A 288,358-nucleotide genomic window follows, 5' to 3' on the forward strand; every position below is an offset into this window, starting at 1 on the left:
GTGTTGGAACATACTGCCCTAATTCCCCCTCGCCTGTATCCCATGTATTACTCTTGTCCACTGGCCAGCAGATAAGATCCCTTGGAGAGACAGAAGCTATGCAACCACGCGCTGCACCTCTCATATGACCATAATGCTGGAGCCAAAAGTAAAAACAAGTTCAGTAAGCTGCGTAAAGCTGATCTATGCTCCAATCCACAGATAGCTTTTCAGTAAAATGGAGGAAACCTGGGCTCAGAATCCTCCAGAGGCACATAAAGTAGCATTCAACATGTCACAACACAGCCAAAAAAACAAAGACTGGTTTCTGCACCCTGGAAGCACACACACAACAGCTGCATTCATATTCAGCCACCATTCATCCCGATTCATGGCATAATACAATTGGACAGGTGGATTGATAATCTAATATGGCTTAGTTTTTTTTTTATCCTATTCCTCTCACTTTTCAAATAGTTTACTTGGAGCCCGAGGGTGTGAGCCATCCTGTTTTCTATGGCCGCCGAATTACCTCAGAGCATGCAGTGCCTAGCTCGCTGCCAGAGAGGGAGGCGAGTATTGTTTTCATGACAGAGATCAATGGGTGGGTGAATGTGCTTTAATTCTGCAGGAGCTCCTCTCCCAGGCTAATAAATGCAAGCCTCCCTGCTGACTGGGCTGTCGTGCTGAGCCCAGCGGGGGTCAGCCTTTTTGTGTTCCTGTGCCCAAATTATGGAACCATCAATACGCTCCCTGGAACCAGTCAATAGAAGCCCGCTTTGTGGCCGAGGGGAGACCAACTTCAAGGCTGATCAAAAAAAAAAAAAAAAAAAAAAGGGAAAGAAAAAAACCCTAAGCTCTGACACATTTACCAAATAAGATCAGGATCAGAATGTACAGATATATTATACGTTCAAAACATTCAGATTCACATTCAGAGCCGCTTGTATTACTTGTGCAACACATACTGGGTGTGTCTCACCAAAGGGATGCATCCAGCCAAACCTGTTTTCGGTGACACTTTGTTAATAATTATTTACATGTTGCAAATTCTTTTGCAGTGTAAGGCGGGTGGTTCAGTGTCAGTGCACTATAATGGTGCTTTGAACATGAAGCTGCAGCCACTTGAGAATCATTTTAGTTGTTTCGTGTAAGTCTGTGAGGGGATAACATGAAGGTAAAGCCAGTGGCTCACATTATCAATTTATGCTGGACTAAATTCTTTAAATTTCGTGAACACAATTACTGAAATCCATTTTCGAACATTGGTTTGCTTTTGAGGATCCCTGAAATGCCACTTTTCCACAAAATACTACATTTCTGTTGCCTGAACCAGGGGTTGTGACACACTTTCTTTTGACAACGCACAGGCGATGAAAACTGTTGTCATGCATGAGTGTGTTTCCATACTGCCTCACTGCTGCTTGTAGCATCAAGTGAATTATTAAGTATCCAGCTTCAAAAAGCTTGTAAAACTCTGTCCTCCTCAAAACCTCAAACTTTTTTCTTCCCCTCTCCCCTTTTCTCTCCCTCTTTTATTTTTGTTGGCTTCTCAAACATCAAGTTGTCTCCGGATTTTCAAACGGGCTGAAAAATAAGAGTTTCCCCAGCTTGCAAGCGCATTCAAAGGGCGCGTTCTTCAGATGTGCCACCTTGCAGCGTGGTGGTGGCTGTGCAGGAACAGGATCATTCAGATATGCTAATGGATCAGCGGGGTAGCTCCAAGCGCGTCTTACCCCGCTTTAAAAGACAGCTGCCTTCTCCCTTTCTTTTCATGCCCTACTCTCAGCCTGCCTCTCTCTTTCCCACTCTACATTGATAGCAGGTTGAAATTTAATAACCATTAAATTTCTACTAATTAGACAGATAGAGCAATTAGCCGGGTGCATGTAAATCCAGGTTGTGAAATATGTTGGACAAAGAGAGTTCAGAGGATGAGTTTGGGCAGTCGTTGAACGCAGCTGAGGTTAGAGTCGGCACAGTGTAATGATATCATGCTCAATGCGGAGAGCTGCAGATAATAGAGCCAGTGCCCACTGGCCCTCCCCTTGGTAAAGTGGCCCTCTGTGTCAGTGCCTGTGTATGAGCCGTTGGCTCTGCTGCCGAAGCCCCAGTCCCACACTCTCCTGGGCTATCTATTCTCTCTAGCCAGAGTCATGCTGCGCAGGAATCCTGGGTGATTGGGTTTCTTTCAGGGGCCTTATAGTCAGTCATAAATCGGAGGGGATCCTGCCCGGCCCCTCGCTCTCGCCCCTAACCCTGGCTCCAGCTGGCAGGGGACGATTGTTGGAGAGCCGAGGTCATTGCAGGGTCGCTCTCTGTGGCGCTTCTTAACTCCCCTTGCCTATTTTTTTTCTACCCCTCCCCTCCACTATTTCCCCCCCTTTTTTCTCTGTCTCCCGGCTGAGGTTGCTAGGGCTTGGTATTTGCTTTTTAAGACCATGTTGTAATTACAGAGGAGCTCTACTCCCCTTGCCGCCTCTGGCTCCCTCTCCTCTTTTTTTATCACTGCTGATTGGTGGTAAGAAGCTATACTGGGGCCATCTCACCCCCCACAACATGCTTTTGTGCTGCCTCTTCCCTGGGCACACACAGAACTGATTAATTCACATCTCCTAACCTTTACAGAAGCAGAAAAAGACCAGGGTGGCCTCCTCACATCAATCGGACAGCAACCAGAGGAGTGGAGGTGGAAGTCACCTAGAGAGGGGAAATGAGTGCAGGATTCCCAGCGTTAGCAACAGTGTTAGCAACAGTACCTGCAAAACACACTGTAGAAAAACAGGTACCATCCACAACTGTAGCCTAAACCCACTGGTAGATATGTTTTTTTTGTTTTGTTTTTGTTTTTTATATAAATCTCCTGTGTCTCAGAATCTATGTTAACAATTGCAAAACAATAAAAAGCTATTAACTTGGCTAACAAAACAGGTTGCCACGGGCTCAGGCCACATCTCTCTCCAGTACAGACCTATGGCTGCTTGGTGTTTTAGTGGGAGGAATCTGTGTTTGCTGTTTTAGCAGCACTACACCACAGAGAACATCAGACGCAGCCCTGAAATGTCTTTTCTGTGGGACTGCACCCCTCTGCCAACATCTGGGACCATAAACCAAGATCAAAAAGTGACAGTGAAAACAATACCGCAAGGACAACAAACAATCATGCCATTGGACAATAAGTGGAGGAGGAGTCCCCTGAAACCACAGTTTGGCCAGAGGGGTCCTCACAAAGATGGGAGCAGTCACTAAACTATTTCTAGTGCTGACTCCTTTTAATGTCTTGAATTTAATCTTATTTGTAATATACCAAAAACAGCTGTAGGTGCAAACTGCAAAACAATGCTGGGATAAAAAGTAAAGTCATTCACTGCAGCTGCTGCTCAAACAGTCCTGGGCCTACTGTATGAGGCAGGGGCCTGAGGCGCAGCAGCCAATCATAAATATACCATACGTATAGGCAATAAAACAGAGTCTGGAACTAAATGATTATATCCGCATCATAAATCCTTTAAAGTGAGTGAAGCATTTGATGCTATGCAGAGGCTTGTCTTTCCCCTAACACACTTCAAAACAAATGGAACCAAAATATCACAAAAATGCGTACAGTGTATAGCTATAGAAGCATGGCTTGTCTTTCATGTGTATGGAAAAGTGCCACAAACTAGGCATTGTTCCCTATGAAATAGGATACAGGCTTGGAAGAGCCATTGTTCTATTTCAGTTTGCTTGAATCTCCTCTGTTGCATGCTGGCTCACTGCTTCACCGTTCTGACTTCTGACAAACAGCATCTGCACCAGGGACGTCACTTCCTCCCATGAGGCAGATGGGAACAAACCCAGTATAATCACTTCAAATAAACAGGATGCCATTAATTGTTTGCCCCATCAATTGAAGTATGTCCCTTGGTATTCAATGAGAACTTGATTAATCATTTTAATGGTTTGACTTATTAGATGCCAATGAGGAGAGATAAAGTGTCTGGCAAGGTACAAATCACTGGTTGAAGCCCACATTACTCTGCAGAGGCCAGGCTTATTCATAACTATAGACGCTTAATCCGTTTCTAATGTAGCTCTACCACAAACACATGTGACTATAAAGACCTAAAGTGAAACTGTAACTTTTAGATTCTATTCCAGAAAACATCAGTCAAAATCATACTGAGCTTTGTAAAAACATTAATAACTAAAAACCCGGCCTTGGAACATAAAACTATTCAACAGTATGTTATGTGGTTCACTCTTTGTGTCTCGAGGACAATTCTTTTTTTTATTTTAAACATTCTCATATTGCTTTCAATATATCTGTTTTCAATGAACTTTACTGAAAATCATTTTCCATAAGCCCAAGACAGCTCAGCTTAAACATGACCAGCTTAACAAAATCAATGCCTGTATATACAGATGGATAACATGCAGGCTGTTCTCATATTTGTATGTATACGTACGAAAAGTAATGAACCACAGTTGTAAATAAACCATGTAGTCATGAACTTGTTATTTGTGTACAACCTATGTAATTGGGAAGGCTGTGACTGGAGTAGAGAAGGAAGTAGTATAAAGACCAAAAGTTTGTGTAAGGATGCAGGTAAGAGTGGTGGATGGGTCAAACAACACAGGACTTACCCCCAGAAGACCAATGTTCAAAACCATGTGAAACCAAGTGAATTTTGAGTTATTTTAAGGTATGTTGTTACCCTGATTCTTTTTCTAAACCTAACCAAAGTAACTTTACTTACTAAGGTAACTTTAGTTGTACTTAACATAAAGCTTACATGGCTTTACTTTAAGTACGTTACTTTATCTTAAGTACACAATGTCATTCATGGGCTGCTAATTCGTTAGATATCATATGAACAGTATGAGGGCACATTGCGACCTGACAGCTCCCTGAAAGTGAACCTGAAATATCTCTGTCACCCCGTGGTGACTGGTGGCAGTATAGGTCATAAACATCACCCCCTCCATGTTAGCAGATGGAAGATGTAGCAAACAAAACAAAAAAACAAAAACAAAGTACATGGCCTGTAAATTTTTCTCAGAGGTGGTTTCTGTCATTTTAGGCAGTGCTTATCATACTAATGTAATTGTTTGTTTATCTCATAAGTTTTGTTTTAATTAGTTATTTGATGCTATAAAAAGGTGTTTGACGTCATGATTGACAGCTGCGAATGCCAATCTGTGTACTCGCTATCAATGGCACTGCTCATGTTTGGGTCAGACAGGTGCACAGGCAAGACCTTGATATTGCGGCTCCGCTTCCTGATTGCCACAGCACAATCTCTGGCTTGAAATGACATCACCAGGGCAAGACGGCAGCACACGTATCCACAATATTTTGGCTACATTTTTGGGAGGAAGTACAGACGCATCTTTATATATAGTTTGGACAAAGTCCATGGGCAAGTCAAGAAGCCGTGTCTAGCTGAGATAGATCTGTAATAATAATTTTGTTCAGCAGAGCATATCATCAGAGATCAGAATCAGAGATTACAGCTAAAACATTAGAAACATGACATGTTTCATTCCAAATGTAGTGAAATTTTTAACCAAATTTTCTGAAAATCTACAGAAGAAAAAAAAGATTTAATGCACAGTTGGATGCTCCAGTTGAATGCTATTAAAATGCCGAAGAAGAGGGTGCAATGAGATGACATAATAATGCAGAAAACCTGTTGGAAATACAACATATTTGCTGCACATATTTTGTCATTTGGGGAACTATACAGCCTCCTCTTCGCATCACACACATTTGATGTTTTTGTTTGTTGCTATTTCAGTCTCTTTAGTGGAGCTGAAGTTTCAACGGACATTTTAAGTCACATGCTTCTTCTACATCAGGTCTGCTTTTTTGCCTAGGAAGGTTCCCAACTGATTGAAATGACCTAGAGGTCTTGAAGTGGCCACCATGATAATAGCTGGTCGAATTCTCTATGCTAAAGAAAGGTGCTTCATCTTTTATCTCTTTGGCATAGGGTACAGTGGACCGTCCTTTACAAAAGGACAGGAGATAATGCCATCCCACAGTGTTTTTTGCCAGCAACATTTTAAGTGACCATTCACCATTCAGCCATTCACGAAAAAAAAAACCCATGCCTATCTTACATAAATCCAGCTATTATTTTATACAATCACACTAACTAACCTTTTGCTAGATCCCGCCCCTTTGTGAGGCTCCAAAAAGCTGTCGGAGTAAGCATGGAGCCCACACTGTAACTAACTGCACTCCTTGAAGAAATATTATCACATTAAATATTATCACATTTTTATTTTTCTAAAAATGTGATAATATTTTTTCTAAAAATATTATCACATTTTTAGAAAAATAAAATAGTGATTCCAGAGAGAAGCAGACAGAGGGTTCTACATAATGCTCTTGAAGGATATATCCAGGATGTCAAACTGACTCAGCAGCAACAACAGGTTAGAAAGACAAAGATAGTTAGAAGCTAAAGCCAAACTATAGGCTACAGATCACAGTGTAAAAGTGAACCACCACATCACTGGTGATTTACACAGAAGACAATGAATATAAAGGGAAACTTGACCGATATTGATCCAGTTCTGTGGCATCCCAGTGTGTGCAGGTGTGCCAGGACCTCTGCAACCAGACAGGCAGGGATCCCTGGGGGAAGTCAAACAATGTTCATCTGTCCACAATGCAATGAAACACAGCAAAGTTTCCCTGCTTCTCTTCACTGGTTCCTGTGCAGCAGGGTCAGTCTTTCACTGTTATAATCATTAAAAAGCAAAAGCAGCATATGTATACATTCAGTAGGCTATACCTTCAGTAGCTAGCTAGTTAACCCTACACTTTTCAGGGTTTGATTTTGGTTTTGGAACAGGGAAGAAATCTTTTTCCAACCTCTCCATGTAACGAGTATTATTAATACATGACGTGCCCCAGGCACAACATTTAGCTCCAAATCTAAACCTGCCTGAAAATGAAGGAAATCTCAAACCATTGCATTAAATCTAATGGAGCACAGCTGTGTTGTTGTCAGAACCTGGTCTGAGCCAGCCCGATGCTACATTATGATTGACCAGTCTGCATCTGGGGGTGAAACTTAATGAAGGGTCAATTTGTATTCATGTTGATAAATTTGCGTGAACAGGAGGGTGAGTGTGACGAACTATTCTCAATATGACAACCATTTTATTTCCCTTTTGTGACTGGCAGCATATATTTCATTTTCTTTTTCAACCTTGTAATGAAGTATTAGTTTTCACTGGGTTGTTAGCCTATATAGCTTGCATAAAACAACATGGTAAGAATGCACAGGGTGAAGTATGTAAGATGCACTTTTGGTGATCCATTTTTCAAACATTGTAGTTTCACCACAGCAGACCCACATCAATAACATCCACCACAGTAGCCCAGTGTAAGTGCAGTTGGATTCTCTTAGCACCACAGTTTTTTATTTCCTTGGTTCTTATGAATTCACTTTCACATCGTTCCTTGACTTCATGCTTGTTTTCAATTGAGGTCAAGGAAAAGTGCTTAGAAAAACACATAATACGTTTTTTTTTTTTTAACTATTTGACAGCAGCCATAATCTGTTTCTATTGCACTTCTTTGCATTTTGCTTTTATTGATACACCAATTTCCACCCAATGTAAAAACTTTTTTTGTGATATCTTTCTCCCCCCTACTTTAGGCATTTCTACTCAGGTTTCTTCATGCGGAAAAAAATGGTGGCTGGAAATGCAGATGAAGTTATTATAATAATGAAATAATAATGATGAAACCAAATATGATGAAGTGATTTTGCATCGTTTGTGAAAATCAGGAAGGTTTTAACTTTTAATGGCAGGTGGAGTAGCTGATCCTAATTTATCTCAGAATATGAACAGTAAACCCAAGACACTTCTCAGAAAGACTGATAAAAGAAATGCTGAATGAGAGATTGCGGTGACTTACCAGTTGAGCACAGATTATTCTGACTCTGCTATACTGTGTGAACATGTAAATGATAAAATAAAATGCTTGTAAGGATGCCAACAAGAAATGTTATCCTCATACTTCTGATCTAAAACAACAATGTCAAGCATTACATCTCACCATGGACTGTACTGCACTCAGGAATGACAGATACTGCTAACACATATCAGATGTCAACACTGAGCAAAATGTCAACAGGCATAAACAAACACCTCCAGACAGCAGAGCAAACAATTATTAGAAAGGGAGCAAACAAAAGGAGTTCTTGCTGAACTAAGGACTTCCTCCCAGTGATGTCGGGTCTGTCTTCTTTGACGTCGTCACAGCGGCAGGTTAACAGCCCAACTGTGGTCAGATCACAAGGGCTGTGACGGCTGGATGAAAGGGCTTCACCAAAAGGTGCTAATGGAAACATCCTGAACCTGAAACACCAGCCTCTCTGTCAAACACACAGAGGGCGAGGAGGTGAGAGAGAAACAGACGCTGAAACGTAGAGAGGCTGCAGTTGTTTGTCCAGACAGAGAGGGTCATGGTGGTGACAGCTTGTCCTATTCTTTATGGTGATAGCGAGAGGATAGGGGACAAGGGTGTCAGTCGTCACAAGGGAGAGGAGTTGGGTGTTTGGAAGGGGGGGCACCAACAAGGTTGTGTCAACTCTCAGAGGACAGGGGTCCAGCCGAGCTGGTGTCCACTTTCACTCCTGCTGACCTATTTGCACTACAGTGGGCCGTCCGCTGTCACCCTGTTTAGACAGCTAACATTGCTGACTCTGAACCCACACTGTCAACAGCACTGACACTCAAGACGGCACTTGAGACACACAAGTTTGCTTTACCCTCCTTTTGGTCTTGCTCTCAGGCGAATGAAGGCGCAGATCCTCTCAACATCTGTAGTGAAGATGAAACAGAATAATAATTGGATGCAAGCATGGAAAAGGCTGCTGTCCTTCTAGTGATGTTCACACATCATCATTGTGGTAACATCTGGTAGATGATAGGAAGAATCTGGAGGTTATATAGATTGTTACAGCAGAAAGAGGTTACGACATGCACAAACAGACACAAACACATCTCAGTTTTGAAATACTGTCCATTACATGAACAACACGAACATCAATGAAAAAACAACAAAGTTACGTGGTGTTCAGATGAAACACAGTCAGTCTACATACACCTTTAGTCCAAATTAATAAACAAATATGTGAAAAAAAAGGACAGACACAGGAAGTGACCATGCTTAGCATTCAGACAGGAGTCACATTAATTTATAGGCCTGGTACCTGCGTTGTTTCTTACTATTAATTAATAACATGACAGACAGGAAATCCAAAGTGTGGGATGATTTCAAGAAGGCGAAGGACGAACCCAAGGTGATTATGTAAACTCTGCAGGTAAACTTTTTCCAATCAAGCACGACATATCCTCTTAAACATGTAAGTAGCTACATGCCCATTAGCCACTTAGCACGATCATTACTGCTTTGCTGACAGCATCTTTAACAGGCGGCTCGCTCAATGTGTGACGTGCACTTAGATAAAATATAGGCCTATATTAATGAAGGTTCATTAGTACGGTTTTGTATTTCTCTGTAATGTAGCACAGTGTTAACAATGTTACTGATACTATTCTTTCTCACACCTTAAACTGAAATCATTGTGTTGCCCCGCCCAAAATATATCATTTAATAATTAAATTAATATCATAAACATGCAGGTGACTCATTGACTAATGGCCCTAAATGACAACTATTGGTCAACCAGGATAATTCTTAGTTGGGGTAGCGCTAATGCTTATTCACTGTCTTGGGGAGATTTAGATGAGGAGCAGTGGCGGCTGCTGGTTTACGTCATAAAATTTGTCATATAAAAGGAACATTTAATTGAAGCTGTTTTTCAACCACACTCATGCCATACAACCACAGCAAAACTCCTAGACTCCAGTCATCATGCATACACCAAGCCTCCTCTCCCGCCTACTGCTCCATTAGGTCCCAGGGAAGCTGAGCCTCCTTGGAAGTGACGATTTTATCGCATTTATCCAATGACCGTCTTGCTTTGCTGCATGAAAAAAACCAGCTCAGCGCTGTCTCATAGGAATGCTTGGAGGCTCCGCGTCCACCGTGCTGACACAGGAATGTATGGCAGGGAGGTTGTGTTTGAAAACTGGTGATAAACAGCTGACATTTGAACATCATAGTCATGATGTTAAACGTATCCTAGCACACGTTTAATGCAATGTAAATTCTTATGTTAATGTAAATTCAATAGTGCATATTTGACCATTTCTTTTATGACTTTTTCTTTTTTTAAGATTATTTTTGTGGGCTTTTTGCCATTAATGACAGGACAGAGTGTGAAATGGGGAGACAGAGAGAGAGTGGGGACTGACATGCAGCAAAGGGCTGCAAGTCGGATTTGAATGCCTCTGTACATGGGGCGCCGGCACTATCCACTACGCTACCGACGCCCCATCTTTTATGAAGTTTTAGGGGAAGTTCAGCCTCCCTTGTTGTCTCAAATGAAGCTCAGCATAAGTTCAATCAGGTAGACCTTTCTCGTGCTCACCCTTTCACATTTTTCTCCATCCCAAATATTCTTTTACCATAAAAAACGTGTCTCTCCTGATTGAACTACAGTTAGGAGCAGATTAGCTTACCTTAGCAAAACTTTAGACAGAGCCCGTACCCCAGTTTGCTCTGCTGCTAAGCTGCTGCTGGCTGTAGTCTTATATTTATGGGACAGATATAACAATGGTATCCATTGTTCCATTTAAGTCTCATAAAGAAAGTTTATTTTCCACATATTTATTGTTTTGAGGGCCTCTGTCAACATAACATTTTTTTCTGAGTGCCGGCGTCTTCAGATTCTCCTAGACAGGAGAGAGTGTGTATGGCCACATGCAGCTGTCTACAGAAAATGCTTAGCGCCCAGCAGCTATGTCGTGCTACACTGTGAAAAGAGACTTTCACAACAACTGGCACTGGTGTTGTCCCTGCCACTCCTTCATTTACTGTCTTTCCTGAGCTATATCAAACTATCACAACAAAGACAGAAAAAAAGTATTTGCAGATGTTTGATTGGCAGATTGGCAAGAGCACTGAATGTTGCTGGTGTGTGTTGTGCATTTATCACCATACATGTTATAATCTTGTTTTTAACTATATAGCTAACTCTCTGTCAATGTAATGAAGAGTCTTATGCGGGACTGTTTTCCTTGTCCCACTCCTGCTAGATTTCTTACCATCACTGCCTGCTCCCGCAGTGTTTTCTATTGGCACCCATTCCTACAGGGTGTGTGTTTCAGCTCCCGCCCACCAAGCAAACATTCTGACCATATATGGGTGGGGGAGCCCTTCTGTGCTAGTGTGCATATTCTCCCTGTGTCAGCGTGGGTTTTCTCTGAGTACTCCAGCTTCCTCCCACAGTCCAAAGACATGCAGGTTAATTGGTGACTCTAAATTGTCCGTAGGTGTGAATGTGAGTGTGAGTGGTTGTCTGTGTTTCAGTCCTGCGATAGTCTGGCGACCTGTTCAGGCTGTACCCTGCCTCTCGCCCAATGTCAGCCGGGATAGGCTCCAGCCCCCCCGGGACCCCTAACAGGATAAGCGGTTACAGAAAATGAATGAATAACTGCAGGTAATAAGCAGCAAAATATGTTCTAGTGCAAAATTAAATTCATAATTACAGTTATTCTGATGTGTCAGGGATTCAGTGTTATTACATATATGTTACCTTTTGCATGTCACTTGTTGATGTCTCCGTCCTTTATGTCAATTAATCTTTGAGACCCGCATTTTTTTTTTTGTTTGTTTTATTGATGACCCACGGCACACGCAGAATCCCAATCCCACTGCAGACCTCTAATGTAGCATTACGTTAGCTACTTAGCGAATGTTGATGTCAAGATATTGTTGTCATAGAAACAAAATTCAAGTGCAGTGGCACTTTTTTTTAACAAAGCATTCCCCAGCGCCCTGCTTTCTGCCAAAGAGAGACGCTATGTGGACACATGCAAGAAGTCACTATAGCAGCAGCCACTGTATACAGATTGTTGTCCAGCATTTCAGCCAACATTTCACTCAACTTCATAAAGTTAGGTGAAAATCTGTTTAATTCTGAACACACTTGTAGCCAAAGACATGAACTCCCCTTGACTGGGTTGCCATGACAGTTTGTACTAAGAAACTTTGTTTTAAATGAAATAATAGTGGTTTTACAAGGCAGACAAAGAACAGCTCTGAGCTTTCGTCCATGAATGCTTTTGCTAACGAGCTTAAGAGCTCAAACCTGGCCTGAGTCTGTCACACCCAATCTGCACTGGTCTCTTGTACATCGTAACAACAGCCATCTTTAAACACTCAGCGTGCACTTCATCTTTGCTTAAGTCACTGGCTTCTTATCGGAGACATCCCCAATAAAACTGCTTTTAAATCTCTCTACTAAAGCCTCTGTTTCAAAATCCGCGTAACAAGAGGCAGCGATGGTCTCGTCTGCATGACCTATAAAGCAGTAAAAGGAATATGCGTTTGTGTGATAGATGGAGATAAATGCATATTGTCTCATGTGTTGTTTAATCATAGTAAAAACAGCCCTTCCCCAAAGATATATATCCTGCATACTTTGGAGATAAAACTAAAGCATATCAAACAGGATATATGAAATGTGTGTCAAACAGGACGAGTTTTGACTGACTGTTGTGGTGGCTTTTCTTTTGACAGTGTTGGATCCGTCACAGGTTCCCCATGCGATCACTCAGGAGGCACTGATGTGGAATGGAAATCACTTGGTATTAACTTTGATATCACTGTCTGGGACATCTCTTGAACACCAACAGTTAGAAGTCAAACAGCCATTACACTTGCTCAGAGTGTAAGAGGAGGGAAGAAAAAACCCACAGGCACATTCCATAACTGGGTTACCAACAGCTGTCGCTTTGACAAGGGCTGAAATGTGTGAAAACAAGATATTTGTACTGCTATCATTTATATTATCTCTGAGCCAGTTTACTGCATCCAGAACTGTAGATATAAAGATTACTTAATAAAAGCTTTTTTTATTCCAGATTACGCCTCAACTTTCAGAAAGTATTACACTGTTTTTGTCTGTTACTCCACAACGGTATAACCTTTAAAGTTCAGAGGTTGTACCATTGTAAGGTGATTTTCCCTCAAAACATGGACCACAAGCTTGATCACGCAGCAACGTCTATGTTCAGGGGAGGGAGAATGACAGGTTATTTAGTGCTGTTTTGATATTTGAGCCTGAGGAATGCCTACAGATACAGTGATCCCTCTGTCTGAAGAGGAAGCTTCACAGATGAGGTAAGACTGCTTACAGCTATGAAACAATATCTGAAACAGATTAAAAGACATTTTCCTCAGCTTGATTCATGTTCCTTTTCAGCTCGCCCAGGTGTTACACCTCACAACAGAAAGGTGAAGAGAGCGTAAAAGATGTGCAAATGCACTCTTGCATGAGACGCGGGAAAACAAAGAGACTTCATATTTTGTCAGGTCGTTGAAGCCTCCAGTGTCGACTGACAGACATTATAGATTTCTTATCAGCGTTCCGACATCTTTTGCTGCATTGTTCTACTGTAGATAAGGATTGATGTGCAAGACTGTGTAAAGATCCAACATGAGGAGAATTACATCAGAAAGAGAGAAACACTCTTGGTCTGGGGTGTCTGCAGACACTGATTGTTCCAGCTTGTCTTCATACCTGCTCAGGTTTCACTGCAAGGCTTGTCAATCCCTCTCAGGACTTCAAACACAGAGCTGAATCCTTCACCTGCACCTTCACTCATGCCTTCACACCTTGCCGACAACCTGCAGCGCAAGTAGAGCGTCGGTAAATTACCCATAATTACCCAGATTTGAGCTCAACATAACAAAGACATTTTCTTTGCTGTTGTGTTATTATTGGAACATCACATTGGAGCTAGCTCTCTCTAATTAAAGCTGACAACTTTCCAATGTGCAGTTATCTGCTGTGCGGCACTGAGAAAACTTCATCTGTGCCTGTTTCTTTGTACTAGCGCTGAACATAAAAGCAAATAAAAAACGGCCAGAGAAATGTCTGTGAAAGACGCTCTTCAGTGTTCTTGCGAATCTAAATAAACTTCAGAGAGATAGGCTCCACATGTGGTTCCTTAAAAAAGAGATCCATGCAACCGGATGAGAAGACAATGACAAAACTTGGCTCAACACGCCTGCTTCTATCCAGAGAATCACAGCTAATAACAGCACAAGACAATGCTGTTCCCATGCTCGCTCTTTATGCCACTCTCATGCTTGCCATTAGATGTTCTCATTATTCTTCCCTGCGTCTTAATGCAAAGTGAAAACAGATTTGGATGGCAATGAAAAGTTACCCAATCACTTAGATCTCGAGCGCTGTGTGAAATCCGTTTATCCCTGATCATTATGACAGTGTTTTTCTGTCTGTATCGATAGTCATTTCCTTTCTCCCTTCAGCAGCCTTAGAGTCTCCGATGTTGGCGCTGAGCACAGCACAGCCAGCACAGTCCCACGGAGTGCAAGCAAAGGAGGAAATCAATAGAGAAAATATTGCTGCAGGCTCACACATTTTTATCTTGCTTTGAACGAGTCAGCTTTAATTTTGCTTTGATCTCAATTTGCTGCTTTTGGGATAGCTTGGCTGCACATTGAACCAGGAGGAATAAGCTTCCACCAGGGCTTTCTTACAAAAGACCCTTTCAAAAGAGGCCTTTATTTTGCCTATATGCGTCAGTGTCCATTACTGGTTTACAAGGAATAAAGATACAACGAATCAAAACAACTAATACTGCAGGACTCGGACACACTGGTGCACAACGTCTCACGCAGACAGTTCGCCAACTGCACTTTATCTATTCTAGTCAGGGAGGATTTACGGCCAAGCAGAGCAAATGTTGGACAATGTTAGCGAGGGGGCCACAATAAAGAGATCCTTAGTGTTGCTGTCAGAAACGGCTCAGTGTTGTTGTGGGGTAACAGGTTGACAGGATGCACAGCTGGCGTTGTTCTCACTGCTCTGCCACACCACTCTTCTCCCCCACACATCATTAGAGCTGACACACCAAAGGGATGGCGATATTATAGCATCACCTAAGGTCTGCTAAAGATGTCTGCCCTTCCCTCATCCTCTTCCAAACCAGTGCATTCTTAGGAGCGGAGTTGTTTGGGAATTTGTTTCTCTTTTATAAAGCAGAGACAAAAGCGGGTAGGATAAATGACCGGGCAGAGAAAAGACCAGCGCCTTGCTGGGGAGAAAGGGAAGGGTCTAATCTAATTTGGTTAGAGGAGGATGTGTGTGTGTGTGGGTGTGTGTGCACATGTGTGTGTGCGCACATGCATGGCTGCAATGCACAGTGTGAGGGGACTGTGGGAATGGGACAGGAGGGCTGTGCTATTGAATGGAGCCTCCAGAGCCAGAAGCAGTGGGGAGTCTCCCCAGACGCGCTGATTCCGGGCCGGCCACTCAAAGAGGGATTAGACCAGAGAAGGCCTTCCTGATTAGCAATTCACACTCAAGTGCCCCCACGAGGACCTCGGGTAATAATATTGCCATCAGCGTCCTTCACCGATGCAGGCAATAAAATGTTTTTGACTTTTTTACCCCCCCTACATCTATAATGACCACTAATCGCTCTCATGTTTTAAAGAACTTTGCAGAACCAGCTCTCGCAAACGTCTCCGCTGGGTCTGATGTGACTTTCTAAAACAAAAATGCGTTTTTCAAGCAGTTGACTGTTACTGTTTTGGTTCATTGCTTCATCTCAAGCTGCTGAACTCCAACAACCCTCCTCCTCCCCTCCTCCTCCTCCTCCTCCTCCTCTTCCACCACTTCTTCCTCCCTTCCTCTTCTCTTTGCTATTAAACGACCACCACATGAAAGAGTATGATGTAAGAACACTCCACTAAACTAATATTGCTGTTTCAAAGCAGCCTCAGTCCAGATGTTACTGGGCTTCGTAACAAACAAAATTCATTACAACGCTGTTTATTGCAGATTGGCTGACAGCTTCCCCGCTCATATAAAGGCTAACCGTCCTTATAATTATACTAATCTACTCTATAAACACTTAAAAGGTTGCAATAACGCAGTAACTTCCTCTTATCAACCACAATACACAATGAATGAGGTCAACGGGTTAACCTTCAACTGATGGGACTCTACCCATAATAACAGCAGTGAAACAAAGCAGCTTTTAATGGAGCAAAGTGAAAAGAAGAGTGAGACAAATTAGTCCTCATTAATAAGTTACTTTATTGAACTATTTAAACCATATGAGCAAAGAATACTGCAGGCTTTGATGTTGACAGGGCTCTTCAATTATTAATTGCTTGATTCATATGCATTTCCTCAAAACGTCTGACCCTTTACTAAAACTGGTGCTCTTATTAAAGCTCAGACATTTCAAACAGGACAGAAAAATACCATGAATGATATTTCACAGAATTATCTTTGCCTACAGTTGCAAAAAAAAGATCTTTTAAACAGCGATAGGAAAGACTTTGCTTTAATATTCAAGCATTATCCTTTCAAAACATGATTTTACTATTATGTTCCTTACTGTCCATGGTCAGATGCTTTCCCATCATCTTTTTTGGGTTTTTGGTACCAACCCTTCACAGTTTGCAGAGTGGCAATAAGAGAGAAAATAACAGATTATGTTGATAAATAGGATCATCCTGAGCTAAACGCTGAATGCATGCGATCAGGAGGGAGAACAGAATCCTTGGACAATGTGCAGGGCATGTGGACAAATAGTCTCACCTCCAACTGAGTGTGTTGTTTCTTCTCATTGTGCCCTCTGAAAGAGAAGAGGAGGGCCTTGGTTAAGAAGATTATAGCCCTACCCCACCCGTACGTTTAATCAACATGCCCTTTCAACGCCGACAACAATGCCAAACATGTCTAAAACGTCCCCCATCTCTCCCATAGCATACCTCACATGTTGGAACAGCATGCGAGTCATCCAACCGCAGCAATTAAGGGAAAATACTATGATTACTCTTACTGATACAGAGTTGGTTTAGGCGGATCATGTTTCCCCATCAAAGAACTGATGGCGTCAATTTCAGAAATGTCACCATCAGAGTGGCATGTTTGATGCCCACCTAATTTCAGACTACGCAAACAAAAATGTATTAGCTTCAACTCATTTTTACTGATCAAAATTCCCTTAAGAATCCAAGGAGCTTTGCTTCCTCACCCTTCATTTCTTTCATCCATGGTTAAATATGTAAATAAAATGTCTAAAGTCATTCTTCAAAGGGGAACAAAAGAAAAAAGGGGGCTGAGGGAAAAGACAGCCATAAAATTCCTCCGATTCTCCATAACATTAGCCAGAGGGGGGCCAGCTTCCAGCCAGAGCCTAGCAGCAGGGGAGCGAGCTCGCTCCATAGAATCACACATCGCAAATCCCACACACAAAAAAATAAAATATCTTTTCAGCTTCAGCCATCAAAGGCCCCCCCCCCCTCCTTTCACTTTATTAGTTACAGAATTATCTCACAGTTGCTGATTTCTCAGAGATGGAGCTGCGCTGCTTTCCTTCATCATACTGTTGTGGTTGCAAAGATGAGATAAAGTTGCTGTGTGTTAGAGTGTGTGTGTGTGTGTGTGTTATGCACTTGTGTGAGTAGGAATGAGCTATAGAAGGGGCCGTATATGAAACAGGGGGTGGTAGACAGGGGGGGGGGGGGGGGGGGGGGGGGGGGGGGGATCATAAAAGAGACAGTAGCTACTGAGGCTACAGATGCTAAAGACTGAACAGGCCTGATTTGTCCCCTTTACTTCTCATTTTCAAAGAGATATCATCATGACCAAAACAATCATGAAAGAGTGGGCGGCAGGAGGAAAGACAGGAGCGAGAACAGAACAAAGGCGATGAATTACAACAAACCAGTCGACTGTGTCTTCTTATTAGACTGTGTGACAGTATTATCTTGTCAGCTTCATTACACCAAAGGCAGCGATAATAAGGGCAGATATTTGCTTTAAAATATGCCAGACAGGGTTTCCTGAAAGCTGGGTGATCAGTAAATGGAGAGCAGAACCAGCCCTGGCTCTGGGAACACACTGATATTACATTATTCTTCTTCACATTAAAGCTGTCATCTCTTTTTGTACTACTTCCACACATCAGCTACATAACAAAGGTCTAGTGGAGTGGGAGGGACGGAGCAGGCATGTCAGCTATTGTCCGTGTCTTTGTGAGGGGTCAGGATGTATAAAATGCATGCTGCAGCTACAGCTAGGCTTTTTTGACATATGAAAATGGTTTGTATAACATTATGAATTTCCAACCAAAGTGATAAAAACAAAACACAAAACACTGCCAGGTTAAAAGAACCATAAGGAAATCAAACTAGCGTGGCAGCTAAAGGCACTGCCTACAAACTAGGAACACATTAGCATTTGACTTTTTGAATTAAGGTGATGAATATGAGGTATTTTTTTACTCATGTTCGGACCAAACCCCTCCAAACGTTAACAGCTGGATAAGTGGAATCTGAGAAGCACATGTGCTGCATAGGAGGAGGGTATTGTGTTCATAAGTGTATTCATACCCTATATTTATGCTCCTGCTCCACACACTGAGCGCTAACAGCTGAAATGCCACCACTAAGACATGCTGTGCTTAAACCGTTTAGGCACGCTGGTGCCAGGTTTCTCATCTTGCCTGGACACATTTCTGAAATACTTCTAAAAAGCACTCTTGTAAAAATGTAGTAAAAGCACTCCTTTTTACTTGTGATCAGTATTTCACCCTCGATGAAGACCACAGCAAGGCTAGAGTATAAATCTCACCACCTCAAACTTCTTACAAGGTAATGTGAGTGAGGTCTGAAGGATCTCACATGCATAAAAAAAGGGCAGAAGGCCTCATAACTGGTTCCTCTCTCAGCCTGTCACACCACCCAGCTCTGCCATGAGCAGTCTGATACGACATAAAACCTAGATGGAGCTCCTACTCAGTGTAACAACAATGCATCATCAGGGTTTATGTATGCTGTTTGTTACAGCAGTGTGTGTTGATGTGTTGTATTCGGTTTGTTTTATGGTGACTTTGGTGCTGCTGGGTCTCATGTAGGCCGGCTTTCTGCAGGAATTGTTTCGCTTTAACAGGCTAATAAAAGCCTGTCCATCCATTCATTTTCTAAAGCACTTAAACTGTTCAGGGTCATGAGGGGCTGGAGCCTATCTCATGCAAGAGACTGTGACAGGACTCACAGGACAGTTTATCACAGGGGCTAACACATACAGATGCACAACAAATTAAAGGAAAAACCAACATGAAGTATCTTAAGGCTCAGACACACAAATCGACATCAAAGAACTAGTGGTGTCTCAGTCAAAGGGCTGCACCTGAACATAACGCAAAGACTAGAGCCAATGGCCAACTAGCAGGTATGTTTTGCACCTGTATGAGAGGAAATAACTGTCCATACCAGCAGGCCGCAGTAGTCTGTATTTGTCATCCCAAAAGGGAAACCGGAAAACCAACAGGACAGATTCAAGGCTAGTTAGCCAGTTAGCACAGTAACAACACAACCGGATGCTAAAAGAGCAAAGCATATTCAGCAAACGATACACTAACAATAAAAAATTGTTTCTGCTAAAAAGCTCAATAGCTAGAAAAATAATCTTACCTTATATAACAAGTTTGTTTCCATTTAACTTTGTTTGTGTTTCTCACTTTTGTTTCTCTTGCTGTCCACTGAATTGAACTGCCAGTCTGAGTGATTTCACTCATCGATGGGCTCTGCCGTCTCCGACGTCGATTCAACATGCAGGCAAACAACAGGCAACAAGGGCTAATGAGGGCTGACAAGTTCCAACAGTGCAGGACACACTGCAAAACAAGTCAACATTGACCAATGGCCGATTGTCGACTTCATGTTTCAGTTCTCTTAGTATGGAGTCAGGCCAGTGCAAGCCTACAGAGCAGTACAATGTTCCTTGCCAAGTCTGGGGAACTTTTTTTGATCAGGTAATCTCATTGAGATCAAGATCTCTTTCGCAAAAAGAGACCTACTTACAGCAGATAGAAAGAAAAACAAACATAGACAGATGTAAAAGGACGCATGACATAGAAACAACCACAGATTTAACAATATATCATTTGGTGTTTTGGCGCTGTGGAGGAGAGCATTGTCTTACATGTTGGTCCAAAATATTTTATGGTGTATGCTGTGTTGAGATCAGGTGGCTTTAAAGGCCAAAACATTTTATTCACATCATTTTCATACTCACCAGACCATTCAGTGAGCCCATCTGCAGTGAAGCATCTGCATTCGATATGTTTCTCCATTCTGTTCCTCAGGTTTTTCCTTTAATTTGTGCCCCATCTGATATAGTGAGCGTTACACATCCATACACATGGGGAGATGGTCATTTCACCTGACCTGCCTTTGAAGTGTGTGAGGAAAGTGGAGCACACAGACGCGGAGTAAACATGCATCCACTTTATCAGTCACCACTGATTCAGTGTGCAACCATAACAAATTATCTTAAAAGAGAAAAGTTTACTCTGGGGGGAAGCTGAAGTGAATCAACCATATTTAACCAACAGTAGCAGTTTGTTAGTGCCTTTTTCTCCACATGAGAACACACACTGGTGCTTTATAAATGTTGTTGTGTAATATGATTAATTGCTTAATTTAGTAATTAGGAATATCTTTCTCTGATTTATGGGAACATTTCATCGCCAAGCTCAAACAATATCACACACAAAAAATACTCACATGGACACTCTGACCTTTAGCTTAGTAAGATTTCAAGAATGAAAAAACTACTGAATGTGTCTGTAAGGCAGCTTGACATTCAGTGTGGGGTGAGAGTCTCTTATGATCAGTGATTATGATAAAGGGTTCATAGAGGGCACATAAAGAGGTGATTTAAAATGTCCATTTAACTCTCCAGGATGCTAAAAATAAACACATAAATGCATGTGCATTTGTGATGTCACATCCAGCAGATTCAAAATCAGTCATATAAGCCAAAATCTAAGACATTATAGATTGTGATGACATTTCATTTATGGCTCAAAAAGCCACAGCGATAGAAATTGAATTCCCGGCTAAACGATGAGAGTACTAAAATTGTCCACATCTGGTAAGAATACAGATGTCACTGTGAGAGAGGCTAAGCAGTATCTGAATTATTGATGCAGGCTCCTCTGGGCTCGACAATAGAAGAATGTCAACACTTCAGGCTGACATTTGTAAAAAGGAATTTAACCTTCTTATTTGTTTGCTGGACAATTTCCGTCATTGAAAAAGACAGGAAATGACTGCAAGGTGTTGTTTAAAATTTTGCACTGAGAATAACACTGATCCCTGTGCAACTAAATTCCAAACGGATCTTTAATGGGAAATGATTTTATCAACAGCCCTTCATTTGTTCTCGACAAGTGGTTTGTTCTGGTGCGTTCAAGACTGTTTCACACAGACTAGCAGAATAAATCCATTGTTTTAAACCTTTTAACACTGTTTTCCTCTTGTTGTTATGTGTGTGAATATTGTTTGGAAACTCACTATGAATGAGTAAGAACTGAACTGAGTTATTAAAACCTACCTGCATCTTTTACTCAAAAACAGCAAGTCTGTGTGTAAATATATCATTACACGAAATAAATAATTTTTCAAGTGGAATCCACACTAAAACATAACTCATGTAAGCAATTATTTTCATCCTAAACGGATCAGCACTCATTTTGCTGGCATTATTTTGAAGGGTCTGTTCTATGATTATCATATTTCAGTTATTTTGTTACTGATTACAGAATATGATGGAAAGTAACCAACTACATTTATTACAATAGCCTGCTGTACTTTACTTTAATAATTTAATTTTATGCTACTTTGTACTTGAACTCCACATTATTTCAGGGAAAATATTGTACTTTTTACACCACTACATTTTATGACAGCTGAACTTTGCAGGTTCAGATTTCAGATACACATACATACAAAACTTACTGCGTATCAACTAATAAATTATGATGCATTTTCATAGAGTAGACTGTGAACACAGCATAGGAAGTGGTTAAAATCAGCTCCACGTCAACCAGTTGCAACATTAAAATGCTGCTTACATGTTAATGCAAGTACAGGAATTCTAATAACTTTGATGGAGGGCATTCTGCATAATTTTATTTTATTTTTTATATGTTAAGTATATGTTTCTGTTAATGCTACTGTTCTTTAATTTGTAACAGTCTGTTTACGTTGTGGTATCATTATTTTTTATCAAGGCAAAGGGTCTAACTACTTATTCCACCACTGATCAATGAGCTGCTGAATGTCTCTGGAGAACTGCATCATGACTGCTCTTAGACTCATGCATGTTCAGTCATGTCTACTGTGCAGTATAGAACATGAAATTAGTTTTAGTGTGGATTATCTTATTATTCAAGGCATATCCTTAGTTTGAGTAAACATCTATGTGATATTTGACCACTTGAGAAATGCAAAATCAAAAGTTGGTCCAAAACATGTAAAAGGAAAAAATATAACTGCACAAAAACATGGACTGCATTTCTCATTGTTCTATCTGCTATTTTTTAGGGGAGCTCAGATGTATTCTGCAACTTCTTTCACAAGGGACAGCAATACAAGTGAGGAAAATAATAATAAAAAACTTGCCCTGCAGTCACATATGTGCAGACAGTTAAAGTATCAGTTACCAAAGCTCTGGTTATGGTGTGGACCAGTGCGCCTGTGAGACATATTGCGCAACATTTTGGGGGGATTCTCCTCAAATGTGTTTCTGTCCTGTTGTAGTCTAAGTTTGCGGCTGAGCACAAACAAACAGAGAGAGGGAAGTTTGCTGCGAGCCTTTGAAACTGCTGTAATGAACAAGCTGTTCCGCACGATTTGAAAATAATCCGCGTGTCAGTGTCATCTTTCTTATGCAAAGTAGCTGTCTTTGAAGGCGGATCTTTTGGCAGGTTAGACCGGGACGGAGGCTCCGACCAGCTCAGACGAGCGCTGCCACCAAATGCATCAACTGCCTGCTTACGGGAGGAGCATAATCCTGCATTTCTGGGACGCGTTTATTATCATCAGCGTGGATATACATTTGACTTATTTTGCTGAGTGATTCATTTTTTCTGTGAGCAGCCATCCCCGCCGCATTAAGGACCTGAGGAAATTATTTTTGTTGTTTTTCCCAAGTTGTCGCACAAGGACTGAGATCGCACCGCTGCACAGACACAGACTCCGGAAAAGTGACATGAAACATGCGGATGGATGCGTAGGTCTTTTGGAAACAAGCAGGGAGAAAATCGGAGCACATAAGGGTTCTGTTTTAGTCACCACAGACTGATTTTCACCGTGTAAGAGACTGAACAAGTAGCTCCAACACTTCAGCCACAAGCTGAGCGCGTGAAAGCATGGACCTGAACGCACGCGACTTGCAGCCAGAAAACATTTTCGGAGCACTGCGGGATTCATGTTTTCATTAAACTCTGCAAACACTAACATGAGGAAGCGATGGTCTTGCAGTAGATAGTTGTGTAAGTTTTCATCAGATTTCATCACTGACTTTTTAATGAAAGAAACTTGTGTGTTGTGGTGGTGCTGAACATTTGGCCTATTTTTTTTTTCTTTAAATCAAGAGAGGGAGAATGCGTTCAACTGTTAAACTGAGCCTCACCTGTGTGCTACTGGTCCTGTGGAGCGGTGGGGGTTCAACTATTAGCTCAATAGACCCCGACTGGTCAGGAGAGGGGAGATGTCAGCACATCAACATCCCCCAGTGTAAAGACATTGGCTACAACATGACACGAATGCCAAATCTCATGGGCCACGATGACCAAAAAGAGGCAGCGATAAAGCTGCAGGAGTTTGCCACACTGATACAGTTTGGATGCCACAGTCATCTCAAATTTTTCCTGTGTTCCCTGTATGCTCCCATGTGCACAGAGCAGGTGTCCATCCACATCCCAGCCTGTAGAGTCATGTGTGAGCAGGTCAAGCTGAAATGCTCACCCATCTTGGAGCAATTCAACTTCCCCTGGCCCGACTCTCTGGACTGCTCCCGGCTGCCGACCAAAAACGACCCAAACAACCTCTGCATGGAGGCGCCCAACAATGGCTCAGATGAGCCTCCCAAAGTCTCCCACACCCAGCCTCCAGATTTCAGGCCACAGCGGCCTCTGGGCGGGCAGGACCTGCACCTTAAGGACAGCAGCAGCAAGCAGACGTGCAGCAATCCAGGCAAGTTCCACTTTGTAGAGAAAAGTGAATCCTGTGCCCCCAAATGTTACCCCAAAGTGGATGTGTACTGGAGTCGGGGAGACAAGCAGTTCTCTCTGGTGTGGATAGCCATCTGGTCCATCCTCTGCTTTGTCTCCAGCGCCTTCACCGTGCTCACTTTCCTCATAGACCCGCAGCGCTTCAAATACCCCGAGAGGCCGATCATCTTCCTCTCCATGTCCTACTGTGTTTACTCTGTGGGCTACCTCATCAGACTTTTTGTGGGAGCTGACAGAATAGCATGTGACAGAGACAATGGGGTGCAGTATATTATCCAGGAGGGTCTGGAGAGCACCGGCTGCACCATTGTGTTTCTCATCCTGTATTATTTTGGCATGGCCAGCTCCCTCTGGTGGGTTATCCTGACCCTCACATGGTTCCTGGCTGCAGGGAAGAAGTGGGGTCACGAGGCCATCGAGGCCAACAGCAGCTACTTCCACCTGGCGGCGTGGGCCATCCCGGCTGTGAAGACCATCATGATCCTGGTGATGAGGAAGGTGGCGGGGGACGAGCTGACGGGCGTGTGCTACGTTGGCAGCATGGACGTCAAAGCTCTCACAGGCTTTGTGCTCATTCCTCTCTCCTGCTACCTTATTATTGGCACTTCATTCCTGCTCTCGGGCTTTGTGGCCCTCTTCCACATCCGTAAGATCATGAAAACAGAGGGCGAGAACACGGACAAACTGGAGAAGCTGATGGTTCGCATCGGGGTCTTCTCTGTGCTCTACACTGTCCCTGCTACCTGCGTCATCGCCTGCTACTTCTACGAGAGGCTCAACATGGACTACTGGCGCATCCTGGCAGGGGAGCAGAAGTGCGTGGACAGCAGTGGGCCGGAGTCAGATGAGTGCATCATGAAGACTTCCATCCCCGCCGTTGAAATCTTCATGGTGAAGATCTTTATGCTGCTGGTGGTGGGCATCACCAGCGGCATGTGGATCTGGACCTCAAAGACACTGCAGTCATGGCAGAACGTGTTCAGCAGGAAGCTTAAGAAGAGGGCGAGGAGGAAGGCTGCCAGTGTGTTCACCAGCAGCAGGCCTTACATCAAACCTCACCCATCTCTCAAAGGGCACAGTACTAAGTATGAGCCAACACGGCCCCCTCCAACATGTGTATGAGCTGGCTCTCTTTGTATAAACCCAAAAATACTTGTAAAGCCCTTAACCTAAATGAGACTTTGTAATCAGAGTGCCATCAAAAGAATCAAGGTTCATGTTTTATTTATGCAAACTGCGTTGAAGATAATGCAACGTGGGTTTTTTGTGTGTGTCTTGAGCCATCTCATGCAACAAGAGCTGCCTTTGTTTGAGAAAAAAAATCTGCTACTCCTGGATTCACTTATCCTACTGAGGAACTTGGTAGAGAGAAAAAAAATCTTATTGTTCCCAAGACAAAAAGAGTGGAATAAGCCATTTGGATGTGCCATGGGGTCACTTGATTAATGTGCAATAGATGTTTTCCTTACAGGCAAAAAAAAAAAAGACACTTGTACTGTTAGTGACAGATTACAGGCAATGAAAGGGACCCCACAGACAATGGAGGCAAATGGTCAGAGAGATGAGTGCTGCGTTTGGAGGCTTTTTAATGGAAATCGAGGCAGTGTCATATGTATGTTTGAACTGGAGTGAAAGCAGCTGTTGAAAAGCGCTCAAGACCTTACAAAACTGCCCATTACGAGGCAAATCCATGCCATAAATTAATCAAGCACTCATTATTGAAAAGTTATTTGTACACCCAGTTTGAGTTTTCCTTTTTATTTTGTTTTTGTTCTTTGCTGTTTTATAGCACAAGGAAACATTTGTATATATTTCTAAAAACTTCAGATTTTATAGAAAAATTAATAAAACGTTCTAGTTTTAAATGTTTGTAAAGCCGCAATTGTGTGTTGCTACTGTGTTGTTATTCCTCTCAGCTGGAGTGAGTCTCCATTCACGTACAGCCACATGAAGCTTGTGGTTATGTTTTGGGTTTTTGTTTAATTTTAACAATTGTAGCACTTGTGCTTCCCGCTATTGTACGTAGGTCTGTTGTGGTCATTTTAATACATCATAAAAATCTAAATCCTTCACTGTAATTTTGTGAATGTGATGGTATGTTAGAGTTTGGTTTTAACAGTAGGTGTGGCATTCCAAATAGCTTTGAAAAATAATTGACGGAGACAAGGCGATAAAAAGAAACATTTTTACAAAAGTAATAACTGATTGGTTTTATGAGCAGTTTAGATCCGCTTATAAATGTATACCACTTTTATACATATATAAAAAAATGACCATGCCTGAGATGTTGGTACTTAAGTCAACACACACAGGAAGCATAAATAGCGGCACATCTATTCTTGTTTTTAAATGTTCATGAGGAAACAATGGGACATTAACGTTTGTCCCTGGTGGCTGCATCAAAGACAAGTTAAAGTGGAGAAAAAAAAGGCGTAAAAGGATTGTCCATGGCCTTCAATTTGCTTTTTATGTTCAGGCAACAGAGTCATATGCATATAGTTTTACATTTACTGAGTTAATATTTAATGTGAAATCACGTTGAATCACATTTTATTCACAGATTGGGTGTGGTGTCTTTAATTTGTGCAATGACAATGCATATTTGAGTAGAAAGTTTCCCCTCGAAACTGTGTGCAGAATTGCATTTCAGCCAATATTCATAAAGATGGAAAGTGAAAGTGGGTGGTGTCATCAAAAGGACAAAATAACATCTTCACGGTTGTGTTAATTCGACCAAAATGTCATAGCTGTGGTTTACATCAGCGTTTTGATCACCTGTTAATGATTCTTGTTTAGAGTCCCCGCTGCCTTCATGCTGGATGCTTATATAACCCTTTGTATGTTTTCTCCACCTCAGCTGAAGTGGATATACAACTTTATTTCAGTCCACTCTCTCCCTCTCTCCTCCTCTCTCGCTGTGTTGCATGTGTCGGTGCGTATCAATGAAGGGGTTATACAATAATCCAGCTCTCATTCAGGACAGGATTAGACCGTTTGAAGGGTTTGACTTTGAAAAGAGGATCGCTGCAAACCAAAACTACAGAATATCTGTCATCTCTTCTTATCAGCAAAGCATAGTGACATTTCTAAAGACGCATCTGGCCTGGATTTGAAGTAGTTACATATTGACTGAAGCGGTTTTCTAAAGCATGAGCAAACTGAATACATTGTGTGGTGTCCTGAGATGTTTGGTGTTAAATGATCCATGTGCTGTCAACAATTTTTAAGGTACTTGCTCTGAGAGCCACAAGTCTAGTCTTGAATCTAAGCAACAGCAATTGTTTTTGTCTTGACAGAGCTGTCAGAACAACAGGAAAACATGAATACTTAGAGTTATTGGCTACATGGACAAGTATGTCAAAACAGAACCACATCATGCAGGAATATTGATGAATGAGTAAGCATAATGAGCATGAAGTTATGCTTCTTTATATTTGAAAGGAAAAAGATGTAGTTTTGGAGTACAAGACCATTTCTACCTTTATCTGCCTCACTTTCAAATCTTTTTTTGAGAGTTTAAAACCTATGGTAGAGAGTGCTCTCCAGTTTAATAAAGTTTCAGAAGTGTAGTAATGCTTTATCCCGGAGGGCATTCAAGTTCCAGCGTCAACCCAACCCGTTTTAACAGTCAAAAGCACATGACTCACAACCTCTATGTGGCTGAATCAAAGTCAGCCAGTGTCTATTGATACTCTGAGTTGCGAAAAAGGTGTGAGTGCTTCTGAGAGCTTCAACAGAGGCCACCTGGATAACAGCCCCCGAGGTGTCTGGGAAGGCTGTAAATATAAATGACAGTTACCACCCCCCTCCAGGGCTTCTTCAGCCAAGCAGGCTTCACTTCTCTTCTCCTCTCTTCAAAGGGAAAAAAATCCTGCTCAGAGCAAGGGCAAAGTATTGCTGGGAAGAAAGTTTTTTTTTTTTTTTTGGAAATCAGACTCAACTGTATGTATTGCTGGATTTAGGCCTGTAAAGTATAGATCTTATACCATCAGATCACAGGTTCTCCAGCCAGGACCGTCTCGGCAGAGTGAAACATCTTTTCGTCTGGTGTTGCTGATCATTAAATGTTGTTCCTTGTGATGACAGATTTTATTTGACAACGCGGGGGAATCCCGCCACAACCATGTGACTAAGGCTGATGAATCTCAGACCATCATATCTCCAAACGTCACGGCACACTCATCCACTTCCTGTCTCATTCTTTCCACTGTGCTGTGCAGGAGATAGCAGTGTCGGCGTTGGCTTGTGATTTGTTGACAAAAAGGAGCTTCTGCTTGTGATCAGTGTTGTTGAAACGGCATCAAACCTTTGATAATGACTTGATTTAATTTAATCTGACTGGTTCGCCAGCGTGCCAGGATTTTCAGCTTTTCACAATCTGTAATTGAGCTGATGTTAAGTGTCTTTGTGGAACCGAGCAGTATTACAAACATAAAGTCGAAATGACAGAACAATTAAGCCTCCTCTGCAATGTCAAAGGCTGATTCTGGTTCAGAGGGAAAGCAGCGAGGAAACATCACCAGCCTAAAACCTTAAAACTGTGCTTCTGTATCAATGAATGACTTCTTCTCCATGCCATGTTATTGTATGCGAGGTGTTGGAGGAACCTGCGTACCTTTACTTTGTCTGCTGCTTTTGCAAGCAGTCATAAAGTTCTCTGACACAGTGACATAAATCAAGTTGCCTGGATGACTGGCGGCTGAGGCAGGTTCTCTTTGATCAGGCTTCGTGGAGACGCCCCATGTCCTCATCCTCAGCTGCTGCAGCAGCACCTGTTTACTAGTTCAGACCTGTCTGTTTGGAAAGCAGTGCTTAGCCTCTCAATGTCATAGACTCATACATGACGCACACACACACAACATACACACAAAGGAATTTGGCTGGCACTCGGGGGTGGGTGTGTTTCTTCCAACATGTATGCCCCTAATGCACTAGACCCATACTGATTCTTGGCACGTGTTTGTCTTATTAGACAGCTGCTCTAAATGTAAATCTGTTGCCTTTTTGGAGAGTTCTGCCTCCTTTGGCTGTACCAGAGAAGAAAAAATAGTCAGTGCATCATCACAAATGAAACCGCTTTGTTTTCCTGCTGAAGAAGTAACTCAGAGGAAGAGGGTTATTGAAGGGAAAAAAAACTTTACAGAGAGGGCTGCAAGTTTCACAGACCAAAGTGTTATCAGAGAATGCAGTGAAAGCACACTTTCATCCCTGAAGTTCTTCTGGTACATAAATCCAGAGTTCTGAGGATTATGGTTGAATGAGTTGTGGGTGGGCTTCATGTTCTGAATTGATCTATAGCAAAGAATCTAGGGCAGTGTAAGAGTACAGTATACATGCCCGATCTGCAGTAACAAGCCATGCTAACAGCTCACAGACACACACCTCAGTCTGCTGTGGAGGCAGTTGTTCCCAGCCACTGCTGAAGGTGAGAGTAATTACATAAAACCTGGCAACAATGAGTTCTCTCCCTGCAAGGCGGAGGCAGGGCACTTTTTTCAAATGCATAATGAACTGCCTCGCAGGCCCTCTGCTGATCAAACAAGTGTTTGATAGTGGCTTTGGTTTGAAAGAGGACTGAATATGTTTATTTGCATGTGGAGAAGTGAGTGACTTTGAGGTGGAGATCAGGCAGATTAGTGTTAACTGACAGAGACCTGTGCAAACAGACACTCCCCCTGCATACAAGCAGGGCAGCGGCACACTTCCTCGGAGGACTAGTTAGGCTGAATGCAACATCAGACAGACAAGAGCATGGCAACTCCTGCTACTTTTCAGACATTGTTCTTTGTATGCTAGCCTCCTCCCCCTAAGCCTGGCTCTCTCTCTCTCTCTCTCTCTTTTTTTGTTAGATTTTGGCTCGTGTGGTTCGATGCATGTGAGAGCAGGCACACAGATAGCTGGCAAACTATATGAGAGATGAGAAAAGCAACAATTAGTGGCTAGTAATCAAAGATATTTTCTGAGAATTAATTTAGGAATTTTCCTCAGAAACACATTCCCAGACTCACTTTTGTTTTACAAGAGCAGTACATTTAAGGGAAACTACTGTGCACTAAATACTGTTAAACCTATGGAAAGGAAATAGCAGGTGCAAGGGGATTTTAAGCAGATAGTAAAACATATCAGACCAGAATATCTCATCAAGACTTAACCTTACTTCAAGCAGCATCATCGTCTCTCTCACTGTAAACTTACTCTGAAATGCTTTTTGTTCTGTTACCAGACAAAACTGCACACACCGGTGGAATAACTACACAGAACAAAAGTATTAAGTTCCAGCTTTAATCCTCAAAGCACAAGTTCAACATTTTAGGAAATATTCTCATTTGCTTTTTTCCCCTAGAGGTAGATGAGAAGATTGATACCACAGTGGCATCAGTCTTATCATCTGGCTCTCAGCAGGAAAGCGAATGAGCACATTTCCCAAAATGTCAAACTATTAACTTAACAAGACTGTGATGCACATGTTCGCCACCATCACAATGATGGATATGCAACATTCAACACAACATTTGCAGATGTAAGAAAGAAGCATTGCGTTGGCGCCCATGCACTGCAACGTGACTGAGAAGGCAAGAGACTGTGTGGTTAGAGCGATGTGAATAGTCTGGTGTCAGCTGGAAGCAAGGTTTTCGCTATGGTGATTTAGCAGCAGACTCTAATCTGCCACCTTGGGGGGGGGGGGGGGGGGGGGGGGGGGTTCCTTTGTTGGCGGACATTCTCAAACAGACACCCCCACACATACACAGACACACAAACAAGCTTATTCAGATGCAATGATTCACTGCAAACAACGTCAAAAATTACATCCCATAGTGCACATACATGTATTTTACTGCATGTATGTGTGACTGCGTGTGTACGTTTGTTTGCAACACCTGCACCTGTTTGTTGCATGTAAGTGGTGTTTCTTAGAGCTGTTATGAAGGCAGTGACAGGATTGATGGTGGAGTGGAGAGAGCAAGCACAACGGGAGACTGTCTACATGTGTATATATTTTGGAGTGTGTGAGTGTACAGACAGTATAGGAGCTATAGAGGGATAGACAGAGGGAGAGGAGATGATGATGGATCTGGCAGAGCTCATGAACACCGCTGGGAGAAAATGCCTGTGGTTCAAAGACACTCTCAGCAAACTTAACAAAGAAAGATGGCACAGAGGGGGAGAGCATGAAAGGAAACTACACAATCAGCTGTCACATAAACTTGGAGAAAACATCCTGGCCCTGTTGACAGAATGTACTGTATGCAGACATTTGACTATTTTTACATAAACTCAGTGCAATGGACAGCAAGATACACAATAGTACCACAAATACTACTACTTTAGTAATATATTACTGACTTCAGGTACAATTGTTAATCAAAAACACCTATACACGTGCTTAAAAGATGCATTATAACCACATTAGCTACTGTTTAAAGGTGGGGTAGGCAAAAAACAGGAAAAGCTCCTCCCTCCCCCCTTTCTGTCTCAACCCCCTTCCACCAGTATGCACGTGTTTCATACAGTAGCCCACTGTTTCCCATACACTGAATTCTTTAATCTTACTTCTTTGTGGAGTGGCGTGCAGCACATGTGCTCAGCCCCTCCTTGCCCCGCCATTTCTCTCTCTGTTTATCAGACCACATGAGACAAGAATTAGCTACCTAGCCACCCCACAGTCTCTCCGCCTCACTCCCTGCCCCTGTGGACAGCTCTGCCAGGGGGATAGCAGCAGCTCAAATTTGGCCACTCAGCAGCAACAGAAGGTTTGCTAATCCAGTGGGGAGTCGAGGCTGTCCAGTCCCTCAGGGCCGGTGTTTGCACTGGCTTGATGCCGGTTGCTGCAGTTGCTGCATGGGTGTCCGTGTCCGGAGCTGTTGCCTCCTGGCAGGTGGTCTGTAGCTATGGGGAGTGAGGCACAGGACACACTGTGATTAGAGGATCTAGCTAACGTTAGCTACATAAACATGAACTTGAAGCCGCAGACGTGAGCTTTTGGTTCCAGTTAGCAGAGGGCTAAACGATTAGAAAGATTTTCTCTCTATCTCTGAAACGATTTGCTGGTATTGACATGTCTTCTTTTCTGTTTATTGTCAATCTCTCTTTCAGACCCTCTTTTTGATAAGTCTGTCTTCCTTTTTTGGGTTGCTTTGCAGTGTAGGTAGCTGTTGTCAAAGCTGGAAAAGCATATTTCTTGGCAGGACTTTCTCCCATTGGATCAGGCTTTTACTGAAGGGATGTGCATGCTTATCTGATCTCCAATAGGTTCGCCCTCTCAGAAATGACCTGCAATTGGCAAAACTCTCCTGTCATGAGCTAGATTTTCTAAAGCCTAAAAACAGAGCCAGGGGGAGTCTAGTTTTCTCTCAGACCACTTGAATTACAATATGCTTTAGGTTTATTATGGGGTCTTTCCACAATGACTCTAAAATAAAACTGCCTACCCCAGCTTTAATTTTTTATTTATTATCCAATTATAAAACCATTAATGAGACTCATAGGCTATTTACTTAGTATGATTTATCATTAGAAGTCTTTGTCAAAGTTGACAATGATTTGAAACCTAGATTCTGTCTTGACCACATCCATTTGCAAAGCAACAAATGGTAGAAGTATCCACTCCCTCACTTAAGTAGCAATACTAGCATGTAAACACTCTGTTACAAGAAGAAGTCCTGTACTCGAAATCTTACTTAAAGTCCCCCTGCGCTGACCTTGTCAGTGCGGGGGTGTTTTCATGTTCCTCTGCTGAAGGGGGCCATATCTGTGCTCTTATTTTCAAATCTGAGATTCAAACATGCTGAGCAAGCTACATTAGGTACTTCTCTAATTCCAAAGCCAAACACTGTCTAACACAAGAAACACATATCGACGAGGAAACAGACTTCAACACAACACTGGCAAAGAAACCTGATACCTCCAGAGCAGAGCAGACATGTCAGTACAGAGAGCAAGAGTTTGCATTGGCATTGTGACAGTAAACATGGTTGGAGTGGGCAGTTTGGGTATGTAAAGCTAACAAACAACATAAAGAAACTATGCTAACTACACTTAATCATTCTCTTTGTTAGTGTGCATCAGACTCCTCATCTGAGTCTGGGTCTGACTGAGGCTCAAACATGTAAGGTTGAATCTCTCCAAGAGCTCTCCAGATCCAGAATTTCTCAGCAAATTGTTTTGTTTGTTTGTTTGTTTTTAATGGGAAAACCATGTTAAAAAAATGTGATTCATAGTATATTTAAACACTCTAAATAAAAGTAAAGACGTATCATCATCAAAATATATGTCAAGTATCAAATATAAAAGGGGTCATTATGCAGTATGACCCTTGTGTGTTTTTTCTTTTGATTTATATTATTATAATTCTATATTGTATTAGTAGGCTATAGCTGACATGTGAACATGGTGACCTGGTTTTTACTGTTGTAGCTGGTTGAAGTAAAGCTTATTTTAACTACTCTAAATTAATCTATTTGTTGAGAGTTAGATAAGGAGATTAATACACTCATTATGGTGAACATGAATCAATAACCTGCAGTCAGATAGCTTAGCTTAGCATAGCATAAAGATTGTAAATAGTTGAAAGCAGCCATCCTGGTTCTGTCCAACAGTAATAAATTCCTGATTTTAGAGATGATGGTAGGTGTATTTTACCTTTGAGTAGAGCCAGGCTAGCTGCCCCCCCCCCTCTGTTTACAATCGTTATGTTAAGAACATATTTAATGTTTTGCACATTTACTTGACAGTACAAGTAGCCTACAAGCAGGCTAAGCCAAAATTGTACTTAAGTAAATGTACGTTGTTCCACCACTACAAACAGCACATGCACAAAAGAGTTGTATTAGAGTTCCTCCAAACCATGAACACATGATGACAGCAGGGAGAAGCTTACAAAAATAATACAGTGTTTGTTTATGCAGACAGCTGTGATGTTCAGTGACTTAGTATCTGCACAATCAAAGTCTTGTTTTCATATAGTTGTTAAATACAAGGTAAAATAACAGCACTGCTTGTTAGCTTGCTTGTGTTTTTATTGCTCAGGTTTTGGCCACATTCTCTTCAGCATGGCAAAAATCCTTGCAGATTGCAGAGTATTTCTTTTTTTTCTCGGGGCATCAAGTTAATAGGAATGGGCACGCACAACACATAACATGTGTCGGTCTACAGCGGTCCAAGACAATGTCCCATTTTGCTCCCAGCTTGCTTTATGCAGTGACAGGACTGGAAGCAATTTGGGGTAAGTATTGAGGAACAGTTGAGGAGATGATAAACGACTTTATTGTTGGGTTTTGTGACTGTATCTGATACCAGTGCACATGTTCCTTTGAGTAATCAAGCTATAGCATGGCAAAAGAATCTTGGTTTCCTGGACACTGGTGGCGGGCCAGATTGTCTGGTCCTGATAATGGTAATGGGAGTGATGGCAGCAGCAGCTAATCTACACAGAGAAGGGGTCAGGACCCACTTATCTGGCCTGAGTGGAAAATAACGGCCCACTTAAAGGGCCAATCTGTGATTCTGAAGTATGACAACCCAGTTGAAACACTGTTGCCCCACTGCCGTCTTTATTTACATAGTGTCTTACCTGCTTTGAGGCATTTTTTCACACTGAAATTTATTTCCTGAGCTTTTGATGTGAGACTCGAGGTGGCTCGAGGTTTGTTTATATTCGTAAACTTGTCAACACTTGAATAAAATGCACTTGTATTTTTAGTTATGATGGGCTAGGAGAGTTTCCAAAAGATATACTTTATTCAACATGTCAAAGTCTCCAAGAGCAGATGTGAGCATTTACACTGCCAAATAAAAAAACTGATTGTAGTCCATAAAACAGCTGTCTTAAGTACAAGAGAGGCCCGAGCCAAAGGCATGCCATTGCACTCTGTGGTAAAGGGTGCTGCACAAAAGCATGCAAACTATGTGTCCACACATTTAGCGCACAATACCTGTGCAGTATGCATATGAATGTTCACAGTACAGTGTATCATAAGAAAGAACAGCCGACATGGAAATGAAGAACTAAATTTAGCTCTCTGTTTGATTATTGCCTTGGGTCATGAACAACACTTTGAACCAACATGGCTAGATTCACAACACCAAGATAAAGCCTCTGTTCTTCTGCTCTTCAGAGGAGATAAAGGAGCAGTGCTGCAGACAGCAAAATATTTGTTAGGCAGGAAATACATGACTATATGTAGATGGGGATTGGTTTGATGGGTGGTGCTGTTGTAGGAATGCCACTCTGGTTGCGGCCTGTACTGGGAGTGCTTGAGAAATATGTTTTGTCTGTATGAATTACATTGTTTATTATGTCTGCTATCAACAGTGTTTCTAGGACAATGGTTCCCAACCTTTCACATCTGACACACACCCCTCCAACCCAACATACCACCCCAAGTTCTGAGCCTAACTAAACCAACTGCATCATTTTTAAAATTGTCAACGTTAACACCAGCATTTGTGTGTTTCATAATAGCAAAGTCATATTGTTTTGTTCATAGCTCAAAAGGCACATTTAAGTGGGCAGTACCTCTTAAAAGCTGGGTTAGATGGTTTAATTTGAGTCGTTGGGCAACAATTCCATACTTAATTTTGAGCATATTGTAATTCAAGGGGACTGACAGAACACTAGACGTCTGCTCCTCCCTGTGGCTCTGTTTTCAGGCTTTAGAAAATCTAGGCCGTGATAGGGGAATTTGGCCAATCACAGTTCATTTCAGAGAGAGGGAGTTCCTATTGGCTGTTCTACACATGCAGATGCACATACACACCCTCCCAGTGACAGCCTGAATCAATGACGGAGAATCCTGCAGGGATAGTTGCTATTCCATCATGCCTACACTGCACAGCAACCCAAAATAGAAGATGGACCAGTCAAAAAGACTAGTCTAAAGAAAATTTCAGAAATGTTGTTAATAGTTTAGTCTTCTGCGAATTAGAGCCAAAGACTCATGGCTACAGCTTCAAGTTCATGTTTATGTATCTAACGTTAACTAGTGCCTTGATCACAGCGTGTCCTCCACCTCACTCCCTGCCACTACAGACCAACTTACTGGGAGGAGAGCAGGCAGCAGCACAGGAGATGGACCCCGAGTCAGCAGCCCCAGCACCCCGAATCCAACCACCATCAGAGGAGCGGACAGCGCCTACTCTCTGCCAGATCAGCAAAATTTCTGTGGCTGTCGTTACACAGATTAGACCTGGGGTTGCTGTTTGCCACCAGCCCAGGGTGACACCCAGCTCTGGGGGTTAAGCATTGGCTGAATTCAAGCAGCTACAACTACTGTCCTAAGTTCCATCTCCCAAGCTGCTGCCTGCTCTCCTCCCAGCAAAGCAGTCTATGGGGGGAGAGAGGCAGAGAGATGGGGTGGCAAGCTAATTTTTGTCTCTATTGTGGTCTAATAAACAGAGAAAGAAAGAGCGGGGCAGGGGCTGACCGAATGAGCTGTGTGCAACTTGACAGTGTAGTAAGTTTAAACAAATCAATGTATGGGACACACTGGAAATGAAGCAAATGTACTATATGAAGTGTGCACATATACCCATGGTTGTCTGGTGGGAGGGGCTTAGGACAGAGAGGGGTTTCCGTTTTCCAAATTTCTTCCTGTAGGTTTTAGTAACACTACATTAAAGTAGATATTGTTACAATATTTTGTTGTCATACAGAGGAATAGTCAGTGTTTAAATTGGTTTGGTCGAGTTTAAAGCTTAAACTTTCAAACATCCATCATTACTTTCAGATAATTATTTCAACTATTTTAACTAATTTTAGCTAATTATTTCTACTGTTTATCCATTACTTGTAGTAAATCAGTTTAACCATTTATCCATTAATTTTGGCTATTTGTTTCAACTGTTTATGTTACTTCTAGCGAACTGTTTCAAATGTGTATCTTCTCTTAGCTAACAATCTAAACCACATATCAAGTACTTAAAGCTAACTATTTTGACTATTCTTCTCTGTTGCTAAATAGTTTTCATGCAGTTTCTTTGGCAACAGATGGCTTTAATGTGTCACAACCCATTATTTTAATTCCATTAGAATCAGCTGAGCTAGTAGCCCTACTCCACAATCTTTCCACACAATCCACGGCAGCTGCAAAGTGTACTCTGGGGTAAAAGTGCCTCTGGTTGGGAATCACTGCTCCATGTAGTCAAGAAACTAACTGAGCTGACTTTAAACTGGAAGGCAGGAATGCATGTGCACCGATTAAGTGTTGTTTAACCCTGTGGAATCAGTCTTTCTGGTCTGAATGCGGCAAGAGGCTGGAAGCAGGTCAGGAGAGGTCAGAGAGGACAGCGAGAGCTTCTTATGTGAGTCGGACACTTTTGAGGACCACTGCAAGGGGCACTGAGTCAGTTCATTGATATTCAAGGATTTGACCCGCTGACAACGGGGATGTCACTGAGGTTAAGACAGCCATGCCTCTCCGCATTGTGCCGGGCCGAAAAGCCAGGGGGTCCCCCGGCCCCCCGCCCCCCTCTGCACGGTTGTCATGGTGAGCAAATCAGTCCGGCGGCAGTATGTCACACTCATGTGGGCACATTCTCTCTTTCTTCGTCTCTTTCTTTGCTTTCTCTGACTTTCTATCGTGCTGCTTCACCGAGGGGGCTGCCAAAGAAGAGCTTTCTGTCCACTCACAATGCCTGGTGTGTCATGGACATCCCCATACATATACAGTGCAAAGAAGAGCAGGCTCCAAAACTCCAAGGGCTTCCCTTCCCGAAACACATGGCAACAGATATATTTCCTCTCTGTTGTGGGATCTGAAAGGATGTTTTATATCCAAGGACGTGTTGGGTCAGGTGGTGAATCCACGCTGCAGGTCACCAAGTCCAAGTAACCGCCAATCATATTTCATCCCACAGCTGGAGTGAAGGACTTTTGCACTGTTGTTACAAGTGAGTTGGTGTCATGCACATTATTACTTTGAGCTACTGTTGTATCCCCACACTGGTCTGTTAAATAGTAATGGACCACAGCAAAATGACCACAAGTAAAGCTCACTGATAAGAGCAAAAATCAATCAACAGAAATTAATTTGATTCCCCTGCACAGCATACGTTCTTCGTAACCTTACTATGTCTTCTAATGGAAAACAATTGACTGATGTCTGGCGCTGCGGTGTCTTGTTGTCACACAAATATGTTCCTAGAGCCAATGTCAAGGAGATTAGGCTGAAGGGAAAATTGCAGCTGTATTTAACAGCAGAGCTGGCGAGTGGCTGCTCTCAGGTGATGGGGCATGTCTGTGCTTCACCCTATCTGAACCTGACGGCTGCTGCGGTTGGCACTGTAATTACAGAGGTTAGGCATAAATCACAGAGCACTAGGTTGGGGAGAGGGAGAGAGAGGCAGAGAGAGAGGGGGAGAGGCAGAGAGAGAGAGAGAGAGGGAGAGAAAGTAAAAAGAAAGAGACTACTATAGCCTCAGGGCCAGAGGAGGCCCTGACACTCAGAAACATACTGTTCCCTTCTAAATGCTCTCCCCTTCCTTTACTTTATTTGTTTTTTCTTTAGGCGCTCCCTCACCGTCAAACACAAACACACACTTGCAGTCTGCCTTTTAGGGTCCACATCCATCCTGTGGCTGTGGCAGTCGGACTGTAGTGGGTACTTTACAGGTCCTGTGGGTTCCTGATTACAACACAGTCCTTCATGTTGTACACATTAAAGCAGTAAGCACCAGACCACAGGAAATAATGGTCACAACTGCTGATATAGATCTATGCCACTCTTCTTGTTTACATCCCCCTCTGAAGGGAAATTTTAGGTTCTTTACGAAATGTGTCACAACTGGCGTCTTGGACCAGATCTATCCAAGTTTTATTTGGGGAATATGTCCCTCTCATATTTTTGGCAGACAGATGTTTTCAAGGGAGAAATTCAGTACATGGTGTGCTGTATACTGCCATAGTAAGTCTGGGTATAAAACATTTTAGTAGTCAGAATGGTATTTAATGGAGATTTAAGTGAATGTAAGTTCACTGAATGCCACTCTTTACCCTGCTTTATATATATATATATATGTATATATATATATATATATATATATATATATATATATATATATGCTAAGTCAAGCTCCAACAGCACTGGATCCTACATTTCATAATTCAAGTTGATATCCTCTTCTATTAGTCTGTTGACGGTATACAACTTTTTCAGCTGGACAACATTGCCATTTCAAAAATTAAACTGTTTTATGATGTTAGCTATTGAGACCAAAAGTCTTTTTTTTGCACCAAGCTGTAAACATTTTTATTTTTGCTCTAATGTTAGGCATTTTAACATGGCGTTCTATGGGGATTTACTCTGTTTTGGAGCCAGCCTCAAGTGACCATTTGATGAACTGCAGTTTTTGGCACTTCTGTGCTGGCTTCATTTTTCAGCCTCAGAGGTTGCTGCTTAATATAAAGTAATGAAACGCACAGCTTTGCTGTTTATGGAATTTTATTGACTGTTTCAAAATACAGTACAGCTGTTTTGTTACGGGGCATAACATGACCAGTCATTATCAATCCACCTGATGACTTCAACCTCAGGTGTGCATTCGCTTTTCTGTCTCCATCACCAGCAGCCATGACTGTTTCTTTGTTGTTTGAGTAGATTACACAAGGTAGCCTGAGGAACACCAAGTTTCACTGCTGCATCTTGTTGACTCACATTTGTCAAGCTTCGAGGAGAGCGTGTTTTTCATTGAGAGACAATGACTTTCTTTTTCCCATCACAGCCTCAGGTAGCCAGCTGGAAGCAAATTGGTTATGGTAGGCAAGTATCATGGGAGTACATTTAAAAAAAAAAAAAACCCCAGAAAACAACAAAAACAAACAGAGTTTTTCAGCTTTTCTCAATTGCTTACACAATTGACCTATTAACTAAAAATCCTAAACCATAATGCCATCTAGGACACAGGAGAGGACGTGGAAGAGGAAGAGCAAGAAGGCAAGTAGTTTCAGATAAGATTCATGCAACTGTTATTGATCATGTTCTGCTCCATGGGATGTCAGTGAGGGAAGCTGGTCAAAGAGTGCACCCGAATGTGAACAGGCTTCACAGCAGTCTCTATAAAGAGTACAGCCCCTTTGGAGTGCTGTACTCTTTGCTGTTACAGCACATTCATGTACTGTAGCTGTTTGCTCTATTGTACATATGTTGATAAAATGCATTGTATTACAGTACTGTACCACATCACACAGTTACTGTAATTTGGAGTCACTCTCTGCTCCCATTTTGTAAAATGGATGGTTTACTGTTATCCCATGATTACTTCTATCTTTGCAGAACTGAGAGAGGACCATTTGATGGAGGCAGAAGACGGTTATTTTCAGAGGAGAAAGAGATGGTGATTACAGTTTTCCCAATCGTTCGAACACGTTTCCTGAAACTGTAGCTTTAATCTCTAAAACTCCAAACACAAAACTGGGTTTAACTGGGAGTTAACCATTCTATCATAACTCCACAAATGACACACAGTTCGTTTTACATCATATGAACATCTGTTACAGAGCATCAAATAAACACTGGTGTGATTAATTTAAAACACCATCATTTTGTTTTTACTTCATGAGGCTATATTACAGATTCAGATGTATAAAATTGTGTGGAAAATGCTTTCTTTTTCTCCTTTTTTGAAGTTTACGGGGTTTGTCCCAAAATAGGCAGTATACTATAAAGACTGTTGCCATATTTTAATACAACACTGTAAATATATCATACAAATATTGCTTGATACAGTCATTGTATCAGCATTGGATAAAATGCACATTGCTCTATCAGATGAGCTCCAATTGGGCTAAATTCACAGCCCAGCTTCCCAGGTCTATGAATACACAATTGTTACAAGATGTGCAGTAACTGAACTGACACTGTAAGTAAAATGAGAAACACTCTGTCAGAAATGATAAGAATGTATTTTTGGGGGATGTGATGATATATAAAATCAGTACAGAAATACAAAAAGGTAACAAAGCAAATATTTTTTGTTACTGTTAACAGAAGCTGACTGAACTGACTGTTAAAGAAACATTTTTGTTAGGCCTGTCACTATGTTCTCCATGCTGCTTCATGTTTTACCATCACAGTAGACGTCACCTGAGGCCTCCGTAATACTCTGACACATCGCTGGTGTGTTTTGCCAATTACGTTTGGTTAGGTGAGATGTGAGTCAGACCAGCTTGTAACAAAGGTGTATCATTTTAAAGGTCAGTGTTTTCCAGGTGAACAAAATGATGCAATTTGTGCTTAAGAGTTTTGCAAAAAATGTGATTTAGAGTTCTATTTGAGTGCTTAAGAGTTCAGCAGTCTGGAGTCTTAGTGTTGATACATGAGCTTCAAGGTTTCAGAACTGTGTGCATAGTTTTATTTTACACAGTCAGAGCCAACAATGGTATTTGCTTGCATGAGTGATACAAAACAGAGTTATTGAGGATCAGCAAATATTCCAAAACACTGATGCAGTCAGCATCTCAACAACTGATCGTATTCTTCGATGGAACAGGATGAGAATGAAACAGGCCTATCATGCTCAATTTCAGTTTATCTTACAACATTTTCTATCCCTATAAGCCACTGATCACTATTGGCGGTTTCCACTGTATTTTAAATGCTGCCATGTTAACATTGATGTTTGCTTGCTAGCTGTCTTCTTCTCTGCCTTTGCTTGTGCATTGCAGTATATCTTGACATGTCACTTCAACCTGTTGATCAGTGGAATAATATGAAACCCTTGGCTGAACTGTGTATTGTGTCTACCACAAAACTCTGAAGGGAACCTTTAATGACTGGTTAGGTTTAGGCACAAAAAATATTTGGTAAGGTTTAGGGAAACATTGTGGTTTTGGCTAAAATGATTACTTCATAAAGGTTAGGGGACTTTCGTCAGCACCCACTTAGAGCTATAGGAAACTCACAGTGACTGTCATTAGGAAACGGGAAACAAAAAGTGGTCTCCTGTGTTAAAGTCTGATGTTTTGTTTACCCAACCATCAGCCCCAATTTCTTCCCTCTGGATTTGTCACTCTTTATCAACGTGACACTACTCGCTCCTTTGCTTCTGACAAACAAGAGTCATGATTTCTACAGCTGTGTTGTTTCAGGGCATTGGCTGAAACAACTGATGCTCTTGTTTTTCTTGAGAGGACAGTTTGCCTCATGAAAAGTAGACTGAACCTCATGTGTTAAATCAGTGGAGGGCCCCTTCAAACAAAACAAAGCAAGAAAGAACTAGGCAACGAATGAATCAACTTCAAATGAGGATATGTTTCACATATTATTTTTTAAAAATCCCTTTCATTCATGTAAAGATCGCTGGTGTGTGATCCTTACTGTATTCACAATGGAAAAGACCTCCTCTGAATACATCCAATAAAAGCAGCAAAAATGCTTGATCAGTCAAATCCAATGCATTAAAAATAATGTTTAGAGGAAGTCTTTGATGTAGATCTCTTCATGCTTTCCATAGAGGAAAAGACTCTTCAAGATCTTTAAGAAAACACAGAGAGAGGAAATCATACAAGCTCTAAATGTAGACGCATACTGTAGGTCAAACAAGTACTGAACCATTTCAGAGAAGTGCTACTAAAGGCAACGCTCTCTTATAACTGAACAGAATAGGTTGAATTCCACTGACTTCCAATAAGATCTAGTTAGGTTTAGGCAACAAAACTACATGGCCAGGTTTGGGCAACAAAACTAAGAGTACTGGGCAACAAAACGACTTGACTAGCTTTGGGTACCAAAACTACGTAGTTAGGTTTAAGCAACAAAACGACGTGGCTAGGTCAGGACAACATAACTACATGGCTAGGTTTGGGCAACAAAACTATGTGGTTAGGTTGAGGCAACAAAACTATGTAATTAGGTTTAGGCAACAAAACTGCATAGCTAGGTTTGGGCAACAAAACTAAGAGTACTGAGCAACAAAACTATGTGGTGGCAACAAAAGTATTTAGTTAGGTTTAGGCCACAAAACTATGTGGCTAGGATTGGGCGTAAAACTATGAGGATTGGGCAACAAAATTACATGGCTAGGTTTGGGCAACAAAACTACAAGGACTGGGCAACAAAACTACGTGGTTAGGTTTAGACAAAAAAAACTATGTGGCTAGGTTTGGGCAACAAAACTACGTGGCCAGGTTCCGGTAACAAAACTACATGATTAGGTTTGGGCAACAAAACTACGTAGTTAGGTCTGGGGAAAACATCTTGTTTTGGCATTACTCTCGTCAATAACGTAACATGACATATGTTACATAACACACCTCACATGAGACGTCACATACATCACTAATGTAGCATGCTACACACAATAGCGTACTAGGCTATGTTGTTATTAAAAGAAGTCAACATTGACTTCTTTTAATAACATGACACATGAACATTGGTCTCTTGGATGAAAGTCCTGTGGACTGTGTTTGACTGACCCATCTAGTACCTCTCCTGCCCACTCTATAGGGGCTTCTTTGATCATTTTGCAACAACACGCCAGCTTTAAATCCTGTGTCACATCACTTTCTCCTCTGCTCCTGTAATAATTACTACAGGTACTACAGGACATTACCTTACAAAAAACGTATGGTTCACAGCAAGCTCCTTTCACAGTCAACCTATATGATTGTTTTTTTCATTGAGAGTGGGCTGTTCAGAAGACTGGTAACTGCAACCCAACCCTAATATATAGCATACATTGCTGTGTTTAAATATAGCTTGGAATATTTTAGTTTGCCTGACACTGGATCTTTTGGAATATTAACAACAAATATATGCAATCAGAAAATGGAGAAACATTTTTTTCTGATTAGCAATCAGCTGTACATTTCCTCTGTATGATCAAATCTTTCATTACCCTTCTGTTCAACAAGCAGTATCTTATGTTGGAGGGGAAAATCTATAGACTGTCACTACAAAACCCACTAGGTCTGAATCATTTTATCCTTTCAGCTGTGAAATAGAGTGAAATGGGGCGTCTGCAGCCAGCCGAATTAGGACGTATGGAAATTAACATGTCTGCGCCTCGGCTTCAGTGTGCTCCATTCATATCAGACAAACACTGCACTCAAGGTCAATGCTTTTCATGTACAGATAATGTTGCTAAGAAGACAATCAACACTTCTCATTGCGTTTAGAGCCAAAGACCATAATATGTCTTCCACTGATCCATAAAATCATTACCAAGAAGCTTTTAACAGGTTCCAAGGACCACGGCTTACTTTTTGAATAAAATATAAACAAGGGAAAATATCAAACCCATTAATCTTTCATTAAGCTCGCCGGATAAAAAAGAATCGCTTAAAGTATCATTCGTTACCATCACTGCGAGTGCAAAAGCCCCCTGCTAACATCAAAGGCTTCTCAAAGAAACAGAGCGGGAGAGAGTCAGTTAGCTGAATTTGGCTGAGAACCAGCTTGTGGTTGGGTTTTAATTTCGACTGACTCATAATGGCACCGAGGAGGAAATGGGGACCCGGTCTAAAAAGGTTTTTGTGGCATCGAGGCCTTTTTGAGCAAACACTCACATAAACAATGTGCCGCCGTTATTAAAAGAGCCGCGGATCCAGACTGGATGTTGACAAAGGTTGAGAGCTCATCCTCATCTTGCACAAGTCTTTGTGTCATTGAAAGATCAGAGGCTTCTTATGTCCAAAGAACGGGGGAGACTCCATTTGAAATACATACTGCACACACACACACACATGCACGCACACTTGTGCAGCAGGAGGAGGGGTAGTTGGCATGTTTGTGAGGGGGATGTAACAGCACTCTTTAGGAACAGACTTCTGCTGCTTTATATGTTTGGGTGGGGCATCTGGGTGCTGCAACTGTTTTGCAACTATACAATGGAGGATCATAACATAATTTAGAAAATTCTTATGCAACATGTTGGAATTTTTTATTAAACCACTTTATAGATGCTCCCATCATTTCCGCAGAGCTAGCTGTTGTGGTTTAGGACACAGTCGACATGTACTTCTAAACAGTCCATTGTAAGACAGCTAGGACACTGTTTACCTGAAAGAAACACAATAATTCTCCTTTCTTTTTGCATTAGCTCTCTACTGTCATTTGAAAGCACTAAAACAGCCTGGCAGTAATGCCAAGTAGGTTAATAACATGCGGTGGATTAAGGTTTTAGTATAGCTCTGCACTGCAGCTATACTAAAGAACTGATTTACCAGGGAATAAAATAAACCCATCCCAATGTATTTCCCCGACCTGCATCCCCGTCAAAATACAGTGACACATTCATCTCTGTCTGCAGTACACAAAGTGGGCAAAGAAGCCTCTCGATTGACTTCAGAGGGCCAGTATATTACATGAGTTAGTCATGGCTCATACTGAATTAAACATGGGAAGAAGAGTTTCTTTTTATCTACAGCCAAAGTACTAAATCTGACCACTGCAACCAATACTCGCCCACTTCAAATCCTCCCTTTGATAGTGAAAGCGTAGGAGCTTCAAATGTATCAGTTTGTCCTCATTTTTTAATGGGTTTTAGTCGCGAACACCGGTTGATGTTTGCAGCTGAAAACAAAATTACACAAAGCACTCTTTTCTGCCTGCAGAGCAATCGTGTCACAGTTACGTTTCGCTTTACTCTTTCATATTCGTATTTATTCTGTGTTTCCTGCACAGGTAGATTTAATCAACCAACAGCAGGGTGACAGTTTCCTTCCAAATCATCTCTGTTAGGTGCAATAATAATTACAGTGGACATGAAGAGAGAGGCTCGTGTGATCTCCCACTGTTCTTTGGAGTTGGATGATAGTTAGATAATGCTCTGTTCAGCTCAGAGGTGTCACAGACGTGTGTTGTGGTTGTGCGGGACTCGTCTTTGCTGCTGTGGAGTTGTGATATTTTTGGACAAGCAAGGATGAAAGCCCAGGGTCCTGTGGCTAATGAGATACTGAGGCAGTGGGAATGATGGTTTTAATTACTGCCCAGGACTGGTCTAAAGGGGGTGGTTGCTGAAGAGCATGCTGAGTGTCCTAGGTTGGGAGTTCAGACCGATGCCAGTCATGCTGTGCCTGGCTGCCTTTGATGCTTACTCCCCTCTGCTTTATTCCCACATTGTGCTTATTAGATTCTTTGCTGCTGATGCTTCACTGCACCTTTGTTCAAACCAATGCTTCGGACAAAGAGAGGCATAACCGCTGAGATTTCAACTTCAAACCCCCAGAAAGTTTCAGTGATGCAGAAGGCAACTTAATCTTTTGTGGAAATTAAATCTGCAGGGCTCCCATTGTGCGGTGGCTCTCTGGCAACAGAGGAGATGGATTTTGGGTTTGCTTGGCAGAGACGGCGTGATATTTATTGTTGAAGAATTCAAAATGCACAAGTCCAAGGGTTAGCATCCAACCATGTATGTAAATGAGCGCTAAAAATAGGAATTGCTTCTGTAATGATGAAAAGTGAATTGGGGAAGATTCCTCCCCGCTGTCCGTTCACATTTCAGGGGAAGAATTCTACAGTAGATTCACAAGCAGCCTGTGAGTCCTCCGTCTCCTCGGCTGCTCCCAGCAGGAGGGTGTTGCTACGTGTCTGCTCTCTGTTCTCCTGCAGCCCAGCTGTGGACCAACCCTTGTTGACTTTTCAGAGATCACATGGCATCCTCACTGAGGCTGGCTCCAAGGGGGCTCTGCCTCCGCAAGACTCTGCTATGGTCAGCATGGGCCTCCTCCTCCTCCTGCTGTCTTTACCCCCTGCTTCTTCAAGAAAAAAGTTGGGCTGGCTAGTGTTTGAACGCACCACGCATATTCACAAGCATAACATTTTAAAAACTTCTTTCATGCACCAGTCAAATGTTGCAATTACTTCCTCTCTCAGCAAAATGACAAACGACTGTCTTTTTTTACTTTACTTTTAGTTTCTACCTCTACTTTATTCACTGAGGAAATCCATGCCTGTTGGATCAAATCTTTTTCTCTCCAGATTTCCTGTATCTGTATACACAAATAATTCTCAACAAATCAAGGTCACAAGCCAGAGGTTTTTGTTATCAAATGAACAGGAAGCTATATTTGCCAAATAAATGGAACTTGAATGGGATATGTCCTTGGAGCTTGGGCTTGCAGGAAGTGCAGATAAGGGGTTTGAGTCATTTATGAAAAAAGGTGCTCTGTATTTAGAAAGCTAGGATGGTGATAATGTGTGAACCCAGTTAATGTTTTGGTTTAATATACAACAATTCAGCCATAGTGAGTGGGATTTTTTTGAATGTGGTTTAATAGAAAGTGTTGCTGAAAGATGTGGATAAGAAAGAAAGGATCATACCCAACATTTCCAGATGTACAATAATTATCTTATTTGTGTGATAATTGTGCCCTCTCCACAATGTACAATCATTAATGCCAAAAGTGGCATAATGCCATAACCATTTTGTGCACTAATTATTCCTAGATGGTTTTAGTTTGTGCTGTCTCATTTTAATTCATTTTGCGACACGATCAGGACATGGATATATAAGAAGATTTATAGCACAAGCACTAGAAACTTTCGCCAGCCGAGCCAGCTACTTCTGCTTTAGCGCTCTGCTAACTTGAATGGGTTTTGACGCTCAAAAAATGTTAACCACAGATTTACAGATTTCTTTTTCACCGTGTAAGTCTATGGGAAAATGTTTTTTTTAGGCCCAATGGCATCACATGATGATGTGGCCAGGATCAGGAGAGCAAAATATGGATCCTACATCTGAGTCTGTGCATCTCTTCTCATGTGGCCTCTTTTCAGCCAATCATGCAAGGTGTAGGCAATGATGACAAGACTGGCGAGCATGGCTGCCGTTCCTTCTGCTGTCTATGTCAGCTTGCTTTAAAAAAAAAAAAACAAACAAACAAAAAAAATGTGGTTAGATTTGTAGACATGTCAAAGTGTCAATTACAAACTTGCTCTGTAAAATTACACATTGATGTCTCTTTGTTTCCGTGGTTATGCCTTGTGTACGATAAGTCTCCTCAAAATATGATCATTTTAAGCGTCTTGTATAATAGTTTACCATGTTCCATCTGGCAACGCTGATCATATGTCATATATCTATCATGAGTCTGATTTAAATCCCTTACATCACAGGTACATGCAGTTCTCTTTTCCTGGCTGTTTCTGGTCATTTTGAGTTTTAGCTTCCTCATGAAAAGCAAGGAACAAATTCAGTAAATATGAAGTACTTCTTGGCAAAACAACAAATCAACATATAATCAGTGCCATAAACTAAGCCAGATTAGAATTCCTGTTCATTGTTCAGAAGGTTTTAACTGTAGCCGAATTATCCCCAGAGGTCTCTTCTTCTCCAAAATAAATGGATAAGGTGATTTCAACTGGTAAAACACTGAATAAAGCAGTTTCATGTTACAAATCAATGTTTTTCCAACACTGCTTATTGCAAAGGGGCTGCTAACTACAGTGGCTGACACAAAACCGCAAATAGCCCTATCAGACCAGTGTTTGGTTTGTCTATTCTTGGCTACAATAGAACCATGGTGGTGCAACATTATGGAATCCATAGATAAGGACCCGCTCTCTTCTTCTTCTTCTTCTTCTTCTCCTCCTCTTCGGCTCTTCCTGAGGTAAAGAAAACACAATGATTCTTGTTTTTAGGTGCTTACACACTAAAGGAAACATACCTATTATTTATTATATTCCATTCTTGTCAATACATCCCCCTAACTTACACACACTGAACATTTATGAGATAGAGTTTATTCAGGTTCATTTAATGTCACACGTGTTGGCTGACTCAGTATTGTTACACCTTAAATAATATAATATATTTCAAAAGTACAGTGTCAGGCTATTCAGTAAAAAAACAACAACAACAACAACAACAACTTTGTATCACTTAATGTTAGTCCACTTGCTTTGGATAATACCAGTTTCTTACTAATCAGCAGACAGGAAGTGTAGGTTATGAGCCATAAAAGGATGGTCATGTTGTCACAAATTGTATAGCTGTAATACGCATAGTGCCATTTCGCACAGTAGATAAAAATGCAGCAGAAAATCTTTCTTAATTAATTTGTCTTTTTTTATTTAATCTGTATCAAGCACAAATTAATGGCTTTTTAATTATTTAGGGCAACAAACGCTTTGATCTATAAATGCAGGAGAAACTTCAATGTTTTGGGGAAGAAAACCATCTCTTATGGCATTTTTCATTCAGAATCTGCTTGTTAATGAAGCTTCTGGAAGTGAACCTCAGTGATGTGACAAAACCAACTATGTACCAACAACAAAAACAACAACAAAGCTGAAAACTATTGTGGCGATTTCTGTCCCCATTATAAACAATGCCAGTTTGCTTTAAATTGAACACACTGTATGCTTGGTCTGTCTGCTTATTCTGCATGCATGGGCTTAGAAACCCATGGTGCAAGGGTGTGCATGTGTTTGTGTGTGTGATGCAGTGCCTGCGTCTTTTTAAGGGGGAACACACTGATGCAGAGCAGATTAGGTTCCATGGCAGGAGAGCGAATAATCTAATTTTCCTAACCCGCTTACTGATATCATGGCACGGTAGATCCTTATTATTCCGAATCCCCTCTTGCTCTGGTTTTGCAATCAGGAGTTCAAGCTTAATGGGACCACTGTGATTTATGTAGAAAGGAAGCTTTGATCCTGTTTTGTTTTTAGCGTTTGACACAGGAAGTGAGGCTGAATGCTATGAATATCATACAAATACCATACAGTCTATGACAAATACTAACTATCGATAAAGAAGCATGTTCCTGACAGGGATGATGATGGTGACGTCCTCGGTTGTGATGATAATAACGTCGGAAAGAAGGCGGTGTATTTTGTGAAATGCAGCCAGTTTGATATACTAACTGTGTTGCATGTTTCCTTTCATCAGCTTTGGGCCGTAGTATCTCACAGAGCATGATTAGCGTAAGCGTGGAATCCACACTGCTGGGGGCTGCAGGGCGAGCTTGAAGCCTGAAGCGCATTCATCAACGTCCCTGGCAGGGTGCACCTTTCTCAGCCTCACACTGCTCAGCTTGTAGCCCACTCCCTGGCCACATTTTCGTCTTTCTCTTTCATTCGGACTCTTTTTCAATAGCCTTTGTTGTTTTTCAAGAGATAGCATATTTTTTTAAGGAAAAAAAACATCTATTTTTTAATCAAAGTGTCAGGCTCATATTGTTGACAACATGATTATGTATTACTATGTGTGTATAATGTGGAATTGAACCTGTAATTGTTCAGATGCTGATATTCACATACACCCCAGTGAATCTCTGTCTTATGTGGCTCTCAGTGTTCCTTTTTTTATGCCACAATCAGGCTTGATGACACTGATGTCCCTGCCTTTTTCTTCATCTCCCCTCAGTCTTCTTCCAGCAGGTAAACAGTGACTGAAGCAGAGTCCTCCCAGACTGGTCCCTCAGGTCTGAATCTGTAATCACTCTTAGATCTCAGACATGAAAGACTTGCGTACATCTTCCTAAAAATGCCCTCTGAGGTGCCAAGTTCAGTTTCAAATGGTAGAATGTGGAGAAGAGAGGGAAAGTTTTGGAAGAAATAATAGCTTGTGATCAGGTACCTCTTAAAAGGAGTGCATAGGAGGACTTTTTTTTTTTTACTTTGTAAAAGCATTCTTAACACTTCTGAATCATTCATTTTTCATCATGGTCATGAGTTAAACTTGATGAGAAAAGGAATAGCAGCTCCATACACAAGGCCCTCTTAGGCTTAAAGAAAGTCCTCATGTCGTAATTGTATAAATCATGAGCATCTCAATAATTCATTCATTAATACAGTCAGTCAATTTTGGTCTGTCGGTCAATAGGCCTACTTTGAAAAAAAAAATGGCCATACTTATTTTCATTCATACCCTCAGCATGAATCCATTTAGCCCTTACTTACAGGCCTACATGCCCCCTTAAGGCTTACTCAACATTTACAGTATACACAGCAGGTTACTCAGCCTTTGCTTAATTTTTCATTAAGTCTTTACTATTAATTTTTCACATCAGCTAGAGAGAAAGGGGTAAAGAGAGGGAATGACATGCATCAAAGGGCCACAAGTTGGAATCAAACCCAAGCCCAGAACCCAGAGAGAACTCTACGTGGGGCGCACACAAGTTATGAAGTATACATATACTGAACCATTGAATGTCAAAGTGACATGTTGATGTCACTGGTAAATAATGGTCAGTTTTCTTGCTATTATTGTGGTTCAGACTGAGCTGTTGCCTAAACAAGCTCAACTGGACATTTGTCTGTTTCATTGCTGATTTAAAAATCACAGTCATAGTCAGAGCTCTGAGTTTATACAGAGACTGAGTGAAGCAGGTGCTGGAAACCCTCACAGCCGATGTCTGCAGATTTACTGTACGAGCTTTGCTGACATCTAGTGGTCACTTTTGAGATTGCACTGTTAAAAATTCAACATCCTTCAGAAAGACACCAATATGAGGTTTATTATTGCTAAACTTACGTTTGTGGATAAAACTAAGAAAAAAAAGTTCTGTCTGCTTTTTTCGGTACTTCAGGAAAGTCCTTCCAGAACTTCCCGGTGTGAGAATGATGCCAGAAAGGGTGTAAATGGATGTCCATTACAGAAAGAGCAGTTTGTGTTAATGTCTTTTTTTGTATTTCTGCATGTAATGTTTGGCAGGGTAATATTTATGAATAATTTTGACGGACACCCCCTTAACCTTATTCACAACTAGGTATTTATGAAGATCTATCCAAACCTTCTTCACCGTGTCTTACGAGGGCGGAGCTAAGACCGCGTGGCAGAGACGCAAGTGCGGGGAACGTGGACGCCAGACACGTATGGGATGAACTCAAGGTTAAACGGATCACTACGCTTAAAAAAGTAGTTCACAGGGATTTCTGATAACTGATTTTTAGCAACCCTCCAATAACGGCTTTATTAGATTAATTCTGAACAAATTAACTTGTATAAATAGCTACACCTTGTGTAAACTGAAGCAGTATTTGGTTAAAGTCAAAAAAGAAAATATACAAGCGTATTAATTTCCTCAGTGAAAAGTCCTATGACTTAATTGCTCTCTACATCGTGGCAGCACCTGTGGTGAGGTTTTTGTCGTTGAGAAAAAGAGAGTTTCAAAGAAATTTTCCTCACAAGTAAGTATTCATATGTCTGAATTAAAACTGATACAACATACGCTGCTACTGACAAGATTTTTTATGCGAGTCTGATTTCTTCACCAAGTTTAGATTTAATGCTAATCGACATTACTTGTATGCCACCTCCCAGCCATCATGCTCATGACAATCTTACTTGCTAACTAAGCTAACCATTATTGCTAATCGGTTTACTAACATGGGACTGTAACCTAATGTTAAATATCACCGATATTACTGAATTGACTAACTCTAAATTAGTATAATTTAATATATATAGCCATATCCCGCTAAGGGGGAAAAAATGTTTGGGCCGTTAGCTAGCTAATGTCGTTAGCCTAGCTGGTAAGCTAGTTGCGCAGTTGGCCCACCTTAATTAGCGGGCGCCATCCCGTCTGTGAGATGAAAGCATTTAACTTTATGTATAACTTTAAGTTTTTATATTAATTATGATACTAAATTATTGTGATGGCTAAGTGTTTGTAGAAAGATTAGTAATGGTAATTAATTAGGGTATTTTTAGACTTTCAACTCTTGTTCAAATTACCATTTAGGCTTGTCAGAAAATCTTTTTCCAACGTCTTTGTTTAAGTTAGTTGTTTGCTCATAATTTTGTATTAATGACAGGGTATTCTTTTTAAACAGCTGCCACATTTGAGACTGGAAAATGACTGGCCGGGCACGAGCTAGATCAAGAGGCAGAGCACGTGGTCAAGAGACCGCTGCACCTGGAGCGGTAAGAGCAGTTAATCACTGGATAATTTTACATAACAATTAATGTTAACCTTTTTACCTTAACGTAAACCTTGTGTTATTCTTGATTACTTAGGAACATGAGATCTACCTTTTTCAATTAGCATCATTACTAATACAATGCTGCTTGTGTACCTTCAGTGGCATCTGTTCACAGGGTTCCCATGGTCATGGAAAACCCCAAAAAGTCCTTGAATTTAAATTTTTCAGGCCTGGATAAGAATGGAATTAGGAAAAAAACCTTTTAAGGGTCATGGAATTTTGTGGTGTGTAATGAAATTGTTACAGGAATCTTTCATGGATAACCTTCCAGGTAATGTGACAGAACGGCAGATTTATTACGTGCATTATCGGTATGTGATAGTATATTGTTATCATCACATAACGTCATGTTTATTCATTTTCTTCCTGTGGTCTGTCTCTCCCTTCATGTATGTCCACTAGCTGAAATTATGTTTGAGTAGAGCTTTATTATGGTCCTTGTAAAATCATGAGAATGTTTTTCTTTTTATTTATTTATTTTCCATGAAATACGTGGGAACCCTCTGTGTAGTTGTGTAGATATTTATGGCTTTATTTGCAAAGGTTTTGACTGTAATTTCAGTTTTGTTGCTCAGCAATAAAAGGTAACATCTAAGTAATTGTCCCGGTTACTGATGATCATTTATAGACCTTACTGTTCCCATTTGAGGTACTCTCACGGGAGAAATGGTCTCCATGCTGACAATTGAATTTTGGTATATTTGATGTAGTTTGAACAGTGTGCCTGACAATACATATAAAAGTTACTGGCTGTCTTTCTTGAAGAGCAAGGTTCGAGAGCCTGCACCAGTGGCACCTCCACCTACTGAGTCAGAGTTGGTTGGAAGAGGGAGGCAGAAAGTTGCTCCCAGACCCTTTCCAGCAGAAGGTACAGTCAAACACAAAGTGATGTTGCATTTGTTTATTAAGTTAATGGATTTTGGCTATTTTTACTTTTGAAAGTCTACATGGAAATGCAATTAATATCTATACATCATATGTAAATACATATTATACAGGACTATGAAGTGTCCAAACTATTTTTGTTCTCATACAGTGTATTATATTTTTTAAGTTTGAATGTTGCATGGCAGTGAACACACACTGGTCCTGACTGTCTCAGTTTTGTATTAGCTGAACTACAGATTTCAGCTGGATTTCAGCAGGTGAAGCTGGGAGAAAGAGGTGGACGCCGCCGAGATTTTCACGATGCAGGGATTAACACCAGGCAGGCTATGGAGCATGTTAAAGAATCAAAGTCTGGTCAGTCAGTATGAAATTCATGAAATTTCATAAAATTAATGAACATTAAAATATGCAGCAAATGTACACCTTATAATTTGTCCAGAGGATGATATATTACTCCCTAAAATTGTGTTTGTACTTTCTCAGGAACATCTGGTTCTGCCATTCAGTTGAGAGCAAACTACTTCCGCATCCTGTCCCGCCCTCAGTGGGTGCTGTATCAGTACCATGTGGACTTCAAACCACCAATGGAGGCTCGTCGCCTGAGATCTGCTCTCCTCTTTCAGCATGAGGAAACACTTGGCTCAGCATGGAGTTTTGATGGGGCTGTGCTTTTTTTGCCTCACAGGTTGCACGGCAAGGTAAACTAAAACTTAAAATATTGAGAACAAGACACAACTGTTTCTTAACACCTGTTAAAGGAGCACTTCACCCACGAAATGACCATTTATGTATCAACTATTTATGCCATGTTACCTGAAAGTTCCCTTTCTGACTGGCACTTAAACTGAAAGCATAGATAAGATTCACTTTAAGTCCTGGTCAGAAAAAGCTGAGGCAAAGTAATGCAACATGTATGGGAAGCACTGAGAACATGACTGAATATGCAAAACTTGGATTATACTGTAAGAGTTTATGTGGGAGTTCGTAAACAGATGTTTTATATAGGTTTGCTGTTGTCAAACATTGTCCCCAATAACTTAAATTCATGAAAAATATTCATCTTTTTTGGATTCTCTGTTCACCATGAAGGTATGCAAGAAAAACAGTTTTATTCACGAATTGCCTGCCCCCTTTGCAAAAATATTACTACGTTGGTTCAATGGCAACTTCCTTGGGATGGAAGGCTTGACTGGTAAATTATTAAATGTGGCTTCCTTATGAAAAAAACCCCCATTGTTTTCCTTCCTAACTTCATTGTCTTAACTTGTGTGTAGGAGACTGTCCTCCACAGCGAGACCAGGCATGGAGAAAAGGTTCAGATAACCGTCACCCTAACAAATGAACTGCCACCCACATCACCAGCATGCCTTCAGTTTTACAACATCATATTCAGAAGGTAAAACATCTTCTTTAAAAAAAAAAAAAAAAAAGTATTGTATGGATGGAAATTATTAATGCATCTGCCAAATTACCACTTGGATAGCAGTACACCACAGCATTTTGGATCTTGGGATTCTTCCAAATGTCTCATTGCTGGTATTATTCCATTTTCTCAGGATCTTGAGAATTCTCAACATGCAGCAGATTGGACGCAACTACTACAACCCCAAGGATCCACTCAACATCCCACAGCACAAGTATATTTATTAGCCTCCCAATATTTTTTTAATTATACAGCTCTATTTTGCTCAAAGTATGTATTAAGATTTATGGTGTATTTTTAAGATGTGATCCTTCATGATGGTCTAAAATAACCAGGGGTCTTTTGTAAAAATGCAGCATGACGATATAAACACTTCATACATCAGGTGTTATGCAGACCTGCCAGTGCGCATTCAACAGCTGTCACTGTTTGTGTCTGTTAGTGGAGACTTCACCCTGCAGTGAACTTTATACACTTTACTGATATACCAGAGAATTACACAGTAACAATACTTCATAATTTCTCTAACCGTTAACCCTAGGGCTGTAGTCTCCTGATCGACTAGTCGATTATTTGTTTGCTATGCTCTCATCCGACCAAATTCTCATTAGTCGAATAATCGCCGTATTACTTTCATAAGGAGAAAAGTGCTACATCAATAGCTTTCCAGGATTAATCCCTTATTTCCTGCGGTGGGGGGGGACAGGCTAAGTTACCTGTGAAAATGGGGGTGTTTTCAAAACACCCCCTTTGTTGACAGAAAGTTGGACTCGCCCACCCTCACGCACAGCGTCGCGGTGACGCAGACCACCTTTCAGTTTCTGTGTACCAACACCATTTCCCTCAGTGGAAACTGAGCTTGTATTTACTTCTATTTCACAGACAAGAAACAATAAATTAGGCTGGCGCTAATAACGTTAGCATGTTGTATTTGCTTGGAAAACGTGTTTAGTATAAGACAGTTGTTGTACTGGAGCCACACTGAGTGCTGTTACCATTGTTACATGTTGCTGTTGTCCCTGGTTTTATGAGAAGAGGAAAAGATCGCTAGACGCTAGGCTAATTTATACAATGTAAAACGCCATAGACTTGTGCTAATAATGTTAGCATGTTGTATTGGTTGGGGAAATGTGTCCAGATAAAGACAAGTGTTTGTCAGTTCTGCGATTTATAGTGAAGCCAATTTGCGTACTTGTGTTTGAGATTGTCTCTATTAAGCCATATTTAATGTGTCAGGACTGTTTTTCTTTTGTGGTGTTCACAATAGTGATGTCAGGTTAATTTGGTTCAGTGAGGGCTATGGAATATTAAATCCATATGTTCACACGACATCTTAGCCTTTCTTACACCCGGATGTACATAAACTACAGGTTATACACTGCTCTTTTCTTTTATCAGTTATTGTAGCGGTTATTGGTCATGAGAAGCAGGTAATTTTAATATCTTTATCGGTTGGAAAAAAGCCATATTGATGCATCCCTAATGATCAAGTGTTCACCAAGCATTTGCCAAATAGCATTAGATTTCACAGATCGGAGGTAGATTAAAAGTAATAGTCAACAATAGACATATACTAATTCTGGTAAGCAGCATGTCAAACGATTTGCACAGACTGTTTAAAACATTTTGTAAGCGTTTTAGCTGACGGTATCAACAAAAGAAAAATCTCAACTATGGTCAATATTTTTGTACAAGTTTTAAATGCACAGGATGTAATTTCTGCCGTTCTCAATCAAAACTGTAAAAGATACACTTTGATGTTGATGAAAATCTGTCTGACATGACACAGAAATCGTGTTCATGGACAAGTAAAGATATTAAACCTAAGTTTATGCCATATCATTATAATGACAGGCAGTTAGTCATCTAAACTTGAAAACGTAACGTTAGTATCAGAGAAGTTAACTGTACAGCTACTGTAGCTAATGTTACATGGTGAATTCAATCATGGGGAAGCCCAGCACTGTGATCGTGGTCAAAATGATCATACTGAAAATAACTGAGCATATTGAACGTAACGTTATAATGTTACCGTGCGCATTAGCTCAGTGGCTGGTCTTCTACGACAACTATGGTTTAACTGGCATTTAAGGTGCATTACTGCCCCCTCTGCAGGTGTATAGGTGATTTAATGATATTAAAAATGTACACTTATTATCGCGCTTGAGGAAAATATCTAATTATCATTTTATTGTCCTGCCCTAGTTTAAAGGCTAAAATTATGATCTCAGTAGACAGTAGGGCTGTCAACGAATATTCTAAATTCGAATTTGAAAAAAAAATGGGGAAAAAAAAGATATGGTTTTTGAAAAAAACGGCATGAAGTCGGTAATACCGGATTTTCGCCACTTGGGGGCGCAGTTGACCCATTTAAAATAAACGACCTTAGGACAACAGAGTGACAGTAACAAGTTCTTTTATTCCTTACAAATAAATTTTGCAGCTTACTCAATCAGTGCAAACAAGGGTTGCCTCCTTCGTCTGGCTCAAAGCCAAAGTGTTGCCATAGTGGTGCATTCTTTGATTTCGTCGAGATTAAATTGTCCGCCATTATTGACTCCCCGTCACTATTAAACAAACTCCAGGCTACAGTAGAGGTGCATGCACACTCGCACCTAGCTCAGTCCCCCCCCCCCCCCGCTTGCTGTGTGCTTGGTGAAGAGGCAGACAAAGGTGCTCACAGACTCGGGCGTACTATAAGCGGAGCGGACTCCGTGTAAAAATGTCCGTGAAAAATCCCCGCGATGTGAAAAATACATGCCAAACAGTCTTTTGTGTGACACTGGTGCGCGGAGTGGAGTCCACGCAGTCGTGCTTTGCGCGCACAGGGCTTGTGGACGTCCACTTTTACTGGGCGGACCTCCGCGGCGTCCGCTCTGCGTACGCTTTGCCCGAGTATGCTGTCCGGTCGATCTCAAAAAATAAAACCCGGTCTAAGATGGAGTACCGGACCGAATTGGTATTATCGAGAACCGACCCAACCCTAGCCTGGGCCGCTGCACTGAACGCACTGCTTGACACATTCGCTCGCGGCTTGCGCAGAAAATAGACCAGACGGTGAAACGATCGCTGCAGGGCGCGAGCCAGCCACGGTGTGGATGACACAATCGGTTAACATGGGCGCCGAAAGGAAACTGGCTTCGCTTCTCTGCGCTTCGAGGCCATTCGCAGCACTTCGTGAGCGGTGTGGCCCTGGCGTGATGGGTCAGAGAGGGGGGCGAGCGAGAGGTCCGCGGTTGTTGATAACGTAATGTTATAGATAATTGTTTTATGTGTTTTAATGTGTAGGTATGTAAATGTTTCCAAAGATGTTTATGTTGAAATAAAAATACCTACAAGTAGTTATGTTTCCTTGTATTAATACATATACAAGCATGTTTCCTTGTATTAGTTTGCCCTCTTGTGGACATAATGCGGAAAGAAAAAAAAATTGAATGGTTCGAACCTATGAGTTATTTTTAGAAGGAATATTCAAATGTCATTTTTGAGTAATTTTGACAGCCCTAGTAGACAGTTTTCAACCCAGTGAGAAGCTGTAGCAGAGATCAGTTAATGGGCGGTCTTCAGTGATGGGAACTAACCTTTTTTTAATTAGAATTTGGATGACAAACAGTGACCCTGTCTGTCTGTCCTAGACTGACCATCTGGCCAGGTTATACCACCACCATTTTGCAGTACGAGTCAGCCATTATGCTGTGTACTGACGTGAGCCACAAGGTCCTGCGTAGTGAGACAGTCCTTGACTTCATGGCCAGCCTGAGACCGAAGGTTGGAGAGCATCGCTTCCCTGAGATCTGCACCAAGGAGCTTGTTGGACTGATTGTCCTCACCAAGTAGGATCCACGTTCACAAACATTCTTGAATTAAATGCACACGTCTTGCATTTTTATAATTCTGGGCTTTAGAGTGATGTGTATTGACTATTGGTTATCCTTCTCTTGCTGCCTCTGAATTTTTTAGGTACAACAACAAAACCTACAGGGTTGACGATATCGCATGGGATCACACTCCCAAGAACACATTCACCAGGGGAGACAAAGACATTTCCTTCAGGGACTACTACAAGACTGTGGGTGTCATGCAGGCAATACAAGTATTGGTGTTAACTAGAACAATAATTAATATCTACTTTTCTGAACTGGCAGATGCAGACTGACACACACACACACACACACACACTCTCTCTCTCTCTCTCTAACATAACAACATACTCAGTTTGAAGGACTCTGAATAAGGATTGGGCAAAGAAGGAAACAAACGATAGGATTGATTGTTATCAGCTACATGTATTAAAGGGAAATTTCGGTTTATTTCAACCCGTCTTCTATTGTCCTAAATTTGTTTCACGTGACTAGTGACATAAAAATAATAGTTAGCATGTTAGCCGTTAGCCTAGATATAGCCGGGGCGCATTAGTAGCGTCAGACCTGTTAAAACGTAAGTAAACGGGCATACATTCAAGTGCAAAGTTAGTCCACTAAACAAGCTTTTTTTCCACAAAGACCGCCTCATATCGTTAGGATAAATGTCAGAGAACATATAGAAAATGACATGTAAACGTGTTGTCTTACCTTACCGGTGTGCTGCCATGTTTGTTTATCATCTAGCTCTGCTTTCCAAAGCGCGGCCGTAATATCGCGAGAACAAGCAGCGATCTCATAGTGTGCCTGAACAAGCAGCAACAGCTGGAAGGATACATTGACAAAGAACTTCGTGAAATTGAAGAACGGAGGTGGAGAGAGAGAGAGGCGCAACAGGTAGAGGATGAATGGCTGCTGCAAGGCTGCGTAGCTCTGGAGATTGGTGGTGTACCTGTGAGGAATGTAGTGTTGCACGGTATACTGGTACTAAAATAGTACCGCCGTACTAGAGTATTCCAAATGGTACTATACTGCATTTGGAAAATATCGGTACTTTGAAATTGATTCAATTCATTAATTTAGTTAATTTATTTTACTCAATTATGCACACAGACGCCTTTCTTGTTCCTATTGGAGCACAGATTGCACAAGTGGTATGTATGACAACACCTGTATCAACATTCGCAGCTGGCGCACATGAAAAAAGACGAGACAGTCTGCCTCGCAAAGGGAGATAACACGAGACAACACAAACTTGGTGGGACATTTGAGTTACCAAACGGTGACGTCTGTACCGAGGTACTTACCGAACCATGATTTTTTTGGTACCGTTACACCCCTACTATTTATTGTTCTAAAGGTTTGTATCCAAAAGGACCTTTCCTTAGAAAAAGTATCGAAATTCATATTGGCATTGGTACCGAAACAAAGATTTTGGTATTGTGACAACACAAGAGGAATGCCTCTGTTGCAAGGAATGGGACCGGTTGCAGCCTTATTTTCAAGGTCTGGATGTGACCGAGGACGAGACACCTCCACCTGGAGTAACGTTAGTATCCAGCTGGGCTTTATCTAGAGCTGGCGAGATATTTTTCGTCCGCGCTTTGGAAAGCAGAGCTAGAAGGATAAACAAACACGGCAGCACACTGGTAAGGTAAGACAACACGTTTACATGTCGTTTTCTATATGTTCTCTGACGTTTATTCTAATGATATGAGGCGGTCTTTGTGGAAAAAAAGCTTGTTTAGTTGACTAACTTTGCACTTGAAGGTTGCCTGTTCAGTTACGTTTTAACAGGTGTGACGCTACTAATGCGCCCCGGCTGGAATTTCGAGGCTAAATCGGTTAAGTGATACCTCTTAATATCTTTATTCATGGACTTCTACTCTGGTCCGCATCTAAACATTCATACTCTCCGTTTTCAGCAATATAGCCTGGATATCAGTGATCTGAACCAGCCACTGCTGATCAGCCACGTGAAGAAGGTGGGTCCTGTTGGAGGTCCTCCTCCTGGCCCAGCCATGCTCATCCCAGAGCTGTGCTACCTTACAGGTATGTGGTTCTCCAGTGTGAGACTGCTGATTCAAACTAAACACAACATTTTAGACATTTATTGCATAACCTATAGCCAGGGTCTTCAACACGGGATCAGTTACCCCTAAGGGGTCCTTACAGTTACTGCAGGCTGTGTTGAACTTACTGTCGATAACAGCGAGGAAAAATAGTGAGCTAAAATTGACCTACTATTAAAACATATTAGCCAAGTAGCTGTATTATTATTCCAAGTGTACAGACATTCTTGTGCGGCATAATGGATCATTTTGTAATTTTTTGAGCAACAGACTCTTGACACACCTTCTACCTCAGAAACCACCAGTGAAAGTGCAGTGGGTGCCATGCTATAGCTGCATCTGACTGAGCAGCTAAATGCAAGCGCAAATGAGACCAGACAAATACTTGATTATTTTAATTGCAACTTGAGTTTTATTAAATGTCAATAGTATGGGATCCATGGTCCATCTGCTCATGAGCTAAGGGATCCTTAACCTGAAAAACATTAAAGACCCCTGACCTATAGCAGTATAATATAGATGTATACTATAAGGAGGTCATTTTACTGAAACTAAAAAAAAACAAAACACATTTATTAGGGATGCACCGAATATATTCGGCCGAATATAGCCAAAAAAAACACATTCGGTGGAATAAGTGAAAAGCGAGGCCGAATAATAGCGGCGTGTTTTGATAACGCAATCAAACAGCGTGCGGTGAAGGACGGAGTAAAATGTCGGCAGTGTGGCGATATTTTACTCCGTCCATCACCGCACTCGCCTGTACGACTAAAAATAGTTTTGTCTGGGCAAAATAAATCATTCAGCACGCTGTGTGAGTACAGATTTCAACCAGCAGCAGAAACGAAACAGCAAATCCCGCCGGTTGTGGGTTGAACAGGGGTCACAGACACAGACAGGAATACGTATTCCTGTCAAATACGGTGGTGCATGATCACGGCTTACCGGCGACGGAGAAGTCCGGCTCCAGGTGAATAACTTGTTGTCATGACTGCCCAAAAGTACCTGAACAGCCGAGCCATGGTGGCACACAGTATGTGGCGTATCAGAGGAGAAACGGGCCGTTCACCGTTTCTCTCTTTTAGTCTTTCAGTGGCAGGTAACAGCCCACAAACCTCACCGCACTTAAGGGACTGTTCTTTACTTATGAAGGGACTGTTCTTTACTTGTCAGGGGAAGAGGGTGGCTGGTTGATTTTTATTTCATTTATTTTATTTTGATCCCCCCTATGTTAATCACTTATTGATGCTGTTTTTGAAGTATGAATAAGTCAATAAGTAATTTATTCCATTGAAATATCATTGATGTATTATAGAAAAGTGATTTATCTTTTTATAAATGACAAAAGGCACATCTGCCTCATTTTTGCTGTGGTATCCTGATACTACTCAGAACCATGATATTTTCATTGGTATCGTACAGTGGGATCCAATTTTGATACCATGACAACACTAATCTGGTGGGGGTTCATCTGCAAAAACTAATGAAAAACTAAAAAACAGTACTCGGTATTCGGCCAAGCGTTTAATATTATTCGGCTTCGGCCGCCAATTTTCATTTCGGTGCATCCCTAACTTTTAGACAGACTCAAGTCTTTAAGTGGTTATTGGTGACAGCAGTTAATCTGTTCAGATGTCAGCCATGGTGAACTATACCCATTTAGTATAATTTGTCATCTTTTAAATTACCACTCATTGTCTTTCACAGGCTTGACTGACAAGATGCGAGCTGACTACAACATCATGAAGGACTTGAGCAGCCACACCAGATTGAGCCCAGAGCAGAGGGAGGGACGCCTCACCAGATTTGTCACCAACATACAGAAGTAGGTGATAATCAGTGTGCCACTGAGTTAACCTAGTTAACCGTGTTTTATCTGTGTGGCCAAGTTTCATTATCGGAAATGATGAAAGCAGCCATTTACAGTAAGGTAATAATTTGGATTTTATTGAAGCGGGGTTGTATGAGGTAATTGTCCATACTTAGTGCATTAACTACAGTAGGTGCCAGTTGGCACACCCCCAACTTGGCAAAGGATACAAGAGTACCGCCATGGAAGTTGAGCAATGTACTGCCTTGAAAAAATCTTTATCAGTGTAAGTGGACAATATTTAGATTGTTTTCACTGCTTCGCCTTGCCGTTAGACAGCCCTTTCTGTCGGGGAACTGAAACCATGTCATCGCTCTCTTCAAAGCCACCAGACTCCTTTTGACAAACAGTAAAACAAACAGTGTTATTGTAAGACTTTGGTGATCTCAAACTAATTTTAAAACACCAAAGGCACAAAATAATAGGGCTGTACCCAAATAATCGGATATTAGAATATTCGTTTCTATGGGTAGGTATTCGTTATGAAAATTTGGTATTACAAACATTTTTTTGGCGCTCAATGTAGTCTTTTTGTTGTTGGTAAATGTAGGTTATCAATAAAAATCAAAACTTTTAAATTGCATTGTTAAAAATGTGAAAATATAGTATAGCCTACCAGCTGAGCTTGTGCACATGGCACGCTTGAGCGTATCTGTCTGAGGCTGTGGATCAATGCCAAGTTTTACCACTTTATCACTATTCCCTCTAACTTGTAGCTGTTTTTTTGTTATCTTTTGAATTTAATATGAATTATGGAACAGTTTTTGTCAACGTGTGTTTCCCCAGTTTTGTCCAATAAATTATTGTTTAAAGTCACCTCAACGCATCAGTACCTTCGGATGCCATGACAGTAATAGCCAATAATGTCAAAATCATCATCATCATCAATCATTTACAGACCCAGGGTACCCCCGCGGACTAAAAAGTCTTAAATTTGATAACTGTAAATTAAGGCCTTGAAAAGGTCTTAAATTTCATTCTCAAAGGTCTTAATTTTTCCCTTTCGTATCTGCATGATACAGCTCAACAACATAACTGTATACTAAGTAAACTAACAAAAAAAAAATCTTGGAACGTTGCGTTTTTTTTCTGCGACTTTATCGATCTCCGACATGAGGTGGCGTTCCAATGCACGTTTCAACTAGGAGGTCGGAAAATCCTGATTTCCGAGTTTTCTAGAACGCAGCATTACGTTGGAGCGTGCACAGTCAGCCGCTGACCCACCGAGGTCGTCGCTCGCGCAGCAGCTTTGGGATGGGCAAGTGCAGATTTAATCCATCGTGGCTAAGTGACTCAAAATATGACTGGGTTCAGGCTGTACCAGGGAATGAGTGGGAGGCTCAGTGCAGCCTGTGCCGTAAAAAATTCAAGCTCGGCACAATGGGACATATGGCCTTGGAGTCGCACATGAAGAGTGCTAAACATTTAGCATGCTCAGCAGCTACACGGAGGAAGGCACCCATATCCCAGTTCTGCGCGGCAAACCTGACGCTAACCTCAACAGTCACCTCGGCTGCCAGCAGCACCGAGCCCACACAGCCAGGTAACATACGAGCTCTTTGTGGCTCGACACCAACGCTTAAGGCAGAGGTGACGTGGACACTAAAGACGATATCGGACCACCACTCGTATACGTCAAATGAAAATATAAGTGAGCTCTTCAAAGTCATGTTCCCCGACTCAGAGATCGCGGCTACTTTCACATGTGGGAGCAACAAGACTGCCTATATTACTAAGTTTGGTCTGGCCCCTTTCATCACCAAACAACTGACCGAGCAGGTCAATAAGGCGTCTGGATTTGTGGTCATGCTTGACGAAAGTCTAAACAAAAGTACAAAAACTAAACAGCTGGACATTCATCTGCGCTACTGGGTTGGTGACCGCGTCCACTCAAGATATTTTGGCTCTGAGTTCATGGGCCATGCTATGGCGGTGGACCTGCTAAAACATTTCAAAGTAAGTCCATTTGTAATACTTTTGCACACAGGCGTGCACACGCACACACTATTGTTTATTAAAATAAGTGATTGTTATTTGTTCCTGTGTTATGCTGTTATTCTTAGTTATTCTGACAGATTTTTATTTGCATTATTTCATAAATGTATGCCAGAATAGGTGCGAGGTTGGTCTTAAATTTCATTGGTTGTGGTCTTAAAAAGGTCTTAAAAAGTCTTAAATTTGAGTGGAAAAATCCTGGGGGCGACCCTGAGACCGAATTAACAGACGATCACTGCTGCCCGACCCGCAGGCCCATTTGCGGGTCCCGCGGGTTACAGGTCGACCCGCCCATCACTACTCAGCTCAGTCTATAAGGCTGTACACAACAGTAAGGCTATAGACATTATTTTCTATTCAGGCCGGCAGAACCAGCAGCGCATTGGCTCTACAGTGCACGGCACTGCTGATTAACCATTTTATTGCAGCACAGAGTGTCTGCCAGCAACCAATTACTTGCAGAGGCTTTCTACAACTTGTTTCAACGGTTCCGTTTTAATCAGAAGACAAATTAAACAGGATGACTAGCCAATGTGAAAATCAAAAGAAAGCATAGCACAATTTTTGTGGCTTGAGAGCAAAGAGCTGGTCACCGCTGTGCAAAACTCCGCAATACAACTGGTTGACTGCAAGGCAAAGTGGTAAATAATTCTGAAAGTAACATAAACTTGAATCAATACATGTAATTATATTTCTTGTTTTCCTGTTCGTCCTGTCCACAGCAGTACATTGCTTGGTTTCAGTGACAGTACTGCTGTCTGCTTCTCCAAATGGGGGATGCCCAGAATGCCCTCTACTGTAGATAACACACTGACTACAGAGAAGTAACTCATGCAACCCCAATTTAAAAAATCAAAACTATCCCAGGGTTCAACGCTAAGGTTTTTTTTTTACTTGCCCGGTCGGGCAAGTTGGTCAGAGATCTACTTGCCCGAAGTCAGTTTTTACTTGCCCTATAAAAATTGTTTAATTTCAGCGGCTATCAAATAACAAAGACTGCAGTTATTTTTATGTTATGTAATCTTTATTCACACTGTATTTATTAATTAAAACAACATATGTCATGTATTGTAGCTTAATTCCTACACAAAAATGACAGTGTCAGGGCTTAAAGTGAAAAATTTGTCAGTCATTCTCCGTCTATAATTTTGGGCCCTACTTGAGCCATGCCCACCTCTATTTATTTTTCACCCCTCTCTCCACTTCTGCTGTGTTAACACCGGCTTTAATATATTTTGCTTCCATCTCTCTGCCCTGCTCTACTCTACTTCAACGCTACTTAGTTCTCTCTACCAGTAGACTACCACATCTACCTGTTGCACAAAACGCACATAGCAGTGTTTCCCCCAGGATGGAGTTGTAGCAGCGGAGGTGAAGCACACGCATGAAAAATAATTTTCACATGAGTGAAACTTTTTTGTATGCTTGCAAAGCACAGCCTGCTGGGATGTTTCTGTGTATCTACTGGCACCAGAAGGGCTCTTTAGGACTAAGTACATACAGTACATGTGTGCACAGTAATGAGCAGGTGAAATGTCTGTCTAGCTTACATATGAGGTGTCTCAAGATTTAGGAACATACAATTTTATTGAATATAATAAAGTAAAAAGTCACTTGACATGCTGCTGTTTTGTGCTATGACCTATTTAAGTGTTGGAAGTTGTTATTTACGTGACAACGCCTGAACGCAACACAAGCTCAGCATGAGTGCCGTGCTGCCCTGCTGTGCGAGCAGCTGTTTGTCTGTGCGTAACAGCAGTCTCTTGATGGTTATTTACACACTGTCCATAACAATAACTTTGTCAGCTGACAAACTGCACTGGGCTCAGGGTCAGGTTTGGTCAGGAAAATGCGGCCCGAGCCGCTCTAGCGTGCTCACCTGTGTGTGTGGCGGAACTCCGCCGTGCACGATGCAGAGAGCAGAGGAGAATTGTTAACGCGTGACCATGTAGAGACAGAAATGACACGATGATATAACACCATAAATAGTATATTGTTATGTTATATGAAGCGTCCGTCGCGCAAAATAATATCAATGGGGGCTGTGGGCAGGACACTGTTACACAGCTGTGCCTGTGACTTCAGGCAGAGAGACCGCTGCATCAGAGCCGAAGGAGCACGTTTCAAAATACATTTATTTTATCAATTAGTTATTAACTTTTACTATTTTTATCAACTTGCCCGATCGGGCAAGTGAGTTGTTAGTTTACATGCCCGCCCTTGAGTTTTACTTGCCCCGGGCAATCGGGCAATCGTTATTGTTGAGCCCTGTATCCCTTTCACTGAGATCCGGCCAAACTACGTAGACCTTGTAGCAATTTGTGGCCAGCCTGCTGAATAGGCCCTGACACACCAAGTCGATGGTTGGCCATTGGTCGGCCATTGGTCAGAGTTGGGCCATTGGTCAGAGTCTATGTATTGTGTCCCACGTTGATTTTGTGTGTTCATGTGCAACTTTTTGGCTGACACATAGTGACAAGTGGTAACACAGCAGGGGGTCTCATCGCCGCCAGTTCTCCGACGTTGGTTTGGTGTGTCTGGACCTACATCAACACATGGTAGCGTAAATGTGATTTCAAGGCTTAGATTTTAATTAGTCCTTATTAGCTTCTACTTGAGGTTGCAGAAGCTGTAAAATTGACAAGTGCAATTCGTCAAAGGTTAACAGCTTTGTACTGCACATGTGCTACTGTGGCCATTTCATTCATCTCACAGAATAATTTAGTGTAACTCGTACAACATAATGACCAGTGTCGTATTTTAGACTAATTAACACACAGATTAAACAGAGTAGCATTACTGTGTCTCTTAGTGTTGCTGGAGAACTTGTGAGTGAGTGGGGCGGAGAGTGTCAGACAGGAGAGATGCACACTGGTACATGTAACTTGACCCTATATAAATATAAACGGTGTTGTCTAAATTTCTGTCTTGCTTGAAAATATATCGATATATCATACATAGTCATATTGCCCAGCCCTAATAACTATATTTGCCTGTTTAGATAATGTCATTTATCTATTTGTCTTTCAATCGATCATGAAGGCTCTTTACTGTTTTCACTGGAAAACTTCAACAGCTTGTGTAGTTGGTCTCTTCATATGCTTAATTAAGTTAAGTAATTTTCCTGTCAACATTTTCAGCCATCATAATTCCAGGCTTTGATTTAAATGCTAATATTTATTTCATAGGGATAGTGACGCACAGGCAGAGTTGGATAAGTGGGGACTCAACTTTGATAAGCAGCTCCTAAGTCTGACAGGCAGAGTCCTCCCAGCTGAGAGGATTTTCCAGGGACCAAAATCGGTACAATAAGTTTGTGGTTATATACATTTAAATTGATTTATTTATGTCAACTTAATTGAGAGATTAACATGATAATTTTTGTCACCTAGTATGAGTACGACCCCTGGGCAGCTGATTGGGCCAAGGAGATGCGTGGAGTGCCAGTGATCAGCTCTCCTCAGCTGAACAGCTGGCTCATCTTTTACACCCATCGTAATGCCAATGAAGCCCAGTCCCTCCTGCAGACCCTCAGCAAAGTCTGTGGTCCACTCGGTATCCGCATTCAAAGAGCGGTCATGTGAGTACTAGCATAGGAACAGTGCAACAAAAAACACCCTAAAGAGTTATTTATGTTGCTCAAGCTGGTGCCTGAAATCTTTGAATTTTAGGCTTTATATTCAGCATCAGAAAAAGTAATTTGTCACTGACAGTCGATAATGAGTGTAAAATACATTTAAATGCACTCAGTTGCCTTTAAGTACACCTCGCTAAAACTTAGAGGACTCTTAGAGGAGTAAAGAAAAATTATTTGCATCCAAAAAGTTAATGCATAAGCATTTTGACTTTTTTTTTTCTTTGATTACGCAAATGCATCAATCAATTATCAAATTAGGTACTTAGAATATGTTCATGTGGTTCAATTTTTTTTAGGTTATTAATTGAAGGTCAATATTTTTCAAAAAAAAAAAAAAAAAATTAACCCTTGTCAGTTTGCTGTCTAAGTAAATTATGGTTATTGTGTATTTTGGTTCAATTAGCCAGCCCTGTTTGGGTGGTCATGTCAATTAATTATTGTAACTGTCCTTTAATTCAGGATCCAGTATGAGGACCATCAGGAGTCTCTCCTCAGAGCCCTGCAGCAAAATGTTGGAAAACAAACACAGATGGTTAGTGATTGCATATATACTGCAGCAACATGGAAGTAGAGATCACCTTCATAAGTTTCCCTTTTGCTTATTTATTTACTCTGCGCTGTGACATTTCTTGTGAACAATGGATGAACTTAAATGTTTGTATTGTAGCCATGTTTACGTGGCGTGTGTTGTGTTTTGGAGGCACAGTGATGCGCCGTGTCGTCAAAGCAGAATGAGACCTTCTAGTTGTTTCTATGTTAGGTGGTGGTGGTCCTCCCCAGTAACCGGAAGGACAAGTACGACACCGTCAAGAAGTTCCTTTGTGTGGAATGCCCCACTCCCAGCCAGTGTGTGGTTTCCCGTACCCTCAGCCGACCTCAGGCTCTAATGACTGTGGCTACCAAGATCGCTCTGCAGATGGCCTGCAAGATGGGAGGAGAGCTGTGGAGTGTGGAAGTCCCTGTAAGTCACATGGACAAAAATGTGTACATTGAAGAAATTAAAAGTTTAGGTGTGTTGTGGGAAAACAAGATTAGGTAGATCTCGAGTGGATTAAGCAGTCAGATGTTTTTTAAGAGTGTATAGAGAATGAAGCTGATGCAGTGTTTCTTGTTTCATGAATTGCAGTCATGGTGTTGCGTTTAAAGAAGACACTAAACAGGCTTCATATTTCCCCAACGTCATAACTTTATCTTGTTTTGGGGGCTCTATGCTTGGTTATGTCACATTCAGGAGTAATCCAAAGGTGACATTTACTTACTTTGTGTTTCTGATTCAGGAATGTATTGCTGATAGTAACCATGCTGTTGTCAGCCCTAGCTTTGAAACCTTGGGTACATATGTACTAGGGGTGAGTTCGTTTATAAAATCTCTAAACATTTAGAGTGGGTAAATTTTTTTTGTGTAAATGTGTACATGGGTTTCACCGCTGGGTGGTGCTATTGCATTATACCAGTAAAGCCCCAGTTATCCGAATACCAACTGAATGGGCCATTTAACCAATGGTGACAGGCCGCCACTCCGAATTCTGGTCCCTGAGGCCTGACAGTAAGCTATGGCGAGCCTGTAGAAGTCGTATTTCCCATGCATGTCAGCGATTTTCACCGGGGACGCACATGAGTAATTCAGGCTGACATTACCTATTTTTCAGCGAACTCCTCTTTAATTTTATTAAAAAACATGGCATATAGGTCCACAGTAAATTATTATTATTATTATTATTATTATTAGTATTATTAGTATTATTATTGGGTCTTATAAGAGTGGGCTACAATGAGCTATTAAATCACAGCATCCGCGGTGAGAGGACACGGAATTGTGTGCACTTTTACGCACGCCGGTTTAGGCGATCACAGATATTTGATGTGGGAAAGAAGTAGCCAGATGTATTACCTGTTTTTAAGCTGCACCAAGATACGTGGTTCGTCCGTCCGTAGCACGAGTCATGCGCCACTTCACCGACCCGTGCGTAAAAGCGCAAACAATTCCGTGTCCTCTCACCGCGGATGCTGTGATTTGATGGCCCCGTACTCATTGTAGCCCACTGGCAAACGACCCCCTTAACGAACGCGCCGTTTTAATAGTCACAGAGCACGGAGGCTACTGCCCTGTTGCCAAACCCGGTCTCACACCATTTCTTGTCATATTCATAGTCTATCACAGTTAGTCAACAATTAGTATCACCCTCCCTCCCCCCTAAAAAAAAAACCAAAACAAATGTTTTTCGTGTACTAATTTTTCATAACCGTTTATGATCTAACACGTGTGAACGTGTATATGGACTCACTCCTAATATGTACCCATATGTTACTTATTGAGCTGTCCATAGGTCTAGGTTATTGAATGTGTTCCATAAATGTGTCTGTGTCCAATGCTGAAGGAAGAGGAGACAAAATCAGTGCATTCGTTTCAATGAGTTTCTGAGTCCATTCAAAGGTTGGGGTGAACAGACTTTTACAAATGGGAGGTGCTGATGGATCTTGTTTGGGACTGAGCTGGAACGCTGCACTGCTAACTTGTCCCACCTCTTTGTGCAGCTCAAACAGCTAATGATTGTGGGCATTGACTGCTACCACGACACTCTTGCTGGGAAGAGGTCCATTGGAGCTCTAGTGGCCAGCCTCAACCAGACCATGAGCAGGTTAGTTTTTACATTTTCTTTCCATCCTGTACCTCTGTCTGTAGCCTGAATTAGGTTGTGCTTAACAGCCACACAAGTCTGCTTCACAGTAGTTATTTGGTGACCTCCCAATCTTTGATTCAGTGCCAATAAGTTGTGTGAAATTTCTGATTTCTTTGTCAAGGTGGTTCTCAATGTGTGTGCTGCAGCACAGAGGCCAGGAAATAATGGACGGACTGAAGAAAGCCCTAAGTGGCAAGTTGCTTTCCATATTTCTACAAATGCTTTTATTTTAACAAATATGTTAATTCTCTATTAGCGATCTTTGGCAATGACTTGTATTTGTTTTCCAGCTGCACTGAAAGAATATCTGAAGTTCAACAACTGCCTGCCATCACGCATCATTGTGTACCGAGATGGAGTGGGAGACGGCCAGCTACACAGCGTGGTCAACTATGAGGTTTCACAGATCATGGACTCAATCAAGTCCATGGGGCAAGACTACATGTAAGTTTTTCTTGTCCAAAGTTTTAAAAGCCCTTTAAAAAACAGCTGCACTTAGAAGCTGTTTGTCACCAACATTGTCAACACATTGTCGACACATTGGATTGTTACACACTAAAATAACTTGAACAAGACTAAAATTTTACTGTAAATTGCCAGTCTTTGAAGGAGCCTCTCCATCTGCTCTTCATAGGCCCAAGCTGAGTGTGGTGGTGGTGAAGAAGCGCATCATCTCCAGGTTCTTCGCCCTCAACCATGGCAAGGTGACCAACCCTCCCCCAGGCACCGTCGTTGACACTGATGTCACTCGCCCAGAGTGGTATGTATTTATTAGCTGGCCTTACCTATTTATGTATGTATGTAGTTAACTTTTACAACCATTGTTTGTCAGGTATGACTTCTACATCGTGAGCCAGGCTGTCCGCAGTGGAAGCCTTTCCCCGACCCACTATAACGTTGTGTACGACACCAGCGGACTGAAGCCTGATCACATGCAGCGGCTCACCTACAAGCTGTGCCACATGTACTACAACTGGCAGGTAGGCTGGCATCATGCGTGCAAAGGCTCCATCTACAGATGACTTTCCATCCAAAATGAAGTATTTGTTTTGTCATAGTCTTTTTTTTTTTTTTTTTTTTTTTTTTTTTACTGCTTATGCATAAAATTTAAAAAAAAAAAAAAGATTTTTGCATTTTTATTTCTTTTAAATTTGCTTCAAATTGTGTGCATTCAGTGGTGCAATGTTTATGTCCAGGGGTTTTTTATTGTGAAGGGGAAAACAAAATGTGCTGCCATTGTGGGGGCAGCAATACAGTTTTTGCTATCTTAGTTCAGACTACCACACCCCCATTATCTAGAGGAAAAGACTAGTATTGTCAGGCTCCGATGTTTGTTTTATCTGTACTTAAGGGTGTTTTCACATATAGTCCTTTTTAAACAAACTGAACTCAATCCTCTTAAAGTGGACCAACAGAAAAGGGACTCAGTTCTTTTTGTGTTCACATTGTCAGTTCATTTGAAAGAGGACTCTGTTCTTTTTCTGGTCACACTATATATAATATATATTGACATAGTTTTATTACTTTGATGAGGCACTGCAGGGCGGTTATGAAGCCCCTTGTTTTCAGATGAACTTAAAATTGGAGGGACACCTTAGTGTCTCTGTGTGCTGTGGACTTTTGTGATTTGATGTATTCTAAATTCCACTCTGGAGATGTGCAGTATCTTGGACCAAACTACTCCTCGCCCTGCATCCTTCCAAGTGTTACAGGCCGACATGGTTTAGTCTGTAAATGCAGTGAAACCTTAAAAAAGCCAGTACTTTATCAATACTCCTGTTCAACAAGCATGTGGAAACATGTTGAAAAGGAGTATTTAAATCTGCTCTGCCTTCAGTCTCATCCTCTGCCGCCATGTTTTACACAAGCACAGCGCACTCTCAAGGCTAATGGCATATTGTTATAAACAAGCTAAAACCTTAGCGTCTGTAGTCCAACTCTTAAGCTTAGTTTGTCACATATCATAAAATGTGGCAAATTCTTATAAACTTAGCTGCTGGCTGAAACAAACCAGCCCTTCCTCCTCTACCAGCGGTACCTGCAGGTGGTGAATCACATCAGCAGCAGAGGGAGGAGCACAGAGGACAGGAGGTTTTCATTCTTTGTAAACATGACTCAGTATTTTTATGTCAGAAATATGATCTGTTTTATTGGCATTTAAAATTTGTTTCCAGTAAGATATTTAGCTGCTGCTGCTCTAGAAACAAGATGTAGTTGTATTTAAAATATTCAAATCTAGTCCTGTCCTGAAACGATTTTGTAAAAAATATATTTTTTAAAAAGTAATTATTTAATAATGAGAAGTCGTTAATGAACCAAACTAATAAGGAGGATCTAAGAATAGTAATGCCAATAAAATCCTATCAATACCCATTCCTGTTTCTCCTTGAAATTATGAAAAAGGAAGAGATGACAGGTTGACTCCTTCATTACTAGTAGCATACCTTTTGAAGGTAAAATGTTTAATTTACTTTTTATTGTATTACTTTTCATGCATTGATTGGTGCCAATGCCAGGAATAAAAAAAATCATAAGAAGGAATTGACATGTTGTACTTGATTTTCTCTTTGTGCTTTAGGGGATCATCCGAGTGCCCGCTCCCTGCCAGTACGCCCACAAGTTGGCTTTCCTTGTGGGTCAGAGCATCCACAGGGAGCCCAATATTCAACTGAACAACCTGCTCTTCTACTTGTAAGGATAGAAAGACAAGCAATTTGTTTGGCTCTGACTCTGTTAAGTTTCCTTGTAAAGAACTAGTTGTAAACTTTTATTTTCTTCAGTTGAAATTTTAAGTTTAGCCAAAGCTGAGTTTGTTTGCATCTCTAGCGTCAGATAGCCATGTGTATTGAGTTACGCAGTTCAAGAGGCTTGTATTACATGTTTTAAGTCTAATGATTGAAGACTCATTCAGATGTCAAATGCTAGCATATTTGCTAAAATGAGTAGAAATGCATGATGTCCCCTGTTAAAAATGCACTTGAGTTTTGCACAGTAAAGTAAAACGTCACAAGTAACTTGGATGTGAGACTTAATCCAAGCTGATAATGTCATCATTGTTTTCACTTCAAACTTGCAACCAATTTAAGTTGAGTAAAGCTTTTTGTTTTAAATAATAAATAAATGTGTTGTATGTCATTTTGTTTATAGTTAAATCACACATGCAAACATTACAAAATATCAAATTTATTTAGATGTTTTTTTGTTTAGTTTTCTTTTCTTTAGAAAAGATTGCACATGCACACCCACACAATAATTTGTAACCATCAATATAGGCTGATAATTCTTATCATAAAGCTAGCACACAATTGCAGACTTTAAAACAATATGGTCTTCAAGACACCATGGGGAAAGCTTGCACTGTTTGATTATAAAGTTAAATGTACAAAAAAGGCAGTTTGAAAATCAAGTATAAACATTTAAAAACAATTTTACAAATGGACAAAGTACAAAAAGAGCAACAGTCACTCAAAATGAATAGAAGCAATGTCTGAAGACATGGTCCATAAATAGGAAAAGGTGTACATCAGTTTACCGTAGGTCAACATGGCTGTTCGGCCGAGAATTGTACAGAAAGTATTACAGAATGTTTTGCATACATTCTTTTTTGGCAGTTTCAGTTCAACTCTTTTGTGTAGAAAAAATAGGCTAGATTTTTTTTCCTTTAAATACATGAGGATGAAATGGAAAACAATGTGTAAGGAAATAAAGGTGAACTGTTTCATTTCACGCACAAAGACGGACATCTGCACAATCCTTTTGGGCAGCTTTGAAAATACATTGGCTTTCAATTCATCATACATTCACTACTCTACATTAAGGTGTAGATATAGATATATAGATATATATAGATATACAGTACTTGTATCCTGCACCAACCTAACTCGGGACACACTGAACAGGCATCAATGACAGATTGGCTTGAATAAACATATTTCAGATCTATTAGATTTTGGGTTAGAAGGGTTGAGGGGCAGCGTAGAGGTAGCCTTGTGTCTCACTGTTAACTACTGTGAAAACAGTCAAACCTTTAGTCTTCGAGTGAAGCCCAAAAGTGTTGCATGTTATGAATCAAATGCAGTACAATACCAGGACTTCATTTGCTGATGCTATATCACAGATTTGTTCTTTAATCTGTTTATGTCACGGTTTCCTTTTGTAGAGTAGTCATTTTAAGTCAGATGTGCATCAGTGTGGCATCAAAAACAGTAAACTCAAAAAAGTCCCTTCATTCACTCAGCCTCAGGAGTTTGTATACAGAGAGAATATTGGACTTTTTTTCATGTGTTTTTTCAGATTAAAAAGACTTTCTTTTTCGGGCTTATCTATAGATGATGGACAATGTCAACACAGGAGTCTCAGACGGTTATGTGTAAGCTCTGGTCCTATGGAAATCACGACAGTCACACAATACCCTGCACAGCACAAGTCAGGATTAACATCTGCAAACAGATTTTATGAAGTACCAACATAAATGAAAAGTAGGCATGGGACTGCACTCTACTGGGCAAAGTACTAACCATTGTGTGATTGTAAGGCAAATACATGGAGGTTTGATCTACTCAGGCTGATTTCAATGCAGAGACCCTGTAGTAGGTACAGTATGTGCTTGTTTTATTAGGTGTCTGACTTGTTTGTGGGGGGGACTCTTATCACGAGTTGTTGAGATAGGGCAGGAGAGTTAATTCTGATTTGTCACAGTATACTACACAGCAAGTCAGCTGTGGCGTATTAAAGTACTGCACGCTCCAGGTTCCACACTGAGCCCGTCACATTGCATGCACTCTCGAGGGGTCAGGAGGGAATGTGCTGAAGTAAAGCATGCAAACCTCTCGTACAATTTATGCGACTGGCTGTTTTGAACAAGCTCAAGTCGAGGCCCTGCAAGTCCATCTTTTTCTTCGGAGCTTTAACTGAGCCCTCTGTGTTTGAGTGACATTCTGCGCACAGAGACACTGGTCAGGCTCACAATGTGGTGTGTTAAGTGCCGTCAGACTTGACCAGGTTCAAAATGGAGAATGCCTCAGGCCCGGTCTCTGTCTACAGCAAAACATCAGAGACTTGGAGGTAAGATACTCAATACTACACCGTGAGGTCTCGGGATCATAATATGAAATGTGTTACTGAAATGATGTAGCTGATACTGTTAACAAAATACAAATATTGTAGTATACAACAGATGTACAAGAATAAAGCATTTGCTAAGCTCACAAATGCCACCTGTCCACTGTTAAGTTTTTTTTTTTTTCTTTTAACACTACGAGGACGTGGATGACACTCTCCAAGTATGTTGAGGAATTATTTTACAGCGCCAAGTCTTTGCAATAGTGTCTTCCCTTTGGAGAGCAGTCCCTTTTTCTTTTTGGAGGAGTACATGTCCAGTGGGGCCCTGATGGGACTGCCGGGCCCCACGGTGGCAGGGCCAGAGCCAGGGATGTGTGGACGCACTGTGGGAGAGCCTGTTCTTCTGGGCGGACCCGATTTGTCCAGTGGAACCTAATGGGAGACCCGTAAGGGACAGTTGAGGGTGTTAAAAAGCCAGCCGTCTCTCACACCTCCAGTCACTATTCCCCTCCTTCTCTTAAGTCCTTTCTGTCTCAGCAGGGCCACCATAGCTCTGAAGTCTAGCTCCCTGGATGTTGTCCTGTGTAGCATAGATACACACTCCCTCCCTCCACCTCCCCTCCCTCTGTCAGGTAGAAAGTGTTTCTTTTTTTTTTTTTTTTTTTTCTTTTGTATGAAGCTGCTAGGAATAAGCTACAACACAGAATTTAAGCATGACATTCACTAACTTCCACATCAATGTAAGGTGACAACAGTTCCCAACAGTGAATATCAGGGGCAGGGCAGTTCCTCTCACATAAACAGATACATTTGCAGTTTGGGACAGGTGGGAAATATTTATATCACATTCACTTTCTTTCCCCTTAAATATATATATATATAGAGAGAGAGATATTTACTGATACAACTGGGTTACAGAGAAACTACTAGTCACTATTCCTTTTCTGTAATCATGAGCTAAAAGGCTCCTTTAAATTGCACTTTGGGAAGACACATGGTCAAAGATTCCATTTATATGAGGCTGTATTTATAAGTGCAATGTGTTTTAAACACCAGATCATGTGGCATAGCAAAATCATTCTGCTTATTTTAGTCGTGTATTCTACTGAGTTTAAAGTGAGACTGTGGAACTGTTGAGAGAATAAAACGTCATGCTTACAAATGGAAAAAGGACCAAAAACCGCACCATGCTCAGTTTAACAAGGTGCTTTGATAACCTCTGATTATGATAACCAGAGGTGTGGACTCGAGTCACAAATTTGATTATAGACTTGACAAAATAAAAAAAAAAGTCTTGCAACTTAACTTGAAATATAACACCAATGACTCGTGACTCCACTCCAATAAATTTATTTCCCTTCATTTCCTGATCCAAAGTATCTACCAGCGCTTTTCATTCAAGTCAACACTTAATTACGCTTTGTTCAAACCAATCTGACAGCATCCAGTGAAGTTGCAGGAGAGAGCCATGAACAACTCGTTGGGTTAATGAGTGTCAGCTGGAAAAAATGACACCAAAGATGACTTAATTCACGCACAAAAACTAAACAAATTGCAATATGCAAAACACCTAAGGTAAAAATTACAGATAGCGACGCAACAACTTCCAACAAACTGTGTTAATAATAATAAATACAAACTCTAAAAAGCATTCCTGATTTTTGTAAACTGAATATGTTATTACTCTGATATTAAAATGGCATTACATTTGGTGAAGAGCACATTATGACTTCTATAGGACTCGAAACTCAAAGGTTGGGATTTAGGACCTGACTTGGGACTTGCCAGTCTCGACTTGAGACTTCAGTGCAAAGACCTGAGACTTGCTTGTGACTCACCGCTGATTAGCATTACCATCACTTAGCATAGTACTGTTACAATCCCACATTATCCTGTAATGTCATTTGTAGCAGCTGCTCAGCAAAAGTTCCGGTCTCACTTTAAATTGATTGATTAGTTGACATAACCAAAATGCAAACAGATTTGACCAAACTGGAGTGTTTTTAAATTTCATAAATGAATTTCTTTCACATTTCACATTATGCTTAACATACAAGATAAGGGGCTGAAATTTGGCTGGAGCAAAAAGCCAAATTACGTCAGAGCTTCAAAACCAAATCAAAGATTTTTATGCTTTTCTTTGGATTTTTGCATAGAATTTGTAGGTTTCTGGATTTCTTTCTCAGAAGCAGCAGTCATACTGCACTAGTCTAAATGTTACTACCACTAATTGTGACTGAACCTTTTGATAATTGAAGGTACAACAATGGCCTTTTAGCTTACCATGAGTTACAGCAGGAGACTTATTGCAGGAGACGGACATTGTCATGTACAACACTCAGAGAAACAACTGAAGATACCATACTTCTTGTCTAATGCATTGGCTAGGGTTACTGCCTCCTACCAACAAACAGTATTGAAACTTTTGGTGAAACAAAGGAGAATCCTAAAACTACCTAAAGGCATAGCAGCACTAAAGGAATGTCATACAAAGTATACATGTTGCATACCAGAAACTAAGGGTACCCATGTCATCTGCATTAGACGAGGGGACGTAATCTTGGTATCCTCAGTTGCTCACTTACGTGACGGAAACAGAGCCTTTAAGGTGTGAAATGAACACTCTTCTTCTGTTTTGCCAAGCGGGTGAGGAAAAGAAATAAAAAAAATATGGTGATGGCATTTCAATAGTTTGCACTATGACAATGGCAAATTAGAACACAAGGAAAGAAATATCTGATGACACCTATTAATATTTTAACAATTGCATTATTTGTTTAACGCAAAAATAACATCACATATTTACATTTAATAAATAATTACTTCTGAATGGGAACATAGGCTAAGTGACCTTTGCGTGCTACTTTACAAGAAAGCAATATACAAAACAAGGCGTTCAGGAGCAGATACAAAAGTTGTACTACACTAGACTTATCTTTATATAAAATGTTCAAGAATTCATGCATCTGGACTATAGAACATGCTGAGCTACAGACTACATAGTTCATCTTTCAGTACAACAAAACTATTTACTCTATTAGAAATTATTTGAGATCAAACACAGAATATATTCATAAAGCATCTGTTAGAATGCTAAATATGCATGTGCAAAAAGTGTTGCTGTTTTTCAAGACATGACAGAACAAGTAAAAAGTCACAGGAGCGTTCCCCCCTCCGTTTTACTCTCATTGAGAATGCTTTATGAATACAATAGATCCATGTATTATACAATGCAGAACTTCCCCCCTTTCACAGCAGTAAACATGAAAAATAAAAGTACCTCTGTCAAGTATTAGTCTTAAAGTTTTATTTTTTTTTCTTCATAGATCTTAGACATCTATTTATTTACAGTGTAATGCTCCAAAGTCAGAAATCCCATTGTACTTCAATGAGACACACGCACGCACAGACACGGTACTAAAGGAGATAGAGGGAACTGAAAAGAGTAAATGGATGACAGAGGGCTAGTACTGCGAAGGAGCATGTACCCTTTTGGTCTTTATCCGTGCAGGAGTGTCCTGGGGGTATCGAGATGGTGAGTCAGTTAGAAAAACCTCTACATCATCAGGCACTTCTTCTAGAAAGTTGGAAGGAACAAGTCCCTTGTGTCCGTTGAGCTCGCCCTGCAGAGGACACGAGGACAGTGAGACCTCTGCTGCATTTTACTTTCAGTGTTACCCATAGTTAAACAGTTTCTCCCCATATTTTGAAAAAGTGCTCAGGAAATTTAAATTAAAGCTGCAGCAGAGTTGAGAATTGGGAGGAACTGTTGAAATGACAAATTTTCATGAACACAAGATAGTATGTTCAGCTTTTCATCAAGAACCAGATAACCAAATAACTCTTCCAACTTTAACTCTCCTGGGAGTCTCCTGGATAATTTTACAATACATTGAAATGGCTTTCTATTATTATTTATACAGGGGTTATACACCAGTTGTAATTACCTGTACCTTGTTTCTGAGATATGTTTATTTTATCGGTTTTGAATGTTAGAAAGTGCTTAACTCTAAATGTTACGATACCCATGAGCCGCAGCCACCATTGCTATAGCAAAGAATCCAGTCAGCAGTATGAATCAGAGCTTTGTCATTACAACAGAAAACAAAACACTACTTCATAATTGCCTAATTTATCCAATTCAGCATGCTATTACCAAAGCACACAGCAGACTTTTAAGCTCAGTGATTGGTTGTTTCTTACAGAACAGCTCTTTAGGAACTGTGGTTAACTTTGCTGTACACAGGCGTGTACCTCTATGTCTTTATCAATAAACCATACTCTTTCTTAAAGGGACAGTTCACCCCAAATCAAAAATACATATTTCTCCGCTTACTTGCAGTGCTTTTTGTGAGTCTAGATTTTTTTTGTGTGAGTTGCAGAGTGTTGGAGATATCTGCCGTAGAGATGCCTTCTCTCTTATATAATACAACTAGATGGCACTCAGCTTGTGGTGCTCAAAGCGCCAAAAATAGAACAGCAGCAATGTCTCTTTCCAGAAATCATGACCAGGTTACTCAAGACAACCCACAGACCTTATTGTGAGCAGTTTTATATAGGAACTAATTTTTTTTGCTACCAAACTACACAGCCAATCATATCACTGTGCAGAAGGAAGTGTGCATCTTCTGCGAGCTCACCTAGCACCACTGAGCTAGCAAACATTACAGCTCAGCTGAGGAAGCTCCATTATTGTTTACATCAAGCTGTCACAAGCCTCTTGTATATGAGTAGATGCACGCTTCCTGTTGCATGGTAATATGGTTGACAGGTGAAAAAAATAAACAGCTCCAAGATGAAACTGCTCACAACAAGGTCTGTGGATTATCTTGAGTAACCAGGTCATGATTTCTGGAAGAGACATTGCTGCTGAGTTTCTTTTGAGCACCACAAACAGAGTGCCATCTAGTTCCATTATATTCAAAAAGAAGGCAGACATCTCTACAGCCAATATCTCCAACACTCTGCAACTCACATCAAAACAATCTAGATTGATAAATAGCACTACAGGTAAGAGGAAAAATATGTATTTTTGATTTTGAGCTGTTCCTTCAAGCATATGCTCATCTTTTGTAGTGATGATTCAATTTCATACAAGTCCTGGGAGTCTTTAAACATAAGTTTTCTCAATGCAGAAAATAAACAACTCTTTTTCTTACGGGACCTTGTATGCCCAAAATGAACCCTCCCACCTCACAACTCTTTGAGTAAGTTTGTACAGATTTTTTTGTATAAGTTTTAATGTAAAACTACACCTACTGTCGAACGCCTGGAAGGATGGATTGCTCTAAATAGTCAGGAGACAAAACAGATGCTCAACAGATGTGGAAATAGAAAAGTTTCGCACTTACATAGTAAAAGCCATCTTCATCTATTTCACCAAAAACTGTGATGACATCACCGGCACAGAAAGTCAGTTCAGCCTGTCAAAGAAGAAAGAGCCTTGAGATACATTTGGCTTGTTGTACCTGTCTTGTTGTGTACAGCAGCAAAGGTGTGCAGAGGACTTTCCAAAACATCAAATGTACTGGGGTTTGATGAGTTTGAAATGCTGTGCTTCCTTCTCCAAATCAATGTGATGCATCTTAAACACAAGTGTCAATTCAGTCTCTGCAGACGGACTGTTGCAACTGTAAATGCATCAAATGTTGGAACTTTGAAGACAGGATTGCAACACACTGGGCACATCTGTCCTACGGGATTCTCGAGAACACACAAACCAAACATAGCATATGTACAGTATGTAGGACACAGGTCGACACACAAAAGACCAAACCGAGGAGGGGAGATGCTGGCTCAGGCAATGCATGAGGGGCTGTTTTTATGACCACCAGGGACAGAGGGCCGTGGCCCAGTCATCTGAAGCCCACCTCCTCGTTTGCACTCCAACAAACGGGGGAGGAAACACACAGAGCAGACAGTACTGGACCCTCCTCACCCTCACTCACCTCCTCATTCAGTCTGTTGCCCTCATACTGTGTCGGTGGCAGTGCCAATAGAAAGGTGAGAGTAAGTGAACGGGGGGATGGGGCAAAAAAAAAAAAAAAAAACAGCACGGGAAAGTAATTCAATCCACTAGCTTACACAATGCTAACTCCTCATTCAACCTCACCTGTGTATATTGCCCTGAATCTCACTTAAAGGAATAGTTTAACATCTTCTTGCCAAGAGCTAGATAAGAGGATCGATACGACTCAGATGAAGCTACAGCTAGGAGATGGTTAGCAGGGAGGAACAGCTAGTCTGGTTCTATCTGATTGTGACAAAATCTGCCTACCATCACCTCTAAAGCTCACGAATTATCACGCTATATTTCATTTAATCTGTACAAAAATGTAAGTGTAAAAGAGTAAGGGTTATACGCCAGACTATTTCTTGGCCTTGGGCACGTCTGGTCATCCCAAATTATAGTTTCAGCATGTTGAACTGGCGTCAGAGACGGTGGAAGCTATCAGGGAATGAAGTCAAATATTCAATGGACATGAGAGTAAAATCTTCTCATCTAACCCAGCAACAGAGTGACTGTGCCTATTTACCAAGATGTCAAACTATTCCTTTAAAATCTGAGCTGACTTAACAACACATTGAACATCCTCATCGTTGTGCCTGTGCACCTCAAAATATATTGTGTTCTGACTGCTTTTATGCATTTGTTTACATGATGATGATGACAGAGAATGGTCAAGACAAAGTGAATAGCTGGAGCCACAGGAGGTCACTACCTCTACATCAACGTTTGGAGAGCTTTCTCGGGGATCGTAGTCGTACAGAGCCACCATTCTCCGTGTCGACATTGGATGTTGACGGCCACTCCGTCTGTTCCTCTCTATGAGGAGGAAAAGTAATAAAAGACAGACAAGAAACTAGTCAGTGGGGATAATGTTAACACTTTACTGATGACCAGTGACAATAATATGACACCCCTTCAAGTCCAACAAACTTTTCAATCTGATCATCTGGCTTGCAAGATAATCTATTCCTATGTTCATCGTAGTTAGGGAATGCTTAGTGACAGCAAATATAGTGGAAATTAGCTAAAAGCAGTTCACAGGTGAATCAGTAAAAAGTGAAAAAAGCAGTGAAGATGAAGCAGAGAGCAGAAGAGCATCTCGCTGGACACAGACCTCTCTTGGACTTTCTGGACCTGCGATTTATTGAGCGGCCATCTTTGAAACGGTCACAGTTCACTTCACAGGAAAGCAGAAAAACAGGATTAAGTGCGAGGAGTATAGAAAAGGAGAAACGCGTCAGTAAAGGACAGTTCAGTAAAGCATTAAGTTGGTCAGATAGATACAGAGGGTGTGATAGCAAAGGTCAGAAAAATAATGTGAGGCGGTCCTGAGGGGAAATGATGTCTCACCTAACTTCTCCACAGGAGTGTTGAGTGGCAGGAAGCCCTGTTTTAGGAGCTGATCCATCATGTCGTCATCCTCTGTTTGGATCTCGGAGACCATGTTGCAGGGGATCAGACCCACTCGGTCTCGGACCTCCGCCCTGTAGAAGCCATCTGTGTCTTTGTTCCCAAAGACCTAAAGGAGCAACAAAGCGTCAGGGGGTGACAGGCAGCAAGATAGAAAGGACAGATACAACCCAGTTGCCAGAAAAATGTTGGCATTGTACGTTTCTGCACGCTACATTTGCACATTATTATAAAGTGTATACATTTAAACTTTCAGTTTTACCAACACTGTGGTTAATGTGTTGACGTTTGGGCACAAAAATCACTTGGTTATGGTAAAGAAAAGATAATGTTTTGGTTTAAAATAAAGACTGGGCTGACAGATACCATAAAACCTGCAGCTAGGATTGGCAAAGATTACTACACTTTGAAGAAGCATAACAAAATCTAGTATCATTCTTCTTCTTTCTAGTTTATTTTTTAGCCAGAAACAAACTGTCTAAGACTAAAGCCACCACCTTGATGATCTGGCCCTCCTTGAATGGCAGCTCCTCATCAGCAGCATCGGGGTTGGGAGACATGGACATGGGGTCATAGTCAAACAGAGCCACAAACACACGGGTCATCTCCTCCGGCTCTGACTCCTCATAGTATTCCGCGGAGCGCCGTCCCCGCCCGTGCCTTCGCCCGCCATAGCCGTCTGAAACATAGAGGAGGCCTCTGCTGCTACTACCAGCCTTATACAGCCACGCTGGCTGTAGAGGCAATGAGAGCAGAAGATGTCTCTTTGTTAGAGCTGACAGGGGAGAGGGCGATGAGATGCATGTGTGAAAAAAGAGCCAGAAATCGAATGGGATAATTGTGCTTTTAGTTTTAATCGCTGTCACTTTGAAGACAAAACTCCTTGTTGTGTTCACTCACTAAAAGCAAAGGATGCTTTTAGCAAAAAAAAAAAAAAAAAAAAAAGGCTCGCTACAATGGTAGCCGGGTTCTTCGTTCACACATCTCTGCTTGCTGGCGTGACACTCTCTAAACATCAGAGCACACAGTACAACACAGCACAGACAGGAAACACATGTCAAGCAGTTTTTGGGGTGCAAAGGGAAAACTGAATGACTGTGCACACCAGGAGGACACAAGTAACACTGCACTATTGTTCATTGCTGTTTCACTGCCTTATCTCACAGAGGCTGATTAACATGCATGCTTTCCTTGAATTGGACATGAGGAGATCATTCCTACATCAAATGCAGGCATACGGTCATGCTTTTAGGCCACATCTGGAAACAATGTGCAGCGAAAAAAGGGCACGTTCCCGAGGGAGATAACACATCAAATGCCCCGGCTGTTCTTGGCAACGTAGATATCAGTGAGGGGGAAGGGATGAACCTGATATCAGTTCCCCATGCTTCTCATGGATCACCATGTTAAATGTTTCAATGGCAGATTGTAAGTCTGGATGATGGCTCAGAGATATTGCAACCAATACTAACTAAGCAACTGAAATATGCCTTTGAAAGATGTAAAATGTGCTTTACTGGTGTAAAACGGGTTTTACTTTGATGGCAGCAGAGTTAATGACTGTGCAACCGAGTGATACCAACAAGACAGTCTTTCCTTCTCACTGTTTTGTTAACGGTCATGCAAAATTAAAGCAAATGGGCTACTGGCTCATGAAGGCGAGAGGAGAAGGAAAAGAGAAGGCGGAGAAGCTAAGGAAGAGGAGGGTGGGCTAAGTTGCGGTGGTGTGGGAGGGAAGCCTGGATATGGAGGGTGAATGGGAAGAGTAGGAGTGAGTTGGGGTTTCTTGGGATTGAAGGTGTAGGAGTACATACAGGGAAGGGATTTTCATTCTCCAAAAAACGGGAAAAGTGGCCAGTCTTGTCTTCCCCCGTCAGCTTTATTCAGCTAAGCTAAAACTAAACAAAGCAGCTAACTGTCCAGCACAGAACAAAGACCACCATAACACTGCATGTGTTCAAGACCGATTCTTGGCCTTTTCTGTCATTGTCAAGGTGAATTGTCAGCTGCACCACATACCATATTGATCCTCTGAGGACATAGATCGCCATATCCTGCGCCGAGCTACACTGCCATAGTAAACATCCTCCTTGACGGGTGAGAGGTTCCCCTCACTCCCCTCACTGTTACTGTCCATGGTGATCTCTACAGAAGACACCAATCACAACGTTACGGTCAGAGATCCCCGCACACACACTCTGCTCTACCCCATGGCCCATTCACTCATGCTGAGACAGTAGGATGATGAGGTTGCCCTGAGGTGGGAGGGGTGTACAAGGCAACAGGTTTCACTCTGGAGTCACTGGGTGTAAAACAGCAATGCTTGCACTGTTGCGGGGAGGTCAAATTGGGTGGTCATGTAAACATGTTAACCCACAGTAAACACAGGCATAGGGAGTGTATCTGGGACAACTTTCCTGCAAAACTGCATGTGAACATTTGGCGAATCCAGCTCGTGAGGATGGACAGCTACGGGGTGTGCAAACACCCCACAAAATAAGGGTTCTACGTGGTTGTATAAGCTCTATGGGAGAGATGTACAGCTCGGCTCACATGGGTAAGGGAAACACATGGTATAAATAGCACAAACATCAGTGGCCCTGCAGGTGGGGATGACGCGTCTCCTCATGTGGTGACCTCACTAACCAATGGATGGGATGGGCCGTTGCTGAGGGGGGTTGCCGATGTGAACCGGCCTCCTCCCTGAGTGGTCCAGACGATCTGCGCTTCCGTGTGATGGTGAGTTCCCAATGATCTTTAGAGTAAAAAACAGAAGACAAGAGGTTAGAACAACACGCCGCCTGCATGTAGAAGTAAACATTTAAAGTCTTTTAAAAAAGAATCCCACAATCCTGTTTAAACAACTGAAAAACCATAAGAGCAAATGATGTGATTTCCATTTGTCCTTAGGGAGGCAAAATAATAGTAAAAAAATCCATAAAACAATAAGGAAACCCAACAAACCATCAAAACAAGTAAATCAAATCAACCCTCAACACAACAACATGGACTGAGGGGAGGGGGGTCAGGACGGGTCAGATGTTTAGCTAAAGACCATTTGTTTGGTTTGTTTTGTTCTGTGCATGTCAGCTCCTTGATGAGAGAAGAAAGCAAATGGCAGCACAAGACACAAATGATGAGTAAAGAATGAAAAGAGTGAATGAGAAGAAAGAGTACAAGTGGAGGGTGAGTACTAATGGATAAAGATGTTAGACGAGCAAAGCCATTACAGCATCAGCCTGGGGCTTTGTATACAACAATCACAACATCTAATATGTGAAAACCAATGTTGAACACGACCATTTTTGCTGAAACAAGAGAAAGAGACAAGCAAGAGATGATGCGTATGAGCTGAAGGCTAAATGAATCGCTGCAGGCTGCAGATGTCTTGATGGCCTGGCCTTATTTTGTGTTTGAAGCAATGAGAGGTGGGAGATGCTGAGATAAAGCTCCAAGCACAAGGTGGAGCATTGACGGCTGCAGCTCTGGAGAGTGAGACATGGAGAGCGACAAATGAAGCCGGCAGCTGGCAGAGGGGAGGCAGGGGCAGGGGAGGAAAAGGCGGGAGCGGCACATCCCCATGCACTGCACAGAGACTTTCCTCTAAATGGAACCTTTCCCCTCAAAGACATGAGAAGTCAAAACGTAGTTAAATGGCCTTTAGGTAATTGAAAGCTTTACTTTAAAATCCACCTGACATTCTGAGTACAAGCAAAGTAACTCACACAAAATAAAACATCAAATCAGACCAACCATGAACATGTGATAACTGGTCATCAAATGAAAACTAAAATGCCAAATGAAAGAAAAGAAAAAAGGGGGTAATCATAAAGAAAACAGACAACATTAAGGAAACAGAATGGCTGCAGCTTGCTGATGGAAAGTACAGCAGAAAGTCTGAATCACACACCAGCGGCTGGTCCCGGTTGAGCCTGGACAAAGACTGGGCCCTAGCCTCCCTGTGGGGGCTGTAATAGACCCTGTCCAGCTCGTTCAGCCTGCCCTCGCTCAGGGCCCCTTCCCTGGAGTAGTTTCGCGGCCCACCATCCCGACCAGGCCCAAAGTGCTCCCTGTTCCTAAAGTCACCTGTGTGTACTGACTTGGCTGCAGTCACTGGGATGTCAGAGTACTCCTCCTCTACGCTGCACTGCCGGGTCAGAGTTCTTTTACGGCCCATGGCCAGTGCACGCCTTTCTACCGGGCCTTCACAGTGAATGATGTGAATGGGTCCCCGCATGGGGCTCCCGTGAGCATAGTACCCTCGATAACCCCGGCCTAGAGAGCCTTCTTCCTCACTGCCGCAGTCTAACCCACTGTCAGGACTCTTGGTGTTCTGGCGGTTGGGTCGTACCAAGCTGCGGTCGTCTGCGCTGTAGCAGTAGCGGCTGTCGGTGAAGCGAGGGGAGGAGCGCTGGCGCTGCAGGTGGCGTGAGTTCTTGCTGGGGGTGAGATGGTTGTGGATGTGGCCATCCTGGGAGTACGCCCGTCGCTGAGTGTGTGGCGTCCCCGGCCGCCCGCCGTCTTCAAAGCACAGGCGCTGGCCCATGCTGTCCACACAGTCCGACTCTTCCTCCACCTCGGGGATGCTGTGGAGACGCTTGCTGCGGAGCGACTTCTGCTTCACCACCTCCCTCTGGAGGTCCCAGCAGTCTCTTTCCTCGGCTAATTCCTGACGCCTGTAATATGCCTTCGGTCGTGAACAGGAGGCAAAGTTCCACCATTTCACAGTTCAGTTAATCAGTTCAATTCAAAAGGTTCAGTTTAGATTTTTTTGTGAGGAGGGTTGAAAAGTTTTTCGGAGGTTTTAGAACACGCAGGAAACAACACAGTATGTGAATAGAACAAATGGGGGGGAAAGACAAAATAAAGACAGAATTAGTTATTTGTGGCAATGTAGTAAGACATGCAGTCTCATTCCGTGAAGAGGAAATGGCATGCTCTGAACAGGAATCTCAAAGGCTCAAATGTGGAGTGATAACTGATAAACTGAGTGTGGGCACAGAGGTTGAATGTGGAAGAGGGAATTTCACTCGTGAGAAATTAGAAATATCCAAATGAAAAGTAAGTGACAGGCTGAGTTGGTGCCACGGGTGAGGGATAAATGAAAACATCAGTGTGGGTAAAATTAATCAATAAATCTTAAAAGAATAAGAAAATTAACACAATGAAGCTGAGTGAGTGGAAGAATCAGCTGCTGAGGACATACTGTATCAGGACACTTTTTTACCAACAATTTCAAATGTAGTGAAACATACAGAACTTCCTTTAGTGTGCTCACAGAAAACAACAGCAGAAGCAAATTTAACACTTATATACTCTAACACTATACTCTTAACAATGTCTAAATCAAATGCTTATATCATTACTATACATATTTTAAAATAATGTTTTTACAGAAATAAAACAGTGATGGATGATGTGCAACAGTGATTTACAAATAGATGGCGATGGCAAAAAGGAGATGCAGCATTGGTGTATTTGATACACTAATGACTACCCCTCATGAACATCACATTACCGTACACATTTAACTGAACAAATACAGGGACAACCTGACCAAATTTGTGAAGATTTTATATTAACTTCACTACAGCCACTACAGTTTAATCCTCACTCTCATAACATGATGTTTTTTTTGTTTTTTTTTTTTATCATGACAGCAGATTGGCTGTACATCCACATGTCCCCACTGACACACCAAATGAAGACAGGATCATGTACCAACAATGTTAACATTTACATCGACAGTAGAAAAATCAAACATTACGACATGACGGACATAAACAAACGTGAATATTTCCATTTAAGTACTCACTTAAATGAGATTCCCATATGCACCTGATATGCCATGACCCTCTGATACAGCACAGTATATTAATATTTGCACTTCAATATAACAATTGACTTGAACACTTATAACACTCCTTTGGTGCAGTGTAAAGAGCATCAAAATGCAATGCAAACCATAACGAAACATTACGCCTTCAGTTTGCAGCCTTCCCCTCTAGCATGCGCTACAGTAATGTTTACACGGCCATTCCCATGAGCTCAGCCCTGATTGACTAAAGCGGTGCTGGAGGGGCGGGGGTGTAGGAGCAGGCTGGGGTGGGGAGGCTGACTCAGCTAACACAAGGCAGGGGAGCTCAGCCAGGCAAAGCCACGACGGGCCTGGTTGTGGAGCCTGTGAGAGAGAGCAGGTACCTCTGAAGGTGGCAGGACCCTCCCTCCCTAAACCCCAGTCCCCCCCTCCATCCTCTGTCTTCCCCCTGGCCACTACAGATTGAAGGTGTGCAGTATGTACCTTAAGAGTGTTGTGAGAGTTGATGCTGCGTCTGCGGCCCTCCTCCAGTTGCATCTCAGAGTAAAGATCTTCCTCGTCCTCCTCCATTATGTCGGACAGGTCAGAGCCCCGGCTACTCTCTGTGTGGTACTCCTCGCTGTGGCTGTAGTGGTGGTGATGGTGCTGAGGGAAACAAGAGAGAGAAAGAGGAAAGTGAGTGAATTAGGTAGAGATCAGCCAGTTTAAAGTTTTATATTATCTTATTTGACGACATCTTTGGTGCTGGATAAGGTGGCAATAGTCACCATTACCAAAGAGGCAAAGGAAAGTGTCGAAGCTAGAGACTCACAGCAGGTTCTCTCTGGAGGCGGCACGATATGTCAATTGTTGTGCGAGCAGTAGCTTAGCTGTTCACACCAGAAGCCCATTTGCCTGTGACAGTCAGCAATCTCTTTTGCTCCTCTGCTCTTTTCTAATCACACATAGAGCTCTGTCAGTCTGTCTGTCTGATTGTGTGTGCATATGCGTCTGCTCATCTCTCTCACCCTGTTTAGACACAAGTGATAAATATGTGGAATAAGTACGCCTACATAATTTAAAAAACACAATCACAAACAGCGGTGATACTGAGCTATTTCTAGAGTTTCAAATTTCATCATGGGCATAAAATCGGGGAAATGAAACTGAGAGAACAGCAGGAAGAGGGGCAGGATCAGATCATTTACATGATATATATCCTTTATATAATTAATAACAGATTTTTGATACGTTTTCTGGCTAGACTGAGTCATGGTCCACAGGGGAAATAGACTGGAAACTGAAACTATCTCTGCAGATAGTGAGCTGGCCAGGGAGCTCAGCACCGTGTCCAGTGTGAACAGCCTAATTGGTTAACATGGGCGCAGACATGACCCGTGTAGACCCGGCGTCAAAATACCAATGATGTCACCTAAAGATTCAGACGGCTATAAACTCCAGTTGGCTTGCCAGATTCCTTTAGCTTTCAATACTGATAAATTTAAACAAGTCTACAGCTATTGGTTATTTTACAATCAAAACCTGGAAGTGGTGTTCATATAGTTGTGTGTGGGGGTTAAAAACTCTTGTATAGCTACACAATGTGCACTAAAATTATGCAAATGTTTTGCCAAAGTAAATTTTCAGTTTACAACTGGATTTTTTAACACTTGTCCTCTTTCCCTTAGAAATATTTATTCAAAAAATATGTATACAAGATTATGGGAAATGCAAGTATAAACTTGAAGGAAAACAGATGCAGAAATACTCAATAAGAAGGGCCTAAATTAATATGTTTGGATCTGATTTGATTTCATTCAATTGGACTTTGCCCATATGTAGGTACAGATTCCTCCCTCTTCCCAGACACATGATTCACATTTTCTGATTGTCTGAGCACAGCTTGTTGTGTTTTCTGTAAAGTACCTGTCTGCCCAACTCTGAGCCCCTGAGGAATTCATCCACCGAGGCTCCTCTTCTCCTCGCATGAGGAGAGTCGTAGCCGTCCTCCTCCTCATCAGAGTTGAGTGGATGCAAGGCGTTGCCTCGCTCACTAAAGATATTCCTTTTCTCAACCTTATAAGAGAAATGTTTGACATTTATACTGGAAAAAAAAACCATCCAAATAATTAAGTGTGACATACCTACTACCAGTTTTTTTCTCCAACAAAACGAAAAAATACAGTGAGGTATTTAAATGTTCACCTTTTTGCTAATGTAGGTTCATAATCATTAATCATAAGAGACCAATAGTTCTGTCTTGAAATCAATACTTTATAGCTTTAAGAGCAGGCTGGTTTTTAGACACAAGTAAAATCACCTTTTCATCTGATAGATATTCCTGTTTGCATCATGAAAAATCAGATTTACATTATGAAAAATCAGAGATCACTACAGTTATAATATAATATTGTTACAATTGATATAATTGAATCACCACGTACCCGGTTGCCCTCGGCAAACACTCTCTGGGCAGCTTCCCTGGCCATGGCCTTGGCGATGGTGTTGGGGATGGGGACTCCCTGAGGCTGTGGCAGGATCCTCTGAGGAGAGGGCGATCGCCGTGGCTGAAAGTGCGGCGGCTCCAGGTTGGGTCCACGCATGGGAGGCAGCGGAGAGGGGGATCGCTCCCACGGCTGGGCTGTCCGTAGTCCCACCTCATGCTCTTTGGTTTCTGGCTCTCTGGCACTTGCTAACGGTTTGGACTTGGGCATGGGGTGGCGCTGGAAATGAGGAGGGGGTTGGCAGATGGGCTGCGAATGCGGCTGTGCGTGGGGCAGCGTGTGGGGCTGGGCTCTAGGCAGAGGCTGCACCTGGGGCTGTGGATGATTTGGGGGGTACGTCGACGGGTAAGGAGGATGGGTTTGTGAGTGTACCGGGTGGGGCTGCGGGTGGGACATAGGGTGGGGAGGCGCAGTGGTTCTGTGGGAGAGGCGTGGAGAGCCCAACAGATTGTGCGGGATGATGGCCACAGGCGAGTCCTGGGACTCTCCTTGTGTTGATAACGTCCTTACAATGACTTCCCTGGCCTCCAGACACTGAATCCTGTTTAACTCCACGGTCACATAGTCTGCTGTGGGGTATAAGACCTCTGCTATCTGTATTCACAAAGGAACCAGAGAGTCCTTACCAAAGGGCAATTCAGAATGTCAGCATACAAAAGTACTCACTCTATAACCATACCATCATACAAACTATATGCATTTCTAGTTCTCATAGCTGTTGGCTGAGTATTAAAAAATAAAAATCCTTGAAAATATATCATAACACACAGATTTGTAAATGTACACGGACCGGGTGAGCATGTTTAAACTTAAACTAAAGCACTTAGCCTGCTGGAAAAATTCAGCTGGTTTAAGATTAAACTGGATACTATCATGGTTGCACACACACACACACACACACACTCAATAAAAACATAAGCTCACTGTGCCAAAGGGATGTAACACTGAACCACTACCATGGAGCCAGTTAGACTTTCTTTCTCAAAGTTACAGCTTCAGTGATGCTCATCTCTGGGGGATGGATTAGTGATTGGACGATATATGATTTTATTGTGGATCAGGATAGAAACCACTCGCAGTAACTTCATCATGGTGAAATTTTATTATCGAGATAATTGTGAATATCATGTCCGGCAGCATCTAAACTAGCTGCTGGGCAACCAAAATAAGAGACACTCTTCAAAAACAGGCTGCATACACGACAACCTCCAAAACGAAGAAGATGATGCCATTTTAAATAGTAAAAAAAAAAAAAGCCTGCCTTTTTAAGATTGTTTATTGTTTTTCACTATGAAGGATGTTCACTAAAAAAGATGTGTGTCCTCTCTGTGATGCAACAAACTATTTGTTTCATTACAAAATGTACGACAAAGTGATTCCAGTATGTTTTAGTGCCATTTAAGACTTTCAAGCATATTTTCATGATTATCAGAATAATACTGCAATTATTTCGGCCAGTATAATTGTAACATGAAATTTTAATATCGTCCCATGCCTAGGCTGGATATCAGCATTATATCATTTCTCCAGGAGATGGCAATAGAGCACTACTCATAGAAGTCACCAACGAGGAAGGCAAAGGCTACCTTTTGTAAGAACTATACTGTAAGACTGAAAAAAAAAAAAAAAAGACTTGTTCTGACATTTGGTACCTTTTGTCCCTTTGTGCACACGGCGTAGCCAATCACACTGGCACCGTTGGAGGTTCCTGAAGACGACAGAGGCGGCGGCTTCCATCTGACCTGCAGGACCCCCGGCGTCTGACCACACTGGACCTGCACCTCCTGGGGAGGGAGAGGGGGCCCTGGGGAGCACAACACACACACTGAGTAAGGAGAGAAAAAAAGACAGCTCAACAGCAGCTAAATCATTTCTGCCTATTTGAACAAAAAAAATAATGTGCTGACCTCGGTGCTATGGACTTTCCACTGTGCTATTCAATAACCATTTCACAGTGGTATGAAACAAGGCTGTTCCCAGTCTATATGTCTCACATACACAGTACTGTATACAACCTCGTGGGATTACCAAGAATTGTATTAAAAACATAATGTATACTAAATTCTAAATTATCCTAAAAGCATTTTCATTTTCCCTGAAACGGCCAGCTGGTGTGTGCTGTGAAACACTGAGCCACTGACAGCTGAATGTCAAATTTATTATATTCAAATATTGTAATTTTTAGGATAATTTTGTTGTATTTATGCTCATCTCTGTGCAGGTTCATGATGTGTATCCTGAGATTCATTCATATGCGCATCAGGCGCAGGCGTTACATTGGTTGAAAAAGCCAAGTTTGTCAACACACAGCCATAAATGTATGTACAGCGATATCCTGTTGCCAGATTCTCGCTGACAATATTCTATGGAGCATTAAAAAAAACACAGTTTGCTATTTCCACAATCTGTCAGTGCTGCCTGCATACTAAACAACATACCCATCTGTGCGGTGCTGCTGCTCCCCTGCAGTCACACAGTGAGAGAGAGAGCGAGCAGATGCAGTCAGCAGTATCTCGGAGCTGCAACATGCAGCTGTTTGTGTGTCCGAGAATCTCCATCAACACAATCTTAATCACATTTCTACGCTGACTGTCAGCAGACAACACGCGCAGTCTTAGAACAGCAGCAGTGGTTGTTTGGAGATTTCATTTCCTCTTGTCATTTCTAAACTACGCCTGTCATAAACAACAAGCTCCTCTGAGGACTCAAATGAGTTTAAATGAATATTTCAGTGGAGCCACTTTCATTAATACTGGACACAAACAGCAGACCCCAATTTCCAGGCAGGGAATTGGAGGCTGCTCTGTGTGACTAATATTAATAAAAATGTGCTTTCGCTAAGCACTGATGAAGTTGTTTGTTTGAAGAACACATGCTAAGTGTGAAAGCCTGATATAGTGCCTCTAGACACTGCCCTCCTTATTGACAATGGTTGTCCGCCACCGATACTGACACTATTTCAGACGCCTCTAATTAACATGTTCAATAGATAGATCATTTAATGAACTCTCAGCATGTTAGCTCGTCAGCTGCCAACGGGAAATGTCAATTTAAACTTCAGCGCCTCTCTGTCCTCCCCCTCTTTCTCTCCCTCTACCTCTGTGTCTTTTCCTGCATTCACTCCCTTTCAGCCTTTTTCCCATTCAGTGCTTGACTTCATAATCTCTGTGTTTATGTCCAACTTGCCTGAATGGCCTCCATCTTATCCCAGTGCCTTAACAGTGACTCTGTTTACACGCACAATAATATTCCATTCTGAATATAACAATATTCTGAATTTGATATGGGTCATATAAACAGCATATTCCGTTTGAACATTTTGAATTTGGCCTTTTTCCGAATGCTGCATTTATCAAATAAGACATGTAGGATATACCAGTATTATTTGAGTTTCAGAAGCATTCTTCTTCTTAGAAGCATGCACAGCTGCATGTAAATGTGATCATTAGTGACATATTCATTTTCATTAGTCTTGTAAACATATGACATAAATATGTATGAATACTATCTCAGAATAAGAGCAAAAAGTGGAATATTTTGTGCATGTAAATGAGTCACTGGGAGTTTTGTTCTCTTTTCCATGTCAAGTAAAGGTTAAATAATCACAATCCCTTCTGGAAATTTAGTTATATACAAAGCAACAATATGACATGTCTGAACCATATTTTATCTGCACCCACAACTGGCTAACTACACTGTACCTTTAGAGTTACACACAACAGAGCCATGAATGTAGCTGGCTGTGAAGACAATACCTCTTGTTACATTCTCACTTTAAAAGATTTCCTGTAGCTAGACAGTCAGGCTGTGAGACCCAAGTCAGCACTGGCAACAGCAAAGCATCACTGTGCCTCATGGGAGAGGAAATCCCAGAGATCTGCGCTCTCTATTTACACTAATTTGGCTTCCAGAGACAGTGTTTCCAGTGGTAAAGCTCCACTCTGCAAATGCATCCTCAGTGTTTTCTCATTGCACTTTTCTTTTTTTTCTACCATGCATGTGTCTTATCACAGCAGTACACACACACACACACACACACACACACACACAAATCCTTGAGGGCAATCTAAAAGTGGCTGGGGAAAAATGAAAATGGCTGAGATGTTTGTCAGGTTTGTAAATGTAATGGGCTTGAAGCGTGTGGCAGAGTAAATAAATAGATTGCTGTGTTGAATGTAAATTACCAGATGGCTTTCATTGTGAAATATCAGATGACTTTGAAACAGAATATGAGACTACAAGAACGGCAATCAGATTGGAGGGGGACAAGAGAGCAACGCTGGCCCTTCATCATAAATACGCTTTTTATACAAAACCTACAAACTAACTCCATTTGCAGACACTAACAAAACTAACACTCTGATTCAGTCTGAGCTCTCTTGTCAAACTTGCTTCCAGCCACAACCAGCAATTGTGTTTTCAGTGAAAAAGCTCTGATAAACCCACTGAACCTACTTTCCCAGCACCAAACAGCAGATAAAGACTAGCTTATAAACACAGTGGAGCATTTTGCTGCTAAAGAGACAGATATTTTTCTCAGGTATTGACAAGAGATAAAAGAATCTCAAAAGGAATGTTGGATTAACATTTGCCAGATGGCCAAAAAACATGCATCCAAAAGAATGGTAATGTGTCTGCTGGACGTGTACATAAGTAACTATTTGCCATAAGTTAACCTCATTGAGTTTATACTGCTTCCAAACAGCCAAACATTACACAATGCACATTTGGGTTAAATTTTAGCACAACTAAAAATAAAAGTCAGTTTCAGCTAAAATCAATTTCAGAAGTTTAACAAGACAAAGAGACAAAAGCCACACTTCAGACTCTGTGTGAGTTTACCTAAGTTGGACACTGCCTTGAGCTAATTACCACAGCTAATTGCTACAATGCTGATGTTAAGCAGGTATAATGTTAATCACTTTCTCCATATTGCATGCTAACATTTGCTAATTAGCACTAAACAAAAAGTACAACTGAGGCTGATGGGGATTGGCAGGGATTGGTCATAAACTAAGGCGTCACAAATTAAAAATTTGGCCCTATGATGGTAAAAACTCAGAAGATCACCAAGAACACAGCTTATCAGAATTCATTGTGAGGGGGATATACATGTTTGTACCAGATTTCAAGTCAATCCATCCAGTTGTTCAGATAGTTCACAATTCACCACAAATCTGTGTTGCCAGAGAAAAAGTCAAGGGATCTCCTGAGTTATTGGGATACATTCTCTGGGCACCATGGATACCTGTACCAATGGCAAAATTTTAGTCTGGACCAAAGCAGTGGACAGAGCGACCAACCAACACAGCTTCATTGCCATCCCTGGAGCCATGTGGCTAAAAATATCCCAGTCTAGCCGTGACTATACAACCATACATCACATGGAAAAAAGTCCCTGCATGAGTGTGCTTTACTGAACAGATGTGAGTAATGTTTGGGAGGCTGACCTGCAGGCTGAGTGCAGAACTCCACAGAGATTTCCCTCTTCTCTCTCTGATCCATCGGAAGCTGCCAAGGCACCTGATGCGGCTGCGCCACAACCTTCACCTTGTAAACTGTCATGGGCTTCAGGTTAAAGAACTTGTACTTGTAGCCCCCTGCCTTGACCATGTCGTACTCTGCACCATTGAGGAAGATGGTGTGACTGTAGTTGCTGTTGCTGGGCATCCAAGAGAGCTCAGCAGAGACCTGCGTGATGCTGTCCACCCGCAGGTAGTAAGGTGCCACCACCACATCCTTTCCCACGAGCAGAGTGCACCGGAGCTCGTCCGACGGGCCCCGGTCAGTGATGCTCTGCACTGAGATTCGGTAGGTGTTGGTGGCCAGATTGAGCTTTTCAAGAAGGGACTTTGTCCTGCCCCCGTAGGGGACACTCATGCGTAACTCCTTATCCACCAAGACATTGTAGCCACTGATGGAGCCCCAGCCCGGTGGGACCACAGGAGGATCCCAGCCAATAATCACGCTCTTGGCCAGTTGTTTAATCAGGTTGATGCGGCGGGGATAAGGCACAATGTCTTCACCGACCTCGTCAATGCTGACATCCAAGGTTCCTGTCCCGTTGCTGGAGGAGCCCAGGAGGTCCATGCCCAAGCTGCTGGTGCTTAGACAGTCTAGTTTACCGTCAGACAGCAGGCTGCTTATGCCTGTTCCCATTCCTGTGCCCACTTTCAGTCTCTGAGGCCCCAGGCTACTGTGGTTGAGGTAGCCAGATTCTTTAGCCACTGTGTCCCTGTGCTGGACAGAGGGTGTCTCCTCATCTTGGACAAAATCCACAAAATTGGATGGGACGAGTCCCCGCTGTCCATCCAGCAGCTCTCCTGAGAAACAAAAAGCAGATAGTTGGTACTGTGGTGATACTGAATAGAAAAGATTGAACAAAACCAAGGCAGGTCAGACCTTCGTAAAAGCCATCCTCATCCATTGTCCCATAAACGTAGAGGTACTTCCCTGCCACCAGGGGGAGCTCTGCCTCAGGATGCTCATTAGGCCCATCATAAGGATTGTAACTACAGTGAAAAACATAAAATGTACAATTCATCTGCAGAGGTGTTATATCTACACATCTTTTAATAATAACTGTGCACCATGTCAACCACTCCAATCCTCTAATATGTATGTCAAGGGACAATGTCTTGCTGAGAGCTTGTTTGAAAATATGAAGTTTGTTTCTATTTTTTATTTTCTATTCTGTTTTTTTTTTTTTACAGATATGAGAGCACTGAGAAAAGTGTGGGTTGAAAGCTGTGGCCCTGTTTCACATATTTGTGCTCTGAGGATTCCAATTATTTTTTGTGCTGACAGGTAATTTTCTTTAGAGATAGAAACACTGAATCATCTTTAAGACTGCAGCCTAAAGCTCTGTGAGAGAAAGCAAATAGTCTCAGTAAGATTTGTCCATGACTTGTCCACACTGCGCAGCCAGTTCTGTTGACTGTAAAGAGGTGTGTAAAAGACTGTTGGCCACCTCTCCTGTTAATTATCACCCTCTCTTAGGATTTTCAGCTGTTTGAGGGTTTGTGTTATGTTAGCACAAAGCTCCTGTTAACACTTACTCTGAAAATGTATTGAAACCACTTAAAAATATTTCAAAATTAAAGCACTATAAGGACTTTAACAAACTTGTTAGAAACAATCGGTGTCTCATCCCACACTGATCTGATTACAAATTTCAGGATGAGGTTGTGTATTTTTTCTGTGTTTAGTGGTGAATAGGTGAATAAGTAATTTTGTGTAATGTCTACGTACCTGTACCGAGCAATACACAGACGAACTTTCCCCGTGAACCTCGGTTTGGACCTGGTAGTTGAGCTGAGCTCTTTGTCCATCTAGGAAACCCAACAAAAAGACAATAATAACCCTATTTTCAGCATGGAGATCTATTTGTGTTTTCACCTTTCATATCATACTCAGAAAAATAGAGTGGCAAGCTTCGTAAGTTAGAATGAAGAAGCAAATAAACTAGTTTGAGTTATATAGTTATATGTTTGAGTATGACACTGTAAAATCAAAAATACTGGGCCTGTATATCCCCGTGTCTGTGCTCTGTAATTCGCTGAATGTCTTCCACAAAATTGGAAAAAAAGAACACAACATGCACAATATGTCTTTTGTTTAAACATTTCACCTCCTGTGCACTAAAAACATTTTTATCAGTCCTAAATTGTGTGAAACCAGGAGGCCCCCTGCACACCTGCTGCATGGATTTTCTCTTGTTCAGCCCAAACACATTACTTAGATTAAAATGAAGAAGCAATTTTTTCCCACAATTGTGACAAACTGCTGTTTGTTCTAAAAACTAACAAAGGCAAGGTAACATATCTAACTTTGTTGAGTTGAGCTCACTTAATGCTGTTTAGGTGACACTCCACAACAGGATTTAATTTGGGTAAACAGGGCAGAATAAAGCAGTACTTTGGGATTCCTCTCTGTTGCTGTCACACGTCGTCATTTCGGATGTTTAAATAGTCTTGCCTTGTGCATGTCATGGAAAGTGTAAATGGAGTAATGTGCAACAAAGTGAAAGCCATATGGGACACAATTAGACACTATCACATACCTCAGAGAGGAAAGCCCGCGCTGGGCTGCTGACTCGACCGCGAGTGAGGAATGTTGGCTTGACAGAGAGGAGCTCGGGCTTGTCTCCACTGATCTGGAGGGGTCGAATGAACTCAGATATCAAAGATCTGCTTGTTGGAGCCTCATTGCCTGTGGAACAAACAGAACTTCTCTCATTAGATCTTCACATCAAAATGTAACAGAACTAATATCAAACTTGTGATCAAAACAGAGAGAGACAGGCAGAGAGTTACAGAAAACACAACAGAAACTTAAAAGGACAGTTCACCACAAAATCAAAAGTACACATTTTTCATCTTACCAGCAGTGCTTTTTATCACTCTAGATTGTTTTGATGTGTTGGAGATATCAGATGTAGAGATTTCTGCCTTCTATCAAATATAATGGAACAAGATGGCACCCGGCTTGTGTTGATCAAAGTGCCAGACGGATACATTTTTAAAAAACCCAACAGGGATGTCTCTTTCCAGAAATCATGACGCGGTTACTCAAAGGAAATCCACAGAAGTTATTGTGAGAAGTTTCATATCAGCCAAACATATCACCATGCAGAAGGAAGGGTGCATCTACTCATGGACGAGAGGCTCGTGACAGCCCGAGATGTAAACTTTAATAGCATCCTCCTTGGCTGAGCTGTAATGTTAGCTAGCTCAGAGGTGCTAGGTGAGCTAGCAGTAGATACACACTTCCTTCTGAGTGGTGATACAGTTGGCAGGTGTAGTTTGGTAGAAAGAAAATAGTTCCTGCATAAAACTGCTCTCAACAAGGTCTGTTAATTGTCTTGAGTAACCAGAGGCCTGTGCAACAAAGCAGGATTTGAAGTTAGCAAAGTAGCTTCAGGGTTAACTCTAGGTCTTCAGTACTACCAAGCTGGTTCTCTTTTTACTGGGATAAATCACCTCGGCAACTTATGCTGAACAGCTAACCTGCTCCAGAGCAGGTAAACTTCAGAGTATCAGATCACAGGCTGTCAATGGCCCGACCTCTGACTAATCAGATCACTGAAGAGAAAAGTATCCATGGACGAAAGTCCGGAGTGAAAGGTAAGGTTTTAAAACAGAGCTTCTAACAAATGGAGAGATCGTTTACACACTAAACACATGATTTTAGCAGGATTTGGAATTATGCAAAGTTTATTTTAGTCCACAGTGACAGTGCTGCTACTTTTACACTCTGATTCCATCACTGCAGCTCAAAATAACATGAGACACCTTTGTGATGAGAACTAGGATAAAACAGATAATTTATTATTCATTTTATTAGTAAAATAATCCACAAACTGTTAACTGGCTCCCATTATTATAAATGCCACATTTCGGTCAGATAAACCTCATCAGTCATTAACTACTGTTCCACTCTTTACTTCAGCAGCAGAAACAGTCTGGCATCACTTTAAAGTGTTTTATGTGACATATGCAGAGAAGTATTATCACCAACTAACTAAACAGCAAAAAATCCTCTATACTAATGTCACATATGCCCATAGCTCAGTGATACCTGATTGCAATTTAAGTCTCAGATGACGGTCCATTTGTGGAGTGTTTTCAATGTTTTTAGATTTCCTGTTTTGAGATTACAGATTGTTGTTTACATCCAGCGTCACTGACATGTTTGTGTCTCGTCGATTAAACACTTTTGCTACTGTTTCATCACGTCATATGAAGCAGCCTACTTCATTCATGGTTCTGATGATGTCGCTCATAATTAACAACCTCGCCTTTTTCACATGAACGCACTCGTGGCTGGATAGCAAAACTAAGAGTTGACTGAACAGGTTGATAACCAGCTTTGTTGTACTGGTTATCCAGACAGCCAATGTTAGGGTTAGTCAAACCAGATAACAAGAAGATATCCTGGGTAAGTTGAACTGGCTTCATAGTACAGGTTTCAGGGCATGATTTCTGAAAAGAGACATTGCTGTTGAGTTTTTCACATGTATTTTTGGCACTTTGAGCACCACAAGCCGAGTGCCATCTAGTTTCATTATATTGGAGAGAAGACATCTCTACGGCCGATATCACCAACACTCTGCAGCTCAAAACTTTAACCTTGTATTACAGCAGGTGTCATTTAGCTTGATATCTCAAGGTACTGTACTCTTCTGTTTCTAATAATGTGTAAAATAAATCAATCAATAAATATATAAGGTAAAACTTGATCGCAAGAGTTGTAAATAGTGAAACGTTTGTGTATTCACAAAAATGAGTCAAAAACAAACCGAGAACAAGTTTTGCCAGCTCCAGGCTATTTTTCACTGTGACTGATTGATTAATTCATTAACAGTTTGTGTTTACTGCGGATTAAGTCAGAAGCCTCTCGACTTCTAATTTCGGCAGTCAGTTTTTCCATCTAATTGTGAGGGAACTGACTCCTCTTCCAATATGTGCAGTGTGGACTTACTGCCAGCAGCTCTCACATGACAGAAATGACATTTATTTGATTGCACAGCATTTTAATGTGCTAAGTTAATTTGGTGGCCTCTTATTTATTAACTTGAGATGTAGATGAGTTTCAGCTACTTGAAAATATGACAGCTAATCAATACACACACACACACACACACACACACACATATATGTGTGTGTGTGTGTGTGTGTGTGTGTATATATATATATATACACACACACACACACATACATATATATATATATACATATATATATACTTTTTTTTTTTTTTTTTTTTTAAGCAAAATACTTATGCTTCAATACTAACATATGAAGTATAAGACTGATTAAAATAAATAACTTCATCACAGCATCAATAAGATGATAGACTTACCTTTTCCTATGGGGGCAGCCAGTCCATTGAGGAGCTGTGAGAGGGATTTGTTGGGCGACCCAGGAGATTCACATAAAGTTAAGGGTTCAGTGCTGAGGATATCAAACTTCCCAGCCTGGAGCCGGAACTTCTCCAGCTCTTTTGACAGGAGGTTGAACTGCTCACTCTGAGACCGGCATTTTTCCTCCAGCTCGCGGACTTTGGCCTGATGGCGGTGAGGGAGGAGAGTCATCGAGAGAGGAGTGGGAGACAGCGAGAGAGAGAGACAGAAAGAAAGACAGACAGACAGTGGCAGGGAGAGACAGGATGGGAAACAAAAGAAAACAACAGAAGAAAAATAAGGAAATCACAGGATGCAGGAATGACCGTTCTGCACACAGAAAAACCAGAGTACACACAGTACAGTAGGTACGTATACAACGCTATACGTCTACTGTCTACACACAAATAGAACATGGATAAGATTTACATAAGGACTTATATCGTGGACTGGTCATTACAGAGAAAAACCTCTTGAAATGACTTCAGCTGTTACTGACGGTATACAAATCACATGCACAACTACAGTTAGTGCTAATAGTATTGAACATAGAAAAGCCTCTTGTGTCAAGGCAGTATGCATACCCAAACTGCACAAAGTCTTAGAGGATGAGACTGATGATATTTTCTTTTTCTTTTTTTTGTTATTGTCAAGGTATCCCTTGAAAAGACCAAACCAACAATAATTTTGTCTTACTAACAAAAGTTCTGTCTGTGTAGCCAAAGCTTGATATTCTTCTGGGCCACAGAGCTTCATTGTTTACTGTTAAAAACACATCAGTGAGACTCACTGTTGCACTGGGTAACATGTTCCTTTATTATGGTGAACATGGGCATTGTGGTTCATTTGAAGTCAAACCCACATACTGCACTGTACATCACACCAAACACCAAATATGTATTAATCTGCAGCTGAAAATAGTCCCCAGTAAATGCGCTATTTACTTGTGTTTGAGTAACGATTGCTAGAAACTACAGTGCCCAGCTGGTTTGGGGAATTCCTCCAGTTGTTTTTTTGTGTTGTTTTGCTTTGGGGGGTTTTACAGTTGGAAATGTATATGTGTGACAATATATTATAACTGATTTCAAAGTCCAGGTAAAGCAAAAATAAATGTGTGTCCTGAGTTTCTCACACCACAGACAAATGTGCTACTAACCACCAAGCCAAATTTGATAATTAAAAAATTAGGTTTCAAAACTGTGAAAAAATAGATACTGTGGGCTTATCCACTGAAGGCACTGAGCTGAAGAACGAGCCACTGCGAAGTGATAGACTCTCTTTAGCAACTAACACAGTAGCACACCCAGTCTGTAGACAGCACACACACCCTGAACCAAAGGACAAACTCATGGCATTTAAGAGAGCTGTTTATTCATATATTTACTGGACTAAACAAGCTAAGAGAGCTTGTGGGACGTAGAAAACTCACAGCTCACACACAGGGGGCTGACGACATGACACTTATGATATGTGCTCTAACTTTAGTAATAACACAGTCTGTATATAGCGGGGGAAGAGTTATTTTAAGGATGGCTCCAGGGGGGCACGGTGGTGCAGTGGTTAGCATTGTCCCCTCACAGCAAGAGGGTCCCTGATTTGAACCCAGGGTGGGGGTTATGAGCCCCTCTATGTGCGGAGTCTGCATGTTCTCCCCATGTCAGTGTGGGTTTTGTCCGGGTACTCCCTCTTCCTCCCACAATCCAAAGACATGCAGGTTAGGCTAACTGGTGACTCTAAATTGCCTGTAGGTGTGAATGTGAGCATTAATGGTTGTCTGTCTCTATGTGTCAGCCCTGTGACAGTCTGACGACCTGTCCAGGGTGTACATGTACGCCGCCTCTCGCCCAATGTCAGCTGGGATAGGCTCCAGCCCCGTGCGACCCCTAACAGGAGAAGCCATTATTAAAAAATGAATGAATGAATGGTTCCAGTTGTCATCGAGCCATGATTTCAGGCCCACCCAAACATCCTGGACACAGAAATGGCGAAAAACACTTTAACAGTCTAACTCCATGATTCAGTACTACAACAAGTATTTCTAACATGTATCCCGAGTTTTGAAAGAAATCACTGATTTTGCTTTACCAGAATTTTTTATTGAGAATAAATGGACTCAGAGCTGAAAGTCACAGACAGAATAGGGAAGTTAGTAAATGTTGTTGGTAGTGGTCTTTTCCTGGGATTTGTTTGCAATAACAAATATAGAAAATATCACCAGCCCTATACTTTAAGAGCAGAAAACTTAATTGCACAAACTAACACTGAGAAACTGAACATCACTGTTTGGGCAGGTATAAAGGAAATTCCAGGTGCTAGAGCTTCATTTCTCAAGTTAAATGATCAATCATCAAAAATCACTTCTCAATCTCAAACTGACAACAATCTGAACCGGAGATGTTCTGGAGGACACTGAAGCTACCGTGGAATTTTTTAGTACTGCCCAACACACAGCGACACCCCCTGCTACTACTGTACAGTGCTGCCTATGCTCTTCTGTTAAAACACTGAGTCCATTCCATGCACACATGTTGTTGCTAGATATAACATGCTGTTAGCAGACACACAACGAAGGAAGTCCTGCATGTTTGAAATAGAATTAGTAAATTAAGAGGTATTAGTTTTAATAGCATCATACAGTTCTCAGCTGTATGGAAAGTAGACAGGTTTAAAACCACATGCTGACTAACAGACATGCAATGCTACAATGAAAAAGGATCACAGTCATCGCTTGGTGATGTGATCCTTTTTAAAACAATACACTCTTATACACTCAGAAAGCTACTATCTACTGTATGCATCAATATTACAGATGTAATGACTAATGTTTATGTGCTCTAGATGAAAGCTTTTAATTTAAAATATCTGGAATACAAAAGGACATCCAGACTTTTTACTGACATTTATTTTACCAATCAAATAGTTAATCTGCATTCATTTATTGCAGTTTGATATTTCTATTTGTTCACATCTAAACACACACTTTAAGCACGCGTTTGGTCTTATAAAGTTAAATTTGCACACCTCGATGTGTTGCTGGGCTTTGATTATGTGGGATTGAGGTCGGTCACTGCGGCCCCAGGCATTCCTCTTTAATTGAAGTCGCTCCATATTCTGAATCTTTTCATCAATTGTTAAGTGAGCGCCGCTGAATTTTTCTTTATGATCAAGTCAGAAAGACCTCCAGTTTATGCTGTCAGTCATGTTCCAGACTTTCAAAAAGCTCTCCGCTTGCGAGTTTGCTTTGATGGGAAATGTGAAACAGAGCTGAGCGGGTAGTAAAGAAAAGAGGCAGCCCTGAATATTTCTGAAAACCAAAAAGCAAAGATCACACATCAGATTAGTTCTGTACTGATGTATGCTTTCCGTTACCTTTTACCTTTTGAGCACTTCTATATTCATCATGTTTATGATCAATATTAAACTTAGACTATGATGAATAATTTTGTTTGTAATGTGGTGTTACATCACCACTCCCCCTTGGCCAAAGTAAACATGGGGATACTGTATTATTGACTATACTGGGAAAAGTGGAAAAAAAGATCTAATAAATAAATAAAAACAATTCTGAAATACCTGCATGCTGTCCAAGTGGTTCTGTATAAGCATAAACACACACCCATTCAGTAAAAAGAGATGTAGGAAAGAAATAAAGCACAATTACACATGTGATCACTCATACGCATCTTGAAAGCACAACACTCTTGAAATCTGCTTTGAAACTCACACATACACATCACCTCATTACAATGCTAATAGAGAGATGAAATAATAGATAATGACATTTTGTTGTTTACGATTTATTCACCTTTCTGAAAACGGCTATTTACACATCTCTGTTAAATTTAAATCTGTCACTCACATGTCAATTTAACAATATTTTGAAAAGAAAGCTATAAACTTAGCCTAGGATTCATATCTTAAAAAATAAGAACTTGAAAAAAAAAGCATAAAGGTTTGGGTAGTGAGGTCAAAAGAGCAGGAAATGGCTCTAGGCAAACACAGATCTGCCCCAGGGCTGACTAGTCCCTTATCCCCAAGCAGCAACCACATAAACACACACAGTCAACCCACCCCCAGAATCCAGACGCTCACCTCTAACAGATGGACAGCGCCTTCATGTTCCTTTTTTGCCTCAACCTGAGCCTGGGAAATACAGGGTGCAGCGTTTCAGTTCACTGTCATTTATGTTGCAGTTAAGTTTCAGTTTAAAACGCCAATGAAAGGGCATTTACAGACAAACACCTTTTGATTCATTGGTGCTCAGGGTGAAAATGGTTGGAAAGAAAGCCACTATCTCTGTCAGCAGTATGGGAGGCAACGATGAAGCTTATCAGCAGTTTATCTCTTTACCTCACATTAATATTTTCCAACAGAGCCTTGATCTGAGCAATTTGGACTTAAAGTGGAAACAGACAACTTTTCTCCCCCCTAGGATTTCCAACTGGTATTAGTATTAGCACTGCTATCACAGTCAAGTTAAAGCAAAAAACTTGTCTATTTCTACTTTAAAGAGATATCAAGATATTGTGGCTTTTCTTGCACCATTTTCACCTTTTATATTTTATGTTTCTTTAAGGTTATTTAATGGTCAAAATGCGAGTTATGCAACATATAACAATTATGTACATGCAAGAAAGTTAACAGAATCAAGGAAGCATTTGTGCATTTGTCAGTTTACCACACTTACCTGTGAAGACCTGCCTGAGAGCATCTAAACCAGAGGTCTCAAACTACCAGCCTGGGGCCAGATCGGGCCATACAAGAATTTACATCTGGCCCACAAATAAATGTTTCGCATTTCATTTTTCCCCAAAATAGAAATGGTCAAAATCATTCCATCTTCAAGCAAGCTCCTCCTCCAGCTATAACATCTGTTAGAACACCAGCTATGGTGCTGAAACTGCCTCTTAATTAGCATTTAAAGGAATAGCTGAAATCAACATTTTGGGAAAATACAATTATTCATTTTCTTGCTGAGTAGACTGATACCTCTTTCATGTCTGTCTGTTAACATGAAGCTACTGTCAGCACTTGTTTAGTTACTGGAGCTAAGCACAAAGACTGTAAGTGACAAAATAACTCACCTGCCTACCAACCAGCAACTCTAAATATTTACACACTTTATCTCATGTGTTTAATCCACTAGTATAAAAACAACAGTTATTGCCCTTAGTAGTTACCATGCAACCAGCGGAGACTTCAAGAAGTTACTAGTGCCAGCCAAGACAGAGTCTGACTCATAAATCAGCAAACAATCAACATGTTGTGCAGTATAGTTGCAGCAGCACTTTAGCAATGACCAACAGGACTCCTCACAGCACACCAGACATCCTAATGGCTCTCTCTCAACTTAACAGAAACACTGATGTGAAGCACAGACAGTTTCAAGGTAAATGGACAATTTGTTTCCAAGGAGTTTTAATGCAACTTGTTCCAACACAGAAAGCTGTCATTCTCCAGTAACACAGGGTGTTCAAGTGCCCCCATTAGGAAGGCACCTGGCCACTGGCCCCTAGGTAATTGGAGTTTGAGACCCTCATTTATGTAAACTGTCCTGACATTGCAATCCCTGATATCTTGACTCCAAAAAACAGATTGGTTGCTACATTTTCTGTTGATTTGATGATTACTAGAGTTGTTCTTATAGTGCCTAAAATGCTGGACTGGGTATTGCTGAGTAACCAAGGCTATGCACTGATCCATGAGCATGTAATTCATTAAAAAACTTTAAAGTAGTTTCACATCCGGATGAAAGAGTGGTTTTCTTGGAAATCAATTCTTCTCCCCTGCTCTTAAACAACAGTCTACACAGCAAGTGGCCCTGTGCGGCCACTGGCAACTACTGTTTGAGAACTTTTAAGAACAACTGATTTCTAATAAATAGTGTTTTGTTATCTGTGAGCAAAATGTCAGCAATTTGTATACACAGTATTTTACAGTGGATAAAAGGAGGTTTTAGGGTAGAAGGAAAGAATAGTAACGGAATATCTTTAATGATTATCTACTGTAGATGGTCATTCAAACAATGAATGTGTTGCCAGGGTGTGTGCTTCAGTGGATGAGTAAGTTATGTTTGAGAAAAATGGCCTTGACTAACGCTCTGTGCAAACAAGCATCATTGTAAACAAATTTTTAAAAGATGTTCCATCTATAATAAATGAGGGATGCTAGTGCATTCAGGAGGAATAAGGTTTGGGTATTATAGAAGCACTGAGCTGTATAGAAACATAGCACAACACATGCTATTTTTCTTATGGGAACTAGAAACATCTGTTGAGAAAAACAAGTGTTCCACATGAATATGAGAGCATCTGTGGACTTTGCAATTTCATAAATCTACTTTGCAGGCAATTAATTTGGGAGAATGCAGAGAGCAGCCAGTGTCTGAAGGAAGATAAGGCAGTAATGAGCTTCTGTTAATGAGAGAAAAAAGCTGAGAACTCTGCCTGTGAAAGGCTGACTGTGAAGTTAGAGCAACACTGCAGCAACAGCAACACTGAGGATACACACACAGTTTCTAGAGAAGGCATTGGTGACAATTCCTATCACGTTCACACTATCAGCAATCTCAGCCATTGCTAAGCCTGCTTTGACATTACAGTCAGCTCCAGTGCACAGAGGAGGAAGCCCGACCATCAAATGGCCTGGGCCAGCAATTTTTGCTTAAGCAAGACTCTAAAAAGTGTCATATCTACTCTGAGTTTTGAATGTTTGATTTGCTAGCTTGTAACAAACAAGAGGAGTGCTCCTGAAATGGTGAGCACCCAGGGTTTGGAGAGTGACAGACAGCTGAAGGATGGGGCTGAGAGGAAAGAGCTTCAGTAGTGCCAGTGATGGAAATGATTAGTGCTATAGCCTATAGAGAGCATCTGTCTTTGCCCTGCTCTCTATAATACAGTCTTTGAGTTGACTTTCACCTTTTGTTGGACTGTGCAAGTGCTCAACAAATTCTCTGTGACTTATGACACAGGTGCAGGCTGAGCAAACAAGAAAGCCTGAACCTCTGGTGCTGAAAGTGTTATATAACCTGAGCTCCCTTACCTTCTGAAGAACTTCAATCTCCTGCTGCTTTGCATTGAGTACAGCCAAGGCCTGCTCATGCTCCAACTCTAGTTGCTGCCTCCGCTCCGCAGCCTCGCGCATATGCTGTCCACAGAAGGTGCAGGGGTGGAGAGCCAGGAGGGAGGATTGTGGAGGGGGTCGGGGGTGGGGAGCATAAAGAGGGCTGCTGTTAGTGGAACTAAAATCCAGTGGCACTGAGCCAACACAAAATGCATCTCCAGTCTTCGACTCCACACTCAGAGACAACACAGGTGTTACATGTGCACACACATCACACATACAGAGGCTGGTTAACAAGTGTACTGACCTTTAAAAACCCTTAAAAACAAGACATAAACTATGCCACAGCAAATGCCATGTGGGAACAGTTTATGTCGAATGATCTGCGGGAGAGATCAGATCAAATTTTTGCACAAAGGTGCTAATGGATGAGGACTAGAGATGCTTTGCTGTGTGAACAAAAAACTAACATCAATCCACAGTCAGGTTTGCTGCCCCCTTTAGGTAACACAATACCTGTTAGAATTCTGGTTACGGTTAGAAGTCTGGTGGACTGTTTGAAAAGCTGTCCTCAGCGATGTTGTCTTTGCGTGATCAATACAGGGTTTTACGTTACATGAAAAGGGTGAGCAAACTCCGTAGCGTGCTCACTTGTCTGTGGTCATCCATAACAACAAAAGAAGCCATACAATACAAGGGACTGAATGCTAGGCTCTTCATAGCACAATATGCCCGTGTCATCCAGTCACACCACTGCTCCCACTATATGTGAATACTTGCGACACTGTCAGGTGAGAGAAGCAAATGACATTTTCATGCCAGTAAAAATTGAGGTCTAAGATAGGTAATGTCATCAAACATGTGGGTGACATTATCATCATGAAAGGTGACCCAGTCTCTGTAACTCCTCTTCCTCCCCCTCCCGTCATCATAAAGCCAAACTCTTTGTCCTGCCTCATGCAAAAATCACATTCCACAGTGCTGTGGTCGTATAGCCAGGTGACCATTCGTATGTCTGGTAAGCAGCCCACGGATAAAGGGAGAGATAAGCACAGCCACTGAGGTGGACAGAAAGCATTCAGAATGGGATTGAATAGGACTGCTCCCTAACAGATGGACGTAGCAGTGATACCTTATAAATCTAGCAGGGGGAGAAGGGACAGGGAAGGTGGGGAGGGAGAGGTCAGGGAAGGTAGGACAACATGAAAGGGTGAAATAGGAAAGGAAAGGAGGGAAGGGGGGGGCAGACTGCTCCAAGCTTCTACTCTTTCACAGCTCCTGGTCAGACCTCCCAACACGACACTGGAAGGCAACAGACATGTCAGGGACATTAGACAGTATAGCGGAAGATAACCAGATGGAGGCAGTGTAGCACAGGTAGGAAAAGGGGTACTGGCAAGGGTTAGGCTCCATAAAAACACCTGAATTAGGATCCCGGGATAGACGGACTACTTGAACTAGAAATGCACACAGTACTGAGAGATTCTGCGGTCAAGTCTGCCCTTGGAGCTGGCGTCCTCACCTTGAGCACCTGCTCTAGGTTCTCCAGTTTGCCTTGGAGCTGGTTCCTCTCCCACAGGGCTAAATCTCTCTCCTGCGTCACAGCACCAAGGGTCTCTTTGAGCTGGGCATACTCAGACTTCACCTGTGCAGACAGAACAAGCAAGGAGCAAAGACACTGAGTTTGAGAGTGCAGCCGTACTACACTTCTTTGGGTCAAACCAGGCTGGTAATGTTTTAATCAGATGCATTTTTAGATTTGGTTTTCACACTGCTCTAAATTGATTTTTAGTTTTTTTAGGAATACTGGAAGGTTCATGTTTTTATTTGTAGATATCAGAGTGGTCATTCTGCTCCTGTATGAAAGAGGTTACCCTTTCAGGTGTCCTGGTGTGACTATTGCCTCCTGCCATCTTAAAGTTTAATGAGCCAGAATTCTCCGAGTCTCTTTGTTCACTGTCAGAAAATGGTCAGATATAGTGTTCAATCTATGACAGTGGTGAGAATGTCAGCACAGAAAGTTGATAAATTAATGGCTATATATTTACTCTTCTCATTTTCTCTATAACAAGCTGATATTTTTTTGTTTTGGAACTGCTTAAGTTAGTAGGTGTCCTGCCTGGGTGTTTGCTGCATGGAGAAATTAAAGGTACCCTGTGGAGTTCTCTTGTAGATAAACAAAGGTCCGTTAACAGTCACTCATCATAATGCATTGTGTGTATCCTTGAGGCCTAACAACGTTCTGAATGCCTTTCCTTCCTCATAAAACCTCTGCAATCTATTTTTTTATGTATACATTTGAAATCTGCATTGTTTACATCCATCTTAGCTAACTTCAGGTCTGCTTCTTTCATGTATTGTGCTCCTGTATTACCACCACGTGATGGTCAGTGTTATAATGAGAAAATATTAGCAGGAATGTGTATCACGTCAATCATTGGCTTGTGTGCTTGAGATCCAAACAAAATGGGGTCCCACTCATCAAAACATTGTTACTGCGGTCAAAAACTCCACAGGGTACCTTTAAAGGCTAAGTTGTGACTAATGGGAACAACAATTTTTTTTTAATGAAACAGGCTGCAACGTAACAACTCAAGCCATGTGTGCAATGTCAGTTTATGTCCACTAAAAGTGTTTGTTTCTGCCACTGACAGGCTCAGATTGGTATTCTAGGGATCTCTACAAAGACAGACCTTTTTGTAAGAGAGTAAAATCCTTTTTGTTTAACCAGAAACAGCCCTTAAATTGCTATGGCAAAAGCCACCAGACTCCAAATAAATAATCAAAGCTCGGGCATATTTTTACATCTAACTTCAGTTAAGGGTTTATCTTAACCATCCAGAGTTGTGATTGTTGCAGCAGTGGAAAGACAAACCAAGATGGTTTTTAAGAGTTTTATTTTGTTTCTGCCGACTTTTTATGAAGTGTGTTTTAAGAAGATAATCTTACTGTATTTAAATGGAGTCTGGTGGGCTTAGTGATTAAAAAAAAAAAAAAAAAAAAGGATCTTACTTCTTACCAAAAAGGTCCATCTCTGTAGGGAACCTTCACATATTGTTGTCAGACACTTAAGAGTCATAACCTGAACCTGTCAGTGGCAAAAACATCCACTTTAATCGGACATAAATTGATGATGCGATCATCCCCCAAATAGTTACATTACAACTTCCTTCACAGCAGCCGGATGCAGGGCTCTTGCTTTATAATTGACCAATTTCAAAAATTGTTGTTCCCAATAGTCTCTTAGATACAAAAGGCAAAAAAAAAGGTCTGGTTGAAAAATACCAAACTGACCCTTTAAGGGTGGCTCAAAAACCATGCTACAATTATCTATGATTACTATGTTGGCAATGATAAAAACTATTTCAAGAGCTTTACATTAAATGCATCATTGTGTAACTATAATAACAGTGCAATCACTACAGGGTGGTGGTAGGCAAAAGTCAGTAAAATAATACATTTGCTAATTAGCAAATTTCCATTTATTCACACTAGAGTATTACAGTGTCAGCATCTTACAAAAATAACCACTTGTCAGCTCGTGATTTTACAAGTTAAATAACCAGCTGTCTTATATTATTAAATAGCTGTGTTATTATAAATTAAATCCAAGCACTTACAGCGGTGGCTAAATTAACAATTTGCCACTTATTTCCTTTTCTCTAAGGTGGACAAAATGTCAGGAACACCATTCAGTAAAATCCAATTCAATCACACCACAAAGCCTCCCAACTGACTGTAGAGTTGAATGAGTGCCTTTTTTCGTACAGAATCAACAGAAACTGAATGAATGAACATAATGCACTACATAAAGGTAGAGCTGTTGCTTTGGAGTGAATTCCATTGCACAGCTGTTTCCATTTTTCTGGTAGTCACTGTCGATTTTAAGCATGATGCTGTAAAAAACGATTTGCTTTAACACTACCTAAAGCATTCAAAGCATTTAAAACAGGCAGAAACTGGTACAGGCCAGGCGTGGGAGCATTGCTGGTTTCAGTGATAAAAGCCTTTAAATATTATAATAATAATAATGCAAGAGTAACATAATTCACTGACTCCCATGGCTGTACACCGAAACATTAATAAATTATTCATGCTTCATTGTTAACCAAGCACTAAGCATTCAATTGACTAAAGCAATCACACATTATGTTAACACTGTATACTAATTCAACACCAATGAGGTTATTATGAACGACATATAAAATATTTGGCTGTTTTTATATTCCTTACAATCTGTCTCCCACAGTCCAATTGTATTGTTACTTAAGAGGCAGTATTTTTCAAATCAGCTTTTTAAAGGCCCCCCATTGGCAGCGAGATGACTGGTTCCTGCAGCAGTAATGTGGCAAAGCCCCTTCCTCAGAGCAGCCATGAATGACTAATGATTCCTTGAGGAGGGCGTTTCAACAAACACCAGCAAAGCAAAACATAAACAGAAACCAGTGAGTCTGCCTCTAAACCGCCCGCCTCTATACAGCAAAAACTATCCACATGGATAGGAGCGATTGTCAGACCTAATGTAGACAGATCGAATGAAACTATATTGGATCCAGCAGAAGCAGGTCAATAGTCTATTATGGGCAAAGGGAGGTGCTGTTTGTAGCCCCTCCTATTTCATTCAGAGACGATAGGGATCAGAACATGGGGGTGGAAGCGAGGGCTAATATCCGCACTGCCCTGCAGAGTGCTGCTCTCATATCCGTCAGTGTGATAACAGTTCAGCATTGCTGCTCCAGGAGCCACCCAAGTCCTGATAAGACATCAATAACCAGCATCCCACCCTTCTTCACCCTGACAGCAACTACCTGCCAATCAGCTCCTTCAGGAAATTGCCCTTCTGTCCATAGAGAGAGGCCTGGTGCTTTTTGTTTGTTGATCTACTTTACCTCTGCGTTATCGGCTCTGAAGGCCTTTCAGGTCTAGGGGCTAAAGAGAGGTGAGGGTGTTTTAATAGAACGGGAGGCTCATTGCTTTCATTCACGGGCCTCTGCTGAGAAAAACTGCTCTATCTATCCTGCATCCTCTAGTTTTGGATAAGTTATACCGTGACCCAGAAAGTCATCTGCTTACTGAGTGTTAATGTAAAGGCTGTGGCCTATGAAGAAACAACACAGAGTCTACAGCCATGTTAGCAGCTCTGTGAGGCTGTACTTAGGCACTGCAGTGTTCTGTGCAAAATGCTGATGTAAACATATTAACATGGTTGGAATGAAAATGCTAACATGCTAATGTCTGCAAGGTGTAATGTTTACCACCTTACCTTAACATTTTCTGAGTAACACCAAACACAAGGTACAAATGAGGCTGATGGGAGTGATTTTAGTTTTGCAAGTGTTGAAAGAAATACAATAATGACCTGATGGTGGCTCTATCCATGTCACTCCTAGACCCCTATGGGTGCAATCGTAACCTGTATTTTCCAATGGTAACAGTGCACTAATGGTACACTAATCCTCTTTCCTAGAGTGATTGGAAAATGAAACGTGGAACACACCACCTGTTACACCTCAGACAGAATGACTTGATCATATCTCTCTGACTGCCATCTCATCCCACATGATGCTGAATTTAGCAGACTTCAATAATATTAGCAACATAATATCAGTAGAGGAATGTAAAAACAAGTCTGTATTGACAAGCTTTGCACAGAAAACAGCCAGTATAGTCAAGATCAGACTTTTTAGGGGATATAAACACTTAAATCACCAAAATTACTACAATTCATCCTGAGGGCGATATGAATGTCTATACCACATGGCAATCCATCAGATACTAATCGACACGTCACTCAAAATCTCTTGGTGGTGCTTGAGTTTAAAAGCCAGAGAATCACCAAAGTCATTGGGATTTATGCTCTGGGAATCAGGTCTGTACCAAAATGCATGACAACTCATCCAATAGGTGTCAAGATACTTCACTACAAAACAAAATGTCAACCTCATGGTGGTGCTACAGAACAACTCAGGGGATCACCAAAGTCAGTATGATTCATCCTCTGGGGACAATGAATGTTGATTCATCCAATAGTCGTTCTGATTTTTAAGTCTGGATCAAAGTGGTTGACTGGCCGACAGACAGACCAACAGGGTCATCCATAGAGCCACGCCACCATGGCTAAAAACCAATTTTAGGGTGCTCAAAAGACGGATACAATATGAGCTTAAAATCATTTCAAGTGTGAATGGAGCAGCACTGAGATGTATACAGTTTGTGGTCAAACCTGAGGCCTTTTTGGCTCTTACCTTCTCATACTCAGATGCCTTGTGGCTATTGTTAAACAACTGGAGGTTCAAGTGTTTGTTCTCCTGGAGGAAATCTTGAAGCTCATTCTCCTAGACAAAAGAGGCAGAAAGAAAACCATGTTTAGAACTCAAGAAGTCACCGTGATTAGGCCAGAGCACAGCACTCAAACCCCGCATGTTGTTAGCGATAGCCCATGCATTATTCATCTGACGCGACTGCTCGAGGTTCTCTACATTCTAGAGGCTGCCATTTTAGACACTACAGTGCAACAACAATAATGTCATAATACTAGCTTTTCAACATACTGGAATAGATGTAATAAAAAAACATAAAACTTCACCTCTATGTGAGCAGATGTTAATCAAACATGCATTTTGATACCCTCCTAACCACACACTCCCCTACACGTACACACCCACACACAAACAGAGTCTTTTTTCCCCACTGTTTCTTTCCAAGTGTGTTGAGCTGACAGTAAAAAAATGCCATCATTGCAGAGGAGGAAAACTTAATTACATTCAATCAACAGTCGTGAGGCGTGCGGTGGATGCAATTTGCAGTGTCAACTGGAGAGTTCTCTGAGATGTGCAATTCACTGCCACTACAGCAGCAGCATGTAGGCCAAGTGGTGTTCTTGTCAGGAGCTAAGAAACCCACTAGCTCATGCATGATAAATTTACTGTAAATACAGTGTGTCTTAATGGCTGCTGATGGTGCGCCTGCTCCTTCCCCCTTATGTTTTACTTATGAAGGACGTTTCAGAGGGCAGATGGAAACAGGAGGTAAGATTTTAAAAAAACATGCAGGTAAGGATACATGAGGTAAGAGACTAGAATATGTTAAACATTTTCCATAACTGCTGTCCATAAAGCATTGTTACATTAGCAATAGTTGTCTGGCAAAAGCACACCAAGCATTAGGTGCTGGTCATAGCAATAGGCCTTTTTTAAAAACACATTTTGACATCTCACAGTAGGAGAATCACAGGCGTAAATAATAAAATTAATGATGACTGAATTACATTTATCTGCTTCAATTGCAGGGTTCTCGCACTGTGCATGCTCACTCACTGTAACACCTGTGCTTTATGTATACATAAAGTATATCAGGCTGCATCTGACACCAAACCAAATGTGGCCAAAAAGTTGATGATACAGTTATGTAATTGAAGCTTAGTATGCAGTCATCCTCTTTTTATCCACCTCATTCCCAGACCCCAAAATACCTTGCAGGAATTTTGGGCTGTAACCAGAACAGGCGTTTTCCAGTGGTAACAGTATTCTCTTTCCAAGAGCAACTTGGAAATCAAACATGTGAAACACACCACCTGTTGAATAATATGATCATACCTCCGTTCTACAGCCTCTAGCTACAGTGTTGAACCTTAAAGATAAAGTTCCCGACATACACAGTTGCACTCAAGAACATTACAATGAGCCTTAGAGACTGGGAGGTTTGTTGTCACTCTAGAGGAAGACTGTTAAAAATTAATTTTTTTAAAGAAATTAAAAATGAGGTTACTTTAGTGTTTTACTGTCCTGTATATAAGGACGTTGTACTTTACAGTAAAATGACCTCTATGTATGTTGATTTGTTTGGATGACCATGGTAAATTTAAGTAGTGTTTGTTCGCCAGGCCTGGGATAGAAAGCAAAGTATTTTGTTTGGGGACTGAACAGTAAAATAACACGTACTTTGACTGTTCACTGTAACATTATTGTTATTGTAATGGTGTCTTGAAAATCCATGAGTGTTGGGTACATGTTTGTGTGCATGAAACAGAAATAAAAATAAAAATACAAATCAAAAATCAAATTACCTCTGCCATCTCTGACAGCCATCTCAAAGCACTGGTTGTTTCCCTTTTTAACCAAGCATGTTGGTGATTAGCTTCCTTGCTCTGTTAGCATATTATTAACTTTAACAAAGCCCAAGCTAGCCTACCATAAACATCTACTCCTTCTAAAGTATGATTTGTGATTTCTTACAACTCACAAAAAACAGTAACATATATTCTTCAAACATTTAATGTAATTTGGAATTCATTTTAGCTCCATGTAAAGTGAATAAACATCATGTTTCCAAACTAATGCTCTACCCGTCTGCCTTAACAACACAGTTTAGACATTTTTATAACTGCTGATTTAATAAATCAAAATTTTACTGAATGAATCATAATGTCAAATTGAGCAGTGTACCTCAGTAATACCAGTAGTATAAAGTTGTAGTAAAATAAATAACTGCATGCATTAATTTTATATGATATGGAGGGGAGTATGACAAATCAGTAACCCTAGATAACTGAACACATATTTCAAGGTATGCTGCTGAGTTTATTTTATGATGGGCAATTTTCTATTGTAGGTTGTGAATGCAGTCTGACAGGGAAAGACACGTACTGATGTTGAGTGACAGATCTGTCATTCCAGGTCATTTTCTTCTGCAAATTCTGACTTAAAACTTTTCCACTGTCAGAGCTCCTTATTATTTCTTGTCATTCCAAGCATGTAAAAACGTAGTGTATGCAACAGAGTAGGACGTGCACAAAAATACAGGACAAATCATGTCCCGTTTTGATTTAGTAAGGGACAGTGCTTTGTTTTGTTGTTTTTGTTTGTTTTTTTTGCAATACAGGATGATCTGGTAGCGTCTTATGTGAGACGAGTGGGCACCTATTCCTATTCGGTTACAGAAACAATCTCTTTTTGTTCTGGATGAATGTTCAACACACTGAAGCCATAAATTCAGCTCAGTCCAGTTGTTCGTAACATAACAGACGTGGACAGTGCAATAGGTAACAGAGCTCCACAACGACAATTTAGAGAATACTAATTTAAATGTTAGTTAACTGTTAAAAAAAACAAGCAGTATGTTATAAATTAAAGGCAGATTACCTTTCAAAGGAACCACTGCTGGCAGTTAGACACAAGATCAGCCACTGGGACTAACTATAGACAGTAAATGCGACTCACTTGCTTACTGCTTCTTCTGCTATTGCACGGATATTCATTTCTACAATAGCGCCCCCAGGAATAAGGTGGATACAGAATTAATAAGGCATAAGGTACTCATACTACTGCTACTACTATTCCAATACTCAATAATAATAATAATGATAATGATACACTCTGATAGATGCAGTACAGTACATACATGTGCACACCATGGAGGGGGAATTTTGTCAAGGACAAGCAGGGACAAGTAAACAACAGCCTAAAGAACCAAAGTCACATCTGAGATCTGCTGCTTTTCCATTAATTTCATTTCTGTCACGTCCCAAAAAAAATATTGGCATTTCAACCTGCATCAATTGTGTCCAGTCAATTTTAATGCTTCCCGTACAAGCACTAGATTGCATTGGCATTCCTATTCATATCCATTGATCCTTCAATTCGGAGCTAATGTGGGCCGGCTAAGCCTCCAGGTGTTCATTCTGAAGGACAAACAGCCACTGAAAAAACAAAACAAAACAGAGAGCTCACATTTTACTGTATGCACACTGACGAGAACAGTGGACAGAAATGCTTTGGAAATTAAAGCTTGTTGTTGATTTAAGCATTTCAACATGACTGCCATCCTCATTTAAAATCCTTTTTGGAATTCGGATGCAGCCACACACATGTAGTGATGCAAACCAAATTGTCTTGAACACAGAGAATCAGCTGTTTCTTTGTCCTATATTGTCGATGTGTTAACGCTTTAAAGAGATCAGTATACGTCATAATCCCTTGGCAAGACACATTTTTATGGCGAGCCTGTGAGCCCAGTGATGGAGAGAATCCCATGCAGAATACATTGTGTCCTATATTGAGCTGCCTCCAACATTATTCAGCTGTGGTTTTCTGCTGAGGTGTGATTTGCCATTTGAGATCTGCTTTGAATACTAACACTACTGTACACATAAAATGTACACAGCATGATTTCAGCTGCATGAGTGATCTGTAATGTTTCAGATATTGGATAATAGTAAAAAATATATAAATATATCTACCCTTTTAAAGCTTAATGAAATAAACAATGATGTTTTAGTGATGATAAACAAGAAGTTATTGGCTAACAGATGTTATTTACCATAATATGGTATTATTACACTATGTAATGATATAATAAAGCCTGGGGCAAAGTACTTTGGTCACTTCTGTGTTTAAAAGCAGTGCAGAGGCAGTTGTGTTTTACCCAGACATGATCTGACTCAGCCTGGTGTTCTAGAGCTGTGTGTTTAATTTCGACAAGCCTGACAGATGAATCAACTCTGCCATTTAACACACGAGCAAAGCAAACATTTCACTTACTCTCTGCTCTGTAGACTCAGTGTAAGCAGCATCATTTGCTCTTGTTCAGAGCAGACAGCAGCAACTATCACTATTGTTCTGATGATCAGCTAAGCCTTTTTAGCCTGACTCTTATTGTATTTTTTTATCCAGACCATCTGTACCAAGGACTAATGTACACATATTACAGGTGATACGTGGTTCAGGCTGAACCTCGCCCCTCTGAGTACTGGCTGCTTCTAACACTGATGACATTGAAATAGGAATATTATATACAAGGTACAGTATAAACAAGGCCTATTCAACTGGAGGCCTATATCTGATTACCGATATATAAAATATATATTAACTACATATAGTGTCTGAAGGTTGCAAACAAGTGAGCTATCTTGTTTCCCTTTCACCTCTGTTGAGTTACACATGTGCAGTAACCATCGGCAGGATGTACAGATCAGTATAACAACACCACTAACACAAATCAACATTGTTTCATTTGCCCCATTGAAAACAGTTGAATGACATTTTTAGCATCTTGCAAGTCCCTATACATATATATATATATATATATATATATATATGTGTGTAGTATAAAAGTACATATTGCATTTCCCTTAAACAGGGCTTGTGGTCCTGTGCATACCATTGCCCACCATGGTGTACAGAAAGAAAAAGACCACAAACATGCATTACGGTATCATCTCTAAGAGGTGTAACAACACTTACAGGATGCATATCTGAATTTTGTGTACTGTGTAAAATGCAAACAAGAAAACGAAGAGAAAAATTGCTTTATGACATTTTTTGCTTCTGCACATACAATGCATGGCATGTGTCTGAGCAACAGGAGCTGCCAATCCTGCCTTTGACAGAAGGTGTTTGTGCTTACAAACATCTCATAATGAGAGCTAAGCCAACCACAGAGGCAGGCATTCCACACTGGTTACTGAGCTAAGTTTAAGGGCACAGCAGCACAGTTAAGTCCACGGACTTGTTGAGTCTGTCTGCTCTCTGCCTCAATGTTACCTTCGATTAGCACCGATACATTTTCGAGCATCGCTGGCACAGCAGATGCTTGTAGCCATGGTAACAGACCTTAAATGCTAGTGGAGGCATGCTCTTCAGATGGTCTACAGTTATATACCTGATATTCAGGAAGGTGGAGGTGCCAGATGGTTATGTCAGTGTTTACTGTCACTCACAGTGTTTATATACATGACAGCTGAACTCACTATCAGGCATTAATACCAGCTGGAATTCAAATACTTAGTAAGAAAAATTAATGTATAATATTTTATATGCTGTCGGTGTTTGGTAAATAGTCTGTTAGAAATCCACCAGCAAAGCAGCAGCACTGATTCGCTCACAGCTGCACCTAATTCTGTATGTGAACTCTTTACTTTAACCTGAGAAGGAGGAAAAACAGAAGAGAGACAGAGAGGTAAGCCAGTTAAGACCAAACAGGGAGTGACACTTCTGTCAACTCGCCATCCCCTCACAGCAGTGTTCAGTGGTCTTGTCTGTGTTTGTGTCTCTGTTCTTGGAGCTCAGTGCGGGAGGAGATAAGAGCTGTGCTGCAGTCTGTGGAGACCAGCCTGCCATTTCTGCACGCCATTTGGGGACAGTTTGTCCTTTGGGTAGCTTCTTTCGGACTCAGCAGGCTGACAATGGGCGAGGAGGGAAGTGCTGCTGTGGGCAGGGAATGTGAGAGGAGGGCAGCAAAGAAAACAGTCCTAATGGAGTGTTTATTTGGGGCAGAGAGCCACACACAAAGACAGCTCATCTAAAGAAGAGGGCTTGGGGACATAAGGGAATGAATTCAAATAGTCTAGGACCAAACTGTGCCATTTAAATTACTGCTGAATCTCTCCAGCTCCTGCCTTTCATAGGAAAAATCTTACTGCAGGCCATCTGCACCATTCTACTTCTGCTTGTACAGGTTAGAAACATGTATCATTTTTATGTCGTGCTAAAACTCAATACTCCTTAAGCCACTTTTATGTCAGTCATACAACTCCCTGATTGTTTTTTCTAGCTCCCAAATCATAGAGCAAGCAATGTCTACACTTACTCATACTTTAAAATTCTAGTGAATTCAACTGAAATTAAACTCAACATTTTGCTGCAGAGCCCGTGGGGACCCCACTTTGAGAATGACAACATCATAGCAGTAAGATGTCTTTCTCTCCCAGTATAAACTTCAACAGAAGCTGAGCAGAGCTCTCCATCCCGGTGTAACATTAAAAAAAGTGATTAGTTATTCTGCTTAGTGGGGCTCCCGTAACTGTGATGGTAAAGCCATCCACTTAAGCTTTATTTGCGCTGTGATTTACAACTCTGATGTGCTCCTGCTGTGAGAGACTGATAAAGCCTGATGACTCCTCTTGTTCAATTGACAGTATGTTTCCCTGCTAAAATAAATACAATGTAATGGCAAAGAGCAATGTAATAGTTGCCACCGCTGGTTGATGGTTTCTTCAGCATATGTGACATTTAGCCTAGCTCCAACTGCAAATCCTTCACTCCCCAGCTCCACCTAACAATAAAAGTTGAATACACACAGGTGTATGTGACCTGCCTGTCATATGTGCTACCTGCTTTTCAGAAAAAACACATTCTTCTTAACACAAACACCAACACAGCCACAGTGGCACACAGGGGTAGAGTTGTTCAGCCGCAGAAACCGACAGAAAACCTGTCACTGTCATGGGACACTAGTAGACATGTGGTCCTCAGCACCTCACTTCAGTCTGTCATGAACTCTGTAAATTCTGAAATAGATGCATTTCAACTTCTGCAGCTATTTATACATCAGCCATGCATCATTTACATCATAATCTCTTACTGTAAAACAATAAAAACAGCATAAACAATGAATTACCCCCACCCAACCCTAAATGTCCATAGTGACAATAATAATGAAGGCAGCATATTTTTCACATAGCAGTGCACTCAGCCTCTTGTGGTTCACCCAGACTTAGAGTGATTTATAGAACAATACAGAAGCCCTAGGCACCTACCAGGGCTAGCAACTGCCCAAGACCACCCAAACCGAAAGAGGCAGAGAGCAAAACCAACCCCCAAAAGGCCCACACCAGAGACACCCACACAGACCAATCTGCACGGATGGGACTTAAACAGCCCAAGAGGACAGCCATGTACCCTGCCACCACCAACCTGAGCCATCCCAGGCAAAGCCAACCACCCCAGGGAGCACCTAAGACCCTCACAGAGCACTGCAGTGCAGCCTCAAGCCTAACCGTGGACACCACAATAAGGAAAGGTCCTGTTTCGTAAAAAGGTTATAAAGCTATTTTAGCATTTATCAAAAAGTTGTGTTTTTCTTCCTGAGATTTAACCTAATCTTTCCTGAAGGTATGATGAAAGCTCCTTCAGCCAAAAAGATTCCCTACGTGGCACCTTGATTCTCCAGCGCATGACTGTGCACTTATTGGCTGCAATTACTGCTAGTCTTATAAAGCAAATATTGCCCCTGATATTGGTAACAAGTCCTCCAGTAGCATCAGTCTTGCTGTTGATTGGGATGTCCACCCCCACAATTCTTCTAATGATATCCATGATAAATCTCTGGTATTACTCCAGACATCCGGAACATATCTAACAGTTCATTTCAGTCTTACATTTAGAGTGAAATTCTGAGCAGCTACTACTTATCCTGTGGAGACATTGATGAGTCTGATAAACCCAGTCTCCAGTTCTGAAAACATCACACCGGCATATGACTGATGTGACTGAGCCACCATCAAAACCAAATACGGAGACGAACACAGACGAGAGCTGCTCCAATCAGTGAACCTAGCTTTGCAGATATTACTGAACTTGTTGAACATCACAATCTAATACAAAGAAGTTGCAAAAACACTTGCGTGTTCCTGTTGGTAACGTTCTGCCATCATTGTAAAAGTAGACACTCAATGAGACTTCATTTGTTTAAGTAAACTGGCAGGACAGTAAGACGGAGTGAGATAGCGCCTGGAAGCGGGTGATAGATGTGATGAGTTTATCATAGATTATAATAAACTATTAACACAATATTGACATTTTACCAGACATATGTAACATGGACTTGTCGATGTACATTCAGTACATTATGTACTGTAACGTCAGCATGTTGTATCTGTGGGAAAAATGTGTCTACCACCTTAGGATTTTGCACCTCTATTTACTGTTGTCTTCATTGAGCCATGTTTTATGTGTTTAGGTGTGTTAGCTGATTCAATCAAACTTTACTGCACTTCACAGAAACTCAGCACAGCATAGCATAGTAACCCCACTGCCAGCAGGAGGTGTAACTGCAGAGTATAAGACATACTAACACCAGGGAGACAGGCTGCAATATATGCAAAGTACATGGAGGAGCAGCGGCTCCTTTTCTTTAAGATAATGCATGATTGAGTTTGTGTTATTCTAAATTTTGACAGTAAGGTTTTCATTTTTACTGCAAATGTATATCGGTTACAAATATCAGATATCAGTACTAATAATTGGTATCAAAATTGGCCCTGAAAAAAAAAAAAGAAATTGGTCAATCCCCAAAAGAAGCCTGTTTTCTTTTCCACCCAGCAGGTTCTCTCCACCTTATCTTTTTGTTCCCTCTCTTTGCTTTTTGTCCTGAGTGAAGGCCACTCCAGTCGACAGGACAGAATGACATTTCTAGGGCACTGTGAGAAACTGTCTGTCTAAAGGCACCAAATACCATATGAAAATACAAGACTTGTGTAACATATCTGTGACCTTTTATGACCATTACTTGTAAAACCAACATGGTGCTCTACACTGCAGCTGTACACCTAAATAACAGCAGGGTTGTAGAGATGAACTAATGTGTATACAAAAGAAAGAAACCAATAAAGCCACAGCCTGAGGATACACTGGTGTACACAGCAGTATCTTTATATACATCACAGTACGATACACTGTACTTCCTCTGTGTTTGTGCATGATCACACACTGCAAACACTTACTGCTGTAAAGTGCCTCTCTGTCTCTCTCATTATCAAATGTATTCCCCATGCTAACAGAACCCAACCCACAGATACTGCAGCTTGAAGTTAACTGCTCCCATTTTTCAATTTCAGTCATCACTGCCTGAGAACCATGCTATCATTACAGTAGACCCGCCACTCATTTTCTCAGGGGACGTTTGTGTGTGATGATAGCAGGCAAGGCTCTTAGGTACAAATCAATTTTAGCCTCGGTCCTATCGCTCAGAGGCCAGGGTATATTTTTGGAGCACTTACCAAAGTCTGACATGTTTGATTCTTTTTCTTCACCTCCGCCTCAAGTGCTTCACACTCCTTCCTTCTGGTGCTGATCTCAGTCTCCTGGGGAGGGAAAAAAGCAGAGGACAGCTGCTATGGTTTGTCAGGAACAGAAGCTTCCTGAGAGAACTCAGTAAGACTAGGCGGGGAAAGAGGGAGCAGGAGCATTTCATTATTCAGCAGTATTTTGTTGTGTGAGTGTATGTGTGTATGCAACAGAGAGGTTTCCAGAGACTTTCTAATAGAGATCACAAAATGTTTTTGTTGTCAAAAAACAGACAGCAGGTTGGGATGATTCAACAGTTCAACTGTTGGAGGATGTTGGGTGTGGTTCTCTCAGACTTATACCATGAAAAGGACTTGGAAAAGGAATCTGTCAGAAAGCCTTCACTCATTTTGGCCAGTCATACAGTGGTGTCAAGACACCACCGACCTATCTGCATGAGTTGCTGTGGTAACAACGCAGGTGTCAATAACTATGTAGCTACGCTGGTGATGCAGCTTTCCAACATGGAGGCATGGGAAATGGAGTTGCACCATTTTACCCTCCAAACAATTTATTTTGATGTCTATCCACAGACTGTTTTTCTCCATAGCGCTTTGCTAGCAGCAGCATGGATTATTTAACAAACTTCCATCACTCTGGATTTGATGAAGTTGTTGGATGTCGCATTGCAAGTGACCCGAAGACACTGTAATCCAATTTGAGCAGCTAGAGTGTTTGGACTGAGACACATCTGTAGGAATCCGATTGGAAACACATTCAAAACCACCTCCAAATGTGGTTTGGATCATTTCATTTGTTTTTGCTGTCCAGACTTTCTAAAATGATTCTGACTATGCCAAAAAAACAGATTTGGGCTGGCAGTCTGAACAAGGCCTACGAGTCTACAGCAATGCTAGCAGCTCCATGAGGTTGTACTCAGGCGCAGAGGTGCTTTAAACTAAACATTAATATCAGCATGCTAACACGCTCACAACAACAATGCTAACAGGCTTATGATTATCAAGTATAATGTTTAACAACAACAACTTATCAGAGCTGAGGAGTCTCTAAAGCAACTGTCATTTATGTTAATCACAGCTCATGAACTGAGGTCAAACTGTCAAACTAGGCAGTGCTAATCAAATATGAATCAAGATTGTGTAACTGCAGGGGCAACCTCTAGCTCTCCTTGTAGAGTGTGCACCCTATAGGTTGAGTCCTCTGCAGCAGCCCGGGTTTGATTGCGACCCGTGGCCCTTTGCTGCATGTCACCCCCCACACCCCAGTTATGAACAAAAGTATTGGGCAAATCAAATGTTGATTGTCTACCTGACAGAGCAGCAAGCACAGGTGTTACTGACAACATTAACAACGGCTCTGTTCCATGTTACAAGAAAACTGCAGAGCACCTCTGACTACTCCTGTGCTGTTTCTGCAGGAGCCTGCTCTTGAAGAGTCTACTCTGTCTCCCATGTTAATTAGATATAAACTCAGTATGTTTCCATAAAATATGTCTAGACATACACTACATACTGTTGCCTGTTTCCAATGTCTAGTATGTTTCCATCTAGCAGGCATTCAACTTAACTTAACTACACTGTGATGAATACTGTGATGAAAAAGATTAAACTAAAAAAAAAAATCTGTTTTAAAAAAATCTTTAACCTACAAATCCATTTTCCCCCATTTTTATGTAAGCTGTTGAGTCTTTTGAGGTCATTTACTTGTCATAGCAGGAAAAGCACAGGTGTAACTAATAACCTTAATGATGGCTCTGTTCCATTTAAAGGTCCCAGTATGCCTGTATGCACACTAACAGTGCTCTGGCACTGATGCTTGTAAACGAAATTCAGCCTCAGTTATGGTTATTAATTACACCTGTGCTTTTTCTGCACATATGCTAGGTATATTTTGTCCCCAATTTATATGAATATGGATACATAAACTGAAACTAGATTGCATTCTCTCAGTTTGTAATAATATAATGTTCAACCGGTGCCTAACTGACACCTAATTTTCACTCCCGAGGTTTTTGAATGCCTGTTATTTTTCCATCAAGCAGCCGTTAAAGCGAGCTGACAGCTGAATGCTGTGTTAGCTAGAATTACAATGAAAAGAAGTTGAGCTTTCCTCACAATGCACGATTAGAGCCAAAACATGACTAAAGTCTGCCACAATTTCCACAGAGGATGACTTGTTTAGTCTATCAGCGCTCTTCAGTGAATTCATCACCACTGGCTTCTCAGTAGGAGCACAAGGGAGACAGCTAGAAATGGGATATCCTCATCAAAGCTGCCTGTGTGTGCTGCCCTGCTTGGGAGATGCCACATCTCTTTGTCACTCCACTCTAATCAGGAGGTTAACGCTCTCTGGCAAGCTGGGATGCATTCAGTAATGAAGGGTATACCTACACACCTTCTTTATGGGCAATCATTTAATGTACAGCAAAGTATTGCTCTGCTCTTAAAGCACAGAATACATGATGTTACATCATCAACCAGATCCTGTGTTTATCAGCAGCCTGAGCTCTCCATCAGTGTATGAGAAACAGCCTTGCTATGCATGGGAGTGAGAGTGCAGCTGGATGTTCCAAGATTAGCGTATAGAATTAAACAGGATTTTATCTGTGTCAGTGTGTGTGTTACCCATGCGCACACACACATACACACACACACTCTGGTACCATGGCACCACGTGTCCCTGACTAAAAAAAGCACCAGCGGAGCCACCAGAAGCCCACAGCACACAATGCATGCCGCATGTGAGAATGCATGAACGTGCACTTCATCACATAAACGCTCACAGCTCGGTTTGACTTTGAGTATAGTATACTGCAATACATTCAAATGGAAGGCAGCAGCTGGTTCCCCTATTGACCCATGAGTGCCAATGATATTCAGTAAGACAGTGAGCAATAGGTTTAGAGAGCTGGACCAACGGAAGCAATAGGAATAAGCTTTGACCCTTCTGGGATCAGTGAGATCGTGGTGTTTCACCCCAGACAAATGACAGTTGGTATGATTAAATCTTTGACCCCTTATCTGCTGTTGCTGGTCCACCAGTGATTCTGCTCTGGTGCTATGTGTTAGCACGTTCCCTAGTATATCTGTCCTTTCAAGGCCTAAAACCTTCACACGGACAGAAAGATGAGGAAAATAAATGTCCCCTAAAGTTTGGATTTCACCCTAAAATACCCAGTTTGGATGATTTTTTCATATGTTTGAAATTTGTTTCAAGTTAGGTATGACTTAGGGTTAAGCCTGAAATAATCTTGCAACAATGTGTTTGAGTCAACTTCTTACAAAACTGTTCAACAAGGCAAAACTCCCTTAAGACAAAGTTACAGCTTTCAGTGTGTGGTCAGTGGTTTAACAGTGGGAAATCTGAAATAATTATTTATGCTTGAGAGATTATTCATTTACTTATTCTGCTGGGAGTGATATTAGCCACTGCAGGTGTTTGTAACTGTAGTTTCAATGGGATTCTTAAGACCTAAACCCCCACTGTTCTTGTTCACTATACAGTCAACAAAAGCACGAGAGAAGATGAATGAAATGTTCGAAACTATGAAAAGATTAAAAAATCTTGGATGTGTTCAAAAGAGTCTACATATACACAGTATACACGACCACGCTGACTCTAAATGATTTCCTTTGAGTGAATCACACCGAGCCTCCGCAGACAGCTTGCCACCTCCCATGTGGGCTGGTATCTAACGTGTACGGTTTTCAGAACCAGACGCTACAACACACACGATGAATATTTCACTCACACACTTATAGACACACACACACACGCAGCTCTCAGGCTTGCTGAGGCCCATTTGTTTGGAGCACATTTGCCAATGTTCAATTAAAAATCCCTCTGATAAAAGATTCAAATGGCTGCCATTGTGAGTAATGAGCTCCTGTATAAGTGAAGAGGCGTTTACTGCACAGCAGATGAAGACAGATGAGAAAGACAATCCCCTTAGGCTGGATCTAGCATTCGTGCCTTGGTGGCACTAATGCAAATACATGCACAAGAGAGATGCTTCCACAAAGATCTATACTACCACCATGTCTCTTATGTACCACAGAATAAGCAGCAGGAATTTCACTTTCTGTTATACCGCAGAACATCTTCCCACATGGGAACGGCACTCCTCAGTAGCAGTGCGCCCCCCCCAGCAGGACAATGTGCCATGCCACACCACAAAAACTGCTCAGAAGTGGCCCAAGGAACATGATAGAGACCTCAAGGCATCGACCTGGCCTCCACATTCCCCAAATTCCAGACTGATCAAACATCTGTGGGACGTGCTAGTACCCCCCCTCCCAATCCATGGGACTTAAAAGATCTGAAGCCAACGTCCCTGGTGCCAGACACTACAGGACATCCTCCAGAGGTCCTGTGTCCATGCCTTGACAGGTCAGAGCCAATTAGGGTCCAAGAAGGACCCACCATGGATTGGGGTATTTCTGGGGTAATAGCACGTCCCACAACTGTTGGGTTAGATTGGGACTGAGGTATTTGGAGGCAAAGTCGACACCTTGATCTTTTTGTCCCATTCCTGGGGTGGTTTCTGAGCAGTTTTTTGTGGTGTGGCGTGGTGCATTGTCCTACTGGGGGGCCACTGCCATTGACAAGTGCTGTTGCCATAAGGGGGTTTACTTGGTCTGCAACTGCTAGCTGCACTGCTCTAGGGATTGCAGTTTCAACCTGTTGGTTATCAGTCGTTCATGGTTCCCAAAGGATGTATCTTAATTTCAATTTGTCCAATACATTGATTTATGACCAAATACCTGCAAAATAAATGACATAACATCAACCTATACTTTGTGTTTTTTGCTAATCCGCGAATGTTATGCTAACACGCTCAACTTAGATGGTGAACATCATCACGTTACTGTTGTCATCGTGGGCATGTTTTCAACCCTTTTGAAAATGAACTCACAAACACAACTAAAAATCTGCCTTGCCTACTAATTATCACTTAGTATACTTGCTCCAAATCAGGCTATAGAGGTTAGTTAATGTTTTTACAAAAGAAAGAACTAAAAACAGCCAAGCCTCAGGTGTGAGCCCTGAACACAGCCATCTTGGTGTTCAGCACCATGGAGAGCTCTCCTGGGACGACAACAGCATCATGTGGTGAATACGGTTTACTCCAACTATTTTTGTTGCTGCTGCTTTCCACTGTGAGCTCAATGCTCAGCAACATTTTGATGAAATGAGGTGCACATTCTACTGTAACATTTCTGCAATGACTAATTAACACGAAAGGCTTTTCCCATCCTATTCTCAGTGTTCGGTCTTCTGATCTTTTGTAGTTGGGAAAGCTCTGTGTATAATCTCTGGCGAGCAGGGGTAACCTCATTACTCTCTCCCTCTCCTTCTCCCTCTCTCTCTTTCTGTCTTTCATCCCTTGTTGTGTTGAATATGCATGATGCGTAATGATGGGTAATAATCCTGCCTATGGCTGGGCAAAAAAACTGTTAACGTTTTCTACCAGGGGTCGATTCTATCCGAACAGCAGATATCTGATGGAGATATCAAATACAGACAGACATGCACAGGAGTGAGACTTCCTCCAGGATCAGTTTTAAAGCTGCCTCTGTTCTTTTTGCAAAATCTTTTAGGTTAACTTCACATCTAATTATGATACTGAATGCTAATCCTTTAGGAAATATGCAGGCACACAGTGACACAGTGTGCTACAACTCAGCTGGGCTGCGTTATAATAAAACTGATGGCCACCCTAAAGAAAAAGCTCTTGACTTTTTACTGGGAGTAGTTACGCTCAGAAACAAACAGTACATCACCTCTAACTGAGGCACAATTTGTTGCCTCTCAAAAATGTCAGCACTGCTCCCCAAGAGATATATATATATATATATATATATATATGTATGTTGTCCTGGGACACTTTTTTCTTGTTATTATGTGTTAGTTTCTTTTCTCCCGCCGAGCTGGAGCCAGAGGAAAGGCCATTAAGAAGGCTGGAGGAAAGACTACCTATGGCTCAGGCTCTTTAAGAGAGGATTCCCCTCTATTACTTAACACCCAAGCACCAGTCCCACTTAGCATCATGTAGTATATGACTATATTGCGCATGCTGCTGGCCCAGACACACAGGAATCGAACGCAGCACAGCAAGCACTTTGAATCATTTGAAATGGCAGAGTAAGTTACATAACCTCTACAGCTTAAGTCTGTGTGCGCAGGCACAGATGCTTGCTCTCCACTAATACTGTACTTGCCTGCCTCCTGCAAGTGTGTATCTGTGTGTATGTTTGCATGTGTGCATGTGTGTGTATGCACGGCAACATGCAGACTGACTGCTGAATCACAAATTTACAGGAAAAACAAGTGTGACTCCCAGAGGTCAACAAGTACATTCCTCCACACACACACACACACACATAGACCAAAAGAGCAGAGAGGAAAGGGTAAAGAGTGAGGTGAGAGGAAAAAGAGTGATAGTGAATGAAAGAATGATCATCAGAGAGATACGTAAAAGCAGCGAGGCCTAGATATGAATGCAAATGAAAAAGAAGGGAGAATGGGCAAAATGAAAAATGGGATGGAGGCAGGATTTACCGTCTAAGCTCCTCAGCTCTGCAGCATTTTGTCCCGGGTATAAGACCTCAGCGAGGCGTCCTCTATCAGGCATATTAAACATCATGCAGCAGTGGCAAAAAGGAGTAGCCTAGTCTGGATTCCACTTCCCCTCCATCTCTTTTTTTTTCTTTCACACTCTATCTCCCCACCACAAGCATTGGCGTGCTGCAGAATCAGAAATGAAGCTGCCACTATCACCGGGGTCTGACCTCTCCGAGCCATGAACGCTACGCTACCTGCCTGTTGATGTCTTATGAGTTTAACGTGCTACTACTGAAGAGCACAAAGGGCGGATGAGGAGAGAAGAAAGGGAAATACTGTTGGCACAGCAGGAAAGAAGAGAATGAATCAAAGAAAAGGAAAAACAACAGAAAGAGGAACTATTCTGCTACTATCACAGGCCTCTCTAATAAAAGGAGTGATGAAAGGAGAGTGACAGGAGCAGAACAAAAAGGATAAACTTGGATCTATAAGAAATCTAAGGTTGTTGGAGTACGAGGCTAATTTGAAAGAGCAGGCTCAGTGTGTGTGAGAGGCTCCAGAGACAGGACTGTAAATCTGATAATCCCACTGCATGAATACAAAAGATGTCAGATGAGACTTTTACCTTAATGGAAACTAAACAATGACTCATGCAGCCACAACAGACTCCTACAGAGATAAAGGAGGATGCTGTGCAGTCCTGTGATATCGACTCATTTCCTTATGACAATGCCAGATTAAAAAATGCACTGTTATATAGAGAAACTACCATATGATCGGAGAATAAACAGGTTTTATTTCCGTGTATTTTGGCAGCTGAAAACATTTTGCTGACTAAAGGTCCACACGGAACATCTGATGATTACTGCTGCAACCGAGCAAATGCTGGAAGCCCACTGCTGTTGCCCACTCAGACACGGAGGCTTACTCATCCCCAGCTGGATTGGCTGGCCGAGCTTCTGCAGACTGTCATTCGGTTCACATGGTAACCTTCGTCTCTCATGGCAGCACAGTAAACGCCTTGTAATAAAAGACACTTCTCGTAAACACGGATCACCTCTGCAAGCTTTTATTGTGACTGTTGTCTAGAGAAAACTCATCTCTCCTAAACATCAACCACACAGTACACAGTGCTAGGTGGAGTGTGTCAGATGTTTGTGTAGGTAGGAGGTTATTCTATCTACGTGGACTGTAAACTTTGGGGATTGACTGTCCAAACACAAAGATGAGGTGGTTAGTTGTTAATCATGTGTTTGTCATTTTCATTAGAGATCGCGGCACACAGGGCTTGATAACAGTGCAATATAGTTTCAGAGGTTCACACCTTAATTACATGGATACACACACAAGCTGAATACTCTAAAACCAGGAACAAAAAATGCCAGGAGGGCATCCAAGCATCTATATTTGTCTCTCCAAGAATGTTTGATCAAGGGAGGAATTTGTGCTAATTCAACCAGTCACCTAAATATTTGCAAGAGCGTGCAGGTTTTTCAATCCCCTAAACATTCCTGCAAAAACTGGTTAATACAGAAGAATAACTGCATTAATACTGATTTTATAAGTGCACAGGAGTAAGGGGAAGGCACTTGAATCACAAGAACTGTAAGGTAGACTGTATGTTTTTATGTTCTCAAAAGTCCTCATCTGTACTGTGGATTTTGCTGGGTATTGCTACTCAATATCTTTAAGGTATCAACAGAAATAACCCAGCACCGAGTAGAATGGAAACATTTCTGGTCAAATGTTAACAGAATTTGATTCCCTTTGAGCCAGGGTTGGGATCTCAGGCCATCCTGACTCCTCACGAGATCAACAAACTTTCTGTTGCTGCCGTCAGTTCAACGTCTGCCAGGTTAGCTCATGAAACAGCACCAGCAGCTAACTTCCAACACCGAGCTGTTAAACAGTCCCAGCAAACCCACTGACATAGAAACAGCTCGACACTGCTACTGAACCCATCCATAACATTTAGGTAAAGTTAGCCATGTGATGATAACAGTTAGCCCTATCACTGAGTGTGTACAGCCAGGACAACTCTTCCCACTGTCCCCTGTGCGGAGCTCACACTCCCACAGCAGCAGCAGCTACAACTCATACAGTCTGCGGTGTGGTAAAGTCGAGCACGGTGTATTTGACGGAGTTGGCAGTTCAGCATGCTGAGATGCCACCATGACGTTTGGAAGTATAGCCATACTACACGCCACAGCATTCACATTACAGGAATCAAATGAAATACAGATACAGATACTGAACTTGTTTTGCCCGGACAGTTTTTCAAAATTAAAGGTAGCCAGGGACCAGTTGCAAAAGCCCCGCACAGGCCAGGTGTACACAGGGGAGTTTCTTGGACTTGAGGACATTCAGGGTTTAGCCCACACCTCTGTCTGGGGTCTAGGAGACCCTCCCCTGGCACTTTTTATGATAAACAATCTCTAGCTTGATGTTTATAATGCACCCTGGCACCCTATTTACATTTAAAATAAACAAAAATCCCCCCATTGTGAATCAACTTATTTTCATTATAAATTAGAAAATCACAGGCCAGATTTGGCCTACAGGCCACCAGTTGAGTATTGCAGCTCTATTGATATTGGTATCACTTCAAGAGTACTGGTATTGGTACTAGTATTGTAATTTTTAAACGACAGCCAGCCCTGCTGAGGATTAATGTGTTTGTTTGTTATCTTATTGGGTATTTCTCTATATATTTTCTTTTCATGAAGCCACATTATTGATGTATTGAATTGTTTTTCATCCCTCGGGTGGGGAGGGAGGATGGGTTAGGACTGAAGGTGCACGGGATCGGTGTACATTGATTGTTTTGCAAAATAAAAAATAAAAATTGCAAGCTATGAAAAAAGAATGATTGCATTTCAACTATTATTGTATAATCTATTTCTGAAAAAACAAAAAAATAAATAAAACCAATGCTGAACCCACAGTGCCTCTCAGACAGAGCTCACTCCCAGGATGGGCATCACTCTCAAACAAGTGCTACTAAAAACATACCTTTTTTCCCTTGCAATTTCTTTCTGACAACAACAACAACAACAACAACAAAAAAGCTGCAAATTGCATCCCAATTTATTTTTGAACAGTCTCTGCAAAATCAATCACTCTTGGCCAGATTCACAATAAGCACTGAGGGATCCTGTTGGGACTGATGTTTCAAAATATAAACAACCCAGCAAGTATTTTACAGAAATGAATGCCAGGGTAGCCAAAATAATATCCAAGCTCTTTTTTTCACAAAAAAACAGTAGGTAGTATCCATGGATTACTACACTTGTGTGCTTGCACTCACATGAGGGTTTTCAATGTTGGTACAGACTGTCACATCAACATCAACTAAAAGCCAAATATTTACTGTAATATTTTACTGTCAAAAGATGACAGTATGACTTGAATAAATCACTACAAAATGCTGAAAGTCATTACAAGAGATGTAGCAGCACGTGGTTGGAGGAGTTAAGGTACTGAGACGGCCTGGTGTGTGTACACACAACACTGAGATCAGGGTTTCATGGCTGGCTCAGTCTCATTACAGTGGCCAGTAGCCGTGCAGGTAGATGAGCCACTAAGATGATGGACCGTTCTCTGAGCGGTACAGACAGAGAGTTCAACCCTCAGGAGGCAGTGTCAACATTGGAAACTGAGCAGAGGAGCAAACACAGGAGAACAAATGAACCATGAATCAAGACCCACTAATACGATGCAAGTGTACACACAGGAAATCAAGGCACTTGTGGGGCACAGCTAACACATTAGCTACAGTTGAGGCCTCTGTTTATTCTCTTTAGCAGCCTGTTGGCCACAAAAAACAGGCATAGAGAATGCATTTGCATTAACACAATGTCACTGGGTGATTCAAATGATAAAATTACTTAAAATGTTTATCTTCGGCATCAAGGCTCTTCTGTAAATGTACACCTGATAACAACTGTCCTTCTATTGCCTGTAATGCTGATAAATAATTTGATCTGCTGTCAGTAAAAAGGTCTATGAAATAAATACTGTATGCTAGTATCTGTGAGTGTGCTTATAGGTTTTTCTTTTTTAAATTTACATCAGTCTGTATATTTCCAGTCGTGTTCTAGAAGTATTTAAATGCTAAAATTCAAATCCTGTTCAAAGTATTTATTTTTAAGACGCAAAAGCTACTTTTCCAGAGCCTTCAAAATACTTTTTTCCATGGGACCTGATGAAGGTTTCTGCACAATATCATTGCTACATAAACCCCTGTACTGCTGTGAACACCACATTAGTTCGGTTTTGCAAGTCACACAACAACAAACAAACTAAATGATGGAGTTGGCCATAGACCAGCAGCTCTTCTGTGCTGTGTCAATGGAGTCTGGTGGCATCAAAGGGAGCATAGATAACAGCTTAAGTTCCCCGTCAGAAAGGGCTGTGTGATGACAATGTAAAGTGGTAAAATAATCTTAAAATAGCATACTCTTAATAAACTGGTGTAGATTTATTTAGGTGGTCTTTTTTTAGGAGGCTACAATACATTTTGCTGCTGCTCCCGTCCACACACACCAGACTCCTTTGACACAAACTAATTTTACTTTGCAAAACAAAGAGTCACTAGTTCTTGCTACCTTTCATCTGTAGTTAGGTTGCGTTATTGTGTGACTTTCAGAGCAAAACTAACATGGCATCCACAGCAGTAGACTGTATTGTTTAACTTCTGTGTCTCACTACCCGTCTGCTTCTTCAAAGTGGGAGCATGCCGACCAGCACTGATCAGCGCTTTAACCTACGTAACTGCTTTTTGATAACAGCTGAGTGGGAGTTACCATTTGAAAAACACAGTAAAGAACGCAGATGGCCCCGCCCTTGAATTTGTCTTGCACACTATTGCCAGACATAGCAACCACTATATAGTATATTTAAATTTTATATATGTGAATAAATAAGAGACAGAGATCCAATGTTAAAAGCTTTCTATAGAACATTGCTCAACATTATGTTTGAGTTATATTTTGCAGTCATTTTTCAATTGGTAAATGGCACACAAAAATGAAACACAAACAGCCACAAAGCAGATTTCACCATGTATCTGGACTGTGGTGATTTTGTAATGTTGCCTTGCAGGTATTTAAAGTCAGATTTCCTGCAGTCTAACTAGATATGCAGTATAGATTATTCCACTATAAAAGGTCCACAGCATTTAGCACACATTACTGGACAGTTTTGATACAATCAGACAGATTACAAGCTCAACCAGACGTATCAGAGACAACCACGTCTTGGTAAAAAATTCTCTGTGAAAAATAAGTAAAAGGAGCAGCCATCTTTCCCTTCGTGCTGTCTACTTTGCCAAAATCACTCACTCCCTGTCTATGGGGAGTTGTGCTCTCACATCTGCGCCCCTCTCAGTCAGAAGCCAACGGAGAAAGAGAATCTCGCAAACCTGCCATGATCAAATTAATTCACAACGAACCAGGCTGCCTGTTTGTCTGCACACTTGGGCCCCAACCAGATAAGCTGATTATAACACAAAATATTACATGCTGTCCTATTTGTTCTGATCCAGTGTTATCCTGATGTCTCTGGTAATGCAAAATCACTGACCTATGAAATGCCAAGGTAGACTAAGATGGATAATTATGAGGTATATACAGTGATCCTTCAGATCCAAACTGGTGCAGCGTTCGGAAGAAATAGGACTGTTTTCAGCTGTGACAATTATGTCCATTAATTTCATCTACACCTGTAATTTATAGAATGATTGAGGAGTCACAGGAGCACAGGGACTCCCTTTTCCACCCACTGGATTAACGTCTGTGCTCTGTATCAGACAGCAATAACACCTCTGTGTTGATGCTGTTGTGATTTTGTGATTCATTGCATTAGTGCAGCAGACTTTGATATACAGTCTGCACTCACCAGCACAAGCTCTGACGGTGCATCCCCCTTTCTCTGCCTCAGTTAGATGCTCAATTCAACAAAATGTAATGATAAACTCTTGAAAAACACTAATTTTACAATAGCTGCTGCTAATTTAGCCATCTTCCTGCCCCGCACACTGAGAGCTCAGGCTGTTATACTGTAGGCGAAGGGGCTGTCACCAGCTGAGGTGGCCTGTCTCCCGCTTTGATCCTCAGCCAGCGCCACAGACATATGCTGCTCCATCCTGCAGGGAGGAGCTGTACTGGATGCAGGGAACAGCTCTCCATCGCCTTTCCATTCATTAACTACATTTCAACAGCTGGTGACCAATTAGTTTGCTCTCCAGATTGCAAAACCAATATAATGAGTACACCTTAACTTTTACATCCTTTGTCAAAGGGGAACAAACTTAATGTTGGCAAAATAGAGTTTGTGCAAAACTGCTGTAAACAGTCAGGAGCTTTCATGCCTGTTTTGACACTGGACTGTTTCCAATTAATTCAGGTGTAGAGTAAGCAGATCATTGTTTTTTTCTAACCTGAACCTTAGCACCAGGCTTAAACATCCTTCCCTACATCCAATCCTCAATTCCTGCCAATAGCTGCTGTCAGCCTGGCCCCACAGAAGTGTCCATTAATGGGTTTTTAATGCCAGAAAAAAAGAGGAAAATGGAGAGGTCTGCTGTGGAGGATCATCTGCTTGTACACGTGCGAGTTAGAAAGGCTGCCTGTCTGTGAATTGATTATTATGAGGTGTCAGACTTGGCTTTTGGCCTTGGCAAAACCAGACAGACTCTGATGTGAGGAGTTTTCACATTAGGGTATGGGTGAAGAGATCCTGTGTCCAGTAATGGGAGACAGGTGGTGCCCAGGAGGAGATAAAGAGTGAGGCTCTCACCCCACAGGAGTCTGGCACAATCGCAGCAGAAACAGACGCCTTTGCCTCCCATCTGGGGGACACTCTCTTACCATTACTGCCAATTTACAGGGCACTCAATTACTGGTCATTACCTGAGCGAGGCCTTGCTGCCTGCAGCATTCAAGTGCCAAATCATACAAGTGGTCGGACAGAAAAACCAAATAATGCCAGCAATGGAAACAGACAAATTCGATTCAGTTCTATTATTATCCCAATGTTTGCAATACAATCTGTAGGGAAGACTTTGGGAAACAAAACACGCAAAGAGGTAAATAAAAAAGACTAGGCAACAAATAGATGAGACAGAAACAAGCTTACATTTGTGCATGTGTGTGAGAGAGTGTGTGTGAGAGTGTGTCTGTGTGAGCCCCTGTTGTGCAAGTGTTTTAATTGTGACATCAAGGTCATTTCAGATAATTATCAATTAACTGAACAATGTAATAAATTTATACATACAGCGTATTTGTATTGTCTAAACCAGTGGTTCTCATCCAGGGGTCTGGGGACCACCAGTGGTCCTTGAGGGAGTTCCAGGTGGTCCTCCAGAATATGGGGAATAGTTTATTTTCACTATTTAATTCACTATAGAAGTGACTCCAATGTGAGTAAGAGTCGCAAGAGTGACTATTCTGATCATCAGTTTCACCTCCTCCACAGTTATCTGCTCAAATGTATTTGTTATTAATCATCTCTAACAGCCAAAATATTTTTAGATGCAGGTCCATGAAGCAAAATCTCATGAAATGGGGGTCCATGAACTAATTTGTATCAACTTAGGGATCTTCGACACAAACAAAGGGTGAGAACCACTAAAGACTTAAAGTCTACAGCCATGCTACTGGCTCTGTGAGGCTGTCCTTAATGCTAATGTTAGCCACATGCTAACAATGACAATGCCAACATGCTGATGATTTTCAGGTTTAATGTTTAATTGTTAATTTTGAATTGATTGTTGAGTAGTTTGTAAACACGCTTGCCAGCAAAACTGAAAGTAAGCGCTTATTAGATAAAAACAGATAAAGACAAAAAAGACAAAGTTTCTCCTTCATTTGCAGTTGAAAAAAGGTAATAAATCACAATATATATATCACAATATTTTTGTTATTGCAATACTCCTGCTTGTTATATAACATGTGAAATCACAACAATATTGTATAGTGACCAAAGTATCATAATACTGTATCAGGTATCTCTGGTGTTTTCCACCCCTACTATGAATGTAATTAGTTTTGCAGGTATGTGATCATAAAACAAAGTATGTGACAAATTGAAACTCTGACTTTAGTTGTTTTAATTCATCTTGAGGGAACATACATGTCTGTAGCAAATGTCACTGTAATCCATTCATTAACTGTTTAGACAGTTCACTCAAAACCATAAAGTTCAACATCATGGTGGCCCTTTTCCTAGAGAAAAAGCCAGAGGACTGCCAACGGCATTACAATTTATCGTCTGAGAACCATGAATGTCTGAACAAAATTTCATGGCAATCCATCAAATAGTTCAGATATTTCAGTCTGGACTAAAGCAGTGAACGGACCGACTAATAGACCCACACTGCCATTCATAAAACCAAAATCCTAACATGGATAAAAATGATGTGAGTATCAAAAGTAGGCTACCCTTTATAGTTTTTCAAGTATTTCAAGGAGTATATCAGAAAATCTACACACAAATTTCCACATGCACTCACACACACTATGGTCACACACACATAGTAGCTCAGAATAAATGAGGAGGCATCCCTGCTGAGGCTCAATTGAAAACAAATTACTTATTTTTACAGCAGAGAGCCCTGTAACTCCAGGGTAAATGAGGACTGCAAATCTCAAACTAATTTTGTTTCAGCCTGTGGCTCCCCAGAAGCCAGAATTCTGTAATCAGCAAGCCTTTGCTGGTAAACTAAATTTAGTAGGTATCGTGATCTCACAGATGCTCCAGACGAAATATCATGACAGGTGACATTTTTGTCAAATTGAATAGGAGTTAAGATTAATACGAAGCTGTGCACGAATAACAGCATAACAGAAAGTGAGTCAGGAGTGACAGAGTCCAGCATTAGCATATAAACAACAGCTTGGAGTAGATGGCTGCTGCTGCACAAGGCTTGATTGTCAATATGCTCGCTGGTCCTCATCCAGGGATCAGACAGGGCTGTCAGGACTTTGATTCCTGCACACAGAGGAGAGGATAAACAGCACAAAAACAACACTCCAACCTGTCAATCATTGGACTCTCCATTTCTATCACTATGGACTCCAATTTAAGTATTCAGCAGGACAAAAACCAACTCCAATTTAGCTTTTTGCTTTGGAAAAATTCTGAAGGTTCCAAAACAGACCGGAGGACAGGAGACAGTGAGAGGCTAGACTAATGTCTTACTGCCGCAATAACAGTCACAACAGGCTTCTCTGTTTTCCAGGATCTAATTCATTGCACTCCACTGAATTTTTGTAAGCAGTGAGGTTAATTACAGAGGTTATGATTCCTTTCTGCATTCAACAAACAGCAGAAGTAAAAAAAAATACATCCAAGTCGATTAGGGCTGCTACGATTAGTCGACTATTAAAATAATCGGTGACTATTTTAGTAGTTGACTAATTGGTTTGAGTCATTTTTCATAGTAAAGTACTATAAAAGTATCCCAAAATACTCTTATTGCAGCTTCTTAAGTTCAGATATTGGCAGCTTTACACATTCTCCCGTGACAGTGAACTAAAACCCTTCGGCGTGATTACGAAACAAGACATTAGATGACGTAATTTTGGGGTTTGGGCAAGACAGACCGACATTTTTCAACATTTTAACACATTTTTCGATGAAATGATTAGTCGACTAATCGAAGAAATAATCGACAGATTAGTCGACAATGAAAATAATCGTTAGTGGCAGCCCTAAAGTCGATTTAGATCTGTATGGAATGCCAACATAATTTCATGCTTCCTGCCACAAAAGGTGACAACGTATACCTAGAGACCGCCAGACAGAATGGACCTGACTGAGCAGGGTTACAGTAAATATATATATATACATGTGTGTGTGTACAAGTGTGTGTGGTTCTCAGAAAGAAAACTACTGTAGTGCCATTCATTTCTGCAGCCTCCACTCAGCAGGGGCTGGGTGATGTTGGTTTGGAGGAAACAGAGCCAACATTAGCACTGAATCAAGCACTTCATGCTCACTGGAACTCACTACAAATTACTTTAATAAGCTCTCATACAGTAACATGTTTTAAAAGTCTTAACAGAACACGCATGTCCAGGTTGTGACAGATATTATATCATCCTTTTGCATAGCTGCTAGAACACAGTGACAAAAAAACACAATGTATACTGTTCGATGGTCACTTCTATCAAAGCACAGTTCCGTACAAGCATTGCAAAATTAGCCATATTCTACTCTTTTTGTATGATCCTCCACTAAAAACACTTGACAGGACTGTTCACCCCGGTTACTCAAGATAATCCAAGGACCTTGTTGTGAGCAGTTTCATGTAACAACTATATTCTTTCTACTAAACTATGCCCACCAACTGAATCACTATGCAGAAGGAAGTGTGCATCTACTCATGGACCTCTGTTTGTGACAGCCCAAGACGTGAACATCAATGGCGTCCTCCTCTGCGGAACTGTAAAGTTAGCTAGCTCTGTGGTGCTACGTGGGCTAGTAGTAGATGCACGCTTCCTTCTGCATGGTGATACAGTTTGGGGGTTCTGGTAGAAAGAATATAGTTCCTACATGAAACCGCTCACAACAAGGTCTGTGGATTATCTTGAGTAACCAGGTCTGGAAATAGACATTGCTGCTGACATTTTCAAATGTATTTTTGGCGCTTAAAGCACCACAAGCCGAGTGCCATCTAGTTCCAATATATTAGAGAGAAGGCAGACATCTCTACGGACGATATCTCCAGCACTCTGCAACACACACCAAAACAATCACGATTGATAAACAGCTCTACAGATAAGAAGAAAAATATGTGTTTTTGATTTTGGGGTGAACTGTCCCTTTTAGTAAATGTCGCACTGCTCTCAGCAGTTACCATGGCATTTGTGCTGGCAAAGCAATAGTTTGGATTTGAGACTAAAGAGAAGCTGTTTTGCAAAAGGTTGTTACATCTACGTACAAGTTGATGCAGAACTTAACTGTGCTGAGATCTTCATTTCTCCACATGGAAAACAATGCCAAATCAGAAGTGTTTCTGTGCGGTCTTAACTGGCTCAGACTCCACTGCTGTCGATTGTTTTATCATACAGAATGTCTCCATGTTTTCAAAGCATTTTTCCTGCTATGAAAATAAAGCGACAGAAGTGTGTGTGTGTGTGTGTGTGTGTGTGTGTGTGTGCGTGTGTGTGAAAGAGAGCGTGAAAGGGTCGACATTACTTCTCTGATATCCCAGCTCATTCAATTAAAACTCTGAACTACTTCAAATATCTGTCTGAGGCTCATTTACCACATTAATAGAGTCTCGGCTAAATGTTGATGTCTGAGGTTCACCTAATGTGAGATGTCAAGGCAGACATACTCTCAGCACACTGAGAGGACTTGAATAGAACATAATGTGCTTTTAATTCGCAGAACATAATTTGCCTGTAATTTCTCTCTTCGAATCCCATGGTGATTATGATGTGTGTTGCTTAGGCTGCAGAAAATTGCACAACACCGTTTAGTATTTACGACACTCACTAAACTACAACTCTTACAACTCACAAGAAAAGTTCAACATCTTGGGGAATACAAGTACTTGCTTTCTTGCCCACAGAGAAAATGAAAACCAATATCATATCTGTCCATTAACTATGAAGCTACAATGTATTCATTAGTGCACACAGGTGCTTGTACAGCAGTTGTAGTAGTTTTTATGCCTCCGCACTGGTGATAGCTGTAGCTAGAGGCATGTTTTCGGGTTGTCCGTCCGTCTGTCCATACGTACATTCTGAACACCTCGAGGGAATTTGTTCAAATGTCTCACAAACATCTGCTTTATCAACAATGAACAGATTAATTTTTGGTGATCAAAGGTCACAGTGACCTTGCATCTGTCTCACTCTCAAGAAGGCCTTCAGGGAATTTCTCTAAATTTGGCACAAACGTCCACCTTGACTCAAGAATTAACTGATTATGATTTGGCGTCCAAAGGTCAAAGGTCAAGGTCACTGTGACCTCACAAAAAATGTATTTAGCCATCACTCAAGAATTCATATGCTATTTATTTCAAAATGTCACACAAATGTCTAAAAGAATAAGTAAAGTGATGACATTCTATATCAAAAGAACAAGGGTCAGCTTCACTGTGACACACACACACACACACACACACACACACACAGTTATGATGTTCTGCAAAAACATGTCTCTGGCCATTATTCAATGTCATAACTCAGTGGGAGAGACCAGAGAGAGAGATGGATACTGAATTGGTGACACTAATCTTGGGTGCCCATCTTGAAACTGTGGTGATTGTACAGATCGTCTGTGCTGCCACATTAAAGTAAGTGGTTAAAGTAAGCATCCGTGTTTTAGAATTTGTAGCTTCTTTGCAGCAACATTCATATTTGAAGGATTGTCAACTGTCATGGATATAAATAGATAAACAGATATGTGTGTAAACTGTAACTGCAACTTGTCTGGTTAGCAGAGGCAGATGATTGCAAGTTGGTCATTCTAGTTTTGTTTTTGTTCCTGCAAACTAAAACCCTAACCAGCAGTGAAGCTTAGCTACGCATTTAAAACTGTAGCTAAAATATCAATGATGTTATTTTAACATCACTGAAACAAGAATTTAACATTCTGAAAGTAAGAATTCTTCACAATACGTACCTTTGATACAGTGTCGTAATGCTAATACGTCTTTGTTTTCTCTTTTGAATGCAGAACTTTTACTTGTAATGGAGTACAATTACACTGTTACTGCTCCTTTAACAGTTAAATACTCCTTCTACCACTGTGTTTGCTTTTGCAGTATTCCCACAGTATAATCTACACCAACACACCAGCCTTACATGTAAATGTACTTAGAGTATGTGCACAGAGAACAAAAGTAGCGAGCTACTGAGAATACACTAATGTGTTAGTGGGATTTTTACCTTAGGTCCGACTGAATCCTACCATTCATAAGTATGATTGGCTATTTGCCTCCCGCCAGAGCTCCAACCGCAGATCGGCAGCAACGGCAAAGCCGGATCTGGGTCTGTCAACGACAGGTTGCGCTGCCGTCTGGTAGAAGCGTCAGTATTAAACTGAGACTGTTTCATAACCTGTTAAAATCTCCTTGTAGTCACATTTAATAGCAGCTCACTTCCATGTTTTGGTACAGCTGGTGTTTACACCTGAAATGTACTGTACCAGAGTACACACGTATGATACTCGAGACCACCTTTTTAAGCGGACTCAGGCATGGATCGGCGTACTGCACCTGGGTACGGTACACAGTGTTCATACTAATCAAATGAACTGGACACTGGGGCCAAGCATGAAAAACATCTCCTCTGTTCACATGGCTAACAGGAAAATCATCACACGCAGACATACAATGAAACCTGCCTGGGTAACAATGGATTTAAACTAAATTATGTTTTTCACGAGAATATGATAATGATCCTCATGTTACACTTTATCATTATCAGTAGATGGCATTTTAGGAATTTAAGGAGCACTGTGAGTATTACAGACTATGTCCATTCAGAGGTCCAATGCTTCTGAAAATACAACCCTCTATTTTGCATTAAGATGAGGCAGAGCACACAGGAAGCCCACTGACAACAAAGGACAGATCATCCTCTCTTCTTCCGCTGGCCCCCACTGACCTGCCTTCACACTCCAGTACACCAAGAGAGAGCCACGCTGCATGCCAGCGGCAATCCACAGCTTTTACTGTCTCCCAAAAACATAGACGGCTGTAATTTGGTATACAAACGAATCAGTGCACCATGCATTCTCCTTCACCTTAAAAACTTTGAACTAAGAAAGGAACAAAGTGGAGGGGGTCAGGGTAAAACAGACAGACAGAGAAAGAGATGAAAACAGGGGAGAGAGGGAAAATGAGAAGGAGAGTTATTGGTAGCTGGCTGCCATTCTGGCCCGGTGGCCCCACGGCTGATGCACAGGGTTGCGTAATGGGTCTGCATGCAGTGTGAAGCGCGGCAAACAGGGCTTCAGCACATGTAGCTGAAGAGACCACTCAAGCCTTCTGGGGAAGGGAAGTTATTTCAGAGAGCACATACATACACAGGATGAGACAGCCGTGTTTTGACACAGTGCGCTTAAAATAGCACATTCTTAATAGAAAAAACAGAGTGCCAGTCAAATCAGGATTGGCACGAGAGGGGAGAGATAAAACATTTCTTCCAAAGACAGTCCTGAGAGCTGAACTCTGGGGCATGGTAAATAAGTGGCGAGCGACCCATTGCAGGGCAAACCACTCCAAATCTGAAACAGCTCACATCTCACTGAGACTGTGATCCCACCTGACACGCGTGCATCGCGCAGGGCCACACAGCCGTAACCGCATACAATGAATGAACCAAAGCAATTAAGAATCAGCTTGAGCAAGTTAGCAGATCTGTTATGCAATTCTCCGCCTGTAGGGCTGTGTGTTAGGAAATGGCGGCAGACAGGCCTGTTGTGTTTTCTGCTGCACATACATGGCCATTAATCACGCTCGGTCTCTTTGCTCTTTTTCTATTTCCAGAGAAGCAGAAGCCTCAGGGCAGCGGACCTACGGCACTGCAGCACGTGCAGGCTGGACTTCAGCATCACTGCAAATGTCACACAATGTTAGCTTGTTCACTGGAGGGCAGACTACGGTGAGAGGATCACGAGGACAATCTATAAATGGCACCTTTGCACCGAACTCTTTATAGATGTTATGTTTGCTAATGCTTTGATCTGACACTCAGCTCCCTCTGCTAAAATAATGACCTCAAACTTGGGCCTTTTGTGATTTCTCCCTGTTTAAAGGTATCAAATGCATCTGATGAATGTAAATGCACTCCTGAAGCGCCTCGGTTGCAGACAGGAGAATCGGTTGCCCGTATAAATGCAAAATACACTGAGGGTTTAGCAGTGCAAAAACACCAGCTGCATTTTCACCCTGTAGGGAACCGCAGGGAATACTGATGAGCACAGGTATTTCTGTAAACAGACATACAGAGCAGGTAGATCAGGACACATGAACAGGTATTGTGTGTGTTAGAGCCACATAAAAGAACACACCCCTTTCTTCTCTCTCTCTCTCTCTCTCTCTCTCTCTCTCTCTCTCTCTCTCTCGGGTGCATGAAAGGAGATTTCTGCAGGGTGTGTTGGAGTGTGAGTCATCATCAGCGCAGAGAGAGAAAGAGGGGAGAGGCATTCTTTAAGTCGAAGGCAGTGCTTATGGCAGCAATGCAGCAAGGAAATACCAAACTCCCTGCCTCTTTAATGGGGTTAAAATCCACCACAAATATCCAACAGCTGCAGGTAAAGGACTCCCAGCTGGTAAATGTATGCTCTCTCATTGTTATGCAACAAGAGGTCAGCACAGCAGCTCCAGTGCAGCCTACTGAGTGATCAGAGCATCAGACACTGTTGGGTTCAGCCAAAGCCTAAGCTTAATGTTTGAATAATGAGTGACTTTCCATTGTGATCATGTTACAGTAATGAAGACAGGCCTACACACACCACTGTAGCACCAGTGTAAAATATTCTCCAGGACAAATTCAGTAAATTACATCTTATAAGTGATTTTTACAGCTAAAACAATCCACTGGTTGACTGATTAGTTGATTAACAGAAAATAATCAGCAACATCTCCAATAAAAGGATTTGCTGTTTTTTTCAGTTTACATCTCTTTGGGTTGCAGCAGAATACCGGTGTCAAGGTATACCATAGTATGAAAAAGAGTGGTTATCATACCGTGAACATTTGCTTACCTATGGTATCAGGGAAAAAAATAAACCAAACAGAGAATCTCACCTTTATTTTATCTAATTTGAAAAGGGAGACTTTTTAAGACAGCCATTAAAAAAATTGTAATAATCGTAATTAAAGCGTAAACCAAAATAAACCCTTCTGTTTCATTCCTTTAAGGGTTACTGTAATTGATAATGGTAAAAATAATAATCGCGTAATACCATATACCGTGATGCCATGATATTTGTTAGTTATCATATCTTGAAAATCTCAACCCTAATATCATTCCAATGGCCAAAATACATGGGGTACGGACGTGTGCGGCATGTTCGCTATAGCATGCTCACAGCAGAGCATGTCCATTACGATCAACTGAAGCGCTTGTGCTGCTACACTGAACACAAAAGCAGTGTATGCCCTTATGGGAATTGCACTGCTCTAAAATAAATAGCTTATTCTAGCAGAGAAAATGTGACAGAGGCAAACCTTTAGGGTGTTTTGACATTTCACATAAAAATAAATCAATTAAAATGATCCAGATTAATTAATTCAGCAACAGTTAATATAGGTTACAATTTAAACCCTGTATAACTTACAGCATTATGCACAGTGAAGCTGGCAGCAACCACACACTATAAAGGAGGAGTCTTTGTGTAGCAGGTAAAAAACCCTGCTCTGCCTGTGTAATAAGTCTCATCTGTGAGATACATACTTAAGCTAACTGAACATTTTCATATATTGGACTGTTGGTCAGACAATGTAACACATTTGTAGACAGGAATATGTAATGGACATTTTTAATATTTTTTTGACATTTTATAAACTAAAAGTTTTAGAAATTTATCAAAAAAATGAATTGGTAAGAAAAATAATGTATACTTGCATTTGCAGCTCATTTGCAGAAAATGCGCACAAAATAAAAAGATTGTGCTTTTGGCTGTTATGTTCTAAACAAATCCAGTGTCCACTGGAAGAACCTGCCTCTTTGGGCCTTGTTTCATAAAGAAGTAATGATGCTTGTTGCTACAAATTTCCAGAGGTGTTCAGAAATTTCCAGGAGGACTGCACTAGAACGAGGTGGAGCTATCTCACACTACAGGCAGAAATGCTTTAGGACTTTATGTAAAAATGAAGACTGAATATCAGACTAAATGATTGTTAGAGTCAACATTTTCCACAGTAAGCAATTCACACGAAAATGACCTAATTGCCAGAACTGAATTTGAAAAAAGAAACTGGATTGTTGTCAATGACACATTAAATTCTACAAGGAATTATTATTTCTGTGCAAAAGAGAGTCTTTTTAACTGTGACAGCAGTAGATTCCAGCAGGGTTTTTTTTGTGCGAATTTAATGAAAAAGAAACTGCTTCGAAAGAAAAAAGAAAAAGAAAAACAGGTCAGAGGAGTGTCTGACACTGACAGAGACTGGCTACTTGTCCCATTGTGAAAACATCAAACAGACACAATTCAATCCACTTGCCTGAACTTTCACTATACCGTCGGAATTTTCTCACCTACACTGTACAAAGGTTACGTTTCCCAGAGCGCTCTCACTGGCCTGGCCTTACCTTCTCCCACACAGAGACGGTGCAAGCCTTAAAGACAAGTTCCCTCATATCCAGACGAGCAGTAAGGTAACAAATGGTAGCTTTCTGTGCCCTTTGGTCTCAGAGCCTGTCCGAACTGTAGTGAGGATGGTGAAATACACGGACCTCACTTCACAGAATTCAGAAACAGCAGTATAAGTCAGCAACCTGATCCTGAAGTTCAGCTGCCAGCCCCAGGTCCATGTTGCAATCCAAGCCTACTGATTAAATTACTGCATGCTGCAATAGCTCCAGTCACCCAATAATACACCATCACAGACTCTAAATGATAAGCTGTGTGTCTGACATAGTAAATTAATATGATCTTAAGGTCAGCATAATAACTACATGTGGTAAAGGATAGCCTCTTTATTCAGCAGAGGAAAAACAGCTTCTCTTGTCAGTGTAAACAGGTATTTTTTGACTCCCAGCCATTTTCTGGTCTTCCTCTTACTTTCTAACAGAGTGCAAGTTAAATATTCAGTCCCCAGTAAGTGGCTCAGTGCCTTATTTTGCTCTGTGAGACCTCTGTCAGACTACACTCCAAGTTTGCAGAGAACATTTAGATGCAGCTCTGGGAGTGGAAGACTGGCTTCTTGTCATCTTTTTGGGATTCCCATAAAATATACAAAATATGGTGGGTGTTTATTCACTCTGGTTTTTCTCTAATCAGCACATTCACAGGACTTTCCTGAGCTGGCTCTCGTTTCACTGGAAAGCTGTGATACCTAAAACATCAACTGAGAAAAAACAACAGAGAAAAAAGAGCGAAAAGGAAAGGGAGAGCGATGCAATCTAAGCAAATGACCCAGAAAACAATCTTTTTCTGGTGAACTCATTGGACGAAAAGTCATGTCAGCAGTGTGAGTCAGCCCAAGTCGGCCTGTCAGGACCACTTGCCCCTCACACTCATCCCAAAGCACCTACTAAGAACAAAACCTCACAGAGGACAGCATCTCAAATGCAGCGAGAGGCAGGAGTCTGAACTTAACAGTCAACAACAAGCTCACAGGAAAAAAAAAAACGCCTAACCACTGAACAAAACGCTCTGATAAACAAGCATTCCCAACTGAGACAAAGAAGCAATTCGAGGAAGCAAGAGAGGGTTATAGAGGGATACAATAACAACACTCCAGACACAGACACAGCTCATTGCAACTCTTCTGACACTGTGAGTGGCCGGCTTATCAGTCAGCTCCTCTGTCTGTATGAGAAACCCTGGCAGCCATCATTGGCCTTTAATTCCACCCAGGCACCAATCTAATTAAGGGGCACTAGACTGAGCACAATCACCTACCTCTTGATGATTTACAATTACACAAAGATTTCAAAATAAAGCCAGTAACGTATTCCACAAATGTGCATATTTATGAAAGAAAGGACAAAAAATAAAAACGTCCAGTATTAGGAGCACTGAGCACAAAACAAATGCCGCTGAGTGCACTGTGTGGAGTTACAACTATAATCTAAACCTCAGTATATTACACCAAAACTAGGTGGATAGATAGGGGCATTCTGGTGGCCGAGTGATTAAGGCATGTAACCACAACATCCATGCTTTGATTCTGGTTGGTGATTCTTGCTATAAATCATACCTCTCTCTCTCCCAATATCCACAGTCAATTGTCTAATAATGGCAAGAAATGCCAAAGAATTGGTTTAGCCCCAGCCACCAGCCACATGCTGGTAAAGAAGGCAAGTGGCTTCAATCACCAGCCAAAAAAACAAAGGTAATCTATTGAGTGGCTGATGGACAAAAATGTAAATATCCTGCTCTGGGTAAAGTGGATTCACAGCTCATACAGCAAAGATTGGAATAGTGGGGCCATTTTGCTACCGCTGTTGCCAAATAGCTGGGCTCAGTCTGTGGAAATATTGGTCTTAAAACATGGGCAGAGAATAAAACACCTGTGAGATCTTTTGAAGATGCAAATTACTGCCACATGACAAGTGGGAGAAAAGGGCTGTATTTGTATTTTCACCCCTAAGATTTGAAATGAGAGGATGAGCCTATGTTACTGGGTCACGGAGCAACACACACAGAGCACTGAGGTCACAAATGGGGCTATGTGAGGCTGTACGTAAACACAGCAGTGCTTTAAACATCAACATGCTAACATGCTATTAATGACAATGCTAATATGTTGATGTTTTATAGATGTAATGTAGCAAAATGTATTTGCTGTGTAAAATATAGCAGAGTAATGGCGTCCGGAGCAGTCATGCTCCCTCTGTGTGTGTTGTAATCCGAGCTTCTCTGTCTGTTGTTGTAGTAGACAGTCTGGCCACAAGTGAATATTCGTGCATGTGAGTCCCTGTGTGTGTATCCCACTGGCTAGGTAATTGCCACTGCTCTGCACTGCACAGTTACCACTGATAACGCTGTCCCAACCCGCAGTGGCGTAACGGCATTGTCGTGAGAGCACTGTTCCCACTGTTAGCACGGTTAGCTGATAGCATATATGTATAACAATAACTACACATCGGGCCCCAAGATGATGCCTATTCAGTCCAATGGCATACCTTACCTGGCCTATACACTAAATAAAGTTTCTAGCTTCCGCATTAATTTCAAAGGTCTGCGGCCTACTGAATACACTCTATATTGTTTCTCCCACTGGTTTAAATTTTTAAGATGGTCTTTATCTGCACGAGGAAAGTTTTACAAATATAAAACCTCCATGTATCAAAAATACATAATAGAAAGAGTCACAATTGACCTTGTTTGCAGTTCAAGGTGTCCTGTCAACAGTTTTACAGACATGTTTTCTACAGTGGTAGTCTATGGGAAAAATGCATTTTGGGCCGCAGGAAATTTTTTTCTCTGCAATTCTGCGAGTGGCCACTGGGAAAAATTTAAAGCACATGGTGAGAGCTTCCATGTTGAGAGCTGAATCACAGATCTGAATGCCACACACAGCTCCTTTAATTCACATTAAACATAGGGTACAGCTGAGGCTCGCGGGAATGTCAGCCAAAATGCTTAATGCCAACGGAAAAACCCTGAATGGATGGATAAACAGCTCTCTGGGTTAAAGGTTTAGGTGTGAATTGTGCCTTTAAACTACTCTTTTACTTGACAGTGCAGCTCGGGGACTTCAATGACAGGCATTGTAATTAGCCACCACATAATGGGAATGACCTTATTAAGCTGCTGCTGGGTCACAAGCAGATTTAGGTTACCAAAATACATGAGCTACCAATTATTCTTTATTATCAGGTACTATCTGTTCATACTTTTTTTTTCTTTATCTTAACTGGCCCATGAGTCCACAAACACACATGGATGCACAAAGCCAGATCTTTCTTTAGAAGAGCGAGTATCAATATTTATGCACAGGCTGAGTCCATAAATACCATCAGCCAGTTCAAAAATCAATGCACGCCTGCTACATATTTTAATCTGCCTATGAAGGTCACATTACTTCAGCAACGCCTGAGAGAGTGAGGCGCACACACACACACACACACTCCACTAATTCAGCCAGCAGCTTTTACATTCACGCCACCCTGACCCTGCCCCAGTTCAACTAATGTCACTGAAACACATACTGTATGAAAGAGTGTAAAAACACAGAGAGCTCATCAGACATAAATGGATTATAAACGCCATCACACAGGAGACGCTCTAGCTGCGTCTGAGAAGGCTGTGTTTTCAAGGTTTAGCCCTGTGTAACTCATGTACATTATAGATGAGGCAGAGGAGAAGGGGAGTGTTCAGTGGAGCACTATCAGTTACCAGAAGGCCAATCTAAATCTCCCCCGTCATGACTAAACTCTATTTCAGAGGCACGGGGGTGACACAGCAACAAGCTCAGCCTTCCCTGCAGGCAGCTGTAAACTTAGGCACAACTCTCCGGCCTCCATGGAGCTGCACTGAAAGATGGGGGGGGGGAAAAAAAAAAAATCGGTGTTCTCATTTCTAAAACTGAGGGACTGCCAAAGTGATTCCTGCCATCACATGAATTTGTCACTTTGCTAACAGGGCTTATGAAAGTTAGATGAACATTTTACGATCTTGTTAAAACCGGTTACATTATTAAAAGGGCACATTCATCCTACGAGACGAGAAAGAGAGCCTGTAGCAGATTGAAATTTTAATAAGCTCAATGCAGTGGCTAGAGATTGAGAAACTTGGCAGAGATTTAGCTTTGAAATCCTCAATATGGGCATGAGATGATTTAGCCTCATTGTATCATGAATGCACTCAGGCGGGTCAAAAGACAGGGGATTCTGCAAACCTGTGATAAACCCATTAACCAGCTTAACTTCACACACTTCCCCAGCATTTTAATCTGTGATATGAAGCAATGTTTCGACTGCTATTTTTAATGTAGTCCCTGTTAGCTCAGCGTGATAAGATACTATCAGGACTACATATATATATATCTTTTACAGGTTTTATTTAACATTACTGTATCGCTGTGTCGTTATCTCACCACGCATGTTGGTGATTTTTTTTTTCCTACATGGGAGCACACCACTGCTGAATGAATCCAGACAGAGCAGTGTGATGCTGCAGCCCATGGCCATCATGACAGGCCAGACTGTAGATGAAGGTGGCTGGTGTCAGCGGGCTCGGAAACACCTGACCCTGGAGGAGACCGGAAAGGACTCTCTCCCTCTCTCTGCTATCTCTGATAAGGCTGTGATACACGGTATCTCAGCATCATAAGTGTACTGTTATCTGGTAAGGTAAAGGCCCTACCACTGACTACATACAGAGCTGTGTGTACGTGCGCTTGTGTGTGTTTGCCCTTGTCCCTGTGTGCATGCTGGCACCAGACACCCTGTGCGTTAAATCCTGCCGTACATTCCTCCAGCTCCTTGCAGACCTGTTACAGCAGACAGGCAATGGGCCTCGTTCCAATAGCAACACAGCCTTACAGTTTACATTCGTGGCTCGTATCTCAGTCAGAAAATAAGACAGGAGTGAGAATCATGTTTACAGCTAATGAATGATAACACATTTTTTCTGTGCACTGATCAGTGGTAAATTATTGAAATTATTTTAAAGCCATTTCTGAAATAAAATACACTGAACGGCGGTTAACAGCAAATTTATATAATTTTGCTATTAAATATCACAGCAAATGGAACTGGGCATTTCCTTGGAGCGCTGGAACATAAAGCTATAATTGTTTCAGATTTATAAAGGAAGTTGACAAGACCTACACCATAAATTAGAAATTGTCTGGATTGTCTGCTTCACTTTTTGGATTCACCTGTTTCCACTGTCTTTTGTACCCCTCATATGTATGTAATGTATCCTTTAAGTTCAGCTGAGAAAATATACAACATAACATACAGTATTTTGACTATTTACGTACCTATATTAATTAAATAATAAAACAAAATTCATAATACATAATTGCCTTTTTATTTTACATTTGAAGATTCTATTGAGGTTTTTCAATGAAGCTTTGAATGACTGTTATTATATTTTATGACACTATCAACCCCCCTCCAAAAGAAAACAAAAAATCCTCAAACATCCTCCTAACCTGCTTACCAGAGGTTGACCCATGGCATCGCAGTGTTTGAGCCTGTGCCGGTAAGTCTGGTTACTAGTATGTCGTCCTTTGTGTAATGCTACAAGTCTACTATCCATTATTGTGGGGAAGCCTTGCCCTGATTTACAAGGTTTAAATAGAATGAACAGACATGCCCAAAAAAAAAGCTCCATTGCATGAATGCTGGTTTCATGGGGGGGGGGGGGTAAAAACTGTCAGCTCATCACACTCCCTCTCCATCTTCAGTCAACTTGAACTAGGTGGAGTGGGCACATTCAAAGGTCTGGACCTAGTGAAGGTAAAAATAACACCTGCACAACTTCAGTCACGTTTTATCCTGCACTGCCCAAGAAATCTGGTGAAGACTGGCAGAGAGTTTGCGGAATGTCTGAATACTGAACTTAAACCACGTACACCTCAGTGTTTTTATAAATAACCACTGCAGATGTAGCAAGAATAGATGTGACAGAAACATGGCAAAGTGGGAAAAACACACAAAAATATGCTCCAATCTTACTCTAGATTCTCACACATCCTGAACAACATTAGGTATTTGCCATCATTGTAGTTGAGACTTGTGGCTGCTACTACAGTCACAAACAAACATGCTGGTATCAAGGAGAAACCTGGGTGACCCCTGTGCGTCAGTCAGACAATGACTGATAACTAGTCAGTCCATCAGCGAAGCAGGAAGGGCTGCTGAGTGAATGTTGTGTAGCAAAAGCAGTGTGCAGTCCTGGGTCAGCCAGCAGCATCTGAGCGTTAATAAGGGGGGTAATTGAATTAGAGGATCAGTGAAGGCCTGTAGTGTGGGCGCCACACGGCTCTAATTTCATTACAAGTGATGTAAACATGAGGTTGGCCCCCAGCGCAGGGGCCTCCCACATCAATACATGCACAAACACATGCACAAGCACACAACGATACAATGCAAACATATATTACAGTACCACTAATTTACACCTGTTTGTGTCACTTAACATCCTTTCCCACCATGCAGAGATTTCAGCCTGTGTTTTAATAAGAGTTGTGAGGTTACACTAATGAAGTCATAACGGTGAATCAGGGGAAAAACAGCATTATGTGGCAGAAGAAAAACAGGGACACAGCATCAGCTATTCAGGTATTCATTAAATCTGATGCACCACAGTGGCTCAGTGGTTAGCACTGTCGTCTTGTAGCAGGAAGCAGATCGATTCTCAGCCCTGTCTGTGTCTTGTTTATGTTTTCTGACTATGAATAAATATGAATAATGATAAATCTGGCACTGACAGTTGTGTAGGAGAGAGTATATGAGACATTAAGTTGACACCAGGGACTATTTTTAGTTCTGTTTGTTCAAGAACATGATGCATACCCACAATCTATGATATCCATACCATGAAGTGACAGTGACTTTTCAGTCTGCGTGATGCATATTTATGATCAGCACTCCAGCGTGCCTTGGCCTGATGATTCACTTGACCATCAAATTGAGCACAGCCCAAGTAAGCCCGTAGGCTTGACTCTGAGCCTTCTTCCGGTGATGAATAGTTATGAGGGCAGAAGTTAACCGAGGAGAAACTGTTCACATCCCCTAATAAGTCTTGCCCCTTTGCCATCTCAGCTGCGACAATAAGGCACTCCCAGAGACAGATGGGTAACGGGTCACATCCTCTGCTTTTCGACATGCATGTGAGCCAATCGGAGCACAGGGAGAAAACCGACTGAAAGAGTGACAGAAATAGTCTTTTGCAAGGCACTAAGAGACCCGCACTGGCTAACTTTTCGCCAAAACATCACACATCCCATTAATTCATCGGGCAGTAAATCAGTAAATCTTCTTCACTTTAAGCAGCACATCTGTTCCCGCAACTCGCATCTATCAAATGCTCAATGCTGAGAAATGCTCAAACCTCCCTTCGACCGGTCTTTGACAGATGTGCCTGTTTTATTTTTTGACACCCTGAAGAGCCTGCCAATTTACCTCACAAGTTTACCCCTGCAGCAGAGCAGGAAAACATGGACAAGGGCAGACTTATCGGGTAGAGAAACATCCCACCTCCATGGCAATTCCTGTTTTTCATAAAGCAATACTATGCAACTTCTGAAAGAAGTAATAACACTTCTGCCTCTTGCAGATGAAATGTTGAATTCCTCAGCAATAAAACCACCTTTGCGAAATCCATTACATTCAGGGGTTTTGCTAATGCTGCTGCATGAACAGACGATACAGTCATTTTACTCATGTAATGACTGTTCTCTGTGTGTTCTCGTCCATACAGAGTTCCTACAGCTTAAGGAAAGTTAGATTTAACACTTTTTAAGACTTCTTTAATGCCACTTGGAATTAAGTGGAAGACCAGTAGTACAACCCCCCTGTTTTTCAGTGAAAAGTATAATGATCCACTTAAATATTGAAAAAAATAATACATTTTCTAGGCATCGCAGAGACGATGGTCAAAGCTGGGAAACTGGGAAATTTGTTGGCGGGTTTTCTTGGCGATTTTGTGTTTCACACTTTGCATGTGGGATTCCATTGCCTTATTCCCAATATGCTGAGTTTGAAAAACTTTTGCAAAAAATACACCAAGCCTCTTATGCACTGCCTTGTACCAGGGAATTCTTGATCAAAAAGCCAGTTTTCATTGAAATTGCATTTCCTCATGTCATCCAGAAAACAGTGACAGCAAGCTAGCAGACAGTCGATGAGCATCCTGGCCAGAAAGAAAATATGAGCATTGCTGGTTCCACTATCCTGATTTACATGGTCTTAATGCAAAAGGCATTTGGTAAATTATTTAATTTCAATAGACGTCACCAATTATTTTGAGATTTTACAGTGCAACGTCCAAGAAAAACAAGAGAATCCTAATTTCCATGTCTTAACATTTCTTGGACTTCTGACAGATTGATTTAAGACATTATAATACCAATTAATTATAAACTTTTGGATTAATGAAGTCAGTTCCCTTTAAGGATTTTCAAGGGTTTGCGGGAATCCTGTTATATCTTTGACTTTTGGCCACAGTGGCTGCCGTTAACATGATCCTGCGGTCTTGCAAATCTTGCTGCCTTGCAAGGTGAGATGATTTGGGCAGACATGGAGGAGGAGAGTGAAGTCCAAATTACAGAATACAATACAGAAACTGAAATTATTTTATTTAACCTTCCAGATTCAAAATAGCTTTACTGTTTTGATTCTTCCATTTTTAGCTCAATTGTGTTACGTAAGATTTTTTTTTGTGTGTGAAAGTTTCAAATAAAGAAGAAAATAATAAAAAGGTGGTGAAGCATATTATGGTTATTTAAAACCATTTCTGAATTAAATACTAAATGCTGTATAGTGATAATACTGTTACTTACTGTGATATAAAATTATATATACTGTGACAGAAGATTGTACAAAGGTAGTTGATTGGTTGAAATTTTCTGAGACAGTATTTTCTGTTGGTTTTGGATGCACTGATTTGATCAGATCAGCACATGAGCAGGGTAATGCTTCAAATATGAAGCACTATATGTTATCTGAATGTGACTAAATGGTAAGACTTTAATTATATTCCTGTGACTGCATTTTCCAAAACTGTTGATGCATAATTTATAGGCAGGAGAGTGACTGAAGACATAGAACTGCGTCTTTCTTCTGCCACTTCCCTTGATCTTGAAAACTCCTACAGTCACACACTAAAAAGTCCTATTAACAGAGGAAAATGTTATGTAAATGTCAACTTGTGCAGAATAACAACTATAACTCAGTATCTGTGAAATTCCTTCTTCAGCACAAATCTGCATGCCTAAAAGAGGACAAGCAACAAAGCCAAAACAAAAAAGGGTACAAAATCTCTAGGGCAAAGAAAAAACGTCACTTTTATCGAGACTGCTCACAGGAAAACACCCACGCTGCTTAAGGCGGGAAGATGCAACGGCTGCAGACAGCTGTGTACATGAGGAAGATACCTACGCCAGAGTGTGTCTGCGGTTTGTTGATTGCATCTCCATCATAAGATAACAGAGCTGCAGGCTAATGGAGCTTGCTGAAGAAGTGCCTCATGCTCTGTCAGTTTTTCATTACCACTTCACTCAGTCTTACGTAGGACCCCTCGCTATTGATAATTACTGATGCTACGCCGATCTTTCAGGATCCATAATCGGCTGTTTTTCCACTTCAGGGAACTAAAAACACCACCTCCAACCCACCCACCCACCCACCCCTCACCGATCCCCCTGTTCCTCCCAATCCATTTCTCTGTTGACTGAGCGGTGCAAAACACCAGCTTAATGACATGATAGGATGCACGTTGACTTCAAAAGCACTTGTTTCCCAGCAAGCACCACAGGTACGACGGAAGAGCTTTTGTGTGATCAGACCTTGTTCAAGGATGTCATAATCACTAGAAGATTTAGGATTGAATAAAGACAACAAGTTACACCATTAACTCCAGAATTCATATTAAACATCTTGTCTGCTAAGTGTCAAAAGCATATGAAGGGTTTGACAGATTAACAATTGTATCCACATTTCATTCTTTTTTAAAAATCTGTTATTCAAATTTGATTGCTTTGAAAATGCCACTGCACATGACTGGAATGGCAGGCAATCCTTTAAGAAATGTTGACAAGCTAATTATCGAGTAGCCCTGTCACAGGCAGGCGGAGAGGTTAAAAATAAAGTTCACACCACCCTCATTATGTAAACAATCACAGTCAGTGGTGCTACCCTCGCACCCCTATAGACTACAGCTGGCGGAATTTAATAAGAAGGCCACGCTGAGTGTGTGAGACGAGAAGGTTTGAGGGGTTGTGAAAGGCATGTGAGAATGTCGTGTGTTCCTGTGGATCTGCATCCAAACCAAAGGCAGGGAACATAAAAATAGAGACACAATACAGACAACACCTTTCTTACTGGCAGTAATGGTGACATGAGACGCCAACATGCATCTCTCCTCAGATCACTTGGAAATATCACTTATATTAACTGTTCATTAACACAGAAGAAAAAGCTGCTAATAACAAAGCTTCAGTTTATAGCTCAGCCAAAAGATGTCACCCATAACGTCACCCCCTGTGAAAACAACAGTCTGGTAAGTGTTGAGGAGACACAGGAGAGAAAGCCAGCAACCACACACACACTCACACACACATACACACGACTCATCCCCTCTGCGCAAGCACCACACTGAGGTCTAATCGATGCAGCTCATTCATATTGAACCACAGACGTCAGGGGAAGCCGGGGGAATTACAAGCAGCCTCTGCTGTGAGATCGCAGCCTAGAGGAAGCCTGAGGAAGATAAAGCCAGCTTCGCTCCAGAAACCTGCCGTTTACTGTCCACAGCATTTTCAACAACATGGCTACTGGGTCTCCTCGCTCCACAGGCAGTGACACTGAACAGGAACAACAGGACTTCACCCATATATACACATGTAGGTCATGTTTTGGGTATTTAAATGTTATCTCAGCTATGAGAAAATTAACCATCTAACCCCAGTAGATGGGTTCCTTCAGTGCTCAGTAGTAGCATCAACATACAACACAATGTGTTGACAGAGAGCAAATGGACTGGATGGGAAATGGACTTGCATTTGTACAGCGCTTCCAACCACTCAAAGTGCTTACATTACATGCCACCCATTTACACACACTTCCATACACTGATGGCTGAGGCTAACATACAAGGTGCCACATTCTCATCATTCAAGCACACAGTATCTTGCCCAAGGATACTTCCACATGCAGACTCTCGTGCATGTCTGCATGTTACACCTGACATGCAGACTGGAGGAGCTGGGGATCGAAACTGCCAATCTTCCGATGAGTGTACAACACATTCTACTTCAGCCACCCCAGGAAACCAGTATCATCCAAAATGAAAAGACCAATCTATTGTTTGAAAATGTGTTAAAGATTGCATCCATATATTTTTGAAAAACAATTAAATTTCACTTCAGAACAACTAACGTACTATTTCTGATGAGCAGCAGGGCCAGATTTAACCACTAGGAGGGCAGACATGGTATTTAAACTTCAATTTCACTGAGGGCCCCTGGACAAATCAGGATGTCAAGATAACTGTAGGTCAAAATTTAATTTAATTTAACAACTTACTGATTAATGAAATTACCAAAAATTGCTACACAGTGAACCGGGGGGGCATTGGGGCCAGCAGGGGTTGCCTGCTCTGTATTGATGGTAAGCCTTGATGAGCATCCATGTTGCCGAGATTTTAATGTATACATATAGTTCATATCACAGCCTCCCTTCCTCTAAAAAACAGTAAATATCTTTTATATCTTTTCTTATATATCTCTTACATATATTTTTTAATCATAAGCTAATAATTAATGAGGAAAATATGGATGATTTCATGTCTGCATTTTAGTAACTTAAAAAGTAAAGTACGCTAAGTCAGCCAACGGGCCAGTCTGCCAACAACTTCCCTCCTCCTCAAGCAGGGATGAGGTGAACACACACGCCTAACCTAAGAGCCATTGTTTCCTGACTTTTTCCTGACACAGTCAGTGGTCATTAAACACAGAGACAACTGCCACTTTCACCCCAATTAATCCCAATGGTGACTCTAAATGAGCGCAGGCAGAAGCGAGCACAGCTCATTTCAAAATTAAACCAACAACTGGAGGAGAAATAACTCGTGGTTCACAAGTTCACAATCTAAAGCAGAGAGAGGAACATGAAAGCTAGACAATGGCTGAAAGCAAATGCCTCCACAGCAGTCTTCAGCTGCCCCTAATGGACCATGCCAGCCCAGCATCAACAAGTCTTTATCTCCATTACACACAGAGAACTCACCAGTAACTTCTGCTTTTGCCTTTGGTGGCTCAGGGTCTCCGGGTTGAGTCTCAGAGCTCCGCTGTTGTCCTCTAGAAGATGAAAGCTGTCCAAACGCTGCACACCTGGGAGCTGGAGGGGCAAAACTTCATTTCTCAGCTGTGGGGAAAAAGAACATAAGAAAGCATTTCAGTCAAATTAATACAGTGATAATAATACTGTGCATTTTTTAGGGAACAAAACCATTTCCCAGTGGTTAGTCATCAATAGAATAACAATGGCAGTTTTACAGTTTGATGGAGCAGCTTTTGTCTGTCTTATTCCAAATAACCCTTCAACACTGCTGGTCCCACTGGTGATGAAATCTGCTGGCACTCCATCTCTAAGTGTAGGTGAGTGGCTGCTCAGAGCCAGCAGGTGGTCTGAGTGGAAAAACAGCTAACAGCAACACTCATGCAGTGCAAACAGCGTGTTCTCGCTCCATTCATCTCCACAGTTTCAATCTGACAATAGAAGGTATGAAGTGTCTACTGACTACCTGCCCGCCTGCTGCCTTGTGCACACGTTGGACGCAGCATTCCACTAAACTTGAAAATAAAGTCAGTGGTGTGCAATCTATTTTTTTTTAAAAATCACAGATGAAAATAGAAAAAATAATGTTTCCATAATGGATGAGCTGTTAAATTCAATTTTAAAAAGTCCCGATGGACTGTGCTTATTAATCTGTGCATGTCACATGACATGAACTGATTAGTGACTTGATGATATTATCCCAATCATCCAGATGTTTCACACAGCTCTGTTTACTCGCATCACAAAATCTGCAGACAGACAAATAAGCAACATGTTGACCAAGTGTATCAATGAAAAATAACACTTAAGCACTCATTCAACCAGATACTTACAAACCCACACAAGTATAAGATGCCAACAAGGTAAAATAACATCCTCTCTCCATGTTCAACCACTTAGCCAGCAATGCTGATAGCACTACCTAAACTGCTTGTTATTGCCAAGCTAGTGGAGCTGGCTGGAAATAATAATGCCCCCTATTAAATTATTCATGGCTCCAGTCAGGTGGAACCAGATGCTGCTTTTGTGTCATAGAGGGAGAGCTGTAACTCGACTCAAGCATGGAAGGCCATCGCTGCATGGAGGTAAAGGCTTCATGGAACAAGCGTGGATGCTGCTGGGCTACAAACAAAACACAGGATGTCATGACACTCGCTTGGCTGTTTCCATGACATTTTCCTGCAACTGCTCAGACAGAGGACGATGGTTCAGTAGGTTGGTCCAAATGGGGGCAAAGCCTGAGGTGCTGCTCGCAGTTCACCCGCCCTGTGCTGGTGTCGCTTTGTACCCCACCCTGACATTTGTGGCCGTGGCCAGGAGATGACCTTTTTTGTCCATGCCATGCTTTAGTGCTGAATACTAATGCTATGGTGCTCTGTGCCCGCCACTCATGGGAACAAGCAGTGCTATTTTTAGCTGCATGTCCCCAGCTGCACATCTCCAACCCGGGGCCAATGGGCAATTAGTGTTTGTTTCTAATGGCAGGAGGCAGTGCCGTAACCTCCGCAACGCAAACAGACATCTGCACTGTCTCCGTCCTGCCCCGTACCCCTGCTGGAGGGCACGACTCCCACAGCCATGTAGTCCCTCCGTCCACCTGAACCTCCATAGGTGCTGAGAAACCCCTCACTCCAACATTAGCTGCCATTCACTGTGGAAACCACTCGACTTATTTACCTACCCATGCAATAATTTGTGGTTTTGGCTGACAATGATGTCGTCCTGTGTCGGAGTTTAGTACAAGTAAGTACAAGTGACTCGTTTTAAGTACAAACACCTACTTGTTTGTCAAAGGGGCCATTAATTTTAATCATCCACAAACTGTTTCTCAGAATGCTGCCATGAGTTATTCATAGAGCTGCAACTAACAATTAATTTCATTCATATGTCAATTAATCCACCAATTAATTAAAAATGCCCACCACAGTTATTTGAAGTCTAACGCTGGCCTTACACCAAACAACTTTTCTTTTCTTTTTTTTTTTATTCTCCTTTTCTTTAGGCAAAGACTTTCCATCAGACAAACTGGAACTGAATAAATTTCATAGGATGTAGGAGAACTGGATTGAGTACATATCAGCAAGCAGATCGGACTTCATGTGAGAGAATGGGTAAACTGAAAAATCCCTTGTGTCATTGTTATAGATTTCTGAAATGTTCCATAACTTGTTTGCATATGATGTGCATGAGGGGTCTAAAATGACTGATTGAAGAGGAGTAGACATATAGGGATATGTAAGCGTAGGTAGATTATGTATATGAATAAATGAATACTAAATGTATGTATATATATATGTACAGTACAGGCCAAAAGTTTGGACACACCTTCTCATTCAATGCGTTTTCTTTATTTTCATGACTATTTACATTGTAGATTCTCACTGAAGGCATCAAAACTATGAATGAACACATGTGGAGTTATGTACTTAACAAAAAAAGGTGAAATAACTGAAAACATGTTTTATATTCTAGTTTCTTCAAAATAGCCACCCTTTGCTCTGATTACTGCTTTGCACACTCTTGGCATTCTCTCCATGAGCTTCAAGAGGTAGTCACCTGAAATGGTTTCCACTTCACAGGTGTGCCTTATCAGGGTTAATTAGTGGAATTTCTTGCTTTATCAATGGGGTTGGGACCATCAGTTGTGTTGTGCAGAAGTCAGGTTAATACACAGCCGACAGCCCTATTGGACAACTGTTAAAATTCATATTATGGCAAGAACCAATCAGCTAACTAAAGAAAAACGAGTGGCCATCATTACTTTAAGAAATGAAGGTCAGTCAGTCCGGAAAATTGCAAAAACTTTAAATGTGTCCCCAAGTGGAGTCGCAAAACCCATCAAGCGCTACAACGAACCTGGCACACATGAGGACCGACCCAGGAAAGGAAGACCAAGAGTCACCTCTGCTTCTGAGGATAAGTTCATCCGAGTCACCAGCCTCAGAAATCGCAAGTTAACAGCAGCTCAGATCAGAGACCAGATGAATGCCACACAGAGTTCTAGCTGCAGACCCATCTCTAGAACAACTGTTAAGAGGAGACTGCGCCAATCAGGCCTTCATGGTCAAATAGCTGCTAGGAAACCACTGCTAAGGAGAGGCAACAAGCAGAAGAGATTTGTTTGGGCCAAGAAACACAAGGAATGGACATTAGACCAGTGGAAATCTGTGCTTTGGTCTGATGAGTCCAAATTTGAGATCTTTGGTTCCAACCGCCGTGTCTTTGTGAGACGCAGAAAAGGTGAACGGATGGATTCCACATGCCTGGTTCCCACTGTGAAGCATGGAGGAGGAGGTGTGATGGTGTGGGGGTGTTTTGCTGGTGACACTGTTGGGGATTTATTCAAAATTGAAGGCACACTGAACCAGCATGGCTACCACAGCATCCTGCAGCGACATGTCATCCCATCCGGTTTGCGTTTAGTTGGACGATCATTTATTTTTCAACAGGGCAATGACCCCAAACACACCTCCAGGCTGTGTAAGGGCTATTTGACCAAGAAGGAGAGTGATGGAGTGCTGCGGCAGATGACCTGGCCTCCACAGTCACCGGACCTGAACCCAATCGAGATGGTTTGGGGTGAGCTGGACCGCAGGGTGAAGGCAAAGGGGCCAACAAGTGCTAAACACCTCTGGGAACTCCTTCAAGACTGTTGGAAACCATTTCAGGTGACTACCTCTTGAAGCTCATCGAGAGAATGCCAAGAGTGTGCAAAGCAGTAATCAGAGCAAAGGGTGTCTATTTTGAAGAAACTAGAATATAAAACATGTTTTCAGTTATTTCACCTTTTTTTGTTAAGTACATAACTCCACATGTGTTCATTCATAGTTTTGATGCCTTCAGTGAGAATCTACAATGTAAATAGTCATGAAAATAAAGAAAACGCATTGAATGAGAAGGTGTGTCCAAACTTTTGGCCTGTACTGTATGTAAGTACTGAAAGTATGCAGAGGGACAAATAAGTTAGGATATGCCTAACTTAATAATAAATAGTCTGCAGGATAAAAGGGATTGACTTTTGAAGCACTTTCATTCTCTCAGAAAATTTTCTAATGTCGGGAATAAAATCCTGAGTTTACCTTAGTTGGTGCGCGCTCCTTTGATCTTGATTGTTTGGTGTAAGGTGATATAACTCAGCCCAAGCTGTCTAAAGGCAGTCTTTTTCTCATCTTGCCGTTCTGACAAATCAAGCATGTTTATTATTATCTTAAGTTTTTTGTCTTGGCTCATGGAAATAGTGAAATACAATGACATGAACACTGTCAACACCCAATAGCAGCAAACCAGGCAGACAGTAAACATGGAGGGGGTTCTGGGGAGGCGCAAGAATGTCAACAAGTATTGGTTTTCTTGTACTGTGAAAAAGTAGGAGAAACTGGTGGGGTTGTGGAAAGAACAAGGGTCTCCTCCTGCTTAAATGGTGAACTTAGCAACTGTGGCTGGTAGTGAGCTAAGGCGACAAATTCCAAAATGAAAAGGCCGTAAGCAAACACAGTTTATATTTGTAAACCATATTGATGCCAAATTGATGAGAATGCTGTCGACATATGATGCCTTTTATTTTGTTTTTCTAGAGTTCCGTGTTTTTACAGACACGTGAAGAATTGTTTATATGTCATATTTCCTAAAGGGAGTTTGGCATAATATTTTCCACCAGGAGCAGGATGGTAAATAATCTCAAAAGGAATGTAGTTGCAGTCTCGCAAATAGTGACCTTGCAAGATCTCCAGTCTTTGCAACATCTTTTAGTGTGTGACTACTTGATGTGAAACAGTGTCAGACTGTATCAAAGTCTTTTCGAAGTTGTCTCATGTATGGTAGGTATTAGGTGACTGAACACACTACTGAAAAGCCAGAGCTTCATAAAGTTCAATAATTTTTCTTAAAGATATTTTTTGGGCATTTTTAGCCTTTATTTGATAGGACAGACAAGTGTGAAGGGGGAGTGACATGCAGCAAAGGGCCACAGGCTGGAGTCGAACACGGGCTGCTGCGGCAACAGCCTTGTACATGGGGCGCCCGCTCTACCACTAAGCCACCAACGTCCCCCAATAATTTTTTCATCATTTCGCTCAAAGTTATTATGACTAAAATGTTTGAGAAGTAGCATTCACAAACATTTCATCACTGTGCAGCAGATTGGCTGGCTCAGACACGCACATAGGATCTGTTTGAATGACATTTCAGAGCAGTATGGGCTCATTATTTGTGATAATTGTCAGAGCCCAGGGTAAGCTTTCTGTTTGCATTTATACTGGGATGAGTATTCCATGCAGGCATTTCTAATTAAGCAGAATTAGACGCTGTTTGTTCCTCCAGCATACAGGCATTTCCACAAACCCATGTTGGGTTGTAGTCCTCGACTGTCAGCAACTCTAAAATAATGGAGTATATTATGATATATCTGGCTGAGCGGGTATAATGAGTCAGTTTGAGTCTGTATGTCATGACGGCCTCTTTAATTCATTTTAGTCAGGGCAAAGCTAATTCAATCCACCTTATTATAGCTTCTTCATGCAATTACCCTGTGCCCCTGTTCATTGATGGGCCAGCATGGAGGCTGTGGATTGGACAGTGGGCTTACCAAGCCTACAGAGACCTATAACATAGAACAATGTAGCATGTCCCATCATACAGTTAACAAAGATGAATCACTGCAAAAATAGAAATCATTGTGCTGCAGCACCCACTGTGCAGCCAGGCTCTTTTTTTCTAGTAATCTGCTGTGAAATTCCACTTGATCGGGACATTAGAATCAATTACATCCCCACATAAACACAAAGCATTAACTCTGGAGCACATTAGCATTCCATTAATCTTCCTCAACATTAAAAGTGGTGGAGACACAGCAAGTGTGCCTTGAACTGACAGGCACAGTGTGACTGTAGCACTGCCTGCCAATAACATGTTATCAAAGAGAGTGCAATTAACCTCCAACATGGTGGACAGAGTAGAGCATGTCTGTACGAAGGACATGAACATTGGACATGGTGTTACAGACATCAGATCATCCTGCTCTTGTTGCCTACTGTTGTCAACTGTAAAATGAATAAATCAGATGAGCCAAAGTTCACATCACTTTGTTGCCTTGTTGGGAACATATAATCACATATAACATATAACATATAAAGCAAGTTAAATGAACCTATGCAACATGAAACTGAACATGATGATGCTTTGTAAAGAAAATATCAGTATAGTTTGGATAAAGCAGACACAGTAAGCAAAACCTGTAAGCAGAAAGGCAGAGACAGAGGTAGAGACCGAGATTGAACCTGTGGAGATAAGCTTTTTTATTACAAAGCAAATCCTGACAAATAATCAGCGCTGCCTGTGGATTTTGGCAAGATCCACATAATCATCCCCTAGCTCCCGCCCTCAGGCACTATCGTCCACCTTTCGGGATGGATCCAAACAGCCCTCCACCTCAGCTGACCACAAACACAGGCTAACTGACAGTGCATAGAGAGAGAATGTGTTTCATATTTCATTTCAAATATGTTTAATTTATCAATCCATCCATTATCTGTCACCACTTGTCTTATACAGGGTTGTGGAGGGGCTGAAGCCGATTCCAGCTGACACTGGGTGTAGGCGGGGTACACACTGGACAGGTCGCCAGACTACCACAGGGCTGACACAAAGAGACAGACAATCACATAGAGACACACTGCCATTCATGCTTATATTCACACCTACAGGCAATTTAAAGTCACCAATTAACCTGCATGTCTTTGGACTGTGGGAGGAAGCTGGACAACACAGAGAAAACCCACGGTGACACAGGAAGATCATGCAAACTCCACACAGTACTTTTTGTGAGGTGACAGTGCTAACCACTGCACCGTTGTGACACCTGTTTCAGACATATATATATATATATATATATATATATATATATATATATATATATATATATATATATACACACATGCTTTGGATTTTATAAGCAGGGTTAAGCATGAAACTCCTGGAAAAGTTAAGAAAGTGGGAAAACTGTTTTCCAGGCCAATTAACAAAAAGGTTTGGAAAAGTTTTGAATAAATATTCATTTGGCTATTGTTTAAAATATTTTCAGAAAAATCTAATCTAGGCTGCACTGTGTGACCACTGAAACATCACTAGTGTCACGTGATACACACAGACTAAACTGGCATTGCAGTGTTGCCAAAGCCGCGCCCCCTTTTGAGGGACATAAATGTGCTACCCCTTAAGAGGAGAGACACTGACAGTAAATGGTTAAATGATGATGCTGGTGACAGTTACTACTGATGGATAGCTAGCTGTTAGCACGGGAGGCTGCTGCAGTACAGTCATAGAGTTAAGCAGCGTTAGCCTGTCGTCTCCAACCAAATTTCAGCATATAGATCAAACAGTTGGTTGTTAGCAGATTGGTTAGTTACAGACAACACTTTGCCGAATGATATATTGTGATTCAATCAAATATGTATAGATGTCCAGATAATCACTATTCGTTCGGTGTGTTGGATCATGTTCCACTTGGACAGGGGAAGATTAAAGGGACATGACAATGATCAACCTTAATGTATAAAGGTGTCTCAATCACTCAGTTTCATGCAAAGTCTCAAAACAATTGGACATTTCCATGAAATAAACATTAACAAGAATTAAATGCATTAAAACTTTATAATCTTAAATTAAAATTATAATCTAAACACACCTCAAATTGCATTGACATCTATAAGATCTTCAGTTTTCTATTCCCAAAAAGGGGTGCGGCCTTGACGTTTTGTGAAGTAACTGTAACAGTATGTATCAGTTTGGTCTATTGGCGTATAAAGCTAGTTGGTGGCGACAATGTCTAACGAGCGAGTAAAGTTAGCAAGTGCTTGGAAAGTGCGTTTTTAATAATGTATGGCTGTACTGCTATATAGGCCTACTATAAAGCACTTCATTAAAGCTATGGAAATGGGGTGAAACATTATGGAAAAGCGATGGAAAGTTTTGATAATTCATTGGTAAAAACATGTGGAAACCCTGAGTAACTTTATCAGTCAAACCTTGCTGGTGCTAACTAAAATCCTGTTGGTATGAAAGAAAGGTGCTTTGCCTTTAGGTCCTACCTCCTCTCCTGCTCTGACTACTATTAAGTCAATCAATGGCCTGTCCATAACTATGTAACCATGATGAAGCTAAAGCAATAGCATGAGTTTTGTACTGCCAGAGCAGGCCCTGCAGCTTTAAATGCAAACATTTCGTGCTGTGAAAATGTCACAGCTGTCGTTCACATCTGTAAACTCCAGTGGAAAAACAATAGCCTCACCCTAACAATCGACCACCACAACTAACTTCTGGGGGCTCATCTAATCTCGTGCTGTTTACACCAGATCAGCGTTGTCCATCGGGCTGAGTGGACAGCCCTGATCAACTCCAGGAACAATCAATTATGAATGCAGTCAGATCCCTAAGGTGATTACCAGCTACTCTCCTCTGACCTCCACAGAAATCTGCAGCCAGTCCCTCATGGCTGTCTGAGCCCGACTACAGCGGTCAGTCAAACCGCCGACATGACGACAGCTGGCACAACATATCTACTTACATTACAATTTCAGCTGCTGGAGCTATGGCGTAACACAAACATGTGCTGTAAACATGCACATGCACATATGTAAAGATGTAAACGGCAACACTCACATGCTTGTAAAGACACATGCAGGTAACTACACGTATATAGACCATGTACACACAAACACTGAACATGTGTGTAGAGCAGATGTAGTCCAGGGGCTTATATAGTACAAAACAGCTACATAAATCTGCCCTCACATGAAAACACCCTCCGGACACACAAGAGACACATGCTTGCTTTGTCATGCATGGGACAGTCCAACAATCCGAGCGAGTGATGCGGATGCTGACAATGATAATGCACTTTCACTCTGCTGTCACTGAGTCTCCCGGAGCCATCTTTACAGAGATTTCCCAGAGAAGATGGTGTTATGTAACAGCGGCCATGGACCCTGCTGTTCATATCACTAATGCCTCACACTGTGGCGGGGTCACGTGCTTTATCCAGGCCACATCCAGGCGCCAGCAGCAGCAGTGTTCCAGCTGTTACTACAGCCTAGTCTCAGTCACTCAGGACCATGCTGAGCCATGCTCCTCTCACACTGCTACATCCTCTGCTGAGCAGCCATGTTCAGCGCCTCAGCACTTCGCCTTTCACTTATGTCTGTCTAACACCAACACTGGAGACAATGATTCATACTACCAATACTATTCAGCAAATCCACCAAGCAATGCACACATATTTGAGACGCTTGTGCATTCTTACAGGATTTCAACTGGGCAACCCAGCCACATAGTGAAGAGGAATGTTAAGAAAACACATACACATTTTTGTCCCGAATTCCACATTTGTTGGCAACTGCTAGCTGTGTACACATCTACACTGCCCAAAAGAATGCTAATGGTGCCACCACTCAAAGTTGTAAACTCTAACAACACACGCTGCACAGTGCCCTCAAAGTATTAACCATCTTTAAATAGACTTAAACATACAAGCTTCAAAGGGAATTTGCAAATAACATAGCATCACTGCTATTTTAATCTGAACACACTTAGCATTTCTTTTACTCTGCTTCATGGCTTCAGAGCCAAACTGATACACCAGCACGGCAATATTATAATTCAGCCCAGTAACCAGAGGTAAATGTTGGCATTGTACATTTCTGCAAACTACAGATATGTTACATTTGTGTGTTTCATACATATCATATTAACGCTTCTTAAGTGATGTAGTATATGTTTTTTAGGGAAACATCATGGCAACAATAACCACGTTATCAACAACATTGTTAAAATGTCAAGAAACATAAAGTTGAAACATATCTGCTACCTAATAATGTATAAATGTTAAATAACTGTGGTTTGCAGACATGTACCATGCCAACATTTATTCTAGTACTTGTGATTTCAGCTTATCACAGCTGTATCAGTATTGGCATGTATGTCAGTATCAGTGTACAAGGAAATGCCAAAGATATGTGTGATGTAATCTAGAAACACTTTCTCCGTTACAAAAACTGTCCACTCGAGAGCACTGGCAAATTTATTTTTCAACTTTAAAGCCTCTTCGATTAATTATTTTATATAAACAATGGATGAAATTTCTACTTGCACCTAATCACCTGAGTTCCTTTCACCTCTACTGAGCATTTTAATGTCTTCCAGCTCATTGTATTATCTTGCATGGCCCACAACTTTACTGTTTAGTTCACTCTCAGTGCTCTCATCAGCCTAATTTCCAAACGCAGCATGCAGCTGTTTTCAGCAAAAAAACAAACAAAAGACTCTGAGAAATCTAGTGTGCACTACCTGCCCAGCTACAGCAGACAGACAAAGTTAGTGACTTCCTGGTGAACACAGTGGAGCATTTAGCAGCTAAAGAGCTGGTTATTTCCCTCAGGAGTTGCTCAAGACCAAAAACAAAGCTAAAAGGAGAGTGAATACTGGTCTAACATTCGGCAGGGGGAAATATTTTTTATATTTCTTTAACCTTTATTTAGATAGGTAACCTCATTGAGCCATGGAGTCTCATTGTCAAGAGAGTCCTTGGTAAAGCACAGCAGCAATATCACACAAAGTTACAAACAAACAGGACACTCATACTGTGACAAAATAGGATCTAAATTGTAAAATGATAAGGAAAAAAGTGTCAAAGGGGTCATTTAAAAACTAAACACATAAACACAACTCCAAATGAATGCTAACAGTCTCTGTGTCTGGTGGGTGTGTGAATAAGAAACTGTTGGCTAACAGTTCACATCTTGTTTCTGCTGCCCAAAATAGAAATCAGTAATGCAGAATTACATGTACCACTTGGTAAATATGGGTCACAATTCTTTAATGGCAAATAAAAGTATCTTTATCAACAATATTTGAACTAAAAAGGCTAAAAAATAAAATACTGGCCCATATATCTATATTAGATTTCTTTTTTAACTCTCATATATCACACTTCAAAAATCCAGTGTCTTTGGGTCTTCTTTATTTACCATATGGACAAATACCAGATGGCTTCAATATGGAATAAAATCAGTGAGCAGACACATTTTAATTTAAATTCAGTGTAGTTTTCTGTGACTGAAAACAAAATGTCTGAACTCCCAATGCGGTAAACCCCACCCATTTGGTGCTACCAGAGGGAGGGAATAAACATTAAGAATTCCATGCAAATATTATTTGACCCAGGGCTGGAATTTAGAAATTCTCAACACTCCTCATCCTCCCTCCTTGAACTCCTTCACCACCAACCCCCCCACCCCCCACCTCCTCTCGCCAACTCACTGCAGAGACAACAAATTTAGGTTGGAAATATGAATACCCGTCTGCTGTGCATAGTGAAGATAAAAGTCACTTGCTGGCAGCTCAGGGATAACCAGTGAAATGATGAATGGCCATGCGTGCTTGTCAAGGTGGACAGGAGGAGCTACAGCATGAATGGGAGCTGGTGAGTACTCTCTCATACCTGAGACTGACGGCCCTAATTATGGAAGCTCTTCAAATGAGTGACCTTGGGAGGCAGCGGACACATACCACATACAGACACACACACACACACACACACACACACACACACAGACAACATATTTTCACACAGTGAAAATCACAGTTCAGTCTCCACTGTTTATTCCCACTGCCACCCTCTGCTCTCATGACTGCCACCTATAGGATCTTGTCTCCCTGCAAACAGAGCTCTGTGGCTGATGACAACATACAGACACACTTACTGTATATCCTTTACATATCTATAAATGCCCTTTACAACCCTGTGTCAATTCATAATGCGCACACACAAACTCACACACAAACACACTCAAGGACACCTTTTTGGTATGTTAAAAAAAAGCACCAACCTTACAGTGTCAGCTGTTGTCATGCGCTGATAACCGTCAACACAGACGAATAATCTGCACGAATGTTTGACGAAATCCATGCACGCAAACTGATCAATATCAGATGACTGCTGTCTACCAATTAGCATCCATATCTCCAATCCATTCACACAACTGCATTTACCCTATGGGTTCTTCTCAACTTAAAACTAACACATCTCCTCTGCATGTAGACTGTACAGAAAGCGCCATCTGACAGGCATGGCAGTGACAACCGGAACCAACGTCAACCTCGAAAATCATTTTATATCACCCACAGACATTAAACACACTGTTCCTGCTGTACCGACTGAGGTACTCTTATAAACACACTGCAGCATGTTTTCAGTTAGGACGTGAAACTCAGTATAATAATATGTCAGTGAATCCTCACTGCATGCAAATGATGTGCAATGTCCTCTGGCTCTTCTCACTGCTGTCAAACCTGGATATTCTGCACTCCTGAGCAGAGCAGCTCAAAACACGTTCATCCATCTCTTAAGGAATACATATAAGGGTAGGAGGCTACATGTGCACGATAACCAGGAGACCACATTTCAATTATTGTAGCCACTAACAGTCTAAGACACTGAGACATGTTATGATGATCCTTATCCCTCCAGCAGCAGCAGCAGCAGCTCAGGGATCCTGCAGCAGAGGCAGCACAACAATCCTTCGCTTAGAAAAACACACACAGCTTGACAGCAGACAGTAGATGGTACAGTACCTTAGCAGCCGCGTTTAAAGAGCCGATGCGGTGGCAGGTGTTTCCTTCTGTGCTGGAAGGACAGAAAAGCAGCGGAACCAGGACGATGGCTATGGCAGCTCTGTAGCATAAAATGGTTCATCAATGCTAGGCAGAAAGAGGCACAGCCAGGCAGCGCAGGGAGAGAGAGAGAGAGAGAGAGAGAGAGACAGCCAGCGAGCATCACTCAGCTCACACTACCGTGGCTGTGCAGCAGAGCACACACACACCAACACGCCCCCTTTCTCTCTCTCTCTCTCACTCTCTCTCTCTCATACACACACACACACGCTTAGTCACACAGACACAGGCACGCAGGGGTGCAGAGGCAGTGCAGTGCGCAGCAGTACTGAGCAGTGCTCCCTCTCCAGGATGTCTTTCGTCTTCCTTAATCAGAATTGGTCATTCTCTGTCCTATTCTCAGCAGTCACAGACAATCCTGTCAATAAAGCCTTCCAGCCACGTGTTCCATCGTACCGCCTGCCCACCTAACCACCACTGATGAGCTGCCATGATTGAAGCTGGCAAGGTCATGTGAGGTTCTCTGGCGTCCCATTTGGTCTTTGCCCCCAGTTTTGTTGCAGTGCTTCTCGGCTATTTTTTTTTTTTTTTGCCAGCTGATACAGGGACTCAGCCTTGCCTCGTCATGGGTCATTATGCCACAGAGGCTACCCGGAGGCTCAGCCTGACAAACCCTCACTCACTGAACGGTGGACCAAACCAATCAGCTATCACAAACAGCAGCTACACCATTACCATCCAATCACAGATCAGGAAATCAAGTGCAGAAGGGTATTAAAGAGGATTATTTGGGCCATCCTGGGTTTTTTTTCACTATAGGGAGATGTGCAGGACAGCAGCACAGCGTGTGCAGTATGGCTGCCCTCTGTGGCTGACAGCGGTGCTGCACTCTGTTGTGAGAAAAAAAAGAGGAGAGAGGAGGAGCATTGCCCAAAACAGATATGCTTTCCTCAGCGTGGATGCCTAGCAACCACAGCAGCTCCTTACCTCTGTTTAGAGCCTTCCCTCCCCCTCCAGCGGGACCCTCTCTGCAGTCCCGATTGAGAGCTTATATTGCACAGCGGCTGTTTAACACTCAAGGCACCGGGACATCACCCACGATTGATGTCAAATGTTTCCACTCATGTCCTCTACCTGGTTTGTAAACACTAAAGGGGGAGGCGGCGAGGTCTGACAATGAGCAGGAAGCACACCTGATGTTTACACTATAACATCAGCTGCTATGGGCGACCACACTGTAGATTAGATCACCTCTAGGGCTTTTAGTAAATTAACTAAAACCATAACACAGCAGGATTAAAAGAACTGCAAGCGCTACACTTCTTTGATCATGTTGACTGGGGAACTGTGTTCATGAATGTGTTTTTTTTTTCTATTATCTATGAATGTTGAAGCAATGAATGACCTTCAAATGTGTTATTTGTGTCTCCATGAAGGAGAAGAGTTTAGTCCTTCATTTCTAAGTCTGGTGCACTGGTCGGATTCTTTAGGTAAAGTTTGGGTCAAAAGGGAAAAAAAGAGACAGACAGAACATTTTAATAAAATCATGCAAAACTGGAACCAAGGCATTTCTGACTCTCTTCACTAAAGCTTTCTAAGGTGCATCAGCTAGCTGATCCTCCTGCTGGTCCCGTGTTAGTTTATTTCATTTTTTAAATAATGATTCAGAGGACGCCTGCCTACCTTAGAATGTTAAAGGGAACCAAACCTGTTCAGACAGCTGTCAGAGGATGTCAGAAGGCAGACCAGGAGCTCCAGGCCTGCCTTAACTCGGCTGGCTGACACACGTTTGGAGGTGTGAACAACTGTTTTGACATTCCCTTTTGTGAAGGGTTCTGCGGATTAACGAAAAAACTGTGTGAGGTGCTGTAACAACAACAACAGGAGGAGCTAAGGTAGCTCATATAGCGAGAGGTAGCTAATAGAAAGGAATGAAGAGCAGCAAAACACTGATGTTTTGCAGATAAAATAAGATGCAACATTTACGCAAGTATCTTGAGCAAAAAATATATTAATAGTTTGCATATGATGACCAAACATGTAACATATTGTCTGATCACCAAAATCTCAGATAATATAGTCTAATGATATAATAAGCATTTTATATCAAAATAAAACCTCCTGCTCAGCTCATCACAGCCATCTTCTCCCCCATTTCAAAGCATGGTGTAAGACAAACCAGTGGCACTGACTTCAGACATAATGAAGCTCCTTGTACAGCAGGTCCTGTCCTGCCTCCTGCTGTTTGCCTGCCGAGTCAACTACTCTGATGCTGTCCATAACAGCCTCCACTGAGCACTTGCATGCCTCTTGTTTCTACATCAGAGTCCTGTCTGAAGACTTTGGCTGTGCTTTCAAAACAAGAAATCGTGAGCAAGGCGAGTCTGCTGAGATGACGCACATGCATTTCTCAATGGATTGTAGATTCTCTTAATAGACAAAGGCTGTTATGTGAGAACAAACTCCTGCTACTCTTTGCAGGTACCTGAAAGGGCTTCACACTCTCCTCTCCTATTGTCTCTATAAGCAAATGGCATTTGTGCAATAGCAATATGGCCTACTGAGAGGACAGTGTGCCAGCAATAACACTAACACTTTTAAGACAATAGAGACTGACTTTCACAGGTACTCATGAGAGCTTTCTTCTTAGAAAATGCTTGTGTAAACATTGTGTCGCAACATAATTCTAGTCAATTGTACAATTCTCTCTTTCATCCTCTAGCTATGAGGAGAATCAGTTAATTTCCATCAAATACCTGCCAAATACCAGAGCATGAAAACACAGAAACTACCCGAGGTTACATACTGTACTCTGGAAGATGCTTGCAGTGCATCCCTGGCCAGTTTCCTTCGCACTGCTGTGTGTAGCCCTGCACAGGCCAACAATTTTAGCCCTGGCCCGACAAAGTCTGCAAAAATCAGCCCAAGCCCAGGCAAGACAACAACATCACTGTAAGCTCTCTCTGATGCGCACTCTCTCTGATACACACAAAAACACACACAAGGTGTATATAAGAACATAGAACATTAATTAACATTAGATCCTGACCGATCCTGTCGATGTGTCTGATCAATAAAGTTATGCTGCTGTGCCTCCTGCATAAATGTCATTCTTAATGGGGAGACACGCTTGTCATTTCTTCTGCAGCAGTCTGTACATCACATATATACAATTTGATATACCTAGCTAGTTAGCTGGCTCCTCGGTCTGTTGTGTCATCTGTGCATACATGGGCACAATGAAAGAAGAGAAGTTAAATGAGCCTGAATTTTACCAGAGTCCGGTCTATTAAAAACAAAAAAAAATGGCCCAAGACCAGCATCAATCGACTCATCATGTCAGGGCCTGGTTGGTTCCAACCTCTAAGTCTGTGTCCTCAATCTACACTGTAGAGCATCACACAGGGATTTAGTGAAATCAAGTAATATTTTCTCATAAACTACATTAAACGTAATATTTTAGTTTTATTAATTTAAATGATTACTCTTTAAATTGTTCATTCAAAGTGAAATGGTGAGTTGAATCAATGTACTGCGGAAAGTTTACTCATAAAAAACATAATCGACAAGATACAATGAGATTCACATTGCTGTTCAGTGTGGCGGTAAGAGACTTTTTTTGTAGTTTGGAGAAATCAAAAATAATCTAAACTTGTTATGTGTCTTTAATACATGTGAAGATAAGTCATGCTTGTTAATGTTAAAGTAATGAAAACAATGCCAGCCACGATGATGGTACTATCCTAATTCAGACCCAACAACACCTGCGGTTTTCCCCCCAGGTTGCCGTGGTGAGTGTGAGCTGATGCGTATAAACACTTTTAGCTCTGTCAGCACCGTTGTTAGCACTGCACTGTTAGCTGATTCCATTACAACTCAACCACCTCCATGTTTGCTTGTGACATCAGAGGAGGGAGCCCTGTGTATATTGCAAGTTTAACGAAAGTGAAAAATTAATTAGCGTATCGCCCCCAATTCGGATATGCTCCAAAATCTAATGTGTTCTCTCTTGGCCAATGCTACACCTTTCCACTATGTTTCATACAACCTGGGCCAGTTTTTTCCGCAGTCCCACTGAAAATCAGACAAACGCACAGCACCGAAAACATGACCTCCTGAGGTAATAATAAAGTATCTCTAATTTTTAGTCCATGTGACAGAGCAGTTGTTACTTAACTTATTAATTTATTATCTTATATCGTTATACTGTATGGTATTTTTAAGCAGTAGGGGAAATAATGATTTTAAATCAAACCAGCTTAAAATAATTAACAGTGTACTCTTCTAAAATCCAACACCCATCTCCACATCTCACGTGGTTTCACACACGCAATACAAAAACATACACCAATCTGTGATGACAGACTGACTGTTAATCTGTACATGTACACTGATATAAGATATTCAGGCCACTAGCCAAACCATCTGCATTTTGCACATCTATGTAAGAGCTGCATTTTCATTTGTATCATCTCGTTTCTGCACCACGAATGCTTGAACACTAATTGCAAATCAGTTCTGTTCTCTTAATTAGACTCTTAACTGTGAGGCTATCGAACACAGGAATGTACTACTGGTAGTTAAATGCCACAAAAATTAAGTGTTAAAAAATGTCAGCGTTAATACACTTGACTAACTCCTCAGCTTCTTGTCTCCACTTGTGGTTTACAATGTTTACTTTCTCTCTTATTTTAACCCACGGCTGGTATGTCATATAATGGTTACAAACAAAGTAACTAGATAAGTAAGTAAATTACCAAACATACATGTTTAGATGTGGGGATCTACTATTATAAACTAATGCAAATCAAACCTGCCCAAATTTAATTAATTTGTAGACACTGTATATTTTACGCTGTTTTTAGTGAAATGCATATTACATAATGGCATGTTGGGTAATCTCTTTGTAAACAAGCAAATACCACTTACAATAAATAAAGCATTACAAAATCTTGTTTGCTTGGTCGCTAAATCATCCAAATAAGAGATGAAAACACAATCACTGAGTGCCACATATGGTTGCATTTTTTAATGAAGAGCCTTGGTGACAGTAAAGAGCCTTGGCTGAGGAGTGCAGCGTGAGGTCAGATTATGGCTGCAGGCATCAACAAGTGCTGATCCCGGCACTGTCCAGACGCAGCTGAATCAAAGCTTATTCATCGAAAGCTTTACAACCAACGCACAGGCAAACAACACGCCACGCTCACCTTATCTGTGCCTCTCATCAGGCTGTTCCTCTTCGTCGTAACTAACCTTTGCCTCTGGCTCCACGCTACTTCCCACTGAGACTGTTTCAGGAGTTTCTCCACCTTGAAAGTCTTCTGACAACCCATTGTCCCCTGGCGCATAAAAAAACAGATATCAAGTTAAGCCACGCATCAATCGCATTACATCTCAGTGATACATTCCCTGATTGTTACAAGCAATAACCTACCATGACAGACCGGTTTGCATGCTTCCCCAAACGCTTGTCATGGTCAGCAGTGCCGGATGATGTCATAACTCCAGCATGTTCAGATTATAAATATCTGTATTCAGCAGAGTTACATAATAATGGATGTTGGATTATTGTCAGTACACACACAGACAGAAAAGACGGCACAGCTGCCACAGGAAATACATGAAACTACAAAACCATCTAAAATTACATTTTGGTGAATAAAAAAACAGGCAAGAGCTGCATGTAAAACAAATTACTGTATGTTTAAAGGATGAGTTTATTTCTTCTGAAACCATTTTATGTTGTTTTTGTTCATTACATTTAAAAGATTATGGCATCACATGCATGTGGAAATGTAAACAGCTTTAAACAGTGTCACTGTAGAAATGATGCAAAGGGTAGGGTTTTTTTTATTTATCAAATCTACAAGTTTTGCAAATGCATGGCTAGGTGAAAACCATGATATTTAAAAGTAATAAGATATTCAGATTGTCCGCATAATTTGACTGGAGCTTACAGTTCAAATTTTCATTGATGTTAAAACTGTGATTCACAGTAGCCCTGCTGGCTATAACTCCATTACAGACTAATAACACTACAAAATCCAGTAGATATGTTTAATATTTTACTACCACTGACCTCTGATGCAGGATAAGCCAGGCGCCAGCAGAAATGAGGCAGCAATTAAAACATCCAGTGATCCGGTCATCAGTAACAGTGTGGTTTCCACCAGGTCATCCAGGCCAACGTTCTCCTAAACCACTGCAGAGGAGACTATTAGCCGCTGGAATTTCCTTCCCTGTCAGCTCCAGTCCCAATAAGACCAAGCACTCTATTGTACTATGCAATTCACTCTTCTTTTAAGAGCAGAGATAGTATATCTGATATAGTGCACACTCTAACATAAAAATTGTTCTAGAGCCTTCAAATACAATCAGAGTCGCTTCTCCGAAGGCCGAGCAATGCGACGCCTCCTGCATCAGTTTGAGAGAGACTGCTATATGAGGTTCTCTGTTTTCTTCTCATTGGTTAGATAAATGTTTGGTGCCTGTTTAGTCATTCCAAACAGTCCTCTGCACTTCATTATGTAAGAGTCTCCGGCAGCTTTTAATATATTAAGGTCTAGAAGGTTATATCTGCACACACGAGATGTTCGAAACTGTACACACAGGATCTAATTTGGGATCCAGTGAGAGTGTAACAGGCTTTGTACAGTCAGAGATTCCACTTGCCAAATATCCAGTATTGTAGGTTTAGTAGCTTGGATGCCCTGTTTGTCTCTGGTGGCTGTGAAGCATTGCCACTCCATGAGAGATATAGACATATTAATTGTTGTGATTATCAAAAATCTTGCGTAGATATTTCATGGAAGCACCAATAGTCAACCTATAATATTGTTGCAATATTGATAAAGGTATTTTGTCAACAATATTGTGATATTTTATTTTCTCCACATGACCCAGCCCTAAAATCATGCATATCAAGCATGTATCATGTCTGTTTTGTCGATGTAAATAGAAAGAACATCAACGTGCCAGTGTCCCTACAGATGTACGCTCAACAGATACTCTACAGATGTTCTCATCACAGACCCCCACAGATCAGGTATTAGCCCCCACATCCAGGTCTTTCCAAATATAGAAACCACTTTAAACTCCTCATTGTCCCTAAAAAAAAAGTCCTCCACAGCCTGGCTACCCCCTACCTGTCCCACCACCACCCACCAGGACTAGCCACCACACCTGGGGGACAGGGCTGCTCCCACCCTCTGGGACTTACTCCCTAAAGGCATCAGAAACTCCCCCTCACTCTCCACCTTCAGGAAATCCCTAAAACACACCTCTTCAAAACTCCAAAACTGTTTCTTCTTCTTCCTTTCTGCCTTGTTTCCCTTCTTATGACTTATTTCATCTTTGGATTGTATTTTTTTCTTTGTTTTGTTGTCTTTGATTATTCAGAAAAATGCTATATAAATCGAATTTATTATTATTATTATTAGTATTATTATTATTATTAGTAGTAGTAGTAGTAGTAGTGGTAGTAGTAGTATTACTACAAATACAGTAGTGGTTATCAGTCTCTAATCTTAATGAAAACGAAGGCCTAGCTATCACATGACTCACTGAGGCTAATTAGGAGATAGTTATGTGACAGGTGTGTTCACTTCTTCACTTTACCTGGGGAAAACCAACTGTGGCTGAAATTGTATTAGTCATGCCCACATAGGCTATAATAAAAATAGTCTCTCTTGTTTTTATTGGTGCATACAGTCATTTGTTCTACTACTCTCTTCGTCAGGTTACATAAATGACCATCACTAGACTGCGCTTAACTGCTAATAAAACAGGGAAGGTGAGCAACCGTTAGCCTAGCTTAGCTCGGATATTTACATTATGTCAGAATGCAGTAACAGTTTTGAAGGATGAAGCAAGCTACTGTGTGTATGTTGTATTAAATGTGTCAGCACTAGCACAACAGGTACACTCGCTGTACTGACCTCAAACCAGGCTTTTACCCGAAGCTCGCTGCTTTCTGTGCTGTGGTCTTGTAGCCTCCGACAAAAAGTCTGCTCTCTCTCACCTGAATGTCCAGCTGTAAGCATTAGCGTGCTAACAGGGTCACGAGGGGCGTGGCTAACAGAGCCCTATTTCAAAATGACAGAAAGTCAGGGGCCAGTTAACAAACATATTACTCATATTTGTCAGTATTTTTATCGTAAAGGAATTGGCAGTTGTTAATCTTTCGCCGTTTACTGTCCTGACTCATCTTTGACATGAGACAAACATAGTGGCAGCAGCCCCCCCACAGGTCAAGTGTATACAGGGGCGTTTCTAGGATTTGAGGACATTCAGGGTTTAACTGGGACCTCATCCAGGGGATCCTCCCCTGGCACTTTCTTCAGATAAACAAGCTTTATTTTAATGCTTTTTCATGCATTACGGCATCTTATTTACATTCAAAGCACACACACACACACAAAAATCCCAGTGTGCATCAGTTTATTTTCATTGTGAATTTGAAAATGATCAGCAGGCCATCCAGCACCCTATGGTTCAGTATCACTGCTCTAAGTGATGTGCATGTAGTCAAATGTTGCAGAGTAAAGGTAGCCTAATCATTTTTCTCGGAAAAGAATGACTTACTTAAGTACATGTAAGTGTAACTAGTAAATATGTGTTTAACAAGCTGAATTGGTCAAATAAAGGCACGCCACACACACAAAAAAAATCTTGCCCTGAAAATGTGTTCAGGAACATGTGCTGTGCCAAGACTGCCTCCCTGTATGTGTTTCCCTACTTAATCTGAACCAAACCACCATGAACCACGGAGGTGGGTGGTACATCTTTAAACAGTTGGGAAACACTTTAATGGGGAACAGACTTTGGCACAACACGGGGTCCAAGACGACTGTGGCAAGTCAGCTGTACCAAAGAAAAAACATTTCTGACTGTTACACTACCAGCACCAGAGACAATTCAATAGAGTTCTTTTGCCAGTAGGCCTATTACGCAGTTACTGTGCAGACAATTAACGGCAGCACAGAACTAGTAGCTGGCATCCCTCATATGATTCCTCCTGAAGAGTCAAGGAGTTATAGATGGGTAATGTTTGGAGTTTCTGACCTGTAGTAGGACAATGGAGCAATCTGGGTCTCTCATGAGAGGGTCCCAGATTTGTACGGCTCATGCACAAGGGCAAACACGAGGGTGACACAATAAACAGTCCTGCCAATATACATTATTCCATGCGCCAGTAAATGCAGGATTATGCTATTCCCTAAAAAATCTAATAACTGAGTAATTATATTCAATTCAGCGTACTGAAAACCACATCTACTTGTCATTGTTGGGGATCTTTGATTTGTAAATAGAGCAGTCCAGATTATATGGCATGGATTAAAATGTAGCAGATTTGTCAGCTAAACATTCATTCTGTGAACTCTACTCCAGCATAGTAGTGACAAAAATAGGTTACAAAATTAGTAATGCTGTTTATGTCAAATTACTATTCTACAAGTGTAATTTGAAAAAATTAGTAACAGCAGACAATATTTGCCTGCTTTTAAGTGGCAGGAGTGAAAATTAGTCATCCTCAACATTTATTGTGTTACGGTTTCAGAATAATGAAGACAGCTGGAGAACAGCTAAATACAAAATAGGATGTTGGCTCGACAGGATGTTTTTTTCCCTTAGCAACTATCATGTTTTCCCCAAATGGTGTACAGATTTTTAGGCATTCTAATATCTCAAATGGCTTGAGAAATAGTGCATATAGCTGCTTTAAATAGGGAAAAATCTTCCAGGGGGAGTGTGCCCCTGGACCTAACGTTTGAGCTGAGCCCCAAATTTTTACAGTGTCCATGAAGATCCATGAAGAGGAGGCAAAAAGATGCAGCTAGCTCACATGGAACAGAGAGGGTGACGAGAAGGACCCGAAGACAGGATTGCTTAATGTAGTGATAAGATTCGAGGGAGAGGGGGAGTAAAGAAAGTCGATTAGCTAAAGCAAATAAAATCATTGGAGGGCAAGTTGGAGAAGTCAAATATGCTGGAGTTTTGGGAGATGGAAACTTGTTAATAGGATGTAAAACTGAAGAGCAGATGGAGAAGGCAAAGAAAATGATAAGTGTCTGAAAAGTCAAAGTAGTGAGAAAAGTGGGCAAACAGAGGTTCGGCGATTGCAAGGGGGTAATTTCCGGAGTAGTCTTCCTCTCAATTAATATGTTAATATGGAGGAAGCAGTGGAGAACTTGAGTGTGGAATAGTTCAGTTAAAAAGAGAGTCAGCAAAAGGAGACTGAGACGGAGTTTGAGAGAAAAGTTTTCCCATAGGAGCTATATTTTTTTAGATTTCATAAGATATGCAAAGGAAAGAGAAGATTGTCTAGGTGTGGTGGGTAACATGGCTATTGTAAGTGTGGAGGCTGAGTGAGGGTTAAGTGTTGTAACTATTGAGAGGAGAGGTGGACCTGCAACACAAGTGTGACGGAAAAGTTGGGCGAGCTCTTAACAGTTTATAGTTAGTAGAAGAGAGGAACCAGACATTGTCAAGAGTCTTGGTTAAAGCCTAACTTGGATTTTGTTTTATATGGAGGATATGTGGTAGTTAGGCAAGATGCTGGAGGAAGAGGATGTGTCACTTTTGTAAAGCGTGGGATCCCCCACAGATTTGTTGAGTGTTTAACTGCTTGTTGTGTTGATGCCAATAAAACTGTCTGAACAGGTGCTCACAGGCATTAAGACATGTAAGCAAGTAATCATCAGGATCTGCTTTATAAACTCATGCTCACCAACTCAAGAACACTTAGTCAAGGAAAAAATATCACGGTCATGTGGATCCCATCCCGTTCAAACATCCTTGGCAATGAAAAAGCAGACATATCGGCAAAAGAGGTAACCAAAAAAGAAATAGTCATGGCATGAAAAAGATACAGCAAAGCATTTCCTAACAACATGCAGAAAATATACAGAATAAAGTTAAGTGATGATGACACAATTACAGAAAACAGGGCGAGTAGAGGCTGCTGCAGAAGTATATTAGAATGTGGAGCATAAAATTGCTATTTACGTTATGAGAGCTACTGGACTAATTATATGACTTGGGGAAAAAATGGACGTTGAGAATGACTATATCCAGAAGGAGACAGTAATGCAACATTAAGGATACCAACTGTGCAAATGTGCTTCAAAGAACATTTTCAACACATAGAAAGTATAAATATCTGTGGGTTATTATAGTAAGCCAGCCTGCTCCACAAACATATTTTGATCATTCTCAGTCCTGCTGGCTGTCACACAGTGTACTCTCACAGGCTACAATACAGAATATGGTGTAAGCCTACACTTCGCTAATGAATTATTTCATCATATTTTTCAAAACAACAACACGCTAACCCTCCCTGCCTCTAATAATAATATTATTTCTACAGACTTGCATTCATTTACCAACGCTTCCCACACCTACAACTCACCACAGGAATGACTCATCCAAATAAACTGCTGCGTCCAAGTTAAATCACAGTTCATAATATCACTTGAGATGACATGTAGGATGTCTTGTTCAGTGACCTGAAAACACCCTCATGTACAGATTTTAAGGACATTCACTGGCATTTCACTCTAAGTGCACCTCTGAAGTTTCCTTTGATCTAATTCAAAGAGAGAAAAGAACTCGCCCTCCGGGGACCTACTTCCACTTTCTTCACTAATCTTGTTTGGTTGATTACACGGAAGTCAAGCGCTTTGTGCAAAGTGCTCATTAGTCCTGAAGTAAACAGCACCCTGTGCTTCTTTCTGTTTCCCTATAAACAAACCGAACCTCTAAATATCTGGCCTGTTAAAACTGATAAAATAACTTCTGACAAATTCAGACGTGTTTGCAATTTCAAAGTGATCCTGTATTTATGACTAATAAATTCAACTTCAATATGTAGGAAAATAAAGAAACGATACATGCTGCAAAGACTTTTTACTCTTTATCTTTAATTACATGACTTAATAATTCTGTTTCAATATAAAATACAGGATATCACTCACAAATAAAAAATAATCGAACGTATCAAAATGAAAGTGTGCTCTTGAATAACATCATCCAAGAGTCCTACGTTGTAGTATGACTTTTGTCACAATTAATATTTCAGTCATAGCACATCATAATCATGATAAATATATTTAATAAGTTAAGGTTTCATATTAAATGTCAACAAGGCACTTTAGTATGGATGCTGCTTTAGAGTTACTGAATGACATGAATTCTGTTCGACTGATCAGAAAATATTTCTGATTGAGACGGTTAACTAGAAATGCTTACAGAGAATATATATATGGGCCTATTTGTTTTTACAATTTTCTATTTCTAAAGGACTCCTGAGCTGTAGTCGTTTTACATTCAATTCACATGAATTACAGTGAATATACAGAAGGTTTAAGAGAAGAGGAGCATATATCTGTAAACACAAATCATACAATCAGTTTATAAAGAGAATTGTCACTATATCTTTTGAATATTAAGGCATTAAAATAGCAACATGCTGGGGAAAAAAGCTTAATGACTTTCTTGTCATGAGTAAGATGAGAAGATGAATATCACTCTGTAGGCTAAATATGAAGCTGCAGCCAGCAGCTGGTAAGTTTAGCATAGCACAAAGACTCTGAGCAAAGGGAAACAGGTAGGTTGGCTCTGTCCAAAGACAACAACCTCAGCCTACCACCATCTCTAAGGCTTACTTACTACCATGTTATATGTTGTTTGTTTAATCTGTCCACAAACAGAAGTGTAAAACTGACATACTGTGGATTTTACGAGAGGTTAAATGACCTCCTGGAGCTTCCACCTGACAACCTCATGATGACAACAAGACTCCAGGAAGTCACCGTGCTTGTCCAAGAAATCGTCTGGCACATAAACGTGCCATATTACTCCTGGCAGAGCCGGGCTAGCTGTTTTTCTGTTTCCAGTCTTAATGCTAAGCTAAGCTAAGCTAAGCTAAGCTATCTGGCTGCTAGTGATAGCTTCATATTCACCATACAGGCATATCAATCTTCTCTTCTAAATCTAAGCAAGAGGGTGAAAAGCGTTATTTCAAAAACATCCTTTACAGTGATGAGATCAAGAAATGTCTGAGAATGATACATAACATGAAAAAAAAATTTGCAGCAATACAGAACGCACACCAGTATATAAATCTGATGTGCTGTCAGTGTTCATCATATCACTGCTAAGGGATGTGTGCTGACAGGATGCTTTGTTCTAGCTGTACAGAAGCGCTCCAGAACAGTGAATCATGAGGTCTGAAGTTACTGGTGCAAAGTGGATCACACACACATTATACTTACACTTCAGTGTGGTCAAGAGATCCTCTCTGTAATGCTGCTGGATAGTGAATGACTTATTTTTGTTTCATTATGAAGCTACTGAAGTTTCATCACTACAGGAGCTGACTCCCTGACTGCTGTGAGGGTGAGACTCAAATAATCCATCACTCAAAGACTCCCAAATATTATGATGAGTAAAAGGAGTAAGCCTGCAACCCCACAGATGGCAAGGCAGAGAAGTTTCTGTGAAGAAGAGAAGGGAAGAGGAGTCAGAACTGCATTACATATCCTTTAAACCAGGGATACTCAACTTGCTTTGCCTGGGGGCCACTTTTGCAAAATGACATGAGGCCAGGGGACGGTTAATAAACAGGCATTAATAATATTTATCATAAATAAATGAATTGCCTGTTTTCAACCATCCAACATTTGCTGTCCTCACTAATCTTTGCTTAGAGGTAAATCCAGTGACAGTAGCCCCACACAGGTCAGGTGTATGCAGGGACGTTTCTAGGATTTGAGAACATCAAATCAAAAATCCAGGCTTAGCCCAGACTTCTGTCGGCATGAGGGAATCCTCCTCTGGTACTTTTCTGAAAAATAAGCTCTATTTTGATGCTTTTAATGCACCCTGGCACATTATCTACATTCAAAGTACAAGAAAATTTCCAATGTGGATCTATTTATTTTCACTGTGATTTAGAAAATGGTTGGCGGACCATCCAGCACCCTTAGGCGCACCTGTTTTGGCCCAAAAGCCACAAGTCGAGTATCACTGCTTTAAACCATTCAACAGCTAAATTATTGGATGAATTCATGGATATATGGATGGATGGATGGATGGATGGATGGAAGAATGTTGTGTTTAAAGGGGAACACCACCTGAATTAAAAATTCAAATATGTTTTTTTCCACAGCCTAGGAAAAGTCAAACAATATTTGTGGACATGAGCTACTCTTTCTAAAAGCCAGAAATGTGGCTCAAACTAAAATAAGGACGCATTTGCACTGGCGCTGTTTGGTCCACTTTATACAAACCCTGGTCCACTTCTACGGATAGTTCAGTTTGTTTGGAGTGGTGTGAATGCTCATTCGAACTCTGGTGTGGACCAATCGAGCAAACCCTGGTCCACCTGAAAACTGAGGGTCTTGGTTCACTTGCAAGTGAACCCTGGTGCAGTAGGCTTACGGTGGGTTATGTAAACGGACTATCCAGCGAACCAAAGAGAGGAAGTGAACCAAAGGGTGGAAGTGACGTAGAGCACAGTGCATTTTGGGGAGAAAAATAACAAAGCCAAAAGCGCGAACCGGGAAAAGCAGAGGTAAAAAACAATTAGGTTTGAACACCAAAGTAAAAACAGAAAGACTGCATAAATGTGGTGTTGCTCCACTGGTTTTGTGGTGACCACACCGGCTAAAGGAGATGGATTTCCGTTTTCGGTCCTGGCCCATCGATGAGCCGGCTTTTCTTCTTCCTCATGCTTTTTTTCTTCCTGGTCAGTGGTTGTTTCAGGCAATACGGCCCCCAAAAGAGCAGCTGTTGTAACTGCGTGACATTGTCCACATTAAAAAGTGCAGTGTGAAAGTGAACCAAACCAAATGAAGGTGTGAAATCTTTTGGTATTCCCTGCCCAATCAAACTGAGTCCCCCAGACTATCCTGGTGTGAATGCGCCCTAAGTCTCAAACTTGTGATGTCATAGGGTACAAAGTCTGGAGCTGCTCTATAGACAATGAATGGAAGACTGATTTTGTGGACCCATAGAATGTTTGTTTCCTTTTTTATAGCCAAATGTGCTCTATATTGATATTGTATTTGTTCTGTTTTCAATTTTTGTTTTGCTTAAAGTAAAGTCAATCATTCATTCATACTATTGTAGAACATAAAATGTACCCAAATACTCAGAATAACATGTATGAATTTTTAAATGGGTGAAGTTCCCCTTTAAGGAGTGTAAGTTGCTGGATGTATGTAGTGTTACCTCGCGCTGTAATCACAGCAGTTCTCATACAGGGGGTTTGGTTAGTCCAACAGACAGGCCAACAATTAGTGCAATGACAGCAAGCAGGATCAACAGAGCAAAGGCAAGGATAATGTATTTCTGCCAAGGGAAGGAGAGGGTGTTATTTCAACTCCAATCAAAAGTAGTACCAGTGCCATAACAACATTTACACAAAACATAAACACATTCATATGGTAGTTTAAAGTGGTTATATTGTACACTTGACATTTACAAATGTTTTTTGTGGCTATTTAGCAACATGGAATTAAAAGGGAATACATACCCTCCGGGATTTTTTCTGGTATCTCACTGCTTTTTTGGTCTCTTCTTTTGCACTACAAATGTATTCGGCCGCATTGGAAACGTTCTTCTCAATGTTGTTCACCATATCTCCCTGTAAATCAAATAATCAGACTTTTGTCTTGGTAATATTGGTAAATACACATAGTGACTGTTAAGTATCACAAATTAGATATAATTAGACATTGGTTAATAATAATACTACATTTCTAACTTGTAAAGAGCAGCATTTATTGATGAACCCCTCAAATTACATGTAGCTGTTACCTGAGTTTCTACCAGCATTGCCATATCCATGAACATTGCATGGAGCTCCCTGATGCTCGACTCCAGGCGCATGATGTCCTGATGTCGAGATTCTATCTCATTTAAGGCCTGACGTGTGATCTGGGAATCAGAAATGATCTGAGGGAGACAGATAGAGGGACAAGGTAAAATAATTCATCCAAAAACACCAAACAAATGTTCCCAGCTGTGTGTAAAAAAAAAAAAAAAAAAAAAAAAAGCCAAGTAGGGCACTACCACACCCCAAATGATTTACTCCTCCTCCACCACTAGATGGCAGTAACAGCAACGCAATAACAGTATACTACACAGTAAAGTATGAGCAAACTTACATCAGATGTGAAGATGGATGGATTTCCACTCTCTAACATGCCCTCTAGTTCTTCATTGGTGGTCACTCTTCCAGCTAAAATAATACATAGCAGGCAACGATTATCCATTTGATTCACTACTCGTGGCAAGGAAAAGCATGGGGCCTGGGCTTCTGACATGCTGGTTTCTTGAACTGTTTAACTGGTTGTCCTCAGCCAGCCTCTGGTTTTTAAAATATCATACTACAACAGTTTTATTCTAATGGTGAAAAATGCAAAACAAGCCCTGTTGGTGTAACCAGCAGTGACAACATTGCGACGGCTGGTATTGTTTTCACCTTGTGAGTCTGTGTGTGTGTCATCAAGGCGATATGTGGTCCTGGTGACACCAGTTGTAGCAGGAACTACCACAGAAGCTGTTTTGTGTATTTTGCAAGGTGTTTATAGTCTGTCTGTCTGTCTGTCTGTCTGTCTGTCTGTCTGTCTGTGGACAAATTTTGTCAATGTGATAGTGTCACAACTGTGCAAGATGCAGTCATGAAACTCTACAGGTGTGTAGTTGAGATCAAAATGAAGGTTGAGTTTAATGATGGGTGTTGTCTGACTAAGGGGACCAGAGAAACAGTGTTGAAAGTAGGGAGGGGTCCATTAACCCTCCGCTTTACATCCTTGGCTCATGAAATTTTGCAAGTGTGTAGTTCAGACCCGAAGCAAGACCAAGTTCAAAGATTGATGAGGTTTGAGCAAGGGTGCCAGAAGCTTGGGGCAGGAAGAAGGGAAGGGCCATTGCCCCTTCGCTTTACGCCCCTGGCCCACATTTGTTTTAAATCGCTAAAACATAGCCATTGATGGTCATAGGCAGCGTAACAGCGAACATAAAAATCCTGGATTCAGGTAGTGCTTTAAGAAAGGTTTGTTAAATATTCTTGTGTGTAATGACCTTTAAGTAAGTCTGGATCCATGATCTAAAGATGCCCCAAATTTCACATCGGGCTATTTTTTTTAAGATGAAGAAATCGTAGCTCCAAAACACCAGAAACTGGAATAGACACATGATGTGGTTTCTGCTATTGGAGAAAATAAGATATAATTTACAGATCTGTGAAGATTTTATAGTGAAAAGGCTGCAGCTAGCTTGTTAGGAGAAACTTGAGTCATGAGATGCCCTTTTATTCTTGCTCTGGACCTTAGATTCAGCATCTATCATTAAAATATGGAAGGCCAGTGGACTGAGCTCTCTTGATCCATTATTTATCAGAAGACTAGTTATGCCTACCAATTTGGTTATGTTTTATACAGCTGTCTGTGACTAAACGATTGATTATCTGATGCACACTCTTGTAATTAGGGACTATAAAATCTGACAAACTGATTTTATTTAAAAACATCTAGGAAACTGCCTTGAAAAAGGTAAGTAAATATAACTGTTAGCTTTAAGTTATGTTTACTTACGAAGGAGAGATAACTTGACATAAGGTAGGTATGTTTACTTACCTTTTAAGGCAACTGTTATCCTAGATTTTTTAAAGTAAGATCAGCTTGTCAGATTTTACAGTAGCATGCTTTTAAAACAATAATACACAACTCTGACACTTTATAGACAAAGCTCCCAGAGTAGTGTGTTGCACTAATGTTGAGCATGTAAACACCACATGTCTGTGCTTAGCCCTGGTACAATATATACTGTTGTGTGCTTGATCCCAGGGTAATTCATTTGTCTGACAGTGTTGTGAAGCTGCTGTGTGTAAAGCCCACTGTGTGAGGAGAAGAAGCCTCATTGTAGCTCTATCGATTGAGCTGACAGAAAAATAATGTCTCTGTTATCCACCCAGGGGACGCTGTTACAAACACAATGTTGACTTTTCCCCATCTAGTGACAGATGTATTGTTTAATGAAACAACAAATTAAGACTTCATTCCAAATGTGAAAAAACTGATGATGTGTTTGACAGCATTAAAATAAGACACACTGAGAATTACTACTGAAGACTTTTGTTAGCATGTTTTAAAGAATCAAATGATGGTGGCTTTGTAATACTGGCGAGTAATAAACATTGAGAGCAAAACATGTTGCGAGTAAACTACAAATCTCAGAGCAACAGTTGGTAATGATGCATTTCTGAGCCGACTGCTAATCTAGATAATTCAATGTTTAATTACAGTCAGCTCCTGCTGTGGTTTTCAGCTTATTCGTGGATACGGGTTGTGTTTGTGACTAAGTTTAGAAGTGTCTGAGCAACAAAGGAAGCCGGCAGCCCTCATAGAGAAACAGCTGCTGAAACTCTATAAACAGAAAGCTTTCTTTTCCTGGAGCCATGCCTCCTCTTGTACAACACCCTCCCTGGAGAGACAGATCTCTGTGCAGGTGCTTACTGTATGACACGCACGTTTTACATTGGCTAATCCTCAGAGAGCCGGCGCCGAACACAATAAAACATGCAACTATTACAACCTATCAATACACATCAACTAAAAATGATCACTTCTGAATGATGTAAGTGAGCGGTGTGAGCACACAACAGCTCAGACCGAGGTTCATGCAGCCGTGTCAAAGACAGGTGAACTACTGTTACACAGGCTGCTGAGCCCTCTGCCCGTTTCCCGGGCAACGCAAACACAACGAGGCGTCTCCAGTATCAGGCTCTTCCGTCTGCAGTGTTGAGAACTAGAGCCTCTCATTAATGCTGGCCGCAGGGACTCTGAGAGACAGTCCTATTTTTTTGCCTTTCACTATTGTCTCGTGTTACTCATGTGCATAATGCAATGCACCTGATACACACCTTCTCTGCATTTGTTTTTCATTGTAATTCTGAACAGAGATGATCGAACAGACCCCTCTGACAAATGGTGCAAAATATCACCTGGTCTAATTGCCAAAGCAAACACATTGAACACAAGTTAAAATGATTAAGTTTTTATGAATGCTAAAATGTGTTTAATGCACATTTTTCACTATGCCAAATCTCATATTGTCTAAAAGTAGTTTTGATAGATGCTGCTATTTTACACATCCCATTAATACTAGACATGTTCATTCATTTTGGTTTGTCACTACCTAACCCTTGGTATTTATACCTCATTATATAACTGGTGGGTGCTTTACTGTATATCCTATTCTTTGACCAATCCTACTACGACAACTACTACTCATTTAAAGGGTAACATTAGTCATTTTAACCCTATTTTTTGTGTCAAAGTGACTGGGAACAACAATTTTTGAAATTGGTCCTGTGTTGAGCGCCACAGCCGGCAGCGGTGCAACAGGCTGCAATGTAACCACTTGGGGCAATTTACATCCACTGAATGGCTTGTTTTTGCCACTGACAGGCTCAAATTGTTATTCTTATTGCCTGACAACATTATGGAAAGGATTACTACAAGTATAGACCTAGTAAGATTCTTTTTGGTAAACCAGAAACAGCCCTGAAATTGCTATAGCCCAAGCCACCAGACACCAGGTTTCTTTTAACCAAATCAGAGTTGGTGATTCTTGGAACAGTAGGAAGAGCAACCAAGATGGTTTTGTTAGTTTCATTTTGTATCTGTTGACTTTAAATGAAGTGTGAGTGGCAATGATAAAATTGCTGTTTATTTGAAAGGAGTCTGGTGGGTTTTGTGATGGCGATTTTGGGGCTGTTTATGGCTAAACAAAAAGGATCTTACTCTCTAACAAAAAGGTTTATCTCTGTATGGATCCTTTCTGTAATCTTGTCAGACACTTAGAATAACAATCTGAGCTAATCAGTGGCAAAAACAAGCACTTTCAATGGATGTAAATTGATAATGCAAGCATGCCTCAAGTGGTAACATTGCAGCCTGTTTCACTATTGCCAGCTGACTACTGGAACAATGTCAAAAATTGTTGTTGCCATTAGTTACTTAGACACAAAAACATGGGAAAACCAGTACCACCACATAAGGTCCAGGTTAAAAAAGACTAAAGTCACCATTTAAGGTTCCATCCAAACTAACAAAACATCAAAAATCCAGTGTTTAGATATGATAAGTTATGACTTTGGTTTGTACACAAAAGAGAACCCTGCCCTGCTGCTGGTGTCTGTTTATCAACAGTTAGGTTAGTGCTCAGAGACGCAGAGAGGAAACCGGTGTGGTCTGTTTCCTGAATCCTGTCCTAACACAGCTTCAAGGTTTTAGTTGTCACTCTTTTATCTCTTGATTTACAAATCTTGACCGAGCAACCAACTTGAAGCCATTGATGTGTTAGAAAAACAAGAGTACTTCCTGTTTGCAGAAGTAATTTACATTAATTATCATTGCTTCAAAGACCACTCTATAAATGTAACCCATAATTCCTAGCCCCATGAGAGTTCAGACGGTCCATTTATTTTTCACATACTTATCTCCAGCTGCCTCTGGATCCTTCCTTTGCTTCTTTCCCGAAAGGACACTTGAGTCTCATTGTACTGGGTCATGACCTCCACAAACTTCCTGGACAGCACTGTGTGCTGAGGACAAGTGAAGACACAAGGACAGAGGGTGAGAACGTGGGCATTTCAGAGTGCAGACTTTTACGACTTGGATACTCCACAAAGCAGTTTTGTAAAAGACAAGTAGTGTTGGAATTAAAAGTACATTTTATGGGTATTTCTCTTTGAGGTTCAAAATTACACCCAAACAAAAGCAATGCAAAGAAGCCAATCTAAAAACACATCTTGTAAAAGAGAGAGTGTGTCAGGTAAAGGTAACAGTTGTCCCCATTTCCCTCCTGATGTTTGTGTACAACTGACTGAATCACAATCATGTATGAGCAGGATAGGTTATGTGTATGTGAGGAGTTCACCGTCATCTAACTGTGTCCTCACCTGTGTTTTTTGGATCCTGAAGTCAACAGACGATCTATTAGCAACATCATCCTTGGGCATACTTTGCTCCATGGCTTTACAGAGAGACAGTTACGATAAAACATTACACAACAGCGGGCAACATCAGTTTTTTACGGTGTAGTCAGTAAATGTGACAATCACGCCATGGTTCAACTCACATTTTAGTTTGGTTCGCACCACGTTGGCGTTCCCTTTGATATCGTTGGTCAGTGCATCCAGTTGGTCCTTTGTTCCTTCGCACAGACACAAACAGGGAAACACGTCAGACTTGGTTTGCTGATGAGGAAAAATCATGTCATCCAGCTAATCACTGCGCCTCTCTCTCCAGTAAATATTGAATTTACTGTGATTTCATCTTGTAACTTGGCAACAACCCTGTGGCAATATTACAGAGGTCACACACAGCACAAAGCTCTTTGTTTCTTTCCCTGGTGACCCTTTCCACGTCATGGATCTTAAAACACTGTACTGTGTTACATTAAACATAATCACTGATGATGCCATGGCACTGTAAACTGGCCCTTTGTCTTGCAGGGTCCTCAGGCTCACACGCTGAACAAAAGCCAGGAACTGAGTGCATCCAGAAGTAACACTGTTGTCGTTGTTATAGAGCTTTAAATCTTTAGAAATACTTGAGAACTGTGTCTGATTGGTAGGAGACAATATATGCTGGTGCCTGCGAACATCTGCAAATGACAGCATGTTGGAATCCCTGACAGTTACAAGGTCCCTGTCTGAGCTTTAACTACAATGAGTTCTGGGGCAAAATGGAGCAATTTCCTTTACAGGTTTCCGGCCGAGCAGCCATTCATTCACAATGAGGAGGAAAAAAAGTAACAAAGGAAGTGAGACATTTTCACTCTGTGCCTCAAAAGTTGAACTCAAGCCGAGCAGTTCTCATTAAAACTGAATGCACAAATGAAACATCAAGACAATCAAATGCTCTCTGTCTCCACACACTTACTGTCATCTGGGTTGGGTGCAGACAGGATCATGCTGTGCATCTTCCTCACCTCCTCCACTTGGTAGGAGATCTTATCGATGAGTCCTCTGACTTCTTCCACCTGAACCAATCAATAACACATCAGGTATCTTGAATCATCATCTGCCCTCCCCCACATCCCCAAACCTGTGCACACCCTGGAAGTTGCAGTGATACCCACCCTTCGAAAGAAGCTCTCCATGAAGCCATCTCTGTCCACTGCGACTGCAACATCCTCCTCTGCTCGTGTCCTACCCTGAAAGAAAAATGTGTGTGTGACTTTGTTGGTTTCACCTGTCAATCTGTATCCAACTAAAGCAAGAGCAGTCACTTACAGCACTCAGTTCAGCCAGTCGATCCTTCATCACACCGATCAGCTCGTCTCCAGCCTGGATAATTCTGGTAAAACACCCGCTAGGTCATTCTTTAAGTCTCCATGTGTAAAGTAACATTGAGCCACCTTACTGTGCGCTGAGGTCGAGACGGCTGGATGGAGATGAGAAACGCAGCACACCTACTCCAACAGCGTTATTCCGGCGACAGAAATAGGAAGAGAGCGCGTCAGGTCTAAAAAGTTTTAATCCAAGTAAAACTGGATCCAAAATCCAGCGCTGAGAAGTTAAAGTCCAACAAAATAAAGGTAAAAAGTGACTGTTTCTGGTTTACTCTGTGCCGATATTTCTCACCACACAAGCGCAAAGGACGCGTAACAGATCCACGGTATCTCTTTCCCTGGGATACGCCTCTCCTCCTCTCCCACCTCTCTGCCTTTCTCTTCCTCACCCTCCCTCCCCCATACTCTGCCTCAGGGGGGTAAAACTAGTCCACCCTCAATTTAATTTGATCAGACCATCATGATAAACAAACCAAATTAATGTAATCCTATTATATTTTTGGGAGGTTGAAAGTAGGAGAAAAGGAAATATTATATTACCTCCATTAAAAAAAAACCCACTGTGACACGGTGCATGAGTCTTTTGTGGTTTATTATATGAAAACAGATTTATTTTTGTTTTGTTTTTTACTTTGACAGCAAACACACCACCAGGCAGTTACGCGAGAAGGTTTAATAAATAATTGATGAGTCTGGCTGGGCGGCCACCAAACTATTAGCCATCTGGCCACACGGTGGCGCTGTTTACCTTGATATGTATGCAAATTGACCTTGGCAGCATGTGACGGGACTAGCGGTGCTTTTGATGTCTCTCCCACCTGAAGGTATCCTCCAAACGATCAGTATTTTACCTTAAAAAGTAACACAAGACGAGCTGTGACCCACATCTCACTGACAGACAAGATTCTCATGATATTGATTAAGTGTGAGGTAAGTTATCTTGTTAAATCTCTGAGTGGTTGCAGTTCAAAATTAAACAAACCCATCAGGCGACTCATAAAAAGTGTTTTGCAGTGTTGCAGATACTGCATCTGTGCTACCCCAGTGAGCTCTGGGTCTGTTTGTCCTTTTGTAAACTGTCACAGTAACCACCCACCCTCAGCAGCATCCCTGTTGTTCCCAAAGAGTCCGGGGTGTTGTCCTGTAGTTTAACTCAATATCGAAACTAGCCATGAGACCACATATTAATAAGTATCTTTTATCTAAACAGCACTTGGGTCGCGCGGTGCAGATCCTGATCTCATTCATTCCCCGCGCAATCTCCAATTACGCAGAAGTAATGCCATTTACGCACAGCTCCAACGCCCCTCCTCAGAAGATCCAAAAATGACATCACGTTTTGCAATTCCCACGTTCAGTCCAACAAGCCAGTACGGGGCTTCTCTCCTTCTTGCCATTTCCACAGAAACTCTAAGAAACTAGTTCACTGTAGAAACAAAGACCACGGATTACTTTTTTTTTTTTTTGCGTGGACGTGGAAGCTGGGATTCAGATTTTTATCATGACAGGGAAACTTTTGAAGTTTTTCTCCCTCATACCAGAACACTGAATTGTTTTGGTTTTTTTTTTTTGCTCTAGAGCTGTTATTATTATTTATCTGTATTTCAAAGTGTGGACACATGGACTGATCAGAAGTTGACACAACTTGGAATAATGAGCAACTCCTCTTGGATTCATCTTCATTTGGGGATTTAACAGTTGTTTTAGAGAGGACTGCTACAATTTCTAAAAGTAATGGAATTTTCTTTGCGGATTCACTTTTTTACAGCTTTTGTCTCGTGTATTAAGGTAAGCTCATGAACACAGTTATAGTCCCATCCTCTCATATTATAGTCTGATCATCTTTTGCATAGTTCTTCTACAAACACATTTGATTTCTTTACAGGTTTATGCTCAAGTGGTACAACCTGTGAAGCATCCAGGTAGTAATGCATTTTTGTGTGGATGGCGTGATTTCTTTAATATTCCCAAACTGTTTTAAGTTACCAAATTTAAATATGATTACAATATACAGCTATATATTTAGAAATATGCACCCTAAAAAGTTTTTACCATCTGCTAACTGCAGAACCAGAGAGTGTTATTGATTTGTTTATTACCCTACTCATTAATTAGAGCAGTTTGTGTAACTCTTACAGCTGTTGGGTTCATTATTATCAAGCTTTTAATCCCCCCAGAATCCAAAATGGAGTGCCAGGAAAATCAATTTTGAGTAATGGGGCACAGCTTGATTGGGGGAAAAGCCCTCTCTGGATGCTTGTTTACCCGTGAACTCTCCGTCCAGGCCTGCAGGTGTTGGCCACGGCCTCACATTATTGGCCCCTTGATGCTGTGGACGGAATCCATGAACTGTGGGACCAGATTGGAAACAGACCAGGTTATGTTAACGGAAGTAACATAAGTATGTGCACACCATACATAAAGAGACTGTCATGGGAATGCACAATCCTAATGTCTTTTTCTGATTGCTCTCTGCATGGTCTTAAGCTGTTTTTCATCACCCACCTTCCAGCCATAGCCATCATGCTTGTTAAATGTGCTGCTGTGTTCAGAGAGTGTACATTGTATGTTGGATTTATTAGTGAAATTATAAAGCTAAATATCTAGTGTGTGAAGGAACTTAATGCTGCAATATTTTACATGCAGTATCCCATAATCTGGAGGTGGTAAAAGATCATTAATCTGCATTTTAGAGTTGTTTTAATTGGCGACAGCCATGCTGTCACTACATAGGTCATGGCAAGTGTTTATAAAAATGTTAAAGTTAAAGAGGGATCAGGTATAGACTTGAGTATGATGTGTGAAGCCACTCTGAGTCAAGGAAAATCCTCAAACAAAGAGGAAAAGAGCGAAACCTCTTTGAGCGCTGCCACTCTGCACTCAGCTCAGCATCACTCCGTCTCATACCTGCGCACCACGTCCCTCCTGTTGTCTTCCTCTCACCATTCTCTTGTGCCTTCTGTCATGTGTCTATAGGTGTGAATCACTGTCTCTCTCCGTTGTCTTTGTCCAGCTCTCAGAATCCACAACCACACTGTGCTCCCTTCCTCCCATAACTCTTCCTATGTGTATACCAATGACTCTGCCTACACTAACATTTCTGCAACAGTAGGTGAGGATCAGTCACTTTCCGCTCACTGAAATTCATTTGTGCGTCACCCACCACTCCCTGTTGTCCTCTGTGTCTGGACTTGGTTGAACTTTTTTTTTTGTGCAGTCTTTTGTCTGTGCAGCACGAGATGAGGAGATTCTTGGCCTTTTAAATATCTGCTATTGTTCATTTAGTCAAACCAGAATTGTAACACACTGTACACACTTGCCTAATGTCTTTGTATTCTTTTATGAGATACCAAGAAAGCTGTAAAACCCTCATGTTCATCAGCTGCAAAAACAATTTATGACTAGTTGACTATTAAGAGACTTATAATTTGATTTGCTGGATGAACAGAGAACTGAACATTCGGAATATTTTGGCACTTAAGCAGACCACCCCTGGCTCATAATTTCAAGTGAGATGATGCCTTTGATTTGTGCTCTGCTGCAGATATTGTTGAAGGAATGGTCAACAAGGGCATCTTTCTGAATGGAGATAATGGTGGCACCTTTCTCCACTTTGGAAACTACCAGAACTCTTGCATTAGTGACCCTACTTGGTGTGGGCCTGAGGGTGAGCGCAGCGTAGTTTCTGCATACCATAATTTGCCAAAACACTAATTATTTTCACTCCGTGTAAGTCATTTTTATTGACGTGATTTTTCATCATTCTCCAGGGATTACCTTCTCCTTTTTTTGGAAGAACCATGAGTCAGAGTCCCGTTTTGCTGTAGCCTCTGGAGGGAAAGTTATCTCTAATGGCTTCTCTGTCTACACCAACCCCTATGGAGGATATGTGGAGTTTTACACTCGAGGCAACAACCACAGATGGAAGGCCAACATCCAAGTTCCAGGTACTGTGGATAAATTTACTTTTGTATTTCACACTGTTCTTTAAGTTACGTTTCCCATAGGCACTCGTGAGGAATGTATTTTCATCTTGGAAATACACAGATTTTTGTTTTCAACCATAAATTGTTAGTTGTGTAATTGCATTCATGGTTTGGTTAACTGAAACCAGATGCAGCCACAGACAGTTGATTTGGCAAGAGGAGGGTAAATTTCATAAATCTTTTGCTTTTGCTCTTCTGCTGTTCACAAAACATACAATTATTATGGACGTGTAACGAGATGCGGTCATTTCCCTCTTAAATACAGTAAACGTAATAAACGTTTATTAGTAAACGTCAAGTCAGATGAAATTTGAGCATAATAACGGTCAGAGTGTGACCAATACTTTGAATCCAATTATGAAAATAAAATTTGGATTCAAATGAGATGAAATGGTTAGGTAAACTGTTTTGACAAAGTGGGGAAAAAAACATATGAGGCATAACGTTATGTGGAACTTTTACAAGTTAGCATTTCGTTCTCAAATGACTTCTGTCATCTTTGTTTTCCCTGCAATTACTCAAAGTTGTGTTCACGGGGCGTCATCATAACTTAATTTAGATTTGAGTGTTCTGTTACAGAGGATCAAATGTCATTTGGTACTCATACAGTGTGACATGTCAAAGTTTTAGGACATGTGTCAGTTCTTTCTGAAGTATGAGGAATAGCTTTGATGTTGATAGACTGAACCTTGAGGTGCCCTACCACTAATATAATAATCATCGAAGGCTAAGAATATTTCATTATACTTCTTTGTACATAAAAAAGTGAAAGACAGAGTTAAAACATAAAAGTAGGACTGGTCTTTTGCACATATGGTTTGTATTCTAACCGCAAATGAGATGTGTTTTGGGTGCTCTGCTCATCTGGTGGAAGTGTTTTCAGATGTGTTGTCTAATGAGACTCCCTTCATTGTCAATTTACTTCAGAGACACAAGGGGAAGTTCTTTGTAGTGTAAAACTGACTGGAGAGGAGAAAGCTAGCAGGACCAGAACAGACCCTGACCTCAAGTTCTTGTAGGCACACAGGATTTACTCATAAAATAATTAAGACAAATTCTACAATATCTAAAATTTTTACTAAACATAATTTTCAGCAATTTTCAACTGAGCTAGCTTTGTTCTAGATGAATTGTGATAGCTTTGGTGAACCTGGAAAACTAGTGATATTCCTACCAGGCTCAGTTTTTGGCCTTCTTTGCCGTTAGTGTTATTTAGAAAGCACGGTAACAACAGAAATCGATTGCTATGATGCTGACACTCTAAACTAAGATGAACATGGTTATTATACCTGTTAAACTTTAATTAATTAACGTTAATTTGCTAGCATTTTCATTGTAGCATGCTGATTACAGTCTGTGATGCTGACATTTAGCTCAAAGCAACAGTGTGCCTCACAGAGCCACTAGCATGGCTGTAATCCAAAATGCAAATATGTCTTGACTCCAGCTTTTCAAGCAATTTGAATGTGTCATCTTAAGATCTGTGAAACTACCATGTATATTTTTCACAGCATTGCCAGATTAGAAATGTTTAACTATCGTAGCAGAGGCTTAAAATGATCGTATTTAGGGGAAAATGATCATACACGACTCATAACCATGAGAACAAGTAGGTGTAAATGTGTAATTTCACGTATTTCAATTGCTTTTTTTTTTGACAAATCTAACCACATTGGGGCTTGCCAGTCACATTCATCATAGCCCACGCCAAGCATGATTGGTGGGAAAGAGGCCTTGTGAGGAGAGATACATACACACAGTTGTAGGATCTGTATTTTGCTTTTGGTCACATTAGGACATCAAATAAGAAAGCTCAATTTAAAACTACAAATTGGAAGTGTCACATAATGGTCAGATTATGGCACTTTCGGCATTACTGATTGTACATCATACAGAGGGCAAAATTACCGCACAAATAGGTCTACAATAATTATCATTTATTGTACATCTGGCAATGCTGATTTATTATATGTTGACATTTTATAGAAAAATGGATTAATGAAGAAAGAATCAGCAGATTAAAAACAATCATTAGTAACAGCTCTGAACATTTTGAATAGAAATGTTCCACCTTGTCACCATCAGCAAAAACAAAAACATATTTTGGATGAAAAGCCATACTAACATCTGAAATCCTGTGTTCTGCTCAGTAAATTTCATTCTGTTTTTTGCTTTAATTGCCCACTCGTGTACTGCCTTAACATTTGCGGCGCTTATTTAGTGTGCTATTTATAATTCCACAGAAATCATACATACTGCATATGTTTCCTCTTTCAGGGCCTTACTGGACCCACATTCTCTTCACATGGACGAAAAAGGATGGTCTAAAAGTCTATATCAATGGGACCTTCACTGTTGGTGACACAGTTGGCAGTGTCTCAGAGAACTACGGAGATCCCTACCCTGACCTTGTCATCGGGACTGGCAATGACAGGGCTTATGGTCACTACGTAACAGGCGCTTTTGACGAGTTTGTCATCTGGGAGAGGGCCCTTTCACCTCACGACATTTTGCTCTATTACAGTGCAGCCACAGGTAGGACATGACGCTCTACTGGAAAGTGTTTTCCTGTCATTCTGGGAAGTGGCCTATCTATTTAAATATGTCCTCCCTCTTGACTCTGTTGTGAGGAAACTGTAGGTTAAAAAGCAATTTCCGTCCTTGTCCCCACTACATTCCATCCACAGCATTCGTGCATAACAAGTGTTTAAACTGTATAAATATCTCTCGGCTCCCTGTCAAATGGCTCTTCATGCAAAAACATTGTCATGACCTTTCACCATATAAGTGTCATGGCTCACATAGTTCTGCCTTATAAGTATTTAGAAGTGTGCAGTGGCATATGATTTAATGTGACAGGTCATAACACGCTAGGACAAAAACCCTTGACTCTTAATTGTTTTTGTTCTCTTGTTTACCTCCTTTGGTAGTAGAGTGCCATAAATGGACAAAACATGTTGACATTTATGAGAGCTTAGAACTAATATCATTCTGCTGTGTGATAAAAACATATTATCAGATTTTAGTATGAGAAGAGGTCAAAGCCTGATAAAATAGCTAGTAGGCTGAATTACTTATTGTTGTATATGAAACATACTGATTAGTGACAATGCACGCTGTCTCCTCCTTTGTGTGTATGGTAAAAGTATATACAAACTACACTGTGCAGTTTTAGAGCCTCATCTGCTCACAGTGGACAAAGCACAAAGTGCACACTGCCTTCATTTCTTCTCCGAAGTCGTTACCAAAAGCAATATATTCCACAGACCAGACGCAAAGAGCCCAACTGTTATGGTTACAGAACAATATTTTTACCTCTCCAGAGCACACATATAAAATGTTGCATTGAACCAAGGAAGAGCAGGAATGGTTCACACTGATACTTCTAAAGTACGTCCATATATGGCAGTTTTCTGGTAGCTAGTTAGTGCCATTTTTATTAAATGATAACAAAGACATAAAATGTGTCTTAGCCTTGCACAGAAGCTTGTGGCGGAGTATCATGTGGTTGATTATCCCAGTTTTGTGGAGGTTGTAATCTGTCTCCTTTCATGACTGGGCATGATCCAGCCTCGTAAACTGAGAGCTGGAGGGTGATACGATCCAGCTACACTACAGTGGCCTAGCCTGCTCAAGTTCAACCAAGGATATAATAACAGAAATGCTTCTCAAATGGGGATATCCAAGCTACAAAACTGAACACAATGTATACACGTCACCAGTGTGGTTCCTACATGGATGGATTACTGAACAGACCTACCAAGCACAGGCCCCAGGGCCCAAAGTGTCAGGGGCCCACATGGCCTTCACATGCAAACTAGAAGAAGAGACTAGAAGAGACATGTACCAAATGACCACAAAGAGACACAAAGGGGCTACAAAGAGATGCGGAACAGCTGGACACAATGTCTATGAAAAGGGGCAAAACAACCACAAAGGGACACAAAATGACTACAAAGAGACATAAAAAACTACAAAAAGACTCAAAATGACTACAGAGACCTAATATAAACCCCTAAGAGACACAAAACAACTTCAGAGTTACTTAAAATCACTACAAAGAGATGCATAACAACTACAAAGAAACAACAACAATAAGAAGATAAACAACTTTAAAGTCTGTGTGTCTATGTAGGAAAGGTGATGGGGTCTTTTTTATAATGATAATAATAATAATGATAGCAATTTTCAATACAAAGTTACAAAGTGCTTTACATGGTTGATACTGGATTTAAGACAATGCAGGATTCAAGTAAATAAATGAGGCAATCTAAAGAAATACAAGGAACGATAAAAACAAAATAAAGATAAAATTCCATCACTGAAGCAGATAAGCAAAGTTGGCAACAAATTGCCCTGTAGATTACACTGAGGTTTAGCAATCGAACAGTTGGAGTCAAACAAAATAAAAGAATACAATAATCGATGATAACACAAGATAATAACAATAGAAATGATGAAATGAGACATATATAAAATAGCGTGTGCTGAAATTAATAAAATGCTTTTTTGAACAGATGAGTTTTAAGAAGCGATTCAAAAGATGTAATTGATTCAGCAAGCCTCACACTCTCAGGCAGGGAGTTCCAGAGCTGAAGGGCCTTGACTGCAAAAGCCGGGTCACCTTTAGTTTTGAGTCAGGACCCACGATCAGCCAACAGAGCCCTGCTTTAGGATCTAAGGCTGCGCCCTAGCTCATACGGGAGCAGCATCTCAGCAATGTAACTGGGGGCAAAGCCATCAAGAGCTTTAAAAGTGATCAATCTTAATATCAATTCTAAAACTGACTGGGAACCAGTGAAGAGAGGCTGAAGCAGGGCTGATTAATGTTTTCTAGTGTTTATTCAAAGCTGAGCAGCTGTGTTTTGCATGAGCTGAATCTGTGAGATGGCTTTTTGGCACAATCCTGAATACAATAAGTTGCAGTAATCTAACCGTGAAGAAATAAAAGCATGGATGACCTTCTCAAGATTGTGCCAAGAGAAAGGACCTGATTTTGGAGATGCTTCTTAATTGATAGAAAGAGGACTGGACAATGCTTGTAATTTGTTTATCAAAGGAGAGGTCAATGTCAAACATCATAACAAGGTTTTTGGCTGCAGGTTTGACATTTGCAGATTGGAGGCCAAGATGGTTTTGTAGAATAGTGACTGACTTTGGAGGACCGAAGAGGATTATTTCTGATTTACTGTCATTTATCTGGAGAAGGTTTTGGGACATCCAGCGCTTAATGTCAGACAGACAGGATAAAAGATGATTAAAATACATTAAAATACTTCTTCGCTGGTTTTTAACAGAACAAAAATGTGTGTGTCAGATGCATTGCAATGGTACTGGATATTGTATTTCTTTATGATGTGACAAAGCGGATGCATGTATATGCAGAACAACAAGGGGCCAAGGATGGAGCCTTGGGGAACACCACAGGTCAGAGGGGTCGCAGAGTCTGTGCCCAGTGGCCTTTTGTCTCATAATCTGCCCATGGGTTCTTATTATATTGTAACACAGCCCTTTGTATTTTCTTTTGTAGGTCAGCCCATAGTCCCTGTCACAACACCCACAGTCTCCCAAGAAGTCACTTCAACTACACCAACAGTTGTAAGTTTGTCAACTCTGACCTTGCAATAAAACAGATGTAATGCCTAAATGTAATTGTATAAAGTACATGTGAGAATTATCAATTCATAGATATAGCTTCCACTTAGAAATAGTCTGAGCTTTTGCATACAGTATTGAGGCCAGAACATACACAGTGCAAACAGTAAATTTCTTATCGAGCTGCTGATTCCTTTTAAAGACAGAGGAGCTGGAAAAAAGGATATCAAGACCACATGTAAATAGATTCCGTCCTTTTTATTAACGGGGCTTTGGAGGTAGAAATGGATAAAGAAATAGAAGAAAGTGGAGACAGCTGCTCAACACTACGCACAAAATGGCTCCCTGTAGGGCACTAGGCTGAAAAAGAGCAACACTGAATCATTTGTCCAATGAGTATTTCCCGAACTTAGGCTTTCAGTCACTAAACATCCTGTGTATGTTGGAACTGAGCGCTCCTTTGGAAACTGCCTTGTGATAGTAAACTTCATTTGATGCCTGATGTGTTGTCTCCCCAGAGAGCCACTGAAGTGAGTCCTCCTGTCGTCAGCAGTCAGCGTGAGGAGGTCCAAAGCTCCCAGGACCCAGAGTCATTGCCGTACTTCCTTAAGGCGCTGCCCAATAGGACCATTCCTCACAACACTGCCAACAACCTCACACAGGTCTTAGAGCACAATCCAACACACACACACATGTTACAGTTGCTTAAACCAGTTCACACACAGACACAATGCCCACCCATGCGCATATGATGCAACAGTTCCGTGATGTCCATTTTTCTTCCACCCAGGCTTTTCTCAAAAGTGTGGAAGAAGTGCTGTCCTCTCCAGGACTGCCTGAGGTAAATGAGTTCACACTGTTGTTGTGCAATGTTCAAACATGACATAATGTAACATATGCAATTTGGTGAATACTTTAATCCAAGGCACTTAAGGGATCCATGAGTTGGAGATTTTAACACTGCATATTTTGGCACAAGTGGTGCCAGCAGGAATAACAGCGCCTGGCAGTGTGCCCCCACACAGGATTACAGTATACAGTCAAACCCAGTGGTGCAAATTGTATAAAATAGTACTGATGACTATAAAGTGCTCTACAACACAATGCTGTCAATGTAAATTTGCAGCCTCCCGTACTGTACACTCATCCTGACCAAATCTGCAGACACTTAAACACAAACACACTGTTTCTAGAAGAAAGACTTTCTGAGCAAGTGTTTGGTTTCAGTACATTGAGTGCTCAGAACAAGCATGCTTGTTTTTGCAGGAGCAAGCTGAAACAGATGTTCACGTATGAGAACGCAAAACTTGGACAGTAGATAAAGTGTTTGGTAAAGCCTCCTCTGATTACTGTCTGATCAGATTCATGATGAGTGTTAGAAAATTCACCATTTGTCAAGCTTTTGTAGGACCTTAAATCAACACTATATGACCTGAGTAATGTTTTCAAACCATTGTATTTGATCTAATTTGACTGAATTTGATCAAAAATGGTTAGCATTATAGCTTACTGCTAAAAGGTGCTTAGCATCAAACATTATCCCCTGATTGCCACAGTGGCAGCTGTTTGGCAAAAATTACAGTCTCACTTTAAATGGTTATTTGTTCAACCTATATTGGATATGAAAAAGCATTTTCTTGCTGATTTATTATTGTCAATTAAAGGGGTTCTCCGGCTCTACATTGCACTCCCATAAAGCTGGCTGACTCACAAAAGACAGTTTATAAAGAATGGTCAAAATCAACGCACAATAGGCAGAGATATCCTGAGTCTTAGCTCTAAATACACTGGATTCTGCAACTCCCTCAAATTGACGCTATTTCATCACAGTTATTTTGTTAGACTTTGGAAAGCTCCCCCCATAGTTACACAGAAGACATTATAAAACTGCTGAATCTACCAGTCCAGTAAATGTTCTTCATAACCAAGCATCATGACCATTAGAATGAACATCATTCTAATGACCACTTGAGGCTGGCTCTAGAAGTGAGTAAATCCCCATCGACCCCCATGTTAAAATGCCCAACTTTATAGCAGAAATGTGATATGTTTACAGCCTGGTACAAAAATGGTTTTAATCTCTATAGTGGTGTTGAAAACAATATCAATATAATGATACATATTGATTTTGAATACTTGAACTGGTTTCAATACTGACAACACTAGTCTATAGCTAATTTCCCCTTTTGTGACAGCTGTACAGGAGGTGAATTTTCACATAATTTACCAGTTTAAATTTTATTAAGGCTTAATGTTACACATAGGCTTAGGTTGCAGTGACAGGCTGTGTGTGAGGCGTCATCACAGTCTATGAGACAGGTCCACCCCTCGCACCTTCACAGCTCCACCGTCTGTTACAAATGGCTCCAAAAATCCAAGATGGCGACAGCAAAAATGCTAAATGCAAGGCTTCCAAATGAGAGTCCACAAACCAATGGGTGATGTCACGGTGGCTACAACTGTTACTTTTACAGTCTATGTTCAGGAAAAGTAAATTGACCTTTGTGCCCCCCTTGACTTTGACCTATTCTATATTTGTAAATGGAACCTGTGAAGAGAAATCTAATAAAGGAAATTGTTCAAGACACCAGGTCAGCATGAAGCGATGCTTGGAAGCAGGGACTGTGAATTGATTGTGAACATTTTCCTGTCGGTTCATTGTTGAACAGCAGTCCATCCCTGTGGTCAGCGGTCTGATCGAGACCGTGGACAGAGTGATGGAACACATGGTGACTAACCTGGAGCCCAGCCCGAACTCTCTCATCTCCCTGGGTGGAACGTCTTTTGTTGCAGGTCAGTATGCTGTCAGCTCTCCATAAGGTGACTCACTGTTTGTAGTTTGTGTGGACACAGTTAGGCTAGAAGGACATCGAGCCTCAAGCTGACATCATTAATTTTCTTATTCAGAGGGCAGATGCAGGTCAGAAAAGCAGAGGTCGAACCCTCTCCGCTGTGCCTCTCATGGATGTGGGTCTTTTTGCATAATATTTTGTTTGCCACTGAGCTTGCTTGTGTCTTTCTCCCAAGGGTGGCTTCACATCCTTTATCCACCCCTGATGAAGCAGATGGCTCTTGTTGCTTCTCAGTCTGTTTTTCTCAACAGTTCTCGCTTTTTCTAACCTCTCACCCCAACAGATTACTCTCTGATGAAATTCCCACAGAACTACAACCTGCCACATTACCGCTTCCCCACACAAGGCAAGAATTACATCTCCGTGCCTGGAGAGGCTTTGACCATGCAGTGTAAGTGCAAAATGCAGACGTTCAGTGACATGTCTTGAGTGATAAACAAAGCAGACCTGCCATAGCTTTGAGAGTAGTAGCTTCTCTAGGATGAGTGTGAATACTGTACATTGGTCTTGGTCTGATTCTGCCAAGAGAAAATTGTCCAGCTGGGAGGCTCTTGTTATTTGCCAGTAATTTATAATGCTAAGATTTAAGATCGCTAACATAGCATAGGGTGTAGGACAGGAGTGCCATGAGAGCTTTTGTGTAACTTTATGGTGCACCGTAGAAATCCAGCTATGACTTTAATGTTGGCAGTTACCCTTTTATTCAAAACAGAAAGAATGAGAGAGCAGGCACTTTTTCTCCACTTTCCTCTGTCATTAAAAAGAATGGACTCACATAGTGGAGTGAGGGAGAGCAGTAATTACGGTGGGCATTAAAACTCTGTTTGTTTGACTTTGTGTTCAGGTCAGATTCCCTTGGCTCCACCTGGCTGCTATGTGCACTGTGTTGCCATACAATGACTGGAATAAACCGTCTTTATAATTCATTAAAGGACTGTTATCACAAATGGAATATATGTTACTGCCTGACACATCAGAGCCAGGACCAAATTAACTCATAGCTGTGAATACCTGGCTGTATGAAATGCTCCAAGGGGAGGTTTTATATCCTAATTAAGTAAAGAGCATGCTAAACATTGGTGTGTTTGGATTCTTTATTATATTTTTCCTTACTTTCTCTCTTCCTTTGGAGAGTTGTACAAACAAGCTGGCCACCTTGAGGTCTCTTGTGGCTCTTTCTTGTGGGATTTCTGTCGAAATCATTTTTCGGACGGTTAAAAACTCTCCTGTAGCATATACGCCGCACATTTGTTTGACATCTGCAAGCTTTTTGTTGTCACAGTCAAGGGGGGGCTCTGGGTAGAGGGCCTTTGAAAGGAGGAACAGGACCATTAAGGATTTCCTCCAATTTCATTGTTTATCTTGCAGTATTGAGGTGGGACTGAGCTGGTTGATAGGTCAGATTAGGGGAGGGGGACCAGACCTCCTGCTCTCCGGGTGAAGTCATGTAGAGGTTTCATAAGATTTCCCAACATCCATGTGGGTTGCGGCGACTCTTTCTTTCACCCTTGTGCGAGTATACGGCCGTCCTATTAGCCTGCCAGTGCCAGCGTGCAGCGACAAGGCAGCGTTAATTAATTTCCCTTCTTTGTGAGCATTTTAGCAGCACTGCATTACATTCCCAGTCCTTTGCCCAGGCCAGTGAACCACTCTATGTTGTCTTCTTTTCCTCAGCTCAAACCACCATCGTTGGCCTCTTTTACCACAACATGCACAACTACTACAAAGAGATCAGCCCCATCAAGACCAGGTAAGAAGACAGGACAACACTCAATGTGAAAAGTCACATAAACTGACAGTGCCCTTACCACTCTGGTTTTGGCCAGGGTTTTATCTAGAAAAATGTGCTTTAAAAGATTATTCCAGCCATTCAACAAAGAAAATCAGGCCTCTCTTTTTGCACTTCCTGTGTGGGAAAGATGCACTAAGGCGCCCCTGCTTCCTGAACCACAGAACGGCTGATGCCTGGGGCCAGGGCCTTATCAGTCCTCTCGCCTATCTCTCATCTCACCACTCAACCTCCACTGACTGATACACCCTGCCATTAGTCTTACATATCCATTCCTCCCCCCAGTTACTGTCTCATCAGTGGACCAGCTTGTTCTGCTTGTGCTGCAGTGTTTATTTTTTACCAAAGCAGATATAACAGCGATTAAGCAACCTGTTTTCCCACTTTACAGTACAAAATGTGAAATATGTGACGGTACATTTGGAAATGTGTTTGGGACTAATTTGTTTTTAACATGGTTCTCCCACTGCTTGCATCACTGTGGCTGAGAATGTCCCATGTATCATGATAGCGAGGTGATGCTTGTATGATCCCAATGTCACATATCAGATTGCCTTGAAAAACTATTGATGCAGTGCTGCTGCTTGTCAGTGTGATTAATAATATAGAAAGATGATCAAAGTCCCACTTAAATGCTACTGCTCTGGGCCCATGTGTGACACTTATGTGATGATGTGAGTACCAGATTATAGTACTCTTTTCTGTTATATAGTACTTTACTCAAGAATCCATACACTGATTGTAACAAAATTAAACACAAATGTCCAACAAGATAAAATGATGAAGTGATGACAGGGGAGACATTTGGTCAGATACTGAATTGGTGACACTAATCTTAGGTGCACATCCAAGATTAGTAAAGATTGTATAGAACGTCTCTGCTGCCGGGTTGAGGTTGTGTGTGAAGCATCCATATTTTAGAATTTGTAGCTTCTTTGCAGCAACATTTGAAGCATTGTCAACTGTCATGGCTACGTATGAGTCTGGACAGACATGGATGAAAACTGTAACTGCAACTCGTTTGTAGAGGCATACAACTGCGAGGTGGTGATTCTAGGTAGTAGTGTTTTTCTTTTGCACTTGTACCTGTGACTCTTATTTCTGCATCTGTTTCTTCCTGCTCTTCTGCCTTTCTTTTCTCACATCCCCTTTCTCTGTTTTGTCTCTTAGGATTAACGAAGCATCTGATTTCAAGGATCACAAGATCCAGGTAGCAAGCTGTCTGATCTCTTTGAAAGTGGAGCCCTCCCCGGCCCTGTCAGTCAACCTCTCTGGAGCACCACTCATCAAGATTGTTCTCACCCACATCCTGGTAAGAATCCACACTATACAATGTTACACTTTCTCCTCTTTTGACTCATGTCTTTATCAGCCATTTGCTTTCTGTGTGAGTTAGTCATACTGGGAAAGTTGAGTGCTTTTCCAGTTGTTGGGTGTGGGACACCCACCTTATCAGAGGGGGAAGAGAGCCATGGTGTGCCCGAGGTACAGTAGCCGGATCCCCCTCATATGAAATCTATCAGCTCTATTTTAGGCCTTCTCTTATGTAAGAAGATGAGCGTCTATCACTAACTGAGGCTTGTGCAGCTGGGCACCACCAGCACAAAGAACGAAGCCTATTTTGGTTTTCATTAGCCTGCCGAAGTTTTCCCTCACGGAGCATGTGGCTTCCAGAAAGCAACTGATTATGGACATTTGAACTGCAGGCTTAGGGCGCTTTGAAAGGAACAATAACTTTCTTTTATGAACAACATATTTTTTCTTTCCTGCTTTATGGCAGGGGCTGTGCCAGTTTTCCATGGGAAATGCAGTCGAAACTCATCAAGAAAATTAACTTAAAAATGTGTATCGCATTAACTTGCTTCCCTGTAAAGTCAGAAATGTGCCAGTGTTTTTCACAGCCATGTGTATTTTTTTAATTTGTTGCGCATTAACAGGATTTTGAAGCCCGTTCTTTTCATCTAAATGAATTGCGTTAATAGCCTATTAGACTATCATACAATAGTATTAATGAGGCAGTTGACTAAACCCTCAACAATGTGGTTCTGTTCAATTTCCAAGTCCTACAAGAATTATTCACTTTTTGTTGAAGTGAATACGTTTTTTTTCTCTCCTCACTCATAAGAGCGCAAATGAAAGCCATGCAGTTTCATGAAACCATGGTAATATTGCTTTGTTTGCCTTCATTTTCCCTGGTGAAATAAATGTTTATGCTGCAATCATCTGGCTTGGTTCCTGTGACAGTGATTACTGTGTTTGTTTTAGCAGACACCATGGGAGAGGGCTTATAATCTCCTTTGTTATGGGAGTGCTGGAGATGCTCACCAGCTCTGCTCTCTGTTGAGTCAAGGTGTTTCTATTTTAGTTGGATTGCCTTTACCTCTGATGTAAGGATAAATCAGGTCTCTTACATTCTTTCCTCTCTACCCCATTACAAATAAGCTGTTATACTTATTACTAATGTGTACTGATTGGAACGCACCGTGCCAGCATATTTCAACTTAATTTAGGCTGCATAGCTTGGATGATGATTTTTATTTAGGGGCGGCATTGTAATTTGGCACACAGTGCTTTTGGCTGTGATCACGTCCAAAAAAGGGGTTGTGTTGCTGTAAGCACTTTGCAGCACAGACCTGTTGTTGGATTTAGTCAAAACCGACTATTTTTGGAGTCTTAATGTCTTTGGCAGCTGGTGGATACTTATCACCTCCCTAGCTTGGAGGCAGATAGGGCAGCTCACACAACATGAGGCTGACCTTTCCCGTCATTGTTTATGTTGCTCTTTACTGTGTGCACAAGTTAAACCTCAAAGATGTCCTCTCATGGCACCAGTTCAGTGGCTGAGAGTAGGTGATTTGCGGCTGACCTCTCTGTTTATCCCCAGAAAGCAGACAAACACCCTGTGACTTCATTAAAAGCTAGCGGGGGGACTGAGTGTGTCTGAAGCAGAAATGTGTCAGCTTCCTCATCTGTCTTCTCAGGCTGTCATGGAAACAACATGTCCTGTGTGCCATCTCTTCCTCTGTACAAACAGTTGCCTATTGTCATGGCTCAGATCCAGATGTCATCCATTTTCTCTATCTGACACCTGCTATGATAAAACGTATCGTATCATGGATTGATGGAGTCACCAACTTGTGAAGAACCTTGCGTAATGGCAGGTACCACTCACTGAAGGTCAAAGCCATGTGGTTGGTATCAGCGTGACCTTGCAGTCTTGATTAATGCCCTCTGAGTACACTAAAACAGCCTGGTGAGGTCATGCCATTCCCAGCTGACTCAGTCAGAGCTTAGGTGCCGCCATCCTATGTTATGTGGCACAGAGCAGGTTTGATAACCAGACAAGGTGTTATCAAGGCCGCTAGAGGCCCACATGCTTTCTCACGCCATTTGGCGGTGGTGGTGATTGGACCCTGGCTCCATCAGTGATTTATCACTGCTGTCTGCCTCAGGTTCAGTTTTAGAGAGCCTACAGAGAGAAGAAGGAGGGAAAAGAGAGGGTGGGAGGCATCGTGGTCTGTAGTTAAACATTAATACATACATAAAAAGGCCGACACCTCCTCTCTGTCTTCTTCTGTCACAGCATCACGCTGATGGTATGAAGTGAATGAATGGAAAGATTGATTTCATGAGCAAAGTGGATTTATAGGGTCAAAACTGAGAGGATTTAAAAAACAGATTTTGACAAGCGGGCCTGACTTTACAGGCTTATAAAGCAGAGTGTTAGGTTGGCGGCTCTATAAGAAGGGCCGAGGCGTGAGGGTGGAAGTGGGTGGAAGCACTGGAAGAGCACTGGTGGCCTCTGTTTGTCCCTCGATTTACTTGTATTACATTTCATTTGTGATGTAATGTGGGACTACACATTATTAAGTTGAAAGAAACAAGTGCAAGAATGAAGCAAGTACATTAATCTTTTCAAATGTCGATCTCCTTTAAGTGCCACATTTAGAGATAATAAAAGATAAAAAGAGAAAGAATTTATGTCTTTGTATTTATTCATTATTATTGTTATTATTATTACTATGATACCCTATCCCAGCTGACATTGGGTGAGAGGCGGGGTACACCCTGGACAAGTAGCCAGACTATTGCAGGACTACAAAAATAATAATAATAATAATAATAATAAATAGTTATATAATGTATATTCATATTATTTTATATTAATACGAATTAATACACAATTATTTTTTATTTATTCTTTACTAATTATTTATTATTATTATTATTATTAGTATTATCATCATTTATTATTATTGTATTTAGAAATAACTCAGAGAACACACACACACACACACACACACACTTTTCAATTTATTATTGTTTGAATGTATTTATTTATATATTTATTTTTAATTTGTATTTATATTTGCAAATATAAGGCTACAGCTAGCAGCTGGTTAGCTTAGGTTAGCTTAGCTTATAGACTTGAAACAGAGGGAAACAGCCAGCATGGCTCTGTCCAAAGCAAACCAAAATAAAATCCACCCACCAGCAGCTCTAAAGCTCACTAACAACTTTATAGTAAAACAATTTCTCAGCTAGCTGTTTTACCTTGTTTACAGTCTTTGGTGCTAAGCTAAGCTAATGTCTTGCTAGCTGTAGCCTTTTATTTAACAAGCAGACATCAAGTTAGTCTCTGCCAGAGAGTGAATTATATTATTTCCCAAAATGTCAAACTTTTTCTCAAACAACATCTTCTTTTCTACACCCATTAAAATTGAAGAAAATGGGATTTCTGAATCGATCAAACTGACCCTGGTAACTTCACCATTACTCTGTCAGTTCCAATATTCTCCAAGCAACTGGACAAGAAACAGCTTGTGCTTACATCTTCCATTAGGCTTTATCCATCAGTCCCCCTCCCATAATTTAAAGAACATGAAAGAGAGTTTGGTGGGAAGTGAGTAAAGAGGTCAGGGGCAGAAAGGGAAACTGGGTGGCTTGTGTTTACAAAGACGTCTAGACTTGTTGGAGCTGGTGGATCAATTGTTCAGCACTTTTGAAAATAAACAAGGTTATTTTACACTTTCTGATAGCTGCGCTGTTAATCATGTATGCCAACGTTGGTATCAGTCATTTCTGCCACAATAATAACTGCTCTTTATTGCCGGTCTTTTTATAACTCCCAGCACACGCCCAGCTTAAACCTTGTGGGCAAAATCTCTCCTCCGTCTCTCTCTTTCTCTCTCCCTCTCTCCCAACCACCCACACCCATCCATACACCAACACATACAAACACAAGCTGTGTGAGCCAACACGCTGATCAATCACAGATGGAGGTCTGGCTATTGCTGTTCCTCTCTCGCCAAGAGATTTAGAGACTTTCTTTACGGCCCCTCCCACTAGCACCCCCTTTCTATCACCACTCAAACCTCGCGACCACCACCTCTCGCCACGCATCGTACAGTGCAGAGCTTGAGCCCAGAGGAAAATAGAAAAGGTCCTGATTCTGTCTTTATCACTCTTTCTATAGCCTGAGATTATGTTATACAGAATTTTGCCCTTTGTAAACCTGTGACAGAACTCTGCATGAGAAATTCAAGTTTGTGAATGTGTAGAGAGGATTTGTAGAAAAGATTTTAGAATGGACCACAATGGAAGTAAGTCCTGGACAAAGTGTCACACGCCTGTAATTTTACTACTGTATTTATATTTTGTCAAACTAAACTAATAACAAAAAACAAACAAATATCGAATTTAGTTTTCTTTTTTTAAGTCCTTAGAAGGTATTATACGTTATTCAAAAAAAAATTTTATCAGGAGATGTTACACCCCTATAAGCTAAAACTGGGATAGTTGGAATAATGGATTGTGCATGCAGGAGGCTGTTCCATCTTTGTTTGTGTAGTTTCAGTCAGCACCATCAAACCTATAGCGAGTACTATCTCTGCTGGCTACAGGAGCTGGGAAGCTTGTTGTCTCATAATGGGCAAGTGTTGAGTTTAAGCAAAAACCTACAAGAAGGAATTCTTTTTCATTTGGTTAAGTTATCCATCCATTTTCTGCTGCTTCTCTGACTCTAGGTTGTGTTCCTTTGAGTAATTATATTAGCTATTGTTGGTATTTACCACTTTGAAATACAAAACAACAGTGATATAGTGATTAGGACTGGAATAGTCGAAGAATTGATAAGATGATTAACTGAAAATGAATCTTCAAATCTTCAAATGAATTTTTAAAGGTTATTTTTTGTCAGCGTTTTTGCCTTTACGAGACATGACAGATCTAGGGTGAAAGGGGGAGAGATAGGGGCAATGACATGCAGGAAAGGCCATGGGTTGGAATTGAACCCGCAGCCGGGTCATCCTTCAAGTAGAAACACCAAAAAGTCACTGGTTCCTGCTTCTCAGGATCTACTTTTTCATCTTATGCGATATTTAATTGAAAATCTTGATAGTAGTAGTTAAAAGTCTGAATACAAACTGTGTCTAGTACATCTGAATACAGATTTAAAACAAAAAATACAAGCAAATCATTTTAAACTAAATTCAAAGTTTGAATGTTGGCCCTGTTTTGGACTGTAAAGGCAGTAACAAAATTCAAACTTGTAACTTTAGTGTCACACACAGTGTGGGAACTTTGAGTTTTCTGCTTTGAGTCTGCATTCAGATGCTTTTTTTTCTTAGTGTAACCCCACTGTTGATATAATTTGTGCATGCGTTTTAGTTTGACAATCTTTTTTCAACTAAAAATGTTTCCTACACATTCTCATGCTGAGTTTTTTCACAGTTTAGAAAGGGCGCCATACAACCACAGTACTGAAATAATCACCAAACATCATTAGCTAAGAGCTGAATTTACACTTGTTTGATCTCATATATTTTCTGTTTTTGTTCAAACTTCTCTGCAAAGGCTTGTGAATGCAGAAACAGACCAGAAACCAGAGAAATAGTTCAATGGCCTCAAAGAAAGCCAGTGGGAATTGAACACATGAATTCATGCATGAGAACCTCTCCCATTATCATGGGAATTTACTTCTGAAAGAAAAGATACGACTTTTCATATTTGGTGTTTTCTAATAGCCACAGTACAGTATTTCCGTGACTGTCCACTGCTCACCCCTTATCAAAAACATCTCCATCATTTCTGTGTTTTTAATTGTCCCTGGTTTTTCCTCACACCCTGCATACCTATCAACACATCTCGTTGTTTTCAGTGTCTACCTCTGAGACTGAGCTGAGACCACAGCTGCATGTCTTATTACATTTCCCCTGATGGCATGATCTCACTCAAGGCCAGTTGTGTTTCACTGCATGGCCTCGGAGTGTTACTCCACATGCTGTACGTGCATCAGCTTCAGTCTGAGCTTGTGACTGAAAAGCCCTGTGATAACAACACTGAGATCTGTACTCCATCAGAGCTGCAGGTTGTGATGCTTTTATACTCTGACCTTTAGGTGGTTCAGTGGGCAGGTTTTTCTCAAAGCCCGAGTGAAGTTGTGAGCTGTTTTGGTCTTTTTTGAGCCGGCTGGACCAAGTAATGTGACACCATACCTTGGTGCTCCTTTCCCAGACATACTGCAATAAAGTGTTTCCTTCCCTTCCTAAATTTAAGAGCAGTCAGTGTAGCTTTTGTGGGATATATGGCCTCTCTGTTATGATGCAGAGAAAGTCAGTCAGCCTTTCTGTTGACTCATATTTTAACTTTCACTTTAACCTCCACAAAAAACAGAAGATGACAGAGGCTTTGAATATTGTTTTGTCATTGAGTTAAATGTGACTGATGAGTTTCAATGCTGTTACTGACCCTGCTGACAGCTGCACTGTTAAAAATTGATATCGATACCAAATGCAGAGAGTGACGTCCAAATTACATCCCGGCTCTCCGTGCTCTCAAATATTTGGAACGTTTGAGGGAAAAGGAGATGATCTCTTACTTATTCACTCACACTGTTGTGTCATATGGCCTTTTAAATTTAGCACAACCAAAGCCTGTATTTAGACTTCTTTGCTCCTTTGCTCTTGTGGCTGCATATTTTTGTACCAGTGCTGGAATGAATGAGTGGGTGTGCAGGATGTTTTTTTTAATAAGTGATATTTCACATTTGTTCAAGGTCTACTCACTAGCCCTTTATGTAGCATTCAACTACATCTCACATTCTCAAGCCAATATTAAGCTTTGGAAAAAGTGAGTAAATTGACCAAAAACTAAAGACTTTCTTTGTCAAGCTTCTGTTTTCAACCTAAGATCAAGAATAAACTTTCATGCTCAGTATTCTGTATTCTTTTCAATAGAACTCAGGTGACATTGATTAATTTTTTGTGTGTCTATACAGTCTTTGGGTTGTATTTATAATAATAGTAAAACATATATATAACTAAAAATAATAATAAAAAATGGAAAAAATAAATAAATTAAAGAAAATAAATAAATCTTTCTCTACTATCACTTACTGTCTTCAAATGTGGCACTAGAAGTACATCAGTATATTGGATAAAACTGATGCACTCATTCTAAGTCGCTTTTATCAATATCAGCCAAGTAAATGTAATATATTTCTGCCAGCACTGCTGTGTTTGTTTGAAATCGGCTGTTAAAACAAGGATGCCTGTTGGTGTGTAGCTTTCTCCATCTTTTCTTTATTTGCGCCTTGCTTGAGAACCAGCTGTCAAAAGCTGAGATTTAAATTATCACAGAGTTGCCCGATGTCTCGGGATTTGCAGAGACATATGGTGCCGCCGTTTGCTGAAGCTAGCTCAACCACAGCGAGGCTCCGGCTTCCAGCTCTGCCAGTCATGGAGGTCTGAGAGACACCACAGAGGACAGAGAAGCTCGCATTTATACAAATTGCTGGGTTCTGCGTGTCATCTGCGACTTATATGCTCTTGTGATGCATGAGAGTGTTTATTTTCATCCCTCATCGTTTTATCCAGTAGGCTCAGTGCAGTCATAAAGCAGCAAAGAAAGACAAGGCGTGCTTTAGGTTAGAGGGATAAACACATCAGACAGTGACTCTCATGCTGATGTTAAAGCCTTTTGCTCCCAAAGACAACTGATTGGTGTGGTGAAGTAAATGGAGAGTAGGGGTGTGTTGCCATTAGCAATGCACCATTAAATATCTATTGTTTAAAACACATATTACACATATGTTGTCATGACGACACAACAGCTAAGAGTGTTTTTCCCTCCAAAGGAGTAGCTTTATGATTTACAGTCCCTATACCCCCCTACAGCAGTTTCAAATGAAATCCTAGTTAATAACACCAGACATAAATATGCCAGAGAAAGTAATTTAGTGCATTTATTGAATCATACTTAAGTACAATTTGGAAATACTTGTATTTTACTTAAGTATTTTACGTTACTCTCTACGTCTACTATACTACATTTCAGGTGGAAACGAAATGACACTGCAACATTTACTTTACTACTAAACCAGTGGTTCCAGACCTTTTTGGCTTGTGACGAATTAGTGTTTAGTTTAGGCCTCTTGTCATGTTTCAGATGTCTATGAGTTGTTAGCAGTTCCATTTAAAAACTGTCTGAATACCCCCCAAAGGCAAAATTATCCAATATTTCACAAAAAGCAAATATTAGGGAAAAGTAAAAACTTTATGAACTTTATGTTTTCTTCTTTCTTCCCACATTAATTATCGAAGAACCTCCGGAGGAGGGCTGACTCCTGGCCACTGGACTGAACTCCCTGTATACAGTATAAAACAGCTACAACAGTGAAATAATGCCTCACTATTAACATTCTGATAATGTCTTATAAGTTACTACATCAGTCACGGGGGCCATTTTTGGGCAGAATGAGTGATGATTTACTTTGATACTTTAAATACAATTTCATAATAATACTTGTGCACTTTTTCTCAAAAGAACGGTTTGCCACATTCAGAGCAGTTATTTAGCAACAAACCACTGTTTGCTATGTAAAACTATAGTGGAGTAATGGCATCCTGAGCAGAGAAAGAAGTCACGCTACCTCTGTTTGTGTTGTTATCAAGCTTCTCTGTCCGCTGTTGGGAAGATGTCTGGCCACATGTGCCTGTTGTTGCATGTGAGTCAGTGGTGGCTAGATGGTAACCTTAGTTTTGCAAAACTCTCGTGAGCCGCTACAAAATATTCTTGGCTCACTGTTTTATGGGTTGACGCAGTGCTTAAGGTTTGGTTAGGTTTAGGCACAGGAAGCACTTAGTTAGAGTAAGGGAATGATAATGGTTCAGGTTAAAATCATAATTTGAGACATGGAACATAAAATCTCACTGGAGTTCTTGCAAATCTGGGGTTAATGCTAGACACAACCATGTGAGTCCCTGTGTGTCTATCCCACTGGCTAGCACTGTGCTTGTACAAGCAATTGCTGCTGATGTGGGGACGGAATAATGCTCAACCTTAAGTTTCCATCCAGGTTAATAAAAGTCACCTCGGTCAGCACTGTTGCTGTTGTTAGCACTATTTATGGAGTTAGCACTGTTAGCTGCCAGCCACCTGCTTAGCCACCTCCGGTTGAGAACCGTGTGCAGATAGTCTCACTCCTCTGAATCATACATATGCCCTTAATGTTGTATACAGATCCTTTTAGTTGGATTCTAAATGCAGGACCTTTATTTGTAATGCAGTATTTTCACATGGTTGTACTAAAGGAACAGTGTGTAAGATTTAGGGGGATTTAGTGGCATGTCAAGGTGAATATTGGCTCAAAAAAAAAAAGATTCTTATTTTCAGGTGATTATACACTAAAGAAAACAAACTCATTATATTATTTATATCATTATAAAGGATTTAAATACTTTTTGCTCCGCTAATATTTGCTGGTGAATGATGATGAAGGATTTTAGACATTATTGTATTTCACTACTATGGAGGGTGAGTAAAGTAAGTACCAAAGATGGAGCTGACAGCTACACAAAGTCGGACATAGTTACACAGAAGCACCAGAAACACCTTGACTATCTATGATTTATCAGCTCCCCCCTCTCTCTGTCCCTTCTCCTCTTTCTCTTCTATCAGCCTGTCGCTCTGTATCACTCTGCTGTCACTAGCTTTCACCCTCCTCTTCCTCTCTTCCTCCCTATGTCTGTTCTCCTTACGAGGCTCAAAGTGATTTCCAAGGCGGTGTTTGCTGGCCTTCTGTTGTTAATAAAGAGTTGGAGCTCCAGCTCCAGTCTTGGCTGGTGGCTGAGGCCTCGGGCAATGAGGGAACGACGACGGTGTGCGCGCAAAGCCCGGCCAGATCTCCGAGTGCGTTTTAACACTCACCAGTGACTTTTAGATTCCTGCACCTCTCCTCAGACATCAACTGGAAAAGATACTCTGGATGCCCCAACAGACAGTTGCTAGAGAGGAAGCATGGCCAAACAGCCCTCTTTATATGTTTGATGGTCTGTTAGTCAATGTATATTTTAAATTGTGTCTGGTACATATCATGGTTTGGTTATGATGGATTGTTTCCCAAGAGCTGGGGTTTACATTTTGTGCTTAATGTGGATAATTAGTCTTCCTTCATTGCACAGGAACATTAAAGGTTCAGCGATGGTAGAAGGCATGTAAAGCAAGGCTTACAGTGTGTCAATTACAGTTTGTCTTTCTTCCATCTGCTTTCATTTACACCCAACAAGCAATGTGAGTTATTAAAGCCCACAGGGGAGCAGTAAATTCACCCACGGGGTTGCTTGCAGCTCCTCAGAGCTGGCCGTCGGCGCGCAGTGACAGGGTGCATTTACGACACTCTCATGGCTCTTGGACCCATCATACTGTCTGTTCCAATGGGCCACATGAATATAACATCTATCGCATTCAACTCGAGGGTCACAATACATGATGACTAAAGAGCTGCATGCACAAAACAGACAGAATGAGAGCAACGATTTGGTTACACAATGAAGTGAACGTATTGTGCTATGCTTTGTAATATGAATCACTGAGCCTATGGGCCAGGAAACAGACAGCCTGAGTGTCAGTTTCACTCTCTCTCTCAGTTTTTCCAGAAGGAAATAGTGCAGACACAGTCCATCTAATCATACACTTATTCAGTCTGAGAGTCAAAGCTCGGGGAGCAAGAAGAGGTGTGCAGTCTCTGCGTATACACCCAACCAGCCAACGAAAGTGTTGTTTTCTTCAGATGACAGATTGAGGAGGGTAGTGGTTTGACCTGAAACCAGGGCCAAGCCCCAATTACTGCATTCTTGCACTGTAGCCATTAGCTCACTGTCTCCGGGGACTCCAAATCTCATATTAAGGAATGACACGGAAAAAGTGAGTTATAATCAAATAAGATTCTTGAAGACAGTAGGGATTTTCGCTCAGTGTAATAATCACTTTTGCTGAGTGTCGATCTGCGTCTTGTCTTTCCTTTAGTATGATCTCAGCATTATTTAGATGGAGTCTTCCTCTACTTGCATTAAAGCACCAACAAAGCATTTTTATTTTATAGATACAAAAGCAAAATATGTCTTATTTTTTAGCCTTAAAGGGACAGTTCACACCAATATAGAAAACACATTTTTCCTCTTACCTCTTGCCGAGATATCGGCCGTAAAGATGCCTGCCTTCTCTCTTGTACTTCAATATAATGAAACTAAATGGCACTAAATTTGTAAAAAAAAACTCAACACCAATGTCTCTTTTCAGAAATCACGACCTGGCTACTCACAATAATTCACAGACCTTACTGTGAGGAATTCCATGTAGGAACTATTTCCTTTCTACCGAACTACACCTGCCAACCATATCACTGTGCAAAAGAAAGCATGCAGCTACTGCTATCTCACCTAGCACGGCTGAGCTAGCTAATGCTAATGAAAGACGCCTTTAATGTCTACATCTTGCACTGTCACAAACACAAGTCTCTCGTCCATGAGTAGATGCACACTTACTTTTGCGCCATGATACAATTAGCAGGTGGAAGAGAGAAAATAGTTCCCACATGAAACTGCTCACAACAAGGTCTGTGGATTATCTTGAGTAACTGGGTCATGATTTCTGGAAATTTGAATGCCAAAAGCAGAGTGCCATCTAGTTTCATTATACTGAACAGAAGGCAGGTTTTTCTACAGCCAGTATCTCCAACAGTCAGCAACTCCAACCGAAACCATCTAGATGTGTAAACAGCATTAAAAGGTAAGAGTGAAAATATGTACTTTTGATTTTGGGTTGAACTGTCCCTTTAATGAGTCTAATAGTCAAGATCTGTTGCCTGTGTTGAGCATATGGATGGAAAAAAAGCCAAAGAGCATGAAGGAAAGAATGCTGCTGATTTGAGCCTAAAATATTCCACAATGTCCTCTTGATCAAAGCACATTTTCCGAACAGGTTGCTCTGAGTTATGCTTGTAATTTAATGCGCCAACAAAATCCAAAAGCAAATCTTTTCCTGTATTAAGTACTGTTCTCTTACAATTAAAGATCTCAATTTTATTTGCCTTTCCTTTTTCAGACTAAAGAGCAGCAAGAACAAGTCCTAAATCAGAGCAATAAAGTCTTCCTCTACTGTGGCTTCTTGGACTACAGGTGGGTCTGTGTTTGTGATTTACGATGCAGCATGTCTCAATTATTCATTCAGATATAGAGCCAAAGAGATTTGAATCTTGATTGTTGACTCCTTTCATAGTCCTTGCTTAAGTCTTAAAGGCTTTAAATCATAAGACATGACCAATGATTTGGAAAAGGTGTATTTCCCATGTCTTAGTCAAATCAAAAACAGGCAGTGTGTTACATGTGTTGCTGTTTCGGTTTAGTGTATCTTGAGCAACAGCCCTCTGTAAAAAAATACAGTGATCTGATCTGATAAATGGAGCCAAAACACTATTTAGAAAACATAAATCATTTTAAAAGGGAGTGTGTTTTAGTTGGAATTCAAGGGCTTCCTCTCCTTACTCCCCTTTACCCTGAAGCTCAAGAAAAATGTGAATTATTGGATTGTTCTGTCACATTGCCCCGGTAAATTCAGCACACTCTCTGTGCCTCCCTCAATGGATCATGTTGAGTGATCCTTGCCAGCCGTGTTCTATAAAAACATGCTCTGTTTTTTTCTGTATGTTTGTTCTTCATGCAAGCGTCTTTACATTAATCTATCTCTGAGTGTATTTTCTCTTTAAATAATATCTGATTTGTGTCCTTTTCAGTTCAAATGAGGGAGTATGGTCCAATGAAGGCTGTGTACGCTCAGATGGAAACATGACATACTCTGTGTGTTTGTGCAACCACCTTACCAACTTCGCCATACTAATGCAAGTGGTGCCCTTGAAGGTATGACATTTAGCTGCTCTTTAAAGCTGCTCTCATTTTTTTAAATTAATTATTGATCATTTCAGCAGGCAGGTGTTTTCAGTGGAAAAAGCTCTGATAGACTGACTGTACGCCACTTGCCAAACACCGAAGGGCAGATAGGCAAAGTTAGTAATAAAGTGGAGCATTAAGCAGCTAAAGAGACTAATGTTTCCTCAGGAGCTGAGTTGGTGGAGACTTAAACAGAGTTAACAGGAGAGTGGATAATGGACTTAACTTTGCTGAGCCCTAACAACACTGCTCAAAATAAATGCTTATTTTTGCTCCTTATTTGTCAGATGTGTAACAGGCAACAGTTCTGAAACATGTTAGCCATGTCACATTTATGAGGTGACAATACAGTTGGTTAACATTGTGTTCTCAGCTTGTCGTACTGCCAAAAAGTGGCCAAAAAATACGTTTTTGTAGGTTTAACATCAATCTTTTACACAGAAGACAGTTTGACATGTCACATTCCACAGAGTGCTGCAGGGATGATGATTATATGTGGCCCAGCCCAGAAGTTAGCGTCACCCTGGTTTCCTTGACAAATAGTCAAGGAATTTTTCCATTGGATTTTGGATTATTGCAGAAAATAAGCTCTGTGGCAAACAAACGGTTGTAAAACTTACACATTTTGTTCAGCAAGATAATCTCCACAAATGAACACCACCTCCATGATTTTTAAAGTGAAATGCAATCGGCAGTAGTTTAAAGCTAACGTTAGGCTATAAACGAATTACACCACAGTCACATGACCTCAGCATCGACACCACAGCAAGGCTGTAAAGCCGTTTTCAGCATGATGACATCCTGTAGTCTCAGTTAGCTACTTGTCAGCAACCGCCATTTTTAAGACACGTAAGGGCTTCAAAGTTCACAAGTGGGGTATTTACTGATATATATTATACTCTATTAAGCTTTTGTTAACCACAGACCTTATTTCAGGCATCAAACCAAAAACCCATTCAAGAAACCCATTGACTTTGAGACGAGGGAACCGGAAGTGCAAAACTCTAACTCAGCTGGATATGGTGCCACCTCTGAGCCCTGCTGTGTCCCAGTGGCCCAAAAAGCATTTTCCCATAGACCATTATAAAAGAGATGTCTGTAAAACCTATTGGCAGGACACCATGAAACAAGGTCAATTATTGTTCTGTTCATTATGAATTTTTATATTTGTAAAACTTTTCCACACCCTTGAGAGGCGTGATTTACATGCATGAAGTCATCCCAATATAAAATCTATGGGCAGTGCAGGAACATGCAGGTGGGGCTGGTGGGAGAAGCATGTGCAGTGGGGCTGCACAATGCAGAGGCAAACCTGGAGGCCAGGAAACTTACTTGTCTTATGCACTCAGCAAGGAATTTTCATTTTTCATTTAGTGAATGGATGCCATCTTTGAGTATGTTAACCAGTTCTTACAATGCATCCATGGACCTGGTATTTCACCTGCTAACTCAAGCCCACACTGTCATTATTAAAGCTGTAGTTGGTAACTTTCATTATGAATAACTTTATTCATATTTGCTTAAACTGTCACCATATTCACACAACATTAAATGAAACATATAATCTGTCACTGTATTGCCTCGTTGTGCTTCTATTTGCAAACAACCAGTCAGAGCTGAGGAGCCTCTTAAGCAGCTGTCAATCATGTCAATCATGGCTCGTTAATGTGCTGCGACTGATTCTAGTGAATTCCATTAGAGGCAGTCGAAAGAGGAGGAGGGACATGATTTTTTTTTTCACAGACTACTTTCAAAATATGACAGTTTTAGCAAATATGACACAAAGTTATTTTCATAAAAGTTACCAACTGTAGCTTTAATGTTTTAGTACCACCTGTGCTTTTACTGCTACTTCAAGTCCAAGTGTCTGCTGTGAAAAAAACCTGTTGATGATTTTCACCACAGTGCTGTTTTATTTAATCTGTTGTTGGGAAACAGTGAAGCTTCCACTGCTATTTAGAGGAAGGTTTATCCCTTTAGCCCAGCCATGTTCAAAAGTGTGTCCCTCCCTCTGTGTCTTTGTCACAAAGTAAGTACATTTGTAGGAACATAATTGGACAGGAAAGCAGTGGTTTACCACAAAGTAAACCTCCAACCAGAAGCCCCCAGTTCAGCCTTTGGACAGTTTATCGTTCTTCCCCGTAGGTCAATTTTAAGCAGACCTACACAATCACAATGTCGGTTTCACTGGTGGTTTTATACGAAAGTACTTCAAACAACCATGATTAAGTGTGGTATTTTTGGGTCGCTGCGCAGGTCATTCCTCATGAACCACACTCTCTCAAGAGACTAAAAACTGTCCCTTTGAACCATTCTCCAAAATCTGTCCCTAAGAAACATCTGGGATAAGTGCCCTCTCTCCTTTGAACACCGTCCTGCACATTATTTTATATTTACAATATCTTTATGTAGCGCAATTTGGAATGTCAAACCTGTGTACATCGTCACCACAGTCTAACTCTTTGTTATCCAAGAATATGTGCCATGGGAGTATGGTCAACATCCACGATGGCTTCTTTAAATAGAAAAGAGGACTTCTTACTGCAGCTAAGTGGGCCAGCGGTGTATTTAAGGAGCAGCAGCAGTCTATTTGATGCTATACTTTCCCTCGGCCAGTCTCTAATTAGTGGGCTGCCTCGTCCCTCAGCTGCGAGGGAACATCCCACATATCCCTTTTCTGGAAGGCTGTGACTCCTCTGCTCTCGTAATGACAAGGCACATGTGAAGACAGTTAATGGAGAATCAAACCCAAACCCTCAAAATAGTCTGAACTCCAAAACAACACCAATGTACTATATGCTATGGATATATGCAGAAGGAGAGACTGTTATCTCTGTCACTGTAAAGCTGCTTGGACAATGTGCAATCTGCTTATCCCAAAATCATAATAAGTAGGTATTTGACTTCCACAGTGACTTCATACAGGAGAAAAACTTCACCTTGAAAACTGTTAAAACATGTTAAAAACATGTTGTGTGAATACATACAAAAACATAATGTGTGAATAATTTTCATCTTGAAATGTTTTGATTCCAGCGTCTGTGTTTCCTCCATTAACCAGGAGGATTTAAACCCTTTTGCTAAAGCTTTATGACAGTATGCCCAGTCTTGGAGAGTAGCCTGCCTGATAAAACACTAATGAGAGTCATTACTGTGTTCATCATCATAAACTCCATGGGGTCCCTTTGAATTTCCTGGCTAATGATACAGGCTAATGAAAGAGGCTAAACTAGCTCTGCCTGTGCATACGTGGCACAATGTGCCACCGTGTAGGCAAAATAATAATGTTTTTACATGTTGTCTTGTCTGTTGTTGATGGTTATGTGTCTCTGTACACAGCTCACAACTGGCCACAAGGTGGCACTATCAACCATTGGTTATGTTGGCTGCTCTGTCTCCATCGTCTGTCTTGCCATCACTCTGGTCACTTTTGCAGTTCTGTCGTAAGTATCATTTCTTCAACAACCTGTGCTGTACATCTGTGTCCAAAACATTGAGCGTTTATGTTTTATATACAAAGAGTTCTTATTAGCATAGTACTAAACAATAGCAGGTTAATGTGATGTTGTCCTGCTGCTCTGCAGGTCAGTGAGTACCATCCGTAACCAACGCTACCACATCCACGCCAACCTGTCCTTTGCTATCCTGGTGGCTGAGATCCTACTGCTTATCAGCGCTCGCTTCGAGCCTGGAACGGTGGGTACACTACACTACAGATTATGTTGTTGATGATTATAATGATGATGTTGAAAACAATGAAGAAAAGTTGTGATGATAATAAGCACAATCAAATTAATGATGATTACTAAAATGATAAGGATGATGATGATAAGAGTAGTGCCTTTTGTTTAATATTCTAATATACTTAAAAGTATTAGAATAAATAATAAGAAAGCTGTTTGTAAAATGATGTATGAACCAGAGATGTGGACTCGAGTTACTTTACTTGGACTTGACTCAAACTCATGTCACAAATTTGATGACTTTAGACTTGACAAAATCAAAAAAAGACTTGCAGCTTGACTTGGACTTGAACACCAAATCACTTGCGACTTTACTTAGAAGATTAAAAAGTATGTTATTCAAAAAAAGAGCCACAAATCATTCCTCTTTTAAAAAAAAACAACCAAAATGCCTTTTAATAATAATGCATACATAAATAATAATGAAAAAGAAAATGTTTGATGATAAAAGCCTGTTTGTGTCTCCTGTCTCAGCTGCCTTGTAAAATCATGGCCGTCCTTCTTCATTTCTTCTTTCTGAGTGCCTTCGCCTGGATGCTGGTGGAGGGCCTCCATCTCTACAGTATGGTGGTCAAAGTGTTCGGCTCTGAGGGTAGCAAACACTTTTACTACTATGGCATCGGCTGGGGTAGGTCTGCTCAGCACTCTTTAATTACTACACTTACTGGAAAAGCTAAATGATATATCTGGCATATTCACCTCAGAATATAGCAAAGATACTTGCCTTCCTCCTTGTGTGTCATTTTGTCGTTTGTGTGTTCAACAATACACTATGTCCCCTTATTTTATTGTCCCTAATATCTTGCCTCTACCTCAAGCCAGGCCATTACTCTAAATATGATTTGACCATTTCTAAGTGACCTTACTGGTCAAATATTGTTTATGAAAGTAAGTAACTGTGACTCTGTTGAATAAATCTGCTTTGAGTTACATTCCAGCATAACAATTGCCTCTCCTGATCTGAGTGAACTGGAGTTTGATGGACAGATAAAAAGAATCTGGGACATACGTATACTGTCTTTGGCTGCTGGGGAATGCATAGTCTCTCCTTCACATGCTGAACCCATTAGTGGAAAAACGATCTCTTTTTTATTACTTCCTTTCTTCAGGCCAGAGTGATTTTTCATTTTGTGTGGCCAACTGCAAATTATGTGCAGGAGATTTGTCTGACAGTTAGAAGTATAGCTGTTGTACATAAAAAGTAAATACTCGCTTTGTTAGTAATTGCTGCTGCTATTAGCTGTGATATAGGCTGCTGACTACTTTATCTTTCATTTCTTCCTTTAAAGTAAACATTTTCTTGTAGTATAGCATGCTGGGAATCTTTGGGCTTGGCAAGGCTAAAAGATTAAAAAAAAATAGGAGTTATTTTCAGGGAAATTAGCAATAAGTAGCTCAGCAGATAAATAAAACCACCACTGGGTGTGAAAGCGTATGTAAATACAGGTGCTACAATGGGTGGAGTTTTCCATGTTGGAAAAAATAAGTCACAGTGTTTAATGGGGGCCACAAGACTATGTGCTAAAATTAACTGAGGCATACTTTTGGATGACAGCGTGGAGGTTAAAATACCGTTTGAATTATGCTGTAATCACTGTTTGGCCTAGATCTGAGGTTACTGGGTTGTTTTGAGAGGATTCCTGAATTTTTCTGATGATTCCAGTCATGCTGATCTAAAAATATGAAAGTGCTGGTAACTTGTGTTGATGTTGTAATTACGAAGGCTTCATTGCGAGCCATGTGATCTCGGACCAAGGTCCACAGAAGCCTAAAGGCCTTAGGTTTAGTGTATGTCACTTTTTGTTTGTTTAAAGCCCTTTTCCTATTGGACAAAAAAAAACACTAACACTCACTAACATCTGTTTTTTTGTCTTTACTGGGAGAGGTTACAATGTGAATTTATTCCCGGGACAAATGACTCTACAGTAGTCAGGGGTATTTATCAGCTCCAGATCCAAGTGGCAGCGATGTAAACATGACACCTGTGTGAATGCGTTAATTTTGGCCTCTTTACTGGCGTGATGCAACGATGTGTCTCAACAAATTTCGTCTGTGTCTGTCCGAGCAGCACTCGAATAACATTTCAAACTAGTCAACACCAAGTTTGAAGTGGAGACTGAATAAGTACCAGAATAAATCACCATAGCATTTTCACTGGCCTCCATGCTGCTCTCTACCTGTTTTCCAGTGAGTTTGTGACATTGAATGTGACACGCCAGTGAAAAAAAAAAATAAAAAAGCTGCATACATGTGCTTATTTTAGTGAACAAACGGCATAATTAATGGAGTTTTTGACCACAAGTAGCACTATGGAGTAATGTTTTTAAGAGTGGGTCTCAATTTCATTTGTATTGTGCATGCGCATGGTGGCACGTATACACAGGCGCAAACATATACAAATGATACACATTCCTGCAGTCTGATATACTGTAATTACCTCAAACTAATTGATACAGTAAATGTAATGAAGTTGCCATATGTTATGTGGACACTGTACTTGATTGGTACTTGAACACAGCAGGGTACATGCACGATCTTCCCTCAAGAGACATCACATCACCTTATTATCCCCAGGGCCCTAGCATTGTTAATCTAGTCACGGATACTATGTGACATCTTGAGTAAATGTGTAACATGTGTGCTTGTTTCTTTGTTTATCATCAGGCTCTCCATTGGTCATATGTGTGGTGTCTGTGACGTCAGCTCTGGACAGTTATGGCAAGGTTGACAAGTAAGTATGACCTGCACTTAAATATATATATATATGTATATATATATGTATATATATATATATATATATATATATATATGGAATTCATTTCATCCCATCAAAGCTTTGTGACATTGTGTAAGACTGACATCACCTGCTGAAGAAATTGGAGCCATGAGCCGTGTTCTGTGTTATTCAAAAGCTTTCAGGTTAACACTAACTACACATGTCGTTCCATATTTACATCACATGATTATATTATTTTTACTCGGAAGGGCACACGGTGTGATTTCTTTCGTGTCTTAGCCTTACCCCTGTCCTTGCTTTCTCAGCTGTTGGCTGTCACTGACGAACGGGGCCATCTGGGCATTTGTGGCACCGGCTCTGTTTGTCATAGTGGTGAGGAATTTGCAACAATTTGCATTTATCATTTTTTCACAGTACTCAATTTGTTGCATAATTTGATCTACAATCTAATCTGTATTCATTGTAAACTTGCCTGTGCCTCTGTGTTAAATGTATTGAACCTCCTCTCTGATTTCCAGGTGAACATTGGCATCCTAATATCTGTGACCAGGATCATATCTCGAATCAGCGGAGAGAGTTACAAGGTTCATGGAGATGCCAATGCAGTCAAGTGAGTTTATGTGTTGTCCTGATCAGACCAGTGCTCTTTTAAAATGTCTCTCTTGTTAAGAAAGCTGATAATAAAAACATGACTGTCTCTTGCGTTGTTTTAAGGCTGACTGTAAAAGCAGTGGCTGTGCTCCTGCCTATACTTGGCATTTCCTGGATTTTTGGCGTTCTCGCTGTCAACACACACTCTTTGCCATTCCTTTATATTTTTGCTGTATTCAACTCATTACAAGTAAGTTTTCCCTGGGCTTTCTTTTCTTTTCCCAAATGTTTGCTGCCATTTGTGAAAACTGACATTTTTTTTCTCTTTTGTTTTTTCAGGGGTTCTTTGTCTTCTTGTTTCACTGTCTTCTCAACTCTGAGGTATGGAGCTAAATATGTTAAAGAAGCTGTATGTGACATTCAGAGCATTAGTATAGAAGCAAACCAATAACTGTTATGCAAAGATATAGTGGAGTAATGGCATCAAGAGCAGACAATGATGTTATAGTCCCTCTGTGTGTGTTGTAATCAGGCCACCATGAAGAGCAGGACTTTGAAGCCAATGTGACATAGTGGTCAAACCGTGTAACTACAACCTCTGGGTCCATCACACGATGCCATCAGTCCAAAAAAGACTTTTTCCCATACACTTACATTGGGAAAAAAGATGTTTGTAAATCAGTACATTATTTTTTTTTGAGTGTCACAACCCCTGGGAAGTGACTTGTTTCACCATTGGGATTTGATTAATTTAGCTCAATAACATTTGCTACAAGATTAAATCATTTTAGTCTCATTCAAGTTAGCAGAGGTCTAAACTGTAAGTACACGATTCGGCTGGTGTGAAAGTAAACTGCTAGGCCGACAAAGTCTCCAGTGCACTTGGTCTATGCACCCAATGATGCGGAAGATCCGGGTAATTTTACATCCTTGGAGTCAAACTTTTTTGGCCTCATGCGCCACTGAGCCACTTTTGTAGGAATGAACGGAGCCCAGCTTCCAAGGCTGTATCCAGTTCTCTTTATACATCCAAGATGTCTGAGCTCTTCTGTTCTTTCTTGTGGTAGCTGGTTTGGTCCTTGTGTGTGTGTGTGTATCCCACCGGCTAATTAAACGCTGCCACTCTGCACTGCGATCATACAGTGCTTACCACTGATAGCGCTGTCCTGACCCACAGTGGCAGAACAGCGTCATCATAGAAGTGTAACGAACTCCCCACAGACTCTGAATGTCGCATACAGCTGTGTTTTAATTTGTCCCGTCTTGTGGAAGGAAATTGTCCACACACTAAACTTTAAACCAGCATTTCATTTGGCTGTAGGCTCTCAATTAAAGCCATTTTATAGCAAATTTATTCTAATTTGCAGGGATGGTACGATGTTCTTTGTTGGAACCCCCATTTCTGATTTAGGTTGATAAGATGTCTTTTGTCTGACATTTGTCACCATAATCTGTTAAGGCTTTGCTTCTTTCTATAGGTCAGAGCTGCTTTCAAACACAAAACCAAGGTGTGGTCTCTTACCAGCAGCTCCATCCGAAACATCAATGTGAAGCCATTCAACTCTGACATTGTGAGTGCTGGTGTAAAAGATATTTTCTCAAACAAAAATGAGCTGTTCCACTCATTACTGTCTGAATCTATCATTCTCCTTCCCATCCTCTAGATGAATGGAAACAAGGAGGGCGTGACTCCCACCAAGATGAACACATGGGACAAGAGCACTAACTCGGCCAATCGCATCGACCTCTCCGCCGTGTAGGACCATTTCTGTCTGTGGCCGGAGAGCAATCTGAAGCTAACTAGTGTAGAATGACAAACACTGGCCACTGCTCACTATGTTATGTAAGGAATTGGACACTCATCTGCTCATGTGAAAGTGATACCAAAGGAGGTAGCTGAATAATGGCTGCACCTTTACGGACAAACAGACTCTGAGGACTGTGCCTTATTATTATCTAATCAAAAACATATTGTGTTCCCAAAAACAAGAGTAGGGATTTCTTAGGAGGCCAGTGAGAATCTTAACACCCAGGAGTGCAGTTCAGGGTCTGGCAACAACGCTCTGTATAGTGGAGCTACTAGATCTGGCTGTGACATGGCCCATCTATACGTATTCTGCAGCTGATTTATTAATTGACAATGAAATAGTTAAACGTTTTGGGAGATTACTTATTTGTTTTCTTGCTGAGTGTTGGATGAAAGATTGATATCACTTTCATTCCTGTTGAGTTAATATGAAGCCACTGCCAGCAGCTGGTTAGGTTAGCTTAGCACAGAGACTGGAAACAGGGGGAAACAGCTACCAGCTAGCTGTCTAAAGGTGACAAAATATGTCTGTCAGGACCTCTAAAGCTCATTAATCAGCATACTATATCTCATTAATCTTCACCAAAACAGAAGAGTAAAAATGATACATTATTTTTTTTACAGTCAGCCCAGACTAGCTTTCCAATATTTGTGCTATGCTAAGCCAAAGTAATCTGCTGCTAACAGTATATTTAGCGTACAGATATGAGTGCAGGAGAGATCTTTTCATCAAACTCTCAGCAAGAAACCAAAACAGCTTATCTCCCATAATGTCAAAATGTTCCTTTAAAGGTTCAGCGTGTACGATTTAGGGGAATATATTGGCAGACATGCAGCATAATATTATGTTTCTTTAGCGTTTAATTACAGGAAAATAAAAATCATTTTTTTGGTTACCTTACAATGAGCCATTTATGTCTACATAGGGAGCGGGTCCTCATCTATAGAGTCTGCCATGTTTCTACAGTAGCCCACAACAGACAAACTGAACACTGGCTCTAGATAGGGCCATTCAGTTTTTGCGTTTTCTTATACATAACTACGGTGCGTCGGCCACAGTAGTTAGCAGCCCCTCTGCAATAAGCTGAACAGTGTCAGAAAAACACTGATTTTTAAAATGAAACTGCTCACTCCTCAAACTTTTTGTTGTTTTTACCAGTTAAAATCGCCATGTCTGTTTGTTTTGGAGGTAAGGAGACCTCTGCGGATAATTTGGCTCCTGGTAAAAACCTCCTGATCATCTGAATCTTGGGTTATCTGAGAAAAAAGGGGAGCATACATTGGCAGGTGCTGGGCCCGTCTGCGATGAGCCTAGCAGCATCAGAGAAACACTGACTTGTAACGTGACATTGCTTTATTTCATGTTTTTATCAGTTTGAATTACCTGATCCATTTGTTTTCGAGAGGAGGAGACCTCTGCCGATAATTCGGCTCACAATAAAAATCTCTTGAACAATGAACACTGAAGGAATTCTAACCGGGAGTTCTCGCTTGGCACACGGAAGAAATCTCAGCTGGTTGCAACCTCACCGCTAGATGCCACTAAGTCTGTCACACTGCTCCTTTAAATTACAGTGATGTGTTTTGACATGTAATTTGTCTCACACAATGAAACAGTGTAAATGCATCAGCTGTAATTTACTTGCAGAAAATGTAACGTCTGAGACGATAAATATTTTCAGGGTGCGGTTGGAGACAAATGCATAAACTTGGATAATAAATGACCAAGGAAAGCAGTATATTTTCCTTATGTATAGTGTTAGCTTTGTGCCTTAAAACAATGATGTTTTCACCAGCTGTTAATAGTATTCATCACCACAAAGGAATAATTGCTTTTTTTTTACCTGGACGAACTTCTCCAAGTTTCACACGATTCACACAACTTTGAAACAACGTTGGGGACAGCGCAACACAACAACTGCGTTATAACAATGGGTGATGTACCATCGAATTAGACCCTATGTAATTCTGATATAATGTATTTATTTATTGAGTTCTGTATCATGTCTTCCACAAAGTGTCACAGCTCAACAATCAGTATGTTTTCATGTTAAATACTGTGTCTGTTTGTGTGTTTTCTCTCTTGAAATGGACTGGTATATTTGCAGACACTCTTTCCGAGGAATAGTGAATACTGCTTGTGTTTCGGACACAATTCTGTGAAGTTTTATGGAGTCTTTAGCTGTTTCTGTTGCCAATTTCTTTTACATTTTCATACATTTTTTGTACAGTACAAGGAAATATGTTCTACAGCAGAGGGACTTGATGAGATTGTTGCTTTTTTTTTCTTACCATACTGTGAGAAAGGAGGGAGAGATGACATCATTTAAAATGTCATTGATCTTACACTGTACCAACATTAAGTTTCCTAAAACAGGATTTACTGTAAGTCACTCTGAGCTCACTTATAATGTCAAATTTAAAGTTAAATATTTCAACATGTCTATGCTTGTAATGCCTTTAGTGATTGTTGTCTTACGGTACTATTGTTTGTGCTTCCAGTTATCTTTATTATAAAATGTTTATGACAAGAAATCAGTGTCATCTTTAGTACATGATTTTCATCATCATATATATATATACGTATGTGTGGGTGTGTGTGTCACATTACCAATAATCCATTTTTGGTAAGGATGGTTTTCTAGAATATCAAAACCTGGAAATTACAACTAATATTGAGCCATCCTGCATTACGCAAAGTGTTAAAGTGTTATTCAAAGTGTTACAGGATAGGTTCATAATTTTTCACCTGTCTTAAACAATGGTCAGGTGTCCATATGAACATTGAAACAAAACTTGCTTGCTGTAATCATTCCTCCTGTTCATGTAACAAAAAAGTGAGCCTTCAGGAGTCTAAAGTAGACCAATCTAGTGGGTATCATCCAAAGTTTCAGTCTTTTAAGAACAAAATTATTTCTTTGTGTCACTACCCCCGTTAAAAAACAGAAGAAATGTACTAAAAAGTCACACTTCTGAAGACGCACACTTGATTTGATTAATTGTGACTGCTGAAGCATCATATTGGCTTCAGATGAACTTTGTTTTAGTTTTTTTCACCTAAGGGCTGTGGATTTTGTCCCTCACCTACACTGGGATGGGATCTACTGTAGTATAAGTAGAAAGAATGATTACTGAGGGGAAAAGTCATTTCAGTGCACATTTGGGCACATGACAACTGTTTTAAGTCAGACTTGAAAAATGATGAACCCATCCTTTAAACACACAACAATGGCTGACCTTTCTGACAGTTGGTGCTGATGGGTTGTGACTGAGACAGTAGACCATAAGACATAAAGTCCTCCAATGCATAATGCTGTTGTTTTCAGACTGAATAAAGGCCATTCCTTCTGTTCTTTCAGAGCCCTTAAACCCTTTAATAAGACCCATCATTGATCCCCATGACCTTGGACATAACCTTTATGGCCTTAAGGCAGGTCGTGTACATGTTATGATGCTGGAGGAGAGATGGTAAACGTGATGGATTTCACTGTGTGCGCAATACTGTTAAGTGTGTATTGTAATTTTTTGAATATTTCTTGTTTTTTTAAATTATTATTATTTGAGCGTTTGAAGCCCACATGTACATTTTGACCAGTGACCAAACTGTAATGGGGATTATGCATACAAGAGACAAAAATGCGTTGAGCTGCCAGACACCTAAAATAAAAACACCAGCCACCATAACACGTTTTGGAAAATGGCTCCTTCTTCGTAGAGCGTTTAAAAATAAGTCGCAGCCAAATTAAGACATTGAATTGAGAGTTTACAAGGTGTCCCTGAAAGCACCATCATCATACCGCTGCTTGTCGGTCTGCGCATGCTCACCGTGAGCTATGAATAACTACCAGCGTATGGGCAGAAAGGTGAGAGAGACAATAATAAACAGCGGTTGACAGCACTGTCGGGAGCTTCTTAACTCCAGCAGCTCCAGAAAAGTAACAGGATTTAATTTGAATCGTTAAACAAGCTCAGCGTGACGCTAATATTTTGTTTGCATATTGTTATTTATTCCTACGCACGTTGTTTTGAACTTTTTGTGTTGACAGTGACTTCGCAATGCTGTCATCTATATTTTCCTCCGAGTATGAATCTCGTCGCGTGTAAGGACAGTATTTTCCATCTGTGAAATGGGATTTACCGGCGCGAGGAAACTATCGTGGGACTGTACGTCTGTTTCAGTTGGAAAATCAACCTCTTGATACTTGAGCGCGTTTATTTTCATCATCCATGGAGTCTGTTGGGAAGTTTGAGTTCAACAGGAAAGACCTGATTGGTCACGGTGCCTTTGCAGTTGTGTTCAAGGGCAGACATAAAGAGGTAATGTTATATCTGAGACAAATGTACCTTGTCACTGTTGATCAATGTAAAGCTGGTGTATTCATATCCTGCCTTTATTCTTGTGTTTCCAAGAAACGTGACTGGGTGGTTGCTGTGAAATGTATCAACAAGAAAAACTTGGCCAAGTCTCAGTCTCTGCTTGGTAAAGAAATCAAAATATTGAAGGTAATAAGTTGACTCTTATTGTTGCCACGCATTCTGTGTCAGTGTCTCTGTGTGCCTTTTAACTAAAATGTTTTTCCCCCACACCCTTTAGGAGCTTAAACATGAGAATATTGTCAGACTACTTGACTATCAGGTAAAGACCTCTCCTCTCACACACATGAGCACAGCCATATTCTCAGTAACCACACAGTAGCACATGCACACACGTGCACTACTGGGAACTTTGCTGCCACATGTTGCGAATGTTGACATGTTGCTGCAACACTGAACGTCACCTGCTCGTGTGATACATATTTGGCATTGCGGATGTTGTAGTTTTCCATGGGGCAAGCGACCTCAGTGACCTGAACTTGATCTGTAGTTTATCTTGGATGTGGGCGTGTGCTATCCTCTTCTTACCTTACTGACACCTGCCAGACAGGGTTGAGCTGATCTCTCTGTTTCTGACAGATGGCAGAGCGCAGCCGGTCAAACAATGGCTTATTTAACACAGAGTGGGTAGTGTCTCACTGCACGCACACACCAACATGCAAGGCTACTGACCTCAAATGACGCCTTCTAGGTCAGGCTGTGGGAGCCTTTTGTTGACAGCAATGTGTTCATTTGCCCGGCATTACCTTACTTATCTGTTATAGTGATACTTACTACATCATAGCAGCCATAAGGTGTTAGTTATACTGTAGTACAAGGGGTCACAATCAGGTGGGACTGGCACCCAAAACTTTGCACCCTTGTACCCTAACTCATGTCACCTCACCACTCTGTGACATTTTTATTTGGTAATGAAGCGGGATGCCAACTTAGGGGGCCCAGGGCTGGATAGGGGCCATGATGGGGTACAGTTTCAGGCCCCTGAGTTAACTTTTGTCAGCGGGCCCAGAATTTGTAGAAGTGGTGACAGTCCAAAAAAAGAATCAACCCAGTCCAAGATATGAGCTGGTGTCACCTGATGTGTAACCTGGGGCACAGCTGCCAAGACACTGATGGATTGTTGGTATAGCTCCCAATTCCCCATCTTTCTGTATGAGATATGTAATTAATTTTATGTCATTTTGTCTTTTGAAAATGATAACAGAGCAGTACTGCAGCTTCTGTTGAGGTTTTCAAATTAAGCTTTGAATGTCTGTCTTTTGTGATGTCAATACCCTTGAAAAAATCCTCAACAAAATTCTAAATTTGAGTAAAGTGGTTCATCAATTTGAGTAAAGTGGTTCATCAGATTCTCGAATCTAACTCTCTAAATAGTGTAATGACACACACAAAAAAAGCAGCATTTGAATGTTGATTTAGAATTCAAATGTCAGCTTTATGAATGAAGCTTCCAAGTTTCAAAGTAAATAATAATTAGCATTTAACATGGTTTAAGCAACAGGAAATGGTAGCATGACTTTTCAGTGGTTATGAAGTGGGGCGCCACATTGGAGAAGGGTCCTTAGATAATTTAAGGGGCCCAGAGCTGGACAGGGGCTATGATGGGGTACAGTTTCATGTCCCCCCGTCCCCCCGAGTTGGCTGCTTTCAGAATTTCTTGAACTGCCACTGGTTATGGGCCAAAAAGAGTCATCTCAGTACGAGAACTGGTGTCACCTGTTGTATAACCCGGGGCACAGCTGCTGAGACACTTATCGATTGGTGGCATAAGTCCTTATTCTCTATCTTCCTACATTAAATATTTTTTTTGACATTTTTTTACACTTTTAATCAGATTAGTATAATTATATTCCAGTCACTTTACCTTTTGAAATGATAATCAGTATTTTATCTGGTTTCATCAACAGGAAATGGGAGGATGTGTGTATCTTGTCATGGAGGTGAGTTGTGTTAGAAATGGTAACATTCACTAACAAGGCAGCAAAGCTTCAAAGCTTCTATTAAGACTTGTCTGTCTCATCTTTTCAGTACTGCAATGGAGGTGACCTGGCAGAGTATCTTCACTGTAAGTTTGCTACGTCCTGCAGGGCCTAACCCAGCTCACATCTCACTGCTGTAAAGATTTGTGTTTCACCTGGGGTCAAAGCAAAAAGGGGACATTTCACACCACTTCTAAGTGTTACATTAGAGGATCAAACTTACGGTTTGTTACTTGTAAACATGTTTGGAGCAGCTTACTGTTGTACTGGCAGGTCAGTTTGGATTTTAAGAGGCTTGGCTAAGCTTTTCCAGTGTTTTGAGGGAATAATAGGATTTTGAGGAGGCAGGGCAGAACAACCACAGAATTTAGGTTTAAAGTTTCAGCAGGTCAGTGGGTAAATTATCACTAATACTCCCAAGTACTTAACCCAGATAGAATTAAACCCCCAGAATTGGCTTGTGATGAGCTTTTTTTTTTTCTTTTCAATATTTAACAAGTTATGTAAAAACCAGTACAAAATAAGCAGCCAAAGTAACTCCCAACTTTTATTTTGTTGGCTTTCCAAAACCCTTGTGATTTCACCATCTTTCAATTCTCAGAACGATAAAAAAAACACTTCTCACTAGACTCTCACACTGAAAAGGTCTCCCGCCTCATGTTTCAAACTCTGCTCAGAAATAGCACGATGCAGCTGAGGGCTTGGTGCTGATTATTCTCGGGCTGAATTTACCTCGTCAGTGTCTATTCAGATGCTGATGTGGATCATCGGTCTAATTCTGCCACCTTGCCAGCGTCTCTTATTTTGTAGACTTGCCCATTCTGCATTGCTGCCAAGGAGAGCCATCCAGCTATTAACAGCGCAACACTCAGTCACACTTGGCAAGGTTCACGGAGCAGTCACATGACCTCACCCATCTGCCATTCACTTATCCCCTGTGCTCCGGTGGAAAAACACTGCAGCTACAAATACTAAATGGGGGGAGGAAGTGCGAGCATGTCAGATGGCCTTGACTTTAATATCCAAGTGAAGCCAGGTGGTAAACAAAATTCTCTTCCACGAAGTTTGACAGCAGTGACACTGATGTGATGAGAGTTGTGTGTCTTCACCTTGCATTATATTGGAGTGTCAGGAGACAGTGGAAGAAATGTATTCAGTAAGAGCAATCCTAGAAATCAGTTATAATTGCACTTGTATAGCACCTTTTGACTCTTCCGACCACTCAAAGCTCTTTTACACCACATATCGCATTGACCCATTTATTTGTACATTCATACACTGGTGGCCAGGGTGCCACCTGCTACTCAGTTAACTATTCACGTACGCTCACACACCAATGGCACAGCCATTTGGAGCAATTTTGGGTTCAGTATCTTGCCCAAGGATGCTTTGACATGCAAACTAGAGGAGCTGGGGATTGAACTGCTCATCTTCTGATTAGCTGACGATCCATTCTACCTCCTAAGCCACAGCTGCCAGAATTATTGCTCTTTAATTATTTAGTTGCATCAGTACAATCCTAAGAATGGCAAGTGAGCAGGGCCAGCAAGCTGTGAATAATTGTGGTATTTTTCACACCTTGCTTCACCTCTTTATGTGTATCTACATAACATGCGGCACGATAAATCTTCTGTTTACTGCCATGCTAACTTCCTCCCAGATCATCTTATGACTTTCATCCCTCTGACTCTCAGCTAAAGGCACGTTAAGTGAGGATACCATCCGAGTATTCCTGCAGCAGATGGGTCAGGCCATGAAGGTCCTGCAGAGCAAAGGCATCCTCCACCGAGACCTCAAACCCCAGAACATCTTGCTCTGCCACCCAGAGGGCCGCAAGTCCAGCCCCAACAATATCTGCATTAAGATAGGTAATGATTTCTCTCAGGAGAGTAATAGAAGAGCTGAACGTCTGTGCAAATGCATTGATGGTGGAGTTAGTTCATTTCTGATTGTACACACACACACACACACACACACACACACACACACACACACACACATACCTGTATGTCCCTCACCATATTTCTCTCACCCACCAGCTGACTTTGGGTTTGCACGTCATCTCCAGACAAACACCATGGCAGCCACACTGTGCGGTTCTCCCATGTACATGGTGAGTATTAAGGTCTCTTACTCTGGTTTCATGAGGCGACAAGGTGTAATATCAGCATGTCCCTAAGCTGTGTTTGTCTGGACACAGGCTCCTGAGGTCATCATGTCCCAGAACTATGATGCCAAGGCTGATCTGTGGAGTATAGGTACTATTGTGTACCAGTGTCTGACTGGGAAGGCACCATTTCATGTAAGTGATGCTTAAAACCACACACACTCATGTAGATACTAAAACTGTAACATCACTCATTTTATGTGTTGAGGTGGATGGATTTTGTTCTGTCTCAGTACCAAGAAAGGATGGACTCATTATTGTCAACACAAAGTTGAACATGATGCATCCCTTTCACAACACACTGACACATGATCCACAACACAACCAGTGAACACCACCTGTCTGCTTGGTGACGTTCTTCCTGATCTCCAGTGTTATTAGTTGGAAAATGCTGGAACAGCTTGACAACTTGTTATGAAAGCACCATGTTTACAGAGGGGGGTATGCGGAAATGGCTGCGAGCCATTTCTCCCAACCCAAAGCAAATATTGTTTCACAACCCTGGGTATTACTTTCTACTGTTCACATGGCCGTCCACTTGATACCGTTGAACTGTTGATTGCTGCAGTTATGATTGATGTAAAGACACATGATGTTTTTTGAAGATGTTTTGTCTCTTCGTTGATGTCTTCTTCATCTGAAGTCCATTTTTATCTCCATATATAAGCTGTTAAAGAAGAAAAAACATCCTGTTAGTTTGACACTTTGTACCTATTGAGGTTGTTTACAGTACGTTGCCGTTTCCTGGAATGCATTTTTCCTGGGAATGAGAGGGAAGAGTGACTTCTATTTTTGCCAGGCAGGTGCGTGAGTTGAGATAAGTCCAAGGGTCATTTGGAGGTTAGCTGTTGTTGCTGCTGATGTTTACTTAGCTGGCTCAGCTGGCATCTTCAAGCATTCCACTTTGTCCTCGATGGGATCATCAAACACCCATATATTATTTATGTTACGATTATATGCACTGTGACATAACTAGTCATTATACATCCTTGTTGTGGCTCAGGCAAAAATAAATAGTAAAACTTTCCACTGACATCATTTCAAATGTTTGTTTGTAAGGATGCAGGTTCATTTATTTGCATGTGTTTATGTGTGTGTGTGTGTGTGTGTGTGTGTGTGTGTGTGTGTGTGTGCATGTTAACGGTCATTTTTAGATTTAACTCATGTCTGTTGTGTGTCTGTGTTTGTGTGTGTACAGGCGAGCACTCCACAGGAGCTTCGTCTGTTTTATGAAAGCAACAGGACCCTCCTACCCAGGTGAGTGCACCCCTGGACGACCCCACGCCTACACACATGTACACACACAGTACACACAGGAGGAGGGGGTAAACAGGCATTACAGGGAGATGACCTGTGTTCTCTGCACTCAGATGCTGATGAATGACTGTGTATGTGAATAATGTCTGGTGTGCGCACAGACAGTTTACAAACATACACATATGGGTAATTACCACTCAATAAATCCCATACCACCACTAAAAATAGCTTTAATGTGGAAGAAACAGCTACAGACACCGGACGGGGCTGATCAGCCAGATTTTTCGCAATTAGCCACTCAAACACAGTTTATATTTAAAAATCTAATTTAGTATGATGCTTAACATAGTGTCGTGTCTATGCTATATTTCTCTATATGATGTAGTTTCCACGTGTAATGTGAAACAACATCTCTGCCTTGATACCAGTTGACAAATGCCTGCACAATCAGTTCTCTCGGCTATTTATAAAGTCATTTTGAGTGCTGAATCCCTCATACTCAGAATTGGACCTGGAAAGCGTTCAAAGGGATTTATGGATTGTTTCCGTGGTGTACTTTGCCAGCCTGTGTATTATGGCTCGTGGTCATGCTTATCTTTTGTGGTGATAAAACTAGCGCGATAAGACAGGGCATGGTTTGTTGTTTTCTTGTCATTCTATATATAACCTGCTCCGAGCTGCCAGCCAGTGACCTGCGCGGCTATCGTTTTCCACATGGCCCACATAGCTCCACACAGACGTAAACAAATACACACACACACACACACACACATGCAGAGTCTGCACTGACTCTGAGTGTCGTGATGCCCTGAGGTTTTGCGCTGGAGATTAGATTAAAAATTCACACACTTTACAGCTCGCTATGGCTTATGAAACACAAGTGACCTAAATATTATTCCTTTTAACACCACATATATCATGCAAACACAGTGAGACAGTCAAAATATTAGCATGTTTTATCGACATGCAAGCTACACATACTGTATGACACACTGTATAAAGCTGCATACAGAGATTAACCCACCCAATGGATTTTCCCTCTCTCTAGATACTGTGTAAATTTTTGGTTTACATCACATTTGACAACCTTACCAGCTAATAAGTTGATGACAGAAAACCTTTGTATTTTCCTAGCATCCCGAAGGAGACTTCTACTAACCTCAGACACCTGCTGTTGGGGCTGCTGCAGAGAAACCACAAAGAACGAATTAGCTTTGGTAAGTTTCTGCCTTTTAAAATTAACAACCTCTTTCATAATAACTTTTTTAAAACTGTCTCTTACTTCTAAATCTTTACATTTACAGATGAGTTTTTCCACCATCCTTTCTTGGAGACGAGTTCATCCACAAAGAAATGTATGGACTGCATCTTATTTGTCTCTGCACATATTTGGATCAATAAAGGTGCTGTAGACCGGGTCCTAACAAAGGCAAATATATGTTGTTGTTTTTTTTTTTGACAGGCTCTCCAGCTCCTGTGCTCTCCTACCCCAGCTCAGGCTCGGGCAGTTCCTCAAGCAGCTCCTCCACATCCCAAGTGGCCTCCCCTCAAGTGCGTACACCTCTCTGTAGTGGATTTATGAAACAAATATCTTGGGCAAAGATGTGAAATGTAAATGTCTTTTGAACGTAATACAGTAAGCTCATATTGCATTTGTTTACTTGCAGTTTCTCATAGTTGTACTTGAACAGCAACTTTATTTTACACTCTCTCAGCATTCCGATGGAGAAATGCATCGACCTCAGCCCAAAGCACTGTATTCCCCCACACAGGACACCCCCGGCTTTCTGCTGAAAGAAATAGCCAATCAAGACAGCAGGAGTACTTCATCTTACACAGAGGACTATGTCATAGTGCCTCCAAGTAAGACATTTAAACCCCACTCTTTAGGTATCTGGACTTTCTGTTTTGTGTGTGGGTTTTTCTCCACATCATCAAGAGGTGTCTGACTGTTTCTATTTTACTGCTTTTTAGATGAGTGCACGTGTGAAGGGGAAGTTGGGTCACCCATTGAGAGTTGCCTGATATACAGTGGGTGAGTAGTCACTCTGGGAGGTGCACATATATTGTAAGGTAATTAGTATCAGGCAATAATTGCTATGAACTTGCACTGAATATGAATATGATGCCTTTTGATGTGTACAGAAACACAGTGACAGTCATCATCTAACAGGAAAGCTTCCAAGTGTCCATTGACTGTGGACAGAAAATGCAGAATAGATTTGTTTAAACGTGTAATGCAAAATTAATGTTTTGCAAATATTAGTAATTTGTGCAGACAGAGCTAACAACATACAACAACATATATTTTTCTTCAGGTGCTCACTACTGGCTGAGAGAGGTCCCAGAAATGCAGGAAAGACACCTCCACCCTCTCCACTGCCACACTCTCCCCCCAAGCCTGTTAGGTGAGAGAAAGCCTGACAAGTTCAAAAAGTTTGGTATTTTTCAATCTGGACCCTATCTTCACATGTTTTTGTATCCAAGTGAATTTTTTTTTTTTTTTTTTTTTTTTTTTTTTAAATTGGTCCAGTGTTGATCTGCTGTGTAATCAGTCAGGGCATATGACGCCATCAGTTTAAGTCTACTAAAATGCTTGTTTTTGCCACTGACAGGCTAAGATTATTATTCTTATTGTCTGACAAGCATCCCTCCAGAGATAGACCCTTTTGGTAAACCAGAAACTGCACCGAAATTGCAGTTGCCAAAGCCACCAGACTCTTGTTTAGATAAACATTAATTTAGTCATCGTAAAACGCATGTCATTCAAAATCGACATAAACAAAATAAAAATCAAAAGAATCATTTTGGTTAATATTGCCATTGTTTCAACAATCACCAACTCTGGTTTGGTTGAAATAAATCTCAAATTCCCCCAGTTAGGTGTGAAAATGTGGTCTGGGTTTGGCTATGGTGATTTCAAGGCTTTTTTTGGTGAAACAAAAATGATCTCTTTAACATGAAGCGCTATCTCTGAAGGGCCCTAACCATAATGTTTTCAGACACTTATGATAATAATTCAATAAAAATCATAATAGAAAAGACAAGCACTCATGGATGTAAATTGACGATGCGAACCATTGGTCACACGGACAAAACATGGACAGGGCCCGGGGTGAAAAATACTCTCACACTTACCTTTACCTACTTACCTAATTATGCTTTAAAGATAAAAGTGTGCTGAAATAGATGAGTAACTTAAGTGTGAGCTTAAACCCAACAGTATTTATATCCATTTTATGTCCAATATGAGACACCATAGGTTTACAACATGTGCATTTAGTTTTTCTAATTTTCACTGTTATTTTTAATAGAGTTATAAAATCAACAAAACTGCATATTCCTGCATTTCTAATTCATTTGCTTCCTCTTTCATCCATGCAGCAATCCTGTTGAATTTTTCAGCCGTAACTGCAGTCCCTCTGTGCCCATTCCTGTCCCAACTCAAATCCACAACTACCAGCGTATGGAACAGAAAGTGCAACCTGCTGGCCTGCACGGCTCCTCCAGGCATGCACAGTTTCTCAGTTATCTTGTCTCTGCACCCACCCCACCTTAGTGTCTTGTCGTTACTCATTTCTCTAAGTCTAACTGTGTCTCATGTCAATCAGGGCCACACTCTGCTGTGCCGGCAGCAGCTCCCCACAGTGTGGAGGCTGTAGAGCTCCAAGTCCGGAGTTTGTTCTCAACTCCTCACGGCTGGCAGCTGGAGGGGCCCGACCACAACAGTCCTCCCCACTAGGTAGATATCTCAATCGGCTGTTTTTTCACCTATCTAAGGAGTGTTGAAGCAGAGCTCCTTCACAGCAACTCTCCAGGTCACACTCCTACAGCTTAACACGCTACATGGGAATTTGTCTGTGCGATGTCACTCGGTGTTGGCCACCAGGGCCAAGTGGGTGTTTACAGAAATTCCACCATCTGAAATATGTCATGCTCCAGTACATTCCTGGACTTGTTTGTGGTGATGTGTTGCTATCTGATTTTCTGTACTTGCTTTGCCTCTGCCTGACTCATTTAATGGTTTAATCTTTATAATACTCTGTATTCTAGTGGGAATGACCCCAAAGACCTCAGAGCAGACTCTGCCGCTCAGCACAAGAACTGGACAGCTCGCTGGCTCTCCTGACATGCAGGACGACTCCAGACCCAAGGTCAGTTTTTAAAACATCTATATTATTACACTCCATTGTGTGCATTTGTCTCACAATGCACACATTTCAGAACTTTAATTTCCTTATCAATAGTACGTGCAACCAAGGATGCAAAACCGAAGGAGGACAGTCCACGACCTGCGATCCCATAACCCATCCCCTGCTTCCCAGACCAACCTCAATGGGAAAACAGCGAATAAAAAAGGCCCTTTTAAAAGGTCAGGACAGTATGATTACGATATATTATTATAAATATAACAACTACGGTTATATGATAATTTAACAGTATCCTGCAAAGTCATATGAGAGTAGAATAAAATGTGAAATGTGTTTATGTCACTAATCCAGATCTAATTGAGACTTTGTCATTCATACGAGTATCTGCTATCTGGCACGTACAGGTGTCACACAGTATAAAAGATATGCCATCTGATAAATTATTAAATGCTCTCGATGGTGTTTCTCTGGCTGTATTGAATGTCCAGATCACAGAGCGCAGGCAGGCAGTCTGACAAGCTACTGAAGGCGGCTGTTGGAGCGCACCTGTATGACCAGGGAAGTGACGAGAGCCTCAACTGTGAGAAAAACATGGATACAACAGGTACCACTGGAACAGATAAGACCAGTCAAATTATTTCTACTGGCACTATTTGTCTTTGTTCACCAGCATTAAGACTACATAGCTGTTGTTGTAGATTAGAAAAGATAGGTACATGTTTCATAGCCATATATAGCTAAATGACCATTTAAAGTCAGTATCACACTGTTCACAACATGCAGAAGTTACTAAACACATATTTTGAGGTATCATGACCATGGCCATGTCATTTACTGGGCTGCAGTTCAGCTGTGTTACACTGTCCAAGGACATCTCAGCCGTTTGACTTCAACTCTTCATATTTGCTCCGACAGCTCCTCCTACTGGTTGTCATAGACGCTTCTCAGACTGTCCACCTCCTGTTGTCTTCACTCTGGGTTCTCCTTCCAAAGGGAACACTCCCCCTGATTACCTCGCATCAAGGAGGCTCTCAGGTAGGTGTTATAACTAGCCCTGTATATTTATTTTCTGTTGGGGTGTTCATTTTAAACCTTTTTTTTAGCTTGTGTTGTAGGAGGTTTGTGAAAAGGCCCTCAATTAAATATGTTTGTGAATGAACCAGTGAGGCTTTACTTTTATTACATACTGCTTTCTCCAGTTTAGAGTTCACTTAGACCAGTGGTTCCCAATGGCTGCATCTACGGGGTCCAGATTTCTCCATAGTCATTAGTTCAAGGTCCACACAGTTTATTATATTCAGTGTCAAAACTGCATTGGGCCATGTTGTTGAGCTAGTTTGCTGTCTCTGTTAAGTAACTGTCCATTATTCATTCACTCTAGAGCAGGAAATGGGACTTCAAAATAAAAGCTTTGTGGCAAGAATTCACTGTACTTAAAATAAAGTGTGTTTTTTACAAACTTGACACATTTGCGAGTCACCTGCGACTCATTCAGAATGGACCTGTTACCCACTTTTGAACCACAACCCAATAGTTGGGAACCACTGATATAGACCACTTGTACCAATTAAGTAAAGTGCAGTTTTCATTAAAATTTCATTAATTGGGGGTGTTGGTGGCTTAGTGGTAGAGCAGGCGCCCCATGTACAAGGCTGTTGCCGCAGCGGCCCGGGTTCGAATCCAGCCTGTGGCCCCCTGCTAATTGAATTATTCATTAAAAACATCTAAAGCAAAACACCAGCACTGGGAGCCCCTGTCACCCAAGTAAAATTAGATGTAAACCATTTGAAAGTTAATTAAGATATTAATAAGACATCACATAATAAGAGCCTCCTGGTTGTTGTAAATCTAAAACATGTAAACAGTTACTTCCATGCTCTCTTCATTACTCGTATTTCAGCTGTTCAAGGTTAAGCTGTATTTGTCTCTGTCCTAAATGCAGGCACCCCCATCTACATTAACCCAGCCTGGCCACTGAACAGTCGTCTTGCCTGTGGAGGAAACCGTAGAAACAGTGAGACTGAAGCCATGGACGCCACTCCACTCAGCAGTCTGCTCTTTCACCCTCCAGAGCTTCCTGAAGACACACTGATGGAGGTACAGACAGATACTATAACAATACTGGGAGGTGAATCCTCCAGATTGTTTTAGAGCAACAGGCATAATGAACATTTGCAGATGGACATAAAATAGACAATTTCAGATTCTACAGGAACAGTTTCTGTATTCATAGTATTTGTTCTTTTCACAGCAGGCTCATACAGATGGTCTGAGTGAACTGCGTTTCACCTTGGCTTTTGTCCACTGTGTCATGGAACTGGCTTCCTCCAAGGACCCGGGGCTGGATGCCATCAGCAGTCCTGATGTTTCCTTTCTAGAGCAGAGCGTAGTGACTGATCAGATCAGCCTTCTGAGTAAAGAATGGAGGTGAGAGAAATTAAGCTCTTTACATTTTCTCAATGTGTTCCTACATAAATTTTCTTGGAAATGACTTATGTTTCTGATGTGCATGTTCCAGCTATGCAGAGCAGTTAGTGTTGTACATGAAGGCTGAAGAGTTCCTGTCATCAGCGCTGCACACGGCTAAAGAGAATATCAAACAAGGCCAGCTCCTTCCCTCGGCTACAGTCAAACAAGGTGAGAGCAGTGACTTTTGGTTTTGAGTACCAAGCACTCTCCTTTTGTCGACTTGACAGATGTCTGTTAAATGTTTGTAGTTTGTGCTCCTTCTGGAAGAACAAGAGCTTTTGGGTGTTTTAGTCTACACAATTTTAAGCATTAATAGTTGATTTATCCAGGTAGTCTAACTGAGTCAGAAGTGGCATTCCATTTTGACATGTGATGACAATGGTCAGGTTGTATTTGTAATAATAATAAAATGTCTTTGCATACTGTGTTTCCTTTGTGCAGTGATCAAGAAGCTAAATGAATTGTACAAGAGCTGTGTAACGTACTGTCGCACCCTCAACCATCGCCTGCAGTCCTTCTTACTTGACAAACAGAAGCTTATGGACAGCTTCAATGGACTCACAGCAGAGAAGCTCATTTACAACCACACTGTGCACATGGTGAGCTCACCTCACACAGCAGGGGATGTTATATTAACTTTAAATCAGATTCTATTCAATATATGTCCAGTGTGCATCTTTATCTTAGCCTTAATGTGTGTGTTCTCACTGTATTCAGGTACAAAGTGCTGCTCTGGATGAGATGTTCCACTATGGCACAGCATCAGTCCAGCGCTACCACAAAGCCCTTTTGCTGATGGAGGGTCTGTCCCAAATCATCACTGAGCAGAAGGACATTGACAGCATAGATAGATGTATGTGGCAGCACTATGACACACAAACCATAAGATGCTAGAGTCAGACGTTGATTCCACATGTGTTTTTGCCTAGGTCTTGACAAGATTTAATTCTGATCCAAATTTTTCAATCTCTCTGTTCCCAGGTAAGCAATGTATTGAGCGACGCCTTTCTGCTCTGTAGACGCAACAGCAGCCAGGAGCTGTACAACTGTGTCCACAGCAACTGCATTATCTTGCCTCATTCATCTGCCTTCAATACAGACGGATCCTCCCACACACATAAGCACTTTGATCTGTCTTAAGGGAATTGACCAGTGGAGCATCAGCTCTTATCCCACCAGTCAGTCTCTAATCTTCACATAAATGCACAGAAAAGACTGTAAGAAAAATTATTAAAGACAGATTGTGATATGATTGTTGGAATACTTTGATCAGGTAAATTGTTGTCAGTATTTTTTGTGTTGTTACAGACTGTGTGTTGTTTTGCACATATAATAATCTGATAGCTGATTTTAACTGTGTTGTACTTGAAACAAAGATCATTGAGTTGTTTTCTGTATTTGAAGTCTTGGTGTTTTGTGTACAGTAAGAGTTCACCAGCCAAGAGGAGTCAGAATACTTTGGATGAGATGACCAAATGTGTAGCAGTAATAGAAAAACTGTGCCTGCTTTTTGTACATTTTTCATCAAAGCGGAGAAGTGGATGTAATGAAAGTATGTTTTGACCTCAAATAGCATACATGTCTTACAGTCATATTGACTTACATTATAGACGGCAATACATATATTTTAGTTTTAGAGCAACTAATCCAGCACCGCCCTTCCTTGGGTGGTGATGTACTGTTAGAAGGTACTTTAACTGCATGCCACACTGCTGCTGTTTGTGTGTATGTGTGCATAGTATCATTATTGCATCAGCTGTTTTTGCAATATAAAAAGATTGCGTTAGTGTGTGAATGAATTTGTACATGATTTTTGCCTGATAGGACGCTATCTTATATATTCAATATTTTGTGAAAATGTTAGCATTACAAATCAAAGTTAGAATTTATGAAATTGCCTTTTCTACTTGTATTTCATGACTGCAAGTCAAATTTGCCAAAATGAGTTGGTACACTCTGTGTGACGAAAATAAATAATGTTTATTGTTAAAACTCTGGCTTCACTTCAAGTCTATTTTACCTAAATGCTAAATAAATAGCCTATGCCATTAGTATGTCAGAAAAACCTGACTTAGATTACAATGTTGACCTTTGTTTTTTACAATTACACCTTATCCTGAATACCAAACACAATGTATTTACTCAGTTACTTAATTGGCGCCTTAATCCATGTCTAAGAAGTAAATACAAAAATAGGCCTTCTGACTGAAAAAATGCTATTTTGTTAACATTGACTTGGTTCTACCCATTGATTTTTTTCTCACTTTCTTTATTGAGCACAAATTCATTTACAGAAATATAGAAACCACTGTTCTCAGTATGGATAACATGGTACTATATTGTTGAAATTTATCAATAAAGTGCATGAAAGTCTGGTTCCTGACCATTTTCTATTCTGAAAATGGAATTTTCCAATAATTAGAGTTGTATGATACACAACATGTTATTTCTCATCTTTACTAAAATATAGCATTAAATCAAACATATTTATTTTAACATTTGTATTAGGTTTCTAATTTAGAGAGTCCACATCAGTCCAACACATTCTGGTGTATATACGGTGAAATCTAAATGAGAAATACTTTATTATTCCAGTCCACAGAAATCACAAGAGGATGTTGATAGCATAGATAGATGTATGTGGCAGCCTTGTGACACACAAACCACATGATGCTAGAATCAGACTTGATTCTAAATGTGTTTTGGTTTTGGCCAGCAGTCCACATCATTCTGGTGCATATACAGTCTCTATACAGTGAAATATAGATGAGAAATACTTTCTTATTCTAGTCCACAGAAACTACACTTATAATCCATATTCAGCTGAAATCTTTTTAATACAAGCTTTACCGGGTACGTGCAACATGCATTATCTTGAAAGATACTTCTTTAAGCTTGTTATCTATACAGTATTCACCACAAATTGTCCATGTCTTCTCCCAGTGTTTCATTAAATAAGAAAGACCAAAAACACATATAAGAGGGGACAGTGACAGAACTTACTGTGTTTCTAATATTTTTGTTAGAGCACTTATCTTATAATATATTAGTTTCACCAGTATAAATATTTCCATACCCAAAGAACTATCCTTTATTTCTGTTTTTACTTCACTTCCTGGAGACAGAAAGACATCCGGGTCACACAAAAGGTTGTCGCGGCCGCCATGTTGCTGAATGAAATTAGCTTCAAAACATTGAATATCCGCTAGCTATATCGATATTTTATTTTTTCGCGGAATAACCTTTGTTACAGCATGTGACTTATTGTAAATATGACTTAGGATTTATGAAACTACCACAGAAGCCCCATTCCCTGTAAGTAACCCCGTTGAGGTGATAAAATGTATTTATTCATTGAAAGCTGGCCTGCTAGCAATAACAAGCTAACATCGTTAGCATTGGCTAGCACGCGTCCCGTATCAAGGGTATTACAATTGCTGAAATGGCACAGACAGCATAATTGTAGATGCTGCAGCTTAATATTTGTAATCTGTGTTGCATATATTTACAACCCAACCCCCAGTCGGTGACTTATTATTTCGAAAATTGCAGGTGTTTATGTCTCATTGCAATGCTACCAACTAGCTAGCGCTAGCTAACGTTACGCCCCGGAGCGAAACTGTAAGTGGGAGCTAACGTTAACGTCGTAACAAACAATGAACATTTAAGTCATTACCAAAGAAATACTGCTTCATGTAGATAATTTTGGTTGTAAATATAGTGCCGTTATTGTCGTCTTCAAACGACTAGTCTGCCACAAACCAAGAATTTCTAAACGCTGTAGTTTATTGTAATAGGCCGACACTAACAGTACAAAACCATCACCGCTATCAGTAACGTTGTATCACGTATGTTTAAAATGCAGGTTGGCTTTTGCTGATTCACACCGGTAAACAAGACCAACCCCACCAGTTGCATTACAGGACAATTTTAAGTTATATCTGACGATTTAATGTTAAATTGGATATTTAATCTGTGGTGTACACAGGTATAAAGATGTAGCTGTGTTACATTAAAGATGAAATGTTAATGCTTCTTAATACGTAATGTCAACTGCTTATAAGGTGTATGTTCTGGTCTGAAAGGTAACAGCCCATCCCTACCCACCGTGTGTAAATAGCATTATGGTTATAACTGTACCCTACAATTACATTTTAATATGTGTGATGATGCTGTCCATCTGCCCTCTGTATCTGTCTTTACATTACTAAGTGTAAATGCATGTGAAGCTCTGTGTATGTATGTATGTAATGTATGCATATTTAAAATTAGTCATTTATGCAAGTTTAATACAGTTGGTTGACGTGGAGAAAATCCTGTCACGTTTGTAATTTCACATCAAAACACTGATTATATAGCCGGGTTAGACCGTCCCAGTGAAGTGAGCTCAAAATTCTGTTTGGCTTTCACTCATCAGGATACTCTTACCAGGCTACTGATTATATACATGATTAAGATTTTTAAATTAAATTATTAATTATAAAATAACTAGACAGGAATGTTGGTTTTAGGTTAAATTAGTAAATTGTACACCTGTCAAATTCAGGAACAACACAGTCATCATTACCAATAATAATGATGTTAAATGAAATGAAAAAAAAAATCCAGTATTTCTCTGAATCACCACTGCTCATTAAGTTGTAATATTAACCATAATGACCTAATACATAGAGAGATATTACAGGCATAAATGCTGAGGTATAAACAGTATAGCATAATCTCTTACAGTTGACAAATGCATATTGTCTGCATGCTGTTTGATGACGGAAATTTACGACCAGATTGGTTGTATTTTTGTAATATAACCATGTGTTACTCTTATATGCAATATTTGGAATGCCCAGCAGACACAGCCTTCTGACCGCCTTCTTTTTCGGACCCTTTTCAATAGTTAAAAATCACTTATTGTTATGCTCTGCTGTGCCCTTTCCACAGATTATTGTGCTTAGACATAGTAACAGTGTCACGCAATGCACCATGGAAGTGGATCACAGAATATGCAACGACAGCTTCAGAGATCCAAGTCTGTCAGTGGGTCGGAGGCAGAGGATCAGCAGCCCGCCATGGCAGTCACACAGCAGCAAGCTACAGTTAACCACCCTCAATCTCCTGTGACCACATTCTCCTCTGCTGCCAGCCCTTCAGCCCCCCAGTCACCTAATTATCAGATAATCATGAGTCGTAGCCCAGTCACTGGCCAGAACATGAACATCACATTACAAAATGTGGGACAAATGGTGACTGGTAACCAGCAGATCACCCTAACCCCACTTCCCATCCAGAACCCAGCCTCCCCTGGCTTCCAGCATACTACACCTCAGTGGAGGTTTGAGCATGCTCCATCCTCCTATATCCAGGTCACCTCACCTGTGCCCCAGCCCATGCAACCCCAGAGCCCCACCCAGCACAGCCCAGTCCCTCTGCAAGGTGTGACAAGGCCTGGAGCACCTGCAACAGCATTGGGTGTGTGTGGACAGAGTCCCACACGATTTGTTGAAGCTAGTATGTTAGTTCGGCAAATCAGTTTAGGCAGCCCATCGGGAAGTGGCCACTTTGTTTACCAGGAAGGAACAGGGCTGGCCCAGATTGCCCCTGCCACACCTGGCCAGGTACAGCTGGCCTCTCCAGGAGCCCCAGGTTCTGTGAGGGAACGCAGGCTCTCTCAGCCTCACTCACAGACCGGAGGCACCATCCACCACCTCGGACCTCAAAGTCCTGTGGCCACTGGTGCTGCTCTACCAACTCTGGGCAGTCCTGGTCACATCACTACTTCCAACCTACCTCCACAGATCAGCAGTATAATTCAAGGACAACTGGCACGCCCTATGATATTTGAGAAGACGTCGCAGGGTGTGGTTACTGGAGTAGGAACCACAGCCACACCTTCATTCAGCATACCCTCCTCCATTCCACCCTCCAGCCCATCCCTCACCAGTCCCCCCCAAGGAATCCCCAACAATCCCCTTGCACCCACCAGCATGGCTGTGGCCACTATGAAAAAGCAGGCTCCCAAGAAGTTAGAGGAAATTGCTCCTTCTACTCCTGAGATTGCCCAGCTGAGAAAACAGTGCTTAGAGCACCACACCAAGAAGATGGAGAGCCTGAAAGAAGTGTTCAAAGAATACCTGATTGAGCTTTTCTTTCTGCAGCACCTACAAGGGAACATGATGGACTATGTAGCTTTCAAGAAAAAGCCCTGTGTTCCCTTGTATACTTACTTGAGACAGAATGACTTGGACCTTGAAGATGAAGATGATGAAGAAGAACAGTCTGAGGTCATTAATGATGAGGTATTACATTGGCTGATTCTTAATGTGAGATCAAGTAGGAATTTTACAGATAGATAACTATGTTCATTTCATCCAGTGAATATTGTTCGACTTTCAAATCTGTGTCTTTTTCAGGTAAAGGTTGTTACTGGAAAGGATGGCCAAGCAGTGACACCAGTTGCCATAGCAACACAGCTTCCGCCGAATGTTTCTGCAGCTTTCTCTGTTCAGCAGCAGTTTCAGGTGATAGAGGCAACACTTGTTAAAGCACTTATTACAGTGAAATTATCTGTCGTTTCTTTTTTAAATTCTATTGAAAAATTTTACTGCTTATCCTTTACTAATTCCTTGAGAGGTTATTTTTGCAGGGACACCAAGGAACTTCTGCTGGCACCATGACAAACCCTGGAGACATGGATGCCTTTAAGAGGCAACAGGCCATGGTGCAAGCAGGTAGGGCAAGGATCGTAGACTCCTGTCTCTCCTATGTTGCTTTGTTTCCTCCCCGTTTGCTTTATTTTCTGTTTGTTTTCTTTTCTCCCTCTAATTGCTTCTGCTTTTAGATATTTGGCATCCTCTACTAGCGCTCTGTGTTGAAGTCTTAACCCGAGGAAGGAGAGGTGACCTGTAAGGTCTTCCGAAGGTCATTGCTCTGTGCCGAGTGCTTTTTTTTTGCGTTATGAGGGTATTGTGTGTTTTAAATCCCAGATCAGGCTAAGAGGTCCCGGATTGACGTTGGTCGCCATGGGCTAATTTTCCAGCATCCTGGTGTACCTCCTTTAGGATCACCTGGCGTTCCACTCCAGCAGCTTATGCCAACTGCGCAAGGTAGGAGTGCTACTACCAGGCTGCTCTGTGTTCTGTGCTGCTGGACGTAGCCCCTTCCTTAAACTAAGGAGATTTTAAAAAGTGAATCACAACATTCATCTTCTACAAACAAACTTCAAGCAGCATCAACAAACAGATCTTCATCCATTTGCTGGATTTCTCAGCACTCCACAGGAAGTTCAGGCTTAGCTGTACCAACACCAGCTCTCTCTGTCAGGATAAATGGGGAAGAAGACAATCCAAGTCTGAAGAAGAGTAGCCACTCAATGGGAAGATGCCATGTCTTATGATTTTCCTTTTTTGTTTTAACTATTGATCACCCGTCGTTATCCATCTCTTCTTTTCTGAAGTTTGTTCCTGTTAGTCATCTTTATTTGGACAGACCTTCCCGTGCTGATGGATTTTCATCTTATTTGGAGGTGGATCACAGAAAGTGGGAACCCTGTGGGAATAAATTTACTTTCCAATGGGTTTTGCTTGTTTTCCCATTTTATGAATCCACGTGTCATGCGTCCTTTTGGTTTCCCATTGTCATTACTTCACAAGTCTTTTCCTCTCCAATTGTCCGTCCTTGTATCATCAACAGGAATTCAAAATCATCAGTCTTACATTCATACGTTGCATCTTCAAGAGTGTCTTTTTTTTAATCTCATGTTCACATTTCGTTGATTTCCTTCCATGTTATTTCATGGCATTTTGTTCTGACTTGGCTTCTTTCCCTCAGTCTAAGTAGGAGGGGAATCATGTGGAGGAGTTGCGTTCACGGCGCAGGTTTTTGCGATTGTGGTGGTGTGGGTGTGTCAGGGCCAGGTGTTGATGGCGTCTAGGCAAGGTGGTGTGACACGTGCAGGGAGGTAAGGCAGGCGCTGCTTTAGTGTGCACAGCTCCGCTCAGACCTGCTGTCTGCAAGACCCCATGTGTGTCCTTTTGCTCACCTCTGTGCTTTGTCGCTATGTGCGGCATCCATATGCCTTGGTTACCGCTAGAATGACATCGCTTCATGCATGCCAACATATGGTGTTTTTGTGAGTGTCTGCTCTTTTTCTATATTTCCCCTCTCCTCTCCCTGTCTCTTTGTTTTCAGAAGTTGTTTTTTTTTGTTTTGTTTTTTTCATTTTCCTTTGTAACATTTCTCTTTTTCCTCTCTAAAAACCTCTTTTATTGCATGTATAATTTCAGATGTTTTTAACCATATTCTCTCAACATTTGAAATGCAATATTTTGGTTTTGCATTAATCAAAGTAGTATTATTATTTGAGAGACATGTAGATTCTCACATTGATTTCATTTCTTCTGTAATCATTTTGCTGTATGACTTTCATTAGTTTCCACTCTGATCATCAAATAGTAGTACACTACTGTTGAATCATAAAGTACATCTAGTTCAAGGTTTTGAGAAGCTCTAATAGCTGAAGCTCAAACTATCATTTAAAATTTAAAACTACTCTTTCAGTATCTGATCATTAGCTTCAAAAGATGTAATTAGTTTAAAGGGGTCTCTCAAATATGTATTAAGGGAAAGCTACCAGTTAATGGCATTTAAAACCTAATTATTCACTCGAGCATAATAAGACATAAAAACCCTTAAGATTGACAACTTGATTTTTACCGTCCTTCTTTGTGTTGCTTTCTATACCACCCCTTTGTATGTCCTATAATTTGGTCACTATGTGTACAGGCGGGATGCCGCCTACTCCTCAAGCGGTCCAGATTGCAGGACAGAAGCAGAACCAGCAACAATACGACCCATCCAAAGGACCTCCAGTGCAGAATGCAGCCAGCTTGCACACCCCTCCACCCCAGCTGCCTGGCAGACTGGCCCAAGGTGCCCTCCCTATGGCAGGCCTGTCCATGACACTCTCTCAGCAGGCTCAGCTAGTGGAAAACACAGCTCAGCCTGGTGGTCAGCTCCAGGCACAGGTGAAGGTGCAGGCAGGTGGGCCTGTCCTGGCCACAGTAAACCCCCACACACAGCTCCAGGCTCAGCTGCAGCAACAGATGCAGTCAGGTCTTCATCTCCAGTTGCAGCCCCAGCAGCAACAATCCCAGACTATACTACAGTCAGGACAAGCGGTCAGTCTACTTGAAACAATACAAATACAGTTTTCATGTATTTTTTGTGACTTAACGGTGATACTGCAGATGGTCCTATTATGAATGTTTTTTGTTTTTGCCTTTCATTATAGACGGTGGCACTTGCTCGCCCGGGTACAGAATCAAACCAAACAGTTCAGAGGATTATGACCAACTCAATATCCATGACCTCCATGTCTGCTGCGCCCCTTTCTGCTCCCAATGCTGTTCCAACCCCCCATACTGTAACTCCACTCCGCCCTCTTGGCTCCAACATCAACCCAAGCACCCAGTCCAAACTGACTGGAACCAATGGCATATCCGCAGTCAAAATTGGTGGCTTTGGTCAAAGTGCAACCATGCAGTCCTCACAGGAGGGTTCTCAAGATAAGCAAGTTGAGCAGGCGAAACTGGTGAGTTCCTCAAGCACTCTTAGTTTGCACACAGTGTCTGCAAATGACATTGACTTGAACAGATGCAGCTTGTAATGTCTTAAATAAACTTTTAGTTTTGCTTCATTGCCAGTGTGTGGTTCTGCTTAGTTGACTTTACTCAACTCACTTTTGGAAGGAAAATGAAAAGATATATAACTGACAATGCCCGATGATGTTGGTTGTTTGTATTCTGTTCTGCCTTTGTACATTGTGTTCTTGAGAATGCTTTTTTAAGTTTTGATCAGGGGGTTCAACACCTTATCTCTTATTGAAACAAGGATGAGTGTTCTTGATTTCTATTCTGATGCCACATGTTGTGTCTCTTTCCCAGGAGAATCAAGTGCATCAGCGCATCTCTGAGCTAAGAAAGGAGGGCCAATGGACAGCCAGTAGGCTCCCCAAGCTTGTTGAAGCCTCACGTCCAAAGTCCCACTGGGACTACCTCCTGGAGGAGATGCAGTGGATGGCAGCCGACTTTGCCCAGGAGAGGAGATGGAAAGAGGCTGCTGCTAAGAAGGTATGGCACAGATGGAATAATTCACACTCATCAGCACGACAAAAAGAGGACTCAGTGCAGAAATAAATGTGGTTTTTTTTTGTAAGCCAAACTGTCTTGTGTCTCCACTACAGCTTGTTCGCACATGTGCCCGTTACCATCAAGAGCAGAAGAAAAGTGAGGAGAGGTCAAAGAAGGAAAGGGAAATTCATCTTCGTCATATTGCCAGCACAATTGCCCGAGAGGTGGAATTCTTCTGGTCAAACATTGAGCAGGTTTGTTGATGTATTTAGTTATCTTCATTATAAAAGGCTGCAAGAATTTAAATAATTGTTTTTTTTACCAGTTTTAATTAAGTATTTTTTTTCCTGCCAGGTTGTGGAAATTAAACTGCAGTGTGAAATTTATGAGAAGAGGCTCAAAGCACTCAGCTTACAAAAGGCCTCAGCCAAAGGTATGTCCCACTGAGCAACTAGCCAAAACTTAAACACAGTATGTTTCCTCTATATCATGAGCCTTTACCTTCGTCTTTCTAACTTGTTACAGTACCTGGTCAGTCAACAGGAGTGAAAGCTGATAAAGAGGTATTTGATGCACTGACAGTCCAATGATTTACTTTGCAAATGCACCTATTGCATCTTATTTATATATTTTTAATATATATATTTTTCTTCTTCTTATAGGAGGCGGCAACTTCAGCTAGAAAAAGGAAATCAAGTTCGTCCTTGGCTGATGAGCATGGTATATGTCAAACTATTTAAGTTCCAGTAGCAAAAAAAGCAAATAATAGCATGGATGATTAAAAGATCTGTACAGCTGCTATTATGCTGCAAAATTATTTGCAACTGCTCATGACTTGTCTTCTCTTTTGTCCCAGATGAAGAGAGCACCATAGAGGAACAGGAGGCCATGGAGGGGGAAGCAGACCACAAAGCAGAGCTGGTTGACCTCGCCAAAGATGGTACTTATTTACTTAACTTCTCTGTCTATGCTTATTTGGAGGGGCAGGATTTAGCCGGAGAAACAGGTTTATTCCCAAACCCCATTTGTGCGATACTATCTTGTGCACAACATGCAGCATATTCATTGTCAGGAAACTGGCTCACTGTGGTACACAGCAAGTACTGGCACTCAAGACATAAGGGTGGGAGTAGTGTTACAAAATTTAATTACAAATTAATAGAAATTAGTACACCGTTTTTTAAAAAATTTTTGCTGCATAGTTAAATCATACAAGTCCCAATATTACTTGTCTTTGTGTCTACTGCTTGCTCCAACACTTTTGTATTTGGCTTTCAGCTGAGATGCCTCTTGATGCTTTGAAGAAGCAGTATGCTGGTGCCTACGTTGACGGCTTTGAGTGGCCCCAGCCTAGTCCCCATAGTGACGAGGATGACATGGAAGAGACTGGAGGTGCCTTTTTAATTAAAAAAAAAAAAAAAATGAAATTGTCATGTTCATCCTCATACCAGTTTTAGCTAGTGTTTTGTGAAGGATGGGATGTGAAGTAGTTTGTTTTCTTTATTATTTCAGAAATAGAGTGTCCTGCAGGCAGTCCACCCGAGGCAGTGTTGATTGATTCCCTGCTCAGTGTGGACCAGTACCGAGGTGTTGATAAAGCCGCTTCCTCTGACTCTGATGGGAAGCCTGCCAGAGACATAGCTGAAGTGGCTGCTGCCACAGAGCTCATCCTGCCCAAGGGCAGCTTCAGGACCACTTCCTCAGTAAGACACACACATGCACACACACAAACACAAAAGTAAAAGATGCCTTTTATCATTTTTTAAACTGATTTTTATTTTACCAGACCCGCAACCCAGCTCCTTTTCTACTGCATGGGTCACTGCGAGAGTATCAGCAAATTGGTGTGGACTGGCTCGTAAACCTTCACAAGAAACACCTAAATGGCATCCTTGCTGATGAGACAGGCCTTGGCAAGACCGTTCAGACAGTGGCTTACATGGCCCAATTGGCCAGTCAAGAGGGTATGCCTCTGTTCAAAGATACACATCATTTTTTTAATGGTCAATATTTTCTTTCATTCTTAATTTTGAACGAATGAATGTCAAAAAGACGTCTGTTTTTGTCCACAGGCATTTGGGGACCCCACCTTATTGTAGTAAGGACGTGCAAGTTGCTAAATTGGGAGGTAGAGTTCAAACGCTGGTGTCCTGGCCTTAAGATCCTCCTGTACCTTGGCAACAGAAGGGAACGCAGATCAAAGAGAATGGTAGTTCTGCTGTATTTATACAACACACATTTGTAACATTACCTATGGCCTTTTTTTTCAGTAGACAGCTGTAAATGTTATAACACATCATCTGCATCTCACATATCTACAGTGGTGGGGGGAAGCCAACAGCTTCCACGTATGTGTGACGTCCTACAAGCTGCTGATGAAAGACCAGAGCCATTTTCTGAGGAGAAGGTGGAGACACCTGGTCCTGGACGAGGTGCAGCTCATCAAAAACATGACTGAGAAACACTGGGAAACAGTCTTTGCTCTCAAAAGGTGAGCAGGGTGATAAACATGATATTATAATTTTTTAAGCTTGTTAATTCATTTATAATCTGTAAAGGCTCAGTCGACAGACTAAGATACTTCTTTGTATCTTGCAGTGAGCAGAGGATCCTCCTCATCAATACTCCCCTACAGAATACTCTAAAGGAGTTGTGGACCATGATTCACTTCCTCTTGCCAGGAATCACCAGGTCCTACTCTGACTTCCCTGTTAAGGCAGGCACAGACCAGAACCAGGACTACTGCCACAAACTGGTCATTCGTCTGCACAGGGTGGGTATACTGCCTGCAAATTCCTCTGTTCAGTGAGTTAATGAGCTGCATTAACATTCAGAAACATGATTGATTTTGTCTCACCTGCAATCATTGCACATATTAAAATCTTCTTACTTTTAACTCTAGATGATCCAGCCTTTCATCCTGAGGCGCTCTAAAAGGGACGTGGAGAAACAGCTGCCTAAGAAGTACGAGCATATCCTAAAGTGTCGTCTATCCACCAGACAGAAGAGCCTTTATGAGGACATCCTCACTCGACCAGGGTGAGATATTTCATCCACATGGGTCGTTTTTTATATATATATATATATATATATATATATATATATATATATATATATATATATAAAACATATTGTAATGTCAAAGTCAGGCTTTCCCTGGCAGTGAGAGTAATAATTGATAATCTCACCATGAATGAACTGGGCTTTACACAGATACTGGAGTTTGAAGACATGCTAATGATAGAATGTACCCACTATACCGTAACTCAGGGGTAATTTACAAATGAATCACTGTTTAATCTTGTTTTTTATGTACCTAATAATTTTCTTGCCACTAGTACCAAAACATGATTTAAGATTAGCTTTAACACATAGGCTGTACTGAGAAGTACCTTTTTTATTATCTGCTGTTTTGTAAAAAGATGAAAGATACTGTATAATGTGACACTATGTACATTGTTGTGTAGTATTGATTGGTTCTTTCTATTGTTTGGGACTGTTCTTAATCATGTCTTCTGTCTCTGTGTGCTCCCCTAGAGCTCAGGAGGCTCTGAAGACAGGTCATTTTGTCAGCGTGCTTCAGGTCTTGATGCAGTTACAGCGAGTGTGTAACCACCCTGAGCTGGTGGCACCCAGGGAGAGCAGCAGCTCCTACTTTGGCTCTTCTCTGCCATACAACGTGCCATCACTGGTGCTGGGAGCTCTTCAGAATGACTTGAGCAAGGTATATACTTGTTACTTGCATCGCTGATTTGCTGCCAGCCCTCATGTTTGTCACTGCTGTTTTACTGTCACTCGATAATTATGTGTTTACAACCTAATTGGCAAGTGTGTTGAAGTAATTTGTCAGAATACAGTTATGAAGGATTTGGGTATTTTTGAAATAAAAAGGTTATTTTTGCCTTTCTATGTTTTATCACATTATTAAATAGATACCATGCCTTGTTGCATTAGTATCATTGGACAGTCAAAATGAGCTGTATTGAGACATAACTTGGGCTCTGGCAACTTGTGATTGGCATTTGTCATTATTGTTTGACTTTTTAAAGTTAAAACAGTTGGATAAAAAAAGTTGATCTAGTAATTGATTATAAAAGTAAGTATGATTTCTTTCTAGTTGAATACATTGGTCTCCCTTATAATACTTTGTGTTCTTATATTTGTTTGCATGTCTGTTTCTTTCTTGAAATCCTGCCTATCATTTTAATCTTTTTAATATCACATAATTCCTTATTCTTATTTTGAACCTTGTGCATGTGTTGAATCTCCTCAAAAGATTTAATAATCAATCTGCATTGATCCGCCTCTGCTTTTGTCTTTCATTTCATCATCCTCCTAGATTGCAGACATGTCCATATTTGATCTGATCAATAACGAGAACAGACTGACTCGGTATCAGACTGAAGAGACAGTACCCAAACTAAAGGTCACTCAGCAGCTCATAGAGGAGATCCATGCTGGCCCAGATCCACCTGCACGACCCAAGCCATGTCCGATAAAACCCATGAGGTCAGCATTAAAATGTCTAAGTAACTTTACATGGTTAATGTGGTGATTGATGGATATTTTAAAATTGCTTGTATTGTAATTATGTAATGATATAATATTGATCTTTTTTGTCTGATTAGATTGTTCCAGCCAGTGCAGTATGGGACAAAGCCAGAAGGTCGCCTGGCTGCCATCACAAGTGCACCAGGCCAGCGTCCTCCAACGAGCTCTCCCACTACTAGCACCTCTGCCTCCAGCACCACCCAGGCAGCCCAGGCCAGGGGAAAGTCCCCTGTCACCACTGCAACTACTACAGCCACTTCCCACGGTAAGACCATTTCAGGAGTGGTGCTCAGTACAGGTCAAAACATTTTGTTTTCACAGTGGGCTAAGGATTTCGGATGGTGTCATCTAACGTCAAACTTTAAAAGACCAACTTAACTGCCCATAGATGTTTGTTGGCCCTTTACCTAATGTGCTTATACTAGTTTTAACCTTGTGTTATATATACTGTTATGCTGCATGATTTCGACACTGTTTTGGATTCAGATGAACCTGATTTACTTTGTCATGCTTAAAAAAACAATTAGGCTGTGCCCATAGCATTTTCAGCACACTTTAAAAACATGTACAGTGTGTACATAATTTTGCACAGTACGGCACGTTTTAAAGGTCAGTTTCTCCTCCTTCAGCATAATGGAGAGGTTTGGGACACTGTCACTGGCCAGATTCACGGGTCACAGAGGTTTCATTTGTTTAGATTTATGCTTCAATGCAGCAGTGGTGGGCTGGCCTTGTTGTTTTGTCCTCATAGCCGCACAGTCAGGATATAATAACAAGAAGCAACAGTCATAGTAAATGCTTTAGATGAAGAGCTGCAGGCAAAAGGAACTTACTTTTTTAAGTGACAATTGGCTGTCACTGAATACACCCACACAGATGGAAGTGATGTTCCAGGGATACACAATTACAGTTGCACTGACTTTGTTCATTGTCAGGTTAAAACTTTTCATGAATCAGATTGTTAGCAGTTATTAGGGATGCACCAATTGTGAAATTCTGGTCTGATACCAATGTTCAAAAGGACAATTTGGCAAGTAGCCAAAACTGATCCCAATGGGGTTTTTTTTTGCCTTTGTTGTATATTTCATATTTTCTTGTCAATTTTTCACAGTTTTGTGCCAGGGAAACAAAGAAATCATTTAAAAATTAAAATAACTGTTTTAATGTCGTTCAGCCCTCAATGACACTACCTTTGAATGATCACACAACTTTATGAAATAACCTTTAATATAATCTTCTCTCTCATGAAAAACATCTTTTTAATACCTGCCTCAAAAGCCTTTTTACTTTGTAAATCATAATACCCTCTCTAATAACTTTTATATTACTATAAAAATGGCAAAAAAAAGTTCATTTTACAACATATGAACACATCATGATAACGTTCTAATTTACCTTTGCTCAATACTCATTTTTACTGAATAGAGCTTGAACATATTACGTTATAAGTCAAGGCCTCCTCCACGAGCTGAACCATCTGCTAACGGCCAACATTAACTAGCTCTCTTCTGCATAATGTAGCATTATTAGGTAAAAAATATGGTGCGTCCCTTGATGTGTCAATAGGGAGTTTCCTGTGTCCTTTTATAACAAAGGTGTACCACAAAGGATCTCTGTTCATCCACAGCACATTTTCTGTTGTCCCTGGGAAGCTGGGACACATTATACCCTTTTTCCTTTACCACATTCGGTTGCACCAAGTCAAACCATGCTGATTTGTCTTTCCGTTATCGGTTAAGATGCACTGATCCGTGCTGCGCTAAAGCTGGACCATCTCTGGTGAAGGGCCAAAAGCATGCCTAACTGCCTCTAAGCAGGTAGCAATGACATCTTACTGACCGCATCCAACCCCCGACGATCCCCCTTCTCCCCCAGAAACAAGCGTGTCTTAAGAGACTCAACTCAGGTCTCTGCGCAAGAGACCAGAGATAAAGATGATTTTAAAAGTGTTTGTGTGTTTAGCTCTCAATACTTTTGTAGCTTCTAACTGAATCTCTATGGTTTGGAGTTTAGTTCTCCTCTGCGTCCCTGATTGTATTTATTATATCTACTTTATTTTACTGTTTCCTGGTCGCTTTCAGCCGTAAGGAGTCGTGTTAAGTTATTGCTGATGAAAACCCAACATTTCCTTATTTGCTGCTTCACAGTACAAGCATTTACATAACAAAATCACAAGGGACATTTGTTTTGAAGAATCTATAGAAAATTAAATGTGTTTAATACCAAATTAGCAGAGCTTTGTTAGCTGTCTTTCTTCAGTAAAAACAAGTCTGTTAATACCGCAGGGAGAAAGAGAATAAGCACAGTCACAGTAGGATGTTAGATGAAGAGCTGCAGACAACAGGCTTTTACTGCACCTCTGCAAACAGCTTACACTCAACAGATACATTTCTGTTACCTGCCCTGCTGTGTGATAGAAAAACACTTGCAGCAAAATAATGGGGGACCTTTAGCCATCAGCCTGCTGCTTTTAAACATTGTCACTCAAGACAAGCCGTCATCAGTTAAAGACACACCTTCAAGCAGGTAGCCCTGTTGTAATGGAGCCACAAACCCTGCCACTGTAAAGGCTCAAACCAAGCCAAGCCAAGCCAGTGCATAAGCGTGGAAAAAGGGTACTGGTCTCAAGCTCTGCTTTGTAGCCTGAGCAAAATTATGTGACACAACAAAAAAACATAGTCCGCTGCCATCTGTGAATGTCAGCGTGTTTGGTGGTAGCCCTATGGCTGTCAACAAGGTCAATATTATCCATTACCAATGTTAGGCCAAAAAATCGGTGCATCCCTAACAGTGATCAGTCTGTTTATAATTATTAATAACATCTCTAATCATGCTTGCTGTGTTGGCCCACTACTGCTGAGTGATTTATATGGAGGAAACTGTTCGTTTTGATAATCTGACTGAATATTGGGTTCCCCTAACATGTAGTCCCATACCCCATTGCCTTGTACTTCACAGTGGTTGGAACAGCTACTCAGAGAGCCCAGACTACCCCTCCTGTCAGCAGCAGCAGCAACACTGCCGCCTCCACTGTAGCCTCCTCTGGGAACAGTGGCATTGGGCAGCATGTGTTGGGGGCTGCCTCTGTGGCCTTGGGCCAGACCTTAGCTGGCACAGTCGTGGGATCCATTGCTCCCATCGGCCAGCCAGCATTAGCACAGGTCCCCAGGCCAGCTCTAGCCCCCAGCCATGCCATCCAGCCAAGCTTACTGTCCCAGAGGCTGGTTCTTACATCTCAGGCCCAGGCACGGTTGCCTAGTAAGTGGCCTCCCCTCCCTCTCAGCATTTCCCCTCCACCTCTGGCACAAGAGTATGGGCTGCTCTACACTGAGGCCTTTACTTGGGGCACTGCTGATATGTGTTCAGTCTTCACTTGTCCAGACATAGACTCAAACTTGCAATGGTAGCAGCACTGGTGGTGCAGCAATTTTGCTCATGGCAGAGATGACATTTATCAATAGTTATACAACTCGTGATGAAAAAAATCTCCCTGTATGATCAGATCTGTAGCCATATCAGCAGCATCTCCACAGCCTCAGCATTCTCCAATTTCTTTCTCCAAACCTGCATGTACACTATGAACAACCCACTTATGTTATACCACACATCATGACACTGTTTAACTTAATTATTATGTCCTCCCCCTTCTTTTAATAATTTTGTTTCTCCCAGTTTACTAATATTCTTTTGTCTCTTGCATCAGCCCAGCTGCAGGAAGCCCAAAGCTTTGGTTGTTTTGTTTTATTTCTTTGCTAATGTTATGATTTCACTCTGATGTTGAGCATCACTGTAAAGCATGTTGAAATGGTCCCACAAATTGCCAACCCTTCCCGCCTTAAATGTGAACAGAGAAACCTTTTCAATAACAACACACAGAATCAGAATATAGACACATTAATTATTCACTGGCTTATCTCATTGGCTTCTGCTGTTTCTAAATTTCCAACTTTGTGGAACTAAGGTTGCTGAAACCCCTTGAATATGATTCTTAAAGTTAACATTGTTTATGTGTCAATTAAGCCCAGAAAGTAAATGTTTTGATAGTCTGTGAACATATATATATCAGTAGACATAAACTCAACTTAATGATTCATGCACACTAATATCTTGTGCCCACAAAATGGCAATGTGTTCTTGTTAATACTTCATGCAGTTAATAACTTTTGAATATGACAGTCTGTTAAAGGGTGAAGAAAATAACTGAGTTTACAACCAAAACTCAAAATACAACCCCAATTCCCAAAAAAGTTGGGACAAAATGTAAAACAAACATCTTTTCGATCTATATTCAGTTGAATACAGTACATACAAGACAAGATATTCAATGTTTAAACCGATTAACTTTATTGTTTTTCGTAAATATTCATTCATTCTGATTTTAATGCCTGCAACACATTCCAAAAAGTTAGGACAGGGGCAACAAAGAACTGGGAAAGTTTTGGGATGCTCAAAAACATCTGTTTGGAACATTCCACAGGTAAACTTGGGAATTTGTAATGGTGATAGTATCATGATTGGGTATAAAAAGACATCCTCTAAAGGCTCAGCTGTTCACAAACAAGAAGGGCGCAATATTCACCACTTTGTGAAAACCTGTTTGGGCAAATAGTCCAAGAAATAGTGCAGGAACTTTGGGGTTTTCACCATCTATAGTCCATGATATCATCAACAACATCCAGAAAGGCAGGACTTCTCTGGGTTCAAGCTCATCTGAGATGGACTGACACAAAGTGACACAAAGAAATGTGACACAAAGAAATGATAAAAAAGTTTATCAGTTTGAATTATCTTGTCTTTGTACTGTATTAATTTCCAAAAATGTATTACGTGAGAAGGTTTATAACCAATAAATTTCTCATTTGCACCTCTTTTCTCTCATACATTTTCTAATGTAAGGGCCTACCAGAATGAGCACATTGCTTTATCTAAAATGTCTTAAAAGGGTAAACCAGTGTTTCCACATGCCCATCAAAATGAAAACAATAATTATCCTTTTAAAAGATTGATTAATTATCATAATAGTAGTGACTGATTAATAGGGGGTGTTCAAAGACTTTTAATTGACAGGGTATCACCATCCCTAAGTCTACCTCCATGAAAAGGCATCAAGTTCAATGCTTTATGTATGTGTATGTTTCAGGCTCTCTGTCTCACCTGAGGACTGCCCTTACAGCCATTTTCTTTTCCCTTCAGGGTTTGTTAAAGTAGGAGCTGCTATGGTTCTGTTGTGGAGGGCGGCTGTGCTCGTTCCTCTAAATAATCCACCCTGGTTCTGCATGTCTTGTCTCTTTTTCACCCTTTAACTAACTGATGCAGAGCATATGGTTTTGTTCCTATTACACTGTCTGACATTTCAGCTGACTTTTTAATGCTGTCTTTGATGAATTGTCTGTTCTTTCCATTGAAGGTGGAGACGTGGTGAAGATTGCCCAGTTGGCCAACATTGCAGGCAGTCAGAATCGTATCTCCCAGCCAGAGACTCCTGTCACTTTGCAGTTTCAGGGAAACAAGTTCACTTTGTCCCCCAGCCAGCTCCGCCAGCTCACCACTGGACAACCCTTGCAGCTCCAAGGTACACTCGGTAAAGTACATCTCATTGTCACACTTTTATCTCAACTTAGTTATCTGTTTTCTGACCCTTTGACATCTTGACCTTTACATGAAATTATGGATGCTTATTCTACTTGTCTATAACACCTCAGGGCATTGAAAGTGCCTGATGGCCTCAGCTTAAGACGCATACCATGTACAGTCAGGTCCATAATTATTTGGACAATGATACAGTTGTCGTCATTTTGGCTCTGTACACCACCACAATGGGTTTTAAATGAAACAATGAATACCTGCTTAAAGTGCAGACTCTCAGCTTTCATTTAAGGCTTTTTTCAAAAATGTAGTATGAACCGTGTAGGAATGACAACCATTTCTTCACACAGTCCCCCAACTTTAAGGGCTCATAAGTATTTGGACAAACTAACATAATCATCAATTAAACAGTCAGTTTTAATACTTGGTTGCAAATCCTTTACAGTCAATGACTGCCTGAAGTGTTGGACACATAGGCATCATCAGATGCTGGGTTTCTTCCCTGGTGATGCTCTGCCAGCCCTTTACTGCAGCCGTCTGCACTTCCTGCTTGTGTTTTGGGTGTTTTGCCCTCAGTTTTGGCTTCAGCAAGAGAAACGCATGCTCATTTGGATTCAGGTCAGATGATATGACTTGGCCATTGCAGAACATTCCACTTCTTTGCCTTAAAAATGACTTTGGTTGCTTTATGGTTGCAATATGCTTCAGGTCATTGTCCAACTGCACTGTGAAGCATCGTCCAATGAGTTTTGAAGCATTTAGTTGAATCTGAGCAGATAATGGTGCCCCAAACACTTCAGCTTTCATCCTGCTGCTCTTGTAAGCAAGACAAGACTTCACTAGAATAAATACAGAGGGTTTATCACAAGATGCAAACCATTGGTTAGCCTTAAAAATGGAAGGCCAGATTAGAGTTTGTCAAAAACCATCTAAAAAGCCTGTATAGTTGTGGAACAGCATACTATGGACAGATAAAACAAAGATCAACTACCAGAATGATGGGAAGACAAGAGAAGGAAGAAGGGAAGGAACTGCTCATGATCCAAAGCACACCACCTCATCAGTGAAGCATGGTGGAGGTACTGTTATGTCATGGCCATGTATGGCTGCCAGTGGAACTGGTTCTCTTGTATTTATTGATGATGTGACTGCTGACAAGAGCAGCAGGATGAAAGCTGAAGTGTTTGGGGCTACATTATCGGCTCAGATTCAACCAAATGCTTCAAAACTCATTGGACGATGCTTCACAGTGCAGTTGGACAATGACCTGAAGCATACTGCAAAAGCAACCAAAGACATTTTTAAGGCAAAGAAGTGGCCAAGTCATATCATCTGACCTGAATCCAATTGAGCATGCGTTTCTCTTGCTGAAGCCAAAACTGAGGGCAAAACACCCAAAACACAAGCAGGAAGTGCAGACGGCTGCAGTAAAGGGCTGGCAGAGCATCACCAGGGAAGAAACCCAGCATCTGATGATGCCTATGTGTCCAACACTTCAGGCAGTCATTGACTGTAAAGGATTTGCAACCAAGTATTAAAACTGACTGTTTAATTTATGATTATGTTAGTTTGTCCAAATACTTATGAGCCCTTAAAGTTGGGGGACTGTGTGAAGAAATGGTTGTAATTCCTACACGGTTCATACTACATTTTTGAAAAAAGCCTTAAATGAAAGCTTAGAGTCTGCACTTTAAGCAGGTATTCATTGTTTCATTTAAAACCCATTGTGGTGGTGTACAGAGCCAAAATGATGACAACTGTATCATTGTCCAAATAATTATGGACCTGACTGTAATTGCAACTTCGCTGGTTTGATTATAGCAGGGGACTTTTGTTGCATGTCATCCTCCTCTCTCCCCTTATTTCCTGTCTTTCTGTTACCTGCTGTCAGTATACCTTGGATACAATTAAAGATTGAAGATTGAAGATTTTGTCTTAAAGTCCAATTGGATTTAAATCAATAAGCATTGTTTTATTTTTCACATGTATTTTAATGGCCATGTGAATCCTAACTGCCACTCAAGCTAGTGTTGGGTTTTGAGAGTGCACCTCTTACATTTGTTGCTTAATTTGTGTCATGGATTTAGGCAACATCCTGCAGATTGTGTCAGCTCCAGGGCAGCAGATCATCAGGCCTCAGGGATCCATGGTAATGCAAACAATGCCACAGGCTGTCCCTGCCTCCAACGCCTCATCTACACCTGGCACACCTCATCCCGCTCTGTCAACAGCCCAACAAGGTGACTCATTCACAGTGAAAATATTGCATTATTATCTCTATTTGACTGTCTCCTAATCAGTTATTTAGTAACATCATCTAGTACCAGTATGATTATAATGGTGAAAGTTAATAGGTTTTGTGTGACATAAAATGCTACCTCATCCCCATTAGGTTAAACACTGGCAATTGCAATAGCGCTGCTTTAATGAATTGAAATTTTATTCTTCTATTGACGTTCTGTATTTCTTTTTAAGCACTGGGTGTAACAACAAATGCCACATCATCTCCCACCAAGCTCACTGCTGCAGCTCATGCGGGCTCTCAGGTCAGTACACCACCAAGCAAAGTCATGTTTATGATGCCTGAAACATTTTACAGCATGCAAACTAAATTTTTGTGTGTACCATCTCTCAATGTAATGATCAGGAGTCTTCAGAAGAAAAGACTCAAAAGCTGAAGGAACGTTTGACCCGTCTGTTTGAGGCAAACGAGCGACGCTGTAGCCGCAGAGTGCTGTACGGTTCAGACCTGCTGCAGGCGTGCACTTTGAGCACAGAACCTGGTCACTCTGCCCTGACTGCTGGAGGCTGGAGGTGGGTGGGCAGAGAGAGCTGCCTCAGGGCCCAGAGAACCTGCGTGGCTACCACCTCTACACTGCAGTCCACTCTGCTCTCTGTGGAGGACCGCCTGGAGGCTGCCAACAGCCTTATCAAGAGGTACTTCAGCTCAGTAAAGAAGCCTCCTGAAATCTTTACTGCACATGAAGTTTGAGGCCATCATAAAACACCTTATAAAGCCATTCATTGTGGTTATGTGTAGTTTACTGGCCATGTTGTTAGAACTGCATTGGTCGGGTAAAACAACACTTTTGCTGCAGTATTAAAAATAAACATGATTTCTACCATCATCTTTGTAAAATAAACTAACAACTTACCTTTCACCACAATTCAGTGCCATATGTTTCTCAATCCAAATAATGTTTGTCTGTTGTCATGTTTTAGGCTGGTATGTGTGGTGCCTCCAGCTGTAGCCCCACCTCCTCACCTGTATGCAGCCAATCCCCCAGTTCCCTACAGCCTTGAGCAGAAGTCCCTTCACTGTCGGCTACAGGAGGCCTCTGCCCCCCACAGTGCTGACATCCACCACTTGGCTTCCAGGCGTCTCCTCTGTTTTTCTGACCTGCAGCTAATGCAGATGGACTCAGGTTAGTCTAGCATCTTTTTTTGTTTTGTTTTTGTTTTTGTTTTTTTTGTTGTTGTTTTTTTTTTTGGAATGCAGCAAGCTGGGACTGCAAAATGAATGACCTAAAAACATGTATCAGTTTTTACAATGTTACTAACTAAACCAATATTTATGTAGAAACATCACTGTTATCCTTCTGCCTACACAGAGTGAATGACTCATTCCATATTTGGCTTAGTGTAGCTTTCTTCAAACAGAAGAACAGGCTGTCCATACACTCTGTCTCTTGTACACAGGAAATGCAGTCACCTGTAAACACAATATTTAAATAGAAATAAAAAGAAACAGTGCTCATGTCATCTGTGTGCTTGTCGGAACTGTTTAAAGAAAAAATATAATGTAAAACACAATGAAAAATTGGGGTAAATGGGCCTTTTTCCTTTACTCGGATCCAGTATTCCAAGCCAGTGTAACTATTGTAAAAACTGTTGGGATTACAGAAAAAACTGCACCTGTAAATTAGCAGACACTGGCCCTCAGTTATAAAACAAATGTACGACAGAAGACTGAACGTACAGTCATGGATAACGCATGAATCCTATCATTAGATGATTTCTGCACTGGTTTGTGTGTTATATTAATAAATGAGGGCCTCTATACTCTTTGTAGTCACTGTCACTATACAACTAAAGTAAACCTTTCTGTGGTGTTCCAGCAGGGTGTACCTCAGCTGCAAAGTTAAGCGTCTGACCTTGCCAGGAATAATAACTTTTGATATTTTTCTTTTCCAAAGGTAAACTGGAAGCTCTTGCCATTTTGCTACAGAAGCTTAGGTCAGAAAACCGCCGCGTCCTCATCTTTACTCAGATGGTGAAGATGCTAGACATCCTGGAGACCTTCCTAGACTACAGGCAGCTCAGTTATGTGCGGGTCGATGAAAGCTTCACCCCTGATGAACGAGAGGTAAATTCACCACCACTTACACTGGTTCTGACAAACCAAACTCAACAAGCTTCAAAGCTGAAGCTAAGTCAGCATTACCTGCATCAAAAATCTGCCATTGTGTTGCTAGAATTGATGTGTCTAATTATAGCATCAACTGTTGTCATGGAGAGCAATGGGACCAGGTATAACAGTTGACTGGTAGTGGGCAAGCATGTGCTTTGAAGTGCAAAAGTGTATATAGATTCTCTATCTGTCCTCCTCGTGATCCAAGAACGTTCTTCATACCTTTTATGTGCAGGTCAAGTTTTATATCATCATGTGACAGCAAAGTCATGTGAGACCCAAGAACGGGTCACATGTTACATCGATCAGTAACAACTCAGTTGTTTGAAGGGCCCTGTCATCCTCAAGGTTGCTTCTGTCTTTGGTCACCATTAAACTTTTAAACCACAAAAAGTATGAAGTACTGTTGTTACTAAACATGGACAGATACATTTATCTGTTGACTTTATATTGTAGTTTGAACCTGTTCATAGACATTTCTGGCTCAACAAAGGGACAATGAGATCACCGTCTGGGCTCATGGGTTTAGGTCTTTTCTATTTGCTGCTGCATAATTTATTCCAAGTGTGAAATAAGTGTAATTCTTAAAGTGTATTGTCAACAGCTTCTTTTTTAGCCTTTTTCCAGTCTGTTCATGTGCTTAATGTTGTGTCTTTTCAGGAGAATATGAAGAAGTTTAACAGGAACAGGAAGGTGTTCTGCAGCATCCTGACCAACCGCTGCTGCTCTGCTGTTGGGACGTTGTTTGATGCAGACACCATCATCTTCTACGACACAGACCTCAATCCCAGCATGGACGCCCGCACCCAGGAGTGGTGTGACAAAATAGGACGTTCCAAGGATATACACATATACAGGTGATATTATTAATACAGGGAAATGTGTTTTAGGTTTTCTTCATTTTAATGTTCCTTAACTCATTACTTGCAAAACTGTAGATATAACCTTCTTATAAATATTAAGGATTGTCCAGTTGATTGGCCACTGAGTGTTATTGGGTGATATTCATTCTAAATAGTTTGATTGACGGTGACTATCAAGACCGATCAAATGACACAAGGCAATTTCTTTAGGCGCCGCTGAAATGGCTTCACTGGTCTGGTGGTTCTGTCAAACTGAAGCTCACATTGAGCATTCACTGTTACAGTCATGGTTTACTGCTAACCTGACATCCAGCTCATCTGCCTGTACTAAGTGCAGACAGACATCTCTCTTTGCTTATACACGCACTGCACTAAATGCTGCAGAACACTTAACATTTAGCTTTGTTTTGTCCTGCTCATGCCCATAATACTGTCATGGCATCTGATTTAATATACCAGGTCTTTTTCATCTGCATTTCTTTAGGATTTGAACCGTTTTGTATCTTTGACTGAAAATGCAGGGCTGATTAGATTGCTTGTAACATCTCAATGGAACAGAGTCGATTCAACTTCTGAAAATAACCCACACAGAAAACTGGTTGTGTATTTTAACTTGTGATTGTGATTATATGTTGTACTTAACAGACCTACTCTATACATTTAATTTGTCTTTTGGTTGTAGTGGCACGGTCATACTAGGCAGGATCGTGGGTTATAGTTTGTAAACGCGTTTGCCAGCTAAAGTGATAGTAAAAACCAACCTCAGATTCACTTTCATTTGGCTTTTTGCCTCGTTATACTTGTGTGTTTTCAGCACTTTGTCTCTTATATGCCTGCTGCATATGGTCTGGCACGTGGTCGCCACCTTTTTATAAAGTCTAGACCTCACCTGATATGAGTGAATGACCATAAATGTCCCTAACACAGAAAATAAGAAAGTACAGGCAGAGTGCAGAGTCTCTGCAGAAAAATACACTGCCACACACCTCTGGTGGGTCATAAGAGATGATTGAGAAGGGTTACTTTAGTCTGAATCTATCCATTGTTTTTTTTAGTAAAAGCCTGCATAGTGTATTTTGGAAGGTTTGGTTCACCCAAGTTGGAAAGAAAAATCTCATTTATCTCTGATTGTGTCCAACAATGTTGGTAGATTTTGTTTAATGTGGCCAAGTTGTGAAATTTCTATCTCTGAATCTCCACTCCAGCACATTGGAGGTGGCTGTGATGTCTGTTTGTAGCATTCAAAGCATTGAAGATATCATTTTTCAAAAATCCAACAGCTACTTTTCTTTCCAAAAGCAATGCCCTTATTATCCACAGATCCTACTGTGAATAGCAACATTATGCAACTCTTAAATCTCCGATGTTGTTCAGAACAGTTCAATAAATAAATAATGCTACCCGCTAAATACCTTCAGATAGACTTCATGATCAGTCATGGGTATTCGCCAATACAGCTTCCAGTGATTGTTGAACAGCCCCAAAAATCCTGATGAGAGATCCCTTACTAAACACTGATATTTAAGGACTTTGGTGCTACTCTTGCTTATTTTTTGTGTGTTTCCCAGGTTGGAGAGTGGGAACTCCATTGAAGAGAAGCTACTGAAGAATGGCACTAAGGACCTGATCAGAGAGGTTGCTGCCCAGGGAACTGACTACACCTTGGCTTTCCTCACACAAGTAAGATGAACTCACTGTGGTCTTGTCCTGGAGTTTCGAAACAGTACACACTTTAATCCTTATATTTGCTTAAAGCTTGATATATGAAAAATACATGAAAGCCTGGGACATTTAGTAACTGACCTGATACTTTGTGTTTTCAGCGGACGATCCAAGATCTGTTTGAGGTGGAGGCAGGCTCGGGGGAGAAGGTGGAGGAGTTTGTGGTTCTTCACCAGGAGCCATCTGCCTCTGAGGCCATTTCTCCCAGAGTTGCTAGACCCTACATCCAGGCTCTCCACAGCATTAATCTGGATGCCCTGCCAGAGGAGGAAGAGCAAGAGCAACAGGACGAGGAGTTGGTAGGGAAGGAGTCAGCAGAGGACAACCAGGAGTCAGAGAGCCAAGCTAAAGAGGAGCCTGCTCAGAAAGAAGAGCTGAATGCAGTCATGGAACAGGTAGCTTTACTTTTTTAATGTATCCTGGAAAATACAAGAAAAACACTGAAATAAAATGAATAATGCAAACAAATATTTTTACATTTGCTTCCCTTCTCATAAACAGCTCACACCAATTGAAAGGTATGCCCTGCATTACCTGGAGTACCTCCACATCAGTGACGATGAAACTGCTCTCAAGGTAACTTCAACTGTAATGTAACCAAAGATTTTTATTACACAGACTTGAGGCATATATTTACAGATTTACAGTAGTATAGATATGGAAATCAGTCCATTTATCAACTAATCGTTTCTACTCTACTGTGTTGGTATAAGTGCACCATTTGTCCCTTAATAAATCTGACTGATTAATTCATGTTTATGTTCCTCAGGAGCAGTTGGAGTGCTCTAAGAGAGGCTGGGAGCAGCAGCAGCTGCAGAAGCTGAAGGAGGAGGAGGAGGAGCGGCAGATTATGGAGGGAGATGAAGATCTCTTCACTTACACCAGAGAGGATGCCTACAACATGGTGGGTGGCCATTGTGATCTCTGCTAATCAAACGAGAAGTGGTGCGTGGATTGTGCTGCACAGTTGTTGACATTAACCTTTTCTGTGCCTTTCAACAGGAGTATGTATTTGATGCCGAGGACGGCCACACAGAAATCATGCCGGTAAGACACCAAATGTGATGTAATTAGAAAGCAGTTAAATTATGCACAATGTTTTAAGCTGTGTCTAATAAATTGATTTGATCAGTTGATAAATTGATTATATGTGAACATTTTACATAAATCCTTGTATTATCTGAATTTGGATCTTTGCTGTTCTCCTCCCAGTTTCATTTATTTGTATTGAGGCATATCATGAACTCCCACCCTGTCTTCTGTCTATATTCTGACTTGTGATTTTCCAACACAGCTTTGGACTCCACCCACACCACCACAGGATGACAATGACATTTATATCGACTCTGTGATGATGCTGATGTATGACACCACACCTATGCCAGAGTCCAAGCTGCCTCCGATCTACATCCGCAAGGAGCACAAGAGACTCAAGATGGACCCCTCAGGTAAAACAAGATTTGTTGTCAAGGTCTTCATTTACTCCTTTGTACAACAATACGTCAGTCCTGCACTACATATTTAGTTATATATATATATATTTACTGAGAATATTTGGTTTTGCTCTAAACAGTAGTTTTGTCTGGTTTCAGACAAGGAATTGTTGTAAAATCTGGAGTAAATGTGTATTTTAATAGATATATTTTTTAAAGATAGATACATGAAGTGTTATTGCAGGTTAGTTTGCTTTCTCTGTCCTCACTGGAGTGTGTTTGTCTAGCAGCAGCCAGAAAGAAGAAGAAGGGCCATGGGGAGACGGTCATTCCTCCACGCTCACTTTTCGAAAAGGCCAGCATGCTCAAAGTTCGCCGAGAGGGCAAGGACCAGAAAAAGAACTTCTCCCTCAAGCAGCAAGCGCCCTTTGCCAAACCCCTACCCTCGCTGGTTAAACCTGCCATGGAGGCTGGCCAGGACAACCCCGAGTGGCTCATCAGTGAGGACTGGGCTCTGCTTCAGGTACTGGCTCCACTATCAGCTTCCATGTTGATCTTCCTTTCCAGATGTGTTGATGGAAATGAATACATCTTGAATTGCACTTTACGTAATAAAACAAGTTATACTATGTGTGCTTTCAATGTCCAAATATCACTGTGTCTGACAGGCTGTAAAGCAGCTGCTGGAGTTGCCTCTGAACCTGACAATCGTGTCTCCTGCCCACACTCCTAACTGGGATCTGGTGAGCGATGTGGTGAACTCATGCAGCCGCATCTACCGATCGCCCAAACAGTGTCGCAACCGCTATGAGAATGTCATCATTCCCAGAGAAGAGGGCAAGGTAATAGAGAAGGAGAGAGAGAAGGCAGAGTCACACTACTTGGCTTACTCACTTTATACTTGTTTGTCTAAATCATGTCTAACTTTACTGCAGCTGGTGTATGAGGCAAACCCCAAGAAGAAAACCAAGAGCATATACAAGGTACACTATCCTGGCCTTTGTATTTGATAAATGTTTCTTTTCTCTCGAATTCCCGGCCTAACTATTGTTTTTTGTTTTTCTTTGTACCATGTCTTTGTACTCACTCAGTCTAAGAACAGCCGCCCTCTAAGGACCTGTCAGATCTACACACAGGATGACAATGCCACTCACATTCAGCTCTACAACAGCCGCTTTGAACTCATGAAGATCATCGCTAGCAAGAGAAGTCCACCAATCAAACCACTGTAAGTACTGATGAATCTCTGTTTACAATGAATGCAGAAGTCTCACCACGGAGCTAACACCAAAGCAGGAGATTAACAAAACTGAAAACAAGCTTTTCATGACAGGCTTTCATTTCAGGAAATTCATGCAGTTTTTGTCTATCTCAAGAAAATCAGGTTCAGATGCTACATTCCCTTAATAAATTAATTGAATTTATACTACTTACAGGCTTGGCATGAATCCATTCCAGAAGAATCCCAAACATGCCTCGGTTTTGGCAGAAAGGTGTGTTTAGTTGCCATTTTTATACTTTTAATATCTATTCCTCAAATCTGATAAAAAAAATATACATATAAATTTAAAAAAAATTCTCTTCTTCAGCGGGATCAGCTATGACAAGCCCCTGCCTCCCATTCAGGTGGCATCTCAACGTGCTGAAAGGATTGCCAAGGAGAAAAAGGTGATTGTTGGCAATGTAATTGTTGACGTTTAGCATGAATCATGAGCGCCCACTTTGTGTTTCATCCCTGTCAGATCCAAGTGGCGCTCTTTTTCATCTTCATTGACATGTTTGCATTGTTGTTGTCACAAAACTGGAATATCTAACTTTGAAACAGTGCCTTGAAAAATATCGATATTCAATACTATTTTCTTTACCATGGACAAAAATAGACATTGGGGGCATACCATTTTAATTTCATCAAAGTATTAAATGTAACAAGGCTATAGCATGACAACAACTTTGCTTTTCTTGGTAAGTAGCAGAGAACAGCAGAATGACTGGTAAATATTAACTATAACAGAGCGAGAAAGAGTTCCTGGTACTGGTGTAATGGTACTGTAGAAAACAAGTATTTAAATGCTTGATATGTTTTAATAAATCGATCTTTTTGACAACGCTAGTTTTCATTTTTGATTGACTTTGCATTGTGTGTGTTTGCAGGCCCTTGCAGAGCAGCAGAAGGCTCAGCAGTTGGCCCAGCAGCAGGCTGGAGCTCCCCAGGCCCAGGCTGCACCAGGCCAGGCCCAGACTCCCGCCGCTGGCCAAGCCCAGGCTCAGGTCCCTCAGGCTGCCACAGTGGCCGGAGCTGCTGCTGTGCCTAATGCAGCTGTTCTGGTGAGAATCAAAACATCCAGTATTCTTCTACATACAGTGAGATCCAAAACAAGCCACTTTACCCAATGAAGGCCTTTACTCATACATTTCATGTTTTTCAGGCTGGAGCCATAAAAAATGCCACTGTGGGCACAACCATCCAGGCTGGTACGCTGACACACATATGGTCCACATTACAGAGCGGTTGGTGTTCCAGTAGTTAATTCATTTCTGTTTGTTTCTTCCAGCCACTGTAGGGGGGAATGTGATTGTGAACACAGTCGCTGGAGTTCCTCCAAGTCCCTTCCAGGCCAACAAACGCCTGGCATCTCCAGTCATACCAGGCACCCTGTCTGTGAGTCATGTTCATTTATCACTGCTGCTCTGGCTTAATGCAGCCACCTACTTATTTACAGGAATTCGTGACGCAAACAGCCCTTGTATTGGCATTAAGCAGAATCCACACCCACCCTGTAGACAGAATGACCACTTAAAGTGTTGGAGCCTTTCCTCATTGTGTTGCTGTTTTTGTTGTTGTTCATCCAGCCTGCTAATGCAGCTGGAGCCCAGGTTGTCCACGCACAACAGAGAGCTGTCACTGCCGCCGCTGCCCCTGCCGAGGTGGTCGCCATAGCTACGGGTCAGGGTGTACGAGCCGTTACCCCAGTGACAGCATCTGCAGTAGTTTCTACCACTCTAAGCCCAGTGCAGTCGCAGACTCGCTCACTAGTCACTCAAGTCACACCAGGTACTCCACTGCCCACAGGCCTTTCTCTGACAAGACATCCCTCAAGTACCTGTTACTGTCTCACAGATCTGACCTGTCTGTCCTCCATCCAGCCACAGGTATGCAGCTGCCACAAGGAAAGCCTCTCACCCCGGCCCATCTGCAGATGCTCCGACAACAACAGCTACAACAGCACCAGCAGCAGCAGCAACAACAGCAACAGCAGGCTGCTTCCCCACAGATCAAGGCTGTAGGCAAACCCCAGGTACACCACCAGTGTATTTACACTTCTAGGAATGTGAATCAATGTTTGGGAATTTCAAAATAAAGGCATATCTTAAAGATAAAGACAAGAATGACGTTTTCACTTTGCATCAATGATATTGGATCGTTGATATGAATCAATAAATCCACCCAGATCAATAGATCATCACACCTTTAATAGTTAGCTCATCTTTATCTTGCAATCTGTGTGTTTACAGGAGTTGTTAAAGATGCACAAGCATAAGTTGCAGCTGCAGCAGCAACAGCAGCAGCAGCAGCAGGTAGCTGCAGCAGTGGCTGCAGCAGCAGCCCAGGGCCAACAGGCTGCAGGGGCCCAGCAAGCCACCCAGGTGCAGCCTGCACAGGCTGCCCAGGCCAATCCCCAGCTAACAGCTGTGGCAGCACCCAGACCTGGAGCTGTGCTGACCGGCACCACTGTTGCCAACCTGCAGGTGGCCAGACTGGTAAGACTGTGAAAAGGATTTTACATAAATACAAAATGTACAACATGCAGAAGAACTTGTTAAAGTATTTGAGAAATGTACTGCACTACTATCGGACCTGTATGAACCATATGAATCAAAAGACAAGATGGATTGTATTATTAACAGTCTACATACAGAAATTGTAAGTTGTTGCTGTCTAACAACATCAGAGGAAATGAGAAAGTGGTGTGTTTACAACACTGTATTTTTTCGTGTTTCCTTCCCCAGACTCGAGTGCCTACTCAAGGTCAGATTCAGGCACAGGCAGGACAAACGGCCCAGGTGACCCTCACCAAGCCTCCTGTGGTGCCAGCTGTTGTCTCATCAGCTGGTGTCACTACACTGCCAGTCACTGTAGCAGGCATTAGTGTGGCTATCGGTCAGGCCCAGAAAACAGGTGTGTTAAAAGTCTTATTGGATCTCTATGACTTCATTGTCGCTCCTCATGTCCATACAGGCTTTACAAACCAGTTAATGTTCAAAGTTATGAGCAATTTTTTAAATTATATTTTGCTATTGTTTCAATCATATTCTTAATATAATATATAATATACAATATAATACACCCATGATTGAAATCCAAATCGAAAAAGGCAGCAGTATTTGTTGTTTATTGGGTCTGCATTGTTTGTGATGGATGTCCTTTCATGTGACATCCTGTTGTGCTATTGTTATTATTGTCACAAACCTCTGATTCGTCCTACAGTTTCAATATGTTATTCTTTCTCCTCTCTGTCAGGTGGGCCTGTGCTGACGCCGTCCTTCCCCCAGATGCAGGTCCAGCAGCTGCTTCAGATGAAGAAGCAGCAGCAGGCGGCAGCAGTTCAGGCGGCGGCCGCAGCTCAGCAGAAGGCAGGGCAGCCACAGCAAGGACAGGCCACTGTGCAGCAGAAGGTAAACACACGTGGACTTTCACATGTTCACAACTGATCATTTGTTTGTCTCTTACCACAAATAAGCTTCAAGTACAGCATATAAACAGATTTTTTACCACTCTGGTACACTCTTTGTTAAGTATACAGTGGTGGAAAAAAGTTTTCGGACACCCCATGCATTTGTGAAATATTGCATTAAGAATCACTCTTAGGTCTTCAAGTGCAATTTCTTTTAGTACAGTCACAGCCAAAATACTAAATAAATCCTAAAAAAGCCATTAAAAATTTAAAATTGGTTGGTTCCATAATAATACATAAGAAATTTTGAGTATTGGGTCATTTTGGTACCAGTGATGAAGGTTGTTCTTTTTATTAAAAGACACAATTTTTGTTGCCAAGCTTCATGTCTACATAAAGCCAGCACATTTGAAAGTTCTTCAGACACAAAAATGGCTAAAACAAGGAACCTAACGCAGGAAACACGCCTGAAGATAAAGATTCTCAGCCAGGTAGGGTACAGCTGCCGCCAGATAGCCAGGAAGTGCAGATGCAGTCCTTCAGCAGTTGGATACATTCTGCAGAAATACAGACGAACCAACAGCTTGGAAGACAAACCAAGATCTGGGCGTCCAAGGGTTTCTTCAGCAAGAAATGACCGCATCCTGATCCGCATGTGCAGGCAAAACCGCCGAATGACATCACAGGAGCTTCAGCAGCAGTGGTCAAACCAAACTGGTGTCCAGCGTTCCACCCGCACTGTACGTGGCCGACTTTTAGATCATGGCTTAAGGTCCTACAAGGCTATCAAGAAGCCCCTGATCAATGAGAGACAGAGGTTAGCCCGGCGTCGTTGGGCCCAGGCACACAAGAACTGGACAGCCAGGAAGTGGAAGAAGATTTTGTGGTCAGATGAGTCCAGTTTCCAGCTTTATCTTCCTCCTACTAATGTGAGGGTACGCAGAAGGCCAGGCGAAGCATTATCTCCAGCATGTACAGTACCTACTGTCAAGCATGGCATGGTGGAGGCAGTATCATGGTTTGGGGATGCATGAGCGCTGCTGGTGTTGGTCATCTCACTGTCTGTGATGGCACATTGAACTCTACCAAGTATTGTACCATTCTCAAAACCCACATGCTCCCTTCTGCGCGTGCACTGTTCCGTCGAGGTAAAAACTGGATGTTTCAACAAGATAATGCCCCTTGCCACACTTCCAAGGCCAGTAGAACTTGGCTGCAGGAGCACAGTATCCAGGTCTTAGAGTGGTCAGCTCAATCCCTGGACATGAGCCCCATTGAAAATCTGTGGTGGATTATCAAAAGGTCTGTTTCAAAGCATAAACCAAAGAATTGAGAAGAATTAAAAGCAGTAATTCAAGAAGAATGGGACAAGATTACCCCTCAACAGTGTGAAAGGCTCATGGGGAACATGCCAGCCAGGATTAGAGTTCTACTACGTGCCAATGGCAGGACTACTAAATATTAATTTGATGATGTGATGGTTTATTTATTTTTTGTTCAGTTTTGAACACATACCAACAATGTTGAGAACTGACATATTGAAACTGTCAAGAATTTAGTTTTGTTAGTTTTTCTTGTAAACAATAAACAAAAAAATATAATTTGTATTTGTTTGTATCTGTCTAATGCAGCCACACCTTTTGAAACACAAAAAAGATTTTTCCACAAATATTTCATGATAATATTTGAGATTGTGTAAAATTTTAAGGGTGTCCAAAAACCTTTTTCCACCACTGTATTAGTTCAGTATGTATCGGTTATAAAGATGAAGTGATCGGAGTTAACTGCAGTATTGTTATTTCTCTTAGATTGGTACCCAGCAGGTTACAGTGCAAGCAGCCCAGGCAGCCCAGCAACCGCAGCAGAAGGTGACCTATGCTACCACCACCCAACTCCAACCAGGCATTAAGACCCAGTTCTTTACAACATCTATCGCCCAGGCTCAGAAACCCACTGGAGCCCAACAAATCCAGGTACATCATCAGTGGCAGTCAGCACCGCACAATAAATATTTGCAGATAAACAGTGGGTTTGTGTGTTGATATGAGATTTTCTTGTTTACTTTTCCTATCAGGTGGCTAAGCTCCCGCAAATAGTGCAGCAGCAACCCACTGTGGCTAATATTCAACAAATCGTGTCTTCTCCTCAGCAGGTAAGGGTTTCAGGCTGAGCATTGCTCCTAAACGTAACCTCTGTATGGCAGTGGGCTAAGAATTATAGTTTTAATCAGAATTTTAACTAGATGCTGCCTTTATGTCACGTTATATGCATTTATATTTTTATAGTTAGTTTCAAAGGCTAAAACTTAAGCCTCATTTTCACTGTATGGTTCGGCTCAACTTCACTCCGCTTGACTCACTTTTGGTACCAGGTATTTTCTCAGTGTCATTTATTTAACTGCAGACAGTATGCGGTCAGTGTAGGCAGGACTTTTAGCTGACAGTCAGAGCAACGCACCATGAAAATGCCATGCATTCCCTGTCAATGCAACACAAATACTCATTGCATGACAAAGATTTGCAGGCTGCCATTATTAAAATCTGGGTCAAGTTAATTTAAAAAATTGCGTTCACTATTGACCTTAGCTTGGTGGTTTAAAAATGGTCGGTTTGTACAGGATGTCCTGTGTAACGCCAGTGAGGATTCTCTCTGACCTGAGTGGTCTGCAGTGTTTTAACCAGTAGGCGTGGGGTGATGAGAGGGGACATAACTTGTTAGCAAAATTACCAAAATTCGTCCCCCTAGTTAACCTGCCAGCCCTGGGATCCAAACCCATACCTGCAACAGATATTCATTCATTCATTATCCATAACTGCTTATCCTGTTTTGGGAGGGCTGGAGCCTATCCCAGCTGACAGTGGGTGAGAGGTGGTTAGACTATCACAGCGCTGACATATAGTCACCAGCTAAACTAACCTGCATGTCTTTGGACTGTGGGAGGAATCTGGAGAACCCGGCGAAAAGCCACACTGACATAGGTAGAACATGTAAACCCCACACCGAAGGGCCCCAGGTGGTTGGGCCAGGGTTCTGGGTTTAACCCCTCTTGCCCTGAGGCAACAGCGCCAACCACTCAATCACCAACAAGCAGTTCAGAGCCAGTTTGTTTTCTAATTTGTTCTGAGACAGAAGATGTTTAAAAGCGGCAATGCTAAGCGTTACCACAAGTGTAGTGTAGTGCAGTGTAGTGGATCACATCAAAGCTCTGAAACAGGACAGATAAATGTTTGATTAACATTGTTCCTCTTCAGATCCAGGCCCAGACTGTGACTCTGACCCAGGCAGCCACGTCCGCTCCTGCTCAGGTGCAGATGATTCCGGCTGGGACGGCGACGGCCCAGGTAGTCCAGCAGAAGATCATCCAGCAGCAGGTGGTGACTGCAGCCACGTCACCCCAGATCCAGACGCCTCCTCCACACAGCCCCGCCCAGCAGCCTGCGGCGCCCTCCTCAGCCGAGTCCCCGGTGCAGCAGCCCGCTCAGTCCCAACAGACCACAAAGGGTCAAGCTCGCCAGGGTGGCATCAGGGCCAAAACTCCTGCCAAGCCCAGCGGAGGAAGCAGCTAGGAGACATACACTAATGAAACTGAATTCACCAGGTGTTTTCCTGCAGTACAGATGTGACAGTACTGAAGCGTTTTTATGGATCCCACAGCAGCTAATGCCGCACCAAGCCTTTACCTCACCCCAACCATCTCTAACCTTAAACTGCTAACTGTGTTCAAAATGATCATTTCAGAGCTCATACCTTAATATTTTGGCACAGCACTGCTGCCCATAACTCTGGTGGGATCCATAATTTAGCTGTACTGAGTCAACATTGTTACTTCTATTCATAATTTTGTGTCATAAAATGTGGAATGTGTCTTGACATTACCACAACTAAAAATTCCCCCCACAACTACTGCCCAGTGAATCAAACAGAGACAACGCTCATGCCTTCAAATGATGATTATATTTCTGGAGATAGCTGAGGCTTGTGGGTAACTCTGCAT

The 288,358-nt window shown here is 41.2% G+C and overlaps 7 protein-coding genes and 2 long non-coding RNA genes across 29 annotated transcripts in view; 5 read left to right on the forward strand and 4 right to left on the reverse strand.

Annotated features, from left to right (window-relative positions):
• Positions 1-7,154: 7,154 nt before the first annotated feature.
• On the reverse strand, positions 7,155-14,419 carry LOC144464359 (uncharacterized). Its single transcript, XR_013492085.1, has 3 exons — positions 14,293-14,419; positions 13,641-13,747; positions 7,155-8,808 (listed from the first exon to the last, which is right to left on the reverse strand). It is a non-coding gene; the product is annotated as an uncharacterized LOC144464359 (long non-coding RNA).
• Positions 14,420-22,718: 8,299 nt separating this feature from the next.
• Positions 22,719-26,074, forward strand: fzd10 (frizzled class receptor 10). Its single transcript, XM_033620597.2, has one exon. The coding sequence runs from the start codon at positions 23,563-23,565 to the stop codon at positions 25,312-25,314; it is 1,752 nt and encodes a 583-aa protein (XP_033476488.2). The 5' UTR covers positions 22,719-23,562; the 3' UTR covers positions 25,315-26,074.
• A 25,845-nt stretch (positions 26,075-51,919) lies between these two features.
• piwil1 (piwi-like RNA-mediated gene silencing 1) lies at positions 51,920-74,604 on the forward strand. The gene is made up of 21 exons (XM_033619066.2): positions 51,920-52,262; positions 52,908-52,998; positions 53,823-53,925; positions 54,171-54,299; positions 54,429-54,643; positions 55,220-55,341; positions 55,502-55,582; positions 59,004-59,201; positions 59,329-59,437; positions 61,154-61,280; positions 63,008-63,125; positions 68,354-68,468; positions 68,558-68,745; positions 69,262-69,334; positions 69,563-69,763; positions 71,338-71,441; positions 71,605-71,675; positions 71,774-71,927; positions 72,118-72,243; positions 72,316-72,463; positions 74,062-74,604. The coding sequence occupies exons 2-21, from the start codon at positions 52,930-52,932 to the stop codon at positions 74,176-74,178; spliced, it is 2,568 nt and encodes an 855-aa protein (XP_033474957.1). The 5' UTR covers positions 51,920-52,262; positions 52,908-52,929; the 3' UTR covers positions 74,179-74,604.
• An 839-nt stretch (positions 74,605-75,443) lies between these two features.
• Positions 75,444-182,950, reverse strand: rimbp2b (RIMS binding protein 2b). 14 transcript variants are annotated; one of them, XM_078170862.1, is made up of 31 exons: positions 182,849-182,950; positions 180,991-181,113; positions 180,346-180,439; positions 180,119-180,250; positions 162,198-162,335; positions 126,006-126,089; positions 116,476-116,565; positions 111,753-111,875; positions 110,210-110,314; positions 107,261-107,311; positions 106,742-106,762; positions 103,129-103,333; positions 100,328-100,476; positions 99,517-99,596; positions 98,668-98,777; positions 97,716-98,588; positions 93,918-94,069; positions 92,206-92,859; positions 91,688-91,837; positions 90,266-90,427; positions 87,875-88,651; positions 86,611-86,719; positions 85,984-86,109; positions 84,462-84,643; positions 83,905-84,073; positions 83,669-83,731; positions 83,267-83,370; positions 82,493-82,519; positions 81,896-81,967; positions 80,033-80,167; positions 75,444-76,976 (listed from the first exon to the last, which is right to left on the reverse strand). In XM_078170862.1, the coding sequence occupies exons 3-31, from the start codon at positions 180,409-180,411 to the stop codon at positions 76,779-76,781; spliced, it is 5,307 nt and encodes a 1,768-aa protein (XP_078026988.1). In that variant the 5' UTR covers positions 180,412-180,439; positions 180,991-181,113; positions 182,849-182,950; the 3' UTR covers positions 75,444-76,778. The 14 variants fall into 14 exon arrangements, with proteins under 14 accessions (XP_078026988.1, XP_033474521.2, XP_078026996.1 ...); XM_033618630.2 differs by lacking the exon at positions 182,849-182,950 and having other exon boundaries at positions 180,991-181,283; XM_078170870.1 differs by lacking the exons at positions 82,493-82,519; positions 83,669-83,731; positions 87,875-88,651.
• Positions 182,951-186,812: 3,862 nt separating this feature from the next.
• On the reverse strand, positions 186,813-198,485 carry stx2b (syntaxin 2b). Of its 2 annotated transcripts, XM_033618951.2 has the most exons (11): positions 197,224-198,485; positions 197,070-197,144; positions 196,871-196,970; positions 196,065-196,139; positions 195,886-195,959; positions 195,420-195,528; positions 191,084-191,157; positions 190,734-190,871; positions 190,450-190,560; positions 190,146-190,265; positions 186,813-188,407 (listed from the first exon to the last, which is right to left on the reverse strand). In XM_033618951.2, the coding sequence occupies exons 1-10, from the start codon at positions 197,251-197,253 to the stop codon at positions 190,170-190,172; spliced, it is 882 nt and encodes a 293-aa protein (XP_033474842.1). In that variant the 5' UTR covers positions 197,254-198,485; the 3' UTR covers positions 186,813-188,407; positions 190,146-190,169. The 2 variants fall into 2 exon arrangements, with proteins under 2 accessions (XP_033474842.1, XP_033474843.1); XM_033618952.2 differs by lacking the exon at positions 190,146-190,265.
• A 380-nt stretch (positions 198,486-198,865) lies between these two features.
• LOC144464293 (uncharacterized) lies at positions 198,866-200,325 on the reverse strand. The gene is made up of 2 exons (XR_013492051.1): positions 200,190-200,325; positions 198,866-199,631 (listed from the first exon to the last, which is right to left on the reverse strand). It is a non-coding gene; the product is annotated as an uncharacterized LOC144464293 (long non-coding RNA).
• On the forward strand, positions 198,933-237,959 carry adgrd1 (adhesion G protein-coupled receptor D1). Of its 2 annotated transcripts, XM_033618491.2 has the most exons (26): positions 198,933-199,070; positions 199,168-199,204; positions 199,567-199,683; positions 200,296-200,394; positions 200,827-200,949; positions 201,053-201,229; positions 203,546-203,803; positions 206,799-206,866; positions 207,382-207,525; positions 207,654-207,704; positions 209,533-209,656; positions 209,999-210,106; positions 211,390-211,465; positions 212,675-212,816; positions 224,888-224,961; positions 225,576-225,699; positions 229,069-229,172; positions 229,314-229,425; positions 229,947-230,100; positions 232,137-232,203; positions 232,515-232,581; positions 232,728-232,819; positions 232,924-233,050; positions 233,140-233,181; positions 234,279-234,371; positions 234,465-237,959. In XM_033618491.2, the coding sequence occupies exons 1-26, from the start codon at positions 199,017-199,019 to the stop codon at positions 234,558-234,560; spliced, it is 2,730 nt and encodes a 909-aa protein (XP_033474382.1). In that variant the 5' UTR covers positions 198,933-199,016; the 3' UTR covers positions 234,561-237,959. The 2 variants fall into 2 exon arrangements, with proteins under 2 accessions (XP_033474382.1, XP_033474384.1); XM_033618493.2 differs by lacking the exon at positions 200,296-200,394.
• Positions 237,960-238,449: 490 nt separating this feature from the next.
• ulk1a (unc-51 like autophagy activating kinase 1a) lies at positions 238,450-252,996 on the forward strand. Of its 2 annotated transcripts, none has more exons than XM_033620519.2 (27): positions 238,450-238,924; positions 239,018-239,110; positions 239,202-239,243; positions 240,889-240,921; positions 241,010-241,046; positions 242,655-242,828; positions 243,000-243,073; positions 243,161-243,262; positions 244,326-244,384; positions 245,519-245,601; positions 245,689-245,739; positions 245,847-245,935; positions 246,100-246,247; positions 246,359-246,419; positions 246,703-246,792; positions 247,769-247,894; positions 247,996-248,126; positions 248,438-248,538; positions 248,632-248,756; positions 249,024-249,139; positions 249,451-249,570; positions 250,478-250,632; positions 250,790-250,962; positions 251,054-251,172; positions 251,446-251,603; positions 251,722-251,857; positions 251,986-252,996. In XM_033620519.2, the coding sequence occupies exons 1-27, from the start codon at positions 238,835-238,837 to the stop codon at positions 252,021-252,023; spliced, it is 2,724 nt and encodes a 907-aa protein (XP_033476410.2). In that variant the 5' UTR covers positions 238,450-238,834; the 3' UTR covers positions 252,024-252,996. The 2 variants fall into 2 exon arrangements, with proteins under 2 accessions (XP_033476410.2, XP_033476409.2); XM_033620518.2 differs by having other exon boundaries at positions 238,451-238,924; positions 250,787-250,962.
• Positions 252,997-254,139: 1,143 nt separating this feature from the next.
• The window catches only part of ep400 (E1A binding protein p400), a 34,579-nt gene continuing 360 nt past the window's right edge, over positions 254,140-288,358 (forward strand). The window contains exons 1-54 of one of the 5 annotated variants that reach the window (XM_033619048.2): positions 254,145-254,319; positions 255,940-257,294; positions 257,409-257,516; positions 257,642-257,726; positions 257,982-258,101; positions 259,780-260,174; positions 260,288-260,587; positions 260,940-261,125; positions 261,239-261,379; positions 261,480-261,558; positions 261,651-261,688; positions 261,788-261,845; positions 261,982-262,065; positions 262,404-262,517; positions 262,638-262,828; positions 262,912-263,089; positions 263,198-263,334; positions 263,447-263,616; positions 263,724-263,898; positions 264,028-264,164; positions 264,663-264,849; positions 265,465-265,634; positions 265,754-265,941; positions 268,635-268,934; positions 271,084-271,257; positions 273,350-273,502; positions 273,738-273,808; positions 273,910-274,199; positions 274,485-274,687; positions 275,459-275,628; positions 276,334-276,530; positions 278,105-278,216; positions 278,360-278,653; positions 278,760-278,834; positions 279,028-279,162; positions 279,261-279,305; positions 279,553-279,706; positions 279,982-280,214; positions 280,360-280,533; positions 280,627-280,674; positions 280,783-280,919; positions 281,128-281,184; positions 281,281-281,359; positions 281,843-282,016; positions 282,118-282,163; positions 282,244-282,350; positions 282,542-282,743; positions 282,836-282,987; positions 283,205-283,450; positions 283,700-283,868; positions 284,211-284,365; positions 286,173-286,337; positions 286,439-286,516; positions 287,616-288,358. The exon at positions 287,616-288,358 is cut by the window's right edge and continues 360 nt beyond it. In XM_033619048.2, the coding sequence (XP_033474939.2) occupies positions 255,975-257,294; positions 257,409-257,516; positions 257,642-257,726; positions 257,982-258,101; positions 259,780-260,174; positions 260,288-260,587; positions 260,940-261,125; positions 261,239-261,379; positions 261,480-261,558; positions 261,651-261,688; positions 261,788-261,845; positions 261,982-262,065; positions 262,404-262,517; positions 262,638-262,828; positions 262,912-263,089; positions 263,198-263,334; positions 263,447-263,616; positions 263,724-263,898; positions 264,028-264,164; positions 264,663-264,849; positions 265,465-265,634; positions 265,754-265,941; positions 268,635-268,934; positions 271,084-271,257; positions 273,350-273,502; positions 273,738-273,808; positions 273,910-274,199; positions 274,485-274,687; positions 275,459-275,628; positions 276,334-276,530; positions 278,105-278,216; positions 278,360-278,653; positions 278,760-278,834; positions 279,028-279,162; positions 279,261-279,305; positions 279,553-279,706; positions 279,982-280,214; positions 280,360-280,533; positions 280,627-280,674; positions 280,783-280,919; positions 281,128-281,184; positions 281,281-281,359; positions 281,843-282,016; positions 282,118-282,163; positions 282,244-282,350; positions 282,542-282,743; positions 282,836-282,987; positions 283,205-283,450; positions 283,700-283,868; positions 284,211-284,365; positions 286,173-286,337; positions 286,439-286,516; positions 287,616-287,930 (9,471 nt within the window). In that variant the 5' untranslated portion in view covers positions 254,145-254,319; positions 255,940-255,974 and the 3' untranslated portion in view covers positions 287,931-288,358. Of the gene's footprint in view, positions 254,320-255,939; positions 257,295-257,408; positions 257,517-257,641; positions 257,727-257,981; positions 258,102-259,779; positions 260,175-260,287; positions 260,588-260,939; positions 261,126-261,238; positions 261,380-261,479; positions 261,559-261,650; positions 261,689-261,787; positions 261,846-261,981; positions 262,066-262,403; positions 262,518-262,637; positions 262,829-262,911; positions 263,090-263,197; positions 263,335-263,446; positions 263,617-263,723; positions 263,899-264,027; positions 264,165-264,662; positions 264,850-265,464; positions 265,635-265,753; positions 265,942-268,634; positions 268,935-271,083; positions 271,258-273,349; positions 273,503-273,737; positions 273,809-273,909; positions 274,200-274,484; positions 274,688-275,458; positions 275,629-276,333; positions 276,531-278,104; positions 278,217-278,359; positions 278,654-278,759; positions 278,835-279,027; positions 279,163-279,260; positions 279,306-279,552; positions 279,707-279,981; positions 280,215-280,359; positions 280,534-280,626; positions 280,675-280,782; positions 280,920-281,127; positions 281,185-281,280; positions 281,360-281,842; positions 282,017-282,117; positions 282,164-282,243; positions 282,351-282,541; positions 282,744-282,835; positions 282,988-283,204; positions 283,451-283,699; positions 283,869-284,210; positions 284,366-286,172; positions 286,338-286,438; positions 286,517-287,615 lie in introns of all 5 variants that reach the window. The other 4 variants (XM_033619049.2, XM_033619051.2, XM_078170877.1 and 1 more) reach the window with 4 other exon arrangements.

This window comes from Epinephelus lanceolatus, chromosome 9 (assembly GCF_041903045.1).
Source record: "Epinephelus lanceolatus isolate andai-2023 chromosome 9, ASM4190304v1, whole genome shotgun sequence".
NCBI lineage: Eukaryota > Metazoa > Chordata > Actinopteri > Perciformes > Serranidae > Epinephelus > Epinephelus lanceolatus.

Bases quoted from the DNA above. Each gene is read 5' to 3' on its own strand.
- fzd10 (XM_033620597.2), top strand. From the start codon at position 23,563: ATGCGTTCAACTGTTAAACTGAGCCTCACCTGTGTGCTACTGGTCCTG.
- rimbp2b (XM_078170862.1), bottom strand. From the start codon at position 180,411: ATGACATCATCCGGCACTGCTGACCATGACAAGCGTTTGGGGAAGCAT. The intron at 106,763-107,260 runs GTGAGCGTCTGG...ATGCTTATACAG, and splicing joins GCGCTGTCCATCTGTTAGAG to AACCACTTGGACAGCATGCA. The intron at 88,652-90,265 runs GTACATACTGCA...TCACGACCGAAG, and splicing joins ACTCTCACAACACTCTTAAG to GCATATTACAGGCGTCAGGA.
- piwil1 (XM_033619066.2), top strand. From the start codon at position 52,930: ATGACTGGCCGGGCACGAGCTAGATCAAGAGGCAGAGCACGTGGTCAA. The intron at 68,469-68,557 runs GTACAATAAGTT...TTTGTCACCTAG, and splicing joins TTTTCCAGGGACCAAAATCG to TATGAGTACGACCCCTGGGC. The intron at 69,335-69,562 runs GTTAGTGATTGC...TTTCTATGTTAG, and splicing joins TTGGAAAACAAACACAGATG to GTGGTGGTGGTCCTCCCCAG.
- adgrd1 (XM_033618491.2), top strand. From the start codon at position 199,017: ATGGAATTTTCTTTGCGGATTCACTTTTTTACAGCTTTTGTCTCGTGT. The intron at 200,395-200,826 runs GTGAGGATCAGT...GCTCTGCTGCAG, and splicing joins TAACATTTCTGCAACAGTAG to ATATTGTTGAAGGAATGGTC. The intron at 209,657-209,998 runs GTCAGTATGCTG...TCACCCCAACAG, and splicing joins TGGAACGTCTTTTGTTGCAG to ATTACTCTCTGATGAAATTC.
- ulk1a (XM_033620518.2), top strand. From the start codon at position 238,835: ATGGAGTCTGTTGGGAAGTTTGAGTTCAACAGGAAAGACCTGATTGGT. The intron at 239,111-239,201 runs GTAATAAGTTGA...CACACCCTTTAG, and splicing joins AAGAAATCAAAATATTGAAG to GAGCTTAAACATGAGAATAT. The intron at 243,263-244,325 runs GTAAGTGATGCT...GTGTGTGTACAG, and splicing joins CTGGGAAGGCACCATTTCAT to GCGAGCACTCCACAGGAGCT.
- stx2b (XM_033618951.2), bottom strand. From the start codon at position 197,253: ATGAAGGATCGACTGGCTGAACTGAGTGCT. The intron at 190,561-190,733 runs GTAACAGCTACA...TTTGATTTACAG, and splicing joins CAATGCTGGTAGAAACTCAG to GGAGATATGGTGAACAACAT. The intron at 190,266-190,449 runs GTATGTATTCCC...TTCCCTTGGCAG, and splicing joins ACCAGAAAAAATCCCGGAGG to AAATACATTATCCTTGCCTT.